This window comes from Cyrtonyx montezumae, unplaced genomic scaffold, assembly GCF_038088225.1.
Source record: "Cyrtonyx montezumae isolate F1298 unplaced genomic scaffold, pur_monq_1.0 scaffold_3, whole genome shotgun sequence".
Lineage (NCBI taxonomy): Eukaryota > Metazoa > Chordata > Aves > Galliformes > Odontophoridae > Cyrtonyx > Cyrtonyx montezumae.
The window spans coordinates 59,016,919-59,221,526 of record NW_027072034.1 but is presented as its reverse complement, the minus strand read 5'-3'; the positions used below and the strand labels follow the sequence as shown (position 1 = coordinate 59,221,526).

At 43.9% G+C, this 204,608-nt stretch overlaps 1 protein-coding gene across 3 annotated transcripts; it reads right to left on the bottom strand.

Annotated features, from left to right (window-relative positions):
* Positions 1-16,950: 16,950 nt before the first annotated feature.
* On the bottom strand, positions 16,951-167,645 carry RUNX1 (RUNX family transcription factor 1). Of its 3 annotated transcripts, XM_065741755.1 has the most exons (8): positions 167,564-167,645; positions 167,261-167,374; positions 85,341-85,594; positions 81,485-81,641; positions 65,526-65,630; positions 50,241-50,432; positions 24,980-25,141; positions 16,951-22,226 (listed from the first exon to the last, which is right to left on the bottom strand). In XM_065741755.1, the coding sequence occupies exons 2-8, from the start codon at positions 167,313-167,315 to the stop codon at positions 21,733-21,735; spliced, it is 1,419 nt and encodes a 472-aa protein (XP_065597827.1). In that variant the 5' UTR covers positions 167,316-167,374; positions 167,564-167,645; the 3' UTR covers positions 16,951-21,732. The 3 variants fall into 3 exon arrangements, with proteins under 3 accessions (XP_065597827.1, XP_065597829.1, XP_065597828.1); XM_065741757.1 differs by lacking the exon at positions 50,241-50,432; XM_065741756.1 differs by lacking the exon at positions 167,564-167,645 and having other exon boundaries at positions 167,261-167,400.
* Between the last annotated feature and the right edge of the window lie 36,963 nt (positions 167,646-204,608).

Below are 204,608 nucleotides of genomic sequence, written 5' to 3'. Positions count from 1 at the left end.
TGGTCAGCTTCAGTATCTCAGATAGTCTTCAGAACGAACCATCGACTTGAAGGTGAAATACTACTTGTGCTTAATGCAGTACTTCCAAAAGCAAGCTGGAATAAAATCAAATACGTGGTAATTATCTGTAACATATTTCCCCCAATGCATTCCATTTTTGAAATAGCTTCAAAGCAATGAAAAACGAAACCTCATGAAAGCGAGTTGGAATCCATCGTTGGTATCAACATGCTATTTGTTTGAGTATAAGCAAATATCTGAATCCCATGAGTTCCTTACAGCTGGTTGAAGTTTAGCTTAAAAGCCACACCCGCTGGTTATTTCTAAGCTGTCAAGAACCAGTAATCTGGTTCTGGTAAGGTGAGGCATGACCCCGAAGGGTCAAATCAACAGAAACTATTGAAAACATGGTAGAGCTTCGACTAGGCTGAGCCTTGACTTTGTAAGTGAACTTCCCTCTAAACCAGCCACCCTGGTGCTGCTATCACTCAGTCACTTTTGGCCACAGAGTTGCTCCCCACAGACTCTTCAAAGCTACCCAAAGAACACTCACCATGACTTTACTGATCACGTGTGGGAGATGCTTCCCAAAAGACTTCCTGGTGAGCCATCCTGCGTACCTGGCAGAGCTGGGAGAGCAGAGGTTTGCCACATGGCTCTCTACTACTTCCTCAAGTCAGCAGTCCTAAATGGCATTATACTCCTGAGCTACTCCTAGCTTTCTCTTGAGACAGAAGGCCAGACTTAGGTCCTGCTTCAGAGCTATGAGGTAAAGCAACCTTGTGGATTTCCTAACGGATCGCTCAGATCACCGTCCAGTTTTCTTTCATCTGTGAACTGCAAAGAAGGGAAGGAGCAAAGATTTTGGACTCTCGAAGACCTAAATCGGACTCCTGCTGATTAAGTTTTTATTGACGAGCAAAATGCAAACAAAAAAAATCACATCTGGAAATGAACTAACGGAAATCAGGGTTTTGTTTCAAAATCAGAAAACTGTCCAACTTTTAAATTAAGTCAAACCAATGAACTGAAATCAAAATAAATATTTCTTTTGAAAGCTGAAGGCAGTTGTTTTCCTTGGGTTTCTTCCCTCTGTCATTCCCTTCTCTTTTATTTATTTGTTTGTTTGTTTTCAGGGATGAAAGGGGAAAAAATGAGAGGTAGAATCGCTGGAGAAGGGAAGAAAAGCAAACAAACAAAGAAAACAAAACACGGAACCTTGGTTTTCGACTCAGGACTAAAAAGTAACACGACCTATAAACCAAACCTGTATCTTTTGTTGAGAAGTACTTAAAAGTTGCTTTCATCTGATTTCTCGCTCTTCTTTCAAAAACATTCAGATTTGCACCAAACCGCTAAGTTCTCTTCACTAAGTGAAGAAAAGCTTTCTCTGAAGATGAAAGCTCCGCTGCTCCTTTGCCTATAGCAATCATCACAGAACATCTCTTCCAGATCCCTCCTCTGTAGGGCATCGAAATAGTGATACGCTGTTTCGGGTAATGAAGCCACACTTCCAGGAGAGATTGCAAGGAGTTAGACCTCGCACACCTTGTGGGAGGATGCTGTATGTCCCACTCCCCTGATACAATGTACAAGCTCTGTATGGCTCACATGTAACCATGCTGTAGCAGATCAGAGTGTTACAAGCCTCTCTGCTTAAGGATGCCTGAACTAACAGGCTGCAAGATGACAAGGATGTGTCCATGCAGCAAGAATATTGGCTACAGTATCTTGTGGTGTGGATGGAAACTACTGCTGTTACATCCGTAGGCATTCTCCTCAGGGTGTCTCCTCTGCTGGCATTAGCAAAATCTCTTCTTCACTTTAGCATGTTGAGTTAAAAATAAGTCTAGCATCAACTCCATGTATAAATCCTGTTCTTCGTTTCCATTCACACACTTCCACCTCTCCTTGAGTTAAAAAGTGTTCCCTGCTATTTTATGATTTTTTTTTTTTAATGGAAGGACTATAGATTCATAGATTCATAGATACATTAGGTTGGAAAGGACCTACAAGATCATCTAGTCCAACCATCCTCCTATCACCATCCCTACCCACTGAACTACTAAATCAAATCCCTTAGCAAAGACTGTGGACAGAAATTAATCAGATTCACACAGAGCTTATGGTTGAAGTGAAATCCACATTTAACATCTGAACCAGGCAGACGGTGGATCTGACAGACCAGAATAGATTGAGGAAACACTTGTTTGTAGCATGACACCGTGGCATACATGAATCAGGCCAGAGAGCATTCACCTTCTGACACTAGAACATGACCTACAAGTATCAGTAAGATAAATTATTGAACCTCCTCTAAGATAAAAAAGCAAAAGATGACTGATCCAAATAGATGTCAATGGAAATACTGTGGCTTGTGGCTTTGTCTCTTGTTTAAACCCCTCCACCTCCCTCAGTGTGTTTTCACTTCTAGTTATGTTAAAATGTGACCTCTGCCCTGCAGATATAATTCTCCCTTCAGTATTTGAGTCTTGCTGTGTCACTAGTGTTGAACAATAGGGCAAGTTCTATTAGAAGTAAAACATACAGAACTGAAAAATGAGGTGTCATTAAAATAACCCCAAACCCATCTACAGTGGCATATAGCTTGCAGTAAGTTTTCTTATAGTTCACTTTTCTCTCCTACTTGGGGTTTCGTCGTAGTGGATCATCCCCAACACAGTGAAAGCTTGCATGCTTTTAAGACCTTCTTGGTGGGCAGACTTTGAAACAAATCAGTGTAATCATTTCCTTTTATAAGAGAATCAAGATATTTTGCTAGAGAATATGTGTAAGACTGAAGCATCCTTTGGGTTCCTTGTTCCCCCTCTTCTTCCCAAAATGACCTCCTACAGCACACAGTCAGACACACAGACAAACATACAGTCTCTGTCTCTTTTCCCAATCATATTCTTTTCTTAGAAAACACACTTAGAACAGTCAAATAAATATAAAAGACCCTACCCTGACACCCAGCTGTCCTTCTTATGTATGTGTACCTCAGAAGGTAGCCTTGCATTTACTGAAAATACACATCTCTAGTTGAATTCAGTTCAGTGGCAAGGTCTGCTGTAATGTACACAGCTTTGACACACAAAAGAAAAGTGAATAGTTAAACTGTATTTTAAAGGTAATTAGATAATTTTTATTAAAATATTGAAAATAATTAAATGATTAAAATATTGTTAACTAATGAAAAGGATTTACTAAAATGAATGCAGCTTCTTTGGTAGGGCTATGAGAGTTAACTGCACCTACGAATATCTAAGAATATTTTACTGTGTATCTTACTATCCCCAGCACAACACAAACATCTCTATATTGCCTTCAGTTAGATCTGTGAACTCATCCTTCCAGCCAACACACTGACAGTTACACCCATGACAGGAGGCTGGTGTCTAATGAGACATATAGCCAGACAGCATCAGGATGCTGTGCTGAAGCAGACCTTACCTGTTGGAAGCTTTGTTTTTTCAGGCATGGCTGGAGAAGCAGCTGCTAGAAAACCACTTGAAATAACCACAGTGATAAGAATATCAGCCAGCACACTAGTTGCCGTTGTGGTCTAAAAGGATCTTCTGAGTGCCTTTCTACAGAGTTTGGCTTTTCTCTCTGTCTGAATGAATCATTTCATCTCCTGCCTTAAATAAATACTTGGTCTTTCCTCATTACCCAGAGAACAAATTCCACATCCCATTCCACTTTAGCAAACTGCATTTTGACATTCGATGATGCGTTGTCTTCTGTTCTGCATGGTTTGCTTCGTGCCACTCAAATAATAGAGACACCAACATCAAAAGCCTTTTATCTGCCTAAAAACACATTAACTGGGTGTTATCACTGCTTGAACAGGAGTATCTCAAATGTGTATACAAACTTTGGGACTGAGTATGGTCACTGCTAACAGCAGCATGGAGATGAGCTCCTCAATTCACATCACCAAGGTGCAGAAAAGAACTGGGAGCACTACTTCAGAAGCCAAGATTTCAAACATGCCAGTGATGCCAGCTGTCAGCACAGCAAACAGTGAAGAGCTAGATAAATAGCAAAGCCTCCAAACTCATCCATGTGTTCCTGGGGACTAAAAATGTGAGAAAGGAGTGAAATCATGGATCTGGATGAACCAGGATGGTTCTGGATGACAGCCCTGCTGTCAAAAGCAGAGCTAAGTCACAGAACCACTGGTAGCCAAAGGTGGAGCAAGAGTGATACATCACTGGTTCAAAAGCTTGCCTCTGCTTGAAGGGAGGTGTAGCCAAGAACCTTCCTTCTGTGTGACAGAGGCATCTGAAGCCAGAAAAAAAGGCTACAAAAGGTGTGCAAAATGGTATCTGAACTTAAAAGTATACCCCGGGTTATATTTTCTCAGCATCCAGACAGTATGAGGAAAAATGGTCCCAGATCCACACTAGGGAGAGAGAAGCAGCTTGGAGTGAGCATTGCCATTTGACTGGGCAGAAGCCTGCGTTTCATTCCTGGCACAGAGCTGCATTGCTCACTGCAAAGCAGTGTATAGTGTGTGTCAGTGTATTAGGTGCATTGAAAAGAGCATGGCCAGCAGGTTGAGGGAGGTGATCCTCCCCCTCTGTCCTGCCCTAGTTGAGGCCACATCTGGAGTACTGTATCCTGTTCTGGGTCCTCCAGTTCAAGAAGGACAGAGAACTACTGAAGACAGTCCAGATGAGGACCACAAAGATGAAGAGGGGCCTGGAGCATCTCCCTTATGAGGAAAGGCTGAGAAACCTGGGACTGCTCAGTCTGGAAAAGGGGGGACTGAAGTGGAAGGGGGGGGGGGGAGGGCTGGGCAGAATCTTATCAGTGCTCATAAATAGCTAAGAGTGGGTTTCAGGAGGACAGGGCTAAGTTCTTCTCAGCATGACCAGTGACAAAGGCCAACAGGAACAAACTGGAACAAAGGAAGTTCCATACAAACACAAGAATACCCTTCTAATCCTTTGAGGGTGACAACACTGGAACAGGTTGCTCATAGAGGTGAAGTCTCCTTCTCTTGAAATATTCAAAACTCACCTATATACCTTCCTGTGTGACCTACTCTAGGAAAACTGCTTTAGCAGGAGCTTCGGCTTGATGATCTCCAGTGGTCCCTTCCAACCCTTATGATTCTATGATTCTGTATGTACCTAACTCCATATGCCCACTGCCTAATGGGGATTATCTGCTTCATAAATAGCAGCCTTCTTCTCTTGGTTGTTCACTTAGGTTATGGGAAGAAGCTGGGAATCCAAGTGAGATTCCCCAAGCAAAAAGAGAGGAGAGCGGTGCTGGGGACAAAGCACAACTACTAAGCGATCCTGAAAAGAGGTACACAACCCAGTCCTTTTTTTGAGAAAGAACGCTGCTTAATTTTTAGCTTAATTCTAAAGAATTCCCTCTGCCTCAAATCTCCTAATCCGGAATTCATTTGCAAGAATGAGTCTAAGTAAATAGTATATCACATCTGGAGCTGTCTTTCTACAAATGGTTTCAGTGGCTATTTTGTCAGCCTTTCATCAGTCACTTGCAGCTGTCTCACTTAAGCCAATGTTTCAGCATGATACTGCCTCTTGTTTTCTGGCAGTTTCCTGAAACTAAAGCATGAGCGAGTGGTCAGAGTTGAGCATGGACAGGTTTTGGCTATGCTTTTGGCTAAGGAAACCACAAGAAAGAAACTAGTGGATTGTTTTGACAAGATCCTACAATGTCTGGATGTAAAACAGGAGCTGAAGCTGCTTTAGAGGTGCTGGGCAGGGAAAGACTGAGTAAAATTCATTTATTCATATAATCATTCAGTTAGAACTTGACTGGCGACAAGGGCTGAGTTCAAATGCCAGGGGTCACTTCTAAACTCGGATGCCCATTCAGAAGCTTGGGAAAATTAAACCCAACCTTTCTGGTGCTCAGCAAGCTGATTTGCTCCATTTGCAAACATGACTCAGTTGACTTAATGCAAAAAGTTTTATTAATGGCAGAAATGGTAGATAAACAGCATAAGGGATTATATTTAACAACTGGTATATTACTATTAATATTTCACAGTCTTCTTTGCTGAAGCTGGCTAGCACAGCTCTCAGAGGATGGTCAGTTGCTCCCCAATCCCTTGTAGTAACATCCTACTTCCAGCTGGGGTTTGCAAATCTTGCTGAGCAGCAGATGTCTGATTAAGGCTGTGGGCTCCGTTAGCCATTCCCTCTTATCAGCCCTCACATTCGAAGCTAGCATTGCTAGCTTATTGTTTTTCCAGTTCTTCAGCTAGACTGAGCAACGTGTTGGCTCATCCTCATCCTTGTGCATTCAGGAAACCCTTCACCCGGTTCTTGCCTATTACTTTGGAGAAGACTTACAAATTATTTCTGCTCTGTATTACATTTAAAGAAAACCTTTTAACCGAAGCCTTTTTTGTTTTGCCTTTCTCCTATTTTGGTTTTGGTTTGTTGTATTCTTTTTTGAGGCTATAACGTTTGCATTCCAATTCTGGAAGCGATTGCTCAGGTGAGGCTGACCAGCTCACCCCAGGGACACCAAAGTGTAGCTCCTTGGCCCGGACTTCTATCCTTGGTTACAATTACAAACATTCTTCCAGCTAATTATGCTCCTCCTTTTACCAGAAATTCCTCCTGAACATAATAAAATATCACATGCAAAATAAACATGTATCAGGCCTGCCCATTTCATTTCATTTATCTCCCCTCTTCTCTACCAGAAGTCGCTGGAGTACTACTCCCTGTTTTGCATTTCTGAATGGTGATGACACAACTGCTCTCTCTTTCAGGCCACATGTTAAAGCGAGGTTGACAGTTGTCAAATGACAAAAAAATTCCTGACAACACATTTGCTAACAGGACTGGACAGCCAGGGGCCATTTTCACTGCTGTACGAATGGCTCAGGTCAGCAGCATTTCCGTGTAGAAACCTCAGCACTTCTGGAACCTCCCAGCAAAGGAGCTGCCCAGGCCTGCATCGTGTATGGCTCTGGCCAGTAGCTAGAGTTGCTCCTAGTTATGCAGCTGCCTGAACTCACTGTGCATAAAATTATGGCTTATTCCTATCTAACTCCCAGGAGACCAATGGAGATAAATGCATTAATAATTCTGCAATACCTTGTTTACCTAATGTTAAATGGAATGTTTAGGAATACCTAATGTTAAAAGGTATGTCTAAGTGAGAGAGAGAAGGAATTTCAGTACGCAGTAGGTATTCTCTCCTGTGAAAACATGTAGACTTGAGAAAAGTGTACTCATACTTCACTGTACAGATTCTTTTCCAAGGCCTGCATCAAGCCAGTGGACATACACTCTCATGCACAATTGCACAGACTACGTATATATTGGGAACTGGTTAGTATTAAGAGTTGAACATGACAACGAAACACAGCATCCATCTGCATAGGTCCTGTAGATCCTGCCTTTCCTTAGCCCAATGATTATCAGAAATAGCACTGAGTGTTAGCTTTGGGAACATGCCTTCAAACCAAATGGCAAAAGTGAGGCTCCTGGGAAAGAGTGGGAAGATTTCAGAGTACCTGTCTTAGGTTATTCTAAATATTACAAACTAATCTCATTGGTCTTTTGACTACGCCATCTAAATATTACCATTTGATTCAGGATGCTTGAGTATTATCTATTATTTACCAATCTAGCCAGACAAAACCAAGTTGCATTAAAACCACAACTTTCTCTCATTATGATGTCAAGATTCTCATTCTGTAGCCCTATGCACTTATTATTTCATAAATCTTATTGTAAATTAAATGTCAGTCTCTGCACATCTCTCATCAGAGCCCATGAATGATAATTGTGGTATATTTCCAATTAAAAAATATGCCCTTACTAGGCAAGATCGAAGCCTTTGACTCAAATATACCTCTTGTTAATTTGCTTCCTGAAATACTTTTTTAATCTTAGTCGTGATTTTTGTTATCCAGGATATCTATCAGGAAACAGGAATGGTCAGCTGATCCTTAAGGACTAGGGAGCTGGGAGAAAAGGATGATCACCATGCAGGCAATGGCCTAATTCGTGAGTGCCATCCTGAAATGTCTGAAGGCAGCTGACAAACAGCTCCAGCAAGGTGTGGGGTGAGCTAAGGCCATTGTGCTTCCAGGCAGGGCCAGCAGCATGGCTGGAGATGAGCACAGCTGCAGCACAGCTGAGACAGGACCCAGAGCCTGCTAGTTCCCTCAGGGCCACACAGGAGATGGACAGCCAAACGCGTAGAAGACAAAATACCGATGAGTCAGGGAAACACTTTTGAACAATCCAGTTTGTTGTCTAGCACCTTCTTATGATCTTTGGATCAGCCTGGATTCTACTGAAAAAAGCCATAAATCTTGGGGGTAGCTCATGAGATGTGACTGGAAACATGCCGTCACAGGGCTCAAGCCGTCTCACAGATGAAGCATGACTAAGCATTTGGCACTCCAAAAGTTTGGATATGAAAGAACAGGAGACAAGCAGCGAGTACTAATATTCTGCTTATTGTTGAGGACTAGGAATCAGTCTGCCTCTGGTGGAGAAGGCTTCGTATCAGCCAGCCAGGGCGCCTGATGCATTGTCGAGATTACAGCCATAATACAACACTGCAGACAACCCAGCATATTAGCTTTGAACCTCATATTACAGTCAACTTTCAACATTTTCCAAGCTTCCAGGTCTCTGATGTGGCAATGGCAAGTTCTTCTGAGCCATTCCCCATCTGGATGCATTTATGGCTCCTGACAGTTTTGATCATGACTTTTTGTAATTTATTCCCCATAAGCTTTTATGGATCTGTCTGCTGATAGTCATCCTGGCTGTCTGATCTGTACACAGCTAGCCCATCTGCCCGGAAAGATCAGAATTTCTCTTTGAATGGGCCGTAATTGCAAGCCTCAGGCCTAGATGTATGACGCTGAATATCATTCACCTTTCTTCCAGGCTTGGAGCCAGTTAGAAAAGCCTCTTCTAGGAAATCTAACTTTTATTTATTTTATTATTATTATTATTATTATTTTGTATTTAGAGATCTGCAATTGCCGAGAGCTCTGAAATAATCCATGCTGTCTCAGCTATATCTCTGAGCCTTTCCTTCTTGGGTTGGTTCCCCTCCCCTGCTACCCCTGGCAACACGTCCTGGTCCTTGCTGCCCCTCCTTGGAGCTGTATTGCTCGAGTCCCCCACACGGTGGCAGAGTGGGTGACAAGCTTTTTCCCTGATGGAGAAGTGAGGTAAGGATCCGCGGATTAAAACTTTTAAGAGAAACAGACTCCAGATGGACGTATTCCCTTCATTTCCACAGGAGATATATGGCTACGTGCACCCTTGGCACGGCTCTGAAAATCTCATCCAGCAGCAATGAACACAGTAGGCGAAAATGTCTTGCAGACAAAGTAAATGGCTTTTTAAAATTTCCCTTCTGTAGCTGTTTGTCCTGCAGGTACCACTAACACATATCCTCCTGGCAGCACCTGATTACTGCCTTGCTGAGCTGAAGGGCTATGGGTTTCTGAGACCAAGTGGATGTTCGAGACCTTTCTCATTCTTGCACACAATTTCCCCAAGCCTGGTGCCTAGCTGTTACTTCATAAAAGGATCTTTCCAAGCCAACTCCATGCAACCCTAATCCTCCCCTCCCACCGCTCCCCCAGCCCCACACACGTAGCCCCAGGCTGCCCCAAATGGCACCTACCTGAGGGCCACCGCAGGTCAGTGGCGGGGCCCCTAGCAGCCTCTCTACGTGGCCTGAGGGGAGACAACACGGGCTGAGCCGCCCTTGACCCCTCTTCTTGTCAGAGCCTTTCAAAAACCAAGCCAGGAACCAACCATACCACTCCTGGTCGTGATCAAGTTCTACAGCCCACGCCATGATAAATGAGCTTGTGTAACTAATTGAGGGCAGCATGAGCTGTGAGTGACCTGCTGCTTTCAAAGAAGCTTCACTTCCCCACCCTGCCCCGAAAGGCAGGCGTCGTTGCTTCATAGCCTGTAAAGCTTAGAAGGACCCATGACAATTCCCCAGCCCAAACATTTTTAGCGCAGGCCGTCGGTGCGGTTTGCATTTAGCATTTCATGGAGAGGCCACATGGGTGTGGTAACAGCCTAGATTTTTATGTTCTCAGGGCTCATGTCCATGACAGTCCCAGCCTCCGCCTCCTTCCCCCGTTAAGTCCCTCTGCTTGCAAACAGGGAAAAATGATTCCCTCTTCCACGCGCCCTGGCTCAGCCGTTCTCCAGGAAGACCTGAGTCAGAAGTTTGGTACCTAAACCAAATACCTGAGAAAGGTGGGGAAGAAGGAGACAATTGCTGGAGGGAGACACACAGTTACTAAACCAGCCTAATGTAAACAAGATCTAAAGCAAGAGTTCAAAGTTATTAAAACTAGGGGAAAATGCCAAAGAAGGAAATTCTTCTCTGTTCAGTCACCCAGCTCCAGAGCCAATGAAACCTGCTTTACCATCCCCGAAAGATGATTTATGAGCATGTTTTTACTCTGCAGACAACAATAACAACTCAATAACAATAAGGCTCCTCCCCACAAACTTCTCATCAATGGAGCTCAAAGTGCTTCTCAGAGAGGGTTGGTATCACTGCCCATTTGCAGATGAGTAAAATGAGGCACGGGAAAGTAAGGATTTTGCTACAGTCATCAGCAAGTGAAAGAGTCAGAAGAAGATCCTCCCTCAAGTACGTTTATTGCTTAATTTTGAAAAAATGGTTGAGACAGGACAGGTCTTCCTGTCTCAGCAGGGGCTTTACCCCTAATCCTGCCCTCTGTATGGCACGTGGACTCACTTGAAAGAAAGACACACCTAATGACACAACACAGGCCTGGATTCAAGCTGGAGGTGATGGAAGAGCACAGTTGAGCTGGACAAATGGATAGAGAGCAGTTCCAAGGGACAAAAAAGGGGGAAAAGTACAGGAATAGCTGCATTCAATATAGCAGTGTAACAACTGGCAGGGAGATAAGCAACTTGTGGGAGCTGTGTTAGTTTCTAATGATGGGTTGTTACCAGCAGCTGAGAGCTCTAGATCGTAAAGCTCCACAGTGTTGTGCTACAAATGAGAAAGGAGACACTTCAGAAATTTAACTCTGAGAGGTGCTGAACAATCACTGTAAGATGGGGTTATTCTGCTTGCAGCACCCATCTCCATTAGCATCACAGAGGAGAACCTCCTTCCTAGGGTGGTTTAGCCCCTGCCGCCCTAAATTTGTTTGTTTTATTGGGATAAAAAGCAAAAGTTCACAAGTTTTGCTTTTTTAACCATTCACAGCTTCTTGCACTGGAAGGGTAAATAACTCTTCTATTCTGGCACCTTGTTAACGGATAATGAAAAAAATTCATTTTCTTTAACAGTATTTTTTTCCCCTCTTTGCTGGTTGCAAAATCGAGGTGGAAAGGAAAGCAGACAGGAAACTCAGTTTTGCTTATTTTAAGATTTTGAAGAAATTTGACTTCCCGCTTGCCTGTCTTTCCCCCTGCAAAATAGACCAAACACAACTCATTTTTTGCTCATGCATGGTTCCTGAAACCACCGGGCTCCGTGTGGGATGCAAACCTCAATACGTCTGTAGCTGTTATTGCGACCAGGGCACAAAAATATCCCTTACAGAAGTGACTCTGTCTTCCACTCCCTCTTGTCTTGATACACTGTTGTACCAAAAGCCTCGAAGAATGGCAGAATTCACCACCCCCAAGGAGGGGACCTCAGCTAGGGGTGATGCTTTTTTCATCTTTAATGCAACCATGCAGGCTGAACTTGGAAACCTCTTGACCATACTGTGTAATTGCACGTATGGTTTGAAAAAGTCTGGAGAAATGATGCATCTTTGACTTCAAAATCTGATAGACAGACATTGAAGAGTCATACAATAGTCATCCTCAGACCCAAGTTCCCTCAGTGCACTCGCCCCCCTCCAGTTTCTCCAGCATTTCCTTTTCCTGTCATATGCTGCCTTTGTGAGAATGAGAGGATGCAGGAAAGGAGGTAAAAAAAAAACTGCAGCAGAGTTATTTTGAAGAGTGCATTTGGGTAGTATTGGAATCACCTGAAAGTTCAAGAAAGAGCCTGAGGGTTGAGGAAAACAGCCAAAGATTATTATAACTTGGAATGGTCATTTTGGACAGTGCTGTCAGACAGAGGGTTTGATTTTTGGGTGGTCCTGTGTGAAGCCAGGAGTTGAACTCAACGATCCTTGTGGATATTCCATGTCTCTGTGATTCCATCTCCTGTAAGACAAGCACCAATGGAGATATGGCAACAAAGATTGCCCCAAAGGCCATTGCTTGAGACATCTATGCAGAATGAATGTGCTTTGTAAACTGGCTACATACCTGTAGCTTTATCTTTTAAGTCATTCTTGGTGATTTTCATAATTTTCCTTCCTTTTAAGTCTCTTGGGCGAACTAAGAGGGGTGCAACCCAAAAAAATTATGTCTTAAGGAGAATTAATATGCTTGTAAGACTTCAGAAAGCAGAAAATGTCGAACTTGGCTGTAGCACAATGATATGGGACACAAATATTTTCCAATAGGCGATATGCTCAAAGACCCAGGGAGGTTAGGAACTGTACAGAGCATTACAAAACATCCTTACTAACTTCAAAGAGTTCACATTTGGAAAGAGAGGACTACGAGGCAAAATCTCTGCCACTACAGCACCCTTGGACTCAGGTCTGCAAGGCCATCCAAATGAGATCACAGGCACAGCCCTAACAGCGGTGAGCAACAGCTAAAATGCCTGTGAAGGATGAGCTTGCTGTTGACCACTCATACCTGGAGCTGGTTAGAATTACTTCTGATAAACTGTAGTGCAGCATGCTGACTCATCCCAACCATATCACCAGCAGTACTGTCTGCTTCCCACGGCCCAGGATTCCCAGCTAAGCTGGCAGGGTATTTGGCAACCAGTATCATTTCAGTTTCAGTATTTTCGGAAGGATACAACTGAACATTATTTCAGGACCACATGGACAGATATTTTTGCTGCGTGCAGAAACTTTTGGAAATGTGCCTTTTTGTTCCAAAACAGAAGAACTCTTCCTCTCATCCGGCCCCCAAATCGTAATGCCTGTGGGATGGATGTGCTGGCATCTGCCTGCCTGTGCTCACCACCCTCTTGCCTCCTCCCCAAGTTGTATGTACTGAACTGACATCATCGAGATCCCAGTTCTGCAGAAGGCTGGAGAAAGATCAGAGATGCGTGACTGAGGGGAGGGAGAAGAAAAGAAAAAAGAACGGGAGGAGGACAGTTGCTTATTAATAATGCCTTCTTGCACCCTCTGCAAATTTAGCTGCTCTTTTACATAGGGAAAATAAAGCAGGACACATTCCCCATGTAGAATAATCCACAATGCCTTGATTTGGAGCAATCTGTTGTCACAAACTTTTAGGAGAGGAAGAGTGAAGTTTGCTACAGGGCCTTCACGTGAAAATTTTATTGTGACAGTGAAAATCATCTGACTTGCAGCTAGTTTTAAAGGACTTCCATGCCTGTGTGGATGTGATGCTCACCTAATGCACAGTGCTGTAGAACCGCTGGGATCTTTTGAAGAAGGCCATGTAAAAAGGCTGAGAAGCTGTTGATGTTAGAGGTCACCAAAGTACCTGAGCTGTGGTCTGTGGGATGGATACTCAGCAAGAGCAGTGAGGCAGTGGCACAGGCTGCCCAGGGAAATGGTGGAATCACTATCCCTGGAGGTGTTCAAGAACTGTGTGGATGTGACATTGAGGGTCATGGTCAGTGGGCAGGGTGGGGGTGGGCTGATGGTTGATTTTGGTGATCTTAGAGGTCTTTTCCAACCTTCATGATTCTATGATTCTGTGGGCTCTGGTGTCCCTCAGACTTCTGCCTACGGAGATGCGGGGGCCAGGAAACCTGTGCCCTTGTACCTGGGATGTCTCTGCACACAGAGACTGGAGCTTCCTTTTGAATTGATGGCTTTTGGCCCTGAGGGGGTCTGATTCAAGCACTGGCATTATGCAGCTGACTGGCATAAACACCATAAAGTGCATCCAGACCTCAAAGCTCCATAGAGAGTGAAGTGCAGGCTGCCTTGGGTATAGCTTGCAGGATGGGTCAAGTGCAGCAGCAGCAGAGTGTGGCATGAAGTTTGTAGTAGGATTGCCTTTAAGCGTCCACAGAAAAGCTGCAGATGTTCCTGTATTTGGGGCATTTGAGAGTAAAACAGCCAGAGGCATTTTTTAAAAGCTGCAGGAAACAATTCTGCAGCACCAGGGAACACGCCTCTATCTTTTGACAGCTGTCCTAGCCTTAGGAACCAGTGTTTATGAAGTCCACAAATCAGATCTAACCCCCTCTCTGCTCTGCAAGCAGGCTATGTTTTAAATCTGTGTATTAGATTTTCTTTCTAAATTGTTTTATCCTCCTCTCACAAACCCAAACAATTCCCAGACAGTGACTCGTGCTGACTAATCCAGTCTGGGAGACTTCTAGGTGTCCCTGTAACTTAAAACCAGAAAACAAGCTTCCTAATTCAGTAGCTAGACATTCCAATGAAGACCTGCAGGTTCCGAGCCTTTATTTTCCTTCTCCTCAGAGCTAAACATGCTTTTATCTGTACGGAGTCTCCCTCCCCCAGCAGATGAGAGCTGCGATGAGCAGCAGTTGGGACATTCCTTTGCTGAGACGCTGTCCACATTAGGACTTCTGCTCCACAGGGCATCCTGGTGGCAGACTCCTCAGCAGAGATAAACAGGGTTAAAAGATGCTGCCTTCCTGCATCTGCAGGGGTACTTAAGGAGGCATACTCCCAGAGCATCTTTCAGACCTGTAAAAAACCCTATGTTGTAAAAATATATTGGGACACCGTTAAATAATATTTTTGGCCCATTTACAGTTCTGGACTGAGTCATATTTTAGTGATGTCTGGAAACCACAGTGTCATTACAAGGTCTTCCAGCACTGCAGCAGTGGCAGTGCTGATAGGCTTATAAGCTTTGAATGCTGAGAACAAGATCTGTCTCAGAGCAGCTAATACAGAGTTTACAGTCAGTTCCCCGACCGCACACATAGCACCAATACCAGGATTTCTGTGCCTGCTCAGAAAAAGGGTACAACTTCTGGGCACAGTGTACTCCCCACTAATCCAAGGCTGTTGTCTTGCATGACAAGCCACTGAAAAGAGGGAAAAAAAGCCATGTAAACCAAAGGTAACACACCTGTGTTGTCTTTCCAGGACAGCTGTGTTGAGTAGTACAGTGCCCTTCAGGCGGATATTACTTAATAAGCTGCTTTAGCTCTGAAGCCTGACTCCAGAGGGAGGGGTTTCCTTATTGCACAAGTCAAACAAAGCAGTGCAGAGAACACCCATGACAATGGCCTTTATAATTAAAGCCCGTCAAAAGCTGTCAATCAGAATGTAAGGGTAGAACAACAAGTCAACAACTGTGTGGGTTCACCCCACCAGCCCCTCCTCTCACCAGCAGCAGCCTCCAGCCTTTGTATCCCTCACCTTTTTGCTCTCTCTTCTTCCTCTCCCGCAAAAAAGCTAGAGGTGGGGCTAAGCTGGCCTCTCTCAGCTGCCAGAGGAAGGCATGCCTAAGCCACCAGCCCTGCAGGGATGCCCGGGGCAGATCATGGCAGAGCAGAGGGTCCAGGGTGGGCAGCTGTCCCTGCTTCCTCCCCTCCCCCTGCAGAAAGCAGGTAACGTTGGTCTGCTCTGCAAGGGAGTGGTAAAAAGTGTGCGTCATGTTGAAGTGGCCATTGCAGACCTTTGCCTTCCCCTCCCATATGAAATGGAAACTCTGCTCATACATCCTCCCTATAGTCTTCAAAAGCTACAAATATTTCTGCTGAGTTGCCCTTGGGTGTAGTATTTTTGGTTTTTGTTTTGACTGCCGCTATTTGTAGCTTCTCTTCCTGCTGTGTTAAAGTAGAAAACAAAATAAATCTGTGCTCTGCTTCATCACCCACCTCTAAAGAAGTGCTCTTGGGTTTCAGAGGGTAAGGAGAAAAATCTCTGTGGTAGATCCTTGCAAAAATGCAGGTGCAATAGTGGTGGGATAATGTGGAAAAGGAAAGAAATGTCATGTGCTCATACTGAGCAGTAACCCAGTCAGAGGCGTGTGTTAGCTCAGCCTAAAGAGGTTAGAACAAGGTTAGAAAGTTAAGTGTTTGGAATTCAGTAACTGTTTTCTTGCAGACCCTTGATCCCAATTTTAAAATGATAACATGACCTCATTTGGGAGATGGAATGCTACCTGACAAGATGGTAGAAAAAATTACACCTGTAATAGTGTGCTTTGCAGCTTTTGCCAAGAGAAACAGATGAAAGTTAATGTTTGTATACATGCATTTTTGTACACAAGTAGACTATAAAAAATTTCTTCAATATGATGCAATGTACTCTGTCAGGCCAACACTACAAGATTTTTTATGTATGTATAGATAAAGAGGCTTTCAGATCAAACTTTCATTATTGTCTCTTTTTCTCTTTTTGAAAGCTCGATTTCTTCCTTATTACTGTTTCAGTAACACCACTGTTCCATTATTTATTTAAGGAGAGAAAGAAAACTACGACAGTGTATCTCAAAAGTTGCATGACTTCTGCTCCTAAAATCAAGGTTCAACTCATTAATATCAAAAGAGGATCTGACCCAAGAAGCAAAAAGGTGAAGGAAGAAAAATAACAGATATAGGAGATCTCAGAACATTCAAGAATTTAATTAAGACGTTGGAGATACAATTCAATTACCAAGCCTCTGTACATGCAAAGTCTCATCTGAGTCCTGCTTTGACGGTCCTATTGGATAGCAAGACAGGTCATTCTGCATCAGAAGAACGTCGATTTAATGTTAATCAAGCAATAAATAATTTAAAAAATAATGAAAAAAGCACAAAAATGTATTTTGATGTTGTGAGTGATGTACTCTCAGTATCCTTTTCCTACAGGTGCTTTTCCTCTGACAGTTGGTTTCTCCCTGACGAAAGAACGCACCGGGCCAACGTGCATACTTGTCAAATGTTTTATTTGTCATTCACACTAATGATGATATTGAATTTACAGAGGAAACTGTGGTACAAAGAAAGAAAGAAAGTCTTCATTAGAACTAACGCAGCAGTCCAGCTGCTCTGCGTGCTAGTTGTAATGAGTTTTCCCGTGGTGCTGGACACAGCCATTTGTATGTACAGCAAGAGTCTACTCTGGCGTGGTATCTAGAGACTTTCTGTAGTGGGGAAAAAAAAAATCTATTCTCTTTTCCTATCTGGTTCCAAAAAACAGCAGCCCCTCTTCCCACCCCATGAAGAAAAAATCCCCTGTGATCAAAAACAAAAAAGCAAACTTCCAGAACCCAGTCGTTTCCCCTTCTGGAAATGTTCAGCATGACAGTGTCAAAGGAAAATGTGACTGTTCCAGTATGCCGCAGCATCTGGTTTGTAAACAGATCCAGTAAATGCTGAATGAACATGCTTTGATGCCGTCCTGATAGGAGTGGGTCTCCCACTGTGCCCTCCCCTGTGACTTGCCATGCCGCCCCCTCAGACTGAAAGTGTAGTTCTTGTTTGAAAGAAAGGTGTGTAACTGTCATACCCAGGATACCACAAATAACCCACAGATTTTTGCACATTCATTTCTCCCCTACCACAAAAACAGTGAAGAGTGTTGAATAGAGACCATGCTATAACTGTTTACAAAAGTGAATAAAATGTAGTTAATCTCGAAGCCTAAAATAACTAATCTGGAAAGAAATAAGTCTCACTACAGTATTTAAGCAAACAAAGGTAAGTTCGTTAAAAACGCAGACAAACAAAACAAAAAAAAAAGCGGAGTAATTACAAGCACTAAATATTTTGCTATGAAGCTTTTGAAATCTATTTACATACATAAATACAAGTAACTCTGTTGATGCAACCCTCTTAGGACAAGGAGAAAAATGCCAAGTGATCAGTACTGACCAAGCAAGGTTAAAAAAAAATAAAACAGGAGAATGTTAGGATGCAGGAAAACGAGAAAGCGTTTTGCCCAAATTGAAAATGATCCACTTATCCTGAATTTTCAAATATGCTAGTGGAGAAGGTCATCCAGAAAGCAGTAATGAATGTTTCAAGAGTGCAGGCAATTCGGAACACTCTGACAAAGACTGTGGGCCATTTGGAGGAAACCGTTTTCCTCCTTTCCAGAAGTTTATTTGGCATAATTCTGCAAGTAAAATCCTTGGTAGCGGCGATGCTCCCTGCGTCTGCCTCCTCTTGCTCTAAAGCTCCTTGACTTTGCTCTGGAAGCCGAATGGGAGCTCTGGAAGCGAGCAGAAAACGCTGAGAGCAAAGTAAGGAGGCTTAATGCAAACAGGAGGTCGGCCCTATTTTTACTTTGGAACGGGTGAGGCTGCCTCTGGACAACAAGCTGTGTCTTGTGAGAGGAACACACAAGCTGATAGCAGGGACTGCCGTTAACTGCACGTCGGTAGGGGAAGGAGCCTAAGGCACTCTGCTGACCGTGACTTGCAAAGGGAAGCACAACAGTGCTACTCCGTTTAGCAACTGGGACGATAAAACTATATAAATATATATATATTACATATAAAAATATATACTTATACACTATAATTTGGAGACGTGAATGGGAGAAGTGTTTTACCTAGCTGTCCTCTTTCCGCCTGCCAAGTGCTGTTTGGATATGAGAGGAACGACACAAGAGCATTTTTACAGCCTCGGAGAGCTTTGCTGTCCTGAGAGGGACAGGGGATGGCTACAAAAATAGAGATCTGAGTAAACTGTGGTGTCTCATAAGCACTTGTGTGAACCGTGTAGCCCATGGTGATTAAACAGATAGATTATGAGGGATAACAAACTTAGATTTTCCTCTGTGAGGGGGGCACTGCATTGCTCTGTGTTTGATGTGTGCAGGGGTTAGACTCAGGAGCTGCTGGCAGCGATGGCGGGTGACGAGGTGTTTCAGAAGGGGACAGTACACCACTGTGGGCCAAAACAGGCAACAGCTTTAGTGGAGAGCAGTCGAAGCTGTTGGGGTGGGGAGACTGATGTGGGAGAGTCCTGACCACAGCAGCCTCACCTCTGCCACTGGGCTGGAGTCACCCGGCCACCGGCAGCTGTGCCCCGTGGGGAGGCCTGCGGTTCCTCTGCACTTCCTCACCCTCACCTTTGGGTTCCTGCTTGGAGTACTATGCCCTTGGGTGGTCCAGTCACAAGGCAGACGTGAAAACTGTGGTCAACGGGGGATCTGAACTGCACAGTGACAGAGAATGCATAAAATGGATTCTGCAACAGAGCTACTGTTTAGTGAGGAAGGACTTTTTTTTTAGGCTACCGATGAGGTGAGATTCCAACTATGTAAAATGCCACAACAGGCAGGGTCTATCTATTTCCATATTCAGCAAGGTCTCCATGCTTCCAAAATGCATTCTTAACTGTTCTGATATTGTTTTTGATGCTTTCTGCATTTTTTTATCAGAGCAAACTCTAGAAAATGATAAATTACATTACGCTAAATGAAAGCACGAGGCCACGTGTGTAGTTTAGCACAACCATTTGAACTTTTGCTGAGATCTCTTGAAACACCCCCTATTTTCTGCACAAAAATGACCTTGTTGACAATGTTAAGTTCTTCAATTTGCAATTTTTCAATACCAAAGTGCTACTGCATCTGACTTAAACAAAGAAGCAAAATCATATATATATAAAAAAAGGAAAACTTGAAAAACAAATGGTTTTAAATAAGTCCAGCTGTTCCGCTGCCTGCAGCCAAGGATCTTTTTAATTTGAATCCTTTTCATTTTTTTTTTTAAACATCAAACACTGATCTGAAGTCCTGCTTTCAAATACTCTCTGAGTTGACCTGCAATTGTTTCACTCATTTAAGACGTACATTAAATAATAATCGGATCATTTGGAACGCACACTTGTCAACATCAGCAGTCTGTAATTAATGAGTAGTTCAACAGCTGCGTTCAGACCAAACCCTCAAATAAAATAGTGCCATAAAATTTACAGTGACATCTGATATGTTTGTGCTGTAACGATGGGCAATGATGACGACTCTGTATTAACATGCTCCTAATACAAGCCGTGCATATTTGCTACAGGACCAAATAGTTTGTGCATGGATTTTAAATCTCCTTCCTCTTCCCTCAAGATATGGTGATGGAAGAACCATTAAGGCCCCTTCTTTGCTGGCCTGCTTTCCAGATGAACTTGACTATTCTGTGATGCACGCATTGATCTCTTTTCCAGTACATTGGAACATGGCTCTCGCACCACACAGAAATCTCAGCTCCATTGAGCCGGGAGCAAATCTCACACTGATCCTATAAGAGTCTTCTTCACTTCATTCTAGCCATGCTAACTATGTGATGGCTTTTGATTTGAAAGACTATGAGGCCTCTGGCGGAGCTGTTAGGAAGCCAAGGGAAGCTCAGCACAGAACAGGACTCCATGGGGATTTATGCAGGTGAGGGAAAGTCTGCCTTACGACACAGGGACCTCCTGAGTACTGATCCTGAGCATCACCACTGGTGAAGAAGGAAAAATGAGGAAGGGGTGAGGAGAGACAATTCCACTGGGGAGGAAGGCACAAGGCCTCCTCTGGAGCCTATATTGTTTCGCTGGGAGTGGAGCACCTAAATAGCTCTGAGGCTCTGGGCTAACCTAGCTGAGTAAAATGAAAGAGAGATAATTGTAAACAATATTTCTAGGCGATTAGGAGGTCACTTTACCCATCGTCATTCCAGCCTTTTCCAATGTGACAAATTTGACTTCGGCTGCTACCAAAAAGGGCAATTGCTGAGCTTTTTAATATAGGTATATTTAAATAATAATAGTATCAACAAATAAGAAAAGTCTAAATATCAAGCATAAATATCATCAAAGTAGTACAGTAGTTGAAAATGACCCAAGGCTGTAGCCGTTGTATTAAAAAAAAAAAAGTCCAAGAGAAAAAAAGTTAAATTAACTCACTGAAAAAGGGGCTGATTCTTTCAGTTGACGAAGCAAGAAAGAAGCAAGCGTGATTAAAACAACAAAAAGTAAAATCTTTTTTTTTTTTTTTGCAATTTATAAGGTGCCAAGAGAAATTAAACAAATTAGATGCAAAGCAGGATGAGTTGCATCCTTAAAAAAAATGAACAAACCCAAACAAAAAAACAAAACAAAACAAAAAAAAATCCAACAAAAATCCAGCAATAAAAAATTCCATATTCTTTGGAATATACAACATGGTTAAAAAAAAAAAAAAGTAAGACTGAAGTCCAACATATAAAACCTCTCATTCACAGCATTGCTAAAACAGAAGCATTCACAGTTTCCCTCTGGGAATCTTCCTATACTTCCTTATAGTTAATATGTCCATAAGATGCAGTAAACTCGTTAAGTTTCTGTTAGGTCTTAAGTCTTAAAAACAGAAGTGGACTGAAACTCTCTTTAGGGCTGTGGAGACCTTCAAACCTGGGCATGTTTGAAAGCCACAGACCTGGAAACAGCCTGGATATCTTCCTACCCACCCTCACTACCTACAGGCCACCAACCTGAACGTCCTCCTTTCCAGAAGCTCAGCCCCCCCGGGGGGTACCTTGCTGGCATGGCATCGCTTCACCAGCCCCACAGCTGGCCCAGCACATGCCACTGCTCCTGGGACCGCTGACTTCTGGAGAGTTTGCTTCTGGAAGTGATGTATGAACATGGCAGGGCCCATAAGCAAGACAGGTGTTTATGGGATACCTACGGACATCGGTAAATTGAAAGCACGTTAGTCCTGGCCCACGACTACTTAAAATGCATTCAGTATGGCCTCCAAACCGCTTCCTCTAGCCTTGCTGTGGTACCCATGTTGGTTGGGGAGTTGCTGTGGCTCCCTTCTGCCTCAACCACATCACTCTGGTTGGGAAGGTTGGGGTTGAGCAGTGTCGATCCCGTGGAAGCATTGGTGCAAGGGGGGTGGATGCGCGGGGGGGAGCGGTCTCCTCCTGAGATCATGGAGAACTGATAGGACCCGGCGGAGGTTCCGTAGTACAGGTGGTATGAAGGTGAGCTGGTCTGGAATGGGCTGCCTTGGGCCTGAGAGGAGCCGGGATATGGAGGTGGGAGGTAAGTGTGGTATCTGGTGGCCGTGGACATAGCAGACATACCGATCCCTATCCCCGAACTGACGGGTGTTGGCGTGTACGTGAACGCTCCCGGGTAGTGCATCCGAGGATCAGAAATGGAAGGGAGCGCGGAGAAGGAGCGGTCGATCCCCACTCTGGGGTCACTGAATGCCGTCAAGTCAGAAGCACCTGGATTGCAGGGAAGGAAGGCAGAGAGTGTCAAACTGGCAGAGCAGAAATTCACCTCTGCAAGGTAATAATCAACACCAGAACCCTGTTTCACTTTTAACTAAAGCAGTGCTGCCACGGGAAGAACCGAGCCATCCCTCTCCCCATCTCTAACACACAGTGCTGGCAGGTCTGGATGTTTTGGATTAACTGAAGTAAAGCAGCAATTCAAGAGGAATGCCAAGCTCTCACAATGTTTTGAAGGTATACATGCTCGCTCACAGAGACCTTACAGCACATGCAATTTACATTTCCAGAGTGCCCTCATCCTCGGAAGGTGGGTGAGGAACGTGGATGCGGATGTCAGCCTTCTTGCTCAGTATCACACATCACCACAGACACTGACAGGACCTAAACATGAATTGCTGAGCTCCTGCGTAGTCTCTCCTTGCTCCCAGTTTTATTTGTTGACTCAAATGGGATGCTCCTTGGAGCACACACTGTCCTTTCAGAATACACAGGTGAGGTCTACACACACGGGCTTAGCCCAGCTGTTGGCACTTAGCAACATAGTTCCACACTGACTCTTGACACTACTGAAGTCAGAAAAAATCAAGTTCACTCGAGGTCTTCATATGTGGAGCTTCATATAATGTCACATAGATGTTACTAAATTGCAAAAACCTTGGCTCTAGTTAAGTATATAAAAACGGATAACAGCAGTGCCTTTCAAAAGCAGAAAGCTACATTTGGGAGTTGGGCTTTTTTTCCAGTTTCCTTTGTTCTAGAAATCTTTCTCACTCTGTTAAGTGAGCTTTTTATAGGACAGCCAAATTATGCTGTCTTGTCTGACACAACTGAAGACACCCAGTCCCACCACCTCCTTCTCCAATGTGCAAGGATTAAACAAGCAGAGCAGATAATGGCCTCTGTAGAAAGGATCTTCATTGTGACTCAGATTAATGGAAGGTGTCAGTCCCTAGAGCTAGCAGCTATGCGTGATTAAAATTACTACAACCATAATTAAGAAAAAATGTTTCCAGAAGACAACTTCTTCCGTCAGACAAGGTGTGGAGTCTGCAGAAGAGGAGCCATATGCTGAAGGAAATACTCATGAGAAGAAGCAGAGGGAAAACAAAGCTCTTGGCTCTGGCCAATTTTAAAGCTAGAGCAGACACACTCCAGCGCCAAGCTCTGAAAGCTCATCAACTGCACAGCCAGCACTCTTTGATGAATTTATATGAATTTCTTAGAAAAGCTCTGACGCACGCAGTATGCTTCCTTTTTCAGTCTGCCTTCTGTCTTTTTTACTTCTGGAAGATCAGTGGGACCCCTGAACACATTTCCTCCTCCCCAAACCCCAGCACTTTAACACGGTAAGACCGACCATGGTGTGGAATGGTAGGAGCGTCAGGCTGGCTAAGGCCAAAGGTGACATCTGACAACCTGCCAGATTTTAAATGGAGCTTCCACACCTCATTCCTGAGAAAGAAATCAAACTTCTTCAAACTGCCTAGACACACCACTTGTCAGAGGAGGGCTCCTTCTGTCTAGTTTGGCAAAAAGCAGAATAACAAAAGTTAACGTCAAGGTGTTTCAAGTAAGTCTGATATCCTTCATCTTCTGAGGCACCATGTCTAAAAACCCTCCAACTTGCTGTTTGTTTTGACAAGATAAATGATTTTTTAAAGTAAAAAACATAATGAAATAGTTTGCTTTACTTGAGAATTTCTGGTAGCTAGGAAGATTGTTTATCTTCCTGCTCGGTTTCCTCCTTTTCTGCCTTTTTCCAGTGGAAAGGAGTGTATAAGGAGGGAAACACTGGGGAAAAATGAAAAAATAAAAATAAAATCTTTTAATAACAACAAAAAAAGTCTTCCTATGAAAAATGAGGATTTTTACAGACTTCCTTTAAAGCAAGAAATCTTTTTTTTTTTAATTTTCTCCCACAAAAGAAAAAATGTGCTTGCTTTTTCAGCTAGCTTTAAGATGCGATTAGATCAGATCTAACAAATAGGGTGTTTTTTGGTGGGCATCATCCATGTGACTCTTCCAAATCAGGTTTTACATGTCAGCAGTAGAACAGGCTGAAAGCTAATTTCAGCAGTTCTCTCTGATGCTAAAAGAAGCCATGATCATTCAAATGAGAGCAGTATGTATGTCCAAAGAATATACTTTTTGAAAAAGCCATGTGCAAGGTTGGATTGTATGTCTCATTCATCTTAGGAAAATTCCTGCTATTAAACATATTGGTTCAATATGTAGGGTTAGAGTCAGCAGATGGTCAGCTGAGCACGGTGCAAACTAGGGGGGCAAATTTCACTTCCATGGTGTGTTTTTGGCTTGTAAAGCCTTGCAGTTCAATTTCAGGAAGATGTAACAAGGCAGTACAGTGAAACATTTAAAATGTCAAAAAAACACCATCCTGCACACAGCATGTCCACCCATTATCTATTTTACTCTGGTTGGAATTTAGAGAGAAGGAAGGGAATACAATCTGTGGCATTCATTTCTTGGCAGATATGACAGCTGCCCAGCTATCTCAACTATTTTTATAGTTCCAGGCATCTTCAGAGTAGCTACTTTCTCCTGTTTCTTTCTCTTCTGACAATGCTATGTTGGGACCCAAACCTTACTTCCTCACTGTCTGCACAAATCCCAGTCAACCAGCTGAGGATATGCTTCACCAGCAGTGGGGAAAAGCTGCAGCAGCACCTGAAGACACAGCAAGCGCTGCATGGGCACCATGAAGCTAATGATTTGCAGAGGCTCACCTGAGAGGCGGCTGGAAAGCTCTGCAGTGAGGGATGTCATGCCGCTGGCCCTGCCAGGTGATATCGGCGTGGCAGGGTGCACCGAGGGAGTCGCGATGGAGCCCAGGTACTGGTAGGACTGGTCATAGGACCACGGTGGGGATGGCTGCACTTGCCTCGTGTCTGCAATGAGAAAGAGGCCGATAAGCCGATTTGAACGATAACTTTGCAATATCCAAGACGTGAACCAAACCACCTGGTGGATGTGGAAACTGAAACGGCAACGTAATTACATTTCGGTTCCATAATCCCCTTTGGCAAGAGACCTACAGATGAATTGCTTCCTCAAATATTATTTGTACATCTGTGAGTTTTGACTGGTTGATTATTTTTCTTGTGAAGCTTTTTACTATTTCATGTTGTTGGTGGGAAGGGAAAAGCGGTCAGGGAAAAGGCTCTGCCAGGTTAAAAACCTGCTCATTACTCAGATCCATTAGTATTTCAGGCTGTGCACTCACAGCCCTTTCTCCCGAAAAGACAAGTCCTGCATGGCACCGTGAAGACAAAAACACTGAACTGGGAGTGCTTCTGAGCAAGCCTCTAAGTAAAGAGAGCAAAACAAGATGGAAACGTGCCCATGTGGGAGAGACAGAGAGAGGGAGCGAAGCTCATCTCCTCCAGAAAGCAGACTCCTAATTGGAGGAGCAGGACTGAGGGCATTTGACTTCCTCCATCTTTAGAAAATCTCAGCCTGGATTAAATGAAGAGATATTTTGTACATCTATATTCATTTGTTTATTTATTTATTACACACAACAAATAGAAGCACAACTCAGCGGGATGGGTGCATCTATTAGCAGTGGCTGAACTTCAGAAAGAGAAGCCTCTTGTGCCAACTTTGGAAGTGCCAAGCTGAAAATGCAGCTGCCCTGTGTTCTTCTGGTTCTTGGAAGAAAAATCTGAAACTGCATAGATGCGTAAAACATCTACTTAAATATGGAAAACCACTAAGCTATTATTTTCTAGCCTCGAGATGTTTGAAATCAAAGATGCATAGCTGGGAGTTTGTCCAAACCAGTCGCACCAATGTAGAAACAGCTCTCTTTTGCTTACTTAATATTTGCATATGAAACTGGCATTTTTGAGTGTACAGAAACGTCTAGTTTTTGCACAACTCAAAGTGAGAAAGATTCGTCCTTCCCTTGCCTACCCACAAATGTTTTTTAACTTTCTTTAGCAAAATCTTTTTCCCTATTCTTCAGCACTAAGCACGGTCTCCCGCAGCTCCATCTAGCTAATTGTCTGTTTGAAAGAAGCCAATGTTGGACGGACTGCATTCAGATAAAACTGATACCGGCATGGAAGGGAAATTTCCCAAGTCTGAGATGAAGGACTTTGATCTTCCATCAGAAAGCCCATCTGGAAATTATTATTTTGTTGTGCTTTATGGAGATGAGCTTTACATTTTGTTTGTTTCACCCGTTTAGGAAGGAAGATTTATACAGAACCCGGAGCCTTTCAAAAATAGCTAGCAAAGGCAGTTGCAGAACAAAACAAACTCTACTAAAGATTTTTCCACTGAATGCCATGTTCAAAATCAGATCTTATTAATATTTAATTTTTTTTCAGGCAGATTCCTTAAAAATAGATTCAATTGACTCATGTTGTTTTAAAAGCAACATCCAATTGGATTAAATGGACTTCAGGAGCAACAAACAAAAGGCACAGGCACAAAGCCTGCTGTGTTCTGGACTGTAACATCATCTTGCTGTTAGTGTATGGCCAGTGCTTATTAAAGACGACGGGGAAAGAGACGGGGGAATTCAGTTTCTAGGGGTAGTGTTAGGATAAATACCACAAAGCTTCCAAACAGTGAACCTCGTAATGGCCTGACCCTATGTATTTTAGTTCTAGAATGGGTTTAATTAAATGTGGTTGGATATTAGGAAACAATGCTCAGAAAGAGCAGTGAGGCAGTGGCACAGGCTGCCTAAGGACGTGGTGGAGTCACCATCCCTGGAGGTGTCCAAGAGCCATGTGGATGTGGCACTGAGGGATGTGGTCAGTGGGCACAGTGTGGTGGGCTGATGGTTGGACTAGGTGATCTTAGAAGTCTTTTGCAACCTTAACAAGTCTGTGGTTCCCTTACTTCAGCGTCAGTCCCACTGGTTTCCATTCATTCCAGCTGAGTGCTGGAGCTGTGACACATGCACTGGAGGGCACCCAGCCTGGTGTGGAGGTTCTGCAGAGGCGATCCCTGCCTGAGGCCCTGTGGGAGCCAAGACTACTTTCCACCACCTCTCTCCAAGGGCTTTGCCCAGTGCTGTCACTGCAGAAGGAGGTTCCCATTGAGGCCATGGCCTCTCTGTTTTCATGCCTTGTTGGGAGGGAGAGCACTCCACACTGCTCCTGTTTTCCCTGCTTTGTCGTGGCAGGGAAGCTGTTTTTCGAGCGAGGAGCTGTGGAGCACATCCCAAAGTTGGCCGTGTCCCCAGTATTTGTTCTTGTTTGTTTTGCAGCTGAGTGCCTTTGACTGGAAATGTTTTATCACTTGCTCACAGGTCCTCAGCTCTCAGCACTGAAGAGTAGAAGGGAGAAGTTGCTGCCACCCACCCTTGTTTGGCAGCCTGGGGGAGGACACACTACCTGTTCCCTTCTGTTACAGACTTCTGTTGACTGGCAGGCCAGCTCTACCCCTCCCTTTTCCATGGTCTCTCCTATTGCTGGCTCTTCAGGACAGGGCAATGGGTCTGTCGTGTACCTTTCTCAGCATGGCTCCCAGTTCACAAAACAGCCCCTGGTGCGATAAGCACCCAAACAGTATAAGATTCAGGAAAAGCCACAGCAGCAGCTGTAGTGACAGAAAGGGAAGCAAGACCTTGTCGCAGATTTACTAAACGCAGACTGAACTAAATCAGAATACAAGCTCTTCCTGTTCTGTCCTACTACAACTAGTCTCGTGTTGTGTCCAGACCAGGAACTGAGTAATGGACCAAACACACGGCTGCTAACATCCAAAGAGAGACTACCAGGGCACCTGACCTGCCTCCTCCACTTGCTATCATTAGCAACCCCTGGGGTATTTGCAGCAGTGACAGACAGCCAGAGAACCCCCATCATTAATCTCACAATCCCATTAAGTCTTTTGTAAGTGGAAGTTCTACCGATCAATTCTACATCTTGTTACCTGTATTCCCAGTCCCTGTATTTGCTATTAGATACTAAAGATCAGCTTTTTGACATCAGGTTGGTTAAGCTGCAATCTATTCAGCTATGTTAATACATCATATTATGTTACACACACACAAAAGCGGGTTATACTGACTGACCCCAAGCATCACTCTCAGGGCTGTTTAATAACAAGTGGAGAAAAGTATCGCAGAACTTCAGAATTGTAAGGATAGTAAGGGACGTCTGGAGAAAATTGGGTCCAATTTCCTGCTCAAGTATGTTCCCTACTGCAGGTTGCACAGGAAAGCAGGTCTTCAGTATCTCCAGAGAAGGAGACTCCACCACCTCTCTGGGCAGCCTGTTCCAGGGCTCTGTCACCCTCAAAGAAGTTCTTTCTCATGTTCAGATGAAACTTCCTATGTTCCAGTTTGTGCCTGCTGGCCTTTGCTGTGTTGCTGGGCTCCACTAAAAGAGCCTGACCCCATCCATTTGACTCCCACATGCTAGATATTTATAAACAGTGATGAGATCCCCTCTCATCCTTCTCTTCTCCAGGCAGAGCAGTCCCAGGTCGCTCAGCCTTTGCTCATAAGGGAGATGCTCCAGGCAGCAGCATTTTTATGGCAGCATTTCAGTACTGAGGGGTGGATTCAGCTCCCAGTAAGGGCAAGGGCTACGCTTCCAACAACTTTAGCAGGATCTGGATCAGGGGTTTCAGTGAGGACTGTATTTTTGTGATATCTGCTTTTCTTCAGTTTTTGGTTTACTCTAAATTGAATCAGAACAAGTTTGAATTTGCCACTGAACTGGGATACTCAAAAAAAGAACAAAAACAAAAAAACAAAAACAAACAAACAAAAAACCCTACAAAAAAAAAAAAAACACACACACAAAAAAAAAAGCCACCAAAAAACAGAAAAGGAGAAGACAATGAGCCCTTCCCGAGTCTACTGTTCCCTTCTGTTTTCTACTCTCTTAGTAGAGATGCACTTCTCAGAAATGGGCAGACTGCTGCAAGGAACTGAGTGCATGGGTTTCTGTGGCTGAGGTTATTTAGGTAAAAATATGCTGAAAAGAGAGGGGAGCTGCTTCCATGCTCTGAATAATTGTGCAGGGATTTGCACGGAGAGCTCCTTCAACAATGGGAAGCAACAGAGCTGCGGGTCCACATCGTCACAGAGCCCAGTAGGGCTCCAAAATCATTTTAAAACAGATCAGAATAGCACGAAACCAAAGAGGTAGCTCTGGTCGGTGAGCTGTGCCCAGTTCTCCCGGTATTTCTCCCATTAGCAAGTACTTTCCATTTCTGCTTTTTATGGTGTGAGAAAATGCATTTAAAACATGAAAACAGTTATTAATTGCAATAAAGCACTCCAGGGCGAGAATTATGGTGCAATAATTCACACCTTGCTGCCTAGTCACTAGCTCTTCAGCCTCGAGCCTCATGCCTAACAAGCTATTAAGCAGAAAGCATGGAACCATCTTTCATGCCTCGTCATGTTTTATTGCCACGAAAAGGTTGTGCTCGGCTCCTTTTAAAAACTTGTAATTAAGCTGTACAAACGTTGCATAACGCTTCAGAGCCGAACGAAACGAGAGCTCCGGTGTGAGACTCGGGATAACGCCGTTCTCCCCCCCTTCGGGATGCTGCTGGTGGTCCCGGAGCTCTGCAATCCCGACGGGGAGAAAGGCAACGCAGTGCCGGGATAGGTCCCGGACGGCAGGTGGCGGTGAGGGGCCGCACAGAGCCCGGCACGGAGCACGCACGGAGCACGGTACAGCCCCGCGCTGCGCAGAGGGGGACCTCGGGGACAGCTGCAGCGCAGCCTCGCACAGCCTTCTGCCTCTGAAGGCGGTCCTGAGGCCACGCAAGTCGCTGGCCCGTAAGGAAGCTGCAGAATCACAGAAGGGTTGGAGCTGGAAGGGGCCTCAAAGCCCACCCAGCCCCAACCCGTGCTGCCCCCAGCAGCTCAGGCTGCCCAGGGCCCCATCCAAGCTGGCCTTGAGCACCTCCAGGGATGGGGCACCACAGCTTCTCTGCACAGCTGTGCCAGCGCATCACCGCCCTCTCAGTGAAAACTTCCCCTATCGTCTAACCTAAATCTGCCTTCTTTTAGTTTAAAACCGTCCCCCCTTGTCACTATCAGATCACACAGAAAGTTGCTCCCCCTCCTTCAGTGTCCTGCTGCGCTGTTTGTGTGTGCTTTAACAAGTCAAGCCATGCATTTTCATCTCCCAGGAGAGCACAGTGCTGCTGTCAGGCACCCAGGAGGCATCAATCAGTGCTGTTGGGGCTGCACTGATGGGTACTGCCAGCTCAGGACACTCTTCAAACAGCAGTAAAATATTTGTTCCTTTTTGAAATATAAGTCTATAATAGACTGCCTAAAACACTGCATATTTACAGATTCATAGAATCATTTGGCTTGGAAAGGACCCCTAAAAGTCACCTAGCCCAGCACCCCTACAACAATTAGGGACACCTACAGACAGATCAGCGAGATAACCTATTCATAAAGTAGTATTTAAATTCAAACCAGGTAACAGGTCTCACTGCACCTGTGTGCCAAAAAAGTTATGCACTGGGCTGGATCCCATGCACCTCCCAACGTGCCCTAGGAGCTCTCTGTGCATCACTGCAGCTGGGACACTGCTGCCAGCTCCCAGCTGGTTGCCGTGTGGCCAAAGCTCAGGGTGTTGCAGCGTGTTGCTGGGAGCTGCAAAGGAGCAGCAGGATGTGAGTCAGGACAATGGAGCCAGCGGGTGCACAGCAGCAGGTACGTCTTGAGTCAGCCAGGCCCTGCAGGCAAATTGCCCCGGCTGTCAGGCTGCGGTGCCACATGCACTGCCCTCCCTTGCAGAGGGCATGTGCCATCTATAAGCATGGCTGCCCAGACAGACCACCCTTTACAAAGCCACCATCAGGGAGATGAAGAAGTCACCCCAAGCGCTGGGCGGTGACAAGCCAGCGGCCGTAGCAGTGAGGATCCTGTCGTTCTCAGCACAGTGTGATGAAGACACGTTGCGAAACGGCTGCTGTTGTTGCCAGGCTTTTTTCTCAACTTGCAAAAATCGCTGTCAGTCATACGCAACAAAACCCGAAGTCGCATAACATCGAGCTCTGCAGTTCCTCCGCCATCCTGGCGAGTACTTTAAAGGCAGAAACTGGCAGAAGGGATGGGGGGATGAAAGCTGGGATTAGTTTCCTGGTGTCAACTCGGAGGCAGACAAGGGAAGAGCAGGATCCTGAACTGCCTTGAAAGGCTTTTCTGAGTCTGGGATTTATCCACCCTCCCCCCCTCCCTGCACTGATTTGCTCATCTTTCCAAAGGGAAACAGTTTTTATAGTGTGACTTTCCCTTCGAGTGCGAGGCAGGAATGGTCTTGACTGGACTTGTTCACTTGGAGAGGCATCTTGCTTAACAGGGGAAAGGGACTGTGAGCACAGGAATACTTTGTGCTCAGGAGAAGGATGCCTAAAAGCTGCTGTTCATCTTCCTCCCCTTTCGCAGCATCTGTCCCATCAGCCCTTCTATGCTTCCTCTTTCTGTGCGCTCATCCCTGGCCCCAGAGGCTTCAGGTGAAGGGTTTGAGCAGCACATGGTTCTGCTGTTCAGTTCAACCAAGCCCCTCTAAAGCAGCACATCCAAAATAATGATTCAGTCACCCTCCCTCACTCGAGTGCCAGCAAATCCTCAGCCGAACGCAGCACCGTGAAAAGGCGTGTCATCCGCCGGCAGCTGAAGGAATTAGTCAGGAGCACAAAGAAGGGGGACTTTCCAAAGGACAAGTTCATCCCTGGCAGCGGCAGCAGCAGCCGTGGCTGCCGCACAAGGCTGGTATTCTCATACCTCTCAGCTCTGAACACGAGGAGCTGGAAAATTACAGAGCAAACTGTAAAATTCCACCGGCAGCAACTGCAGCCCGCAGGGTGGGTTCCCTCCACGCGCAGGGCTGAGGATAACGCTGTCACAGAGCAGAGCTGCCTCCTCGCAGAGCACTGTGCATCCAGGTGGGTGCGAGCTCTGCTCTGCCCCCAGGGAAAGTTTTTTGAAGCCTTCTAATTCCTACTGGAAATGTATAGGGGATGAGGACTTGCTTCTCTCCGTGGCCTTGAAAAGTCCTGTTCGGCTTGCTAACAGGTGACAGAACTTATTTTGGTCAAGAATGACAGTGACAGATACGTTGTGTGCCTGGAAATTTTTAAGTTACGGTGAGGGGAAAAATGACCACCCACGTGCCCAGTTGGGATTCCCCTCACTGAAAGACAGATCTTTGGCAGAGATCTCCCACCGATGTTTGCTTTCATTTTAGTTCAATATTACTGTGGTTTCGTGGAGTATGACGAAGACCAGAGAAGTTCTGGAAGCAAAATACCTGCTGTGGGATAGGAGGGTGGGAGAATTTCCCCGCACTCAGGCATCAGACTCTAAAGACTGTAAGAAAAAAATAGGAACCTTGAGGAGAAACACTTCCCAAGCTGTTGCTGCTGTTAGTTCTAGCTGCCATGTTTGGTGGTGATATAGCACAACCCAAGGTATCCCAGGTACGGCACAGCCATATAGAAAGGTGCCAAGCCCTGAGCTAGGCTGAGTACAGAATGCCATGAAAACCTATGGACACAGGGTGGTGAGAGCAGGCACTGGGGTGCAGAACATTGCTTCTGCTCTTCACTCCCTTTGCATTCCATTTCTACGCACAACCTATCTCCCACTGATCTCTGTGCCCCTTGCTAACAAGTTGGCTCACTCCTTTCCAACACTGTGCCAGGAAGGGTCATGAGGAAGAAAATGGTGCAAATCAGTGCTTCTGAGTGTATCAGTGCTGAACGTGGGGACAGAACAGTCATCTATCAAGAGGGCTTTTGCTAGCTTTTCTTTGGAAATGAATGGCGGGGAAGGGAGAATAACAAGTCAGTGCTTCTCCACAACTTATTTAAATTTCCTTCACTCTCTTTGTGTCTGTGTCAAGAAATTAAGAGCTAAAGATGCCTGGAAATGCTATCAAGGGCACCTGTTCTAGCTGTGAATATTTTAAGGATAGAAGGAGGAGAAATGTATATCGCGCAATGCACAGTACAGGAACAGCAGGTAGCAGTTTAGCCATAGTAAGTGGCTGTGGGGAGGGGGATCCCAAAAAAACAACCTTGGGCTCATGGCTAACTTGCTGCCAGAATCAGGAAGTGCAGACAGCTCCAAATGCCGAACTGTGAAAACCCTGATTTCACAATCAGCATATGTGCTGTCCTAGCAGGTTAGTACATAAGCTGCTCAGATGAAATATAAACCATCTCTCCTACTGAGTAAGCACACTCCTTCTGGGCTGGCGTCACTGCTGCTTTGAAGAACATGATGGCATTATGGGCAAAGTCTCTCAGTACCAGTGACACCCAGAACTTGGAAAGCTGAGTTTTGCAAATTAAGGATGCATTGTTCTTTGTCTCGCGAGGTATGAGTCACCCCACAGAGCTGCAGCTATTTGTTCAACAGGGAGACTCCACTCCCCCCACCCACCCTCCTCTTCCCTCCCTCCTGCATCTACAAGGAATGAAATAAAACAATTCAGCCCTGACCTTCCACTCTGTTGGCTCCCCTGATACAGACAGGCGGCCAGACTCGGTGCCGCTGCAGTGCTCTCCCCTATCTCTAAGCACTCTGTAAAGCACAAAGTGAAATGGCGAGGAGATCAGGGACTGATACCACATGTGTGTGAGCAAATGTTGCCCTCCCTCCCAGTGTGCCCAGCACGAAGCCCACCCAGCCCCAACCTGCTGCCATGGGCAGGGCTGGCCCCCACCAGCTCAGGCTGCGTCCAACCTGGCCTTGAGTGCCTCCAGGCAGGGATGGGGCACCACAGCTTCTCTGGGCCTCTTAGACTTGTCTATTTATTTGGTGTGTGTCACTGCAGTTCCTGGAGTTCCAGAAGCACCAGGGGGAAAGCTGCTGGGAAGGCATCTGTGGGGACGCAGGCAGCAGGGATGAGAGCTGCTGTGAAGGTCATTGCTCCCTTATCTTTCTCAATAAACCCACACCTAGAAATCTAATCTCTAAGTCTGGAGGGGAATCCCTGACCTGTCCATATGGCAAACCCCACCTGAGAGCAGAGATCCCCTGGTCCTATCCCTTCTGCCTGCTCCCTTCTCCCATCTGGCTTCTCCTCTTCTCTTTGCTTTCCCTGAACCACTCTGGTATGTGAATGCCTCACAGCTAATTAATTACTTGATCCTCACACTGTCCCCTGAGGAAGGGTAGCATTACAACCTTCGTTTTAGCAAATGGAGAACTGATGCACACAGAAAGCAAGGCTGCAGTTCAGCAGAGCACTTGGCTGAGTCAGAGCACATGCGAATTACCTGATGTCACCCCAGAAGGGAAAGTTAACGTGTAAAAACAGTCTGGGGGAGATGTACCCACTTTATCCTAGTTAGCCCACATCCTGAAAGCAGTCTACCTGAAGCACAGAACTCAGGTGGGCTGCAGTGCTCATGGGGAAGCCAGTCCATCAGCCCATCTCACTCCTCTTCTCCTGCTAGAAGAAAGATCTGCCTTCAGCCTTTCCTGGGTCATGCCCTGGAAGCCCAGATGTAGAAGTAGGGTGTTAATTGCGTACAGCATGTCATCTCCTGCTGCCTTGGGTCCTGGGGGAAGGATTCCTCCTACTTGAGTGATCTGCAGCGTAGCTGTCTACCTCTGAGCTACATGTCTAGACTCCCTTTGTTGCCAACAGGGTAAAAGAGACACTGGTGGGATGCAAGCCACTGCAACCTAAAGGAGACATTCAAGCCAAGCCAGGTGAATCACACCCAAGGAACAGCTGTTTCTCTCCCCACTCAAAGATTGCAAACAACTGTGTCAGATGGAGACATACAAAACACGGATGTCTCAGGCTAGGTGAAACGAATCCCACCCTGTTTACACCTCCACAGTTTCCCTTTCATGGGTGGAGCACGGCAAAAGGAAGCGGCACAGCATCTCCTGGGCCAGGACCTGGAAGTCACACTGAATCAGTGTTTGCAGGATTACCTGCACCTTCCTCTCTGCAGCAATACCCTTCATGACCCTGCTGGTCTGGGCTGCTGATACCCGGGTGCCTGGCCCGTGAGACACTGGACTCTGCCTCAAGGTGTTCAAAAAGATGGTCATGAGTTCATGGCACAGCAAAACATTCCCTTGCTCTCCATCTGCTTTTCAAGACAATTAAATATCAGGCTGAAAAATGGATTATTCCCTTTGGAAAACAAATGCCATAAATAAAGGAGCGAATTGAATGAAGAAGTCTCTACAGTCAACTGGGAGTGACAAAGGAACGACTGCAGTATGGCCTCAGGTATCTTAAAAGTTGCTCCTGATTATGTGGATTAATTACACTGTATTAAAACTTCTTTAGCCTACAGATAAACAAAAAGTCCTCATCAATCCATTCTTTCATACTTTCAGTGCTCCCTCCCCTTTTTCCACATGAAAGTAGTAGAAGAAAGAACTTACTCTCTGGAGTTTACAGTCATTTTATCCATCACAAAACACTGACCTTGATGTGAACTAATTAGGATTGCAATAGATTATTAATACAAGTTGGTAAGGTGGAGTTCTGTCAGTATAAAAGAGTCCTTTGAAGATAACAGCCATTTACACTTTCATGATCTCATCCCAAGTGCTCACAAGAAAGCCTATAAACTAATAAAGTAGAATTCATCTAGGGGCGTCCTACATACGCAGCAGAGTATCACCCTCCAAACTCTTATTCAGGGTGGCAAACGAAATCTGCTTGGATTCTTTTAAAAGCCAACACCAATCAGGATTAAAACAACTTTTGGTCATAAGCGGATCTCTGATGATCTAAAGACATGGCTTCATTTATTTTGACTAAGAGAAAGTAAATGACATATCAAATGCAACCTTCATACTTCAACAACTGAGGTCACCTTGAGAAAAATGATACTGAGCCCCATGGTATGAAACTTCTCTCCAGAGTGAAGCTTTGATTTACAAGGTGAATTAAGGTCTTCTTCATGTGAACATATATTTGCAAAGTGAGTTTGGTTTAGAAAAATGCATTGACTTTTTTTTAGAAAAAGTAGGTGACTAAGAAACTGTTGCTCGCTATAATACTAAACCAAGATGGGCTTTTTGGAAGCTCTGTTAAATGATCTGCTCCTCTAAACTGACAAGCTGGTTTTGAGGAGATCTGCGAAACCGAAATGGAAAATGAGTTAAGCCCAGAAGTATGTGCTGAAAGCCCCAACTCCCTGGATTGTCAGGGGCATTCAGTCCAGAAATGCATTTAAAATACCTTTTAAGAAATGCTCTGCTTCCTGTATGAAATCCCTTGGCACTTCCTGTTTAGCTGAGGAATGCATCGTCCTGCACCGGCGGCCGGCACAAATCCTACACAAGCTATGGCACTGGCTGGCCTGGCCTGGCCCTCTGGTGAGGCTGGGAGGCTGGAGCAGCACAGATTGCAGAAGGATTTAAAGGAAGGCAAAGACTCATCTCCTTGTTCAGCCTCTCCCCACTGCCTGTCGGAGCGCCCAATGCATATGCTCAGTTCAGCTCAACTTGCGTGTGAGCTTTATGGGCCCTATATAAATGTTATACTGCTTGGTCTCAGTGCAGGCCAGACCTAAGCCTGGAAGGGAAAAAGTACAGGTGGCCTGAGCTGTGAAGCTAAAGGTGCTTCTCATGGCAGCCAGAAGCTTCCCTGCTCCTGCAGTGCAGCAAATGTGCACCCATGTTTGTGAAAGACCAACCGTAACCCCGGGTTTGTGTGCAGGTACCAGCGGGTGGGGTTAAGGAGGAACCACGTTCAAGGAAAACTGATCCGGTACAGAAAAGAAGTGTCAACACATGTCAAATGTTGCAAAATGCCCCGGAATGGAATAAAAAAGTAATTTGCTGTATTGAAACAAAACTGCTGCTGTGTTGCCAGGCTGAAGAAGGTTTCTTCTGGGAATATGCAGTGAATGACTTCTGATAAAAACAAGAGCTTTGTTTCACGTTCTGCATAAAACATCTTAAAAATTAACCTCTATACCTTTAATGTATTCAATACGTGTGAACCCAGCTTGCTATAACTTCTTGTCAAATTGCACCACGTGACCAACCTGCCTGCTCAGAAATATCACATAAAATTATTGTTCTCCCTGTGGGCAGTTACAAACTTATGAAAGAGTGACACACCAAAAACTTTCTAGTAATGGGGCTCAACACAGCTGAGTGCCATTGCATGTGCTGAACTGAACAATTTTATACAACTGTGGCATGGAGAGCAAGACCTGTAGTCATTACCATAAGCAAAAAGATTTTTTTTTTTCCATTTCAGAAACTATCCCAAAGCTAAAATTAACCTTGATGTGTAAGCAATCAAATATGAAATAACTATTGTTTTCTTTCATAAAGAACACCAGTAAAATAAACCAAACATAGGCATGCACATTTAATCTAAAAATCCAATATGATAGCAAGAAAATAAGTTATTTTAGTTAATAAATTACTGGCTTTGTCAGGAAAAAGAAAAAAAAAGTCAAAAATTGCCCTAATTGAAATATCTTTACTTCTATATTTTCAAAATAGCAATAATAAAAGCTACATTTTGAAACAATACCTCTGAGTTCAATGAGAAATCATAAATTGCCTGTTGTTCTGCAGTTGTTGACATTTTGGAACTGATAGTAAAACCAACCTAAAAAAACCCTCTATTTATGCATGCAATTCTTCAATCTGTTCAAATTAATATACTGTATTACTTATTTTTTCATTGACATGATCTGAATGTGATCACCTACTGCTCTTGCATCAGTCTCTCCTGCCAGTGAATTAAATATGAAATGGTTTATTCCCCCATCCTCCAGCAACTCTTCCCCCATCCTCACACATTCAGCCAGCCTGAACTTACAGATAAGCTGATGATGAGACACTAGAAGGCAAAAACAGACAACTACCCAGCCAAATGTTTGAAGGATTAGGGCCCTTGGGCAAAAATGCTGTTTACTAAAGACTGAAAGCGCCATTTCTACTTAGTGCAACGGAGGGTGTCTGAACTCAGCAGTTCTGGATAGTGGCCACCAGTGGACTCAGAACAAGGTTTATAGGTGCAAGATAACATCATGCTCTTGTCTGCATTTCATCACCTCAGGGCCTTTCTCTGTATTCTGAAACAAAGGCATACAAGTACCAACAGAAGTATACTTCACCATCTGTCTTTATGTTCACTCGTTGCACAGTTAATCATTTATTTTTATGCTGAAGACCACCCTGACAAGGTGCGACAGCAGATCCTCCGCTGGCCTAATTGCTAGAGCAACACCAGCTTCGCTTGGCTGGAGATCTGTCTCTGAGTCTGCCTCTGTACCTTTCAAAACTCAAGAGGGTATGAGAAGTCTTGCCCTTTTTCCTTCCTAATTTCCTCCTCAAAAGGTGTTTTGAGGAAAAGAAATGTGGTAAGAGACAGGAGAAGGAGAAACACAATCAACCTTTCCCAAGTAGGGATGGACTTGTCACTAACAGCTTGCATGGTGCACATTTCCCAGCTGAGGAAGCTCAGTGAGCCTTTGCTTATACAGGGTGAACAGGTATGTGGGAAGAGCATGGAAAGCAACTTGGGAGGAGAAGAAACTCCTGCTTGAATGAAATGCTCAGCTGAATACTTCCCATCTGATTTGGTGAAAAAGCACCACTAACTGACTCAGTGGAAAAGGAAACTGTGTGATACAGGTCCACACAGTCCCTACATCCCTTGGTGAGAAGAAGGACACAAGAGGGTCTGGAAAAGGCTCCAGCTTAGGACTAGCAGTACCACCTGCCTGGAAGAGACTTGATTTTGAAACAACACATTCACCAAATGTGACCTGATTTTGAAAAAAACACTCGTGAAGAGATAACCAAAGTTTCCAGAGGACGCACATCAGAGATATCTGAGCAAGGAGGAGGAGTGATGTAGGGAGACCATGGCAGCAAAAAGAGATGACCAAAACAAAAATCAGACTACTGCATTCACTTCAGGAGTGCTTGGGGCCAGGCTCCACCCAGGCTGAGCCACTTCAGTGCCAGGAAGTAGAGAATCACAGCCATGCTGGCATCCAAGCCTAGCACCTTTCACAACCTCTGAGATCTCAAGAAATGTCCCCAAAGCACTGGATAAATTACACAGGTGATGGGCAAACTGGTAAGCTCGCAATAGGACTGACCCAGCTAGAGGGAAACATCTTAGGAAATCTGTGTAGAAGAAGGGGTCCATCTTCCATGCCTAAGTCCTCAGAGACCAAGTCTTAACCACATTTAACTGGCAAGACCAAACAATACTTTTCATAAACACTCCACTGCCTTTGTTTCGTAAATATATTTTCCCCTGAAGAAAAGAAGGGCATGATTGCCTCAAAGCATTGGGACCGTGTCTTGTAAGGAGACAGCATGTCCTCAGTCCTCCCTTTATTTTTTTTTCCTCCTCCTTCAAATGTGAAAAATAAGTTGTATGACAGCCTTTGGTGGAGATGTGTGCAACAAGGCCCTCATTGTCTCAGACAGGTGTGAGATTGGAATTGATTCAGAGCCAACAACCCCAGTATCAGAGCCAGCTCTGTGAGCTGAAAACATACACCAACCATCCAGTAATACCACTGCAGCCAGCCAGAGACTCAACAATTTAAGGCTTAACACACACACAACATAAATCAGATGAGGATGTACCAGCCAACCGTCAGCTTCTTGGGCAGATGCCTGCAGACCGTCTGTGCAGATCAGACCTTGCCTGTTTCGGTTATTGGAAACATTTTTTTTTTCATATAAAGATGAGAGAGGCTGGGTGGAGCAGCTAGCTCAGACACATTTACATTTGCCCTATCTTGCCCCAACAGCCCTCCTTTGCTTGCTGTTTGGAGGCAGGACTTCTTGTAAAGTTGTTTTATTCCAAGTGCAGGAGGGAAGGAATTACAACTTGGGGAAATGTTTAATGTACAAATACAAAAATCACATGGACACGCATTCAATCTGCACCACCCTCACGAAACAAAACCATTCCTTTCCATGGGAGTCTAGGAGGCTCTGAACATGATCAAACAAGCACAAGAATTAGCACAGCTGGTTCTCTTTTTTCTTTCTTTCTTTCTTTTCTTTTTTTTTTTCTTTTTTTGTTTCATGGATATTTTTCCTTCACTTTTCTAGGAAAACCTGTTTTTGTGCTCTCTGCTTTTCCTTCTCTCACCTGCTTCACCCCAGCAGTCCTTGTGCTGTGTCTGTCCGGGTTACTCACACAGTGAGGGCATGGGCGGGCAGTGTGGGTGCAGTCGATGGCTCAGCTATGTGAGGGACTGATCCCACGTGCCACCCCAGCCTCAGTCACCCAGGGGTGACCCAGCACAAGCCCAGCCCTCTTGCTGTGCCTGAGGCTTTGCACTGCCCATTTTCTCCCTGTGTTCCTGGTGATGGAGCCTGCCTGCCCTGTTTTCTTGCACCATGTACAAGGAGCAATGCACAGGTGCACTGGGAGCACATAAAACATGCTCTCAGCATGTTTGTAGATCCGATCATCAAGCCCCCGACTAGTGGCTATGTCACTGCAGCAGGCTGCTCCCTCTTTGCTGTTTCAGCTGCACTCATGCCACAGCCCATTTTTGTGGAAGTTCTGCGGGCCCCACTGGGATGGCTGCAAGCCCTGATCTCAGGCACCACGAGTTCTTCCGTTCTGGGAGTGGATCACTCATTTCTTGCATTTCCCAACACAGTCTCTTGCCAATTGAAGGCTGACAGACTTCTTCCTGGGACCAGGGCTGGCTCCTGGCCCTCATGCAGCTGCAGGTCCCAGGCTTGTTCCCTGCCACATCCATCCACAGTCTCATACGCTAGCTGGGCAATGGCAGGGCTTTCAGGGGTGGCAGCTGGGGAGTGCCACCAGCACAAGAGCTTGGCTCAAATGCCCAGGTAGGTGCTTACAAGCTGAAAGAGGGGCTTTCAAAACAATATTCACAGAGGAGGCAATCGGCTAGCACTCCATTTGTATCTGTGTGAACACTAGCTGGCTAATCTTGGTTTACACTCATTTGAAAAGTCCCTTTTGTGTGGTTCTTTTTCAAGTTAATACAAGTGTTCACTTTTATAACATACAGTAGAGGAGAACAGTTTTCTGGTTGATACTTTCACCATAAAGCAATTGGGTAACTGGGTCTGAGTTTGCAAGTGGTTTTGCATGTAAAATTGCTCATGTATATGTAGGTCTCAAGGATGTCAAAGAAGCTGTTCTTTTGAGCAGCTATTCACGTGCTTTACTGCTGAATGAGGATCATCATTTGGACTTGGGACATTTAAAATTAAATGTTCTTCAGTAAGCTTATGCATTAAGAACTGAAATCATCATAAATGCTGTACTTGTTCAGCTAGTTGTAAATCATCATTATTCTAATAAAACAAAGCATCACTGCTGACAAAACGTCTCTTCTACAGTTCAAAGGATATATCAATTTACAGCAACTGCTTTGAATACTGGAAACTTTCAAATGAATAAAGCAGTGAATATACAACTTCTTTCTATAGGAAGGATTTTGGCTTCAGTATTTTTCATTCATCACCTAAACCTGACCATCAAGAAATGAGGGAACCTAAGCTGGCCAAGTCATTCCTAAAAGCTCTGGTAACTGTACTTATTTTAAAATACAAAGGAAGCAAACCATAATGGTTTAGATTATAAAGCATGCCTAGTGATCTAGTTCCATTTTTGGATACCTAATCAAAGACATTCAAAGTAACCCTTTTTCAGAAATCCAAGCTCCTTGAATGTGCCTGGAGTCGAAGCCCAAGACATGAAAGCTTTCAGAATCACCTATCTTGAAGTGATGGTGTTGCCCAATACAGATAAACCAGATAAATAGACCTAAGCATTTACAGTTAGAAATCAAGCTGACCTTCAGAGCAAAGCCAAGATTTTTCAATGATCTATTCCCCATGCTTATGTTTTTCAATGCTTTTAAGTGAAGAGATGTATATAGGGAATGAAAATGGTCAGATGGAGGCAATCCTCTATTTGACTATATAATGTGTGCTTCCCCACAAAACTGACTGTTCTACAAAGCACATCCAAGCACATTGTTCTTTGCATGCAAACAATCTCCATTTGTAGGGGTCATAATATACTGAACACATACAGGGAAAACCTACGAATAAGTTTACTAAGGGTGTACTGTGTACTCAGTCATGCGAGAAGAGCCCTGTGAACCCTCAACACATGTGGGATTATTGGAGGAGAGTGGCTTGACGTAACACCTTGTTAAAGACATGGCAGTGGAAGAGGCAAGGGCATGCCTGCACCTGATACTCTGCCCCATTGATAAAATCCCACTGGGGCTGGAGGGCTCAGCCCCAGAGCCTGCAGAAGGTCCACATGGAGATCCAGCAAGCTGAGTGGAGCTGAAGTCATGGAGGTGAAAAATGAGAAGGTCTGGTGGATTCACATTTGTCTAGGCATAGGGACTAACCTGTGTGTTAGTCTTCTCATGTCTTGTCTTCTTTATTTTCTAGATTGCAAGTGGTGGGGTGCCTGTGGTCACTGCAGCATTTTGGGTTTGGAAAGGCTCAGTACAGTATTTGAGGGAAAACAATGCATTCAATTATAAAATCAAAGCAATATCTTCTGGCACATGGGCCACAGCATCAGCTGAATAATAAGCTGGTTTCAGTGGGTGTTTGTTTTTAGGGTAAGGAGTTCTTATTTATTTTTTGTTTGTTTTATTTACCATGGGAGGTAATTTGAGCACTGGTATCAAAACATGTCATGTTCTGCCAAGAGGGGATTAAAGAGAAGAATGCTATGGAAAGAAACTGGATTTGTCAGTAAAGAATTAAGAGATCTTATTTACCAGAGTTTTGCAATCAGTGCTTTTAATTTTCATCACAACTGGTCTATTCAAAGGCCAAGAATATCTCTCATGGGCCAGTAAGAAATAACCCCAAACCCAAAACTTATCTGCCTCAAATGCTAGAATGCTGTCAAGAACACATCTACTTGCTGCCCTCCAAGGTTCTGGGCTGTACGGCAGTCAGGGATATTTGCTTTATACAGCTTCAGCATATGGCTGCAAGAGGTGCATTTGGTGCTGAGGAAGAGAAGTGGTCAGCTGCATTAAGGTGCTTCCATGGAAAATCAGGAGAGCACAGTGACACAGCTCATCAGCAGATATGAAATGTCACAGAAGTACAGTACAACATGGCTTAGAGGAGGTTGCATGAATGCTGCTGTCCTGAAAGATGCTGAGCACCTCCACTGCCCCAGAAGTGAGCAGGCAAGAAGAGAACCCAGAGGCAGCAGCTTGGAAAGTTGCCTCCAGCACAGCTGTGTCATGGGAGAGTGAAGGAAGCAAGAAATGAGCCCAAGGAATTCACTCTTGTCTCTGACCATCACAGTGACCACTGAAAGCACTTACTTGGGGTAATGTTAATGCACCTACAAGGCTCCTGCACCAAGTCAAAAAGTGCCTACACTTTTGCAGTGAAGTGGGGAGTTTGGATTAGTGGTTCAGAAATGGCAAAACAAAGTGAAATGGAGAGACCTGCTGTGAAAGTGAAGAGCTGAAATGGGCATACTGCTCCTACCTGCAGGCTCTGTTTCTCTGAGTGGTATCCATCAGCTTAGCATAACTGTTGTGTGGCAAGAGACATGGACTGACTAATGAAAAACAGAACTGTGGCTGGGCATGAGCTGCCAAGTTTTATCACTGCCCGAAAGATTCAGTGAGGCAGCCAGGGGCATTTTCAAAGGCACCTCCATCACTGTCACTGCTTTCTCTGGGACCATGATGCTTGGCCACTAACTAAAATCTTGCTAAGACACCTTTCTGGTGTGACAAGTTTTCCTAAAAACTCTCTTAAAGTTTTCCTGTTCCAAACAGCTGGCCAAAAGGTATGCAGAATGACTCTGTCAAACCTTAGACAAAACTTAAAAAAAAAAAAAAAGATTTCTAAGCTCCTTTCCTTTTGCTTAAAAACTGAGGCCATCCTGTTTTCAGTATCAGTTCCGCTCTAGGATGCGCCATGTTGAGGACAAAAAGAAGAAAAAACATAAGGAAAATTTGTGTAAGTGGAGATGTTGCTTGGGGACTGAGAACATATTTGTTGCCTTATCTACTGCTTTTATAACCTCAGGAAGTGCCAGGCAATTGGAATACAAAGATCGGTATCTTTGAGATATATCGACACTTGGAAATCTTCTGGATTAAACACCATTACATAACTCTTTCCATTAGGGTGTTAAGTTGATGAAAAAAGGGTTTCAAGCCCTTTTTTTTGTGTGTGTTTTGTTTTTGTTTGTGAGAACTGCATGCACAGAGGCAGGCAGGGCCGTTGAGCAGGGCTGGTGTCCCACAGCCATGCATGTTGCTTGGGGCTGAGAAGCTCATCTCCACACCTAGTGCTGCCCCAGCTAGAACAGGCTGAGGACGCTCTGCTATGAGGGATCTGAACCCTCAAGGATGGCTTCCTACCATCTGTACCTGGAGAGGTCTTGTCCTCAATGGGACAGGTGCAAGGTCTGCATCCCTGGCTACCCATATGCAATGCCTGGCAGTGCTGACACTGCAGAGCTGGCTGAGGTCTCTGTCTTAGAACTGCTGGAGACATGGTGGTGGAGGTGAGAGCCAAAAAGGCACTGTGAATCTGCAGGCAAAGACTGTGCCTTGGTGCTGAGAGCACTGAGAACATACCTGAGTCTCCCATTGCCTGACCCAGAGAATGAAATGTTCCTTGTTTGGTCTTGTTGAAGCCACAGGTGCAGGGAATTGATTTAAAGAAACAAAATATGATCCCAGAAAGTGTATCTGGGTTGTTCAGTCAGCCACATCCTATACTGTGCATCTACGTAACAGAAAGATGTAAGATCTGTCTTAAATTACATCTTTTTGTCTCTCATCACCCCCCTGTAAGGTTGCCAGGGCTACACAAACACCTGGGAATCATCTTCCACTTTCCTGCCTAAATTCATTGATATCCAACTTAAGAGTATTAAGAACTTTACAAATCAAATGAAATCTTGATGCAAGGAGCCTATTTCCACACAGGATGAAATGGCAAAGTGAAAAGCAATGCAAAGGGCTGGAGCCAAGAAACAATGAACATGATGAAGTTGAGGGTTATTTTGTTATATTACAGACCCCTTGCTTATTTTTTACAACCCACCTTCTTCTGTTCTATAGAATGCATTCTATATACAATACAACCTCACATTCTCCAAGATGCAGATATGGAAGGTGTTAGTTTCACAGCAAAATGAGAAGTCTTGCTTGGCCAGAAGTGCTACACAACTAAGTTTTCTGCTTCTGCAAATGGCAAGGAGTCATATTAATGATATTACCTTCCAATTTATGCTTTCAAGCAAACTTCCCTAGAACAGGCTCCAGTGTGGTCACCATGAGTAACTCTGGACTAAAACAACATCACCTGTGCCTGCAGGGCTATGGGAAAGACTCGGGCACCCTTCAGAAGGAGCTCTACATAGATTTGTTAGTAGGGGTCATGAAAGAGTGATTTTTCCACAGAGTGGAATTCTGTTAGACTAAATGAGAGGAGAATGACTTTCAGTAAGATCATCTGCTTCATGCACCATTGTGCTCATCTTTTCACATGGAAGCTGGTTTATGACACAGCAAATAAATTGTAGGGCGAGTCTGCTACTAATGACACTGCACCCTTTAAGGAGAAAAGCTGCCGAGGTTATTAATGACAATATTAAAGCATTATCTGTCGAGACATACAGATGAATCAACAAAATGTATTGTACTTTCAGTAAAAAGGTATTTCTCCCTATAAAATCTCCTCTTTGACAGAGCCAGTAGCAAATCTTCCAGCTAAACAGATCTGCTTTGTTAAGTGTTTTGTGAAAACACCACTCATTCACAACATTTCCTGTGACCTCCCAAGGGCTGAGGCACTCAAACTCTGGGTCCTCAGCACCAGGGTGGCTTCACCTCTCCATCTCCCAGTGTCCCCCTGCTTTGTTCCAGTGTGCTGCCAGCACATTGCTTGCCCACCCCCGCTGTCTCCACTGAAGGGATGTGCCCTGGCCACTCACAAAATTCACGCAGCCTGGCTTACGGTACAGAAACGTTGCTCTGGAGCCAGGGAGGTGAGCTCTGGGAATCTGGGAAAAGGCACTGGAGCACTGCATCCCTGCCACGTTGCTGGGAAATAACATGAGGGCTGCCAATGGCCACCTGCCACAACCATGCTGGTCAGGGAAGGTGCTGATAGGCAGGGTGCCAAGCTCTGGTAGAACACATTTGAGATGCCTGGGAGTGTATTTTGGGATGGAGAGGTCAGGTGATTAATCAAGTGGAAACACGATGATGATATGCTGAGGGAATGGCAGGGAGAGGCAGACACAGCTCGGGAGGATGTGAAAATACAGGCTTTAGCGTACTGCACAGGGGGAAGGGCTGGCGAGTCTGGGATCCTGGGAGCCCATGTATCTGTCCTGGATGAGAGCTGCCTTGCGCTCGCTTCTGGCTCTGCAAACCCGTGGCCTGCTGAGCTGATTCAACGTGGAAATATTAAGAACTGGGGCAGGATGCAGTCATAGCAAGAACAAAGCTGCCTTAATTCCCCACGCTTAAACACCGCCCTTGACTCCACTACTGCATTTCCCTCGTTCATGGGAACCCTGATAAACTTAGGCTGTTTTTAGTGGAGCAAGATTACGATAGCAAAGACCTTGAAATGTCTCCTCAGCAAAGCCAAGTGCACCTGGAGGAAGACAAAAGGCTGGCCTGTAACAAAATAATCTCCCCATCGTTAAGTTTCTTGCTAATTCAAAAAGCTGATCTCAACACGATCTCTGTTACTTCGCCATTGGTGCTGGTTCTGCTGCTTTGGTTAAAGATCTGTTAGCAGATTTATTACAGAATCTTGTTTCCAGGGATTTCAGTCTTAGTCATAAAAACATGGTCCCAGCTGAAACTTAACATATAAGGCTACAAAACTTAAAAAAAAAAAAAAAAGTGAGCAAGGAAGTTCAAATATTCTTAAGGCTATAAAAGCATAAACAGAAACAGAAGCATACAGCTTAAGGTGATTACAGTGATGGTTTGTTCTCCCCAGACAGGAAAAATAGCTTTATTCTATCTATTTTTCCAACTTGCAGGTAATTAATAAATCACTAGTTGGAAGCATTCATTGGGATAATGTGAAAACTAAAACGATTGAAGTAATTTAATTGCATACATTTTAGGTTGATATTCCTAACCTCCTAACTTTCTTAGGCTATTTATTAGCACTGTGTTATGGCCTCAGAATAATACCTTCCAAGGCTGATGACTTACAGATATAAAACATTTCTGTTGGCCCTTAAAAAGATCATACTACAAAGGAACCATATATATTCATGTTTTTAAAATTTCTGAATTATGGATCTAGCTACTCCAGTTAACATTAACCACTGCAAAAGTACTAATTATTTACTGTCTGGTTCAGACCAGGTATTAGAAGAAACTTGACCATAATATATATAAAGATTTACATTTATTGCATGTCTAAATTCCAGTACTTCACAAGGGTTTTGCCTAAACTTTCATAAATAGCAACCCAACCCAGCTCTCGTAGCTCTATTTTCTCTTCCTCTGTGCAAAGGAAGGGGTGAGTTAAGGATGAAGTGTTAGCTGCCACCTGAGCTCTAACTGCATTTCCTTACGCTGTGAGCTGGGTCAAACCCTTTGACACAATATGCTCAGTACTTGCACAAAGTAATCTTTCAACTTAAAACACGTGTGATGCGGTGGAAGCCTTCTCTCCCCTTTTGTCTGTGAATTGGTTATGGTTAGAACTTTTAAACGAACAGGTGTACTCGCTTGCTCCTTGTGATATGAAAGAAGCATAAAACTCGATTATAGCAATTTATGGTCTCTTTACTTGCTTGGACTTGTATCCATGACACAAGCAGCTTTATGCTCAAATTCAATACTTGGTAAAATAGGAAGTTAAAATTAACCTCAATCCTTTTATAGACTAAAACCTCAACAAATAAACAGTAGTTTAGTGGCATGGCAACCTGCCCCTTTAAATCCAAGAACTATTCTGAGATGCCTATTTTGAGTTAGTTTTGTTTTTTTTCTGAAAAAGATAATTGAGCTCAAATGAAGAGAGGAGTAGCCTGTGATTCATAATGGTGTGAGTTAAAGCACCATGGGATGCTGCTTCTTGGAAACTAGCAATGTATAGGCTTTTTGTGCCTTCTGCCCACATACAAAGCACCCCGTGCACTCTTCACTGAAAGTTTTAATAAATATTTCAGAATGCGAAGACATCCACGCAGGCAATGAAATAGAGTGGAAAGGGTCAGAAGCATGTCATTTTGGGGACTGTGTTCTGAAACATTAAAAAAGAACAACATGGAAACACTCTGACTCCCTTGATATCCCCCAGGAGAGCAGCCTGACAGCCAGCCCTGCTTTGAACACTGAGGAATACACTGTGGTGGTGCACCTTCTCACATCACAGCCCTTTTGCCCTGCTGTGATAGTGGGGCAAAGATGAGCCCTGACAGCCAAAAGGTTCCCTGGCAACACAGAGGATTCGAGCTTGAGTTTATCTCACCAGTAGAGATTGCAGCTTCAGCAAGTTGCTCAAGGGGGTCCTAGCACAGAGACTAGAGGGAACTCAGGGGAAGCTTTGGAGGAGGGCACCGATGTGGAAATACTAGCAATTCAACTGCTGCTGCCTTCAGAGCTACATCTGCAGGTGAAACACATTAAAACCATGCTCATGAAGAGCAAAACAGAGCAACATACTAAACGTTAATCTGGAGAGAGCAGCTGAGTCCCCAGACAGGTGTGATGCCGTCCCAACGAGGGACCTCCATGCAGAACAAGGGAATGGGGATAAGTGTGGCTGAACCTGATACTCTGCTAAGCATATAGAGTTGCCAAGAAGCCAAGGAATGCACGTCTGTGACTATTACCTTCACACACAGAGCTGCAGGCTGCCAAGCAGCCACAGCAGCATGGGCATTAGCTTTTGCAGGAGCTGAGACCTGTGCAGCAGCCCAGCATGGCCTGATCTACAGCTCAGAATGCCAAAGGAGGTGAGAGTTGTGGCTTGGCAAGTTGCAGGATTAGATCCAGGCAGGGAAGGTGTTTTGTGGTCCTTCTGCATTTTTTTTTTCTTCCCTGCCTCTTTTATAACACAATGTGTACTTCTCAAAAATGCCCGCTTCTGCTCCCTGTGAAGTCAACAGCAAGTTTGTAATACATGTCAGTGGGCCAAAGACCTCCCTAGATGCAGCAAGCATTACATTCTATCAGCAATAACCTTTCCTGTATGCACAGAAGTAAACCTTGATTTTAAAAACAAATGCCAAAAAAAGAAGAAATTGATGGTAACTCTCTCTCCCCAGAGCATCAGCAGAGAACCTCAACTACAACCATTTCATTCTGGGCAGAAGAGCAGAAGAAAAATACACTGAGAATAACTCTCACTGTAACAAGTACCATGCTGTATCCTTGCTTTGGGGGCATCTCACTGTGAACCTGCACCCTGATAGGCATTTTGCAGAGTGTGTTACCAGCTGAGTGTAGTGATCTGATTCTCTGCTTACTAAGTTGCAACTGATTTTGGTGTCAGAATTGATCTTAGCAGTGACAGACTCAGATCCAGTAGAGGCAGATAAGGTTTCAAACTGGATTGCTTGGTTTCACTGGCAACATCTGAACCTCCATCTCAGAGGAAATTGGACTCCAGAGTCATCATTTTATCAGTTTTTGACCAAGTACAACCCAATGGATAACAACCAGCCCCAGAAATACATTCATACTGGCCTGCTCACATTCAGGTCTTGGCTCTAATGTCCTTTGCCTAAAGCTCTCTTCGTGACTGCCTCCCTGTGAAAGGCCAAATCAAGGTCCTGACGGCACTTCTTTCTCATTCAAGCACACAGTGGATAACTACCCACCAAGGAATACACCTATAAATATAAAAAAGCCTGTGATAATGTATCTTTGCAAGAAAACAAAGACTTGCAAGGCCTCCAAGCGTCTTTAGACAGCCAAAAAAGAGAGATGGGAGCAAGGCAGGAAGTGCCTCTGAGCCCTGGAGCTCCCAGCAGTGCCGGGCAGGTGCTGGGCGAGTGGGGGAGGATTTTGGGTACTTACCCTGAATCTGACTCTGAGGCTGAGGGTTAAAAGCAGTGGTGTGGTTCAAGGAGGCTCGTGGGTTGGGTGTGGGGGCTGGGTGGTGTGGGCTGACCCTCATGGCCGTACGACGCAACTGCTCCAGTTCACTCAGGCGCTCTGAAAAGGACAAGCTCCCGGGCTTTGTCTGCTCATCTAGTTTCTGACGATGTCCTATTGTGGGAGGGGGGGGAAAAAGATCAGAAAATCTCACTGATACATGAGGTCTTTTGACTTTTTATTTTACTTTTTAAATCCCTCATCCACTGGCGAAGTATCTAACCAGCTAGTGGCTATCCGAAGTTATACTGAAAAATACCTCTCTGCAAGGACAGGAGAAACAGACAATGCATTGAAACCATATCACGGGGCAGCCCAAGACATGGTCTACCACGAAGAACCAGGCCCACTGAAAATGGCAGTGCCTTCTTACTACACCTCACTCTGGGAGAGGAGGCTTTTTTGGAAGAAGTGACGTCTGATGGGGTGAATTACAGGAGAAAACTTGTGGTGGTCCCTGTGCTAACCCTGCGTCAGAGTAAGTCAGCAGAAATTTAACCCCAAACTATCATAAAGTACTGTACTCAATACTATGGGGCTGTAAAATAACAAACCCAAATAAATCTCATTTTTGTCCCTTTAGCAATTGATTTCCAGACAGAAAAAGGAAAGAAACACCAGATGCTGGCAGAATTGCAGCTGCAGGGTTATGAAGTCTCCCTTAGTAGCACCCGGAGTTTCCAAAACATGAGGCCCCATCATACATCCAACTATAAAAAAGCAGACTCTAACACAGCAGCATAGGCTGAAGCACAGTGGCATTGGCCTCTGCCAGGTGGGAGCTACAGGGTATAGGGTGAGGCCTAGGGCAGGCCTTGGAATGCTATCCCCAAGGCACGCTGGTGCTGTAGCCCAACAGGGCTGCCAGGTGACAGGGAAGGAGTTGAAAAGGTCTTGCTCCAGCACAGCACTGGCGTACATCCAGATTCATTTGGAAGGGCAGGGACCTGTCTTGCCACAGGCAGGAATGGTTTCAAGACAAGCCTTAGCTAGAAGCAATGAGCAGTATGCTCTCTGCTCTGGGACCCTCTGTAGAACACTGCCACAAAATGTGATGCTGCTATGATGCTCAGTAGCAGTGTGCACAGCCTACACAAAGGATGCTCACCTACTGCAGCACTTGCTTTCTGGTAGGCATGATGAAAATACAAGTTTTCTATTCTCATTTGAACCCTCTTAGGAGTTAACCAGTTGCCTTCCTCTTCCTACAGATCACAGGAAATAACCTCTTCGCAGTAAGACCAAAAGAGGACTGTCTCACACAAACTGTTCTTTCAAAGATGCTCTTCAAAATGGAGGGAGAGATGCTAACAGCAGTGGCACTATGAGAAAATATCCCAACCCCATCTGTATTCAGTCAATGGAGTAGGATCCCCAGCTCCAAACAGGGCACCTTCTGCTCTAACCTTCATGTGGATTCCACCATCTCTCCTTTACCACTGGTCTCAAATCAGGAAATCAGCTGCCTTGTGAATCTTTGTTGATTATTCCTTCTGTTTCCCTTCTACATGAAAGCACACTGTTGTCCTGATATGAATATATCTCAAATGTCTAGCCTGGTCAATGAGTAGACAGCTTTAGTTCTACGTGCTCCATAGAAGAAGATGGTGTTATCCACAGTTTCTGCCAAACACCACAGTTTGCTGCCTGTCTGCTCCTGATTTTCACTGTCTTGCAATAAAAAGTTGCCTTTGCCAGCTCTCTGTGCATCTCCACCTGCTTTGCCTCTCCACCTCCTGTGCTCCTATGGCGAGTCCATCCTGAGCTCAAGGCATCAGCAGTGAAATGGACTGATAGAAAACTCCTCCAAATAATCCACACATTCCCATATTATTTAAAATCTAAACATTTATAAACACCCAGCTTCCAATTTTGCATATTGGTGAATAAGCAACAAGTGATCTCTGAAAAGCTCTGTATTCCCTTACTTTACAGAGCACTCTTTCATGCCACCCTAACAGTGTAATCAAGACACAGGACCATTTTGTACACTAAGAGGAAAATGTACATTCAAAAGCAGTTCCCAGTAGCTGCATTTCTAAAATTAAATTTTATAACTTGTATTATGGTTCCAAATCTCAGTGGCTCGGCATTTCTTCCTGTTGCCAGGCCTTTTGGCACAGCATGAACTGTCTCAGATTCCACACTGTGCTATAAATTATCCCAGGAGGGGAAAAGAAAATTAAAATATAAAAAGACATATTATATAGCAGTGGTTTCACTGTTAAAGAGACCATTAGGACTTCCAAAAAGAAAAAAGAAGGCGGTGGTGGGGGAAAAAAGATGAAAAAGACTTCTATCTGACATTCCTGTGGGCCAAGAGCAAGCACTTTGGTTGTCTGCAGCACAGACCTGGATGCTGCTCCTGACACTGAACTTGAACACCAACATATGGAGTCATACAAGATGTGTAAAATACCTCATACATTTGGATTAGTTTAAGCTTCAGCAGTCTTACCTGAGGTCCTGCAGTGCCAACATTTAGATCCCTCCAAATTCACATCCCCAGTGCTATTTATTCCTCATTTTGAACTCAGTTCAGCCATTTTCTGCTGTTAAGTCAGCAGCTTGACCTCCTCATACTCTGCTTTCTCCTATTCTGGCCAGGCTGCTGCGGTTGCCTCCGTGGCCCCAAGCTACCCCAGGGCCTAGCAGTCTCATGCACAGGCAAGCAGGTCCTACAAGCTACACTCAGGACTACCAGGCAGCAATCAGCCTTCCCCTCTGATGCACTGCATTAACTAGAATTAACAAAATAACCAAAAGTGCAGCATCCTCCTGGAGTTACTACAGGGCACCCCACTCCTGAACATACCTCTGCAAGTCTCTTCATTGCCCATCCACCAACTAAAGCCCTAGATTTTAACTATCTGGGGTACTGACTTGCAGCTTCCTGACATGCATGGAAACCCTGCTTGTGTCACTGGAGCTGGACAGAGAACCAGAACCCAAAGGCTCCTGCTCGGGGCAACTCAGCTATTTATTTTGGTCTACATGTGGAAGCTTTGCGGTGGGAACTACCTACAGATAACATCAGGCAATTGTCACCTCAGATGTAGCTCCAAAAGTGACTTTTATTTATTTTTTCCCCAGTCAGAAGAGCTATGCAACCTTTTCTCCCCTGCCAGTTGCTACAGGTAGAAGCACAGAACCTGCTTTTTGTGGTAGGAAGGTGAAGAACTGTGTCAGAAAGATGTAACAAATGTAAGTACTTTTCCCAAGCCATTATAAATGCACAGGCAGAGCCTTGCTAGAGTGACTTGTGTTTTTGTGTTTATTAGCTTTACTTTGAAGTTACCCTCTAAACAACTTGCTTAAAGAGCAGGCAAGTTGTCCTTAGCTCACCTCTGTAAAGCACAGGTCTATTATTATCTCCATTTTACAAGTGGAAAACTGAATCACGAGGAAACGAGGTGGCCTGCTCATGGTCAGGCACCGAACCTGTGGCATATGCCTGCCTCTCAGATCAGTACCGTGTCCAAACCACTAGTCTGCACAGAGCCAGAGAACCACAGAATCATTAAGGTTGGAAAAGACCTCTAAGATCACCTAGTCCAACCACTCACCACTACTTCTGGAGAATAAATTCTTAATACCTAATCTGAACCTCCCCTGGTGCAACTTGAGGCCATTCTCTCTCATCCTATCGCTGTTACCTGGGAGAATAGGCTGACCCTCACTTCACCATAACCTTCTTTCAGGTGTTTGTAGAGTGATGAGGTCTCCCCTTAGCCTCCTCTTCTTCAGACTGAACAACCCCAGTTCCCTCAGCTGCTGTGCACCCCAGTGACAGCACTCCCAAACACCAGACAAGGCAAAGGGGAAAGAGCTGGTGGCATTCGTGCCTCTCTCTTCCTTGAGGAAACAGAGTTTGAGCCTTTGCTTACAATAAACAGGATATCCAGCCTGTTTGGCTAAATTAAAGCATTACGGGCTTCTTGACTTTCTTCTTTCCCCTTATCCCTTTCAAATACTGCCTCAGTGAGGTCAGGCAGACTTTTTTTACACAGAATATTAAATGAAGAGTGTAGAGAAAACATGAGTTTTTCTGATACTTTTACAGCAACACAATGTGAAAGTTTTTTCCCTCTTAATGTGAGGGAAACACAGTTTTATAGACTTCAAGAGGCAGCAGAGTGCTCAGCTTGGACAGCAGCCACCAGCTCGGAGCGCTGGATGTGGAAGCAACCGGAACGATGCGTCTCGGCAGCCCTCGTCCCACGCACATCCAGGGGAGGTGTGAGGCACTCTGTGCTCCCGTTCTGCCCATGCAGGTACTGAAACCCCCATGGGTGCCCAGCAGGAGACAGCCACAACGAATTCAAGCAGAGCCCCTCGTCCCCAGGGGGAGCAGAACACCTCTCCTCTCTGCAACTCTTTTCCCCAGGATGAATAGGAGGCTTTTCACTCCCTGTGCAACCCAAAAATACACGGGAAAACAGTGTCACTTCAGGCTTTGCCAAAGTGGGTAGATTGGACCCAATGCTTTGGTTTAATAAAATTTCACCACTTTGGAACTGTATTAGAAGTTAATCCAAGCATCTTCATTTTTCAGGGCTGTTAGTATGAATGGCTTTGGTTTGGCTCCAGCTCTAGCTGGGTAGAAAATAAGCCATGTTTCATTGTGCTCAGCCAATAAAGTGGTAAAAATTGTTTTTACCATGGAGTTAAAATATATCCAATTATTCTGTATGCGTGAGAAGAAAATATTCTTTCACATTATCCTAGGATGAAAGTATGTGCTTTTTAGTGCATATATATACAGTATTGTAAAGCAAAATGAGTTGAATGTATTTCTACACTACTACAAAGCTAGGTAATGAAAAGACTTGAAAATCAGATTTTTTTTCTTGCTAAAAATGGAAATCATGCCTAAGTGAATAATGTTTTTTTTTTTCCATGTATCAAGCATCCCATTAAATAATTTAGAGGTTTTTTTCCCTCTAAATTTGCAGAAACAGCAACCAATGTAATACCATTTACTGTGTGTTAAATTAGACCTGACCTTATCTTGTACAGAGGTATGCACTTGCTTACAACTCCACTAACTGCTGTTATATGGCACCCTATGAAACTCTAGAAGATGACACTTGAAAATGAAACCAGACTGAAGAGTGATTTCCTCCACAGCCTTCACCACTTGGAAGGGACTTCCACCACATCTGGGCACTGCAGAGACTGTTGCAGGAGTGCACTGAAGCACACCAACCTCTTGGACAGTGTTAAAAATACTGTGTAAAATGCTACTAGTAGAGGAACTAGACAAGCTGTAGGATGTTTTCCTTCTCCTCTGTTAAAAATAGTGCTGTAAGAGAAATGAGGGTGATGGTAGACAGAGCTTTGAGTAGACTCATCAGGAATTATATTTTTTGGCTGTTTTTCTTAAGCACCGTGTAAGGAAAGCCTTATTTCCAGACAGTAGGAACATCATGGCAGACAGGATATTATGTTAAACATTCTTGTGCTGTGTCTGTAATTACCAGCAGAAGCAGTGTTGGTCATCAGACCCAACCTGACCTTAGGCACAAGGTACTGGGAAACGTGAGAACGAGACAGGGAATTATGCACATGCACCATTCCCAGCACAGTGAACTGCCTGACATCCAGATGTCCTTCAAAAGCCGAATGCTAAATACTGCCAGCGCCATGTAATGCCAAACACAGACGGACTGACACCGGGAAATCTTTCCAGCTGTGTTTCTTCTATCAGCTCCCTGGCAAACCTTGGGCTTTCTGTGCCTTTATGGAAAATCTGTTTGTTGTTCTGACTAACTGCAGACATGCTAGACATTTCAGGTGTCATCCTTTGCTCTGCATTTAATTTTTCCACTCGATAATCCAATTTGGCTGTGTGTTAAGCAAGTGTCTGGTGATGCCAAGAAGGCAAACAAGGATTCATGTGGCACATTCACTGCTCTCCAGCAGCTTCCCCAATGCAGACCCTTGTCCGTGGGAAATGTGAGACAGCTGATGGCCTCTCTGCTGGCATTCCTCACCCCTCACTCACCATAGAGCAGTAACACACAGTAGTGATTTGCAGCTCCTGCTGAGCAGCTGGGGCACTTTTTCCTACATCTTTTAACGGGAGTTAAATATTCTAAATATTAAAACCAGCAATACTGTTTTTCTTACTGCTTCTTTTTAAAATCAGAACATTAAAAAAAAATCCACCCTCATAAACAGATGCTATGGATAGAGCAGGCCACAAATTTCCAACAAGAGGGAGTCTTGCCCGCAGATGAGAGTCAGAACCAAGCCCATCTTGCCTGATCGGTAGTAGAAAATGAACTTCAGTTTCCTATTTTCCAGATGAGAGCCCTAATTACAGGCTCTGATCCCTTCTGTCTCCCCAATTCTCTCCATATTTAATTCTCCTGCTGCAGTGGGAGAGTCCACATATTGAGATGAATGGTGGTGGGCTGAAGAGTGCACCCTTCCTGAAAAAAGGCAAAACCTGGGGCTTTTGGTCATCCTCCCTCCAGCCAGGCACACTGAGTGCATAACTACAGGCCTCTCTGATCCTGATGAACACTTGAAAAGTCTCACGTTTATCCTGAGTTACAACAGCCAGAAAAAGCAATCTTGGAAATTGCTGCCGGGCAGGAAAGATGCTTCCTCCCCTCAAGCTGGTACAGCCTGTGCTGTACTAACAAACAGCAGTGCACAAACATGCTTCTGCTTAAACCTTAACACGCACAAAAAAAAACCAAAAACCAAAAAACAAACAAACAAAAAAACCCCACACCAAAACACCACAACTATTTTGCTTGATACTGGTCCACCAAAACTTTTAATGAACGTGACATATAGGTGTCCTCTATTTTTGTTGTCAAAGGGCAACTATTCTGTGGGTTCTTCTCTGGAAGAACCTCAGTGAAGCAGAAGTAAGGGAACTGAGTTTTGAGGGAAGAAGTTATTCATGAAGTTAAATTAGTCTGCAAAATTATACCCTTCGCCATCTTTTCCCTTTTCCCCATGTTGATGTATATGCTCCAAGAATTCTGACTCCTTGACAAAGTTTTAATGACTCCCCACTTAAGCAGTACATTGCCAAAATCTTCTTTCGTTTCTTTATAGTTTGTATCTTTCCATATGTGCAAACTGCCAAAAGAATACCCTCTAGACATGGGCTGAGACATAATAGTTGAAGATAGGGATGAGAGAGGAGGTGCAGAGAGAGGAGGTGCAACAGACAAGTATATGCCAGCAATCAAGAAAAAACATTGGCGCAAAAATAGACCTCTGTCCAAGGAAAAAGCTGCAGAAACACAAGTCTCAGACTGCAAGGACTAAGCCACAGTTTGAGCAACCCTTTGAAGACGGTTGCATCTATCACAGAATCACCAACGTTGGAAAAGACCTACAAGATCATCCAGTCCAACCATCCAACTATCACCAATAGTTCTTACTAAACCATGTCCCTCAACACAACGTCTGAACATCCCTTGAACGTTCTCTTTTGAATCTCTGCTGAATTAAGGGAATGAGAATTCTCATTAAAAGCACAGACTTAGCTGGGATGAAGCTGAAGCCCTGCCCTCTGAGCCGAGGTTGTGCCAGGTGGGGATGGCTTCAATGCATGCCTCTGAGAGGCAATGTAGCCAGGTTATGTGTTTCCCTTGAACTAAAGACCTTTCCTTTTAATAAGGCTGGTGGGCGGTGTCTTCACACAGTAGCTGAAAATACCCGCTTTTGCTAAGAAATGAGGTTGAATCTTTTTATCTGTAAGTTACTAAGTAGCCCCTCCTCTGTACTAACGTGCCACTGTGCCTACACAAGACTGCAGTTCACTGAAAGCTCATAAATTTCATGTGGTTTTGCCATGTCTTTATTTTAGGTTCTTGAACCATTTTTACTTTCCTCATTTTCTTTGCAGCTGCAGAGAGATATAGTAAGCTACTGTATAGCATTTTGAAAGCAGGGCCTCTGAGAAGTTTCCAAACTGCATACAAGCAGGTTATTCTTTGGCTTGTTTTCTTTGGCTTGGTGTTAGCAGTGCAGAATGAGTCAAACAGTATTAACTTTCAAGAGGGAAGTGGTGTGGTCAACCAAAACTGTTTGCGGCTAGATTGCAAAGATAGGTAGAGCAGGTAATGAAGAACAGCCCATAATGTGGGGTTCAGGTAGGAGAGGCAGACAGAGTCAGCCAAACAGAATCCTTAGTAATTAAATCAACACGGTCACCGAAAGTTTTGTGCAGCTTTATGCGCTGGGGTTATGACACAGCCTGACTCCTCTTGACTGGTCAACCCGGAGAAGGCAGCCTGGTATACTTAGTGCTTAATGGGCTCCAATGACACCACTCTGCCAAGGAAGAACAAAGGGCTGAAGCTATTAAAAAAAAAAAAAGAGAGAGAGAGAGAGAGAGAAAAATGTATGAACTTTACTACTAGACTTTACTACTATGGCCAGTTAAATTCTTTTTCATGACTCCTCCCATTTTCACAGACTGTTCCTTATCTGTTCCACAATTAAAGAAGGCAAGGGCGATATTTTCATTCTTCTTACTCCTTAGGATATCTTTCAGACATTAATAAGCAAAGTGTGCTACCATACAACAGACAACTCTTTCTCCTACAATTTAGAAGATCAGTGGACACAGACTCACCAAAGCATTGCTCTCCCTCATGCTTTGCACTGAGCCATGCAGCACTGAGGTATGGACAGTCTGACTGAGACTCAGTGAGCAACAGCCACAGGGGAGACCAGCAGATAGTCACACTACCATTGGCCAACCTACTTGCCAGCAGACTGTATGTCAGTGTTTTTCTTGCATACACACCCACACAAATGCATGTGAAATCTATGCAGACCTTTCTCATGTTACTACAGAGAAACACTTCCCCCACCTCCAAAAAGTCTTGTCTATCAATCTCAGCAGCAATTAATTCTTTGTAGTTAAGTGCAGTTGACAGGAGAATGTCAGAACTACTGTCTGCTTTGGAAGCATTTTTCTAAGTTGGCACAGACTGCCCAGAGAAGATGTGGTGCCCCATCCCTGGAGGTACTCAAGGCCAGGTTAGATGGGGCCCTGGGCAGCCTGCCCACGGCAGCGGGTTGGGGCTGGGTGGGCTTCATGCTCTCTTCCAACCCAAACCCTACTGTGACTCCGTGAATATACATTCACCTAATTCTTCTTTCACCACAGTTACAGAGGACTCTCCCACTAACTGTAGTAGAACTGCACCAACAGTAGATATATTAAAAATTCCATTGTACAAATATAGGTAAACAAAAATACCACTGTATTTGTTGCTGTTCAACCAGTAGGCAATAAAATAATGAGTATTCAGTGCAATAATTAAATTGGCAAAGATAAAAAAAAAAAGTGAAAGAAATGAACAAGTACAAACCTCAATTTTAAATCACACTAATTCAAGAGGGAAGAAAGAGATCTGTGCGAGATTAAGTGACTCAATCAAGGGGAAGAAATAATGTATAGAGAACCAGGCTGCTTCTAGCCTACATCATAACACCTCTTACTTCCTCTCTTTTCCTACTTTATGTGAGGAAAGAACTTACACTGTCAACACTTCTGTCTATCTTTAAAAAATGGAGTTTACGCCTTAGGCAAGCAAATATGTAAGAGCTACCACACGCCCAGGAAAGCAGTCCATATAGCAATGCTTAAAAGAAGATTTTGTATTGCAAGTATTTTGGCAATTTCATTAAACTATAATGGCCAACTCCCTGCCCCTTGTCACCATACTTCAACTCTCCCCACTGTCTCAACAATGAGACTGATAAACGCCAGAGAAAATAATCTCAATCCTCCTTTTCCAGGTGGAAAGGAAGTATCTGCACCATGAAATCTCAAGGATGCTGGTATATAAAGCAAAAGAGAAATAATGAGCAGGACAAAAACGACGCCCCTACATCTACAGCATGTTCAGCACCCACTTAGAGACAGTCACATTGCTTGGATTTGGGCTAGAAATGTTTTGCCAGTTCACACAGTTGCTGTAGGCTTGCACACTGCCATTGCACAAGCTGACTATGATGTCCCATCCACCCACTGTGGGCAGTGTCAATGAGACAATGGGACACAGGGATGCAGATACACGCAGAGAATCAGCGCTGCTCAGCCATCGGCTCTTCTTGCAGCCCGTCCCTTTCTTTTGTCTATACAAGATTTATTTAGATTGGAACTTCTCAGGGGCAAGTATCTAAGCCAAGATTTTAAAAAGTGATTTGCAAGTTTGGGTTCCTATGCTCAGAGGGCGGTATGCCATGGAGAATGTGGCACACAGCTAGTGTTAGCAAAGGGAAAGAGTCCCAACTGTGCTCGCATTTCAGTGCAGGGCTTTTGCTGCACAGGAAGGAACTTGAAAATGCCACATTTCCCTCTGTGCATTTTCTACCAAGAAACTATTAAGCACTGTACATCTTCAGGTGAGTGGAAGGATCTAAAAAGCCACTGTTGAAATTCATAGGATGAGCCTGTTCCAGTGACGTGATGGTTCATTTTCATGATTTCTAAACAGCTCTTTGGTACACATTAGTCTCAGTTTCCAGCAGATGAAGGTACTTGCAGCAGCAAACAAATAAGAAATGAAGGCATTTTGTGCTAATTCAGGTCACTGAGATGACAAAGGTTTGGAGAACTGCTTGGCCTTTCCTTGCAGAAGGGGGCTGAAGGTGAAGGTGTTCCTTCTGAGCAGATCCAGGCCAGGGACTTCTCTTTGAACTTCACAAACAATCCAGGACCACTCCAGATCAAGGTCTGAGGGTGCCCTCAGTTGTGGCAGAGCAAAGCTGTGCATTCCCATGGCTAGCTCTGCTGGGAGGAGAAGGCCAACAACTGTCCCTCGAAAGGCATTTCTTCAGCCAGCAGCCTTTAAAGCTCCTTCTCCAATCCTGCTTAGCAATATTATTCCTTGTCTGCTTCACTGTATCCTGTCCTTTGATACAAGGATGCCAAAAAAGTATTCGGGAAAACCACATACCCAATATGGGATAATCATATTTAATGCACAGCTTAACCTTGGACAGCTCAGGGCCGCTGGGGCTAAATCTGTGCAGCCCTTTCATTTTGCACAGTTTTCAGGCACCTGGTCCATTAGTGATTTTTTCAGAGCTATGTAGGTTAAAACAATTCAATGAGAAAAACAGAAAGAAGCAGTCAAAAGAAGAAAAACCTAATTTTTGAGCAGACATACACGGTAGGTCAAATGGCCTAAGGGAAATATTTAATTTAGGAGTCATGCTATTTCTACCAAGTTTCCTAACCAAAAGTATTTTCATCAAGAGCACTACTCTTGATCTGGTTACTGCTAATGATTTTCTCCATGGACTTAGCTCATAAAATCATAAATTGCTTTATGAATCATAGAAGTTGGAGAAGAAAATGATGGGTTAGGTCATCTTGCCCTTCTCTCTGATGGTGCATTATTATTTCTTTTTATATAAAAAAATGAAAATAAGCATTTCTGTAAAGCTGGAGAATGAAAATACTAAGTTTAAAAGAGATTTTCAAAACACATAATGAAAGCAGTGGAGGAAGAGCCAGATTCTTAAGTACCTTGGCCCTCTCTACAAACCCTGACAATTAGATGAGAAGAATCATCTGGATAGGCAGAGTCAGAAATTCAGTGGCAAAAAAAAAAAAAAAGGCAATGCTGTAAACAACGCACACAAGTAGTTATCACAGTTTTAAATACAAATTTTATAGTTACATATGCAAATAGGCAGAGAACTGCCCATAGATTGTACATTGTGACCAAATGTATGACACAGCATGCAAGAATTCGCAGTCTGAAAACCAGAGTCAGAACTGGTTCAGAGAGGGGTGGTGTGCACTTACAAGGAAACACATGGTGCTATCGTCGCCTATTGTGACATCTCCACACATCAGAGTGAGCCAAAAAGTCTGTGCTTTGTACGCTTGCTTTCAGAGCCTTTGGTCCGAGTATTTTTCTGCTTGCCAAAAATGGCTTCAAATGCTGTTTTGCATTACTATTCGAAGTTGTTTTTTTCCTCCCAAACATGTATAGCTTAAGAGGCTGTCCTTTATCATTAAAAAAAATTTAGAACCCTTTTAATTCTGGCTTAGAAACTGCTCTTATACTGTCATTTTCTGAAGACAAAAGAACAAGTTTCTGTTTTTTCCAAAGTTAATCGGTCTAAAGGTTTGGTGCTATTTTTTAATAAACAAACAAACAAACAAATAAATATTTCTGCAACCTGTTAATTTCACTGAAAATTGTCCTGTTACAAAGCTCTGACTTTACCTAAAAAATAACATCACACCTCCCAGTATTTTTTACAGGCCACGTAGATGCTCACTAGAATTCAGCCTATCTGCAACCACTACAAACAAAGTAAATGAATTAACTACGGTTGGTTCTCAAGTTAAGCATGGTTTCTCCAGAGGTCTGCAAGACAGCAATATCTAATTTTGCTCCTACTGTTCTCTTTCCCACATTTCTTTTGAATTAGGATATCTTAGAAATCACATATCGGTATTTCTGCAATTCCTGCAGCCTGGACTGACTCACAGATCTCTAGACATGCAAGTTCCCAAATATTGATCACTGAGCTAGAAGCACTTCTCTCCCTGTTTTATTTTGATTCTAGCCTGCATGTGAGAAGGCTGATATCATTTTCAATCCACTCAGTACATGGCATGCAAGTAGTGGTATGTTCAACCACAATTCCCGTGCAGGTAACAGCCACGCAATCTATTTTGGTTCGGGCCACAAATGTACCTTGATCTAATCAAAGCAGAGCAGAACAGGAGACAGCTACTGAGAGAGGGGATAAAAAACACACGTGTAGCTTCAAACAGCAGGACTGTGTCAGAGACATAACAGTTATTTTGGAGAGAATAAATTCGGAGTTTGATTACTAAAAACTGGTGTCTGGGTGACAGTTGGGAAAACTATCAGGGTTATTCCAGACAAGTGAGGAACAAGGAAGGGAGAAAGCTCTGAATACCACTTTTTCTCTGCTTCATAACACTTCATCCCTTCAAGCCACTCAGTATTACAGCCAAACATGGAATAAAGACAGCAGAGACCAGAATGAGCTTGGAGAAGAGAAGGTTTCAGGGAAACCTCACTGCGGCCTTCAGTACTTGAACAGAACTTATAAGTAGGAGGGGGAACAACTTTTTACATGGTCTGATAGTGATAGGGCAAGAGAGAGTAGCTTTAAACTAAAAGAGGGGAGATGTTTAGGTTAGATGTTAGGGGAAACTGTTTCCTCAAAGGGCGGTGATGCGCTGGCACAGCTGTCCAGAGAAGCTGTGGTGCCCCATCCCTGGAGCCCTGATGACGAAGCCCTGGACAGCCTGAGCTGGCGGGGGGAAGCCCTGCCCATGACAGGGGTTGGGGCCAGGTGGGCTTTGAGGTCCCTTCCAACTCAAATCCTTCTGTGATTCAATGACTGCAACAGCTGACACAGTTCTGAAACTTGTGAGAAGTCAGCTTGCAGGACCTTGCAGCCCACTTAGAAGTGAAAGGAGCAGAATCCCTTCCACCCTGCGTCATGAGTGACTTAGCAATAAAAGGAGCAGTGCACTCCTGCCAAGGGTAGCTGACCTCTGCTCATGGCACATGTAAAGCCTCCTTGAGCACGGAGCTCCTTTGTACCTCTGACTTGCCTATGACAAAGTGAAATCATTTACAAGGAAGCTTTTACATACATTTGAGTCAGGAAGATATGAGTGTTGCTTCAGTATGTATTATATTTCTACTTCCTTTTTAAAATGTAAAATCTTATTAAATATTAACTACTATACCAACTGAAGAATTGATTTAAAACAGTAGGGCATGCCTGCAGGATGATTTTGTGTCTTACTATTCTTGCAAACTCATATTCAAAGAAACAAAGCTTATTTGTTGTATGCAAACTGTGAACATGTCCAGGTAATTGCAAATGCAAATCTGGAGCTTGCATGTACAAATATCTATTTTATGTGCACAGCTGTGAACATGGTGCCTGGTTCATGGTGGACATTTTTCAGGGACAATTCAACCAGTTTCCAGAAAAAAACAACAACACAAAAATACAAACTAAAGAAGTCTTGCCCTGGCATCAGCATTTGTTTTAAGTTTAAGTAAGTATATGTAGGTCAGATTTTTCCATTAAATGCATGCAGCATCATGACACAACTCAGGCAAACGAAGGCTTCATTAAAAAAATGCACATGGAAGTTAGGAGTTTTCTAAGCTATTTAAACTGAAGTTTCAAACCCTTCTCTTCCACCACTCAGTTAAAGTAGCCCCGAGCTGCATGTCTCATTCCCTAGTGGGTGTTTGAATCTTACTGCTTTCTTCTCCCAAGACGACTCCACTTAAGCAACAGCCAGAACTTCTGCCAAGTGTGCAGGAGGAGTGAAGAACTAACCACAAACCTCAATTTACATCAGGGCATTTTGATAGAAATGTGAAAATTCCACATTCTGAGGTAAAAGATTGCCTGTGATAACAGGCAGAGCATATGCTAGAGAAGCACCTACATCTGCCTACCTGTGCAACCTCGCTTCCCCCAGAACAAAGCAGCCTTCACCCTCTAACCCAATGAAAACAACTGCGTGTGTGAACGGTGTGGATATTCCCCTGGGATATCAAAACGTTCATCTTCTCCTTACACTTCATTCTTAAAAAAGAAAAAATAAAATAGGAAACATTGCCCATCTGTGAGAATGGGTGTCCCACCAGGGTAATTGCATCTGCTCGTTGGAAGCATCGCTTCCAGCAATTACTGTTTTCCCAAGTTGTACAGCGGAATGAGGCACAGTGAACTCTACAAGGGAGAAACCAGGTGCTGCCTCTCAGACATTTATTTATTTTTCCAGGGTGGCTGAGCTTGAAAACTTAGGTCAATGATATATTGGTTTCCAATACTTTAAAACCCTCTTAACATCTGAAAGTCGAGACTAGCAAGAAATGATGCATAAGGTATATGCTGCCCACCTTTTACCAGCATGCCTTCTGTCAGCTTTTGGGTACAATCCAAACCATTCCTACGTAGATACTTTATAAATGCAAAGTAATTCATATTCTACATCAGATGGACACCCATGAAAAATAAGCCTACAAGAAGGCATAACTTAAACCACTCTCAGGACAACCCTGGCTTGAGGCACACCCACAGCTCCACATGCACTGGATGTTGTTGCATTGCATATGGCTGATGATGAACGCATGTGCTAAATAATCAACATGACCTTCTGTAAATGCTCTTTATAGTTAGTTCACTTACTTCTGGGTTCACGAGGTCCATCCACCGTTATCTTGATGGCTCTGTGGTACGTGGCTACTTGTGGCGGGTTTGTGAAGACTGTGATAGTCAGTGTGAAGCTTTTCCCTGCAAGAGAAAAGATTACTGAACACATGTACTGAGAAAAGGTAGTCCTTTCAAACAGAACCAGAACACCCCAAACTACACCAACCACTAGCTGTCTGTACCTGCAGACAGATGTGAGGCAGCATGGGCTCACTACTGTCTGCTGCTGGATGCACTCCCTCTGTGGCAACTGCTCAAAGCATTTGGAAAAAAAAAACACAAAATCATTTATATGTAAATGTTCTACACTTTGTTTGCAAAATAAGGAGGTTACCCCTAACAGTTATAGTTTATCTGATCTACTAGACTACTGGTGCATTATCTGAACTTTTGAAAGGCAGTTAGTTCAGAGAGGCTTAGAAATTGTGGTTGACTCAGAACTGCCAAGGGAATCTGACCAACAGTGTTTGTTAATATTAAAGAGAGCTGGGTGCTCAAGTCCCCAAGGTGGATCATCAAATTCCATGCTTTGTGGTTGAAGCTAGCACTAGATCAATTCCATATTAGAAACCAGAATCCTTCAAAAACAATCTGCTAATGCAATGCCAAGAAACAAGGGAATGGGAAAAATAATAAAAAAAAATCCCAACAGCCTGTCCGCAGAGAATTAAAATGTTTAATGAAGACATAGCAGAGCATTATGCTCAGTTTCTCTATTATTCAGTAAGAAAACTGTGAAAGCCTTTTCAAAACTGTTGTGCGCATGCCACAGCTCTGGGTTCTGAAAAGTGCCCATTTGGATGGCTGCTGGGGGGGCCGGACGGTTTTGTATCCCCCTGTGACCATGAGGCATTCAAATCCTGCTACCTCTGGATTTGTTTTTGGACAATACCAGCATTACTTCAGGCATTTTTTCAGTAACAAAAGTAATTTTCTCTATCTTTGATAAGACCTCGTGTTTGTAATTATTATGGCTTTGGCCTGTACAGCGATAAAAACATTGGCTGTTGGCAGGTTTAGCATCCTTATCTCAGCATCATGGAGGTCTCAGATACTGGTATCTTCATTATCAGTCAGAGACAACAAGGGCCATTATCCCAAGTTAGATTACCGGGAGCTGTTGTAAGAAAATTCAAGTTCCCCTCCTCCAGGCACATACAGCTCTGCCTGTTTCATTTTACTGCCTGACTCCAGCCCTGCCTGAAGGCTGAGCCTCTTCCCTTATAAGACCTCCCATTTTTATAATTTGCTTGGTTTATCTGTATAAATATAAATGTAAATACAAGTATAAATGCCTGCCTCTAGCAGCAATATCCCCCCCACTCCATGCACATCTACTTGCAATTCAATACTTCTCTTAATGCAGTTCCTACTTTGGTGCTAATGGTCTGCATCAACATCACAGCAGGCACACACACACATAACTGTTACTGGAAACTGTCCTCATCACAGCCCAGTGAATTAGAGAGGTATTCTCCCCACTTTACAAATGAGGAACTGTGGGGAGATAAAGTGTCTTGGCCAAGATCTAACAGGAAGCCTGTGGCCAGAGATGCTAACCACTTTGGCTGCTGCAACTAAAGCCGACAATAATCCTGCATCACAGCCCTGAGAAAACAGAAGCTGAAACACAGCCCTTCCCAATCACAGCCTACTATCTTCCCACCTCCATATCCTCACTAGAAAGTACTCTCTGAGAGCAAAAGAACTGCAACAGCAGCAAAAGTAATTTTAGATCCTTGTTTGACTCCCCTTAGCCCTCAACTCCTGGGTCCTACATCTACCGAGACCAAGGATCACCACGCTGACAATTTTTAAATTCTAAATTACAAGATAAAGCTTTATTGCTGCTTTTCCACCTGTAGACCAGATTTCTCTATAAGGCACCAGGAGTAAAGTTCAGTCAGCTTTCTTCTGAATAAAAACTCTAACCACACTCACAGCTTTATACTTAACAAATATCAGAGAGGCAACTGTAGATCTTCTAGCAAAAAAATTATTCCCTGTACTATTATATACAACACCTAGATCACCAGGGCTGAAAGACACTTTGAAAATATATATCATTGCTTTTATTAATCTGCAGCATTTTCATCTTGATCACAGTTGGTTGTTTTTTTTTTGTTTTTTTTTTTGACAACTGCTGATGCATTAGGTAGGGTGCTGCTGTTTTCCTAGAATACATAATCAATTTCTTTCTTCTGATGGCCCTCACAGTCTTTCCAGATAGAAAAAAAATGCAGAAAATTAAGATATTAAGATAATGAACTTCAGGAAAACGAGGCCACATTACCAGTCTATGAGGCCAGAATGAAGAAGGGAGTGAAGTTACTTTCAAGATCTTCTACAGATCAGATGAGATCTCAGAACCAGTTTAAGGTTGTGATACAAGCTGGCAAAAGCAGGAAGATGCTTAGCTTACTTCTTGTTGACAGAAGAGTATTCATTAACCACATACTGGTTAACCACAGGACTATATAACCATAAACCTGTATGTCACTCATTGCTGCTTACCAGTAATTCTGTCTGTGCTTTCCTCTGGTGATTCCGTTTCACTTACATTTAGTTTTATTAAGTGGTTTTATCATTTTTATTCATAGCTTCTACATTATTCATTTATATGTCTGGTTGACAAAGGTAGGTTTAGATTGGAGGTACTGTTAGTGAAATGTATGTTTTATGGACATACCTGCTTTGGGACGATAAGCTTACAGCTCTATAAGCTATAAAGGAATGGGTGCCTCCAAGGCTGCCTAAGTGAAGGACAAAGCTCTATAGTGACTGTAGAGAAGGGTCACACAACCGAAGAAGACCTTCTGAAATGCTGGCCTAGCTCAGATGCTTCAAATAGTTATGATGGCAATATGGCCCAGCAGTGACAGCAAGCTAGCAAGTAGCTCTTCACTGTCTAACATCAAAATCTGAAAACCGGTGTCACCGGTTTGCAGGACAGTTTGACCCGGTACCGTGACAATTGAGGCAGGGGACCCACGGGCCCACACCCTGGGGAAGGGGAAAGGGGAAAAGGGAAAAAGGAGAAGGGAGATGGGCGTAGGAACAAAACAGCAGCAACGATCTGAGGAGGAAAGCTAATTTACTAAATCAGATATCAGAAAGGAAAATAACACAATATAATACAATATAATTGGAATTGAGGCAAATGAATCAAATAAAATGAGCAAGAGAGAGAGTGTCCGATAAACCGAAGGCCTTACGCTAACGCTGAAGGCGGACGGCTGCAACAAACACCCACTGCTGAGCTCAGTCCCGAAGGGAAGAGAGAGTCTCGTGACCACAGACAGTTTTTATCTTTCCCTCTGGGCGGAAATATATAAAAATGCAAAGCATCGCATAGTCCTCTGGGGAATGTAGTCCTTCTTCTCTTCTGAGACAGGTACACCCAGAACTATCGATGATCCACAGAACTGGAGCATTAACTCCTTAACTTCCAATATACCACATGATGTTATGATGTGGAATATCAGTAATACAACAAAAATCATAAAACCATAACACCTTTGGTTCCATAAATCTACAGAAAATCATGCAGAGCTTAGTTCGGATCCATGACGTACACCTCAATATGTTTAAGCCAATCCCTACACCATCATTCTGTGAGTCTTTGCTGATGGTGGAATGCTTGAAAGGCAATGTCCATGCCACACTGTGCCTTGGTGGGTGCAAAAGTCCTTTCAGAGACTGTTGCTCTCCACAGCTCCCCTGGCAGCACCTAATTAATGTTAGCCACAGAGCACCTGCTGAACCCAGAGATTAAATTCTCCTGATATGGGAAAGAGCTCCACCCTTGCAACAGCCATCACACATCCCCTCACATGTGTAAGGAAAGAGCACGAGACTCACTGCTTCCATCAAGTCTTCCCGTGTAACTAGGACAGGAAAAAATGCCTGGTAATGTTTAATTTGCAGAAGCATTACAGTCAGCACTCTTTCAGAAAGAATAATGGTAACAGTAGCAGTTCTGGCCAAAACACAATACTCGCTCTAGAAACAGAGAGTGGAGTCTGTCAAAGGGTTTGTTAGAGACTGGGCTATCAACTGTGCCCTCAAGAATCGCTGCTGACTTGACAGCCAAAGTCAGACAGATTAAACCAGTTGTCCCCAGCCCCTTACTTCACACGATTGCTTATAAGACCCCTTGATGCTGTGCAAAGCTGTAAGAACTTAAATGCATGTGCAGAGCGCAATGCCAGCCAGTGCCTGCTCAGCAATACTGCACCTCAACCAACAAAAGGTAAAGATCAGCCTCCACCTCCCAGGCACCTGAAGGTGGTGTGCCCATGCTCTGCACTGCCACAGCGACCTGAGCTTTGCATTCAGCTGCATCACATCTGTCTGAATCTGGAAGCAGAGAAAGCCATGAGCTCACACCTGGCAGGGAGAGGGATTTATGTCACTCGTCCCCCAAAACAGTCCTGCACTGGACTGACGGGCTCTAGAGGGAGCAATAGGCTTGTAAACTACGGCCCCTGGGAACGTCAGAGAGAAAATGGGGAAAAAATGAATCCTAAGTGACAACACGGTCACATGAAGCTCCTGTGTGCTGCTTTAGTCAACCCTGAGCAGTGTCATAACCAAATGCAACTGGAGGGGGTGGGGAGGGAGGAAAGCATGCTTAAAATATCAGTGGCTGCTTGGGTAGATGCAAGGGGGAATGGGAACAGACAGTTTGGAGAAGACAACCTTCAAATCTACCCCTTCACTTTAATCCATCCCATACTTAGGCAAAAAGATGGATTCTACTGAAGAAGGGTCAACCAAATGAGGACAGAGTATAAATGGAGCTAAAGCTTCAAAAGTTTGCCCATGTGGAAGGGAGCCAACAAGTGCTGTGATCACGTTTTACTGCATTTTGCTTTGGGGATTTTTTACTGCCCATCATAGATGTGCCATTAAAGCTTTTATATATATATATATTTATTTATTTAAATCATTACGGTAAAATATTAGATAAAAAGAAGAAGAAGGGAAAGGAGCCAAGAACGCTTGCACTGATAAGGACAAAAGGCACGGATGGAAAAATACAAAATAAAAAAAAAAAATGCAATACAAATTATATTATGGACATTTCTGTGATATTAGTGAGAGACTTCCAGATCCTAGTAAAAAAGATTACGATACTATTCTTTTTATTCAGCTTCTACTTTTTAGTACTTATGCACTTACTTTTATTAAACCACGCTAAACGATCCATTGTACACATCTTTACAATTTCTCGCAACATCTTCCTGGGTGTCTGCCAAAGTAAAGATATCTACTGCACTTTAATAACATCTGCATCCCTGGGCAGGAAGCAACGCACACACGTGTATATTCACTCTCAACAGTCAGCTGCTGTACACTGGGGCCAAATTTTACCATTTTTCTCACTTAAGGCACATTATAACTTATTAGCTGAATAATTCAAAGGTAATCGATAGGGTGAAAAGGGCCAACATAATTTGACCCTGCTTTAGTTAACTGTTGCTCATGATATGACTGAAATATTTTTGTAGTTCCTCCAACTGTAGGTCCAGCTGCAAAAAAACCTGCACAACTCCGGATTCTGTCCCTGCATGGTATCTGCTCTGTTGCCAGTGACAGTCTCACAAGGTGAGAACACTGCTTTGCCTGTTACTCTTCATCCAATGGCAATTCTATCAGAAAAGCTCTGCAGCTGAAGTAAGTGGCATAAAAAAAAGGAGCATAATTTGTTTACCAGCGGTACCACAAATGCCGCTGAATTTAAATATAAGAAAAAGCTGTTATGAACCTCACACACTGCTGTGCTGTGAAGGGTTTGCAAACTCTGACCACCGCAGAACAACGGACCAAATGGATCAATGAGCACACGGGGAAATGGCAGCAAATCAGGGTCACAGCCCAAAGCAACACAAGGGCCGTGCATGCAAAACAGCTGCATGGACAACTGGTGCCTTTGCATATTTGTAGTGTTGTCCTGTGTGTGTGTGAAGCAAGTATGAGACATGGGAAATTCACCTGCCAAACCAGACTGGGTCAGCATGAAGGTGCACTTTTGAGCATTGCTGTCAAGTGCCTCACTCCAGGAAGTTCTCCTATCTGTGTTTACACAGCATTTACCTGCACAGAATGAAAACTTGATCCTGATACATCAATAGATGTTTTGTTCTGGATTTACGTGGGACCAAGTTTCCATGCAAATGGCCCAAAGGGCCCTTCTGCATGCTTGGCCCCAGTGCTTAACTTCCTTTGCTGCACAACAGGTGCTGACAAAGCTCTAAGCAGCTTTGCTGAGCTGAGCAGGGCATCCCCTCAGGGCTCTTTCTCATTTGCTTCCCTCTTACTTTCTGCAGCACAGCCCAGCAGTGAGGAAGGATGTGCAAGGCCTCCTCAGCTCCTCCTCACCTGCTCTCCAAGCCTTTTTACACCACAGATTCCCTGCGCTGGAAGGCTGGAGGGAGGTTTTATCTGGGGTGAAATCATATTAAGGTGTTATTTTGGTGAAGTGTATGCATGGCATTTAACCCAAGGCAATGCAGGGACCATGTTAAGCAACCAAAATTACATAACCGAAATCTGAGCAGCATTAATAGAGGCACTGCCAATCTCAGCAGGTGCTATAACATCTACATTTACCTTAAAACCATTATCTGAATTATAAGGACAGTCCCTGAAGAGTGATTCTCCACTTCACAAATAGGATTGTTCACCCTCTCAAACCCTGCAGGAGAGGACTAAGCTCACAAAAACCGTTTTAATTTTTCTCTTTTTGGCCAGTTGTTTACATTTTAATTCGACGAGTTTGTGTGCAGCTAGTTTCACTTCTGCACTGATGATGGGTTTCACTTCTCAGTTCCACGTGCTGTCACCACGATATCAGCACCACCTCCTGCAGCCTTGCAGGGGCATCTGTGCTAATCCTGTCCCTAACAGCCTGTCAATGTGTGTAAAAGTGCAGCCACCACCACTGCTGTTGCACTGTGAGCCTGCAAGGTGGCCCTGCTCTGCACAGGGATTCATGTTCACAGTGTTCCATACAAGTCATCAGTCTCAATTTTGATTCCTTCAGGTTCCTTCCCTTGGGTTACTACTATTATCTTCATGCTATTTTTCCACCACACAAATCCTGGGAGTGTGGTTCAGCAGATGATCACAAAAGCACAATTTCAACTGTTTAGAGACAAAGCTGTGGTGGTCTAGTAGCAGGAGATACCACGTGCAGATACCAAATGGTCATGTTATTTATCAGGAACGGAGCTGCAGTAGATATGCTGGAGGACATCTCTGAGACACAAGCAAACTAAACTGAAGAGTGGAAATGTGCAGCCAAGTGATCTGGACCTGGGTGGCAAGAAGGTCGTCTCTGAAGGCAGGGTGTCTCACAGCAGTCAGCCTAGCAGCATCTTCGACAGTAGTCACTTTTATAAAGCAATGTCAACAACCCACAAATACACAAAATCACCAGGAATTCCCCTATATTCTGGTGATGTCTAATTTCTGAGAAGTGACTATTTCAAACCATGGTAGGAATTTGTCTGGCATAAGCATTAGGTTAATGTCCTATGTACATTCCAGCTTTCAGGCTTTGAGACAGGTGGTGTGAGTGTGGGCACTTGAGTAACAACCACTTCTGTCAGTAAGACTAAAAAGTATTTTTCCATCCTGTTCTGAAAGGCGACCTGAGTGACCTATTTTAACCGAATCTTGAGGGTGGGATGCCTTCTCAGACTGAAAGCCTGCAGATCAAGTTTGAAAAATGGATTAAAGCATTAAAAGATTGGGTTGAGGGGGAAGTAGAGAGAAGACCTTTTAATGGAAAAGCCAAGCAGCCTCTAACTATAAGTGGAGTTGCTGCAGTAACCACTATAAAATTCTTATGAACTTGGGTGGAGACAATAATTACAGCACAGGAAGAATGAGATGCTATGGGGTGCTTGGCCTCTGCAGCAGAGCTGTAGCTCACAGATTACAGCCTGAGTTTTAAAACACAGTTTTAAGACTTGAAACATATATGCACAATTTACACAAGTATACAAGTCGCTAAGGTTTGAACCCAGATTTTGAGAGGGTGGAACTGAAGTGTCAGTAAGAATTAATAAGAGCTATTTTTTTCCCTAAGATGACTCTAATATAATTCTGACACTCCATTTGAACTGGCCACACCAAAAACTGAACTTCTGCTTTCAAGCTGTGGCTTACCACATATCAAGGAGTTGTTTTCTTTTTTTCACTATGGCATCGCTTTAGTTTCAAACACAGTGCTTCCCTATAGTTGGAGCCTAGGGTATCTGTACATAAGCAGTCAAAAATGACAGCCTCCAGAAGCACACCCAAATCTGGTGGAACAAAATCACCATCGTTCAGCAGAGTGCTGTGTCAGCGCTCAACAGTTCAGGGAAAAACAGCAACGGGAGCTCTAAATGGAAAGGACAGTTCAAAATGAGATGACTTAAATGCAAAGCTCCCTACCACCTTCTCACAGAAAATGCCTTGGGATCCTTAAGCCTAATAATAGTCCTTAGCTGTAATTTCAAGCCATTAATAAGCTTTTTGAGGTAGAAATTATCAGCCACACTTTACAGGGGATGAGACAGAAATGAAAAGGCGAAGGTCCGGATTCACAAGAGGATTTAGCTGCCTGAAGTGGGATTCAGGTTTGATTTAAATGCTTCAGCCCCAAATTACACCCCTCGGCACCCTTGTCTAGGCACCTTCTGGCTGAGGGAGCTTCCCCTGCTGTACGGCTCCGCAGCCACAAGCTGAGCCCCTGGGGAAGAACAGCTCAGCACGGCCAGTTGTGAGACCAATGGTGTAATGGCTGTTGTGGTTTGTGGCAGATCCTATACTGAGGCAACTTTACCTTATGGAGCGTGGCCCTGTGAGCCTAGAGAAATCCCTCTGAGACCAAGGTGCTGTGGGAGATCCTTTGCCTTTTTCCAGCACCTGGCCTGGCCTCCTCTCCGGACAGATGCTGGCACAACTCTGTGTGTTAGTATCATGCTGAGGCCGGGGCTGAGCACTCTCCTTGCCCTACACAACAACGAGGTCGAAGGCCTCTCGGTAAGGCTGCAGGCACAGGGAACAGTTCAGGCGTGGGTTCACTGGAAGAGCAATGAGCTGCTCTGAATGTAGCAGGTGAGGAGTCCTTTGTGATCATCACTGCCAGTTTAGCAAGGAGCCTGCCGCAGCCTAAAGCAGGAAAGCCAACTTGACAGGTCACCTTTCCAGCAGCAGCCTGAGCGTGGGAGTGTGCGTGGGGACTGTTTACTCTGTGCTCATTTTCTTAGAGGAAGGACTCCTCCGTGCTGTCATTACGCTAATGCAATGCGCATTGATTTAAGAGCTCAGCAGAAGTCTGGGGTCACTTGATGGATATCCGTGCAGTCAGTGATGGGGAGATAACACTGCCATTATGAGACTGGGACCTGCCAAGCTCCACCAGGGACAACTTCCAAGAGCAGAACGGCCTCTGAGGCCTCAGATACGGACACAGCTTTGTCAGAGCCATGGTGCATAAAGTCTGGCCTGTGGAAACTCTGTGGCCTTGCCAAAGCATTTCCTTCAGTTCCTCCCTAAACTTCAGGGAACTGATGTTGTGCGTATGCTCTGCTCCAAGCACCGCCCTGCTAAAGAGCTCTGATGGCATCAAGCCTTCAAGACATTGCTTCTCTCCTCTCCTCTCGGCCCTCTCCACCAGCAAAGCCTGCATAGCATAGGCAGTAGTTCCCTGTAGAAGAATGATGGAGGGGATCAAGAATCCATCCTAGCACCACACCACAGGACAAACCCAGCTCTGGTTGTACAGCCATGAGGCCCAGCTTATTTGTCACCTGTAGGCACCACCACAGTATCACACAGAAGCACCTCAGGGCTTTGTGCAGCTGGACGTGGCCTGACCTCCCTGGCAGTGGTGAGGGGCTCTTGGTGACTATCTCAAAGGGAACAGGCACCAACAGAGGATGGAAAGTATGGGGTGGAGATGAATGCAAGAAGCAGATGAAGGGAACAAAGCTTAAAAGAGGCAGAGAAAGCTGCACTGAAATAGTATGACGGGAGCAAAAGAGCAGAGAGTCAGCCAATAGCAAGGTAAAAGGAAAAATGGTGGATTTTTTTTTTTTTTTTGCTGTTGCTAAAGGATTTTTGGAAGAGAACAGAGGCTGATTCAAACTGCTGAGGGTTTATGCACATGACTATGCTGGAAAAGGAAGGCTCTGCTGACAGCAATTGTAAGCCACTGATTTGCAGCATCCTCACTTTTGCTAAGGCTGAGTGAGCCGACAAGAAGTGCTTGCCACAGGACAGTCATCTGAAGTTCACTAGCCAGCCCTGAAGCCAAGATCTTAATTAATATCAGAATTACTTCATTTTGAGTACAAAACGGCAGTTGTTACTTGGGTTGTATACATACTTATCTACCTACACACAAAAATAAATATGATATTTTACCAGAACAGTCACTGAAGGGGGGAATGCTAAAATACAAAGCAAAAGAAAATATCAAGAAAGAAAGAAAAATTAAAAAGAAAGATCTCAAGTGCAAGCAGATCACTTGAAACTATGTAACCTCTTTATCTAGAGAGGTCCTTTATCTTTCTGACACAGTATCCTGGTCAGCCCAACTCCTTTTGTCACAGCAGAAAATAAGAAAATGCTCAGAGGATAGCGTCTGCCTCATCCTCATCCCTACCCTGAGTTTAAAAACCATACAAGCACAGCTCTGCACAACCAAAAAATAGATTTATTGTTATTGGAATGAGAGCAGTGGTTCAGCACTTGGCATGGTCACTGTTTACAGCAGTAATGCTCCCGGAGACAGGAAGTTCTCAAAATCACTCTGCCATTATTTTTCTCCTGTTGACGCTTTCTGATTGAGAGCTCTTTCACCCAGACCAAATTTTAAGTAACCCAGCAGAGTGTTTGTGAGCTGGCAAAGATAGCCCCAGTCATGCTCAGCCTCGCAGACCGCATGATGTTTTTGATGCAGACACCCTCGCTGGGCTGTATCATATACTCTCTTACACAATCAGCAATTCAGAGAAAAACGGCTGCACGTACTGAGTGTGCACCCACGACGACTGGGGCTGGATGCTGGCAACAAGTAAGCCTGCTCCCCCTCCTCCTTCAGCCAGCTTCTGTCCAGGGCTTGCACTGGGAACAGCCGTGCTTAAAGGGCTGGCTTTGCTCAGCAGTCTCACCGTGAACTGTGCTAACTGACCTCAAAGACGCCCTGGCTTGTGGGCACTAGGATCAGGAGCCCTCTCACTGAATGCTGGCAAGGCTATGTCATTCACACAGTGCTCTCAATGGAATGAGTGACACAGCCACGCACCCATATGTCACTCAAGAACTAAATGACCATTTCCAGCCCCTGTCTTTTGCAGAAGAATTTGCTTGCTGACATCTAACCAGAGCAGGGTGAGGATTTCTGTACCAAACACCTCTCACCAGCACATCCACTACTGCTGCACACCCACTGTCCCGAGGTATCGATAACTAGTTGTTTTTTAGCCCTACCAATTGACTCCTTTTCTTCTCTGATTGCTGCTGTGTTTCTTCTATTTTTGTCCTGCCTGGCAAGTGTGGCGAGTCGTTACTCCAGTATCTGAGACCACATCCCCTGAAGCATTCCAATGGTTTGGACCCAGACCTGGGTGGCTGCTTAATGCCCATTTTACGATCCTGCTGAATAGCATCCTCCTCTGTTTTGCACATACTTTTGTAATTTTGAATGTGCGTAAGTAAAAATAAAACTAATTTTAACTAAGTGCCTACATAACACAACCACAAGCTGAAGCTACACAGAAGGAACAAAATTCTGACTTCAGAAGAGCAATAAACATAATAGGACTCGGGATCCTGGCCAGTAATTCTTGTCTTTTGACTATTTCTGAGATTCCAGCTCAAACTGATTTTTCTTCCCCGAACTATATCCAGAAGGAAGACCTCTGGAGGCAGAAACCTATGACTGTGCTCAGTAACCTGCCTCCCGTGCACTCCTACCAGCTGCTTCAGTCAAAAAGGGCTACTTTCTCAACTCCAAAGAAAACCATTGTGAAATTTACTCAGACAAGCCTAATCCCGATAGCGGGCAGAAATACATACACGAGCTCAGTGTTCAGTCCCTTCCAAAACTCAAGTTTTTAAAAAGACCCTGCTGGAAAGCTTGCTGTATCATGAAGAGCCAGCTTCAGATTCCAGCTTTAAATTGAGATCTTCTGCAACAAGCCAAGACACTGCCTCATTAGCTACTATTATGATAATCAAATAATAATTATTTTCATCTGGAAAACATGTTTATTTGTTGTTGTTTTTTACTGTTACGTTCTACAAAGAGGATAGTTACTGGGATTAATGATTCCATGAGGAAAATATGTAATGCTTACCGAGCCATGAGGTTTGCCCTCTCCAAAGTAAGTATTTATTTTTAATTTTATCCAATGAACTTCCATGGTGTCAGGCTTTTTGCACTGGATTTATTTCATCATCGCAACACAAGTTCGCTCCTTATACATTAAGAAAACAGGGTACTCTGCACTAGTAGCAGTTTGAAGTTCGAAATGTTTATGAATGGAGGGAGAAAAAGTTTTTTTTTTTTTAAACAGGTAAGCAGGCACGAGAGGCTGAGATTGGCTGAAGTTTTAAACTACATTTTTCTTTCAGAAATTACTTACTTGAGTTTACAAGCCAGACAGGCAGGTTTTCCCAGTAGCATTCTCAAACCAGGGTGAGGAATAGCAATTCTGGAGCTCAGCCAATTCCAATGTAAATCTGTTTTGTTCGGGAAAGCCAGCCAAATTGCTTTCATACAACATCTCCCTGTTTCTGGAGACCTTGGATATTCTCAGCTCCCATCCTCGGTGTCAAGAAGGAGAATGCTTTTTTAATCCTGAACTACAGGCACAGCCCAAGCAGCACAGGGCTAGTGCTCCCTGTTCAGTATGGAATGAGCATTGAAATACCATGCGGTTCCTTAAGGCGCAGCTGATATCTGGTCAAGGTGTGCTTTCACAGATGCACAGGATCAGACCTCTGGATGGAGAGAGTTGTAACACTCCCACAGGGCTGCTTATTTAGTGGGATGGGACAATGGTTCTCTGCAGGAGCATGAAAACAACTGCTGGCTGCCTTGTCAGACCTCACTGAAAGCCCAGAGAAGAAAAATTGAACTATTTGTCAGAAATATCATGAGCAACAATTTTCTCCTATTTTAAAACAGAGCCTTGCTGACAGTTCTGCAAGGCTTTAATGGGGATCTTTACACCTGAGCAACAGCCGATGTGTAGTGAGAGGCATGAACTGAGACTGTCTCTTGGCAAAGCCGTTCCTGTTTCTCCAGCAGTGATTTTAAACCACCCAGGTACACAAATAATGCCTACTATGCCTGCAACCGATGTGAACTTTCAATGGCTATTCGTATAATATTCCTGGCATCTCATTATCACTGGTGGCAACTGAACTTATTCAAACTCAAATATTACACAGCAAACAAAGTTTCAGTTAATTTTCCTCCGCCGAAGTATCAAAGGCAGCAATGCCCTTTGAAGCAGCCACCTTATGCTTCAGGCTTTATACAAATTCAACAGAACAGCACCTCAGAAATCATGTACCAAATGCAAACAATCCACACCTTTGGAAAACAATCCCCTGTTGGAGGAGTAAACACAAGCATACATTAGTCACTGGCTCCAAAGATGGGCAGCCAGTGGGGCTCATGAGAATTAACCTCCAGGACTGGCTAGCAGCATGTAGTGCTTCCAAACCATGCTACGGCCGAAATGGTGTCACACAGTGCACAACATCCACATCCACCTGGACACACATCTGTGAGTGATGGCTTCCAGCCGCTGGCATCCAGCAGGCAAAGGGCTCAGAGAGGCTCTCTGCTAAGCTCGCTGAATGAATAGCCACTGTTCTCCCCTGCCGCTGAATTTTGACCTTGAAAATCCCACACTTCACTGTTATGATTTCTAGCTTCACTACCATGGCCAGGAACTGAACTACAGGTTTGTTTTTATTAGCTTCTCAGCCACTTTGCCAGCTATTCATTTGAATCTTCTAAACAGTCATCTCTGAATCATAATGCAAATTCCATTTACTGAAAAGGTGGAACCTTTAATATAACAAATGAACATGTTTAATGACTGATACTTTTAGACATTACAGCATCTCTCATGTTTTCAGTAAATGGATATAATTCTCTCTGCATTACCCTATTATTATTCTTTGCTAGCATTACGAAGCTATGTTCTCAGCTGCGGGTGTTTTCCATCAAGTACATTTTGAAGACAGCCCAAACAACAAAATTTAAAAGACATCTCCCTCTGTACCCTCAGCTAAAAATGCTGAATTTACACTTAAAATGGGGATTTTAGATTTAAAATGTACTTTCAAGAGAGCCGAGTTCTAAAATCACAGGCCATCCTAACACTAGAAGAACATCCTCAGATGCATTTGAATTCAAAGGCAAATAGAAGTTGTTGTGTATAATCAGAATGACTTCCTCAGCCTAAAGCTTGACCCATCTGGCACTGCAAGAGAGAGTGAGAGCAGAAGTGGGTCACCTTTGAACTCTCCTGAAGCGTGCTTGTAGCTCAGTGTGTGCTTGTAAGAGCTGCACGTGCCACCATGCATCAGGATATAGCCCAGGTGCTTAAAGAATGCCCACATGAGTGGGGACAATAGTGAGGAGAGGTCTGTGAGCCCTGGGGTATTCAATCTGGTGGTGAGGGACAGCAGCTCACAAAATGCTCCAGAAGACAGAATAAAGAAATCTACGTAAGTGCCGTAGATGCTATCATTTTGATTTGTGAATGCTACAGCACTGAATTGTCCTTATTTAACAATGTTGTCTTTAGAACACCGTGATGTTATGTTCCGATTTTACTTGAAGATATGAATTAGACAAAAGGAAAATACATAAGCAAATAGCATATGAAGTCACATAGAGGATGCGATGGTTTTTCAGTCCTGACCTTAAACCTGAGAGGCTGATTGTTTCTCTGCACTTCCTCTAACCAACAGTTCACCGGCTTCAGGGGGTTTTCTTCTAACCACCCCAACCACGCCAAGGCACTTGGCTCATGGGAATAAGGGCAGTAATGCAGGAGTGCTTCAAATAAACTCGTACCGGAAACTTAAATGCGACTGCTTCAAATCCATGGTTTTCAAGATTATGGGCTTGAGCTAAAGAGTGACGCTAAGAAGCATCCTTCTGTTGATGATATGAGCATTTGGACTAAGCTTTGGATGCCTACTTGTGCACACGATCCCACACGTGTGAGCTTTCCAGCAACAGTTATATACAAATACAATCTAGGTCAGCCTTGACGTGTTACACTCACAAGACCCTTCCAGTTGTACCATTAATTCTTGGTTATCACGGAGAGGCAGGAAGCCCAACATTAAGCTTCACTGTTCAGTTCTGTCCTATCCTAACCCACTCTACACACCCTGCGGTAGTACATTAAGTAACAACTGCTGTGCCTAGCTCTACACCTGTTCCAGACAAAGAAAGCTCAGAGAAAGGTTCGTCAGGTCGCAATGAAGCCAGAACAAAATTCAGAACCATATGGGAACTGGTCATAATTTCAGGCTGACTCACGCTGTTGCAGAGATCAGCTTTTGAGAATTCTCATTTTAAACTGAAACGGTGCTATTTAAACTTAAACATGAGCAAATACCGTGCTGCTCTAAATTGGTGGGAAGAATTCCGGAGTCGCAGTGAGCCTTGCTGACTGTGATTATTATTTTTTTTATGAGATTTTACTGTACAAAAGTTTTACAGTATTGAAGAATGAACCAAAAAAACCATACATTTGATTCTGTACCTTTTAAACTATCCTCAGATCTCCATAATGCAGGAAGCTCAACACACAGCAATCAAATTCTCCCCACGTAACCAGAGCCGGACACAGCAGGTAAAGATAACCAAACGGCAGCTGCGAACAGATACATACCTCTTCCACTTCTACCCACAAATCTGAGGTCGTTGAACCTCGCCACTTGGTTTTTCATGGCGGCCGTTGCATTTCTGAGTTCTGCAGAGTAGTTCTCATCATTTCCAGCCATCACCGTGACCAGCGTTCCATCGGGTACGTCTCCCAAGGCCACCACCTACCAAACCAAAGCACAGAAACCTCAGCTTCCTCACGGGACATCTGTTTTTGGGAACAGAACGTCAGCAAGTGATGTGATAAAATAGGAAAAAGCAGCAGCAACAAAAATGAATGCAGACTAGGAGTCGCCTGGGGAAAACCGTGCAGTCTTACGGCTACAGTTTTACACTGACACGCGTCCAAAATACAAAATATCATGCGCAGCTCTGCACAAAATAAGCCTTCCAAAATATACTTTCGTAATTGGCAGTGCATAAATTCAAGTAATAGGAAGCAATTCTGATCTGATTTACTTGATAGTAGCCCTACTTCTATGCTACAGCAAAGTCAGCACAAGCATCTAAATGTGAAACCTGAAAGAAAACAAACCCAAACCAATTGTATTGTGGATGCAGAGGGTCAGGCTCCCCACAGGTGCATCAGTTCCCTCTCTGTTCATTCCACTGATACGAATATACAAACGCAGAATAAATCCACGGAGAAGCAGGCCTCAACCAAGAGCTTAATCACAACTTACTGAACGCCTTTTTCCCTTTGGAAGCATGAAAGCAAATCACTGACTTAAGACCTCACCTGTGATCTGATGGGTAGAAGTCACAGTTTGAATGAATGAAACCTGCAACAGCACAGAAGCTTTCACCTCGTCCTAAATGTTTCTACAGTAGCGCCCCAGTGCCGGTATCTAACAAACTAATATTTAGGAACAGAGCATCCACCTTTTTTTATGCTGGGAGAAGCACAGATTTCTAATGCTAAGCTTTCTGACTTGTATCTACAATGTTTAGATCTTTTAAACCGATACAAATTTAACTTTAAATTATCTTCCTGAGCAAGACTGAATTCTCAAAGCTGTTTTCCTCTGTGGTGATAGAATGGAGGTCCGGTGTGTCTCTTGATATACTCTGGCAAATTTAAGAGCCCAGCATAGGTCCTCTGTTGGCTAGAACCTGCTGCTCTTGCTAAGGCGTTTCTCTGAATTAAATCTACAGGACTGACTTCAGGGCTACTACCAAAAAAAAAAAAAAAAAAGGGGGAGGGGGGGAAAGGTCTAGTTCATTTTTATTTCCTCTTTTACATACTCTAGGAGGAAGCAGTCCTGCAGCAGGTCCTCTGAGTTGCTGCTTGATATTTTTCCTTCCTCTTAGTATTCTCTAGCTTACATTCACAGCTATAATGGACTTCAACTAGTCACAGCCCGGGCTGACCACTGCTGGCTTCTGTTCACACTGCTCTTTCCAAACAAGACCAGCAGCTCCTTTGCTCAATCTGCCTCTGACGTCCCGATAACAACCATTTCCCCCAGTATGACAGGGAAAGGTATTTTAGAGATTTTCCTGATGCAGGGGGCTGCTTTTCTTACTTCAGTGCTCTCCCTTCTGTCACCCATCACCCACATTTTCACTTCCACATACGAAGCTAAAATCACTGCGTCAAAATTCCCGCTTTACATCTGTATTTCAGCTTCCTCTTTCCCACTCCTCCACGACTCGTGCTTTTGATTTTTGCTCTCCTCCAAGCTGTCTCTATGGCCTATTCTGTTCTCCGCTCTGCACTCAGCGTTGTGCCTTTCAAATACCCCCAATCTTGGCATCAAACAGTCCTCACTCAAAACGTTTTAACAAACTTTTCCTTTTCCACAGCGCTGTGCAACCGAGGCGGGCTGGCTTACGCCATCAGCAGCTGCAAAGGCGAAGCACGCACTTCTTATGAAGTGATCAGGAAAACCTGAATACGTGCACGTAGAGTAAGAACAGAAGGAAGGGAAAGGGGAAATCTGGGCATCACTCTTGGCTCCCTGCGATGCAGAGGGTGCTGGCTTGTTCAAGGAAATACCTGCCAGCATTTTTAGGGAGAAAAACCTTCCCAAATCCAGGGTCAGTCGGCTATTATAGGACAAATATTGAGAAGCGCTGTTTTCAAATCACACTGCGGGCAGCCCCAGCGATAAGAAATGCGAAGAAAATATTAGAAACAAGTGTAAGAAAGAAACGCACAGCACAGGAAAGAAATCAGAGGTAAAAAAGCACAAACAATAGAAGCAGAAATACAAACATTGACATTAGAAAAAAAGACTAAACAGATAAGTCGGGACTTGCTGGCTGCTGTTATCAGGCATTGCACTGTGCTCCTAAAAAACTTGTGCTTCCAGAGAAGGGAGCACCACCGCCGGCTATTGAAATGCCTCACTGCTGGGGCAGCAACCAAACCAAATCAGCCTTTCTAATGAAGTCTGAGATGATTTCCAAGCAGCATTTGGACAAGGAATCTGCATGGCACCCTGTGAGAGCTATGGTGTATTTTTTCTCTGAATCATTCCTTACTTTAGGAAAAAAAAAAAGTGAATGGAAGTGGCTGTTGCGTTTGGGAATAACATGCCAATCCTACAGATCGAATGTAACGAGAGGATCTGTGTAGGGAAACGTGAGGAGAAACCGCTCTGCCTCCTTTATGCGGGTGCAATGGTTGTTAGCAATGGGAGGTAATAAAACCCAGCGCTTTTGGTGCCGGATGAGACCATCGGACACAGAGGAACGAACTGTGTTTTATATTTTCTGTTAGACCCAAATAACCTTAAAAATCGCGACTTTAAAAAGGTCTTCTACGCGGCGGGCAGGTGCCTCAACCGCGTCCGGAAACGTCCTCCTGGTTTTGATGGTTTTTACTTTCTTTTCCCACTTATTTTTCCTTTCCTTGTGTACTCTAAGGGCAAACCGCACCACCAGCGCTTTCGGCTATTCGGAGGAGCTTTACCCGCGGCGGAGCGGCTCCGCCGGGGCTCTGCACAGCTCTGCCTTCCAGGAGAGCTCCCAGCAATGAGAGGACTTTGGGAAACGCTCCCGAAGTCCCGGCAGCCGCGCCGGTTGCCTGCCCCTAAAAGCCGCCCGAGGGACAGAGCTCTGCCGACCCCCCATCCTAACTCTGAGCTTCGGGGCGCTCCCGCCTCGCGGGGATGGGTAAGGAGCAGCCCGAAAACCGCTCAACCAGCGGCAGGCCGAAGTCAAAAAAACAGAAAACGAGCAAAGCGAGGGGGGAAAGTTTTGCCTGCGGACGGGTAACGGGAAGCCGGAACGGGGATGGGAGGGAGAGCAGCGCTGAGCCCCGTGCCCGTCCCGCGGGTCCCGTCCCGGTGGCAGCGGGGACAGGAAGAGAGAAGGGACGGGAGCCCCGCGTTGTGCCGCGGCTTTGCGTGAGCTAGGAGCGGGGAGTTAAGAAAAAAAAAAAGAAGAAGAAAGAAAGGAGAGGAGAAGGAAAGAAGACGGAAAAACAAGGAAGAAAGGTGAAAAAAAAAAAGAAGGAAAAAAAGAAGAAGAAAGGAAATAAGAAGAAAAAAATAAAGAAAAAATAAAAGAAAGAGAAAAAAGGAAATACTTTTTTTTTTTGTTGTTGTTGTTTTGTTTTGTTTTTTTGGAGAGACCTCCCGCCGCTGGCACCCCGGCTCAGCGCTGCGGGCGCTCCTCGGGTTCGGTCCTTTATTTTTCCCCCCTCCTCCCGCAGGGGCACTGAGCCGGCTGCCGCGGGGCAGCGGCTAGGGCAGATATCCCCGTGTCGGTCGAGCTGTGGGCTGCGGGCCCCATGTTCCCCACCGCGGGGTCGCCTCCCGCCCTCCCTCCCCATCCCAGATCTTTTCCCTTCCCTTCTCCCCGTCCCGTCCCGTCCCGTCCCCTGCCCTCCCCGCCCGCCCCCGGTGCAGCCGTACCTTGAAGGCGATGGGCAGCGTCTTGTTGCAGCGCCAGTGGGTGGGCAGCACGGAGCAGAGGAAGTTGGGGCTGTCGGTGCGCACCAGCTCCCCGGGGTGGTCCGCCAGGACCTCCACCATGCTGCGGTCGGCGGCGCGCAGCTTCCCCGCCAGCGCTCCGCTGTGCTCGGCGCCGGGCAGCGGCAGCGGCTCGCTCATCTTCCCCGGGCTCAGCGCGGTGGAGGGCGGCGTGAAGCGGCGGCTGGTGCTGGTATCTACGGGGATACGCATCACAACAAGCCTGTTGAGTGAGAGACCTCCGAGGGCTTGGGACAAAACAGCGAAGCGAGAGGAACTCTTCGGCGAGCCGCTCCCTGGGGAGCGACATACACGGGCGCGGGGCGGGGAGCCGGGGGCAACTCGTTTGGAGGCCGGTGCCCGCTGGTAGTTTGTAGCCGGACGGAGGGGGGGGGGGGGATGAGGGGGTGGGAGGGCGGCTCCGCGGGGCCGAACGGGGTGCGCCGCGCTCCGAGGGGCTCTCAGGGCTCCGCCGGGCACAGCTGCGCGCACGGCCCCGGACGCGCGCACACACGCGCACCGCGCGTCATAAAGTATTGACGGCGCGATCCGCCGGGGCTTAAAGGCAGCGGCGGGGATCCATCAGTGCTCTCGGCTCGGCTGGTTTTTTTTTGTTTTGTTTTGTTTGTTTGTTTTTCTTTCCTAAGCAGCCTCGAAAATCAGCTCCGGTCGTTTGGTTCGCGTCGCACTACGAGTGCTCATGGCCTCGCCATAATTCCCGCAAAAAAAGAAAAAGAAAAGAAAAAGAAAAGCTCAGTGCATGGCTTGAGATGTCTCTCTTTGGGTTTGCCTTTGGGACAGCGCTGTGCGTAAAGCCGCGGCCGATGGCTGAGGCCAGCCCCGGGTGTCGGTGCGGCTGCGGGCGCTCTGCGGTCGGTGCGTGCCACAGCCCTCTCTCTCACTCCCGTTCCCCTCAGCACTCAAACCCACAATGCAACAACTTCGTCACTCGTTGCCAACTCGGTTTTTTTTTTTTTTTGCTTTTTTTTTTTTGTCTGTTTTTCTTTTTTTTTTTCTCTTCGGTATCTGAGGCGATCTTCCTCTCGCTCGGCCGCAGGAGCGGCTGCTTAACACGATGTCAACCGCAGCAGGTGGAGCCCCGCCTCGGGCAGCATTGCTCTTCCTCAGCCGCCTGCAGCACGGGGATGGGGGGTGGGGGGGAGAACAGCGCTCGGAACCCGCGCAGAGCCACGCAGGCACCCCGCAGCCGGCCGGCAGCGTTGAGCCCCGACTCCAACAGCCCCGCGTAGAGTCACTGCGAATTTCCCTTCCGCCAAACGGGTGGCGGGGGAGGGAGGGAAGGATGGGGGGGGGAGGGGGGGGCGGGACGCCGCGCAGACAGCGAGAAGCGGGGATGACCAAAAGCAAAGTTTCCAGCCGGGCTCGGCGCTCACAGCCTCCAGCCCGGACGGCCTCGCGGAGAAGAGCCCATTTCCACGACGCACAGCCCTCGGGTCTTCACGGGAGAACCGCCGTCCTGCTCGCCCCGCAGCCCGCCGGCCTCGCTCCGCTCCGCGCTCCGCTCGGCGCCCGCCGCCGCCGGGATGAATGGAGGCGGCCGGCAGCGCGTCGGCTGCGGCGGGCGGAGTGCGGAGGAATGTCATCCCCCCGGCTGCTTTGCATACGGGGAGGGCGCCGGCCAATCACAGCCCTTTCCGGGAGCAGCCAGGGCGCGGCCGCGGGCCAGGGGCTCCTGGAATTGGCGCGCACGCCGCCGCCGCAGCCGCTACTGTGCGGGCAGCGGTTCCGCGCGTGGCTGCGGCTGCTGCGCGGGACCGAGGGCTGAGCCCCCGAGTGCCGGCCCGGCTGCTCCGGGGCGGTCCCGCGGCGCGGGGCTGGACGCCCTCGTGGGGATCCGCCGCAGCCGGGCTCCCCCCTCTCACCCGGCGGCGGCGTGCCGGCTGGGGGCGTGGCTGCTCGTGCGGGCTGGGTTTGGGCTTCCTTCTTTATTTATTTATTTTTAAATACGGTGCTGGAGTTCCCCGTCCCGAGAGCCGCGCCGCGGTTCCTTCGCCGCGTTGCCCACCCCCGGTGGGTCCCGTCCCTGCGGTCGCCTCGGGGCCGCCTCCTGCGGCGGCGGAGCGGGGACCCCCCCCCGGGCCCGGCGGCGGGGAGACGGGCGCCGAGCCCTGGGGCGGCCGCCGCTGCAGCTCCGCCGCGGGACCGGCAGAGGGTGCGCGCCGCCCGCCGACGGCGCTCCGACGGCCGCCGAGGCGCTCCGGGCAACGGGTGCGGGACGGGCGCCGCCGCGGGGAGGGCGGGGGGAGGGCAGAGCCGGCGGCCGCCTGGAAGCGGAGCGGGGCCGGGGGACAAGTGCCGGGCGCTGCTACGGAGCAGGACGGCGTTCAAAAGGGAAAACATCGGCTCTTGCCGCCCCGCAGCCCGATCCGGCGGATCCCGCTCGGGCATTGTGTTTGCGGCACCCCCGTGGCCGTGGCACACCCTGGCCGTGGCTTGCCTGTGCCCGCCCGTGCGGTTGGTTCGCTATAAGCCCGTCCCGCACGCCTGCTTCCCTCCATCAGTCGCTCCCCGTCGAGTTTTTCTTTATACGAACCTATCTAGAATTTAAATTGCCGAGGGGATGTTTTCTTCTGTTTGAAGGAAAAAAAATTAAAAAAAGCAAACTACATGCGAAACGCTATCACAGTGCAGCTTAAAGCCACCTGGGGAGCACCGTGGCCGGTCGCTTTTTACGGGCATTACCGAGCTCACAACGGCTCTGTCAGCGATGTACACACATCGTGTAACATGATTAAATACGCACTGAGCGTTTTCTTTTTTCTTTTTTCTTTTTTCTTTTTTCTTTTTCTTTTTCTTTTTTCTTTTTCTTTTTCTTTTTTCTTTTTCTTTTTCTTTTTCTTTTTCTTTTTCTTTTTCTTTTTCTTTTTCTTTTTCTTTTTCTTTTTCTTTTTCTTTTTCTTTTTCTTTTTCTTTTTCTTTTTTTTCCTTTTCCTTTTCCTTTTCCTTTTCCTTTTCCTTTTCCTTTTCCTTTTCCTTTTCCTTTTTCTTTCTTTTTTTCCCCTTCTTTCTCTCTCTATATTTGCTCTGTTTCTCCTATCCCAGCCACGAGGTAGGCAGCTTTTTATATGCCAATGTCGCACCCCCTCTCTGCCTCAGCTCTTCTGTATAAGCGCAAACTAAACTCATTTCGCAGAAAGGAAAATTAAAGACGTGTGAACGACCAGAAAACAAAAATAAACATGCAAGGTTTGTGCAGAAAGGGACAGATACGGCGGTGCTGAGGGTGTTTCGCTACAGGTTGGGCTGTCGATTAATCGTACCTGCACGTTAGCACCAACCACACACGGGGGGGGTTCTATATTTCTACATCGCCTTCCGTATAATTTTAGTTTTACATGACAAAGAGAAGGACTCTCACAGGCGTTTGCGGACCGCAAACTGTGCTTTGGGCGCACTCTGGACGAATAGGAACTGACGAGTGAAGCAGCGGGAGCACCCACGATAATTAGGCGAAGGAAGGCAGCGAGGGATGGCAATGAAAATCAGCGTTCCTGTCTCCCGTTGCGGCTTTTAGTGCGCTCAGCTCCCCGGCTCACGCTCGGACAGCCGTTCCTTTGTGCCAGCATCCCTTTGAAGCGTGAATTACAACTGGAGTCAGATCTCCACCCGTTCACATGCGGCACCACTTCCATTTGGATGCTGACATCAGTTTTTTACAGCCGCAAACAAACCGCAACTGAATCTCTATCTGCCATGGGTTGCTTCTGTCGTACGGGATTCGCAGACCACAGAGCACCGAAGTTTTTACATCATACAGTCAAGCAAAAACTTCGGAAACTTGAGAAGGGGAGCAACAACTTGGGAGGAATTTTCAACAGCCCAAATTGCAAAGGGAGAATGAGAGACTTGACCACACTGCCGACAAGAAAACCCTCTGAAGGCAAACGGGCAGGGGGATGCCGGTGTGAAACAGGTTGGATCTGCACAGGGCTAAAGCAAACGTGACCGAGGAAGGGCACAAAACATTTTGTTAAAGAGCTGCAGACCGTAACAGCAAGTGCCCGCACAGTGTGAGCACAGCCTAGAGAACTGGCTACTGACCCTGACTGTGCCGACTCTGAGAAACATCCCTGACCTCTTCTTAGCCACCCTTCTGCTTCTTGAGAATCTACTCAATGCCACTGTGCACGCACTGGGCTTAGCCTGGCATTACTCAGTGGGTCAGTTCCTTAATAAGGCTCTCTTGAAGATGTTTATGATGATGTGTGTGTGTGCCTTGCTTGTCGTGGCAATGAATCAGTGGGTTAATGCTTGTAAATAAGATTTGTAGGATCGAGCTTCTGAACTGCTCCTGCATGTATTTGTTGCATAACAGTTTCCATCGTGGGTAATTCCACTGACTGACATGAAAGCAGTTACTACAGAGATACATTAAATTATTTTAAATCATGGCACATGATTCCAGTGCACCGAGAAAAGCAGCTGCCTGTAAGGAAAAAGGTGAGGTTGGTGCTCCTTATTTCCCTCCCCTCATCTCACACAACAAAATCTGAATGTTTCACCCTGGCACATGAAGCTTATGTACGTTGCCACTGAAGATGAGATGTGAGATGCCAGCACCATGCCAGTGCTGCACAGGTGCATGGTGTCTGACCTCCCTTCATCTCAGGGAGGGAAGTGCCTGAGCCACTCCGGCAATCTGCTCTTGGATCTCTGTTAGCTGATACAAGAATATTCACTCTGGTAAAGGGGAACCTGCTGCAGTTCCGTTTACACAAAGCAGAGGAGTTGTGACATGGATGAATGAGGATGGTGAAATACCAGGTATCTATTCAGTACCTTTAGTCTGAGCATCTAACTACCTGCAGTTTAACACTGAAAAGTTTCCCAAGGACTCTCAGTCCTCTTCCCAACATTCTGCTGGTAACAGTGCTCACAGAAGTGATGAGTCATTTTCCATACAAAATGGACTGAACATTTCATAGTCTTGAAACTCTAAACGTATTAGATGGTGGGCAGGGATGGAATGGGCCAAGTCCTTGTTCAAGATGTATATGCAAAAGGTAATCAGTCAATCACAACTTCCACCATCTGTAAAACATGGCTATGCTGTCAGGAGTGAAGTGTTTCTTTGTAGACATGCAGTATAGTCTGTAAATCCACCTTGAAACATGTCATTCACTTTGGTTCACTTCCATGTTTTATCAGTCATTTTATAGTCTGATTTTTGAGTGGTCCTGTGTGCAGTTGGGAGTTGGACTCAGTGATCCTTATGGATCCCTTCCAACTCAGGATATTCTATGGTTCCCATTCTGGGGACGTGGGGACATGATCTTACATAGAGGGCAGTTGCCTTTCACTGTTTTACCTCTGTGGACCATCAGAAACTGCAATCCAGAGAATCTATCAGCTGGTGGAGGCAACGGGCAGGGAGCAGGGACACCTGGAGAAGGACAACTTTCAGGAGAGGCTAAACTATGATTCTGCATCCAGCACTGAGCCTAGCTATGCAGACCTGTGGGTGGCTGCAGGCCCCCTAGAGCTTTGCTGGTTGAAGAAATGATTCACAACAGCAGCCCGAGGAGGAGCTCAGGCTGAGCAGAGCCCCAGGATGGGCAATGGGACATGATTTGGCCAGCTCATCTCAATAGGGCAGATGTTATCTCAGTGCATAGCGGCATAGGGGTCACAACTGCTTGACCAATGTAGCATCTCACCAGTGCCACCCTCAGAGGCTTTTCTCCATCACACCTTATTTCCTCCTTCCCCATTTCCTCGAGATTACTAATTGCTACGAAGTTATAGCAGCAGCAGCTGATGTCCGCGCCCCTTCTGCCTTATGCTGGGTAGCTGGGCTAGCTCAGCTTTGCTGGGAAGTGTGCAAACCTCTCAGCCTTAGAAGTTCTTATTAGATCAGGGCCAACATACAGCTTGCACCCAGAGAAGCTATGGATACTCCATCCCTGGAGGTGTTCAAGGCCAGGTTGGATGGGGCCATGAGCAGCCTGAACTGCTGTCTGACCGTGACAGGGGGTTGGAACTAGATGATCTTTAAGATTCCTTCCAACCCCAACTATTCTGTGATTCTAGGATTTGATGAACTTCACTCCTTGCTCTTGTGCAGCAGCTGGCAAGCTTGCCAGTAGGAGTGGGGACTGTGTTAAAGTTTCCACTACAAAAATATCTTTCGGTGGTTTGCCTTGATTACCTTCCCCATACCTGTGGACTGAGCATATGAAATGCACGAGTCTGACATTAGGATCCATCTCATTTTGCCTTCCTCGAAATGAGAGCTGCTTACACGGTGCACGGTAAACAGGTGAGGCTCCCTGAGGTGCAGGAGCTGAGGGTCACATCAGAGCCGAGGGAGCAGGCTGGCTTATTTTCCCAGAGCTCAAATCCCAGGGAGAGCAACGGGTTTTGTCCTGGCTGCGGTGTTATTGGCTATATATCAGTGAATGAGAGATTACAGAGAAGGGCAATTGCTTTGATTAAAGGTCTGGAAGGAACTACCTATAAGGAAAGATTAAAGGAATTAAATACATACATATAATTTGGGGCAAAAGGGAAGCCAAGGGGACAGCATGACTGCGGTTTACAAGTACATGAAAGACAACTATAAAGAGGAAGGGGAGGAACTGTTTTCATTACTTAAAAACGATAAGACAAGAAATAACAGATGCCAACCGAAGTAAAACGAGTTCAGTTTTAAGAGCAGGGGCAACGTTGATCACAAGATCAAATAGGCAGGAGAAAACGCTCCCAGGGAAGCGGCAGAATCAACATCACTTGAACTTTTCAAGTCAGAGCTTGACAAGCACCTTGAAGGGGAAAGTTTAAGAAATAGTGGAAGCAAAGCCAAGAAGTGCGGGGATGTACTGCCTGACCTAAAAGCCCAAATGACTTTGAGGCCATTCTAGAGGGCTTCTAAAAACAAACACAAACAAAAACAAAAACTCAGAGCATTTGGATGATTTCTTTCTCTGCATAGTTCAAAATTAAGAGGGGGGTGGGGGGAGAGAAAGGCTAAGTGAGGAAAATTAGTCACTTAATATGGTTCTACTGTGGCTAATCCCTAGAGGAGAAGCCAATTACTTGAAGTACTTGGGAGTATGGGGTGGAGAAGGGAATGGAAATTGTTGAAAAGCCGCCATCTGGTATAAGTACTTCTTGGTGTGGAGACTTAAAAAATACGCATTGTGTGCCATTATGCCGTGCTCATTACATGCCAAGATTAATGCAGATAACATCACCCACACCTTGTATTTTCTGTAGCATTTTATATACTCAGGTTCACATCATAACAACCTCCAGCACTAATTGTAACATTTGGGCTTTTGATCTTCTGCTCCAGTAGGAACGCTACGGATGCCTTGTACCAGCAAATGGAAAAAATAATAGAGAAAAGCAAAGCAAAACAAAAAATCTCCAGCTCCCTTTTGTTCCAGGAAACTTAAAAGGAGCAGTAAATCTAACCTGCAGGACAGCAGGGAACAACCCTGCCATGAGGAGGATATTATTGATGGCCCAGAATTAATGTAATTGTTATATTCTCCACACCCATCCCTCCGAGGGAAAGGGCATGTCCATGGGGCAGTGTCACTGCTGGGCTGTTAACATGGCCCAGGTGCTCCAGACAGCCAGGCTGGTACTGGAGAGGCCCTGCTGATGTTTTGATTGATGCCAAGCAGGTAAAGTTTCCCCTCCTGTGCCCCAGACTTTCTTCCTGCAATTAGTGGTGACTGACCAGACAGAATCAGGCTGCTGAACACGTTTAATCTAGGGAAAATGAATGCATTACAGGTACAGTGTATTAAAGAAGATGTGGTGGTAGCACAAGTGCTTGCATTTGATCCAAACAACATGGTGTGGGTTTGCCTTGTTCAGTGTTGGTTTGCTTCATTTTCAAAACTGAGAAGGAATTGTAAATGGTTTCCAAAATTTAAGTTGAGATTGAAACCATTGGTATGTTCTTGGGACACAGATCCTTCCCTATGTGCCCTCACAGCACTTTGCTGTTAACCAGAAAAGCTTTGAGACATTACCCACAGCCTCAGTGCTCTGACTATACCAGTAAAGAAATCAGCTGCAGGGAGTAGTGTGTATGATGTAAATACATTTTTTTAGTAAATAAATAAGTGTTGTCAAAACCTTGTGTGAACATCGAAGTTGCTACTGCTGGCCCGAATTCGAAACATTGGAGTTAAGACAGAAAGGCTTTAAAATACCCAAATGTCCTTCCCTAGTCCCTCTAAATAAGGGATTGATTGTTTAGGTCAAGCAGAGGTGGGGACACAGTACGAGGTTACATGCTTCCATTGCAAGGAGAAGGAGCTCCTGGCATGTAGCAGGGAGGAAGATGCTTCCAAAGAAGGCTCCTTCCTCCCAGGCTTGCCAGAAGGAAAGCTGTGCTCTTTCAACACTTTAACTTTGGACTGGAGTGAAAAAAAACCCCTAGAAATAAGGATGATAACTGCTTCCTTTTTCTTCTTCCTACGTTACTTTCACCATTTAGAAACTGTGACAGGCTTGAATGATGAAACAGGAAGGCCAAAAGAAAATAATGACATTATTCCCAGCATGACATTGCAGCACTTGTGTCAGCGGGTGGTATTATTGGCAAAGGCATTCAGTGAAGGAATGGCTTCTCTGTTCCTCCTGTTCCTGTTCTTAAGGGTCAGGATAGATTGTCCCTCTCCCTGTTTCCTCTTGAAACCCTTCAAGGTGGGGTAACTGCTGAGAGCTCTTTGTCCCAGGATGATTAGGAGCATTAAATCCCAGGCACCTTATTTCTGTCTCTCTGTATTGGTCTATACATCGTTCCTCATCTGAGACCAAGCTTCTGCCAGTGTCTGTCTCCAACCAGAGGGCTGATCTCAGCAGCAGGAGATCATGTGGGTACCTTCAGCCAGCAGCTGGGCTGTCCCTTCCTTGTCACTGACCCCTGGCTTTGTACCTAATCCTCCCCGTACCTGCAATGAACACACAGAAATGCCTTCATGCAGAGAAGGATTTTGCTTACGGGGGAATCCTGTCTGGGACTTTCACTGCAACACCACTCAGTCGAACCGAGGACGGAGGAAGGAAAGCCTTGCTGAAATGCCAAGGCACTATTAACCACGCACAGCACCGCTAATGCACTCGTAGCCACAGATGAAGCCACAAGTTAATCACATAAATTGTTTCTCCTCCACTTAACATCCCACCTGCAACTGCCTCCACCCATGCTGTGCAGGTCTGGGCTTGGGCACACTGTGTCCTGGCAGCTGCGTGCCCAGCAGGGAGCACCCACACGGTGCTGTCAGACGGATGGGATGTGCTGGTGAGAGAGACAGGGCTGCAAGCTCTTTAGATACAGACCTGGATGACAGCAATAAGAAAAAATATTCAGATGATTCTGAGCCCGATTGACAGTAAAAGCTAGAGTCTGTACGTGACAAGTGCAGTTAGTTATCCCATCCTGCTATAACAACTGACATAGCAAACCCCACAGCCACTAGCAGGACCCCCCCAGGCCTCCCCAGAGCCAAAAGCACTGAGCGGGTTTATTCCTTGTCACACTCTTAGTACGTCAACTTTCCCTAAGTTTTATTTTTGTTAGTTGAAGGACAATAACATTTGCTGGACTGTTTCATCCTAGGTTGTTTTTTTTTTTTTTTTTTTTTTTTTGTGTATTTTCCAAAATCACTTTGTTTTGGTACAACAATTAAACCTATTGAACTGCTTTATAAAACACCTCTATAATTTGATTGTTTCAGGAGATGCTTAGGGTAACACAAATGCTTGCAGGAACGTTCTGTGTCTGTCAGCTCAGGCTAAGTGAGGACATTTCTACACACTCACATTCAAGACAGACTATTCCCAGTTATGAAGTTTTACCTTTTCCAGGACAATTTCAGGCTATTCTAATGGCACTGAGCCTGCCTCACACTGACAAGGATCACCTAAATCAGGTCCAGATGCCCTAACAAAGCAGTGTGAGGGATGGGCTCACTGTTACAAAGTCTGCCCCATTCTGCTCAGAGGGATGGACCCACATTCGTTTCCAGTCCATTTCCAGTGCTGGTCAATACTCTGCCAAAGCTTAACTCTGCCTGGGCACTTTTGTGGGACACAGGAAGCTTGTGCAAACATGCAAAGGAAGATCTGTGGGATTCTCCATGGTTGAAGGAGTAGGCAATGCCGAGGGAAAGACAGCGCTTCCCTGACTGTCTGGTACCTCTCACCTGCAGTCATAGAATCATAGAATCGATAAGGTTGGAAAAGACCTCTAAGATCATCTGATCCAGCCATCCACCTATCACTAATACTGCCCACTGATCACATCCCTCAGTGCCACATCCACGCGGTTCTTGAACACCTCCAGGGACGGTGACTCCACCACCTCTCTGGGCAGCCTGTGCCACTGCCTCACCACTCTTGCTGACAAGAAATTGTTCCTAGTACCCAACCTGAACCTCCTCTGGTGCAACTTAAGGCCATTACCACTCATCAAGTCATTGGATTTGAAACACATGTAAATAATTGCTACAAAAGTTGTACTTGGTTTTAATGGAAATCACTGCTGCTCCTCTTGGGTGGTTTTCTTTCTTAAGCATTTTTAATTTACCAGGTATGTCATTTACTAGCTTTCATCTCAACCACAGATCTCCCCCAGGTCATAAAAAGACACAACTTCATATCAAAGCCTCTATGCTCACCTGCCTGAGATGAGATCTGTGCATAAGTGAGGGTGCAGCGTGTGCTGTGGGGAGAGGGAGGGAGCAGCCAAAATCAACCTGCCAAGGTGCCAAGAAATCCACTGCAGCCATTCAGCAGGGTGCAGGAAGATGCCAGGTGCTTAGGATGGAGTGTAAGGCCTCTGGCTTAAGCAGCAGGAGAGGTCATCAGGTCTCCTCTGTATGTCTCTAGCTCTGTCCCCAGAGGGGCAATGCTGGGCTTGGACTCTTCTGTCCTACATATGACACACAGAGAGGGTACTGATTAAGCAGGGCTTAGCAGAGCCCACCATCTCCCATATCCCCAAGCTGCAAAGTCCTTCCTGGTGCTGGGCCTGTGCTTACTTAGCTCTAGTTGCAAGGCCCATGCTTGTGGCAGGGAAGGTGAGAAGAAAAGCTTCAGTTCCAGTCTCATTGCAAATTGTTGAAATATGCCTTACAGAATACTTAAGAGCATGAAATACTCTTTCCAATGCAGCAAGATATAATGAATGACTCCCTGAACTTAAGCTATTATACACACCTCTTCTAAAAGGAAATCTGTTGCAGAATGAGCAAAGCTTAGCAAGATTACAGTCATATTCCTCTATTCCTTTCCAGCTACAGCTGTTGTCCATGATACCCAGTGGCACAATGTGCTGTCTATAAATTGGTCAGTTCATTTTAAAGCCAACAAGCTATTTTAATCTATTTTCCCTCTAGTTCATTTGCACAATTAGGAAATCAGGGATTGTAAATGCTTTCATTTTGGCAACAGATAGAAGTAGCAATACATTTAAGCCTTTCTTAGCTAAGACAATGCATTCTTACATTATTTTTAGGTGTGAGGTAATACCACTAAATTAACTATACACAGGACAATCTTAAGTAGAAATAGTTGCTCTTTTCGTTTACGCACTACACAAACCACTAAAAGTGCACTACATTATCAAAAGAGAGTTTTCTTCAGTGTCCCACAGAGCAAGAATTATATGCATCTGCTAAGAACAAAGTCTTAAATACAGCAGTTTTTCCTAACTTTTATTAGAACTCTCTTTATGTACTGCTATTACACAGTGCACAAACACCAACCATGACTTATGATGCTGCCTCCTAAACACTTGTGTCTCATTCTCTATGGAGCCACAGGAAGATGGACCAGAGCAAGGTCTGTTCTAGTGGTCAAGTGGCTGCATTATTTAATTCACAGTTTCTCTGGATACAAAGTCAGCTCTGAATTTCTGATGGGAACATTTTTACTCCATCGTGATTTTGGAGGGATTAAAAAAGCATCTAGCATACAGGTCAAGCCCTTAGTTTGCACAAAACAGCATCGCTACCGACCACAACTAACACTTTGACTCAAGCCAACTGACAAAATCCCTTTACACTACCTTGTCCTCCGTGACCACTTTGCTTCTGCAGGGCTGCAAAGCACGGAGCAGTAGGTGCCATCCGACAGCTGTCACCTCATGACCCCATGCTCAGCAGCAGGACGCCCGCCTGCCTCCACCTCCATCCTGAGCGTTTCAATGGGAACTGTTCTGAAGTATTTCCTCTGAAGAAACTAATTCAGTTAAAGAGGCTTGCAACATGTGTAACAGACCAGAGAAAGCTCTCGTACAAACCCAACTGTCTCCTGGAAGTTAATGCACACACACGCACACGCAGCGATGGATTTACTTACTTCACTCCAACAGAAACTATATTGCCTTAAATATCTTCTCCACCAAATACTTTACGATCAAGATTTTTAGTGCATTGCAATGAAAAGAAGAAAACATAATGAAAAGAAAGATAAAGAAGTCTTTACCAAAAAAGCCAGGGGCTGCTCTGTTTTTCCTCATCAGGTACATGGTCCAGGAGAGAGAAGACACACCAAACTGCCCATGGTTCATGTTTAAGTCTATATGAGAGCCAGGCAGTGGCCAGACACTGCAAAAGATGAGCACAAACTAAACAAGATGAGGGGAAAGCTCTTCCTTTTCACTCCACTCCTTCTCTGCCCTAGAGATGATTATTTAACATGAGCAAATTGAAAAATGACATGCAGCCATAGACTGTGTACTTTTTTTTTTTTCCACTAACCAAACTCACATGAGACCTCCCATCCTTTTCTCTCTCCTCTCTCTCTTTTTCTTTGCCTCGGGCATTTATAGACTAGTAATTTTCATTTAGCTTCTCAGATGATTTTTCTCTGCCCAATTAGAGGGGAAGCAGATGAAGATTCAAGATCACTGTTTTACTGTTAGAAACCAGTTTGGGATGCTTCAGTGGACTGCTCTCCTGTTTCAGCTGATGTCCTGTTTCAAAAGTACAAAAGTCTACTATCAGTAAATAGAATGATGATATCGGTAATGATTCAGACTTCTCCTGCTCATGGTATTTTACAATCACTAGCAACAGATAGTGGTACCATGAGAATCCCCCTGATTACAAAAATGAGATTTTTTTTCAGTAAATACTCCGGGAAGTTTTAGCTCAACTTCTGCATATGGTAATAATGGCACTGATGCCCCCAGCATGGATATGTGTATGAGAAATGGTGACACGAATCAGCCGCTCTGCTCTGATAAGTCAGCAAAACTTAGTATCTGCTAAGCATGAAATTTCTTCTGTAGATGTAGTGATTTGCATCTCGGTTCTCTACCACTTAAGAGGAAATAATCTTTTAATCTTTCCTAGGTGTGTACAAGCTGCTGTGTACTCCTTAAAAGCCTGTCACATTTATCACCAAGTGAGAAATTCAGCAATTTTATAAAGTGCTCTGGAAGAGATGAATAGGTGTATGGGTGAATGGATGGATGAACAGGTAGAGAGATTCTCAAAAATTTACTCCAGATTCCAAAGTTTAGTCCAGTTGTTTTCCAAAGCATACCAAAACACTGCAGTCCTTGAGAAAAAAGGAGATTTTTTTTCCTGTACTTTTTCTTCAACTTTTGTAATACATTTCTCCTCTTAGAAAATGGAGAGGTGCTTACAGGCAGTGATAAGAAGTACAGTCAAGTAGTGGCAGTTGCACCTGGGCATACAATAAGAAATGTTACTTAAATGTATAGCCACCAATGTGATGCATTTTGTGTTTTCCAGATTCCACAATGGAATGTTTCTAATGAAATCAGGCAATGTATGTGGAAACAAAAGGCTGTGAGATTTACTGGGGATTTGCTGCTGGCCAACTTTCACGTTTTCAAGCAGAGGCCACTGTTAAGATTTTAAACATTAAATTCTCACTCATCAGCACATGGCCACAAACCTGTATGCCCTACAATCATTTCAACACGTATAGCATTGCCTATGAGGAAAATCATGAATGTGCTTAAGTTATTCCAGGGATGGCCAAATCTGTATGTCTGTGAGAGCAAGTTCTAATTCCCTGGGATCACAAGAAACCTTGCAATGCAGCCTCTGTAAAAGGAACAATTAAATAAAAATGTACTTTTGGGAAAGCCTACTCTAGAAAGCATTTAGGGCTGCTGGTCCATCATTACCGTATGTAAAAACAAGCAGCATGTTGTTTTCCTTTCTTTTGAGTTTTGTCTCATCAAAGTGAGAGAGACCCACACAAGAAATGTATTCCTTTCTCCAAGGACAATAAGGGAAAGAGAGAGAGAGAGAAAAAAAAAAAAAAAAAAGCAAACCACAAGAAGCCCTGTGTTCTGGAATGAAGCAGCACAATCTCAACCACTCCAGCAGATGTTGCACAACCCTGGGTTATGACATTGTTCAACCGCCACAGGAGGACTGGGAAAGACCTCAGGCAAGTGTTTCATCAGATGCAAGGCAAGGTGTTTCCTGGGCTTTGCCGACAGTGGTTCTGCGGAGATGCAATAGCCCCTCTGTGACGGGCCAGATAAAGCACCCTGTGAGCTGCTATCTTCAGATGATAACTATACTGAGGAGGTTCCTTCTTTCCATCCCTCCATCCCACGCTAGAGTTGAGCTTTTGAAATGTACAGACCTTTAGCCCTCAACTCTCTCATGGCTTTTTATTATCAGGTTTTCACCTTCCTCTTCCTATTGCTTTTTGGCCATCTATCAGAGTGTGAGCACCTTGCAGACATTTACATAAAGATAAGAAGTGATGGAGCTATGCAAAATACCTACATGTTGACATGAGAAAGGATGGATTTCCAGGGAAAGCTAAACCACAGAGCTGGGATAGATTTGGGTTTCATACTTTTCTTCCCTAATGTAATACTTTAGCTGATAGAGAAGTGATCAGATTCTTTATCTCTTATTTTAATTTGGCAGGGCAGTCCTCAGGGGCTACTTTTTACTCACAGCACAAAGATGGCCTAATGAACATGCAGACAAAATACCAGCTGAGTTGTTATTGCACTCTCTGTCCAACTGACCACTTCACAGCTGTATGACAGAGGGTTAGCCTGAAGTGGTGGTGGGGGTGCTGGGGGGGGAGGGACGGGACAGAGAGGAGGTTATGAGAGCCAAGAGAAACAGTATGCACTTGTATACAGTAATCATTGCTCCATCAACAAGTTCCGACCAAAGAAGATGCAAGCTTTGGCAAGGCATTCACTTAAAAAAAGAAAACCTGTGTTTCTGGAGGTGCTAAGAACCTGCAACACTCATGGCCTTCCAGTGAAACTACTGGTGTTCAGGTCATCTGGAAGTCAGCTGCGGCACTGCACAAACTGTAAGATTATTTCATGGTGAGACTGCAAATCTTATAAAGGAAACATCATAAGGTAAACATAGCTAAAGTAAACAGCCTGAAATGAAATGGAAGTAGATGGGAACATTGTGTCATTTGATGTTATGTCATCAGCAAGTGATATGAAAAGTGAAAATGGATTAACAGCTTCTGTTTTCAGACTGGAGGGGCATTAGCCATGCAATTTTCCAAACCTTTGATTGTAAAAACAGCTTGATTAACAAATGCAGGTTTTCCCCAGTAAATGCAGTGTTTTGTCTTCTTACATCCTCCATGGATACTGGACACCTGGGCAAACCAACTACACTTAAACACGAAAATCTTTACTTCACCAAGCATGGAAGATAGGGATGCTGTGAAGTGAGTGCGTTTCCACATGTGTCCCTGATCTCCTCACACACCTTGCAAAGCTTTGATAATGTAAGGGTATCTGTTCCCTATAGATACGATGGGATTCTGTGGCCTGTGTTACAAGACACCAGAAAGAATGTGGCACCAGACAGAATGTGGCATTTCTTTCCCATCTCAAGATCCAACTCTGTCAGTCTCTTTTTTTTGGACTGCAGGAAGATTACCTAATAAACACAGAGAGTTTTGCTTTATGAACAGAAGTATTTTTAGGGTTCTCTAAACTGAGTTAAATGACTGGCAGATTTTAAAGTGCATAATGCAGACAAAAAAAAAAAAAAAAAGAAGCAAGTAAGAATGAAACAGGATGGAGCACACGTCCTGTTTTCAACATTCAACACCATCTTTAACTTGCTTTGAAGCACGACACGCTCTTTGCAGAGTGGTTAGCAAGTCTCTCTTGAAGCAGATTGTTTTCCTTGAAGTGGAGTGGCACGGTTTTGCCTGTGTATCCAAGGGAATTTCCAAACTAGTGTACAAGGGTGGATTTCACTGAAAAATATACATGGCTACTGGGAAAATTCAAATGCCAGTTCTTTCTGGATAAGGATAATATTTGTGTGCACTTTCACCATGCTGAAGCTGGATGTGTTCTGCAGTGAAACTGAACCTAGTGAGAAACAACAGCTAAGATTTCATTTGTTTTGGAGCTGCCTAACAGACGTTTGAAAGCTGTCAAAGCAGCGTGTTTATCTTTTTTTTTTTTTTTTTTGGATGTGAGCAATCACTTCCATCACTGCCTCCTTTAAATAAGATCACAGAGTTGTGAAGTGCCTACTTCTAGAAAAACACAGGCCTCTGCAACTGGGAAATACATTTGCCAACACTAAGACTAGTGCTTGGTGGCAGAGCAATATAAGCTGTCCTATATCAGCACCCAGCACTGGGTCAGCTCAGCCATGGGGCACAACTGCAGGGGCATTGCAGGCCATGGAGCTTTGTGGAGGGTCATCGAGGCACAATGCCAGCTTGGTGAGTTGCTGCCATGGCCCAGCACCAACTCTTTACTCACCCTGTGTGCTCCGACCTGTGTCCTGATATGTCTGCACAAGCTGTTTCTACACTGCCCAGCAGTTTCTGTCTCTCTCCTCTGCTAAAAGCTATCCTAGGCTGTAATTACTTTGTCATGGGGAAGAGGTGAGACTGATATTAACTTCTCCACCCTGATCCATCATCCATGTACTGTAGGCAAATCTGAAATTCATTAAGACACACTCTTCCAGCCAGAAGCACTGCAGAGCTGATGCTTAGCTTCCCTTCTCTTCTAGGTGTTTTACCAACAGAGAAACCAGCCCATGGACTCCGACAGCTGTAAGCTGATGCAGTCTGAAATGCCAGACTGGATGCAACACAAGACGTGTGCCATGGTACAGACAAAATGGTGATGTGATTAAAAAAAAAAATCCATGTTTAGAAACCTAGCAGATTGGTTGGTCTCTGATTTGACCAGACATCTCCCAGCTCAGGAGCTGAGGGGTGTTTTCTGGTCAAAATCAGTACACATTATTTTTTCGAAAGCTTTAGTTTTAGGAATAGATATTTTCTTATGTAAAACACAACAAGAAACACTCCACCATTTCTCATTAGGATGGTGAGCCACTGGAATAGGTTGCCCAGAGAGGAGCTGGATGCCCCATCCTTGGAGACACTCAAGGTCTGGATGGGGCTCTGAGTATCTGATGAAGCTGTGGGTGTCCCTGCTTACTGCAGGGGTTTAGACCAGACATCCTCTAAGGGTCTCTTCCAAATCAAATGATTCCATGATTATATGATTTGATTATCTTAGCCAGAAGAATAGATGTAATCAGAAGAGTGAAAGAAGTACCACTGACCGCCCTGACAGGTAGAGGTCATGAGTCTAAGAGCAAAATGTTAGACTTTTCCAACAGCAACCAATTGCCTGGAAATCATCAAACCCAGGGTTTTTGTAACTTAGGCCTCCAAAGCAAGAATCCCTATGGGGCAGACAGACAAGGGAAAAAGACACCAAAGAGTTGTTGCATCTTACTAACTTTCAGAGGAACATATTTCCCACATCTCCATGTAGTTCAAGGCTCAGGTGCTACTGCAGACCTGGTAACTAGTTTAAAGGTAGGACCAGAAAACCCTGTCCAAGCACAGGTATGCTCCTTGCCCACATTACAATTGTTTCGGCAGCTCCTGGCAGGAGGAGGGTATGGAAGAGGAGGAGGAGGAGAGCAAGGGGTGTCCTTCACATGCTCAGAAGGGATACTGAAGAGCATCGTGCTTTTACACAGTGTGAAAGGAATGCCACAACAGACACTGTCAGCTATCCATCTCCTGGAACACAGTGCCACCTCACAGAGCAGGGTTGGTTGGCTGGAGTGGGACAACCCTCCAGTGCGCTCACACCAACTAGACCTACTTGAGCCTGACAAAGCCTGCTCCATGCAGCTTTCTCTCCATAACAGAGAAAATCACGAGCCTGAGCCAAATCCCACCTCATGGTCACCTCTCCAGCTTCACTGATTTATTCACCCACGTAGTATTTCCAACAGACTAAAACATGAAGAAAACAGAAAGCTTCACTACAGTGTCCCACTCAGGCCATGTTTCCCTTCAGCATGCCAGAAGAGACTCCCAGGCAAAAATCTATAACAGACAGTGACATGGGAGGCACAGTCTGAGCAGGTCCCTTGGTGAAGGTCCCTGCAGAAGGAGACATAATGTCCTTTTTGCCCTTCTCACGCTGCTCTGCTCACTGCATCTGTGCCATTATTCTCATGTGGATGTTGTTGCATCTCCATGGAAGGAATGTCTTATTGGTCAGTCTTAAAAGCCATAGCCATTGAAGACTCTGGTGCCTGTGCTCTGGGAGACAGCACCCTTCCAGTTTCATGCCCTCCACCACTCTTTTGGTTCCTGTTGCTTAGCCAATAATGTTGATTAGGCTTCAGGGCAGAAGCAGCATTTTGCACTTTCTACTAAGACAGGGTTTCAATTGCGGAGAAAACTCAACCTTGCTTTCTTTAATAATTCACATGGCAGTATTGTGTGGATACTCTTAACTGCTACTTAAAAGTAATTAATTGATTTTCTGACATATCAGTTAACAATGTATTGCACTGACATGAAGTTGTGACTCTGCTGTTGATTGGGCTGGATGACTAGATGCATCATACTCAGTTCAGTAGCTGAGCTTAAAAGACTCTAAATATATTCTGCTATAAAAGGAAAGTCATTTTACATGTAGTGTTGTCTAAAACTTGAATCCATATGCTGCCTCCTATGCTGTCAGAGTAAAGTATTGCATTGTTATTTACAGTGGGCCAATAGTATTTAAATTTAGAACATCCGGTAGGTATGAAAACACAGCTTCTGTCTGCTGGAGATAATGGCACTGAGCTGCAGGAAGAATGCAGCCTGTACAAGTGTGCTATGTGCCCAGGTATGGTTGAGCTGAGAGGTCACTGGAGTATCTCCTGACCCCATAATAAGTTGTCTACCCTGTTAGTAAACCCATGAGCTCTATAGACATGTATATGAACAGGTTTGGAGCAGGAAGGCAAAAAGACAGAACCTGTTTCTGGAGGTTAGCAGTGTTTTATACAGCTTTTTATCTTTACAGTAGGTCACCAGTTCTAATAAACTCCAGGGCTGCATGGCTACAGAAGGTTAAATAAACTATTGCAGTCAAAATGTTCAAAACAGACATATTCTGTCAGATAACTAAACAAAAGAAGTTTGGCTCTTACTGACTTCAGTGAAATTATCTAAAGAATTTGTGAGCATTTATTATGCTCCGTACTCAAAGATTTAGAAATCAACTGTTTAATTACATAGGTTTGAAAACTGTGACCTGTGTAGACAGTGCTTGGAGGATCTACTAGAGATATTTTTATTCATTATAGAAGATATGAGCTTCCTTGCTGGTGACCTCTGCTTTGATATAGGTAATCCCATTGTGGATAGCTCAAAAGGTCAAATCCCTGACTTTAGTATGTTCCAAAATGCTTCACGTGTTGAACACCCTTTTGCTTCTCTTCCGAAAGAAGCTTTTTTCCCCTTCTTTCCCTTGCTACAAAAGAGCTAGAAAGAAGCAGCAGATTAAGAACAAACCAGTCCATCTCTAAACATCTTTTTTTAATAGATATTTTATGGATGTAGTATGTTAAAATTGTAGAGAGTAATAGGTGCCTTTATTGCATCCGCTGTAAAAATGGGGGAAAACCAAGAAACCTTCTGGTGCACAAACCCTTCTTCAGCTATTTATATCCATTTTTACGTCAATAAAATCTTCCATTTTTATCTTTTATGTGTCAAGAATATGAGAACGTCGTTGATACCCACTCATTCTTGTCACAAAATCTAGAAGCCGCTACAGGAAATTAATTTCACCAAGACCGTCCTGTTTATGTGACTGCAGTATTAGCTGACTTAACTTAGCACACAAGACACAGAACAGAGTCCCACACTGCAAAATGATCTCAACACTCAGAATTATTTATTATCAATCCCTCTCTGAGATTTGGCTACTAAAAGTACCTGTTCTGGCTTATTTCGGCTTTAGAAGATGAGAGATACAAGAACCACAGTGGATTCAGTAATGGGCATTTTGTGAGCTGTGTAGGCTTGGAATAAATGGGTTTCGATGAAAAAGAGCAGTCGTGAATTATTAACAGTCCCTTCTGCTGATGGGAGAAAGCGTCAAGATTTTGCTGAAGTCACGGATTGATTTTCTGACACAACAATTGAAAGGATGCGAGAGCAGCCACTTGGAGTGTGGTGTCAGATATACGATCCACTGTTAAATGGCATTCCTCCTCTCGCTTTGCCAGTGCTGCTCAGCAGCATTGATCATACTGTATTATATCGCCCACACTAATACTTACTGGGAAGAAAGAGTTGGACTAGTAGGCAACAAACTGCGGGGCTGTGGGATGAGTAAAGAAGAAATGGACTGAAGAAATCCTGCTTCATAGAGCAGGAGAAAAGGCCAGAATCTTCTTTTGCCCACTAACCTAATGCAAATTTAAGTTAGGGGGGGATGCCCATTTTTCCATACCCATTTTTCAGTGTGTTCTGCTCAAGAAATTGGAAGTCTACACATGGAATGCTTCTCAGTTATTTTCAGAATGAAAATTTTAATCAAATATTTTTACCTGAAATAACACTGCACTCTCAGGTTTGTTTTGAAATTGTTCTAAAAGCCTTGGCAGCTGAAGCCTTTGATCTGAGGGGTTTTGCTTGGTTCTAGAATAATTTTTCAAAGCAGTTTGCCAAAATTCTTAATGATTTGCTTTGAGCCAACTCAGAACAGAGCATTTCCTGAGGTTTTCCAGATTTTTTTTTCCTTCTACACAGTTAGCACTGGCAGAACAGCTCCAGTCATTTTATCTCAAAGCAATTCACCCTTCTGTGATACCCAATTTCGTATGTTCCTCTCACCACCCGTCAGCCAGAACAGGGGTGCTGAGCACGATTGGTCTCGTTCTTTCAAAGCGCCGCTTTCTTCTCTCCTCTTAAATTATAAGTGTAGAGAGAAGGGCTTCCTTGCCAGCCTAAGCAACAGCCAGAGTGAAAACGGAGCACCTTTGAAGCCTTTGCCTTGGTTTATTATTTCAAACACATAACTCACAGAAAGACATACAGAAATTCTTTCACTCTATATCGACACAAGTAACAAAAGCTGGAATGCTTTTCTATTATGTCACTCTGTTTGGGAGAAAAACCACATACTTTATACCTTTATCTTTCTACCTCTCTGCCCAAGAGCTGGGATGATAAGCCTGTGCTTTAGCCTTCGGAGACTGTAGTGGCATGCCTTCTTCTCCTCTTCTCTTCTCTTCTCTTCTCTCCTCTCCTCTCCTCTCCTCTCCTCTCCTCTCCTCTCCTCTCCTCTCCTCTTCTCTTCTCTTCTCTTCTCTTCTCTTCTCTTCTCTTCTCTTCTCTTCTCTTCTCTTCTCTTCTCTTCTCTTCTCTTCTCTTCTCTTCTCTTCTCTTCTCTTCTCTTCTCTTCTCTTCTCTTCTCTTCTCTTCTCTTCTCTTCTCCCTCTCCCTCTCCCTCTCCCTCTCCTCTCCTCTCCTCTCCTCTCCTCTCCTCTCCTCTCCTCTCCTCTCCTCTCCTCTCCTCTCCTCTCCTCTCCTCTCCTCTCCTCTCCTCTCCTCTCCTCTCCTCTCCTCTCCTCTCCTCTCCTCTCCTCTCCTCTCCTCTCCTCTCCTCTCCTCTCCTCTCCTCTCCCCTCCTTCTTCCTCTCTTCTCTCCTCTCCTCCTCTCTTCTCTTCTTTCTTTTTTTCTTTTCTGTTCCTCTTCCTCTTTTCCTTTTCCCTTTTCCTTTTTCCTTCTCCTCCCTTCCCCTTCCCTTCCTTTCCCTTCCCACTTTTTTCTTTCATTTTTTTTTCATTCCAAAAAGAAATGAGAAAATGTAAATGTACCTTTCACAAATTTTTAAGCACAGTACTCTGCAAAGCAGAAAGTGAAGAGATTATAGATACATGGGAAACTTGCTGAACAATGTCAATTTTAAGGTAACAGTCTACACTCCAGATTCAATATATTCATGTTTGAATTACTCCAGTTTCCTATGTGGCTTCTTTTAAGGAGGTTACTGTTTGACATCTTCTTGGTGATCTTCCATCAGCAACAGGCAAAAGTTACCAACCTTGAGTGGATACACTTGAGGTAATGATCCATACTGGAGCTAATCGTAAGTTTTTCAGTGCAACATCTTTTTCTATGGGTGATCTATCAAGTTCAATCTTCTCATGGCAAAAAGGATCTGTTTCAGTCAATTTTCTTTTAAATGTTTTGAGAATAACCTGAAATTTTAATAACTGACAATGTATTTCCTTATTTCTGAAGAAGTTTTTCTGGTTGGAAATATTTTTCTGTGGGAAGGGATTTGCCGAGCCCAGCCCCGGGACTGCAGTTTCAGACAATGGTGAGCTTATCTGCAGCATGGGCAGCTGGGGATTTTGGCACCATTGTGGTGAAAGATAAGGGCAGGGTAGAATCAGACAATAAAAGCAAAGATGGTCAGAATGAGTTCACAGCATACTGGAGGAATCAGCTAATGCCGACGTTACATGGAAGTCTGCTCTCCACGAGCAATTCAATGACAGATACCTGAGCATTGAATGAAAGATGAATGACCCCATGCAGAATTTTTGTAAGTGTGCTTCTGAACTCCAGCAACAACAACAGCATGGTGAGGAAGAGGCAGCCTGCTTGGTGTTCTCATCTTGCGGATGAGCTGCCTGTAGAAGGGCGTATTTGGTGGTCTTTGTTCAGATTGTGGTGGTTTGTACTTTACCACACATTTGGCTCCTTTCCAGTGGAGCCGAAGTACTGAAGAAAATCATTTAGGAATTAGTGTGGCGATAGCAATATTTCCTCCTCCAATTGGGTGGTCCCTTTTATAGCCCAAACGAAATTAGAGCCAGGAAGTGACAGGTATTCCCAAGGCTGAAGCTTGATAGTGTCAAACAGAAAATTCAGACAGATGTGCTGCAGAATTCCCAGGAAGACAGAGGCTGGAGTTTGCAATCACATGCAAAGCAAGGGGGAGAGGAAGCGGAGAGGAATCAGAGAGGAATATTGCACTTCTGGAGAAAAATAAAATAAAATCAGTGTGCTGATGTTTGCATCCATAGAATTTCTGCCTATTTTCCTCAGTGGGAATGACCATGCAAAATCCAGCAGGGGCTGGGACGCACCAAAGCATTACTCAGTTTTTTTCTTGCTGCGTTTTTTTCTGATAGAAACCTAGCAAGGAATTGTGTTTTTTCTTTAACTGTACTTGTTTCTGTGGAAGTATTTCACTATCACCTTCGCAGCAAGTGGTGGTGCTGCTGGCCTCGGGTGAGGGCCATCTGGTGCTCATGGCCATGGTGCACTGAGCACGTGTCTGTAAAACAATGGATTCACTAGCAACTGTAGCATTTCCTGGTTATACACAGCAGGGAGCTTCCCACAGTTTTCCATGTGAATACTCCTCATTTACACATTGCTGGAAGTAAATATGAAAAGCTCCATAGCGAGACTCTGCTTCTTCAGTACAGCAGTGTGTAGTCTGCCAACAAGGCAGCAGCTCAGTCAAAAGTAAGGTAGGGAGGAGGAACTGGGACGCTGATGGGCTTAAGCTTAGGGGCCCACATTTAATTTGCTAAAAGTTGTTGCTGTCCATTCTGCCACCCTAGGAATGAGGAACACATTAAACTGCATCCATACAGAGAGAAAATTGGAAACTTGCAAAATGTGAAACACGTAGGATTCAGAGGAAGACACAGATGCTGAATGGAGGAGTTGGGGAGCTGTTTCAAGCATGCACATTACAGTCTGATTTCTCAGCAGTTTTCTTGTAAGCAGGCTTTATCTTTCAGTTTGATAAAAGCTGAGGTGCAGATAAGAAAGGCTGCCAGCACTCTCAGCAGCAGTTTGCATTTGAGTTTGTGCCTGCATGCGTATTAGTATGGTAAATACATTATTTTGCCTGAAATCATGAAGTCATTTGAATGAATGGCAAAGCTTCAGCCTCACTGAGGTGATGTTCTATCATCAGACATGTACCAGGAATGTTCAGAGTGGCTCAGATTTATGGTTCTTGTGTCACCAGCAGCTCCTGGAATGCACACAATGCATGCAGTGCTCATAAGGCTGCAGGAAACATACTGCAGCAAGGAGCAGCTGTACAGTATCCCATACTGGATGTCTCCACGGACTAGTTACAGAAACACCCCCAGCAGTGATATAGGTGAGGCTGGTCTTCCTAGGGACAGGGAATGGATGGGGTGACCTCTTGAGGTCTCTTCCAGCCCTGCTCTTTAAAGACGCCAAGAAACTTTTCATCAGTCCCATCAGCTGGGCTTTGACCCCCCTCTCTCAGCTCAGTGAATCAGGGCTGGCTGCTGACAGCAGTATATAAACCACTGTGTGCATGTGTGTGGGTGCACGTCTGCAGGCATGTGTAAGCATCCCGGCATACACATGTGTATGCAGAGCAGACTACTTGATCTCCATTTATAGCAGCCTTTGCCCATATTCATCAAAGATAGGGTGGTGAACAGAGATATGATATAAGGGACACTGTGCTCACTTATTTTATACATTTGTAATCTCTACCCAGAATGCTTTTTTTAACAACACTGTCATTTCCATAAAATGTTTCAGATTAGAGAAGATCTCGGCTAAATTTAGCTTTTATGGAAGAAAGAATAAAACATAATTAACTGTTTAAAGAACAAAACAGAAACCACATGAAGCAATGAAACTTGTTGGCGAGAAATCTAACAGTAGTGCTTGGTAGCAAACCCCTCTCCTGTGGGACAGATGTTTGAGATTTTACACAAAAATAGAAACTACACTAATGTCAAATGCTTTAGTGCCTGAAAAGCTGACAAACACCGCATGTTGCTCTTTGGGCAACACAAACTTCCAGGTTGTGCAAAGACGTCACAGAAAATGGAAAGAAATTAAAGAACAGCAGCAAGAAATATTGACAGATTTTTTTTTTTTTTACAACAGATTCCCAAACTAAAAGTGCATCTGCGCCTTCAGGCAGCTTTCAGTGCAGTCTGAATGGCTAATTAATGCCAGCAGTGGTGGAAAACCTGGTTTGCAGGCACTTGATTATCCTTGAAGTATCAGGCTTTGTTTTCAGTAGAGCCAAATGCGACACACTATAAAGCCTGCTGAAATAGATTTGTTTGCCCCTCCTCCTCCTTTTGTTATAAACAAATATTGGGACTGGTGATATGGAGGAAGTAGAAGAAAACACCAATAACTCGACTCGTGTGTGGCTATCTCTTCTCTTGTTGTGAGAAGGGAAAATGTGTGCCTGATCCTCAGGGCCAACTTGAGCCAGCTCGAGCCATGCCTGCCGCTTGTTTAGGCAGGCAGCAGACTGGGATGGGAGCCGTACATGCACTTCCCACAGCACCAAGCCTGGATGCCTCTTGTGATGCATTCTCAGAGTCTGAATGAATGCATTAGGATGAATTCTTCATAAAGAGACTTTAAAAACATCCTGGTTTTGGATCATTGGTTCACAAAACACCACCAGTGTAGAGCTTTCTTAAGCATTATACTGATGGTGAAAAAGACCTGGTGCGTATGTACCTCACCAGCTAAAGCCACCAGAATGAAGGGAGATGAAATACCATGCAACAGGCGCTGTGTGAATTTTCTAAGTGGGTGTTCATGCTTTATATCTCCATACGATACCGTGCAGCCATACAAAAAGGCATCAGTCCCTGCCACACACACACAGACACACACATGATCCCCAAAGCTGAACAGATGTTGCACCAAGCCCACATCTCACCAAAGTTTTCCAATAGTCAAAACAGAAAACATGAGGCCAAACATAGCCCCCTTCGACATGCGCACACACACCACTTTCACTTTGGTTCACTTCTTTTGACATATTGTTTCCTCTCTCCTCCCACTTCCCCTCCCCTTTGTATTCTAAACTTTAAAAGAGATAATAAATTGGATTTAAATATGATGTCTGCAGTTGACACCACTGGAAGACAGGAAACAGAAGAGTAGTGGGGAGGTCTCAAAGGGCTGACCACCACACAAGCGAGCAGTGTCCTCCTTGTGTGAGCCAGTATATACTGTTCTTTGCAATGCTTGCATGGTTTGCCATGCTCACAAAGTCTAAAATGAAGTGAAATTTCATCTCCTCTTTCATATTCTTTTGCCCAGGATGCTGTTTTTTATTTGGCTAAATGGGTGCAAAAAATCCATTCACCTCTCTGAGGTTGAACATATATTTCTTGCATTTAAATTGAAGATTAAGGTACAGAGTTTCCTTATTCACACGCTCAGAGTGCTTTCATGCATTTCAGCAGCCACAGTTATCTTTCTCTGTTTACCTGGATAACTGGAACTGCGCAGAGCCACCAGCACGATGCTGGTCACACCAAGACTGCAGAGGCCAAATACTGTGCACTCTTCAGCAGACATTTGGTAAATTAGCCCACCTCATAGGAATTAGCCTATAGAAACCAAACCAGAAGTGGAGGCACTTCTGGAAATAAAGACCTCTGGAGCATATGAAGGGAGGTAGGATTTGCCTGTGCTGTGGATGTGACAGGCTCTCTGAGTGTTGTTCTCAGACTAGGAGATGTTTTTGAAAAGTTTAAATCTAGCACGATCCTCATCTCTTTTTAAGCCTGGGGAGCAAGACAAGAATTGAGAATTTGCTTCTCATTAGTTAGGTGCAGCTTTCCACATTAACTGAACACCAATTTTTTAATATTATGATTAGGGAAAAGAAAAAGTGCAGCCAAACCCAGCTCTTTCAACAAGTCGGTAGAATTCCAGTCAAGGCAAGTTTGTACATACCGGGGCTGAGTTTGGTTCATGTTCTGTCTAATAACGAAGCAATTAGATTATATTATTAAATTATTTAGGATTAAATTTCTTCTTGGAAAATTATTCTTATTTGGCTGCATGAGTGAGTTGAGTCAATAATCTATTTCACACTCATATTTCAATTTGAATCCAGCAGACTTTGTTGAACAGGGAGAAATGTGATTCCTTCACAGTGTGCTCTCTTGCTTTCTCAACCTGGAATGAAGCTGTACGTGTCCATCTTCCTTTCCAAATTAATGAATAAATTTAAAAAAGCTGTCAGCACTGAACTGTACCTCACTGGAGATGTATCTTATAATGCTGACTGTAAAACACGGTAAATTCTTGTGTATTTTGTTCAACTTTGCTTCTTTCCATATGCAGATTTTATATTTGTGTATGTTTGCCATTGCTTTATGCCCTGAACATGCGTTTGAAAGAAAATAACGTTGGCCAACGTAGGTTGTATTTTCTACACCTTGTTATTCACCTTTGAAAGTTAAAGATCCTTTGCTTTCTATTCTAGTAGTATGCACAAAAATAGATACAAATTTCCCTTTACGTAGTTCTTTTCATCCCAAAGAATTCTGCTGAGCGTTTCTGATCACAGAGAGTTTGAAAGTGCAGTTTCACCCACCAAAGAAGTGCAACCACATCTGAGCGCCCAGCAACCTGTGGGGAGAACCGAGGGCGGCAGCGGCAGCTTCTTGTCCCGGGAGCAGGGCTGGCAGAAGGCAGCGGCCCGATGAGCTCAGTGCACATGCACTGCTCTTTCAAGACCTGTGCTGAAGCCCTTGCAAAACCACACACTGTGCACTCTCACACGAGTGCAGCCTTTGCCTAGCTTAGTTAAAAGGATGAGACCTTGGCTGTGGGCAATGAAATCCCTACAAGCCTCTATCCACCACGGTGTGCCCCAGTGTTTGCATACACAAAACTTTCTCTGCCACAGTCCCATGCACAGCTATACCTGCAGCATCCCCAAGCTTAGGGCAGGGCTGGCAGCACCCACGAGGATGATGCTCTGGCAGCCTGCTCCGGGGCTCCAGCACCCAGCTGTGCCAAGGGCATGCAGAGGGTGCTGATGGGATGGGAACACCCTATGGACATGAAGATTTCAGTGAGCCAGGATGTAATTAAAAAGAGTAGAACCCACTCTAGCTTAGGCTCCAAGTCCTTCAGATGAAAGGAAAAAATAACGTGTGGTCTGCCTTGTTTTAAGTATTTGCCTGTCCTTGAATGTCCTTGTTAAATGTGTTCTGCATTAAAGATGTCTAAACACCAGAAGTACTGCCTTTTATTGTATATATCCATTAGTAACTAAAAATAATCAGAAGCAATAAATAACCAGGTTGGAAATAAAGCTGAGTGCAGCATGCGGGATGTTGTTTCCACTAAGAGGGGAGGTGCCCACGTCCCCACCTCTGGTGCAGTGGGAATCCCCAAGTACTCCTTCACCCCTTTTCCATTGGATCAATTCTTCCTCGCTCCCTGTCCTGCCAGATGGAGCCAGGCATTGAATTTGAGATAGGTCACTTGGGAAAGCAATCAGAGCCTGGCTCCTGCAGGTGGCTTGTAAAGGAATTATTTTATTAGCAGAGTTGCCTCAAAGCTGATATGATTCTGCCTCCATGCTCTTCACAAACCATTTTCACCAGTAAGCTTTTGTTTGGTGACTTGACTGTCACCAAGATGATCCAAAGTGTTTTCCACTACAGTCTGGACATTTTCTTAAATGTTTTCAAGTTCTTTTCCCTGAGCACGCAGACCTTTTTATCTCCCAGGCTTACTTTTAAAATCATTGCTTCTGCATGTGTGATGCTATGTTGATTACAGTAAAACTAGAGAATTCTCTTAAATGTCAGGCTGTCTGCTCTGCTGCAAATGCTTCGGTGCTTTATTCACCCAAACTCTTTTTGAAGGTCACTTTACTAAAACCAAATAACAGCAAGATTAATGCAGGGATTCTCATTTCGTAATGGTCTAGAAAGCTAATGATAATTTTATTGTTTGATGTTTTGTTATAGACAATGAGTTTTGGTGTTTTTTTATGAAGATCAGGGATTGAATTCTTTAATGAAAAACACATGCAGTAACTTAAGCTTAGTAAGCTGAGACTGTCTCTGTGTCCTACAAAACTATGCTAAATCCTTTGATTTATGCATGGTATTTTGAACCACGCAATACAATTATCTTACCCGTTCTCAAGACACCAGAAAGAGAAAGACTTCAGAGTTTATACATTAAATGGAGCCAAATATTCTACTTGCAAGTATCAGCAAACCTTCATTACTGTTTGGGAGTTTTGCAAAATTTGTTGCCAGCGTGACAAAAATACCAACTAATTACCACAGTAATCACACTCCATTCACTTGTCCATAGTCCTATTACCATAAAGGCAGTGATTCCATTTTCACAGTCTCATTCACTTTCTGATTTAGTCAAGTCAGACTCCTTGAGATTGAAGACTTAGAGTCTGAACAGAGGAGATAGAGACTAAAATAGGAATGTAGGTCTTCACAGGGTGTGAAAGCCCACTAACCAGAGTCATTATTGCACAGAAAGCAGAGTAGGATTACATTACATGAGTTGTATTTTCAGATGATGTCATTAACCTGACACTCAGGTGTGTATGTATTGATGCAAATTTTTGTGAGATACAACTTCAGCAAATTAGTCCTAAATGCTGTGCATATGCCATGCTTAGCGTATATACATTCTTCTGATAAAGCTTGGAGAGTCTGTCTGGATTCCACAGCTCTGCTTAATCTGGCATCAAAAAAACAACAAGATTTTTGCTACATTACCTTCCTGAATGAAAAAATACTTCCTCTTTAACAAAATATATGTGAATGTAATGTTTACTGACCTTTACAGAAAATTGGTGAAGAGGGAAAAACAACAGAATAAGTGACTTAAGTAAAAAGATGTTTGAGGGAACAACAGAAAATATCATCCTATAATTGTTTGGTGCAAGAAAATCCCAACCCAAGTCTTTAAAATTTCAAATGCATCTATGATCCAAGCAGACTAAAACTGCTGATTGCAGGATAAAGTCTTATGAAACCACAGTAACCAATTGACTACAAATCCAAACCGTAACCTCACTGGAGAAAGGCTTAGCCCACAGCACCCAGTGGGGAGTGTTTCCTTTTGTCACTTGTGGTACAGTCTTCCTGACTTCCAGGCTTGATCCAATGCCCATAAAATCAATAGAACTTTCCCTGCTTACATCCTCTGACTTACTCCAGCCATATTTAGCACACTTTGGCACAAGGCTATGTTTTAAAGCTATTGTGAACAGGAGTGACACCAAAGGGAAAAGCATTGGCTCTATCCACCCTGCATGTTTCTGTGCATTGTGTTGAACTTTAGGAAGTAAGGCATTTTTGTTGCCTCTGTATACAGTTAATGTTCCCGATGATTTGCTTCCAGGAATAATAATAACAGTAAGGATAATAATAGGCTAACAAATCTTCTGTTATGGTCAGATGTTCCTGAGGTTGTAGACCCATCAAGACTTTAGGGAAACTGGTGGGGACTCTGGCTGAAGCCTAGTCTACTAGCCTAGCCTAGCCTACTTAGGAGTAAAAATAAATTATGTGCTAAGATTTCATTGAGACAATGTGACTTCAGAAGATGCTTCTAACCAGGGCAGCCCCAAGCTGCAGTTCTGCACAGTGCTGTCCCAAAGAGCATCAGTGCTCAAGGCTCCACACTGACAGCTGACTGTCATAGAACCACAGAATTGTTAAGGTTAGAAAGACCAGTAAGATCATCCAGTCCAATCATCAACCCATGCCTGTAACCACTCTAGACCACGTCCCTTGGTGCCACATCCACACGGCTCTTGAACACCTCCAGGGATTGTGACTCCACCACCTCCCCGGGCAGCCGGTGCCACTGCCTCACCACTCCTGAGAAGAAATGTTTCCTCATATACAACCTGAATCTCTTTTGGAGCAACTGGAGGACATGTCACCATGCAAGTGGCTCAGCTCCACACTTTATGTCATGTTTCTGACGGCATCACAGGCAACTTTGTGCTGTGCCCAGGGTGCCTGGGGAGCCTGGGTCTGTGCAAGGTACTGACTATGCCAAGCTCCTCTTTGATGTCTTTTCTTTTCCCTTTTTTTCTTCATTTTGCTTTAGAATGTGGTAATTTCCTAATGTTTGAAAAGCAATTGTCACACAGTGGTGCACGTGAGAGGAAACAGCACAGACCACATGAGCCCAATCCTTTATGTGGACACTTAATCTCCTCCAGCGACATCAAAGCCCTCACTCTGGCATCCAATTGCACTTCCTCATGCGAGGCTTCTGGTTCATTTTCTCTTTCCCCCCCCCCCCCCCCAACTCTTTCTCTCCGTCCTAGCTTTGCTTAAAACCAGCACCCAGAGTGACAATCTCTCTAATCTCTCTTTTTTTTTTTTTTCCCCCCTCCTTCCTACACAAATGGAAACCACTCTGTATATTCACAGTGCTTGCATACGACCTCCTTCTTTTCTGACTTTTTCTCCTCTTCTCTGCCAGACGCCATGCAGCACATAGGGAGCTGAGCCCCTGAAGGGATGTGGGGAGCTGGGGACTCTGTGCGTGGGCTGCCCTGCTGCTTGTGTTTGGAGATCCACCATGTGCCTGCAGCTGAAAGACAGAGATGAAAAGCCTCCCGAATTGAAATGGGCTGGGCTTCAGCACTTCAAAAGTATTGTACTGCCTGCTTTTTGGGGCAAGGAGATGCCATGCTGGGTGGGGGGAGGTGAGTGCAGGACCTCTATGTGGCACCAGGGACAGGGAGGACACTGCAATGACTGGAGGAAATGGCCAAAGCATCTCCAGCTTCAGAAATAAAGGGGAGGTTTCCTTGGGAGATTATCTTTAAAAAAATCTAAATGCATTTTTTGTTTGCAAAAGAAATACTTTTCCAACTTGCAACCAGCTTTGCATTAAACAACAACAACAACAACAAAAGCATTTGCAGTGCTTTTAACATGCTGTCACTGTGCTGTTGCAGTGTGCAGTATCTAGGTATGCTGAATGGAAATGAAGCATCTTTCCTTGTGTTTGCTGACAGAGAATCATAGAATCCCAGGACGGCTTGGGTTGGAAGGGACCTTAAAGATCATCCACTAACTTTCCTGCTGTGAAAAGGGTTAAATCTGGACTAGATCAGACCGTCCAGGGCCCCATGCTACCTGGCCTTGAACATCTCCAGGGATGGGGCATCCACAGGTCCTCTAGGCAGTTTAAAGACTTCTCCTTTGTCCTGTCACTATTAGACCACATAAAAAGTTGATTCTTCTCTTGTGTATAAGCTCCCTTAAGTTTCTCTCAGAGATTTCACTTCTCCAATGGCACATCACCTATTTGCAATGGAAGTAGCTGAGAAATACATGAGATATTGCAACATGGAACTCAGTGTCCTGCTTTTCTCTTCCATGATATAAGACTCTTTGTGGGAGTTGTGTTTCACAATTTTAGATGAAAAACAGATGGCATCATGCCTAGCTGGTTTTGTGCACACAACCTTGGACAAGTGTACATTATCTATATGTAATAGACTCACATATGTGTAGATACCCACACCCCCAGAAAGATAGAAGAAGAGAAACCAAAGCCTATGATAACATAGCAAAATTTCTAAAAAGATTAAGAGAAAAGAATAAGCAGCTGAATTCCCCACTGGTTTCATTTGAGGTGTAGCACCTGGCGATGAATGCAAGATACGAGTTTGATATCTTATGTATGAAAGCAAATTCCTAGAAATGACTTATGCTGGATAAAAACCCGAACACTTAGCTACCACTGTTATATCTGCCACAGGAGTAATGACTGTAGAGAACTTTGTCCCACCACAACATCATATTATAGCCAAGGGTGTAATCCCAGGAACCACTTCTCTTGAGAAGAATGCTACCATGTTTCCTAGCTATTGCAAATGAACAGAAGTTTTCTCAGCTACAGGTTGCAAGCATTACTGTATATGCATGTAGAAGCTGTATTCCTAAAAGGCAAATAGCAAATATGGGATCTACTTTTCCTTTTGATCTATGCTCAGGATCAGAAAGGAGAGAGAATTTTGCCCTCGATACACCAAGTTGGAGAATGAATAACACATCAAGGAAAGCATTCTTGAATTCTGTTTCTCTCCAGCTGTGGCAATAGATGTGTTCAAATTCCTTTTGAAGTGGAATTAGAAAGCAACTCCAGCATGTGATAAGGCAGTGGGTGCACATACTGGTTGGGGCAGAGGTGATTTTGCTTTTCCATGTCTCATGGCTGCACAAAGTCACCCATGCCCCTCAGCACTTGCTGTCTCGGCACACTGAATGCAGTGGAGGTGCTCCTGGTTGCACTTGCCCCACTGTCTTGTAATTCAGTGATTATGATAGGGACAAGGCAGAAGAGTGAGGAGCAGGGCTGGGAGGACAGCTGCAGCACTGCTCACACTGTCTGCTGATGGACATCAGCTACCTGCACATACAGTTCCATGGAGCGTGCATGAGTGCCTTCTCCACTTCAGGACGGTGATGTGCTGGCACAGCTGCCCAGAGAAGCTGTGGTGCCCCATCCCTGGAGGTGCTCAAGGCCAGGTTGGATGGGGCCCTGGGCAGCCTGAGCTGCTGGGGGCAGCCCTGCCCACATCAGATTGAAGAAGAATATTTTTCAATGCCTCAGATTAGTGTTTTTTAGATTTTTCGTTTTGCCACAGTGTGTTCTCTCCTGTTTGCGTTTTTTCTAGATGTGGAAATTAACTCCCAAATTTATAAGCCATACATGAATGAATGACTTCAGCTGTACTAGAGTTTTGTGAGATGAGTTTACAGCAGATCTAGCTGTTTCCTCCTGCACTGTGTGACCTGGACATTGAGAGGAGATAATAAAAAATCTGCCTTTATTTCTGCCCCATCCTTTCAATAAAACCATCTGTGTATATTACTCAGCCCAGAAACCAGCACCCTTAAAAAAAAGCATTATTATTTATACCATAAATGATCTTAAAGACATCAATATAAAGCTGAGGAAAGTGGCAGACAGTACTTATGTACAACAGAACACTGAGAGTTTACACTTATAATTCTGAACACATGGTCAAAACATCTTCTCTACTACCATGACTGAATGTACTCATAAATATGGCTTAAGTATGACTGACGAATGAGGGAAACTATTTCATCTTCTGTGGAAATAAAAATGCTCCCATTTTTCTGTTCTGACTATGGACTCAGCCTCACCACTCCATAGCTACCTATAAAGATGATTTTTAAGCCAGAAGAACTGAGATTTCAAGTGTATCATTGTAGATATATAGATTTTTGCTCTTCATGGCAGAGATAACTTTCACTGTGTACTCTCTGCCTGTGTTGGCATCAGCAAGACAGTTTGGGTAACAGCACTAGGTCTGCAGACAGAAACCAGTCGCCTCTCCCTTACGTCCATGCTACAACACTAGTCACAAGAAAGACAAATACCTCTTTCTCCTGTTAGAGTGCATGTTTTGTATAAGCATTTGGAGGCCTTGCAGCCCACTGAAAGTGCTTTCGGATGGAGAATCACCCCACTTACTCATCAACCCCTGAAAGCAAGAGGCAGCCAGGATTGTAGACTCTCTCAGAATAATGTGATATGACTTAAATGGAGAATCGATGTAAAACATTATGATTTGCTGCATATTCAGTAATGAAAAACATCCTGAAAACTGATGAAGGAAAAGGTCATTCACATACTGCTGAAATCCCACAAGAATCTTAAGGCTGTGTTGGGTGCATTGATGGATATGTGCTAATGACCATGCAAAGATGTGGTCTAAGGCTGACCACCAGACCTCAGTCCTCACTGCAAAATTATTGACAGCTATATTGCTTATTCTTGTAGCGGTTAGGAAACGAAATGCCTTTCTCTAATCAAGTAATAGCATTAAGCAAGTACTGGGAATGTTTTGCTGCTCTTGTTTAATAGCCTAGAAGTCAAGCGTTATTTCATATTTCTTAACTGTCAGGAGTAGTTTTGTTCACATTTATTTTTGACCTAAAACAACACTCTTACTACTTCTGCCCTTTCATGTAAAAGCTGGTTTTTTTTTTTTTTTGAAGTCAGCTAGTAAACACATGCAAGTGAAAAGTTTGAGCAGTGCTCAGCAAGTCTGCAAGAAGTAACCAGGCAAATAAAGCTCTGGCTAGAATTAAACACTGAACCAGTGAATCTGGAATAATAATAATAATAACAGTAAAAAGATACAAAAACAAACCCGACAGAACAAACCAGTTATAATTGAAGCCATGCAGTTCCTGGCAGACTGAAAGTCAAAGAATTTTTATTGTCTCTCTTTCCTTCTCTGTCTGTGGCCACCAGTGCAATAATTGCAGCTCAGCAAACCACTGTGGGATGGATGAGCACTGCTGCCCTTGTGGATGACCACTAAGGGACTTTTTGAGTCAGTGATAATGTGGGCTTGGGCAATGGATGTCAACGGAACCAAGGGAGAAGCCGCTGGCCTGCTCTGGCCTATGGTTCCCTCAAAGGCTCCCTTGAACCACAAAGCCTCACAGTGCCTGTGGTCAGCCTTCCCTGATTGCCACCGCTGCCAACCCTACACATTGCCACAAAACCTTGCTATAATGGCAGGGTGTTCATGAGTCATCTCTCTCCCTGAGGTGCCATGCACTGGAGTTGGCAAGATGGCAGCACTTGAGTGTCCCCAGAATCAATCCCACCAGGCCCTCTCTTACGTGTGTGACATCTGGGCCTGTGCCTACAGATTGGGTATGCTTCTGCTGCCCTTAGGAATTAGTCCAGCACTAACAGTGACCTACTTTGTGACTGAAAAGGGACTATAGGCTCAAGTCATCACTGGGATTGTCCATTCATTTACAAACAGGACGTGAAGTAATTAATGGCAATCAAAGTGAGACTAGAAGGAACTCAGGATGCAGAGTGGGGACTGATAATGATGTGTAATGCCGTGATACTTGATCATCCCTGTAGTTCAATAATGTGCAGTGCTGAGGCTTGACAGTGGATCAACACAGCTGCCTTTGCATTGATATGTGAAGAGAAATGATACTGCGAGCTGCTCCCGAGACAGAATACTCAAACCTGCAAAAGGCCTAAGTCATCACATGAAGCAGACAAGGAAGTGCATGCTCTTACATCTGCCAAAAGAAGAAATAACCCATAAGCCCTTCTGACAGTCCTTCCCTGTGTTCTTATCATCTCATTGTGTTTGTCTAATTTTCAACAAAAAAGAACAGCAAGAAAAAAAGTGTTTTGTTGGCAATTAAAATTATCCCATGCCCCTTGCATTATTATTCTGCCATCTTTTTTAACAATTGCAAAACCTGCTGTTTTTCCTGAATTCCATAACTTGATGGGGCCTTACAGATTTCTAATTTTATTTTCCACACACATATTATGTATTTACTGTATCAGATGTCTTCATTTATGAAATTGCCCAGCTGCTTCAGTGTCCCTTTTGCAGATCAAGAAGCAGAATTTAAGGCTGAACTTGGAATGCACAATGAAAATATTATGCAGCTGATCTTTGCTAAAAATACACATTATATAGTATGTGTATTCTAAAGGCCATTTGTTGTTTTTGTTGTTGCTTTTTAAGCTAAGTTTTTGTCCTGAGCAAGGAATTATTTGAGAGTTCTTAACCAGCAAGCCTGTTTGGTTTGCAAGGACTGCAATGGCAATTGCTCCCATAAATGCACTGGCCAAGATACAGTTCTGTGTGCCAGCAAGGCTACATCCACAAAACCTCTCCTGCTCTATCTCTGACTAGAAAGAAACAGCTTTTGAAGCATTTTTTTTTTTTGGTCACAGCTGGAGAGCTTCTGTGCTTGTGGTCAACATTTGAGGGAAAAAAAACACCTACTTTTGTTCTTCCCCAAATGTCAAATCTGTTTTCTACACTGAAAAGAATTCCCGAGCTCTCAGAGGTGAAATGTGGAGGAAAGTCATGTGTCTAAGAGTGTGATAAGTTGAATGACAGTTCATATCATATTAGAAGGAGCAAGGCAAAACTGATCATTTCCACAGGTCTGAGTCCATGTGCTAAGCATGATACAGTTGGGACTCAGCGATCAGTTAAAACACTTACTCAGCTACTGCTGGCCAACAACCACCCACCCCTGCAGCTTTCCCCTGTGTGACTTTAAAGCACTTTTGTGCAATCGTGTCAGGATGATGGCTCTGAAACAGCGGCCACCCAGCACACAGAGCTGCAGTCAGGCACCTCCTGGGCTGGTAGCCTGCTTACTGCAGAGGAGGGGGCTATGGGTGTGTAGATGCTTCAGAATCTCAAGGGCTGCTCCCAAATGTGCTGTCAGGTTTTTTGAAATGGAGATTTTGTATTTTTGGATGAAATTTACACAAAATCACTGAGAGAAATACAGCAAATCCAATTACATGGGCAACCGTGAAGTATCTAATTCCATCCATGAAACCAACCATGAAATGTTCTTGCTGTGCTATTTCTAGCAGAGAACAAAGGCTCTCTATTAGTGCTTAAAAAATCACTCAGCTGAGTGAGTGTTCAGGTCTCAACTTCTTGTATTATGGAGATGTTTGGCTTGCAAAGAAAGTTCAGAGTCCTTTTATCTTGTTATCCTTGGGAGTGTAAAGCCCCTGTCTTTGTTACAGATAGCATAGAAGAGACTCCTAAACGAAAAAGAGATTGTTGTTTTTAAATCAGGCATGATTCTGGAAAATGCTTACAATAAGTTCAGTGATTACAGTTTTGTAAAGTCTGAGACTTTTCTATGAAGATATTCACAGCAAGTCCAGGAAAGTGAGTCTGCTGGCAGGGAATCTGTATGAGCAGCTTATGGTAAGGGACGACAGGCAGAGTAGGATTCTGAGGAGAAGATGCAATTCTGTAAGCCGAGCTCTGCTTCTAACCCTTTTGCTAACAGCTGATTCCAGGTCCTTGGACCAACCAAGAAAGAGGGAAAGAAAAGATGAAAAGAGGAAATATAGGAAAAGGAAATGAAAAGAGCTTTATTAGTAAGGTTCTTCTCCTGCCTGACCCAATTATCAGATTTTGCATTTAAGTTTAAGACAGTAGATCAAACAACAAGAGCCACTTTGTACTTTTGCCAGGAGACCATATGATATCTCTCAGTGACTCTCCTGCATGCCAGGAATAAGAAACTGTGCCTCTGAGTTAGTTTGTCTTACATATGGTGCAATGTGCAAAAAATAGCAAAATTCATAAATGACTGCACTCATGGATGATGTCCAGGATTTATGGCACTTTATCAGCTGGGGTGGAGGGAGAAGAAGGAAAAGGAAAATCTAATTATAAGTTTCCACAAATAAGCTAAAAAGGAATGAGAACTGAAAGAAAGTCCAAAGGTTGGTGTCATGCTAAGTTAGCAAAAGCAATCCATTACAATTATTTTGAATGAACAGTTTGCAATGTTCAGATCCAAATCTGCTCTGGATATTTAGGCATTTTTTGCAGGGACTAAGTCTGTTATAAAAATTAACCTGAAAACACCCAAGGTGAACTGCAGCTATAGTGCTGTGATATCTTTTAAACACTAAGGTCTTCATCCTCACCTTACTCTATGCAGTGGCATTTCAGGAAGTGAGTGTTTTAAGGATGCAGTGGAATTTGTGCACTGAATGAGAGGAGACATCCTGAAAAGTGTGTGCCCTCCACTTCATATTCTTTCAGCAGTGCTTTTGGTATCACTGGTAACCACTGGAGCCCCTTCCATTTTGCACTGTGGGGGTAGATCTTGCTCCTCTGCCATGATGTCTGGCAGTTCATAAAATAACATACGTGGCTTTCACTTGTGCAAACAAAAGCAAAGAACTGTAAGTTAACTGCTTAAGCATTTCCCTTCAAACAAAAACAGAGGCAAATGTTGCTGAGAGATTTTATATTAGGCTGCTCTAAAGATGAGGTTACTCGCACACCTCACACAAAAAATACACTTGATTTTAAGGACAGCACTTATTTTTCAGCAGCTGATTCTGACACTTTTGCACATTTGTTTCTAAGTTATTTTTAGTCTTGATTTGTTTCATTAACAACTATGTTTCTGAGCATAGTACCAGCTTTGTTTTCAACAGACAACAATATTCTGGCATTTACTATTCCCTTTGTGCTGGAAGCCACTTCTAATGGACTGTATTATTATCCACCACATTCCTCAGAAGAAAACATCTAGTTTGAACTTGGCCATCTTGGTCCCAATTTTGTTCCACATATAATATTTTGGAAACAGAGACCAGGAATTTCTGTCCTCCCGTTTTGCCTATGTAATCTCAGTGGAGTTCAAATGTATTGCTTCTTTGCTCTGACTTCATTAACCAACAAAGACAACTGAGTCTACTCAATTTTATTATTTCCTTTTACACAGATGTATTCACAAGAGATATGGACAGCATCTTGCTTTAACTATTCCACTCATATTCCAGAGGTTTTTGCATTCTGTTATTTTCTCCTTTTCTTGGTGACTAGAGAAAACTCTGCAAGTAGGCAAAGTATGAAAGATGCCTCTAAAATCACAGAGTGAAGAAGGTGAAGGCAACAATTACTCACTATTTCTCACAGCACAAGGACAAAGAAAAAAAATCAGCTAGCATTTTTGTAATGAGCTAAGGAAGGACATACACGCAGCTTATAATAAAATTGTAGAACTTATGTCACAGGATGCTGAAGAGGTCAAATTATAAATTAATTCAAAATTCAAAATCAGAAAGAACATGTTTGGTGAACCTGAGGAAGTAAAGGTCTCTTACTGTCTACTAAGCTCAATAGTCTACATAGAATTTACAGCCCAGGAAATCCCTACAGTGCTGACAGCTAGAAGCTGTGAAGGGCCAGGAGTGCCAAGTCAGACAGACCTCCTTAAGCATGTGCTTCTGACCACAGCTGGAGACAAGATGGCCCTCTTGTCTCATCACTACATACCTATTTTTACAACTTTGGGCAGTGAAGAAAGGATAAGACAGACATGATGTACAGAATGAGACAACCACTTGGGCTTCAGCAAAGTTATAAAGATCAAACCTGCACTTTAGTCTTAGAGTCGGAGTCTGATCAAGGAGGGCAAATTTTCCTTTTCAGCAATGAGAAGTGTGTCTCTGCATGGTGGGTTTTGCATGAATTTTTTTCAGTTCTGGAGCAAAGACTATCATCACATCACATCAACATGGAGATCTTCCCCTTCACATCAGCTAAGTTAACACGGAATTGTCTCCAGTCTTGAAGAAAACTTCTGCAGGCCCTTCAAACCTCTTGGAGGTGGCCTGGCATCAGCCTTGAGGGGATATGGAATGTGGGTTCTGATGGCAGGGACAGAGGGATACCCTGTGAGCAGAGGTGATGTTCACAGCTACAGCTCCCCATCCCACTGTGGCTTTGCTGAGCTGGAAGCAGATATCTCAGGGAAGATGTGACATGCATGCATGATAGTAATGTAGGTCAGTCACCCAAAACTGAGCGCAGCTCTACACCTAAAATCCAGGAGCATTATGTGGAAAGCTCTTACTCTCTATGTTCCTGGGCATTATGTGGAAAGCTCTTACTCTCCATTCACTCTGTGGGTACCATCCTGTTGGGTTATTACTTTGCTGTCAGGATGACTGACTGATAACTAACAATGTATGAATTTTTACAAGTCAAGATGGATGAATGCCTTTGCTCTGAATACATTCTCAACTTGCTCTGCTTTCTTTCCACCTCATCCATAGTGGCATCAACACTGACGTGGGTCTGGGAAGGAAGTAATTTTTCTTGGAAAGATTTTGGCTAGTCTGAGACAGCTTCTTGTGTTGCAGAGTATTGTGTTTCTTGGTTGAAAGCATGCTCATCATTTGCTATTTTTTTTTTCTTCATAAGCCACGTTTGAATAAGGAAACACAAATATATAAAAAACAGCTGTTGAAATGTAATTAAAGAACAGACAGGGCCTTTTGCCAGGTCTTCTGAGAGAAACGAGAGCTTGCTCATTACTTGAACCCTCCTCTGTACCACGCCCAAGTGCTTGGATACCTCGCTACTGAAAGCAAGCTTTGCCTGCCTAGTGGGAATAGACAAAAGCAGTCACACAGCGTGTGTTAGCAGCACTCTCATCATCTGACTGACTTCAGTTTGATCAAAGGAGAAATATATTACAATTTCATTTTTGCTGAACAACAAGACTGTTTCCTTCCAAAGCAAATATCCAGGAATCACTTCCATAAAGGAAGCTGTATGGTTCCCTCTCTATGCTGTTTGATACTTCACTGTGACTTCAAAGCTGCAGAGAGCAAAGCTGTTCTGAAACAGCATGAAATATCCTATGATACTTGGAGAAGTCAGGATGGTTGGCATTTTGCTGTGCCACAGGCTTCATCCTGGGGTCATTTACCACATTTACCACAATTCCTTTGCTTGAGGACAGCTCTTTCTTTGAACCTCGTATCTCTGTGAAGTCTTTGGCTGATGGTAGATAACTGCTGGAATACTAGGACTAGTCCAGAGACCCACCATTGGTGTCTAGCACCCTGTGAGAGGCCTTATGATGTCCAGGATGTCCACACAATGTACAGCAAACATCCTACATGACCTTTGGGGATCCGTGACACAGAGAGCCATTCCTGGCATCAACTGGAGGCGAACTGGAAGACCCCAGGGCATCTCAAATGGCACCAGATGTCTGTGTATGCACAAAGCAATTGAGAGCCTGGTGGCATTAGTAAATATTTATTTATTTAGAGACACCCATCCCCAAGAGTAACTTGTAACCTTGTCAGCCCTTCTAAATAGAATGCAAGCTTTTACTGGACCGGTCAACATGTAGTCACTGATAGCTATGCCCTGCCCCTCAGCAGAACAGAAACATTTGCCTATGGCTCAAGGATCAAGGGAATGAAGGCTAGTCTTGCAAAAGATCAGAATGTAATTTGCAGATTCACTGAAAATAAATTTGAGTGAACGAGACTATGCCTGAACTACATATTATGGGGACACAGGAACAGAGTTCAAATACCATGGGGAGATGATAAGCTTATCCAAACTGTGAAACTGGCAGAGAGCTTGCATGAAACTTTTCTAATTATATCTCACAAGCTCTCTATGAAACAACTTTCTGTGAGAATCCCCAACCCTCTTTCATTTAAAGCAAAACAACTGAGAGGGAAAGTCAGTGCTGTAACATTCCAAGATCGCTTTGCTTTTATAGCTGCACAACACAAAGTTTTATGTTCTATATAAGACACACGTGTATGCTTGTCTTTTGACAGATGCTGCACATTTCTCCTGTCTGCTGCATATCCAAAACTCTTGGCTACTACACTCAATGCACTAAAATTGAAAAGAGCAAAAATTTTTGAAAAAACCAAGATGTTTTCTGGAAACAATAACCCCTCCAAAGAAAAAGGGCTGAAATTCAAAATCAAACAGTCTGGAATTTTATTTCTGCTTAATGCTGTCTTCCAAGCTTACCTCTAATATTCCAGAGGGAACAGTTTTCTCATGACAGATGGAAACTTAAATCTCCTCATAGGAAGGGTTTCCCTTCCAGAGATTTAGAACTTTATAAAAATAAAATAAAATAATAATAAAAAAGAAAGTATCAGACAACACAACACTGTGCCAGAGAACAGAATTTTCCAAAGATTACGATGGAATAATCACTTTGTTTTACATGGCAGACAAATTTTCCACTGAAAAGAAAACAGAAAGATGTGGAAAATACAGAAACTGGACTTACAGGTTTAAAAATCAACCAGTGTTGTATCAGCAAGGTTGGAAAGACAGAATTATCCCTATGCTAATAAACGAAAACTGAAAAATGGAGAGTGAAACTTGAGTATTTCAGAAATATTCAGATTAAATGTAGCCTAGAGGTTAAACAAAAGGGTGTGGGTGTCACTGAAAAGATGCAAAGGTGAATTTTGCTGGAAAAGATGTGTCTGCCAACTCATTAGACTACATAGTAGCAATGTCATCCTTTCAACACCACTTTTAAAATATGCTTCATTGGCGTTTTTTTTCTTTTGCTTAAAATCTCATGCGTTTACAATTAAATGTAAAGAGCTAGATCCTCAGCTAGGACAAATACATGTGTTTCCATCCTAGAAGATGACATGGTGCACAGTTTCATTCTGCCTTGTTCAGTTAAAGGTAGGAAACACCTTCAACCTCTCCCAGTCACCAGAAAATCCAGATTTCATACGTAGAGGTTCTGGCTCCAGGAGCAGCAGGCATGCTGCTATCCCTTACAATTTTTACTCTGCATGAAAAAGTTGTGAGGCAAATTTCATGCTTGGTAACCACAAAATTATAGAAGTTACTATTTTAAAATGGGCTTACATTTAATTACTTAGACTATGGTAACAGCCTTAGCATGTATATACACAGGGAGAAACAGAACCTATCCCCCTGTGGTTCCAGCATTTGTTCTAAAATACATGCTCCAAAACTTCAGCCTGTCTCTTTGTCTTCTCGTGAAACCTACAGAGGAGTGATGGCAATTGTGTTAACAGCAAAAAATATCTTTCTACCCCTCATTCTGTACTTGTTGATGTGAGTGTAATATTGATTTATTCAGAGCCAAATACAGACCCTTTCTCTTATAGAGTGAATTCTCAGTAAATCTTCAGGTATACCACAAACAAGGCAGGCATCATTATCTCTACTTTACACATGGGAAATTGAGTTATAGGAAGGGGGATCTTATTTGCTCAAAGTCATCCACTGATTGATTAAAACCAGACGATCTGTGAATATGTGCTATTCAACAGTAGCAGAACTTGATCCTTTGGAGCCTGTTTTCAGGAATGTTACTTACGCAGGCAAGAAAAGAAAATCATTATGGGCTCACTCCTGTGAGGTGCTGGGCTCCCTGACTCCAGCCCCGAGCAGTGCTTGAGAACAAGCCTGACTTTGAGAAAGTGAGTTGTCTCATTACGTCTGTGAGATAGAAGAATGTGCTGAAAGTTTAACATGTGCTTAAACATGTGCTTTTGCAGGACTAAGCCTTTATGAGTCACCAATGTACTGCCACACACTCCGCAGATTGAGATAAACCCACTTCAAACCATGGCAATCTCACTTGATGGATATATGGACTGGAGTGATCCTAGCAATTGCTCAGTGAATAAACACATACAAAATGGCAAGATGCTAAGCTGCACACACTGGAGTCCAATTGAGGGTCTGCTACAGTAAAATCATTTCAAAGTTCAGTTGTGTCAAATGCAGTGAGATATGAAATCACAGGGAAGAACAAATATTTTAAGGGAAAATGTGTGAAAGTCACCTCTGATGTACTCAGTTAGTTCGCTCTTTCCAATGGCTTTGAGCTCTCAATTGTTTGTGCCAGAAACACAGGGCTTAAATTAGGTTTCTTCCGGCACAGATGTGCTGGGAGGGGGGAGAAGAGCAGGAAACTCAGCCCTTCCAGTGTATTTATGTAGACCAGACATCATCTACCCTCTGGATATGACTTGGAAAGCGAGGTGAGGACAAAGCGATGCCAACAGAATGCACACACACACTGGGGAGCATAGGCACGGCTCCAGTACACTCACAGTGCTCCAGCAGCAAGTGCCGACACTGCTACGAGTGTGCACAAGCTCCCTGTGTGGGTGCTGCTGCTCACTCTGCTTTTCCTCTCACATCTGACTTATATGCTCCTGACCATCAGCAGGCTCATATGTGCAGCAGAGAGGGTGGAAAGGGAGCTGCGATGAAGGGGGGGCTTCATTTTGGTTGCTCATCCTGGATCTGCAGCTGGTGTCTTTGATTCCTCACATCCCTTAGCACAAGGCTGAGATGCATAGAGTCAAGTTACCCTGATAAGCAGGGAAGGAAAAACTTCTACATCACTGATGAGTCTTTTCTGCTGAAAGTATGTGCATTGAAATGGTGCTGGCTACCAGCTGGCAGCTCAGAATTCGGACTGAGTAGGGCTGGCTACAGAGGATCAATTCGGACAGCTTGCTGCAAGCCAGCTACAATGCATTCATAGAAAGGAGTAGTGAAAAAAAAAAGTGCAGAAAGAGAAGAAAAAGCTTTGAGAGGAAAAATTTACAGGCGTAGCTTTGTACCAACATAGTTTATTTGCTCTGCTGGCTTGTAAGTACAAGCAAGCTCTGTGCAGAAGTCTGCTACGGTCCATGGAAAGCCAAAGGGAGAGATCTAAAAGCGAGCACAAACTTATTGCAGCCTGCATCAGGGAGACAGAAAACCGAAATGGGCTCAAGTACCTGAGGCAAGGAGACTTTTTCCCCTGCCCCAGTCTGCAGAAGTAGCTTGCAGCTGGTAGCACATGCTGAACCACAGTTTGTGCATGGCCCCAGGCTGGTTGCCTTGTGCCTCATCCTTTTTCGCTCTGTTTTGCCCCAGGAAGGTGGGATGAGGCCTAGTGGGGTCTGCGCTGAGTGCAATGCCATCTGAGGAGCCTGAGCATCCCAGCCTGGGCTGCTCAGACACACAGTGGTACCTGTGCCCCTCCCACAGGGAGAAGCAATGGTTGGAAAAAAGCTCCAAAAAGACAGTGCTGGAACAAGCCCCCATCTAAAGCTGCTCAGCCTGGCTTTCTGAGGTTATCCCCTTGTCAGATGACCCTGAGCAACCCCTGCTCCACCCGTCCCACCATGACCCTACTGGGGTCTGTGAAGTGACACCTCCCATGCCACACCCTCGTGCCACAAACACACACTGTTTCATTCAGGGAGCTGTAAATGCCACCCTTTGTCAGGCCCATAAACCAGGAGAAGCTGATTTGACGTCCTAGGAATGTGCTTTGGAAACAGATCAATATAAATGTTTATTTCTGCATGTGGAAGCTCAGGTTAGAGGCTGAAGCCTTCCAAAAAAAAGTGAGCCCAGCCTTCCAGCCTGGCTGGTGTACTGCTGGCTAATGACCGGAGCAGGGGGGATTACCTTAGGAAACTCCCACACTACAGGAGGGAATCTCCGTGCTATTTCTTCGAAATACGTGACTAGAATAAAGAGTGGGGGACCCAGCTCAACTGAGTGTGTGTCTTTTCACTGCAAGCTAAAAATTTCTGCTGAAACCTGCTCTCCAAACAATTCCAAACTAAACCAAACCAAATGGTGAACTCTGGCTGAAGACCCTCATTCTGGATCATTTTTTACTGACTGGCACCAGTAAATGTTACTATACAGAGATCATACTGCATTTTTCACATTAGGAAAACACAGTCTTAGTCTTTACGAGATGCTCCTACTGCGTATTTCCTAGAGGATGAGTAGGTAGGACTCTAGTTAAGCATTTTGCTTTTGTAACTGGGGTATCGAGCAGAGCTCCAGTGAGACCCATTCCTAGGACCCACTCAGACTTGTAAAGGGACACTTACTCTAGCCTACACCAGGGAAGAAATGCAATGTGAAGCATGTCTGATTCCTGAACAATCTCTGTGGAGCTCAGCAGCTCTCAGGAGCAGTACAGGTAGAAGCTGGATGCGAAAGCCACCTTCAGATCTACGAGAGGGAAACAGCCTTCAGGGACCACGTTCTGGTCCTGAGCTCAGGTCAGATTTCAGTCTGACTGGCATGCAGTCTTAAGGGAAAGCAATAGAGAAGAACGGGAAAACAACCACTTTACAGAAGGTTTGGGGCTTGCTTGCTTAACATAATAATGTAGTAATAATGAAGCATAGCTCTACATAAGCATACTCATTCAGTTTCTATGCTCCAAAGTCAGGTCAGCCTGAGAGTTTCCTGTGCTAGTGCTTGGATGTGGAAAGCAAAGCTTTTTGGACAATAAATGACTGCCTCGCAAGGAACACAGTGTGCAGTACATGTGCAGGCACTTGAACAAAAATGCAAATACAACTTTACAGTCTCCAGCTATTCCGGTCTGAAATAATTGCCAGCAAATAATTCCATTTAGTGAAAACAAAAAAGATGCTGCTGCTCAAGAAATTCTCTTAATAAGTTGATTGTAAAATGACTTGCTTTTTGGCATAATCAAGAAGAATGTCTACGTGACCCCCACGTTAGACAGACCCTTTTTTGCTTTGCCCTCCTTTGGGGCTGGCCAACATCAACCCAGACAGGGTCAAAAGGCACCTCCAGTTCAATGGGGTACAGAGACTCAGGGACAGCCAACGTGGCCCTAGGGTTCCCCAAGAAAGGAAGAGCCAATGTAGGGCTGTGCAGGTCTCAGCAGGATGCTGCAAACTGGACATTGAGATCTTTCCTCAGAGAGCTTAGGAGTAATTTTTCATTCAGGATAAATGTGAAGACAGTGCTGTGTTCCTTTAGGGCTGAAACAAGAGGAGGCCGGAGCCAAAAGAGGAGGGACTGTAGGAGACGAAGCAATAGCACAGCACTGCAAAGAAAAAACCCCAAAGAGCATTCAGCACTAGTAATTCTCAGAGAGGCTTGGAGCCACCATCAAAGAAACCATCATCTGTTTGATTCTTGCTGCATTCAGGGAAAGAAGGCGTTGCTTGCTGTTTGCAAACAAACAGCATTACAGCAAACAAATATCTGGCTCCCACACCAGCATCTACTCCTGACAGAAACCCCCTCAAGGCCCCCGACTGCAGGCCTCCCGCTCAGTTCAGAACAAAAGGAAGGTGTCACATCCTTGCACTGCTAAGGTCAGCCCAGTTGCACTCAGCAAGGGTGATCTTGAGCAGGGGAAGCAGTGCGGGGATCAAGGCCATTCTCAAAAATGAAGCTGCCTACACATCACTGTCTTTAATCACACCAAAACCTCCTGCAGAATCATTTCCAACCCTGTAAAGTGTCATTAAAATATTGAACAGAGATGTCCAGAACAGAGTCCACCAAAAAGCTAAATATTTCCATTTAACACTTGCTGCTGTCCCTACACAATTCTATGTTAGCTTGTAATCAGGGCAACCAGCAGCTTTTGGACAGGAACCACTAGCTGAAAACCTTCTCCCGACAGTGTTTAACTCATGAAACATTTAGTCTGAGTGTTTTGCCTCCCTCTAACTACTAGGATATCATGTAGGAGTAAAGGTGGCAGCTAAGAGAGCAAGATCTAACTCCTAAATACACAGCAAGCCCCTTCATCTTGACCTGGAAAACAAGTGGAGCTTCAGTCAAAATGTTGTTCCTGTGTATCTGAGGAAAACCTGAGGAAATGCTAAGGAAATGCCACTAATTTCCTGTAACTAAGAAGAGTACATCCAAAAGCCTTTTAATCATTTTCAGAAGTGTTAAGAAAGCTCTACTTTCATTAAGCATTAAAAGATCTTTTCATTTTTATAAATCCAATGAAAATTCAAAACATCTGGAGTCCGGAGTAATTATTTAGAAGGCTATTTTGAGTATTAAATCCATAAGCTTGACAAAATTCACCCTGTACTACTCACTGAGATGGACTGATCAGGGAAATCCAGCTGACTGAGACTTCTTTCTTTCCTTTGGAAGAAATGGCTGGCCAGAAAAAAAAAAAGTCTTCTGTTTACTCCATGCAGGCACAATTGGCTGCTTGGTCTCCCTGGTAGCTAGTAGGCTATTGATATATACACTGCAGTCATCCTGCTAATGAGCTTACACTAATGGAAATGCATTTTGAGTCTGGTTTATGAGATCATATCACAAAATGCAAGGGTAAATGGAAAGCACCAAAAGTTTCTAGATAACTCAGCGATGATCTTTATAAAGACCCTGCTGTTGTTTCTCTTTAAACACATCTCAGACTTCGTATAAGAACTCCAGTGCAATCAAGAACATCCACGGGTTATTTCAGACTAATTTCTTCTTATGGATACTCTCATTGGACTTCAGGGTCAGGCAGCTTGCTTCCCCTTCAGCGAGTGTTGAAAATGCATTCCTTAGTTTCCCTACTGATATCTCCTCTGCAAACAGGATATAACACAGGAGAAGAGCACACCTCTTACAAAAAAAAAAAAAAAAGAATAACACAACTAGGCAGTTGTGTCAGCACAGCTATCTTGTACCTACATAACTGGAGAAAACATCGTAATTTCAGATGGTGCCTTGTAAGAAATGTCTTGACTCCTCAAATGGCTACTGCAATAAACCCCAGTGTGGACATAACAATGAATCTGAGGTTATGCTGTATCTCCTCCTTTTATAATGTCAAAATGAAAAGAACAACCACCAGCCAACTACGGAAAATGTTAAAAAAACTGAGATTAAAATGAAGAGTTTCCAAAGTGGTGTGGTTATTGCTGCAGTTCACCACACTTAATTACAAAGAAATTTCTAACCAGCCAGGTATTCTTATAGTACGTTGATTAATTGATGGTAAATCCCTTCCTTCTTTTCAGGGTTTCCTAAAAGTAGCATCTTAAAAATGAGATTGCTTTGTGTATGAGGAGTCAAATAATACTGCTTTTTGATTCTCTGAGTTTGTTTTGAATATATTTCATTGCTAGAAATGCTGAAATCTTATAAATATTTCCACCATGCAATAGAAGTTTTGTTCTGCAAAATTTCAAGAATAGAAAGTGCAGAGAAAAGGTTTTCTAACTGTGAGTGAGCTTGCTGCACTAAGCTGACATTAACTTTATCTTAGCTGCTTTTACTGCTGCTTGCTCAATTCTGGATGGGGAGCTTTCGCCAGGGTACCAGACCCGTAGTCACGGACCACTGAACCCTCCCAATGTGGGAAGTGCTGAGGAATGAAGTAACCAAACAAGATGCTTTCTAGAACCGTTGGCACTGAAAGGGACACATTTCCAGTGTCACTTTTTTGTTTTTAGAAATGAACTGTCCAAAGTGTAACCAAAGTTGCATACTGGAAGCAGTTCTGCAGTTCAAAAAGGCATTACTCCAAAAGACAGCAGCCAGTAATGAGGGGACAGAAGTCAGAAAGCCAAGCAGAGAACAGAGATAAGTTTCCTGGAAACAAAGTGATAGGAACCAGCAAGTTTCACTGCCTGCCTGTATTCCTCGCATCTTACTGCTCCAACTCTACCTGCTTGGTATGACTTGTCTTGAAGTAGTATTGGAAGTGAGTCAATTATGAAGTGATTCAGATAATTAACTACTTTCCTAGAACTACTGAGGAACTGTCAATCTCTGGAATCCTATGCATTTTGCCTGCAGGGTAGAAGTAGATGAGAGAAAGAAGGTGGACCAATCTTAAAAGTTTTTGTATCTTTGCCAAAGTTTCCTTTTTTTGTAAGCCAGGGGGAAAACACTAGTAAAAATCCTTATGATCATCCTATTTAAATCCCATTTTCCAGCATTTCATAGCTTTCCCAATTGAAAGAACAATTACATATGTAACTTATTACGCAGAATCATAGTCTTGATTCAAATTTAGTAAAGCGAGTGGACTCCTGTGACTTCTACCAGGTAGGACAAAACTCCACAATCAAGATGGTAGCCCAAGGATGACAGTGGATGGAACCTAAGCAGTCAGCAATCCAGAGCTACAGTTTCAGATTCCCCAGTCATGCTGCTGTAGAACAATTTGTCTGGGTGCAAAGCTTAGGATGGGATTCATCACACCTAATTTTAGCTTTGTCTTGTCTAAGCCAGTCTAAGCTATGCTCCCTTTATAGATACTGGATGTTAGAAAGGCACTGCCAGGGGATGATTCAACCTACTTATCTTAGAGACTTATCTTGTACTGGTAACCAACCCTATATGGAGGTGTCTCTCTCTCTTTCCACCCATGAACTAGAGAAGAGAGAACAGATTAACCTGAGCTAGATGCTTGACAGATAGGTGAGATAAGCCTCAATTCCATTCATCTTGTTTCCTTACCAGTCTCCTAGAGTAGCAGACACCTTTTCCTAAGCATTTTTGGAACTTGCAATCTTTCAACATGCTGGTCAACTTCCAGACACGCAGAACTGGCCTAAATCTGAAATAGTTATTATCATATCATGCATTTTTTTCCTTTATTTTTTTTTCCCAGCAGCCATACAAACTGATCTAATAGCTTTAGTGTAATGACTAGAGGACGTTCATTTTTTGGCCTTATATTCCTAAGGCTTATCTTCATTATGATGATTACAGCTACTAGTAAAACAATAGCACAACTTCTCAACCAGTAGACAATGTAATAAATTCCCCTAAATCTTCCAAAGTAATTGCACAAGCCTTTAAATATGAACCCTCCATTAAAGTCAACGAGAACTGCATGGCTAATGCTGCACACACTTTTTTGAAATGAGTGTCCTAATCATTTTTCCAGTCTGTAAAAGCAGTTACTACACCCAAGTTTAATATTAAAAAGAGTGAAATGTCAAAAGGCTGAGGTGTATCCTAGGTTATATGCACAATGTCAAAATGGCAGAGATCTTTATCTAATTCAGGGAATATATATGCAGATCCCATTTTAGACCTTTTGGAGTAGTGAGACAGCTGGTAGTGAAATCACTGGTACACATGCAAGTGAGTCAGAGAGGAGAAAGAGTAATGGGAGACTCCCACAAGTGGGAAACTCAGTAGATCTAGACACAACTATGCCAAACCAATTTACAATTGCACATAGTTAAGCCATGATTTGCACTTTGATGATGAGTGAACAAGAAGGGAAAAAGCTGCCTGTAAGAAATTACTCATCCATTTCTTTTTCTTGAAAAAAAGAAAAAGAACTAAAAAAACACCCTTGTGAAAGAGTGTTGCTGCATGACATCACCAATGTTAGGAATATATTTTAAAACTTTTCTAATAAGTGTTAGGGTCATGGCTTTGCCATCAGCTGCACTCAAAGGCACACAGCCAACTTGGGGTGGAACTGGTGGATACTGAACTCCAGGCACAACTTATTTATGGGACATGAGTGGACTTGAAAATAACTGAGAGCCTTATTTGGTATGTTAACATACCTGAGAAAACAATCCAACCTTTCCTCCTTTTTTTTTTTTTTTAATTCATGCATGGAAGGGGTCACCTAAAATGTTCAGGAAATCCTTCCCAGCTTGGCTTTGGACAATGTTTCTATCCTAAATAGTGTGACAGTCTTGGAATCATGTGGAGACAAATGTGCATCTTCCTCCTGAAACCACGAGTAGCATTTTAGAGAGTAACTGCAGAGCCAGGAGAGTGCGTCCTACACAGAAACAGAGGATCTGACAAGTTCATCTTGAAATACCTTAAGTGACCTTTAGGGACAGAATCATAAATACAACTGAAAATTAAAAATGTAATTGAGATAGTTTCCTAAAGGCCTTTGCTAACTTAGGCTTTAGGTGCCAGTCAGCTCAGCTGAGACAACAGATGCTGCAGTCAGTCCATGTTCTGGGGGCTTTTGAAGAGGGAATTTCTGCCGGAACATGTGCTCCAGCCATACAGCCACTATGGCCACTTGGGGAAATTTGGGTAGGGCCTATGGGGTATCCCATGGGACATTCCTGGGCCTGTGAGAGGAGCTTTTCCCCCAGCATGGAGCTGCCTGTGTCCCTTCCTGGTGCTGCACAGCAGAGGGCATGAGGTCAACACACACTGCCCTGGTGCTGGAGCCGCACCATCTCCTTCCTTCATGACCCTGTTTTTCAAAACTAGACTCATGACTGATGAAGATCACAGCTGAGACACAGGTCTCCAGTCTTGTCCTCCTCTCCTGCAATGAATACAAGTTCTCTTGAGGGCTAATGTCCACTTCTGGTGTTTTCTTTCCAGACTTTCCTGTCTCAAGAAAGTTGCCAGAGAGCCATTTCTAAGACCTTGGTTAAGTTAGGCACATGACACTGGGCAAGGCCAGGCATACATGTGCTGAGTGCCCTGAGCCCATGCAAACAATGCCAGCACTGTGATCATGCTCCACATCCTGGGTCATACAGCAGATGTGATTTTCAGCATCAGCTGGGAGGAGTTTGGTGTAAACAGAGCAAACAAGGATCCTGGCTTATCTACAGTCATCTTCCACCCTCCAGTCTCCAGTGGTGGCCTGTTTCTTCTACAGGGCTTTATGCTGTCAGACTGCATGGTAGCAAGATCTTTTTAGCAGAGGTAATTTCAACTGGAAACTAAAATGAATTTTACGACAGGTCCATATCCGCGTGTATAGTCTATTCTTCTTTGAGAGTGTTCTTGATTGCCAAAGAGTGGTGTAGTGTATTCAAGGAAGTAAAATGAAACTTCTTACAGTATAGTTGGGATTTCCATTTCCAGGCACAAAACCAAGCCAAGCTGCAGTTGATACCTGATACTCTGACACTGTAGGTACTCTGAGAGATGTGTATGTAATCAGACCAGAGCTGCTGGATCATCAGTGAGGACTAAAAGGTGGTGGTGAAAGAGTAAGAGAGAGATCAGAAAGGACCCTTGGGCTGGATAACAGTAAGGCACACCGTGGTGTAACAGCCAGCACTTGGCTGGGAACTAGCTGTAAGACTTAAAGCATCATGGACACACACCAGAGCACAAGATAGCATGAAGAACAATATTTCAGGTGCTGCTTTGGAGCTTCCTCCATAGAATAAACTTTTCCCATGTTCTCAAGAATAATGTATGGCATGTACCTGAAATCAAATGTGGTAGTGGGTTATTTCTGTACTATGGAGATGCTCCAGAGTTGACCAGCAAGAAATTACAGCTGACAGCAAAGACCAAGTCTGTTTCAGAAAATATAGATTAATCTGAAGTGTGAGATAGTTGCTCTATTTAATTATATTTTTTAATTAAAAATGAAGTGTCTGGGCTCACTCTGGCATTTTCCTTCTCCTTGTTACTTTAAATGTTTTTCATCAGCTGGCTTGGAAGCTCCCATGTTAGTAAGAATGTTTGTGGTGTTGGCATAGGTTGCAGTAAGAGATTATCAACAATGGCACCAAAGCATTAATATATAGCAGCATTCTTGTGGCTGTGTGAATTTATTGCTTGTGAAGGGTGACTCACTGATAGCTGTGGAGACTGAGATCCTCTGTTAATCCACACAAAAGGGAAAGCAAATGAGCCTCCCACTCAGCATTCCCCATAATGCCTTTCCTTCTGCAAGGTTCCAGAGGTAAGAGAAGTCGAGGCAGAACATGCAGGCAGCCAGGGCTCTGCTGGAACTGCAGTGAGCAGATTCACAGTGCCGACATGAAGCAGCCCTCTCCTTCCAGAGGCTCTTCCTGATCCAGCCATCAGCCTGCGGCACTCCAACTTTTCCAAAATTCTTACCACATATGGCTCTGGTGCCTCGCACCATTCATACCATAACTGTGATGGCTACTCTTCCTTGTCCAGTGTACTCTGACTGTTTATTTGGAAATAGATGCTGGACAGACAAGCAGCAATGGAATGTGTTGCCCAGGGAGGTGCCAGAGTCACTTTCCCTGGAGGTGCTTAGGAACCACATGTGGGTATGTGCCCCACAGTGGGCATGGTGGGGATGGGCTGATGGCTGGACTAGGTCATCCTGGTGGTCTTTTCCAACCTTAATGATTCTATGATGCTATGATTCAATTACATTCTGTCCCTTGGTGGAAAGCCTGCAGCAGATTGAGCCAGAGGAAACATGCTGGGTGCTTTGCCTGGTTGTATTACTACGTGCAGAAGCAAATGTGCAAAGGCTTGCGTATTTGCAGCACAGCTAATTCCATCACAGCCTCTCAGGAAATAACATCCTTATTTTTAAGCACTCTGCAGGCTTATACTCGGCTGTTGGGCTTCCCCGGATGCATACCCGCTGCTACTCTGTAGCTCCCTTTTCTGCTCATGGCCAGAGCTTTCACTCTCTTCATGCAAAGATGCAGGCTCGCAAGGGTTGGGGCTGTACCTTTGAAGTGACTCTCACAGGACATTACAAATCTCCCTGGAAATCTGCCACAAAATCTAGTTTATTTTTAAAGGTTTTACTTTTTGTCTTGAGAGCAACAGCTTGTCTGCAGTCCTGGAAACACCATTAGGGGTCTGTGTGACTCAATTTATGACTCAGGAAACTGCTTATTCTGTCTTTCAAAGCGCCACATTTTTAGTTCCAGACTTCACCCAAATTGAAGTCAGATCAAACTGATTTTTTCCCTTCTCTGAGTAATTTAATTAGTCTGCGCATCTGAGAAGAAAAAAAAATAGAAAAAAGAAAAAGGAAGAAAAAAAAAGTAAATCCTCACATCTTACAACAAATATCCGCTGTGTTACTTACTGGACTTAGAGATAATATGGCTGTTTATCCCATGTTTCACTTCTTTGAGGTAGCTCTCCTTCACACTGGTTGCTGGGTACCTGTGGGAATTTTTGAGGTGTCCACAAATATGTGCTGCAGTTGTCTCCTGACAGTGCTCAGACGTCCTGCCACTGCTGACACCTCCTGGAATAGAGCTAATGCATAGCTTCAGCACACTTTGGGCTGTGTAAGCCTATCCCAGAGCACTCAGAGAACTTGCATCTGTACAAGAAACATGCCATTGCACAACCTCATAACGCAGCTCAAAAAGTACAGTTTTGCTTTAGCAGGTTGCTCTCCCTTCTGTGTGAACCATGCTGAATACAGCTGAATTAGCTGAGCTAGCTGGATGTGCAGTTTTCATCCTTCCCATTCTACCTAAGACTATTTCCACAGTGTCCTGCAACCAGACGAGGTGATCTCCAGAGGTCCCTTCCAACACCTACCATCCCGTGACTGTGCATGTTAGTATAAGGTACGCATAGGAATGCTAACACGTTACATAAGGAGTAAAATGAACTGCTGACTAGGAACAAGCTTGCATTAGTTCTAAGTGGCAAAGTCCTTGACTGAGGCCACCTCCACCTAGCAGTAAACAAAGCACTCACACCACACCGACGTGCATTCTGCACACAACTTTCAGGAAACCTGCTTAAAGACGACCATTTTTAGAATCACCTCTAAACAACAACCCTGTCCCTTTCAGTTCACACAGCTTTCCTCTCTCTCTCTCTTTCTTTTAAATCTGACAAATGCGAAATGAAGGAAGAGAAACCCTTCCTTTCCCCTCTTTCAGGCTGAAATATTTTAGAAAGCTGTATTTGTGCCCTAGAGTGACTTTTTTATATGATGACAGCAGAGTGCAGAGTTTAGGTGATGTGCCTGGGAGAACAGAGGGTGGAGTGACGCTGTGACTGAAATGGCAAACAATGGGAAAGCCATCCGCAGTAGGAAGGCAATTAAAATCAGGAGGCCAACACACAGCACAGCAACAAAGTGGTTTCCCTTTGCCTGACTGAAGGAAAAGAAACTGTTGGAAGGAAAAGACATAGGACTGTGGTAGGGAAAGCCCTGGCTTTGCTCTATATTACCTTCTTATGACAAGAGGGTAGCAGGGAGTTTGGCTTTCACTGCCTTGCCAGCACTCAGCCTCAGCCTCCATACCTGGGAGCAGCCCAGAGCTATCCTCGCACCCAAGCAATGCACCTGCATTATGACCTGCACTCACATTTTCCATCACCGAGGCGTGCTGGTGCAAGCTGCTTTCCCCTGCTGCAACATCACCTCTGTCTGGAATAGGCATTACAGGATGAAAACGAGAGGAAAAAAGTAAAGCTGAATAAGAGGAAAATCTGCTACCATACAGCCTATTTAGACTGCAAACTTTTCTCCCCAGGGAAGTGGTAGGAAGCACCATAGCTTGAGTCACTTATAACTTCACAGGACTAAACGATCAAGAAGGCAGAGTAGGAAACTATCCTGCCCTGGCAGCAGGGGAGCTTGGCTCACTGTAGATGATGCAGTGCTGAGTTTCCAAGCGGCTATGAAAACAAGACAAGGCCAAGAGGAAAACATCCACTCTAGGCTTTTAAAAACTGAGCAACCAAAGCCTCTTGATAATTCCCAATGACTGTTTTTTTTTTCTTTTCTTTTTTTTTTTCTTCTGGCTAACCTTGCCTGTACAGACTGCTGCCTACACCTCAGCTGCTCATTGGAAAACCAAACAAAAACCCAAGTGCTAAATTCTGAGCCGTACACTTAATACCTGACTGTGAGGGAATCATCCAGCACTGAGTCAGGGCTTGCAAAAAGTATTCCGTGTCCCCTGAACGAGTATGCAGTCCTAGGCTTCAGAACAGACCCCACATCCCTCCCTGCACTGCACCTGGGTCTTGCTATTATTTGGTGTCTTTGAGTGGGATCCAGTTCAAGGTATCATTCAAGTTCAAGAAGTTCTACTCCTGCTTTGGTGGAAAGAAATAGAATATGATATTAAGTTCTATATAAAGCACTTGGATTTTCATTACAGCTTGGGCAACTTGAAGTGGAATTAAAAAGAAGAGCAGGATTTGAATACTTCGTCTATTTTTCATGCAGCTTGGCTCTCACTCTCTGCTTCGCACGAACTTCCCGTATGACTTTGCAGAAGGCAGTTACCCTCTCTATCTCACTTCCCCTTCAGTGAAGAAGGAGGTGGTGGGTCCTGCTTGCCACTCACTGTCTCTCTTAGGATGACCCACACTGCAAGATAAAGCTTCTCCTACAGCCCTGTCACATTGGGGACAGACTCTTGAGCCCACTGGCCCCCACCTCTGAGGCAGCCAGAGGAAAGAAGTTAAATCTCTTGCACAGAAATAAGCAGAACATTGGATGTCTATTTCCCCACCCCAGCACACACCTCCAGCTGCTGCCTGAACACGGCCTCAGAACTGCCCACCGCAACCAATGGTGCTTACCACAGTTCTTGCCACCCCTGCTGTGCCTTTCCTGAGGAGCATCCCCTCTGAGACCCAGCACAGCCTTCACCTACATCAGTACCCATTCTTCACAAAGTAATAACGTAATTAGTGCATACTCTAAACAGCAAATGAGCACATGCTGTTGAACCAAATGAACAGGCTCTAGAGATTGTGGTGTGATAATTAATGGTTATGAACAGGGCAGGCTTAGAGGGCAAGATGAAGTTTCACTGTTTTAGGACATCAAACAAACACATGCATAACAGGAGTCACTGGTCCAAAAAAAGAATATAAATTTGATGATAGCAATTGAGAGGCAGATGCATGGCTCTTGAAGGGAAAGTTGGTCGTGTGTGCATTGAATAACAGGCAATTATCAGTGGTTTTTCCTGCTTGCCCTGAAGAACATAGAAGAGCATCAACTGGAAACTTGATCTGCAAAAAGCAAAATGCTGCTGCGTCTTCAATCATATGCCGGTTTGGCTGGACCGGTTTGCCTCAACAGTTAGATTTGTTACAAAGAGTCAAGGAAAATTTTGCTCATTTGTCTCCAAGATTGAACAGTTACCTCATGTAAACTCTTTGAGACCAAATAGTCAGAAACACTAGGGCTGAGATGCAAGCGAGAAAGCATCCACACATCCCTTCTAGCAAAGCTGCTGTTCCCAGCAGGACAGTTGCTGTCTCACTGGCACAGCTGCCCAGAGAAGCTGTGGTGCCCCATCCCTGCAGGCACTCAAGGCCAGGTTGGATGTGGCCCTGGGCAGCCTGAGCTGCTGGGGGGCAGCCCTGCCTACAGCAGTGGGCTGGGGTGGGTGGCCTTTGAAGTTCCTTCCAACCTAAGCCATTATATGATTCCATGATTCTATATTTAGTTTTATGCTAAGAAAATCACCTGTTGGGACTGGGTGGGCTTTGAGATCCTCCAAATCCAAGTCATTCTGTGATTCTATGACACGTTTCTGTGATGAGGAGCAACATGGTCAGATGGGAGAAACCAAGGGGAGCACTTTTGGGCCATTGTATCCCAGAGTGGCACTGTGTTGCTCCCTGACAGTTAGCACAACAAAACCCCTTTGGCCTCTTGCCACAAAACAGAGCAGTCTGGTACTTGAGTTATCTACCCTAGAGGAAGACCAAGGTATGAAAGCTGTGATTATTCATGTTTAAGCAATGGCCTGTTAAATAAATCTAAAGGGTGTTTACCATTAAGAGTTACAACAAATAAAGTATTTAAAGAAACATATTTTTCAGACAGGTGAGTTTGTTGCTCCTTTTGCTATTTACCATGCTGACTTTTGAAGTTCAGAATAATATTTATTTTCAAGCTACTGATGCAAATATAAATGAATTAATCTTTATCAGCGTTTTCTGCAGAATATATCACTGTACTCTGACCTTAATGGTGTTACCATTTATTTTCAAGTTGCACGGTGCTTAGCTCATGGACTGAGAGGGCGCCTTTGCTAAAAACTCTAGAGAGAATATGCATCAGGATTCATTTGCTCCTAACCTCAGGTTAACTATTTTCTTTAGGCTGTAATCCTTCCCTGAAACTTTTCCCTCTCTAGTGTTACTGGTAGATCAGGATGTATTTTTTTTTTCTTAAACATTCTTCAAGCAGCTTAAATTGAGTGTATCCTTTCACTGAAGAATATACCGATTTTTTAGGAGATTACAAGAGGTTAAAAATAGAGAAAAGTTTCACAAAAGTTCTGAAATATATCGAAACAGAACATCTGGGCACTCTCAACATTAGATTAAAAAAAAAAAAACAGAAACAATTTATATCTTAAAGTTTTATTTTCTCTCTCCAGTTTTTCTTCCACTGTTGACTGGAAGAAGCTGAAGGAGCTCAATTCTTATTTGCTCTTTATTTATTTATTTATTTATTTTTATTCTTATGCTAAACTTCCTAATAGTCTTCATAGATTTCTGAACTTCTTCAGTGTAAATTCTGAGGCAAAAGAGCAAAAAAAGAGCTGTCAAGCTCCAAACACTGGATTTGGTGCATGTGTGTCAGGGGAGGAAGTGGATGAAAAAATGTTATGTAGAATTCCACAGAAATTAAAATACCCCCCAAGCATTTGGCTAGTCATGTCTTATTTTTTTCTTCTTTTTTTAAAGAATACTTCATTAAAGATATATAATGAAAAAAAAAATGAATAGATACATACAGGATATTCTAGATACATACAGGATATTCTTATATTTTCACAGAAAACAATCAGCTGCAGGTTTATTTTAAACTAGGAACTCTTCTGGAACCTTGAAATCTCAACTTCTTATGCAGCTACTATTTCTAAGCAGCTAGTTTCTGGAAAAGAGGCTTTTCTACTAAACAAATGTATTCCTTCTTTCATTGCCTGACATAAAACTCCTGTCTCCAAAAAGAACACATATTTCCAAGCACTCATTAATTTACCCGAGGAATAAGACCAGCAGTTCCTTAAGAAAAGTCACGGAGGACTGACTGAGCTGAAGAATTCCTGCCGACCATATACATCTTAGCACCACCTATCTCGAGGATTTATGTTTTTCATACAATACATAATTCAAGTCACAGTCAGCTGGGTGTGTCAAAAGTTTTGAAGGCAATTATGTAAGTTTTTGGCAGGAAAAAAAACAACCTGTCCAGGTCAGGGAAAGCATGTCATCTTTGCTATGTTTCTCATGTTTTCCTTAAGTACCTGCAGGTTGCCTTTCTCTGGGAGAAGCATATGAGACCACCTGGATTTCAGACTGGACCCAGTTTAGCTTTTCTTCAACATTATGAGGCTCTTGTATTTTTAATCAGAGAATGCACCAAGTACTTCCATCCTTATTTTATCTGCAATCCTGGCTAAAATCTATGGCAGTCAAAGCAACACTTGTTTGACACTGTGAACTGACAAGAAACATATTTTTCTCACAAAGGTATCTTCTCCTTTCTCTCCACAGTACTTCCACAAGCATCAAATGAGCCAGCTCACTCTTGAGCCTGATATTCAGGAATGACATGGAGCAAGCCTGGCATCCCCATTAAAAGTGGAGGATTGACTCTTAATTCCCCAGGAAACCTCTGTAAAGATGAAGTTATCTCTCTAGGCCGACAAAAATTGTCACTTCAGTGTTGTACTATGGCCCCTCAACCACTGCCAGCAGTAGCCCGTTGCCTATAGAAGGATGAGTCATACATCATGAAGAAATGTCACCTAACATTTAAAATTTCCTGCTAATACTGATGATCAAGGCACATAAAATCAAAATCTAGTCCAGACGTTCTTCTCAGCTTGCTTACAAACTAGCTTTTCTTCTGCACTTACATATACTTTTTTTTTATATATATATATATTTTTTTTCCAGCTTTTAAATAAACTCTGTTGAAACCCACAGAAGTGATCTGGACCCTTTTCCCTTCAGAAGCCTAACGATCTGAATGAGCAGCTGGCCTGTAACATGAGTCCTGCTCAGCAAACTGCCTATACACACATCCTTGCAGCTAAAGAGGGGGTTATTGGATGTCCTTTGGCAGGCACTACTGGATTAAGATGGGCGTGCACAAGCTCTGAATTGGGGCTTTTTTGTCCTGAGTAAGTAAATATCCTCTGCTGTGCAGTCCTGCAATCCTCTTTCTGTCCTACCAGGATCTTGTAACAAAACTTTTGTTGGTTTCTCTGGTGGTTTTTTTTTTGTTTTTTTTTTTGGTGTGTGCACGTTTCATTAAAAATTAAATATAATTTTTTCTGGAATGTAATTGAGAAATAGCATGCTTTCACTCTGAATACCTTTTGTGACACTGTACTGTCAATTCCCTCCCATGTACTGGGCAAAGACACCTCCAAATTTCAACTGGCACAACAGTTGGTTTTAGTAGGAACCATCCCAACCTGTGTTCAAAAGGATATCCCAGCAAAGGCATGGACACTCTCCTTCATTTGTACTGTCTGGCTGCAAGAGAAATGAACTGAAAGCAGTAGCTCATCTCTGTCGATCATAGGATGCCATTATTTTTTTGTAAGGGCTAGGAAGCCATGATATCAGAGTGGTAGAATAACAGGTACTCATCTCCTGCCAGTATAAGCATGCCAAACCCATAGCTGGGGACATGTGAATTAAAATCTCACCAAGATCCCCACACTTAAAGCAAAGACCCAACTTTCTGTGTAGCGGCAGAGCTGAAGCAGGAGAACTTGCTCTACCAGGCTTCCCACTTCAAAGCAGCAAAAGCCTGGAGGGAAAGTTTTGTGCTGGAGATGCCAAGAGGAAAGGCATAAAGATGTGCTCTGACTCCCTGCTTGTCCTGGGGTCTTCGTTCAGCAGCCTCTTTCTTCTCCTCCCCACCTTTTCCATTTCTACTTCCTCTCTTCTGTTGAAAGTCCCCTTTCCCTAAAGCTGGGCTCATTTTACCCCTTTTCCTTCCTCCCCTATAAAGCCCTCTCTAATTCTTTTTGTGCTTTGCCTTCATCCAGTCACTTCTTTTCAAGTGGGAACTCATCTAGAGGAGAAGCTTTGCCCAAGCCACCTCATCCAGCCACTACAACTTGCTTTTTTACTGCTCTGGTTATATAGCTTGCTTTTCTTGTGCTCTGAATGCAGAATCTGAGGAGCTGAATATGAAGAGTTGACCTGAAGAGACAGGGGCAAATTCGTAAGCAGAGGAGTCATGTCAGAATTGCTGATCCTACAGAAACTTTTGCAGCGTGAGCTTCACAGCTATTTGTCGTTCTTATAGCAAGCATATTGTTTGCATTAGGGAAGGAATTATTTCATACTGAAATATTAGAGAAGATAGCTAATTCAGCAGAGTGGGAAAACTGCTTCATAAAGGTCAGAGAGACTTTTTATTTGTTTGCTTTAAACTAGGAATAACAATTTTTAACTTAAATCTTTTATGCCTCTCTCTGCTACAAACATTTGAGCCTCCTGCATATTGGCTGCAACATTTTGCTTTGCAGTGCGAGCACATGAAGGAGGGAGGCAACTCCCAAACAAAGCCAACGCATCTGTCCTGAAGGCAAATGAGGCCGCTCCCAGCTGCTTCCTCCTATACAACAGGAGAAATGCTCAATCAACTCAGTTGATGACATCAGATCAGTTATTCCAGGGCAACAACTCCATAGGCCCCACTCTTGAGGTGCTATAGCAGCAGGATGAACCCCAAATCCCTCTTCCAAAACTGACCTGGTACTTGCACCAACCAAGTGACACACTCAGAGCGAGCATCCAGCCAGGGACACTGCTGGCAGCTCTCTGTGCCCTCCTGTCACACCGAGAGCTAGCTGGGAAATGAGCAGGGCTGGTCCCTTAGTTTATACTCTCATATACCATGGGTTTTCTGTGACTGATGGGCAGCTCATGGTTTATCTCACAATTGCCTCCTCTCAACCAAGAGCTTGCCTGGCTCCACTCTCAGCCACAGTCTGCTCCACAGATGGCAAAGAATGGGTCTGTGAACCACCTGTTGGTGAGTCAGGCATTATCTGGGCTGTCTGGTAAGGGATGGACACTTGCTGCTTCTACTTCACCTGCTCACTGCACAGAGCATTTGGAGTTCCTGTTTTGCCAACACTGGCTTTTACAGAAGACTCCTGTAAAGCTGGTTCAGAAGAGCTGGCTGCAGCAGCCGCTCAATATCCTGCATGTACCCATCCCCCAAACACTGCCTGCTAGGGGTGTTTTTGCATGTAGAGTACCAGAGATTCCCACAAATAGTCTCGGAGAGATGTACTGTCTTTCAAAGGAATGGTCTGAAACTGCTGAACAGCCTTTGTGACAAATTCTGCAGAAGAGATAACACCTCTTGGGTTATACTGAAACCCCCGTGGAATGGCTCTGTCACAGTGGTCATTAATACAAGTCAACTCTTTATGGTTTTCTGCTAAGAAAAGAAAATATTCTGAGACAGCAACAATTTACAGTTGTGATACCTATCCCTTAGCTGATCCTGTAAGGAAAGTAGACCTATCTTTGACAGAAGCTCAAGATAACAAATAATAACTGAGTGGAAAGCCCTTATCAGGAGAAAGCCATTTGTATTGCAAATTAGATGGTAGGGAGTAGACAATGAACCACCACCTTTCTGTTTTAAAACCTACTGATGGAAGTTCACAGTTGATATCTAGGCATTTTTTCTACTGGGAGTCCAAACACCAGCTGCAATTTCTTCCTTATGTCTTATCTGGAAGCTCTGGTCTGAACTTGCCATCTGGAACCCCCAAGGATGAACCCAGCCATTGGGGTGCAGGACATTTTTCAAATTTAAGAATATTTTTAACATGACAGGTCTGTATGAAACAGAATTATAGTATGAACAGCACACACTGGCCAAAAGCAAACACTGCTTTCTTTTGCTTACAGCAGGCTTCGGCTGAACTTTAGCGTTTAAGATTTATCACACTTTTCTACAACCCTCTTCCTGCTTTTATATAAAGAAAGGAAGAAAGAAGAAAAATAAAAACAAAAGGCATATACACAAGTGCAGAAATGAGGTTTTCCCATGCACCATCAGCTCTCCAGACCAGCCTCTTGCAGAGCTGCTGCTTTTGGAAGCTGCAATTCTCTGCTGCTCTGTCAGTTGTAAAGAAGACATGTTGGGAGCATGACAAAATAAATCTGAAATATTGTTGGAAGAAATGAGGTCAGCTAGTGCTATCTGTGACTTAGCAGAGCACCTCATATACCTCCATTCTGCCTATCGTCAGCAACCAAGGAATGACTGTGGTGGAATTAGTGGTGTACGTGGCTTTTGCCTTCCCACAAGAGAAAACCTAATACTTTTTGCAGCTTCACTTTCTATGAAACTCATTGGGGCAAGCAGCATTACATTCACACTTCTGGTAATTACAAGATGAAATCAAAGCTAATCAAAGCACCATGAAGTGAAGCTGCTGACCACAGTTGACTTCTAAGGAGCAGCCTCCTCCACTGGTAGAGAGGATGAATAGAACCAAACTGAACTGATGCTTGCAACAGATAAGGACACCAGCGGGCTTCTTTAGGGGAGTGGAAAGGCAGGTTTCTGACTCAAGGCACTGGAAGTACCCACACACAGCCTGGCTGCTCCATCACTGTAGGCATGGCCTTGGATTGCCCCAGTGCCATCAGAAAAATGAGGAAAAACACTCACATTGTCTGCTGGCACCTGGCACAAGGTGTTGTCCTTCTGATCACCAAACAGATCCCCAGAGCTCCCCCAAGGAGCAAAGCCACCTGCCTTTAGGAACACAGGGCTGAACCCACCACTTCCCAGCCTGTATGCCCGTGCTGTTCCCCAACTGCTTACCAGGCTTTCAAGCAAACGTCTCTCCTTCCTTTCCTGCACACCTGTGATGCTGTCCTGCCCTTCTCTCTGTCTCCTCCTTTGCAGCCGTACCCACAAAAACTTGGCAGTGGGTGCTGCTGCGTTGGAGCTCCGGTAGAGCTGGCAGCCTGCCTCACCTGCCTGCATGTCCATTTGTTGTTCCTGGGCTGGCTTTTGTTTTCCCTTTTAACCTTGAAGCTGGCTGAGGCAGGGATGCTCTCTTTCATCTGCTCTTACGCAGCAAGTAGCTCTGTGAGAAGACCTGGGCTTGTACTAGGCTCTAAGAACATGCTGATGAACTGCTTCAGTTTGGGAAAGTAGGTACAAATGAAAATGAAGGTATGAAGGGCAGTGGCACATAAAACAGGGTATTTGGGGTTGTGCATGAGCAGCCTATTGATGATGATGCTTCACCTGCCTGGACAGAGGTGCTGGAGGAGCAGACACCCAAGAACAGCTGGGAGCTAGTGCCTGGGCAAGCAGTAAGTATACGGCACTATGAGGGTGTCATGCAGAACAGACATTATTTAAGGTATAAAGTCGGTGAACATAATATGTGTGCAAGTAACATATGGATGTGACTAAGTGTACACAGTTGTGTATAAATACCTATATACTCTATGCTATGAGCATACACTCATAAACTATAATAGTCTACAAGGATCAGGCAACTTACGTGAAAAGAAAGTTGCTGAATGCTAAGGAAAAATCCCTAACCAGAATTCTCCTGGTGAACGGCCTAGAGGGAGGGATGGAAAGCATCCCTACTACTTCAGCATTCAAAACTGATTGCAGGAAGTACACTGCAGGCCCAGGAAAGCTGCTGTACTGTGAGAAGATCCCTTCTCAGAAGATTCTGTTGTTTCCAACAACTAAACAGACTGCTCACTGCTTGCTCTGATCTCTCTGTGCAGATATGCTCCGTGGCACAGAAAGGAAACTCAGAAAAACAAACTTTGTACCCTAAACCAATCTTTTTTTTTTCAAGAGGGACTAATGCAGATGGATTACTAAATACAGAAGGTGATGTATGTTTCCATTACTTAACAATAAATGGCACAGGGAAATATATTTTCTTCATTTTCTGCCACACAAAAATTGACTGAAACAATAAATACACTCATTTTAGTAACTGATGCAGCCACAGGCTCTCAGAAACCTCAGCTCCATTCTCTAATCACAATTTGCTGCACTGAGAGCACCACAGGGAACCTCAAGACGTGCAGTCACTGGCAATTGGATGTGCAGGCTGCTTTATAGCCTATTGGTGGTGCCTCGCCTTGATTCCCTTGTCTACCTGAACTTAAGGAAGGCATTTGACATGATCCCACAACATATCCTTATCTCTAAATTGGATGGTTATAGATTTGAAGACTGGACTATTCAGTGGATGAAGAACTGATTGGATGGATCCTGCCAGAGGGTTGTGATCGATGTCTGTATGTCCAGATAATATCTCCCAGGGGTTCATCCTGTGGCCAGTGCTCTTCAACCTCTTTATCCATGTCACAGACAGTGGGATTGAGTGCATGCTCAGCAAGTTTGCTGATAAAACCAAGCTGAGTGGTGCAGTTTGCACAGTAGAATGAAAAGATACCATTTGAGAAGTGTTTCCACGTGGACCTAAATGAGGTTCAACAAGGCCAGGTGCAAGGTGCTGCACTAGGATTGGGGTAATCCTAGGTATGTATACAGACTGGGAGAAGAACTCATTCAGAGTAGCCCTGCAGGGAATAACTTGGGGATTCTGGCAGATGAAAAGCTGTACATGAGCTAGTACTGTGTGCTCGCAACTTAGAAGGCCAACTGGGCTACATCACAAGAGGGGTGGCCAGCAAGAAGAGAGGGAGGATGGTCCCCCTTTGCTCTGCTCTCATGAGGCCACATCTGGAGTACTGCATCCAGGCCTCGGGACCCCAGTACAACAAGGATGCGGAGCTGTTGGAGTGGGTTCAGAAGAAGACCACAAAAATGAAGAGAGGGCTGAAGCACCTCTCTTAGGAAGAATAGTTGAGAGAATTGGGATTGTTCAGCTTGGAGAAGGCTCCAGGGAGAGCAGCCTTCAAGTACTTGAAGAGAACTTATAAACAGGATGGAGACTTAGTTTTTACATGATCTGATAATGATAGGACAAGGGGGAATGATTTAAAACTAAAAGAGGGGAGATTTATGTTAGACATTAGGAGGAAATTTGTTCCTCGGAGGGTGGTGAGAGTGGCACAGCTGCCCAGAGAAGCTGTGGTGCCCCATCCCTGGAGGCACTCAAGGCCAGGTTGGATGGGAGCTCTGGGCAGCCTGAGCTGCTGGGGGCAGCCCTGACCACGGCAGTGGGTTGTGACTGGGTGGGCTTGAGGTCTCTTCCAACCCAAACCATTCTGTGTTTCTAGGATTTTATGCTTCTATGAAAACCCTAGTCTCAAAGCTTGCTAGAATGTGAATATTAACAAAGTTCAGCCTGAGCTATGCAGGAAGATTTGTGAGAGTTTCACAGTTAAGGGATGAAGAAATATCAAAAGTGTTCCCAAAGTCAGGGCAGCAGTGTATGCTGGGGTACACAATCTCAGAAAACATGCTGCCCGAAGGAAGGGAGAGAGAGGAGGCACAGCACAAGATAAGAAGGCACGGGTGGCCTTCAAGGCGGATGAGATGCAGTGTCCTTACTGGGAGTGGGGCTCTAGCAAGGGACTGGTGCTGGGAAACTGCTCGTGCTGGGAAGGAACAGGGAAAGAGGGGCTGAGGGAAGCAAGATGGGCTGCAGTAGGGCTGGAATTAAAAAGACACGGAATCATTTCTGCTGCATCTGCAGAGAAGAAAAAACACAGATGGATAGTCACAGCAGAAAGTGTGAGGTGACTTCAGGCAGTATTGCCTGCCAGAGGGCTCTCCAACTTCCTCCCTGCGCTACTGCGATTGACGTTAGTTCTTGCCAAAACCATTTTTATCTGTTTCTTTCATTTCACGCTTCTCACAAGCAAAGTTTCGAAAATACTGATATGGCAAGGCCATGTGCCCTTCACCTTTCTTCCACTTGATTTCTTGCTTGCAAATCCTCTGGGGTACTCTCCTGAGTGTTTGTACAACTCCCAGAACAGCAGGCTCAGCCGTGGAGCATGAGAGTTAAACAAAAAGTGTGAAGTCATAGGGAAAACTGTGAAATTCAAAAGCTAGTTAGGCAGTATTTAAAACTAATGTGCTGCCCACATATTTATTATCTTTATTTTTTTTAGAATAAAGTGTGTTGACATTTTATTCCCTTGAAATCAGGCAAGCCCATATTTTATCAAATAATTAAAAAAAAGGGGGGGATTATATAACTGATGCTGATAAGAATGCTTGTCCAGTGGTCTTAAAGAAGCATGTCCCTAGATATTTTTTGGGGGGACAAAGAGCACTCTGATAATATTCATGAATTTTATGCAAAGCTCAAGGAAAGTATGACTTCTGGTTACAAAAAGAACCTCCTTGTTCTGTTGAACTGAGCATTCTGATCAGGGATAAAGAACTGAAAATGATTTTTGTTAGCGCATGGCTGATCCTTAAGCTGAGACATCCATAATCTGAAGAGTACCTAAGCCCTGGAAAGCCCAGGGAATCCCCCGGCTCCCTGCAGGGGACAGCACACATCCAGCACCTTTGCAACCTGTGCACCCATGAGCTTGCACCACCGCAGCTCATGCAACTGGCTGACAGTCTTACAACAGGAGTGCCGGACCGTGCAGGCATGAGCAGCATCACGTCCACAGACATGCACAGCGTCGGGGCCAAGGTGCTGCATGCAAACCACAGCCTCATGCACACGCAGGGCTGGTGCAGGTCTGTGCTCCTCAAAAGCACCCTGGGGCGAGCAGCCCGACCCCTCGCATGGAGCAGCCCCTTGAGCCACAGAGAGAGAGAAAAAACAAGCAAAAAACTGAAAAAACCCCCACCCCAATGTGACAGAATAGAACAGCAAAGAAACAGCAGAGCCAAAAAGTGCGAAACAGGAAAGCGGCAGTGACACTCGGGCTTTTTTTGTGTGTGTGTGTGTGTATCCCCCCTCGTCCCCCCCCCAGCAGGGACGGAACTGCTGCAAGCGTAGCACAGGCTGTTATCAGCCCCGCGCAGGGGCTGCGGTTTGCTCGCTCTCGCAACCCTCCTGCAACCGTCGCTTGTTTTCCGACAAACAGGATGCCTCCATTTCGCCTGGCAGCTTCCCCGTGCTTCGAGGCGAGGGGCAGCCCCGTGCTGTCCCCGGGGGGAAGACTCAGGTGCACCCTAGCAGGGCAGGGGGAGAGCACAGAGCTATCTCCTTCCTGCAGCCCCCACTAATGGCAAAACAAGAGGCATGTGGTGTGGGCTTGGCTGCACGGCAGAGGGAAGTCTGAGCTTCCATCTTGCTCGCTTTTTTATTATTTCACTGAAAAGCAGTTATTATGGTAATGCTTGTGAAATGTTTCAGCGCATCCAAGCTGCTTGCTTCCTCTCAGCCCATCTCCCATTGTGTAGTGGCTGCAGGGATGGGGGGAGTGCCGTGTCTCACACAGTTAGGGTCATGGGTGTGGGGCACAACCTCTTATTCGGAGATGCAATCAGAGGAGCAACAATCTTCTTTCAGGTGGGTACACAGACTTACTGATCTATCATTCCGCCACGCATCTCCCAGGACAGTAAACTCCAGCTTTGCTGTACGCCCAGAGATTCCTGGGCAGCCTCCAAGCAGTGCAGCCTCCGACGGGTGGCCAGGCTGAGCTGTGCCCTGCTCCTGCCCTCCCCATTCTGCAGGCGCAGGAGGCCCTGAGTGTTGATAACTGCCAGGATGGTGCCAAGCCACGCTGGAGAAACCCCGCACACACTCCTTTTCCTGGACTTGAGATTCTGACGAGCTGAACAAACGTTGTGTCACAAAACAGTTTCTCAGCTAATCTTATTTCTTCTTCTGTTCCCAAGTTGCCCACAAACAGCTCATAACACGTCCAAGTTTGCCTGCTGCTCAAAAAGTCATCGGAAAACATTTTTCCTGGATTTTCTTCACGGTTTGCTATTTGAGCTGGATGGCCCAGTTGTGGCTAGAGACGTACGGTAACTGTGCCCTGAGAGAATAAGCGCAATGCTAAGGCATCTTTCTGATGAAAACATCTGCTTGGCCAAATTTACAATTCCAAGTGAACAGGAGATCATGTTGTGTGCATAGTCTGGCTCAGAACTGTAAGACCAAAAAAAAAAAAGAGGTTCTGCCTCCACTTCTCCCCCCTGACTTCTGATATGACCACTTTTCACGGGTTCTTCATCCATGAAAATACGGATCGTGCTCTTTCTAGAGCTGTTTAAGCAGTTTCTGAAGATGACTGTATTAGATTACCGACTGTATATCACTTTGGCCCAGTGTATGCCAAACGGAACTGCAAAGCTTTTATCAGACTGCTTTTCTGTGGAGACAGAGCTTGTGTGATAGCTCTCACTCCCTCTGTGCTTCCGCTAACTTTTCTGGCTTGTGGGCCAACTTCATCTAGATTCCATAGAGCAGAAATGGCCTTAAGTTCCTCCAGCTTCCCTTAAAGTTGGCAGTAGCCAAGTTTGGTGCCACCAGCTCCCAAGCACCCGCCCAAGAGGGATTTTAGAGATTCCTCAAGCAGAAAAAAAACCTTGGATCAAATCAAAGCCATATCATGTGTTAGAAAATGTAACCACAAGACCTGTGTCTGTAGGAGATGGGTCACCAGCTCTGCCTAGAATAGCACGTCTTGTCTTTTTAAATATACCTAACTAGATTTTCCTTGAAAGAACACAACAAATGACAATGAGAAGTTTTCCACAGCCTGGTTGTGGAGAACATGAACAAGACAATGAGAGCATTTGGATTTAATAGAGGATGTACACAGCAGAGTTACCTGTGCTGTTTGAGGTAGATCTCTATCCATCTTTATCCCAAGTGTTCCCCAGCAATTCATTACTGACATGGTAAGAACATTAATGATATCACAGATCACATCATTAGCATCTCCTCTGGCTCAAGGCAGCCTCAGTGTGCTCCAGTTCCAGTTATCTCCCAAGTAACAACACTACAAAAGGCCCATGCTTGCAGCCTGAAGTCAAATGGGGTCAGGCCAGTGATAGAGCGGTCCGACACGAATGCTCACACAGAAAGCAGCTACTAATGTTGCAAGGGCTTTCTGTTTTGGTGCACTGATGTCCCCTGCAGAATACAAGCTGGCACGATTATCAGTCTATAGATTTGTCATAAGGCATACTGAAAGGTAATGCTGCAGTAAAAGACAAAAAAAGAAAGAAAAAAGAAATCTCACAGGTGTATTAGTTCTTGAACCAATCTTATAACTTAACATTTTCATTGCTGTTTAACCACCATGGTACAACTTCTACCAAAATCCTGGCACAAGCTGCCTACCAAGTTTTACATTTATTAGCATCTGCTGAACATGGAAATGTAAAAGGCTCTGAAACTACTCTAGAAATGCTTCTTTCTACATTTCTTCTTTCTCTCATGCCCCAAACCCACCTTCCAGCTTTGCACTGATTTTGTGGCATTATTAAAATTCAGCCTGTGGGCTGAATCTCATACAGAGACCCTCTGGAATGAGGCTGATGAGAATCCACTGAAACACAAACCCAACAATCCCATGGGCACCCGATGCAACATACTAAACTTGAGATTTCAGAAAAAAAATCAGGAACTTTTATGTGTATACACTGTGTACGAAGAAAGGATGAAATTATCCATGGGAGTAGAGTTTGCACAGCATCAACCAGAAGCAGCCAGCTCCTCCGTCCCTTTCTTCCTGTATGTGTGGCGAAAGGCTGAGGCTGCAGACATGATGATCAAAGGGGGCCGGTACCAGGTGCAAGGCATAGAAGCAGGCTGGCTTCTGCCCACCTGTATCCACCTAATTCTAACCAACATGGGAAGATACCAGGGAAGAAAAGGTTGTCAATTCAATAAGCAGGTAGGGTGGCAGTATGAACAACGGGAGAATTAGTTCAAACATTCCGCTTCTTAAAACATGAATAAATGCCAGTGGATTACTCTTGAAGCACAAGCTGTGGGAGTGACCGATAGTGCATTATTTGGGCTGGGGCTGGCTAGCACAGGCAGCTCAGCACCTGGGGCTCAGATGTCAGCAGCTGGGGCTGCAGGGTCTGTCGTCCACTGATCCCCTAAAATCACATCAGCTGCAACTGCTTGCAGTACACAAGCTGGAGAATGCAGTTCACAGTGGAAATAGCCCTAAAACCCAGAGGTTTGCTGGGGAGAAGCTCTGCTGATACAGGGGCTTCTGCTGCACAATAAAACACTTCTTCCCCTCCTTAGGATCATTGAATCATTAAGGCTGGAAAAGGCCACTAAGATCATCAAGTCCATCAACCCATTCTTTCTCCATTTTGACTTTCTCACCCTTTCTCCTATGCTGGCTTCTGTTCAGAGCTTGGTATGGTTTTCAGTTTTTATTCTGTTTTGTTTCTGTCCATACTCCTTGGCAATCAAATACATGATCCAACTTTTTTTCCTCCTCTGTTGTGCTCTAACTGAAGACATTTTGGTGTCCAAATGCCAAAAGGAAGGCTAGGAGCAGAGTTAGCAAAGTAAGTCATGCACTAGAAATGTTTGGGTTAATTTGCTTATGGTGAATGTTGCAAACAGCAGCATTTTATAAAAACCTCAATGACAAGGTAGCTTGTTTTCTCACCAAGGAGAAATAAGAGAGGGAAACTATGCTACAGCCAATTATCTCCTAAAATAGGACAGCTAATGCTTTTATATAAGTTATTTTCCTAAATCTGATTTCAGATCCCTCTTTGAACAGCAGTTTTCAAATAAGGCACGCTTTAATGCCACCAGGAAAAAAAATCCAGTGAGGCCCTGCAAAAAGAAGGGCTCAGATCCAAACATGCTAAGGTTTCCAGGCAGAAAAGAACTTAGGAAAGTGAGAGAAGATTTTCACTCAGTTGTCTCGACTAGCTGTGTGCTGCCCCATCAGGAGCTGTTTTACTCCTGCAAGGCATGGGGGATGTAAGGGACTGGTCATGAACAAAGCTCATAAAGACTTGCAGGAGAAATAAGCAAAGAATCAGTTAGAAACTGTCTGATGGGAAGAGAATAATTCACAACCTTAGGACGAAGCTGGTGCTGAAAAACTGTCTATGGGCATTCTTTACTTTCCCCATTATAACATGAACCTAAGTCACCCTTACTCGTATAGGGGCCTGTCTGATGACATAACTTCACCCACTGGGGAGCCACAAATCCCATTTCATGTTGGTACAGGTCTGGTTACAGCAAGGAACTATCCCAAATGGAAAGAAACTTAGATAAGTATAAAAGTGTTAATGCTGGAGAAGCTTATTTGTATGCATTACAAAAAGAAGCACTTTGGGACTGCTGGAATTTTCTTGTTGCATAGTGTAAAACAGATGGACTTGAAAATGTTAGTACAAATAATACCACCCTTCAAATGTAGTACTTGAAATTGTTTGGAGTGTGTAGGAAACTAAAAAAAAAGGTTTTTTTTTTTGCAATCCCTATTAAAATAAAACACAGCAATAAAAGTTCTGACTGTTACAGTGAAATATCAGTGGTTTATTTCAGCACTTTGGAGCTTAAGAGGTTTACTCTATCATTTTTTCCTTTCATCCAGGCACATAATTCCTTAAGTTCCACAACAGTGCAACACACTGCAGTCAAAACAGCCCATTTCATTTAGGAAAGCTAACCATTTTCTCCAGTGCAGGCAAGTAGAGGCAGAATAAGCTTGTGTTTGAGTGCAAAACCTGAACATTGGGGCCCATTTGTAGATGATTCTGGCTTACTGGAGGACCCCATACAATATGACATGACCTCCACAGCAGATGCAGTGGACAGATTTGCAGTGAATTTCTTTGCAAAGTGTGTGGTGCATATGTAGAATGTGTAGAACACAGAAGAGGAATTAAACTACCCGGTATTGCAACAATTGATTCACTGACCCCCATGCAAATGAGACTTTAACGAAGTTTTAACTTGAATGTACCTTCCAGCCATGAATTCTGTTACACCCAGCCCATGCAAAACCCCAAGCTCATTTACACATAGGTCCTGAAAAACAGAAGCATTTTACAGAAGTCTGATATTATCTAGTAACTGTGTTGTAAAATAAATTGTACTTCCTATGAACTGGGAGCAGTACACACTCTTGTATCCTGCACAAAGTAATGTGCAGTGCTGACAGTCAGCAGCCACGGTGTCTGACTGACCACATAGGTGAGACCTCCTCCTCACTGCCTCCTATGGTTTTTGGGGTTGCTTTCCCAAGCTGTGGTTGCACACATGCAAATCCTATCCCCCTAGATGGTATATGCCAGAGTGCTTCTCTCAGAGGCTCTCCTCCCTACTTCAAGAGGGAATGTACCGCCCCATCCATTCTTACACTCCTGATGTATGAGCTGTGTGCAGTCACCAACAGACACCAACCAGAAAGACTTCCAGCTGACATGAAGTTCCTTCCACAGGCATATATAATAGGCCATAAACCACTGTTACACACCAATATTCCAAGGTAAAAGAGACAAAAAACTTTCTCTCTGTAGTTCCAGTTCTGCTAAGTGGAGTCATATCAATTACACTTGCACCTCAAAGCTGTGTTTCGTTGGTCCCCTGGGTCAGCACTGGCATTCAGAGTTCACCTCCTCTCTTATTAATGTCTTCATTTTTTTACATTAGTCTTTGCTCTTGGGGGGCTAGACCCAGACCTTTACAGCTGGTGGCTGTTTTATCACTGCCTGGGAGGAAGCAGGATTTTATCCCAAACATTACTTTCTGCTCCTGGCCGACTGTAGCAGCTGGAAGCACAGCTGCAGGCAAGAGGGAGTAAAGCAGTGCTGCCTTGAACCTCTCCATGTGGCTAATAACAGTAGTGACAACTGGAGGTGCGCCTGGCACCCCCGCCACCAGCGCTGAGCACACCTACACATCCGAGGGTTTGCTGGCAGTGGCTTGCATCTGTCGGTGGCACCGCATGAGATGGCGGGAACCTTTCATCTCGCTGTGCCAGATTGCCTTCCACTATCTTTTGGTTCCGCAGCACAGAGATAAAGAGAGCCATGTGCTGACAGGCAAGCAGGCTCATCTGTCCCCTGAGCAGCCTGCGGTGCCTTGCTCCAGCTGCCTGGCTTGCTCACAGTGCATGCATTTGCTGAAGGTGAGGACTATGCAGGGTGTTTCAGCAGAGGTGACTGAGCTCTGCATCCCTCAGTGCTTGTTCCAGGCTTCTGTATACACCCTGGGATGTCCCTGCTCGGCATGATGCAGGTTAATGCCACAAAGCCAGCTTGAAAAGGCACTTATGAGAGCTGCAGGCAGGGCTGGGGACGTGCACGACATTTGCCACATAGGAAATAGATGCTCATCTGCACTCCTTCACTCCCATTATTCAAGTATTTCACAAACGGCCATCTTTCTTATCTCAATACCATAAAAGGTAATTCACAGTCATTCCAGTGCCTCCCGATGGCACAGCTTTGACAGGGATTGTAAGGTCTCCCCTTAGTACAGCTGAGTGAAATGTTTATAGCAACTCACATCCTACCTGCCAGGTTGCAAGTTCCCTCGTGCTTCATTGATGGAAAAGATTTGTACCAGAGTTCAGCCCTTCAACTGGCAGCCAAAACCCTACCGAAAGGCAGCTTCCTAGCACATCTCAGTATCACAGCTTCAGCATGAAACCAGCCAACAGAAAGCACACTGCAAGACCAAATACTCGGAAGGCAAAAGAAAAAGCCCCAAGCCCCTGATTTGGGCTGCTTTTGGGTTCACTGGAATCAGAAACTCAAAACAAAAAGTGCAGGCTGAAAAGCTCAGATATATCAAAGGCGGAGAAAACGTTCTCACAGATCTTTGTGAAGTGAAACTACCCAATTTCACAGAGTTTCACTTGCAAGCAGAAGTGGTGAGCCCTGCGGACAGCATTAAGGATGAATTGGAAACTCTACCAGGTAGCGACTACTGGCTCTCTCTGCTGCTCTGCTTTCACAGCCAGGACATCTATGCCCTTTCTTTTTTTTTTCTTTCTTTCCTAGTTTAAATTGTCTGGACACATCTTTACAGACAATTCAGTGTTTTAGACTAAAACGTATCTTGGTCTTTCATGCTTTATTGTTTGCTGGGACCTAAGAGGAAGAAAATTGAACATTGATTACATAGTTAATCTGTGTTTTTAATTTCTAGCCTTGTTTCCACTGGCAGTAAGAATAATATGCCCTGCAGGCAGTGCCACTGTGAATATGTCAGTGTTTTCATGGACTCTACCTAGCTACTGCAGATCTTAATAGGTCTTCTGCTGCTGCAAACTTCAGCACAGTGGTCACCCAGCCTAGTTCATCAGTACACTTCATGGAGGAGATATCCTGGCTACTCATCTATTATTTGGGAAGCTGGCTCAAGTTTATACAGATACTATCCTTTCTCATAAGATGACAGAGGAGGTAACAAAGGTACTGTAATGTCTTCTTATCCCTCTCTCACACCAGTGAGTCACCTAGCCTGTGGCCTGTCTCTCCCCTTGGCCAGTGCCAGATGTTTCAGAGGAAGCCACAATTCATTTTGCAGATGACAGACCAGCTTACATGGGAAGCTCTTTCCAAGCTTTAGCAGAAAACAGTTTGTGCTCTGAAATACAGCAGAGAGAGACGAAGGCAGAACTTGACCTTTCAAAAGCTACTTTCCTTTTTACCTGGCTGGTATATATCAAGAAACTGTTATCTGTACTAAAGACTTAGCTGTTTTATGGATCCTGATAAACTCTTGGTTTTAATGGTATTGTACAGCAGTGAGTTCTAGGCTGTAATAATCTACAATTTAAAAATAAAATTCTACTCTACCTTGCTTAAATTGACTAAGCACAGATAAAGGCATAGGAACAGGTGAGCTGGGTGCGACAGTTGTTTTAGGAAAATAAAACAAACAGAAAACACCAATAAATAAAGTTTGGAAAAAGAAATCAAACAAAATAACAACTGAGTAAAACAATGTTTTCACACTGCAATCTCCAAAAGCTCAGAATGGATGTCAGCATCACTTCCCAGGTGTGAATTTCCTGAGCTCTCCCATGGCACAGTGCCATACCTTTCCCACCTGTCAGCACAAGCATCCCAAGCCTCTGACAGAAGTCTTACTACATGGGGTATGTGCCATGGTAGCTTTCAAGGTACAAGCCCTATCCCTTGTAGGAGGAAGACAGATTTTCATATCTTATCACAGGGGTGAGCAACGTCATGTTATGCCTTATGGAGGCACCACAGCTGTCAACTTCTGCAGATCACTAGTCAGAGGCATTTTCCTTTGCTCTTGAACCTACTCTGCATCTCAGTTCTGTGCTCCACATCCACGTGAGAGGAACTGGTCCCAGTATCTTGTCCAGACCTTGGGAGCCCATCTAGAGGTTCAGCTGCTGGGACCAGTGGGACCCTGCTGTGTGTAGTGGGGTCACACAGCAGGGTGAGTTTCTTCTGTTGGTGGAAAAAGGCCACATTTGGGCATGCCAATCCTGAGTATCTGTAAGCCAAACATAATCCCGAGTCCTTGCTGAGACTGACATCACAATCCATCACTAAGCTGAGTGTGATTGGTTAAATGCATAGTTCAGAATTTTGGCCTCAGATAAAATCTCTTGATCTTACTGAAGCAATGCGTTCATCTCAGTCAGATACTTCACCCCACCACGTGCTTCACAGGAATTCCTGTGTTTGGGTCTCTCAGTGCTTCTCAAGCTTTTTGAGTGAACAAAGTCTCAGAGAAGGCTGTGTAAATTTGACACTGTGCATGTTTTTTCTTCCAGTAAGCCGAGGTTTTTATGAGCTTTAGTTCAATTTCCCATTCACAAGACACAGTCAGTATTTTATAATGCTGACACAAATTAACTCTGTGCAACAGTTCAGGCAGTCTGCAAAAGGGCTGGAAAAGCTTCCTCACTACGCAGTCACAACCCAGCCTATGCTGTTGCAAAAAGAACAGTTTCTTTGCCTGAGTGAGGGAATGAAAAGCCTTTCCAAGCACATGGAGCTGCTGAGTACTGTACATCTCCCAGAGGAACACATCTTTCACAGAGCTGGTCCTAGCATGATTACTTCTGCCAGTGTCACACACCAGGACCTGAGGAACAAGCTGTACTCAGACTAGATGTCTTTCTGTAGTGCTTGATGTTCCACCAGGACCATGCAAAAGCTGATCTGGGAAACACAGCACAGAGGTAGATGCTTGCTTTGATTTCAGCCGGGCACTGTACACACTGCTGAAGGATCTCAGAGACGTTGGGAGCTCTGTAGAGGAGTGAAGCCAGCGCTGGGTGGGAAGAGCAGTCACACTGTCTTCACCTCCACCAGCACCCTCTGCAGACAAATACTGATTCTAGGGAGGATTCCTATGCTGAGAGTGTGAACCTGCAGAGCTAGACCTGAATGGCAGAGGGCTTCTGGACATCTCATCTTCCTGCTTGCAAATAGTGCTAGGGGCTTTGGGAACAATCTAACCACATAAATCCTATCACAAGACAAGTCAAAGCCACCGAAGTGCAATGAGAAACAATAAGCTTGGATACTGGTGTCCACAGGACCAGGCACAAAAGCCCTCCCAAGCAGGAGGAACTTCTAGCAGTGTTTTTATTTACCATGTTCAAAGGAGGAAATAGCTGATCATTACCGTGTTAAAACTAAGGATAAAGCACGCATGTGTTTTTCCATGCTGTAAAAGTGATCTGCTGGAGTTCATTTCCATTTGATAAGAGACCAAGAAAATGTTGCACCACAAGGCTTCACTGCCTTGATTAATTAACAAAAAATACAACAAAGGCCAAACCAGGAGCAACCTTCGTTACATATTGAAATAATTAGTCCTTGAAGCAAAAGGGAAAATGAGGAAAAAGTGCCCTCCTGGAAAATATTATGCTTCATAATATTTAGAGCCCCATAAAAACAAGAACCAAAACCTGTGTTTTTGTAAAAGGACTAATTATGCTGTCTTTTTTTTTGGAGGCAAAATCGTTAGGAATCCTTACAGGACAGCCTAATGCCCCTAAGAAAAACAAAGACATTATGGGGTTAATTGTTATAATTATCTAGGCCTCTTTCAGAAACTATACATGCATTCTATAACACAAGACTCTCCAACGGGTCTTGTTTTGGTCCTCCTACCCAAAAGACAATGTTGCTGTCACCCAGTCCATACACATGAAAGCATACCCAACCCCTAATAAAGCCAGCAAATCTGTCCTTGTCCTACAAACCATTATTGAGTAAGAGTTGAAATGGCAGCCTTACTGATATGGACCCAGGTTTGAGAAAGGGACGGAATGATGTTCTACTGAGGGTTGGAACGCAACAAAAAAAAACACAAAACAAAACATGAAAAGGCTCTTATTTTGTACTAACACACAGCCCAGGCCATAAACTAAAAGAGGCCATTAGGAAAATGAGGCCCATCGTTAAAAGCAGAGCTGGTAAACATGTAAATGCATTCAGCACACAGAGCACATCACAGGAGGTTTCAGTGCAATCCTCATTTCTTTACCTAGTGGCAGAAGCAAGGACCTGGTGTGGTGTGATAGAAAGAGGGCCATATCCTTTGTGGTGTACCACATTCAATTAATATCTCAGGCTTTCTATGTCTGTCACTGCTCACAGGACCTGGAACAATGGTTCTGCTTCCCCATTCCCTTTCTTTTTTCCCAATTTTCACATGGTACCACGGTAAAAAAAAAAAAAAAAAAAAAAAAGGGATTTCCTTCTCAGAGAACTGCATGGGCTGATAAAGTGAAATCCATGGCAGAAAGCAAGTCATTTTTCCCTTTACCTCATAATTTCAGTTAAAGGTGAATGTGCAATAAATTTTGGCGGGAAAAGAACAAGAGACGGTTTGGGACATTTCTAATGGCCGGTCTGTGTAAACACTGTTGAGAAATATGGCTGAGAACAATCTGCCCTGGGGATGATTATTTTTCTTATTGTTATTATTCTTACTCTTATTGTGCCCAGGATTTTGAAATTGTCTGAAGTTCATTTGAGCAAGGACAGGAACAAGAAAGGAACGTTGCAGCTTTCCATCTTTAAACGCAATATTCTTTCACAATGATGAGGCATTTGCTTTATAACCCAACCAAAGTGCTGTTGCCCAAGCTCTTCCTGCAATGCAGCTGCAGTTTCACCTTGCTTATGCTGGATCCTAGCAGGATCTGTTCCTTAAAGCATCTATTGTAATGGGACCTTATTCATGAAGGAGTACAAATTACTGCAATGTTAACTATAATCCACTGTAATCCACTGGCTGGATTAGCAAGGATTAGAAAACCTAGACAAGAAAGAATCAGCTCGTGGTCCTCAAGCAGTTGCACCCCTGCACTTCAGGGCATCCTGCCTGCAGGATGGCCTCAACTGTCCCCAGCCCATCCTGTGGGCTGGCTGTGTTCTGGCATGCCGACAAGTGCTGCCCTGCCCCGTGAAGCTCAATGCTTTTTATTTTATCAGAGGGACAGAATTTCCTCAAGAAGTCTTCCCGCAGTACAGATTAAAAAGTGAACTGTTGGGTGAGTCTTGAAAAAAAAATAACAAAACAGCTGACGAAAGGCAGGAAGATCCTTTTTGCTATTCTAACAGTATTTCTTCCTTTGCTTGGAAGCAGCGCTGGCAAAATATTAGCACGGTGAGTGCTGGGAGCAGTCAGCTGCCTCCTGCCAAGCCTCCGGCATCTCCCCTTGCAGGCCGGGTGATGCTGTGAGCCAGGATACAGCGAGCCTGCCTGACTCGCGCAGCTTGCTGCGTTCAGCTCCCCGCTGGTGTCAGGAAAGAGAGGGGCAGAAAAACTTTCATCTTGGGAGGGAGGCAAAAAGAAGAAAACAAAGAGAGGAGGTAGGTGCTATTGGCACCCTGCCCTCATCCCACGGCAGTCGGTGGGAGCAGCGCAGGGTTCACAGAGTGGTTGTGACACAGCAGCAGGGGCGAGCCTTCCGCATTCCCAACCTGCATATTAATAGGAATAACGCGTGACTCACGCTGACAGCAGCGGCAAGGCCAGGAAGCTGTAGTCTGCAGTCATAAAGAGCTACACAGCGCTGCTGTATCGCGGTGCGCCGGCCAAGTCTGATGAACCGTCTGTGCGCTGTCATCCAGCAGGCACGGCACTGCATAAGGGGCTCAGATGCTCGGAGGGTGTGCATGGAAGGGGAAAAGTTCAGCTGCATCATGAGCTATTTGGGAAGGCAGTTACAAGAAAGTGAACAAGTTTCTCGTGCCAGTCCCGGGCTTACTCAAATGAATAACCCATGAAAGCCTCTGAATATGCTTGGTCACAGTGAAATAACACAGACTGCCGGGGGCTGCACTCCAATCCCCTCCCCAGCCCTTACAGGACTACTTAATTTCTCTAGGATTGGCTGCAGCCAATAATTCAGTCATCAGAGACCTGTGTGGCATCAACAGAAACCCTGAGTTTACCCACATCGCTTCTCCAGAGACATGTGAGTTGCAGCCAACTTTAAGCAGGTTTCTGAGCGTTCCCGCTTTCTACCCAACGAGGGTGCCTTCACCCAGGCTGACAGTGCAGCCTAAGTGAGCCAGCATCACGCTCTGCTGGCTGCCGGCACGAGCCTGCTGCACACTTGCGGGGGTGCAGCCTGTAATGGGTGTCGTACGCAGCTGGCTGTCATTTTTCACAGCAGTGGCTCAAAAAGTCATAATTCTGCCAAAAGGAATCAAAAGGGGTTTGTGCTACGGCTATTGTATTTGCTGTAATTCATGTGAGCTCCTCTAACAGTCTTTGATTTATGAAGATAAAAATTCACAAGCATGCGATGCCTGTTTGAACAGCTTAAATGAGCTCATGCTATATTCTCCTTAATGGATGATAAGCAATAAGGTGGTATTCCTACGAGCTCAGATACTAGCTTGAACAAGAATGCCTTAAAAACTGAAGTAGGAAAAAAGCATGTGCTACAAGAAAGTCCTCAAATTATCTCCAAACATGCATTTGCTTATGTATGGGATAGTGAAAAGAATATTTAGAAAGTATGAATGGCACTTACCTCTCAAGAAGTGCTGGTAAGAAGGAAGTGAATCAAATACGCTGTTTGAAGCCATTGTTTCCTCTTTAAAACTCACTTTCTCTTTACAGTGAAGGAATATATGATTTCTTCTACCTTGGGAAGCGAAAAATGAAGAGCGGTCATTGTTGCCACCCTCTGCCCAGCCATCACTCTGCTTTATCCCAGTGCCTCTTGAGCAACCCAAAGCAAATAATAAGGTTCTTTTGCTAAAAGAACTCTGAAATTGTTTCTTAAAAAGAAGAAAAAAAAAATAGCGGATCGGTTGTGGTTGATGATGCTTACCACTCTACGAAACTCTGTGGTTTGCAGTCAAAGCGATTTGCCCTGCCTGCTGACCAATATCCCGGACCCGCTCTTGTGTGACTGCCTCTGTACCCAACTTGTGGTTCTGTGGTTGTTTATGAGGCCCAAAGAAGTGTTTCACACAACCAAAATTACAAATTTAACTGTTCCCCTTTCCATAACCTGCCTCCATTGGTCCCTTTGAGTCACGTGACCCGAGTGATGTCAACTTTCTTTCTTTCTTTCTTTCTTTTTTTTTAACTTTCTGAAGTCATGCCCTACCCACTCCACCTGCCCTCCCCGGGGCTGAGCAAGGCAGCCATGGAGGTTGCTGAGGGAGGGAAAAGAGAAATGACTCACCGGCCTGTGTGCTGCAGGCGGGCGTGCTGAGCTGGTGCAACGCCGCTTGTTTTGTTGTTTGTGGTTTTTGGAACTACTGACTATTTTGATAGGGATTTCATTGCTGCTTATTCAATAGTAATTCAAAGCTGGGTATTAGTCGGCTGCTGGGGCAGGATGTGTAAGTCATCCTGCATAACACTAGGAATCAGCTGTAGGGAAGACCACTGACTGAGGGAAGTACATTGCAGAGAGGTGTGTGAGGGAGACAGGGAGAAGGAAGAGAAAGGAAAGGAGGAAGGGAGGAAGGGAAGGAAGGAAGGGAAGGAAGGAGGGGAAAAGAAGGAAGGGAAGGAAGGGAATGAAGGGAAGAAAGGGAAGGAAGGACGGAAGGAAGGACGGAAGGATGGACAGAAGGAAGGAAGGAAGGGAGGAAGGAAGGGAGGAAGGAAAAGGAAGAAAGGAAGAAAGGAAGAAAGGAAGAAAAGAAAGGGAGAAAGGGAGAAAGGGAGAAAGAGAGAGAGAGAGAGAGAGAGAGAGAGAAGAAAGAAAGAAAGAAAGAAAGAAAGAAAGAAAGAAAGAAAGAAAGAAAGAAAGAAAGAAAGAAAGAAAGAAAGAAAGAAAGAAAGAAAGAAAGAAAGAAAGAAAGAAAGAAAGAAAGAAAGAAAGAAAGAAGGAAAGAAGGAAAGAAAGAAGGAAAGAAGGAAAGAAGGAAAGAAGGAAAGAAGGAAAGAAAGAAAGAAGGAAAGAAGGAAAGAAAGAAAGAAAGAAAGAAAGAAAGAAAGAAAGAAAGAAAGAAAGAAAGAAAGAAAGAAAGAAAGAAAGAAAGAAAGAAAGAAAGAAAGAAAGAAAGAAAGAAAGAAAGAAAGAAGGAAAGAAGGAAAGAAGGAAAGAAGGAAAGAAAGAAAGAGGAGAGAAAGAGAAAAGCTGCTAAGAAAGAGAAAAAAGCATAATCGTGAACCTCTATGATGGCACTTTCTGAGGGAGTGCTTGAAGGGCACAAGTATCTGTGAGCTCACAAGAGAGCTCTGTAAATTTCCCATAGGTTCAAGTCCAGCAGTCCCTGTTCAGCACAATGCCTACTCCTGTCAGAGAGATCCCTGCCCAAGAGAAAATCTGAGTGTGGTCCTCAGGATGTAGCTCAGCAATACTACAGTAACAGCAAAAATACTAGTAGATGGAGCATTGCAGTAATGCACATAGTCCATGCAGGTTGCTCCTGGGGTGCTGGATTCCATGGGGCTATGAGGTTGTGCTCGTATTTGGGACCAAGGAGCCCTTGACAAAATTAGGCACTTCCTGCACTGCTTCCTCTTACTGCAACTTTGGAAGTTGAATTCCTGACTTGCACTTCTAGTACAAGTGTAGCCTGCACCCTAGCTTCCTCTAGAGTGAATGGGGGAGCTGTGTGTGCACAGGAGATAGATTTTCCACAGAAAACATCAATTTGCTGAAGCTGCAGAAAGAGCAGTACTGGGCAGTGACTGGACAGGAAGACTCGTGCAGTCTGCTTGGATGCTGTGAACCCAGCTCACAACCCTGCTGCACCTCAACTATGCAAGCTTTGGCTTTTTTTTCTAACTGTCCTTTCCAGTCTTCCAAGATGTGACCAATTTTTGGTCTGGGATAAACCTCATTTTTTGGTAACATAAATAATTCAGTGATCACCAGCAAAAAGCAAAGCCTTTCCTCACCAGGACCGTGAGAACTGGGCCCAGGCCCTGTTTTCATGGGAGATCAATGCTTGCTGCCTACCAGAACTTGGGGTACACTGCCTGCCAGGCTGGGAGAGGCCGTGCCGGCAGAGGGAGCCCCGGCAGGAGAACTGGAGTTTTTAAATCTTTTTTTTTTCCTCTTCTTTTAATACTCAAGTGGCAGGAAGGCTGCCAGAGTGGAGGCGGATGCCCAGGCAGGCAGAGCATGTGAGGCAGCCATCCACTTCGCTGTGGGCAGAGTGCAGAGTGCCAGTGAATGTCAGCAATGCTTGTGTTTCACCCGGGTCATCTGCCTTGAAGGCTAGGGCATTGCTATGCTATGTGAGAAGCAACAGTTGGGCTGCTTTTGTCATCTCATAGCTAAGGCAGATGATGCAAGGGAAGAGCCTGACTGTTTCAACATGCAGCCTGCCGCTCTGATCTCTGCTCTGCCAACAGTCAGCTTCAAATCGCATGCAGGTATACTCCTTATTAGGGACTGACAACCTTGAGTTTTCAAGGAACAGGCTGAGCCATGTGGGTCTGTGCTACACTCAAAGGAGAGGATGGACAGCACCTCTTCCTATGACTGCTTCACATGCCAGAGAAGCTGTGAAACCCACTAACATGGCAGGAGTTGTTGGTGATGCTGAGTGCACGACGATACCATTTTTTTCTGGGTCCACATCAGCTGTTCCTGCAGTCCTATGATTAGTCTATGTCAAAATTTACTGCTACGCATAGCTGGCATTGCTCAGAGGAGAGGAATAAATTGGTTCATTTCACAATCCATGCCCCAAGGAGTGCATCCAAAGGTTGCCATGTGAGCTGTGCCATCATTAATGCCAGTCTCTTTAAAAAAAAAAAAGTACAAAAAAACTGTCCTGTCCTGAAGTTAGTGCAAACTGTTGGAAAACTCATGTCACTGGTACTTAGACATCCTTTGCTTTCTAATGAATAAGATACAAGATAATGGTGACCCATCAGGAAGTAATATCAGTTTCAGATCTAGAAGCTGACGCATAGTGTAATAAATTAACAAGCAGCTACAGGATGATGGAGAAGATTGAAGTGTTGTGCCACTAGTCCTTAAATATATATATATATATATTGTTACAGAGAAGTCACACCGTCAGGGATACTAAGAAATCTGCTTCCCACATTGGTACTTCAGAGTATGGCCCCTTGGCTGGATGATAACCTTGAGAAAACTGACACCAAAAATTTATGTCAACAGAACTCATTTGGAATCTCATAAAGTTGCTAACACTTGGAAAATAAGAAAAACAACAAAACAACCAACTAACCAACCAACCAACAAGCAAAAAAAAAGAAACCAAACAAACAAAAACCCTATGAAGTAAGGGTTTGTTTGTTTGTTCGTTTGTAAGAGCAAATACTTGTGTTTTCATTGGTAGGAATAAAAACATTAAGTCAGGGGAAGTTCCAAGCACCTGAATTCATCAGTCTCTACATCCAAACTGCCTTTTTCCCCTTGCAGAGCACAGCAGTCACCGAGGCCACAAAGGTGTGCCCCTGAGGCCAACCATTCTGCAGGCTGCAGAATCCCGCAGGCTACTGAGAGGTCTAAAACAGAGTGATGTACAAATTATTTCAGCTGCTCCAAATATGTCAGAGCCTGACTGTCTACCTCAAACTCCTGGTTGTCTACCTCAAACTCCAATGGTAGCTTCTAACAAACCTCCAGCATGTCCAAAAGAAACACAATGCAATTTCAAAACCTTGAGCCTGAACTACACGCTGAGCAGATGCTGAGAGGCATGGAACAGCCTCATGGTAGCAGACTGTGGGTTACTGGGCAGCCCATTGGTGTAGTAAGCTGGTACTGCTTTTAGGCAGTCCAACTGAGCGCATCTCCAAGCTGGCAATTAAGATACCAAAATGCCATTATCAGGGGGCTCTGCTTTACAGTGGCCTCCCAAAACCTTGTAAAAGTAACAGCTATGCTGATAGTATTTAAATGTGGAGTAGAAAAGGGATGTAATTTCAGAGGAGCTGTATCTGTCTGTGAATTGAGGCTGTTAATCAATAGAGCAGAGGGAGCATGGAAACATTTTTAAAAACCCAAGTGTTTTACTCCACCAGTTAAAAAAAATGCTTTAGACTTTCATTTCAAAAGTGACCCAGATTAAATAACAAAGCTGAAAAAAAAAGGACTGACCTAAATGAGCTGTTTCCTTCTGGTCTTCCTGTTTTGCAGCTATACCAAAAATGCTACATCAGTTCTGCTTCAAAGTGTTCTTTTACAACAACTCTGATATGCAGAAACTCACCACTATCACTCCACCACTTTTGGTCCTTTTTCTACCTGTATATGATGGAGAAATATATATATATGTATATATTATATACAAGGAATTTATATATATATATATATATATATATACAAGGAATAAGAAATTAAAAGGTTATTTAATAAGAAGATTTACAAAGAACATTTTCCAAAAGCTGTACAAAGGGTGCCCAATTACTAAAGGAACCTGGCAAAAAAATGCATACTAAATTTATACGCCTTCACTAAAAGTCACTGCTAACAAGCTTTAATTGCTGTGAAAGAGTGAACAAAAAATTGGGGAACGTTCATTTGCAATAGCAATTGGACACCATGAAAATAGTTAAGAGAAGAAGGAAGGGGAGGGGAGGAGAATTCAGAAGTGTCATGGAGTTGAGGACACAAACATTGCACTTGATAGAGAAAATGGTTAAGTCAGAGATGAACGCAGAGAGAGAAGACTGATCAGGGTAATGAGTGAGTCTTGTAGGCATTGCAATGAGGGCAGGCTGACTGTGCTGGAGAAAATAGAGGCAAGCATTCATGAAAAAAGTATGTAGCATCATTTAAATGTATCCTTACCACTAAATAAAGCAGAAGAGTGATGTTGTTTATCCAACCTTAAATGAAAGAGAGTAGAAGTGACAATTTGCCCTGAACCAATGCAAAAGAGATATTTTCATAGACATTCTGAGGAAAGGCTGCATCCTGGGAAGCAGCTTAACAAAAGAAGAAAGGGTCAAATGGGTTGTTTACCTCATTTTTCCATACGTGATTTGCTTGCGTTTTCTTCCATATGCAGTCCTTGTAGCAATGTCTTGGGCATCTGGGCATCTGGACGCTTTTCTCAACATGAAATTCTTGTATGTCTTAATTGCTGGCCTGGAGGTGTGCTAAGTTAAAGTGGAGAGCAGTTGAGAGTTACGCTCATCCTGCAGGACTGTGTGAGTTTCTCGTGCTGCCTGTCACAGCACACCTCTACCCATACATCTGCCGTGATCATAGTGGTGGACCCTTGTCATAACAGAACCACATCCCAAGACCCAAAACTGTACTCTCTTCTGGTTAGAAGAAGATCTGTTGTGGCTTTGAGTGTGTCTGTATCTGAAGGCCTACAGACTGGCCCACAGGCTGGCAGACGGCCAGGCTCCCACCACAAGACGCCATTCCATGGCAGGCAGGACCGGGGCTGATCCAGGCTCCTCTGACAGTGGCTGCTCTGAAGCAGCCAGCAGCTGCTGCATCAGGTTTGCTTTTGTGCTGAGCAGAGAAGGCATGTGTTTTCCTAGAGACTACTGTCTTCCTGCCCACAAAACATCCACATCTTTACCCTCATAACAGATTAAAATACTGAAAACAGAGGAGGATGTAGTCAGGATTCTCCTAGAAGAGTAGCTTTGGTCTTGCTTTATGTGTTGATCATGCTATGTTGAGCTACACTTTCACCCAGAATCAGCTTATCTGATAATGCAGATGGAGTGGTAGTGCTGTAATAAACATATCATTTTTCTTAGTCTTTAAAAAAATGCACTCAGTTTATGAATGTCTGTCACTGGGATGAGGCATGCAGTAAAAAGCCAATGAGAATTAACTGTGATGTGAATTTCCTTTAAGGCTTGTTCCTAACGGAAAAAAGTACTGGTGAGTCACAGGATGGGAGTCTGGGTTGATGAGAGGTCCAGTCACGAGTAATAGCACTCTGTTCACATCACTTAATAAGCTTGTCATGCATTGGCCAACTTACAAAGATACAATGACAGCTGTACAAGATTCCTTGTAGCCTCAAGGTAGTTCCTAGCAATAAAAAAGCAGACACCAGAATGGAAGGAAAACTTGAAAATGAAAAGTTTTTATTCTGTTTTTACTACCCTTGATTCCTCTTCAACCCTCTCTATTAAATTTTACTTTTTATTCAGCAGTTAAATATAGGTCATTGCCTATACAGTGGAACTGTATTGTTAGAAGCTTACAGTTACCGAGAACAGAATTTCACCTTTGTGTCTGCAAACCTTTTATGCAGAAGTCTTAGAAATTACAAAGATCCCACCCTGAAATATCATACCAGAACCTTCTTACCCCAGGCTGCAGGCAAGCACATTAAACAGATCATACCACAACACAGAAAGCAACAATATGCAAAATTGCTTTTCATGTTGACAGAGGTTTCGCACTGTGTCCTTAGTACACCTGTAGGAAAAATGAGCAACTCTGTTCAGTTTGGGGGGAAGGTGGTCTTATTAAAACAATCCTTCCGTAAGAATGTATCCTAAAGATGTGATGGTGAAAATTGTCAGCAGCGGTTGACAATTTTCCACACACTCACTGTGAGCTTATGGAACAGTCTGGTGATAGGAAGACTGGAACTTTCTGAAAGTTAAGTTCTTTCTGTTTGGTTGACAGTTTCTCATGTCGTTTCAGGCACTCAGCACTCTTACCTGCTTCTGAAAATGTTGGTCATATTGTATACCCATATATCAAACTTTTTCAAGTGTCTCTTTCAAAGTGTCAATGCTCAGTAGCATTGGGATAAAAATCGTGGCAACAGCATATGCTTTCCTAAATAACTACTGCACACATTTCTATTTAAAAAGTGGTTCCCAGTGATTTAGCTTTAGAGAGCAATCAAGGCAATCAGTAAAAAGCTGGCAGAGGTTTCCATTTTGCTTGAGGGATTACTATGTCTCATAGCCTGCCAGGACCTAGATGAAAAAAAAAGTAATGTGGAATGGAGACCTGGCATGAAAAGTTGGATCACTGGGGAAGTAATCTTTTCAAGTCCTGCTGCAATCAGTAGCTTGACCACTGGAAATGTTGGATATCCTGGACCTCTGTTTCTGTTTGCTGCATATTATTTGCTATCAACGTTAGTTTCAAAGAGTAATCCTGTCATTACACCTTGCTTTTAGTAGCAAATCCCTTGGAATAAACTGACATTGCCATCTTTCTGGGCCAATTTGCCAGTGGATAAATGATAAAACTCATTATGCTGTCAGTCCATAACACAGAAGTTTCTTCTCATGGGATTTCTTTTGGAAGAAATAAACTATCAGTATAACTCAGTAGTTGTCAGCCTAAGGTGTGGGTGTGCGTCTTTGAGAAACTGCAGTGAACCGGGCAAGGATGTCTTCCCCATCCTGAACTCTGTATCCTACTTGCTGCTTGCTCATCTCTGGAGGCATACAACCAAATAAGTGTTCAAAGGTTCTCTTTCCCTGGAAAGGTCTCATGCCAAGTACCCTCAAGGGAAACTATTTGGGGAATCCTTGAACCTCTTCTGATTGCAGCAGCACAGCGCACTGAGCTTCAGAGCAGACCACACAGATGGATAAAATGCCAGCAGAAGGAAACCTATGAAAGGAGGCTGCCAACTGAGATATCGGCAGAAATTGTGGTTTCAAGCATCTAATGATCTAATACCTACGGAACTCACTAGAAGGAATGTTATTGGAAGCCAGACACTGGTTGAACCATAAGTCTTAAAATAAACAGTTTTTGGGGGTTTATTGATTTTCTCTTTGAGCACTGGCAATAGCTTATTTGCTTGAAGCTCGCTCTATAGGGTTTGTGCGGCTGTCCCCAGTACCAGACATCCTGGTGCTGTGAAAACCCACCCACAGAGCTACCATTTTTCAATAGTGCCTGGCATGTCCTTGGTTTTGCTCTGCCCCTTTAAATACCAGAACTGTCTCCTTATCTATACATTTATCTAAGGTCATATGTCTGCAAACGCTGCAAACAACAAATGCCTTGTTCCCGCACACATTCAAGGGAAGGGAGATTTTCGTGCCTTACAGTGGATCCTGGTACTTCCACTGGAACTCAGCTCAGCTCATTTCCATTCTCATAAAACCTTAACAGCAGCTGACACTTCGTTTTGTTTCATTTCTTCCTCAGCACAGTCTGAGGAAGGGTAACATGTCAGCTAATCAGGAGCCTATCAGCTCCTACATGTTATCTTCTCTTGTTAGTTAATGAAAACTAATGTTTTCAGTTAAACTACTGAGAAATGTCTGAATCACCTATCAGTGGTCACACCACGGGTGCTAAAAACCTGCCATTGGTTCAGGCAGGCAAAAGGAAGGGCACTCACTGGACACTGCAGGCATTATAGCTGAGCTTCCCCTCTGAGCTCTCTGCAAACTCCTAGCTTAATGCTAGAGAGCTCCTAGCTTAGTGCTTAGAGCCTAGTGCTCCAGCACATCTCTGCTCAGAAGTCTGGCACCAGAAGCAGCTCAGCAAACAGCCACTCCCAGCACAGCCATCTCTGATGTGACCAGCCACTTCTTATCTCTTGGAAGAGTTTAACAACTCCAGATGTACGTGAAATTACGACTTGATGAGATGGAAGTTATACAAACCCACCCCAAAGGCCATGCTCTTCATAGAAGGTAAGAGTGTCAGAGTTAGTGTTGTCCTGTGATTTGCATATAGTGGAGTGCAAAAAATGTGTCAAGAAATGTAGAAATGTTCACTCACACACCTGCAAAAGATGACAGGAAAGGGATGACAGAAACACAGAGACCAAGGAAAGAACCTCAAAGCAGAACAGTTAAAGGAAAAATAAAAAGGGAACGTCACTTAAGTGACAATGATGCATTTCTGTAGTTGTATATTCCTAGAAACTGTACTGCCAGCCTCTGGATATTACGCACTGTACAATCTCATAGCAAGTTTCAGCTTGTGCTCTGAACAGATCACAACCTCAGCAGTATATAAAACTACTGATCCTCCCTTCAGGCTTAGACAGTGACACAGAAAGTGACAGTAATTTGCTAAGAACATCTGAGAGAGGCCAAAAAAACCAACATCAGAGTGGCTGAGCTCTACTCCAGCCGCTTTGAGAATAAACCAGATTTCTAGAGGTCGACTCTTCGTCATTAAAAGGGCCAAATATATGCCATCCCTTTTCCTTCAGGTTTGCTTTCTCTATCTGGTCTTAATAAGCATCTCAGTTTGTTTTCTTTTCTATAATTTTTGATGATTATAATACAAAAGGATGTTTCAATTCTGTCTTCTTCCAAAGAGCAGCACAGGATGAGCTAATGCACATCCTTGGAGACTAGTGGAACCAGACAACAAGAACCATTAAAATGCTGCCTGGCTTCCAGAGCAGCGAGAAAAGTGGAGAAACAGTAGAGCAGGAAGCAGAAATTCACCCCAAATGCAAATTGATCTGTGGCTCTACAAAGTAGAAGGCAACTATTGTGAAAGATTGGAGCTCTATCTATCAATTTTACTTCTGTTTGTTTGTACTATGGAGGTTGTTTCTTCATTCCCTTTTGTTCTCTTTCAAAGCAGAGAATAAATTTGCTGAGAGCTTGAACATGTGAGCCTTTGAAAAAAGCCCTCATACTTATGAAAATACAACCTTACCTTGCTCATGCATGCAAAATACAAGATACTCTGTTACCTTGGATTCATTTGTCTTTTCTTCAGACATTTCTGTGGCATTCAGTAGAAAAGGCAGCTGTTGAATGGCAGGCACAGTAAATGCTAATTGAATAAAGTATTAAAACAATCTGCATCCAATTTGAGCAGTGATGATCATCAACAGACTTCTTTCTGTATTCCTTAGGAACCGTGCGTATTTCTGTATCATTTGATAATAATGCATAAAGCATGTCCTTCATGTGGTGTTGAAATATTATGCCACGGACAATGACATAATATCATAAGAAAAACCTCAAATAGCATTTCCAGAGGGTAGCACAGTTAGCCAGCTATGTCTTGACATCACAGCCTGGACAGCAGCCCTGAAATTGTCTAAGTTTAGGAATATGTGAGAAAAAACCACTTGGGTCAATATCCTAAATAAAAATCAATAGTCATTTATATATCTTTCCTAAGTGACTGTCTGTTTCAGGTTACCTGCTCAGGCTCATTAAAAGACTTTGACAGCATTTAACAGTCACCAGATGAGAGTGTCTTTCCTGGGAGCAGAGGTGTGGTTTTAGCAAGCATGCAGTCACTTCTACGTCAGCGCAGGCAGAATATTTTTGTCCTCTCTGAACCTTTTAAGTAACACGTGCCAACGATGACTCTTGCAGACATGTTCAGCCTCCCTGTATTGAATGATGGAAATAGGGAAGAAGGGATTTTTCTTAGAGTTCACTTGTACCTTAATGACAGCCAGATGCCTGGCTGCAAAGGGTGTTTTGGAGGAGCAGTACCACAGTTGGGGGAAGGCTCTGAGCACGAATGTGTCAAACAAGTCGTAATCTAACACTAGCCCTCCAAGGAAAGAGTCAGCCTGTTGTTCAATGGGAAGGGAAACTTGATAACAGAACCAAGGAAACCACACCATGTGTTACATCTTTCATGCAAGTCGTTATGGATGTGATCAAATACAAGGAGCTGACTTACATGGTTGTGTTCCTGGCAGTGAGGCAAAAGTTTGAAAGTATATTGAGAGGAATTACTAGAAATAATAATGCCAGGGAATGGCAGTGCTAAGGACCTTACCCCTACATCATTCATATTTCAGTAAGATTTATGTCAGATTTCTGTTAGTCTGACCCATAGACTGACTGGGACCAGACCATACCTCCCACTTTAGTGTCATCTGGAAGTCATTGTGTTCACACATCCCGTCGGTGCTCTATGGTATGAGCAGAAGTGCTGTCAGGGGCAGGAGACTTGCTTCGAAAGCATGTTCCTGATTCAGGCTGAAATGCTAGTGGGGACATGCTCTCAGTGTTTTGATTTCACAAGCTCTGAATTGGAAGTGAACCCTAGGATGGTTTGGCAATGGGCTGAAGCTATCTCAGGTCTGTTAGCAACCTCACTTGGCAACCAAAGGTAAACTCCCAGCAGACTGGAAAAGAGGGAAGCTAGCTCCAGGAAATCCCTGATGCTTTCCTGGTCTATCTACTTGTGAGTGCATAGAAGGTAAGATGATGTGGAGGAGCAGCTAAAAAGGACAAAGAAAACAAGCATCAGGTGTGATCCCACTGGAAAGGAAACACAGCACCGCTACTGATGCTACCAAAACAATGAAAACCACAAACACTTTGGAAGATAGGACTAAACTCCTAGATGATCTTGACCCAGTGAGCAACAGTATGAATAAAGAGGGTGAAATTCAGTCAGTGCAAGTTCAAGGTCTTATATTTAGCCATAATCAGCTATACAAACACCAGCTGGAGAAACACTGGCTCAGCAAAAGTTCTGCAGAGGAAGACATGGGGCTGGTAGTTGACAGTGCAAATATGTTATCTGCCTACAGAAAAAGCAAGTGCTGAGTGTCACAAGCAAGTCACGCAACTTAGTCTTTCTGTTTGAATTGCTACTAACAAAACCCCAGCTGGAGAACATAGCCCTCCACAGTCCATCACAGTTTGAGAGTGTGGGTAAGCTGGAGAGGCTGTCGGAGATAGCCTTGAAAAATGTGGTCTATAGGTGGATTCAGACGACATTGTCTCACAGACTTCCAAGGGAGAGTTGATACTGGTCTTCAAACTCATTACAGGTAGGAAGAGAATAAGCTGTGCTCCATATATTCATTGTAGCAACAGGAGTGTTGGTCTTTAGCTGAAGGCAGAGAGACCTAGACATGAGGAAAATCTTACTGTTTGGGGCCATTAAACACTAATCTGTCTAGGGAGATTATAAAATCATCATCACTGGAAATTGCTTGTTCAGTGCAAATTTATTTCACCTCCACAAGCACCTGGCATGATGTCTTGCCATTGTGTTTTATCCATCTTACCAGTCCACTGTATCTGTTTGTTTTTATTCTTCTCTGCCCAATGCTCACAAGGCCTTCGGAGGGAAAGAAGTTTGGTATGAATGATTTCTACAAACTGCAGCTTAGATAAAAGTTTAGAAAAGGCCACCAGTATGCCTGTGTTCATGGATCCAAGTCAGATGCAAGCAGTAACTTATCAGCAGATCTGACAGGTGAAAAATATGGGTCAAAAGAACGTAATGGATAAATCTTAGTGGCAATTTTCCATGACATTTTTGCACATCTATTTTCTTCTTGCAGAAGTGGATCTGGCCTTTTCAAAGGTTGCATTTGGGGCGTGATATTCTCATATTGAGTTGTATTTAGCCTTATATAACAAACGTGCTCTTTTCAGAACAGAGGCAAATCAAAGACTCCCCTTAATAAAAAAATGAATAAATATATAAAGAAAACCCATTGACAAATCATTAGAAAATCTTCCTGAGAAGCATCCATCAAAACTTTGTGTCCTAAGCTGGATGCAGCCCAGCCTGAGAGCAGCATGCATAGCACTGCACTGCTGCTGCCTGTTATCTGAGCTCACTGAAGTACTCCGCTCTGCTGAGAACCAAGCCAGGCTCACCAGACCATGCTGCAGCAGGTTCTGCCTGCAAGTCACTGTGATCCCACCTCCCACATGCTGCACTGCTGCTGGGGAAAGCCTGGCTTTACTACTTACCTCTCAGCCCACACCGAACATCAGCATGTGAGCAGGGGAGAGGGCAGAGCTACGTTTCTCCCAGGGGCATCCACACCAGCAGCCACATCTGGATGGAAGCAGTGGCTGCCCTCCCATACAAGACATGCAGCCACACTGGCTGCAGCAGCACGAGGCTGGGAAGGGCAGAGCTCTCCCTTTTTCATTAAGCGTATTTATAAACATGCAGTACACAAGCATTTTTCCTTTCTTTGCAGTGATGGGTGATTATACGTCTATGAAATGTTTTCATTTATTTGGCGCCAGGGTAATCAAAATCAGTTGAAACTGTGGCAAGAGAAGGGAAGGAAAACAAGTAGGCGTGGGACCAACTGTGCTTCTCGCTCTCTGGGCTGTCCAAGGGTAGTAACTGGCAGAAGTGCATCCCTCACAGATGAACATCTTATTCAGCTGGTAATTGTTCCCAGTTGAGCTCATGGCCTCTGTCCATTAAGGATGTAGCCCTGCATAACTTTAAAAGCAGTCAACTCTGCTCTGGAAGCACTGTGGGAGCATCTGATCCAGTATGTGCGTGACTCTGCTTAGGCAGAAAAGAGCTGGTCCCAGAAAACCTTTGTGAATGAAATTTTCATGCTTTCATGTCTGCCCCAGTGCAGATTCTGGGTCAGTCCCTGTGATCTCAAACATCCGGTTTGGACGGGTGTTTTCCACTACATAAATGCAAAAATATTTCCATTATAAGCTTTCAATGGCTCTGCATAGGCGAGAGAAGGGGATGAGCAGGAGAATGGATTTTAGAAGGCTGTGGCAATGGTGTTGATAAAAAAAACAAAAACTCAGAAACATAAAAACCACCAAATTTCTCTGTCTGTCGGTTGAGGAAAAAAAAAAGTAAAACAAACCGACACTGAATGTTCGTCTTCTCAAAGCCAGATGGCAAAGATTTCAGCAGTATTGTTTCTGTTTGCAGAAACTCCTCCTTCCCCTATCTGCCCATCACTGAAACTAGTGGTGTCCCTGTGCTCTGGCTTCCCCAGGGGCTTCCTGAGGCATACCCCTAGGAAAAGATACCTTCCAGGTACCCACTCTGGCATCACATGTGGGTGATGGAGTTGATTGCCGACCACATTTGCACAGGCATCGTGGAAGAGGCTGCACTGCATCTGGTCACAATGTGGTGATGGGTAAACGGGCTGCAGAGGTCGCTTGCCTTTTCTCCCACCACTGGGTAGTTGGAACCCTCCGAAACTCTCCTGGTCTCCAGTGGTAAAAAGTGAAATTGAGACAGTGGCTTCACACACGGTGCCGTGATTTTTTGAACCACGAGGGATAAGCAAAGAGCTGGAAATTCATCATTTTTCTGCATTCAAAAGATAACAAAATGAAGCCAGCAATTCAACCACCAGGGTCAAAAAGGTTTGAGGAAAATACCTCTTCTCTCACTCCTACTCAGATTTTCTTTATTAGGCCCTGGGAAGCAGCTTAAAAACACCCCCAACTTCCCCCTCAAAACAGTCGTTCCTCTTCCATTTCTCATTACTGTGTATGTATATACATACATATATATAAACCAAGCCTCCAAGCTCTCTAAAATGGCTTTTTTTCTGCTGTTCTCACACCTCATTCTGCATTAATAGAAATCATTGAGCGTTTCTATTTTTTTTTATTAATAGCACAAAACCACATCCCTGAAAAGCAGCAAGAACACGACGTTCACAGCCATTGCTGTGTTTTTAAAAGGGAGAGGGGAAAAAGAAGAGAAGAAAAAAAAATTGACTTTTGAAGCTGGTTATCTTCTCGCTTCCGGAGAATTCGGTGAACTGTTGCATTTTCTGGGTAAAACTCTCTTCCTCAGAACACAGCGTGTCATCTTGCTGAGGCCACTGTGCTGTTTCAGAGCAATGATGTAGATGCTGCCACTCTGGGAAACCTGGTAGTGCAGCTGGCAAGCATACCACTGCTTCACTGGCCAGCCAGAAGGATGGATAAATAATAGAGGATAATTTATACAGAGGGACTTTTTCAGCACCTGATATTATTGGCCAGTAGTATGGATGACCGTTGGCAGAAAATTGACTACACTTCCTCTTCAAGGATGTATTAGCTAGCATGTGCACTCCAGGGGCTCCCATCCAATATGTTTTTCCTTCTGATAGTCTATCTCTTGGCATGGGCTTATAGAGACTCCTGTCCATGTGCTCACAGCTTTCAGGGTGACAAAGCTGTAGGAGCAGGGCACACCAGCAGCATCCCAATTGACTCCACTTGTCAGATCTGTGCATGAAAGCAAATGTTACTCATCTGGTGACGTGCAAGTAAATTATCTGTTCATCTGTCTACATAACAGTAACTGATTAACTTAAGGTGGAAGAAGCTTTGGGTTGTCTATTGCATGGCCACAGTGCCTGGCCAGTTACCACAGTTTAAGTGAATGAGATTTCATGAGCATGTGGTGTGACAGGGACAGCAAAAACAAGAGTGAAACCAGTTAGGCTCCAAAATCCGTTGAAATGCAGCGTGATTATGTCAGCACATCCACTGGGCCACTTGACAGTGGACAGCCATGCTTGTTCACATGTTTACAGATATATATTTAAATTATTTACATTCTCTGAATCCTCTCTCTGACTAAATATAGATGGAACAGAAAACACCACAACAGTTAAAATTAACACACATGAAAGGGAGCTCCATGAGACAGTCTGGTATTCAGAGCATTAGGATTTCAGCCATCACCTGCACATGTCAAAGCACAGGAACATTTGTTTCATTACACCCACCATGGAGCTAGAGCAATTGCCTGGGAGAATGCCCATTGCATGGCTAAAGTCAAACAGTCCAGCTGTCCCACCACCTGTGCCAAACCCAAAAAGATGCCTGTACAGAAGAAAATGGCTGAAATATTGGGTCTCAGTTTTGTACCAGACCAATAGGAAGCAGTGGCAGCTGTGCTGACTGGCAAGCCTTTCTGCTGCTCTGCCTTGGCTCCTCCATAACTCAGATAAGGGCTGCAAAATATTTCTGCCTTGTACGGGAAATACATTTGTATTCACCTGGAAAGTGCTACAGTTGTCATGTATTACCTGTCAAGCAATTAATTTTAAATGATGCATGTGTAATGTTTACAGAAGAAAAAAATACTGTAGGGGCAGACTGAACTGCAAAGTTACCACAGCTCTACTGGCAGTATAACAAATTATTTCAGCTATGAAACTGTGTTGATGTTTCCTCTATAGTGCACTGGAGATCCTGTAAAGTCTGGCCAAAAGCACACAGGTTATCTATGAGATTTTAAGTGTTTAATTAAACCCCATACTAATAGGTATCTAATGAAAATTGCAGCATCACTATATTCCATCAGAATTATGGTCATGGATTACTTCTCCAAAGGCAAGCTATCACTTCCTCACTCTACCTCTCTTGCAGGAGTATGCAGATATCTACTGGAGACCCAAGAGCATCTCCTGTTGAAACATCTGGAACACTTCTGATGTCTATAGATCATTCTGTGGGTACCAGAAGCCAAATAGCTCCTAACCTGATGGTGTGCCTGCATGCCTGCAGGAATATAAATGAGATCAGTTAACTTTCACAAAACTATAGAGTGGATGGGGATGAAATCTGAGTCAAAACTTTGCACAGCTTTGTCTTGTAGACCTAGCCAGATATTTAATGTTATCTGAATGTGACTACTTTGACTAAGCATCTTTCTTATGGTGGCTTTCACAAAAGAAGTGTGGCAGTGTGAGCATTTCCAGCAGCACTGCTTGCTCTCAGCTAGTGGTGTCCAAGGGCAGCAGCATGCTGCACACTGCAATCTTAACACCTAAAGCCTGCATGGGACTTCAAGTGTTTTACAAATTGGTTTACTCTGTGTCTCTGTGAGATATGTAAAAGTTATCCTACCAAGAGAAAAGGAAGTGATTTGCTAAAGGCCAGAGGGAAACTCGTGTTTGAACTCTAAGCAATTACTGGAATAAAAGCAGCCTCCCAAGTGCCAAGATTTTCTCTTAGATGCCTAGAGCTCCTGGGAAACCATGCACTTCTCTCATAATGAAACTTTACAAAAGCTGTCACCAGTGTGGAGAAGTCATTATTGAAATGGTGTTAAAGACAATTTTTTGTAAACAGTTTTTGTCCTGCTTTTATTCTAAGACAGATGTCGTTACTTTTAAGCTGCAGAAAGGAAATACTATTGCTGTAAACCACTCCTTCTTGCCTGCAGTTGTAAACTACTAAGACTCTCCTTACCCTTCTGCAATCTAGAAAAGACAAAGCTGAATCACAAGCACAGCCTGATGAGTATTTTTGCAGTTTTTGGCATTTCAACATAGGAGTAAAGGGCAAACTAGTGAGCAGTGTGTCCTCATGAATTACAGTATGCAGGCATATCTGGCTGGTTATTCTCTTTTGTACTGACAAAGCAGTGGAAAGCCAAAAGTCTTCAGATGTTCAGCACAGAATCAATTAAAATATTTGCATTGTTTCACTAGGCAGATACCCTTCCTACTTGAGAATGATCATCCTGACCTGCAGGGGGAGGGATACCAGGTCCACCACTGCACCATCTATGGAGTCTATTTATTGCTAGCAAGAACTGTGCAGCAAATTGAACACCTAAAGCAAGCACCTGGCTGTTGTAGCCCTAGGGATGGTTTGTTTTTAAATGACTGTGAATTTTGTTATTACTTGCTAGACTGTTCTGTAGATTGACTATTATAGTGTTTTCAGCCCAGTCATCCTCTCTGAGGCTCTGGCTCAACTTAAAAATTTGAGCAGCATCAAATGTCCAATATTTCACCCAAGAATTTGTAGCGCTTGAAAAAGTAATGTATTTCTGCTGAGGAAAGGTGTTGAAGAGGGGAGGAAGAGGGGTCAAATTAAGGAAATCCCATGCTCCTGTAAAGAGCTAGCACTTGTTCCTGACTTACAACAGAGCCACATTTAAGGGTAGCTGCAGATCCAGAGCTTCAGCTTTGGGCTGGAAAAAATGCCTTCTTGACCCTAGCAAAACAAAGTCCTTCAATTAAGCCCAGCTGTGTGTCTCCCTTTCCTTACTGATCCGAAAATAAGTTACTTCATTACCGTTCATTATGTCTTTGCATCTTGCTGAAGGCATCTTTCCTCTGTCATGTCTGGTTTCCTATAGCTTCTCCAGTACAACTCCCAAATCTTTCCCAGCTCCCCATCTTCCTCTGCTCCCCCATCACCAGCCTTTCTACGTCTCCTAAGCATGCTCATCTTCATACCACTTCATCTTCACATTCTGTCTGCACATTCGCTGTCTTTATCTCCCTCTTACCCCAGGGCTATGCTGACCTTGGCTGTCTCCCATGTGCTGTATTCCTTATTTCACGTTCTTTGCTAGAGGTAGCAACAGAGCCCCACAGACTCCCCATGTAGATATGCCATCGGCCATACCTAAGGCTAAGAACTGCTCACCCTTCCTAACCCTCTCTAGTGCTTCCATCTGCCCTCAAAATTTTGGTAGAAAGCAGCTACCTCTCCCAAAGTTATCACTAGGGGAACAAGTCAACACATAGATTATGTGGCTGGATAGGAATTGTTTCCTTTGAAAGACAACCTAAAAATGCAGGGCTCTCATCTTGGCTGCCCATTTGTTATGTGTTCTTTTGTACTATTGATAAGAAAGGATGGAAACACCCTATATTTGTTGACAAAGAATAAAAACATACTTATCTACTGTGTGGCAAAAAATGTCTCAGTCAAGAATGGATAAATTAATTTGCTTGTAAGTGGGCATACCATGTCTCCTGTGGTGCTCTAACATACCTGCCTGGTTTCCAGCTACTTCACAGAAAATCCCATGAGCTCTGCAGTATCAGTGACAACAAAGACCTGAGGTTCAATGAACTGAGTTGTCCTCTGGTCACTGGAGTAGAACAAGAAACCCTCTCCAGATCTCTGGGATTCAATTCATTGTGCCCTTCTCCAAACCAGAGAGACTTCTCCTGGATGTGTTAAAAAACACAACTAGCACTAAGTTACAGTCATTACTTCTGCAATCAGTATCATCTTTTGGGAAAACAGTCTTCATGTTCTTTAAATGTTTGACCTTGTTTTTATTTCTTATTTCAACCTCTCCCCTGTCTTACTTTTAGATGCTTTTCTCCCTCTGGTGAGTCTCCCATTTCCTTTTCTTTGCATTTATTTATTTATTTATTTTAAAATCAACTTCTGTGGTGGGCCATCTGCTAGGATGAAGACCAATGAATTGGTCTGAGAGGCGCTCTCAAATACCTCCACTTGAATGAGCACTGCAGAAGGATTACAAGGTGGGCAATTTCATATTTTCCCAAGACTCTGGTTCATGTTATCCATGAACTCCAGGTAACCTAATTATACTACACTTTGCCTTTGAAAGATATGTTCTGCAATGAGAAAGTTATGTTAAACGAAATAACACAAAAATAACACACAAAAAAAAAGGTTATCTTCTAGAAAGTGCAACTGTATCATTTATATACCGAAACACACTGAATGTGCTAGATAGGGGCCAGAAACCCCGTATCTGAAATCTCTGCAGCAAAGGAGTATTCCCTCCTGTGTTCCTGCTCCAGGAATGAACTCTTGCTTTTGGAATTTGCATCCTCCCAGAGTTCACTAGGTTTGTCCTTTGGGGGTCTGGAGGGCACCACGATGAGAACTGCCTTGGCAAGGCCCTGGGTTCTGCTTAGCACACTGTTATGGGGAGATGTGCAAAATAAAGAAAAGTAAGGTGACTGTCAGGCCAAAGTGGAAATGGCTGGTTGTTTTTCCATTGAATTGCCAACATGTATATTTAAATATGGAGAAGTGCCCAGAAACAGTTTGTCCCGTGCAACGTAAAGGTCCTAACACAAATATGTATATGGTTGTATAAATGTACATTTACATGTTTATCCTTTTCTGCTGTCTGTCCATCTCCAAAAATGACTAAGAGTTCATGAGAAGGAGAAATCATTTTCATCTTGTGCTGAGTGATTCACGTTAATGATACACATCTCTAAGAAGCGCCAGATCTTTTATACAGAGTAGTCTGCTGTGTTTTTCTGAGTCATCTCTTGGTTCTCAGCACCAGTGTTGTGCCTTGTAGCCTGATGCTTTTCTCTCTTCAAAAATTCTCTCTTCTTCTTGTCATTTCTCAGCCTGTACCTCTCCTCACTTTCATGTTTTCCAAATTGCTGTCCTGGGCATCCTGTTTCCCCTGTCTGAGAGATCTCTTTGGTTATGGCCTAGGTCATATTCTTAGTATTGCAGTGCTAGGATCCTATTTACGGTTGGCTGTACTACACAGGGTCCTGTGTTTTTTTCCAAACTCTGCCTTTCTGGCACCACTTCTTCTCTATCCTTAGACATAGGAACATATTCAGGAAGTCAGTCATAACCAAGTCAGCAGAACTGGGGCAAGTTATAGCACCAATTAATCTGCTTCCTCTCTATTTCCAGGTTCATTTTCAGGTTGCACACCCCTTTCTTTGCCTCAAGCCTTTCTTCCACCTCACTTGTACAACAGCAGGAGTCAGCAACCTCAGGAGCAATCTGGGGCCTACTGTATATAGGAAGAGAAATGAAACAGAGCTGGTACTGTAGCCATGTGAGGCAAATGAAAGGGGAGAAAGAAGGAAGTACTCCCCCACATTTTGTGAAGGGAATGGAGGAAAAAGAAAGGAAACTGCTTATACGTGGCTGCATGGGAAGCAGCCTGAAAGGACTTTTTTGCAAGCTAGCAATGAAGCAGACTGCTGCTCAGGTTGTCTGGCTTCCTGTTGCTACCTGAAGTTTTGACAGACTCCTAAGGTTATTACGCAGTGTATTTTGTCCATCCAGCCACCAGATTGTAACCAAAGGGCTTCACATAAGAGGCATTCTTATTTTAGCTGTCTTTTAATGTTGCTGCTGTGCTTTTTGAATGAAAAGAATTTGTGCAGACTGTTTCTTTCTGTGTCTCTGATGAATGAGATGCAAACACAAATACAATAAAGGTCAGAATTTCACAACCAAACTTCACCAAAGAAGCAAGTATTGTTAGAAAGCAGGATGTTTACGTACATATTTGCATGGTCATGATGCAAATGACCTTAGGCATTTTGCTTAAGGAAATTACAGATTTCTAGTATAGAGTAAAAGCAACAAAGCAGTCAGGGAGAAAAAAATAACAAAAAAAGGAAAGAATAATGGATAAATACAATTCTTTTTAATGAACTGCAGTCACATGTGTATCCTGGGAACCACTTTTGCAAAAATACCATGAAAACTGCAGGCCAAATGCATACTAATGAGAGAGGTGATGTCCCCCTGCATCCCTTCTGGGAAGGGAAAGGGTCACCCTAGCTCACATCTGAGCAACATCTTGGGTAGGGCTAAGATTCTGCTCAGCATGAGCTGCCGTAGCAGTAGTCTGTTTCCAATCTGGTTTCCATCCCACTAATTGAACGTGCGAGAACCTGTTGCAGCTCCCCAGTGTAAAGCCTGTGAGGACCCCTGCTTCATTCTTCAACTCCTTTCCCTCTTGTTCTAGGACCCAGCTCCAGATTAAAACTTTCCAGAGAACTCTGCCCAGAACAGTCCAAAACTGAATGTTTCTTTCACCCCCTAGCTTGATTCTGTGATTCAGAACTTAAATGAATCCCTAGATCTGTTTCTAAAAGAAAGTCAGGAGGTGCTAGGGTAGTATGATGGCAGCCTTTAAAAAAGAAAATTGCTGTTTACAGTGATCTGTCGGGGATACATTTGACCTGTAGTACTGTGCTATATTCCCCAGCTGAGCAGAGACATACAAACTGTATGTTCTGCACCTGAGAGTACAGGTGTTTCAGTGGCTGCCCTTCATGATGGCTCAGTGTGGAAAGCAGCTAGGCCTTCTCCATCAAACACACCACAGTCAGAAGGCAAGCTCTCAAGAGAAACAGGAGGGAAAGGAATGGGAAGCAGCTGTTTGGGATGGACTGAAACTGAGAGGATGAAGGAGGGAATGAAAGGGAAGACCAAAATCGTTGTGGTTCTGCTTCCATTCGGTTTGTGGTCTAGACGAATTTTCTTTTCATTAGCACTGGAACCCAACACAAGTCTGACTTTTCATTTGGTAATTTTTTCATACCAGATCTTACAAACTCCCATGACAAGGGTAAATAGATGGGAAATTTCCCCTTACTGGCTTCCATTCGTCTTCTTAAATTGGGTTTAGCAGGTGCTGCTGCTAAGATGCCAGGGGTATCCCCTACCATGGAACCTCAGTGCAGCAGGACTGGGACATGAATGAGGGCTGCCACTGTGAGTATGAACCAAGAAGAAAAAGGATTAAGAAGTCTGCCAAATGTTTTTTGCTGTGGATGGCAATATGAAAGGTAAGATCTGCTGAAGTTATTCGTACCTGTCTGTGGCAGTGAGGGATAGAATTTTGTTATCTCAGTCTACTCAGCCAGAATATAGAGATACACCCCCATGAAAACTATCACAGTTGGATAAATGAAGTCTGTATTTCTCTATTGCCTTTGCACCTTCTGACTGTTGCTATTGTATTTTCTTCCTGATCCTCATTTCTTCCAAGCTGACAACAGTGCATAGGATTACTTCCTTACCCTTGCCGGGCAGATGAGGGACATCTGAAATTCATTTATTTCCACCAAAATGCTCCTTCCTCTGGAGCTAACCCTCAAGCACTGGGGAGATAACCAACAGTGCAGCTAAATGGTCATTTGAAGGAAAAAGAAGCTATACCTTCACTGCACTTTATATCAGATGGATGCCATGTAGATAAATTAGAGTGGCAGTGAGCCCAACATAGTATATCCTGCCTCTTAGCCCAGTTTATGAGTTTCAGCATGGTACTACACTAACCACAGCCATGTGGTTTCCAGTGCACAGTCAGCTTATGAATGCATAGCTAAGATCATGAGCAAACCAAGTTGTGTCTGTCTGAAAGAGACATAAGGAGACAGGAAAAAAAGCATTAAAAACCCTGTCATGTCCTTGTCAAAGACATGTCTTCATTTAGCACCTCACTCCTTTGCCACATGTGCAAATTTTACTACTGTGAAATAATTTAGACAGAAAAAATTATTGGAATGGAGGCTACATCTCCCACGAGGATAACTGGAGGCTTGATGGTCAGATGGGATATTCACTGAGACGGTGCTGGAAAAATGCCCTCCCTGCACCTCCACTAAAGACATTACAAGAGACACATAGTGTCTCTGTAACTCTGAAGCTGTCCCATTCATGCAGCAAGTTGTGCCCTTCATGTACCTCTTTCAGACTTGAAGAAATAAAGTGAAAATCCTTTTTTCTCACTCTGAAGCATAGAGGATGGAAGAAGTTATCTGATTGGGTGGCTTTCTGAGAAGTGGGAAAGTTGTATGCAAGATCTCCTATGGATAGCGCAAATGATAAAATAAAGGAAGCAGGATGTACCTATATCTTTGCAATCTCTACTTTTCAGCAAGGAATTTAGAAATCCACGCATCTAATGCAAGGATTTACAGTTTTCTGAATGTCAGAAGACTCCCTCACAGGCTAGGATCATTCTGGGGAATAATCAGCTCAAAGCTGGTGATGATTTTCTTCTTCCACGTGTCTCAGAAAAACTGGTAACCTGCCAGTTGGAAAAATAAAGAGATTTTCAAACTGAGGTCATTCCCTCAAGTAGATCTCAAGGCATGTTGCAACGGGTGTGCTGCCCTTACATGAGGTATCTCCCAGAGAGCCCAGTTCACAGAAAGTGAGCTACTAATTAAAAATATATTTAGGAAGGCTGAGCCTTTACTCTGCTCCTAATAGCAACTATTACTGCTCACGAGAAGAACTTCAGCTGTGTAGCAAAATCCTGAAGGCATCAATTTTTGCCTTAACCTTGAACCTCCAGCTGTACCTGCTTTACAAATGTCTCCTACAAAAGTCTGTTTTAGGCTCATTGCTGTCCTCTGGCAGGTTCTCCAGCTCTTTGGGAGGCTCTGTACTGAGTATGAAGCTCACTACTACTACTAAAGGAGCTCCCACATCATGGGCACATGTGACCCCCAGTGCATATGGGGCCCTCACCAGCCCTCCACGTGTTTGGTATTGCCAGATGGCACTCCCACCAGCACAGCTATCTGAGGTTATGTCTGGGTTTCAGGCCCACACTGTACTATGGCTTGACCATGAAATTATGCACAAATATAAATGAAACTAAGGAGAAAATGAAACCCTTCCTTATACTGTGCAATTCACTTTCCACCTCCTTTGAAATATTTCCATCACTTTTCTCTTTCAACTGCCGGATGATCATTCTTACTGAACACTATGAGTCGCACTAAATAAAAAGCAGACACAATTTTATTTAGAGTGACTTCTGATGAAAGAGGATCATGGCTAATATATTACAGATTCCTGAATGCTGCACTGTTGGTTGATATGTTTTACTAAATAAAAGATACATCTTAACACTTCAAAGAAAAGATCTATATTATCTCGAAATGCTCTAAAAAAGTGTGACCCATTTTTTTCTCCATTATTTGTTTTGTTACTATGGACATCTTCAACTTCCCCTGAGGACAGCACCCTGATCATTTAAAGTAGGTATTTTCTTTTTCAAATATATGAGAAGATTTTATACAGAACGCATTACAAGTGAAAGCATAGCTGTAAAGAGAAGCCTCTGTCCTAACCTTTTCAACTACTGGATCTGTGTCTGACTTTATTGGCAGGTCTAATATCAGGGTTGTCCATCAAAATGTAAACTTGATCTGATTGAGGGTTTATTTTTGCAGACGAAGAACAGGCCACAGGCTGCTGCCCTCCCTTGGTATAGGTTTTCCAAAACACCATTAGAATCATAGAATCAAGGTCCTTATAGTTGGAAGAGACCTTTAAAAGTCATTTTACCCGGGGAACTACAGGCCTGTCAGCCTGACCTCGGTATCAGGGAAAGTTATGGAACAGATGATATTGAGGGAGATCACACGACACGTGCATGGCAATAAAGGGATCAGACCCAGCCAGCACGGGTTCACCAGGGGCAGGTCGTGCTTGTCCAACCTCATCTCCTTCTATGACTGGGTGACCAGACAGGTAGATGAGGGAAAGGCTGTTGATGTAGTCTACCTGGACTTCAGCAAGGCCTTTGACACGGTCTCCCACAGTATTCTCCTAAGGAAACTGGCAGCCCGTGGTGTGGACAGGTTCACTCTTCTCTGGGTGGAGAACTGGCTGGAGGGCCGTGCCCAGAGGGTAGTGGTTAATGGAGTTAAGTCCAGCTGGCGTCCTGTAACGAGTGGTGTCCCCCAAGGGTCAGTTTTGGGGCCCATCTTGTTTAATATCTTTATTGATGACCTAGACGAGGGAATTGAGTGTATGCTCAGTAAGTTTGCAGATGACACAAAGCTGGGAGGATGTGTCAAACTGCCTGAGGGTAGGGAGGCCCTTCAGAGGGATTTGGATAGGCTGAACAGCTGGGCTGAGCTAAATGGGATGAGGTTCAATAAGACCAAGTGCCGGGTCCTGCACTTTGGCCACAATAACCCCATGCAATGCTATAGGCTTGGGGCAGAATGGCTTGAAGAATGTAAAGAGGAAAAGGACCTGGGGGTGTTGGTTGATGCTCGGCTCAACATGAGCCGGCAGTGTGCCCAGGTGGCTAAGAAGGCCAACAGCATCCTGGCCTGTATTAGAAATAGTGTAGCCAGCAGGAGCAGGGAGGTGATCATCCCCCTGTACTCAGCTCTGGTACGGCCGCACCTCGAGTACTGTGTTCAGTTTTGGGCCCCTCACTACAAAAAGGACATTGAGGCCCTGGAGCGTGTTCAGAGAAGGGCAACAAAACTGGTGAGGGGCCTGGAGCACAAGTCTTATGAGGAGCGGCTGAGGGAGCTGGGATTGTTCAGTCTGGAGAAGAGGAGGCTCAGAGGAGACCTTATTGCACTCTACCACTTCCTGAAGGGGGGTTGTGGTGAGGAGGGGGTAGGTCTCTTCTCCCTGATAAGTAATGACAGGACGAGAGGGAATGGCCACAAGTTGCGCCGGGGAAGATTTAGATTAGACCTGAGGAAGCATTTCTTTTCTGAAAGAGTGGTCAGGCACTGGAATGGCCTGCCTAGGGAGGTGGTTGAGGCACCATCCCTAGCGCTGTTCAAGAAGCGTTTAGATGAGGTGCTAAAGGACTTAATTTAGTAGTTGGGTAGAGATAGTGATAGGAGGATGGTTGGACTAGATGATCTTATAGGTCCTTTCCAACCTTATGAACTTATGAACTTATGAACTTATGAACTTATTTAGTCCAGCTCCACTGCAATGAACAGGGACATGCACACCTACATCAGGTTGCCCAGGGCTTGATCCAACCTCACTATAAGTTTTCAGGGATGGGACACCAATCACTCACTGGGTAATTTGTTACAGTGCCTCACCACTCTCACTGTAAAAGACTGTTTTCTTATATCCAACCTGAATCTACTCTCTTTAAGCTTGAAACCATTTCCCCTTGTCTTGTCACAGTAGACCTTACTAAGAAGTCTGTCCCCTTCTTACAGTTCCCTTTAGATGCTGAAAGGCTGCTCTCAGGTCTCCCTGGAGCCTCTCTTCTCTGGGCTGATCAGCTCCAGTTCTCTCAGCCTGCCCTCATAGGAAGGGTGTTCCATTCCTGGGATCATTTCTGTGGCCCTCCTTCTGGACACACTCCAACAGGTTCATGTCTGTCCTGTACTAAAGACTCCACATCTGGACGCAGTACTTGAGGTGATGCCTCATCAGCACAGAGTAGAGGGGCAGGATGACATCCCTTGACCTGCTGGCCATGCTTCTTTTGATGCAGCCCAGGATATAGTATAGTTGGCCTTCTGGGCTGTGAGTGCTTGTTGCTCATTCATGTTCAAATTTCCACTCCCTAGGTCTTTTAGGCAGGACTGTGCTCAATCCTTTCATCTAGCTTGTATTGTTAGTGGTGTTGCCCTGACCCAGGCACAGGATCTAGCACTTGAAATTGTGGAACCTCATAACATTCATCTGGGTCCTTTGCTCAAGCCTCTTTAAGTCCTTCTGGATGTTGGGTTGTGTGGACTGTACCCCACAGGTTGGTGTCATCAGAAAACTTGCTGTGAGTGCACTTAACCCCACTGTCAGTGCCACTGAAGAAGATTAATTAGAGTATCCCAGCACTGACCCCTTGGGACACCACTCAACACTGATCTCCATCCAGACATTGAGCCATTGACCACCACTCTGTGGACTTGATTCCAGAAGCCAGTTCTTTGTCCACTGAACAGTTCACCCATCAAATCCATATCTTTTCAATTGGGAGAGAAGGATGTCGTGGGATACTGTGTCAAAGGCCTTACTAAAGTCCAGATAGATAACATCAGTGGCTCTTCTCTTAAGCACTGATGCAGTGTCACCGTCATAAAAGGCTGCTAGATTGTTCAACTATTACATTGTATTGGTCTAATGTCCATGACTTGGATCGCCTCATGGTATGGTGTTGTCTAAATAGGCAGCTTTGTTTTGGAGAATGTTCATATTTTCCTCTCGTTTTAAGGGTCTTGTGTTTCCTTTAACGACTGGAAAACTTTCCTGGAGTTTTAAAATTCAACATTTTTAATACATTTTTTTCCACTTGTACATCAAAAAACCCACCTTAATTTCTGAGCCTTTCTTAACCTGTTCCTACCCAACCACACCTTCCTTCTGAATCAAGTATGTTCAGCCTTTACATATTTGTCACAAGTCTCTCTCCTTGAAAAACTGTCACAGGGCTCTCTCCTTGGAAAGCAATCAACCAGAGTGAATATTCTGAACAGAAATTATATTCTGTAACTATTCTGTGTGGTTCCCCATGTGGAAGGTGCTCTGGAATAAATATACACTTATTATAGGATAGTATTTCCATGTTGTAAGTACAAATATTATTAAAAAGTAAAATGATTTTTAATTTCAGATTAAAGTTGACAAAAGCAGCGATTCTGGCATAGCTGCTAGGACAAAATTTCCCTTGCAGGCTAAGCCTAAAGAGTGAGTTTACACCAGCTGTTAACATATGAATATTAAAGATTTATCTTTCTGCCATCTCTGTTGTAATGAATAGATACTGTCTTTCTCTTTGACTCTGGACATACTTAACACTTTTTGTCCCTCTCATACAGACTACAATATTTAGGAAGTGCATAGCAATCAATATCAAAACTGCAGCTTCTGATCTAAAATAAAACAATAAACTTACCCTGCTCAGTAGGCAACACCTACTGAGTGCTATGTGTTTGTTAACATCATAGTGAAGAGTCCACCCAGAACCACCAAGGCCACCTCAAATTTCTCAGTAATTCAGTTTTGACTCCCTGCTGTCCTTAGAGAGTTAAAGAATCTGACTCACTCAGTGATGTCAGCCTTTCCAGACCTAAATAAACAGAATTGTCCTGTTCTCCCTCCCTGAGGAAGGGGAGAGCAAGTCAGTACCAAGAGGTCTGGGAGTGCAGAGAGGCGGTAGGATTCCCAGCACTGAGCAACTTGGGTATTGCTCAGGGACATAACCTACTCAGAATTGCTGGAGCTGTCCTTACCAAGGCTGGTTATCAAAGCTGATTGGTGTTCAAGTCTATCTTCCTACATGAGAACTTATAGGGAGGTCTCATCCTTTTCTTTAATGACCACAACTTCTCTTGTTAATCATACCTCAGATAAAGTAAAATCCTGAGCAAGAGATACCTATCTCACAGCAGCTCCAGGGCTATATAGGGCCCTGCAGAGTGTCAGGGCATTGAGGTTTTGTGGAATGACCCTTCTTGGCAGTGATTTCTCAAAGGTTACATGTTTTGAAGGGCAGAACTCAGCCTAAAAGGGAGTTTTTTTCTTTTCTTTTCTTTTCTTTTCTTTTCTTTTCTTTTCTTTTCTTTTCTTTTCTTTTCTTTTCTTTTCTTTTCTTTTCTTTTCTTTTCTTTTCTTTTCTTTCCTTTCCTTTCCTTTCCTTTCCTTTCCTTTCCTTTCCTTTCCTTTCCTTTCCTTTCCTTTCCTTTCCTTTCCTTTCCTTTCCTTTCCTTTCCTTTCCTTTCCTTTCCTTTCCTTTCCTTTCCTTTCCTTTCCTTTCCTTTCCTTTCCTTTCCTTTCCTTTCCTTTCCTTTCCTTTCCTTTCCTTTCCTTTCCTTTCCTTTCCTTTCCTTTCCTTTCCTTTCCTTTTCCTTTTCCTTTTCCTTTTCCTTTTCCTTTTCCTTTTCCTTTTCCTTTTCCTTTTCCTTTTCCTTTTCCTTTTCCTTTTCCTTTTCCTTTTCCTTTTCCTTTTCCTTTTCCTTTTCCTTTTCCTTTTCCTTTTCCTTTTCCTTTTCCTTTTCCTTTTCCTTTTCCTTTTCCTTTTCCTTTTCCTTTTCCTTTTCCTTTTCCTTTTCCTTTTCTTCTTACTGAGTCTCTGATTCAATATAGCCACCATATTTTCTTATGATTCTAAAATCAGGGGCATCTTTCTACAGCTTTCTCTCATTTTATTTATTTATACATATATATTTTTGATACTGTCATCCATAGTTCACTTCCACCTACTGCTAGCGACCCTGCTTACATATTCTTGATTTGGTCTACAGGCTTTCAAAAGTAGCATGTCAATTTTAGAGAATGATTTTCTAAAACTCCAGTTATTCTGAGATGCCAGGGTGTGAGAGTGGTTTAGTGAAAATTCCTCCCTTGCTCCCACAAACCCCAGGGTTAGAAATGTTTTAGAACTTAAAAATAATCATCAGTCTCCTGTAGCATTCTTTCCTCTACAGACAATTGTGATGAGATTGTCCAAGCTTTCCACATCTGCTGCATGACTCCTGTAATTCAGGTTTTCCTTAGAGCAAGCTGTCATCATACTCCGATAAGTATAAGTAAATCCCCAGTTTGTGCTGACTTCAAGAGTGGGCCAGCAGAGCCCAGAGCTTCTGACAGCCTTGTTCCTTTCAAACTAACAGATGAGTATGGACTTCCAAGAACAGAACACACAATGCCTCTTGTGAGTAATATAATATATAATTTCCTCACTGCTGGAAATAAATAGCTTCATACTGTCACTCACTATAAGGATACCATCAGTTGTGAATCTCAGCTGTAAGGGAAAACCACTTTAGGAAATCAAACAGGTGATTTTTAGCTTTAGACAGAATCTGTGGAAACTATTGAAAACATTCATCTGTAATGCATTTCTCTTGTCCAAATCCCCCTGGCAAGGAATTCCAAATTTAGCTCTGTGCAGTTTATTGCAGGGGAATATAGGGGTGCTTGACTGTAAGTAAAATATTGTGTGGTATGAAACTGCTTGCTTAATCGCTGCATCTAAGTGTTACAAGATGCATGTAAGTGTCAGGAAGAGCGATCCCCGTAAAGCAACCTCCTCTAAAAGTTCCCTTGTAGACTTTGATTAGGCAGCTTACGCAGTGATAGTCATGGATAGCCATCTTCAATGGATGGAATGTGCTCTTCCTTGCACTTTGCTTGCTCACCTTTATTATGCAGCTGGAAAAGTGTCACATATAGTCCTTCCCCATTCAAGATTTTGATTTTTTAATTCTCTCTCTGCTTTCATTCGGAAGTTCTGAACATCAAAGAAGAGGATGCTGGACAGAAATAATCTCTCAGAGAAAGTAATTAACTGAGTGTCTCAGAGGCTGTGGTGTGTCTGGGTTCCCAGAACTGGACAGGCGGTGAACGTAATGTACAGCAACTAGGAAGTTCTTAATTTTTTCTGCTATCCTTCCCAATTACATGATCAAATCTTCTAATAGACTAAAGAGGTAATCCACTCCAGTGTGGGGCTGTCTGCCAAAGAGTTCAAATTGTTAGAAAAAATGAAGTGGCACTGCACTCCATGCTGTTAACATGCCAAAACAACAACAACAACAGCAGATCTTTTCTCATGGTCCAGAATATTAAACAGACACAAATAACTTTCATTAAAAAGCCACATTTCTGTACAGTTTTCCCTGGAGAGAGCAACATTTCTTTTCATAAGTAGGATGAATTTTGCACTTCATTAAATGCCTTGATCTTTTCATCACATTAGCCTTTAATGCAACAACGTAATCTTCAGTTTGCCTGGATTAACAATTAAAACAAATGTGTATGCTGTGCGTGCATGTGTGCAAAATCCTTAACTAGTCTTTAAAAACTAAAACACACTGAAAACACCTTCAACTCTCAGTTTTCTCACCAAAGGTATTAGTTTAAAACAAATATGCATGCATTTTTTAGTCACAGTTTTTTTTAAAAGCTAACTGTTAAGAGTCTCTACCCTTTCCCTGTTGAGATCTGAGCTGAGCAGGGTGGTTACTGGGCTAGGTGCTTGAGCTGCCTTCCTGCCCTCCAGATTTGGTTGTGTTACAAGCATGCTCTGTTTACTCATGTTAAAATTTGAACACTGCTTTGCTGGGCCTTGTACAGTTCTGCAAAAATTACAGCTCTGTTAACTGATGCTAACAATAGTGAGTTGGGAAGGCTTGACCAGAGGCATTGGAAGAGTATCCATCCTTAGCTGTAGGAAAGGCAAATTTGGCGAGGATTTGTCTTAATCCATCTTCCTGTCACTGTGGTGTTAGCGTTGCTGATTCACTGGCAGCTCAGCTGTCCTTGCAGTGGGGCAGGATGCACAGCTGGGTGCCCCAGCCATGAGTCAGGGAGAAATGGTTGCCAAAAAATGAATGAAGGAACTGTGGGCACCAAAAGTCAGAACATATGACTCTATAGATACATTTTTGGCAGAAGATGCAACAAATGATTTTTCCTTTCTGTGACAATCTCAAAATATACTGAATGGAGAGAGACTAAGCTTTATGTCACCAAAATTTACTGGAGAGATTTTGGTCTGAACAATTAAAACTTTTATTTTGGATTTTGAACTCCAACCATGCAACCCAGAAGCAGAAAGCTCTTTTCTATCTGAAATCTTTTTTACAACTTCTTATTTTATTTTATTTTATTTTATTTTATTTTATTTTATTTTATTTTATTTTATTTTATTTTATTTTATTTTTAAATTATAATGGAAGGAAGTTATAATGAAGTCATGTCAAAGAGGATGCATTAGAATCATGCAGCCTTCAATTCCTCTTTGATATGAGCAATGCGGCAAAACCAACATCAATGCCCTAGAAGAATTTAGAATTTCAAAATATTTATTTTTCAGTAAAAGATTTTCAGATTAATTTCTTTACTCGTGTTTGCTGCAGATATACCTGGAGGATGCATTGCTCCAGTTCAGACTCACCCACAAAATGATTAAATGTCTCTCTGCTTTTTAGTGATGGTCAGAGATACAGGATAAAATCTGATTAAAGTTGATGCTTTTTCCTTTTCCCCTGGTGTTTTCAAAACAAAGCTCTGGATGACATATGGAACTGAATACCCATCTGCTTCAGAGACAGCATCAAAATATCAAAGCCAAAACTTAATGCAGAAACTGCTGTCTTGTCTTACAAACATGGGAATACCAAATTTCAGAAACTCACAGAACAGATCTGACACTAACATATGCCCCTAACAATCCCTGCGATGTGTTTCCAATTTGGGTACTGCAGTGAAATAAAGATATAGAAAGAACCGTAAGGTCTCAATTCTGGAATCACTTAGGTCCTGCAGTCTCAGAAGTCATGAAGGGAAGGTTTGATTTCACCCAACTTCAGCTGTGTAGAGGGGGGCTGTAGTCCCAACTAATTAGCCAGGCTCCCTGGATGGTGAAAAGCTCTGGAGAGAGGCTGTGGATGAGCAGCCAGAACTGGGAGGGATAACCACACACCTCCTTGTTTGGGGGCCAAATTAGGCTAGAGGAGCCTTATCCCAGCTGCTACAGTGGAAAGGAGAGAAGCTCACAAGCAATTAAGGCATTCAGCTGGGTAGCAGCGCAGGGCTGGCTCTTGAAGCAGCATTTGGCTTACTGGGGCTATGAGGTGTACTCAAGAAGCATCAGGCTGTTCCTCTGCAAGTCTAGCATGGTTGTGGCAAAACTTCTCTGCTGAGCAAGTTTGCTGCTTCAGAGTGCCTTCAAACACTTTAAACTCTGTCTGTTTGTGACTGAAGTGTAACCACAGCCAATCCCTCCTTGCTGAGCAGTAGAGCTATTTACACTGGGTTTAAGGAACATGGGCAAGTAAACAGAATCTGACAGATGCCTTAAAAGTGATATAACTATAGGTGAAAATCTGTGTTCCTGAAATCTTTCAGTTCCCCATTTTCTATCTCCACCAGATGCTTGTAGCAAAGCACCCAGACTCAGAAATGGTTTTGAAGTCAGTGAAAATAAAACCTGAGCAAGCTGGTTTCCAGCAAGATGTAAAAGACCACTGAATTCTTGATGTATGTAGGCTTCCAACTAGTAGTCTTCTGCCTGACAGTGTGTCATGTGAAATGTTCTTGGAAAGCAGCACATGGATGGTTGTTTTACAGGCTGCAATGCAATTTGTGATTGGGGAGTTTGGAAAGAGCATTTGAAAGTTTCCTGTTGTATTGCAGGATGTATGAATAAATCAGAAAGAGATTTCTGCAGTGATGCATTATCCCTTTGTGACTTAAAATACATTGCGTAGCTGACAGAAGCTGAACCACAAAACATAAACATTTGGAAAAATAGCACTTTTTCCATAAGGGAAAGTCCCCTATTTTTTTCATCCACGGAACATATAGTAGAAAGTGTTTCCTGATATAACCATTTTGCTATAGATTAGCACTATCTTCCTGCATTTTTAAATTCAATAATTGATTCTGTGTTCCTGACCTAACACAGTAATTATATGGTAGGAAGGGACATATCTTTTCTAGTAACTTAATACCAGCAAAAGCTCCTAGTATAGATTCAGGGTTTTTTGTTGTTGTTGTTGGATCAGCAACTGACTGTACAGACCCTGACACTGCAAGGTATCTAAGACCAATTTGAGACATGAAAAGATGTGTCCCAGCAGTTCTATGCCCATTGTTGAATGAAAGCTATTTTGGAGTATTTTGTCACCATCTAAAACGAGATGTGAAGCTTACTGTATTAAGCTGGATTCAGATCAGGCCCTACAACATCCTCCCATGCTAGCAAAGCCAGGACATTTTGTATCAGCAGTATTAGCAACTGAGTTAGACAACTGGACTGTTTTATAATACTTCAGGGTGTGTGTTTGTTACAGGTATATTTGCTGGCAACCATGGTGAGTCATCTAAACAGATCCAATACATATCATTCATACATTTGATGTCTTCTGTGCTCTCTGAATGAAAACTCAGGAAATGTGATTCTTTCTTCTTTTTCAACAGAAATCAGAAGCACTGCTGGCATGGGGGTTTAATGTGTCAAATAAATAGGAGGTAATAAAATGAATGCTATTGAGAAAGTGGCAAGAGACATGGCAAGAGGGTGGAGACGTGCTGATAGAGCAAATAGAAACCAAATTAATGTCATTGATGGTCAGAAGTTGGAGCTGACCATGCACCTTGGGGGAACAGTAGGGTGATGGCAGACCTTACACTTAGGTAAGAAAGCAAAAAAATACAATGGCCCCCCACAGCAGAGGGAAGCCTTGGAGCAACAGTGAGATACGTGAAGGTGTGTTGCTGTGCCTACCCCCCCTTCAACCTGCCATTGCTGCCTCACTTGATATTTACCTTGGGTGCAATTCGGAGGAGCACAGCCCAGCACTACAAGGCCTTGTTTTGTTCTGCCTCTTACCAGCTCCTCATCCACCACATGCTCTGAGGACTGTGTGCTCTGAGGGTTGCCTCCTTCACCTTGTCTTCCATGGTTCCTTGCCTCAGAACTGATCTAAAAGCCTTTTGTTTGGGCTCGTAGCTTGGTGGTGAGTCAGCAGCCACAGGCAGGGCGAGTGGAGCCGGAGCAACCAGTAGGCCTCAGTGACCACCTGCTCCAAAAAGTTTCCTGTGTGGGCGGCCAAGTTGGAGACACTTAGTGTCTGAGTTACAGTAAATTTTATTTAACTTTGCATGCACTTCGCAGGCACTTGGGATGGTTAGAACTGGATGGTGCTGCCCTTGGTTTATCACAGACTGGTGCTCGACCCCACGTACAAGATTTGCTGTGAAGCTGGCCACAAAACAGATACTTGGAATTTAAAATGTATGCCTTTTCTCCCTTATTGGATACAGAACAGAAAGATTTCAGAATCTGAATTGTATATGATGACTTCTAAGAAGTAAATTCAAAAAATTCACATGAAAGAAAAAGATGTGAAAAAGCTTCAAAAAATACTAAGAAAAGGTAGAATCATAGAACTGTTTGAGTTGGGGCTATCTGAGTGGGCTATCTGATCCCACACCCCTGCAGTGAGCAGTGACAACTACAGCTCCATCAATGCTCAGAGCCACATGCAGCCTGATCTTGTCTCCAGGGATGGGGCATCCACTACCTCTCTTGTCAACTTGTCCCACAGCCTCACCATCCTCACTGTAAACAGCTTCTTCTATACATCCAATCTAAATCTCCCCTCCTTTAGTTTGAAACCACTTCCCTTTGTGCTATCACAACAGGTCCTGCTAAAGAGATTGTGCTCTTACTTCTTACAGTCCTCTTTTCTTTTCTTTTCAAAATGATCTGATGAGCCCAATAATTCTAGAGTGATTTTTTTTTCCCTCTGTACACATTTTCAAAGCAGGAGATGATGTGCTGTGCATAATTTGTTTTGCTCACAGGCAAAGAGCTGGGATGGCATCAATTGCTTTAAATTATTTTTTCTCTTCCCCAGATCTCAAATGGTCATTGGTGAGGTTTTTGTTAAATTCTGGCTTTGAAAGTAGTACGCTTCTCTGCATTTGATGTCAGGCAATGGAAGGGATTAATTAATGTGGACACATGACAACCAGCCCATTTCTAAGGCATTCTGACGGTGAACACTGTTGAACTGCTCTCCTCTCCCTGCCCTACACATACTACAAATCACTCATACTTCACACAATGAAGTTAAACTGAAGATAAGAATGGCAGATGGATTTCAACAATGTAAAGTGATGACACCGTGGAGAAAAAAATAAATTCCTAGTTTTAAATATGCAGTGCTTGGTCTCCAAGTCACTTGCAACTGTCCAGGAATGAAGTCCTAGGGCAACAATGTTATGGAAATATCAGCTCTGTGCCCAGGAAAAGGAAGAATCACACCAAAATGCCATCATGGGGCAAGTAAGGACACACAGGAGGACAGCCTGGATCATCAAATATAGTCAAACAGCTTCAGTGCAAAAAATGATTAGTTGGTTCAGAACCCTTTAGGATAGCAGAGAAAGATGACACAGAGCACACCAAAACAGATGGCTGCTGTTCATTTCCAGTAAAGGAACTAGGAACTGCCAAGAGTGTTGGATAGGAGACAGGTGCAAGCTGGACAGTGGTGGATCCTTACGTGTGCCCTGTGCTGGGGGTTGACTAGGAAAGGAGAGAAAATCTTCATGAAGAAAACCGTAAAACTGTGTATGCACCTAATGTGTATACTTCAGGCAGGAGTACAAAGTCTAGCTGACAGCCTGCAGGGACTAATTTGCTGGGAAGGATCTCAGCTGACTCTTTGTATGGGCTCTGATGTTGCTTCAGTGCAACTTGATCCTGAAAAATGAGACCCTGATCCAAAAATGACTGATTTGTGCATATGAATCAGAGCAAGCTGTGTTGCACTATGTGGAAATTCTAAACATGTTAAGGAAGGTTTTGTCAGTTTGAGAAAGAATGTGATAAAACTGACACTGAAAATAGTTTTATTTTGTTTTCCCAGGTAGGATTATAGGCAGCAGTTTTATTAGGTCTTCCTGAGCACTTTCCCTCATTTCCATTTTGTGATTTAGGTCTACTTCATTAATTCATTAAACTAACAGAAATTAACATGTGAAAGTGTGGAGATGATAAATGGGTCATGTAATCAAATACCTGTGACATCAGGAATAATCACCGTGATCCTGGAGAGTGACAGAGAGAGTCATCAAGGACGAATGGTGATACCAGATGCTTCAACTACAGAAAAGTCAGGATTTAACTCTGATCTTTGCATTTCAGCTGAGTGATAAAAAGTGAAGAAAGATGTGGGAGTGTGGGCCCAGGATGACAGCTCAGCATTTTATTTCATTTCCTTCTCTATTTTTTTTAATATATTTATTACATGCAGCCTTCCTATTAATGCCTGTGCTTATTCTGAAGTAGAAATACCATTCAATATTATTCTAACATCTATTTCAACTAGTTCAAATCTATCTTATAGTGGTGAATTTAGTAAAGGAGAGGAAAATTTGGTCCTAATTCTATTTTTAGAGTAGAATAGAAGATACGGTGTTAACATTTCTAGCTGTACAAGGCAAAACAACTACTGACTTTCCTACCACTACTACTTTTTGAATGCTCATTTCAGGTTCATTCAGGACACATTTAATGTCAG

Bases quoted from the DNA above. Each gene is read 5' to 3' on its own strand.
- RUNX1 (XM_065741755.1), bottom strand. From the start codon at position 167,315: ATGGCTTCAAACAGCGTATTTGATTCACTTCCTTCTTACCAGCACTTC. The intron at 50,433-65,525 runs GTAAGTGAACTA...CTCCCACAATAG, and splicing joins TGGACCTCGTGAACCCAGAA to GACATCGTCAGAAACTAGAT. The intron at 22,227-24,979 runs GTGAGCCTCTGC...CCTGCAATCCAG, and splicing joins GCTTTCCAGCCGCCTCTCAG to GTGCTTCTGACTTGACGGCA.